The 288,358-nt window shown below is 38.7% G+C and overlaps 10 protein-coding genes and 1 pseudogene across 16 annotated transcripts; 5 read left to right on the top strand and 6 right to left on the bottom strand.

Moving 5' to 3' along the window:
• Positions 1-23,235: 23,235 nt before the first annotated feature.
• LOC117295610 lies at positions 23,236-40,471 on the top strand (annotated as a pseudogene).
• Positions 40,472-49,882: 9,411 nt separating this feature from the next.
• Positions 49,883-51,760, bottom strand: LOC117295609. Its single transcript, XM_033778314.1, has 3 exons — positions 51,713-51,760; positions 51,100-51,300; positions 49,883-49,972 (listed from the first exon to the last, which is right to left on the bottom strand). Exons 1-3 carry the CDS (start codon positions 51,734-51,736, stop codon positions 49,883-49,885), a joined length of 315 nt encoding a protein of 104 aa, XP_033634205.1. The 5' UTR covers positions 51,737-51,760.
• A 26,559-nt stretch (positions 51,761-78,319) lies between these two features.
• On the top strand, positions 78,320-88,287 carry LOC117295608 (putative protein FAM47C). The gene is made up of 5 exons (XM_033778313.1): positions 78,320-78,324; positions 78,420-79,243; positions 82,981-83,128; positions 85,883-85,972; positions 88,085-88,287. Exons 1-5 carry the CDS (start codon positions 78,320-78,322, stop codon positions 88,098-88,100), a joined length of 1,083 nt encoding a protein of 360 aa, XP_033634204.1. The 3' UTR covers positions 88,101-88,287.
• Positions 88,288-102,645: 14,358 nt separating this feature from the next.
• On the bottom strand, positions 102,646-106,671 carry LOC117295346 (2-oxo-4-hydroxy-4-carboxy-5-ureidoimidazoline decarboxylase-like). Its single transcript, XM_033777939.1, has 2 exons — positions 106,238-106,671; positions 102,646-103,459 (listed from the first exon to the last, which is right to left on the bottom strand). The coding sequence occupies exons 1-2, from the start codon at positions 106,404-106,406 to the stop codon at positions 103,101-103,103; spliced, it is 528 nt and encodes a 175-aa protein (XP_033633830.1). The 5' UTR covers positions 106,407-106,671; the 3' UTR covers positions 102,646-103,100.
• Positions 106,672-107,203: 532 nt separating this feature from the next.
• On the top strand, positions 107,204-132,357 carry LOC117295345. The gene is made up of 17 exons (XM_033777938.1): positions 107,204-107,830; positions 109,190-109,252; positions 110,555-110,717; positions 111,991-112,091; positions 112,647-113,237; positions 116,142-116,311; positions 117,878-117,967; positions 120,083-120,271; positions 122,743-122,856; positions 123,905-124,063; positions 125,393-125,593; positions 127,559-127,714; positions 128,501-128,639; positions 129,056-129,216; positions 129,959-130,060; positions 130,935-131,184; positions 131,936-132,357. Exons 1-17 carry the CDS (start codon positions 107,446-107,448, stop codon positions 132,241-132,243), a joined length of 3,342 nt encoding a protein of 1,113 aa, XP_033633829.1. The 5' UTR covers positions 107,204-107,445; the 3' UTR covers positions 132,244-132,357.
• Positions 132,358-133,585: 1,228 nt separating this feature from the next.
• On the bottom strand, positions 133,586-146,728 carry LOC117295344 (histone-lysine N-methyltransferase, H3 lysine-79 specific-like). The gene is made up of 7 exons (XM_033777937.1): positions 146,467-146,728; positions 144,428-145,065; positions 143,368-143,543; positions 142,085-142,195; positions 137,301-137,465; positions 136,494-136,692; positions 133,586-135,855 (listed from the first exon to the last, which is right to left on the bottom strand). The coding sequence occupies exons 2-7, from the start codon at positions 145,017-145,019 to the stop codon at positions 135,482-135,484; spliced, it is 1,617 nt and encodes a 538-aa protein (XP_033633828.1). The 5' UTR covers positions 145,020-145,065; positions 146,467-146,728; the 3' UTR covers positions 133,586-135,481.
• Positions 146,729-147,056: 328 nt separating this feature from the next.
• LOC117295439 (structural maintenance of chromosomes protein 5-like) lies at positions 147,057-191,181 on the top strand. 3 transcript variants are annotated; one of them, XM_033778095.1, is made up of 24 exons: positions 147,057-147,364; positions 151,107-151,248; positions 159,381-159,596; positions 162,089-162,151; positions 165,180-165,392; positions 166,249-166,410; positions 166,956-167,089; positions 167,756-167,831; positions 170,087-170,204; positions 171,452-171,606; positions 174,399-174,512; positions 175,111-175,205; positions 176,549-176,681; positions 177,153-177,329; positions 179,279-179,448; positions 180,298-180,421; positions 181,109-181,231; positions 181,612-181,728; positions 182,805-182,954; positions 183,774-183,944; positions 186,199-186,378; positions 187,632-187,727; positions 189,268-189,358; positions 189,451-191,181. In XM_033778095.1, the coding sequence occupies exons 1-24, from the start codon at positions 147,189-147,191 to the stop codon at positions 189,489-189,491; spliced, it is 3,237 nt and encodes a 1,078-aa protein (XP_033633986.1). In that variant the 5' UTR covers positions 147,057-147,188; the 3' UTR covers positions 189,492-191,181. The 3 variants fall into 3 exon arrangements, with proteins under 3 accessions (XP_033633986.1, XP_033633985.1, XP_033633987.1); XM_033778094.1 differs by having other exon boundaries at positions 147,058-147,364; positions 189,268-191,181; XM_033778096.1 differs by having other exon boundaries at positions 147,201-147,269; positions 189,268-191,181.
• Positions 191,182-195,172: 3,991 nt separating this feature from the next.
• LOC117295431 (trans-1,2-dihydrobenzene-1,2-diol dehydrogenase-like) lies at positions 195,173-208,591 on the bottom strand. Of its 2 annotated transcripts, XM_033778084.1 has the most exons (8): positions 208,416-208,591; positions 206,807-207,015; positions 205,528-205,691; positions 204,724-204,856; positions 203,397-203,510; positions 197,739-197,863; positions 196,405-196,570; positions 195,173-195,958 (listed from the first exon to the last, which is right to left on the bottom strand). In XM_033778084.1, the coding sequence occupies exons 2-8, from the start codon at positions 207,006-207,008 to the stop codon at positions 195,828-195,830; spliced, it is 1,035 nt and encodes a 344-aa protein (XP_033633975.1). In that variant the 5' UTR covers positions 207,009-207,015; positions 208,416-208,591; the 3' UTR covers positions 195,173-195,827. The 2 variants fall into 2 exon arrangements, with proteins under 2 accessions (XP_033633975.1, XP_033633976.1); XM_033778085.1 differs by lacking the exon at positions 203,397-203,510.
• A 3,905-nt stretch (positions 208,592-212,496) lies between these two features.
• On the bottom strand, positions 212,497-220,806 carry LOC117295944 (dual oxidase maturation factor 1-like). Its single transcript, XM_033778749.1, has 10 exons — positions 220,462-220,806; positions 219,924-219,981; positions 218,884-219,021; positions 217,106-217,213; positions 216,434-216,587; positions 215,197-215,366; positions 214,790-214,837; positions 214,084-214,406; positions 213,737-213,894; positions 212,497-213,216 (listed from the first exon to the last, which is right to left on the bottom strand). The coding sequence occupies exons 1-10, from the start codon at positions 220,624-220,626 to the stop codon at positions 212,982-212,984; spliced, it is 1,557 nt and encodes a 518-aa protein (XP_033634640.1). The 5' UTR covers positions 220,627-220,806; the 3' UTR covers positions 212,497-212,981.
• A 4,867-nt stretch (positions 220,807-225,673) lies between these two features.
• Positions 225,674-258,277, bottom strand: LOC117296152 (dual oxidase 1-like). Of its 3 annotated transcripts, XM_033779031.1 has the most exons (33): positions 257,966-258,277; positions 256,927-256,989; positions 255,117-255,266; positions 249,337-249,381; positions 248,585-248,677; positions 247,401-247,562; positions 246,842-247,044; positions 246,090-246,309; positions 244,974-245,152; positions 244,577-244,652; positions 244,058-244,154; positions 243,401-243,506; positions 241,565-241,661; positions 241,073-241,260; positions 240,514-240,692; positions 240,108-240,229; positions 237,334-237,486; positions 236,960-237,082; positions 236,344-236,741; positions 235,570-235,792; positions 234,877-234,970; positions 234,427-234,602; positions 234,109-234,214; positions 233,503-233,711; positions 232,887-233,117; positions 232,211-232,304; positions 231,732-231,781; positions 230,945-231,226; positions 230,263-230,492; positions 229,641-229,799; positions 229,102-229,257; positions 228,807-228,935; positions 225,674-227,946 (listed from the first exon to the last, which is right to left on the bottom strand). In XM_033779031.1, the coding sequence occupies exons 1-33, from the start codon at positions 258,030-258,032 to the stop codon at positions 227,824-227,826; spliced, it is 4,983 nt and encodes a 1,660-aa protein (XP_033634922.1). In that variant the 5' UTR covers positions 258,033-258,277; the 3' UTR covers positions 225,674-227,823. The 3 variants fall into 3 exon arrangements, with proteins under 3 accessions (XP_033634922.1, XP_033634923.1, XP_033634924.1); XM_033779032.1 differs by lacking the exon at positions 256,927-256,989 and having other exon boundaries at positions 257,966-258,276; XM_033779033.1 differs by lacking the exons at positions 255,117-255,266; positions 256,927-256,989 and having other exon boundaries at positions 257,966-258,276.
• A 2,822-nt stretch (positions 258,278-261,099) lies between these two features.
• Positions 261,100-274,641, top strand: LOC117295443 (dual oxidase maturation factor 1-like). Of its 2 annotated transcripts, XM_033778103.1 has the most exons (9): positions 261,100-261,584; positions 263,439-263,496; positions 264,306-264,443; positions 265,678-265,779; positions 266,083-266,236; positions 266,562-266,779; positions 267,036-267,217; positions 268,808-268,920; positions 272,376-274,641. In XM_033778103.1, exons 1-9 carry the CDS (start codon positions 261,420-261,422, stop codon positions 272,464-272,466), a joined length of 1,221 nt encoding a protein of 406 aa, XP_033633994.1. In that variant the 5' UTR covers positions 261,100-261,419; the 3' UTR covers positions 272,467-274,641. The 2 variants fall into 2 exon arrangements, with proteins under 2 accessions (XP_033633994.1, XP_033633995.1); XM_033778104.1 differs by lacking the exon at positions 268,808-268,920 and having other exon boundaries at positions 261,117-261,584.
• Positions 274,642-288,358: the final 13,717 nt, after the last annotated feature.

Below are 288,358 nucleotides of genomic sequence, written 5' to 3'. Positions count from 1 at the left end.
GCAGGCGTTCGATGAACTTAAGCACAGATTGCAAACCACCCCAGTCCTGGCATATCCCCTCCTGGACAGTGACTATATTCTAGACACTGATGCTAGCGGAGATGGGATAGGGGCTGTGTTGTCCCAGATGCACGGTGGGGAAGAGAAAGTTCTAGCCTTTGCTAGCCGTAAACTGAGTCGCGCCGAGAGGAACTATTGCGTGACCCGGCGGGAACTTTTGGCAGTTGTAGTATACCTCAAACAGTTCAGGCAGTACTTGTACGGTCGCAAGGTGACTGTAAGGACTGACCACGCTGCTCTTAGGTGGTTACTTAATTTCAAGAACCCTGAGGGTCAGTTGGCGAGGTGGATTGAGGTTATATCTGAGTATGACATGACCATTCAGCATAGGCCTGGGCGTAAGCATGGGAATGCTGATGCGTTGTCCAGAAAGGTCTGCAAACAGTGTGGAAGAGGTGCAGACACCGAAGAGGTTGTAGTTGGTACTGAGGTTTCTATGCAACCTGAGACAATCGAGGTTCATGAGGAAGTTGTGGAAGACTCTGAACCTCCCGAGGCATTGGTTAGGGGCGTACTTGCTGAGCCACATATGCCTATGGGAGCAGTCAGGGAAGCACAACTAAGTGACCCTGGTATCAATTGGATTGTACGGGCAAAGGAGGAGTCGAGCAGTCGGCCTCTCTGGGAGGCTGTGTCAGACACCTCAAAGGTACACAAGACTCTGTGGTCTTTATGGGACCAGCTGGAAGTGCGAGACAATGTTTTATGTAGAAGCTGGGAGTCGGATGATGGAGGGTCGATCAGGTGGCGCATTGTGCTGCCAGAGAAGCTAAGGGAGATTGTCCTCCTAGAGTTACATGGTGGTCGGGCTAGTGGTCATTTGGGCATTACAAAGACGCTAGCCAAGCTCAAACTGAGATATTACTGGCCGGGTATGGTCGCTGATGTGAGGTCGTTCATTAGACAGTGCATTCTGTGTGGGCGAAGGAAGTCTCCGGCAAAGAGGCGTGTTCACCCCTTGCAGCAATACAGGGTCGGCGAGCCGATGGAACGAGTGGCTCTGGACTTGCTGGGGCCACTGCCGCGAAGTGACAGTGGCAACGCCTGGGTTATGGTAGTCGGTGACTACTGCTCCAAATGGATGGAGGCGTACCCCCTTCCCGATGCAAGGGCGGTAACTGTGGCTGACAAGTTTGTCAAAGAATTTGTTTGTCGGTTCGGGGTTCCCTTGGAACTACATTCCGACCAGGGAACGAACTTCGAGTCAGCAGTTTTTGCTGAAATGTGCAGGGTCCTTGGCATCTCGAAAACTCGGACCACGGCCTATAACCCAAAGTCTGATGGGATGGTCGAACGGTATAACAAAACGTTGGTAAACATGGTGGCCATGATGATTGAGCCAAAACGACAGCAGGGTGACTGGGACGAGTGCCTACCCTACGCATCTTTTGCATATAGGTGCACTCCCCAGGAGTCAACCGGTGAGTCCCCGAACATGATGATGTTGGGGAGGGAAGTGAGGTTGCCAGTAGATTTGATGGTAGAGTGCCCTAGTGTGGAGGACACGACGCGTACTGATTATGCAGAAGCTCTACGACACAACCTGCAAGAGGCTCACACCCGAGCGAGAGAGTGCCTCAGGCAGAGTGCCAGACGGCAGAAACGGAATTATGACCGTAAGGTTCACGGTCAAGGGTTGAAGGAAGGCCAGTTTGTTTGGTTATTCAACAAGTTGAAGAAAAAGGGTCGGTCCCCGAAGTTGCAGCTTCGTTGGGAAGGACCGTATTTGGTGGTCAAAAGACTCTCAGATGTGACGTTTCGAGTTCAGCTGAAACGTGGGAGCAAAGCTTTTGTAGTCCACGGGGATAGGCTTAAGCCATATGAGGGTAAACCCCTTGAGCCTTGGGCGTATAAGCCTAAGAGGGTTGTGGAAGTTCACGTTGGAGATCCACATGAGGTTGCCCTTGAAAGTGGGCAAAATGAAAGTGAGAATGTGAGAGTAGGTGATGAACCTGAGGTTGTCCTGGAAAGTGGGCACAAAGATATGGAGGAGGTGAGTGAGGAACCAGAGAGAGGGCTAGAACCTACTGCAGGTTCAGAGACTAGTCCAACTAATGTAGTAGGCCAAACAGGGTTAGATATAGGCCTACCTGGTGGGGAGGAAACCTCTCGGAGGTATCCGAAGAGGGGACACCGACTACCTGTGAGGTTTAGGTAGCACTATTAGGTAGTAGGGTTAATGATGTTGGTTTGACGGAAGGCTTTGTTTGTTTGTTTCGTTTTTGTTTGCTGCAGGATGGTTGAGGAGTGCTATAAGTGTCGTGACACCTTCACCTGCAAGCAGGGCCTGTGGCGTCACCTTCGTGTAAAGCACGGCCCGCCCAAGTTCCTTCATTGCAAGAGGTGCAGTTTTAAAGAAAAGAGAAGAGACAATTTTGGTAGACACTACCGGATTTGCCACCCTGATCACCGGGTGGAGGGTGCGTTGATCCAAGCCAAGCTCGAGAAGGAACCTCGCAGAGGTTCACCTGTGTTGTTGAATGGGGGAATTACTCTCCCGGTATCGGTGGACCGATCAGTTCTGGTGGGAAGACTAGCTCGTGATAACCCAACCAAGCGGTCCTCAGCCCCAGCTACGGTGAGCAAGCCACCCCCATCGCCCAAGGCTCCAGCCGAAGAAACCCAGCCACCTCTGAGCCCCACCGTCATCAGCCTGTCACCAACACCGATATCGCCTCTTCAGGCTCCACCAAGGTCCCCGTCGATTCGGTTGGGTGGGAAGCCCCGCACCATGTTGGCAATCATGAGAGGGGAGCCTGCAAACACAGACGGCTCTTCCCCAGGGACAGTGTCCGAATCTTCATCCAAGAGCGCTGCCCTCGAGCCAGGCCAAGACATTGGCGATGACTTCGTGGATCCGCCGGAGGTACCAGCCAGACGGACCCGGTTTGCCCGGGTCGAGGAAACGCTCTGCCGAAAGACCTACCTAGGAGACACGTTGGTCGACGTGGAGAACATCACTCGCGTATTTCTCAAGCCAGTGGACCCTTCCCGCTACACCTTGGACCCCTAGAGACGAGCAGGGAACTTACGACTAAATTATCATTATCTTGCCGGAATGACATTTTGTGAAAAATCAGGGCAGTATTTGTTAAATTTATATTTTGATTATTGTCAAATTTTAAGATAAATCACAGTGTTCTTGTTTAAGTGTTGAGGCCGCTAACTTTCATATTTTTGTATTGTTTAAGAAACCTAAGGCATTTAATCTTGTTGTATAAGTATATGTGATTAATGTACATGCTCTGATTAAGGTTGATTCGATAATGGTGTAGATCAAAGACGCTAATTCGTAGTATAATTAATATTTCTATTGTGTAATCCAGACAGTGACCTCATTGGAGGTGGGGGTTACTGTTTGTTCTGTATGACTTGTAATGTAAACTTTTGTATAGGAGTTGGGTAAACCTCACCACTGTGAGGATGACTTTTTATCTTTTTGGTTAAATTGTAGAACAGAAGTTGTGAGGATGAGGTAGGCCTCATATGATTTTCTTGTATTAACGAGAAGGCATGGATCTGTGGTGACCAGTACATGTGTTGAGGATGTATAAATGAGTAGATGTGAGGGTTAGTAAACCTCGCATGTTTCTATTGTATAAGAGGTTTTAATGTTTAAGTTTAGTGTTTAATATTGTTCCTGTTCCTGAGGTTTGTTTGTTTTAAGCTGTTTGGACCGGGACGGCCCAAGCTTAGCTGGGGCCTGTGTGGCGGAACAGGGTGTAAGTTGAGTGTAGTGGGTGGACTGTGGCCAGTCTACTGCGCCTTTCTGCGTCGCGTGGGGTCTGCGCGTTGGCTATAAAACAGGCGGCGCTGGAGGCGTGCTCTCTCTCTCTCTGCGGCGTGCTGTGTTATCTGATCTGGAAGGTTATCTCTCCACGTGTTGCTCTAGTCTAGCATTTAGGGATTGAGGTTACGTGTTGCTGGGTTGTCGAGGGATCGAGGATTGAACCGCCGACCGTATAGATAGAAGAGCGAGGTAACTAATAAGTTTGAGTACCGGGATTTTGGGAACGGGAGCGTGTGTTGTGTTTCCTTACGTTGGAACTGCGAATACTGAGGTCGTGTGAGGGCGAATAACCGCATCTCGGGTAGAGAAAACGGTTGAGTTTAGCCCGGGGAATTCACGACTTGTATGTGGTTCGGTGAGGCACACTGTTTATCGCTGGAAGGTTCCTGGGGAATTTCCCTCCTGCTTAGCCTTTGTGGGCTAGAAGTTACGCCGTGTGAGGCATAGTCTGTATTTGAGAAGATTGTGTAACTTGTATGAGGTGTGAGGTTCACCTGTCACTTGGGCCCAATTGTGTATAACTTGTGTATGAGGTTTAGTGCATTTATTGATTGCATTGTCTAAGGGCCTGATACTATTATTAGGCGAGGTTATTTGGTTGTGTTGTGATTATAAACCTGTGAATTATCTATTGATTATTGTACTTGAAATAAACCAATTAATTGTGCCTTGGAACCTATGAATCCTCGTGAGGTTATTTGAGGTTTCCTAACTGCTCGGTTATAATTTGAGGTTAATCTAAGTCTAGGTGGTGGTACATCTCCACCAAACGAACCGCCCGCCGGCTTTAGCCGCCGCTCGTTATTAGTCCCCCCCTTGTGTTTGGGTAGCCGCTCACCTGAGCACCAGGGCTCATAAATATATTTTGGGGTGTGATAATTAACCCGGGGGCCGGTGTCCCCGTCGAACAAGACCAGACTGGTTGGCCCCACCCCCCGGTCCCGCCACAGTATGTACATCATGTACATGTATGTTCAGTGCGTGCGTTTATATATATGCGATGCGCGACGTACTTTTTATTAAAGGAACACGTTGCCTTCAGATTTCACAAAATTTCACGTTTGAGGGTGTTCCTTATACTTATTAAGAGTTGTTCTTGCAATAAAACACATTTAATGTGTTGTAATTAGTGAATGGTAATTAAAAAAAACAAACACTGACCTCTGACCCCGAAACATGGCCCGCGAAATATATACGTTTTTCAAGCCGTCAAAACGATCGTCCGTTTATGCGCGATGCACAGCAGTTAGGCTGGCGCCGTAGCCAATGGCCTGGTAAACCTACCAGAAGAACACGAGGTAATATACCGTTCTCTACCATACGACGTTGTGTGAAATGTAAACACACCATTTTGCTGTCAAAATGGATCGCCGAAAAACACAGATTCAGCTCATTGCTCTACGCAAAGAGATGATTGAAGACACGTCCAAAAAGAAGGAAAGGACACCTCGCCAATCAGGGTAAGAATAATGTAGTGGGACATGGACTAGCCGACGAGAGAGAGAGAACGGACCGTGATTGTTTATACCCAATGCAATGTTATTGTTAGTTATTATGTGGACATGACACGTAAATTCACAGCCATGAGACAGCCGCAGCACTGAGTTGTGAGAGTACATAATGTACATGTACTATGACTAGTTTACATATAATTTTGTAGAACTATTCACTCGGTGCATAGATGGGGGTGGGGATTTGAATCGAGTGCCCAGCGTACTAATGACTTGGCATAATTTACTCTAATTTACTTTGATGCTACAATTAAAAGAGTCGTTTATCTGGCTGGGAAGGGGAGGGCTTTTGTAAAAATTGTAGAAGTACATTTTAAAAATAGTACAGATTTATGAAATGTTTTTTGTATATTTTTAACAGTTTACCCAAAATATTGTACCCAAGTCAACTCGTACCCAAGTCAACCCGAATTCTTTCAAAGAAGTGTGACCTTTCAAACAATAAAAAATAAAATTTTCGAGAACTAATATAATAAGTTATATCAATGGTTTTCAATTTCTTGTTGAAGGTACTATGTGAGCAGATGCCAGGACTTGGCGTAAACATCTTGGAGACCTCATCAAACCCGGCACCTCCAAGTCCACATCATCCACCTCCGCAAAGCTCTTGCCAAGCTGGTGGGTTTGTACCAACTGTAGGGAGATGCCAACACAACAGGACAGGTCATGCTGCAAACAAAGGCCGGATGAATACTTCTCAAACTTGGCAGTAAGAGACTGATTATTTCATACTGTCAATGGCATGTGCATGTATAACAATATACACATGTACTGTCAAAGCAGTCCAGTTTTGTTACATGATATTTTGATCTGTGTCCCCCCCCCAAAAAAAAAGAAAAAGGAAACCAAGTAAATGTGTAAACAAACATTTAATAAGGAAACACAAATTTAAGCTTTCATTCATTGTAGTTACTTGTAAACAGCCTCCTTAGCCAACGTTGCATTACCAAAATACTTCACACTGAACAGCCACATCCTAATAACATCATGTCTTTGACCAGCAGCCGATTTCACAAAACTTTACGCAACTGCGTAAGTCCACTTGTGCAACGTTTATGGAGCAACTTGCGCCATTAAAATTGCGCAAGTGGACTCACGCAGTTGCGTAAAGTTTCGTGAAATCGGCTGCAGGGAGGTAGTATTTGCTAAAATGTCACTTTAATGAATCAACATCAAGTACATGGGTTTTATATTCCATATACATGTACAAATAACCAATTTTTATTTTGTTAATTGTTTCAAAAATTGTTGTGTTTATATTTGAAAAGATCTTGAGGCACCTTGTTCTGGACCACCATTAGAGTTGGCACGACATCACAGGAATGACATGTACACCAGGGCAGCATGATGTACACAACAAATGACTTTGCCACCCAGCCAGCCTTCACAGACAACATGTGTCATGTCAGAATGGTACTGGAAATAGAGTAACACTACCTGGTTACTGTGTTTGTAAAATCAGGGGTATATTTCCAGATAGTTTCAACTTTCATTTACACATGATTTATGCAAAACAGGTTTAACAAATGGCAATATTTCCCGTTGTCAACAAGTAGATTCTTATTCCTAAATTAACACATGTCAATACTTAAACTTATTATTATTTTTTTTTTTTGCACATTACTTATGTCAACAAATCATTGAATGTGATGTGAGCAGAGTTTGTTTTCATCACAACGACATATGATTAAGTTTAATTTAAAGTACATGGCCAATTGTTTATACAATCATATTTATTGTATTATTTGAGATTTCGATATTTTGTAACAAAAAACACACAAGAACAACAAAATGCAAAAACATAAACAATCTGTATTCAAATAGATTTATCTGAAATATCTTTATTCTGTATTCATAAAGAGACATGGATCATAGATGCAGCAAGTTTGATAAACACAGTGCCATTTCAATTTTTTAACCTTAACCCTTGCAAGTGTATTTTGATTTCAAACCACATGCCTGTTATGAAATGCATGGTCAGAATGATGTTTTAGAACTAGTCATATTGTTGACTAGCAGACCATGTTAGTTCAAATAAGTAAAAGTTTTAAAGGAAAACCACCCAATTTCAAGTCATACTTGTGTTGATCATTCTATTCTACTTTTAAAACATCCTTTCTAACCATACAATGCATTTTACAACCAAATCACTCGATTTAAGGCATTGGTCTCTCTAAAGGGACTTTATACCTTAGATGTTGGTAATTACTAATCTGTGATCATAAAACTCACTTGATAAAGTCTACATGATGAGAGGCATGTCAAAGGACTTGTTTCTATACTGCAATGGTGTTTTTCTTTCACTGTTTCTTGCAGCTTTTATTGCCAAATTTAGCCCAAATTGTCACAGGTTTATTATTTTATGCATAAATATTGAGGAGATACACCAACTATTACTAAGGATCACTATGACCAACTTTACCCTGAAAATGCCATGAAAATCCGTTTTGCCGTGAAATAGATAGGTTCACGGCAATTTCAGGGCAACCCAACTCAATGAAAACACCCTGAAATATTCTTCAGATTTCTGCACCAATGAAAGCGCCGTGAAAATGCCGTGAACTAGTCTTGGCAATAAATCACAAGAAACACACCAGAACACACCGTGAAAATGCCGTGAACCTATCTTTGCAATAAACAAGATGTCTAATTGGCTTGGGGCTAGACAACCCTATAATTGCAATGTGTCAGTTCCCTTTCAATTGACCACCAGTAGCCTAATTGATAGGAATGTTCAAGGCTATTATCCTGTAGTCCCGGGTAAGGTCATCAATGGACATCCGTTTACATGTACACAAGAGCAGAACTCGGCTTGCACATCACACAGTTTGTTTACAGAAACTGGCCACTATGAACTGCTGCCGCTGAGTGCCCTGGACACCGGACATTATGGTTGTCGTGAAAAGATTTAGCAGCTTTTTATATTGAAAATAACCTACAGAATTGTGTAACAATGGTTCAAACGAACGCGGAAAACAGTTTACTACATTATACTTATCAGTGCGTCGGACGTTTTTCCCGACGCCATGTGGTGGTGATTGCTGGCCGAGGGAATTTCCCCTTATCGATTGCACCCACACTGCTGCAACACTGAGTTTATTCTGCCTCAATCTGAAAGCGACCATGCCAACAGCCTTTTCCAAGAATGGTCATTCTTACGGTTAGAAACAAGCCGCGCATTCGAAAATTACAATGCCCACAGATTAACTTACACCATGTGAAGATAATGATCGTCAAAACCTTACCTTGAAATATAACTCCGGTAGTGCTGAGGTGCTGTATTTTTTTTTTAGACTGAAGAAATGAGTGACAACAATGTCACGAAAATACGTTCTTCATGCTGAAACAATTTTCGTCTCCTGCACGAAAATTATTCACCTAATTAGACCCTGTTTGGTGTTTCACGGCAGAAAGCCATTATACACTTTCGGAACAGAATTTTTTTTAAAGTTCACAGTTTTACAAATAACTTACTGGGTTTACAGAAGGTAATTAGTAAAAGACTTCTCTTGAAATATTATTCCATTAAATACTTTCCTTTTTGAGAAAACATTAAAACAATAATCAATTCTCGACAACGAGAATTACCGGATTATAGTAAACACATGTCATGGCACGGCGAAACGCACGGAAACTCCGATGACTGATTAAGCCTAAATTTCCACAGGTTTTTTATTTGTATTTATAAGTTGTGACACACGAAGTGGGGCCTTTGGAGAATACTGTTTACCGAAAGTGTCGAATGGCTTTAAACAAAAATCTGACTTTATCAGCGCGGGGCGGGTCGTCGCCGTTACACTTCTTGTTGAAAAACTAAATTCCTTTTTCAAGTGTGTTCACATAGTAATATTGGTGCGAATAAAGGGTGATACGCTAAATTATCTGAAGATGCATAAGTTTTAGTCATGGCAGTCGAGTTCTGCACCTCCATGGTTGCATTTAATAAAACCTATATTTGCCTAAAATCGGTTCATCATAAGACTATACATTACCAAATCGGGTCCAGCAAGTTTGAGAGTGAAAGTAAAAAACATTCGTGGTTATAAAGAAACCTAAAACAAAACAGTGCAACGAAGCAGCTTTTAAGCATTGCACGGTTTGTCTACCATAAATATCAGTTGATGGCACAGCATGTAAAGCAGACACGCACACAAGCTCTGGTGGGGACATTTTACCCACCAGATCCAAATGACTGTTCCCTATGCCGCATCTGATTCACCATTTTTTTTAATTACTGGATCTGAAGCACCTTTCGGTATCTATAGTGTAAAAGAGGTGATACATGTAGATGGAATAAATTTGTCGGATGTTGAACCGGGTCTGAACCTTATTTTGTGCATTTACATGTTATGGAGATTATACAACCGTTAATCAACATCGCTCTGATGAAGACAGCCGATGGTCTCCATTATAGACCATGTGAACCTTGTTTACAATAAATGTGACCTTGTACATTCTTTGAGTATACTGGTAGGCAAGATACTACACTGGTCCTATGGGAAAGTTGACATTTTGTGTCATAATTTCCACATAAAACCAAGACTTGTGAAGTAAAAGCTGGTCAAGTTTTGAGATGTTCCCACTTTCATCATATTGTAACGAAAATCGTTGGTGAAGGGAGTGATGTTTCTCTGTTGGACAACAGAGGGCGCACGACATGTAGCGGTTACTGCCATGCTGCCGCATCGGACGGTGACTAGCGGAACGCACGCTGATTGGACGCCCGGGTCTGCACGGATACAGGCACGGCGCACGCTGATTGGGCAATGGCCAGGATGAGTCACCTATGATGCGGGCAGCACCATGATGGCAGTGTGAGCAGGCATGCACGAGCGCGGAAGTATCAGTGCTTGATCGGCCACCCCGGAGAAAGGACGTCAGGACGGACCAGGGCCGGCTCCAAAAAGAGGTAATCAGGTTAGTATACCTGGAAACTAGAGGAAAGGTGTAACTGGGGAACCGAGGGTTAGTAGCGCGAGGCTACAAGGTGGACAAGGACAGGCTAACGTCAGGGAATTAGCGTGAGGCTAACGGGAGGCTAACGTACGGGGCAATCTGGGGGAAGCACTGAACGGTGTGGTAACGTTACCACAGGAGGCTAACGGAGGTTACTGAGGCTATTTGCGGTTGGGGCAATAGGACTTAATGCTCCAGGATCAATAGGGGGAGAGGCTAACACTTGTTACGTTATATTAAGCATTCACTATTTATTGTTATAGAGGCTCCGCCATTATTCCCTATTATGTCAGTTAAACCTGAGGTCAATTATTCCAGTTCGTACTCAATAAATCATTAAACCGTCAGACAGTGTCTATTCCTTGTGTTATTTGTGGTTGTTTCCCCATGACAAATTCCATCTGAGGTTAACTAGGGTTCTACAGGTATTACGATCCGTGCATGGGGCGGTATATTTCCACCCGAACGGACTTATTCTCCCGGCCCTGATATAGGAACACCCACCTACCAGTGAGTGATTGCCGGTGGACACTTTGTCCCAATTGGTAATTGGTAAATTCCGCCACAATATCAAAAGTTTATAAGAATTAGACAGTGCAACCTCCATAAAATCTTAGATTTTATGTTTTCTTCCGTTGAGCGCTCTGCTGTATACAAAGCATGCCAGCAGGAAGTCCAGGCTCTGTGTCTCTTGTAAACATGTGACGTCACATGTCACATCGTCTATACAAGAACAGAAACCGTAAACAGAGAAACAGCTGGCGTCGTCCCTTGCAGGCTTTTGTGTCATGCAGGTGGAAAGAATAGGGCCTCTGAACGAACTGCTTACTAAAATTGTTTAGTTTGGAAATCAACATAAACATTAACTTCCTCCACACAGGATATATCAACAAACTTTTGGCCAAGTGAATGAGGTACATCATTTAAATATGTATGTATAAAAGCTGATGCTTTGAATATAATCTATTCTTAATTCCACAATTTGATTGTTTGCCTTTGTTTTATGTTCTTTGCGAAATAGATATTTCCAGTGTTAGACAACGCAATTAGGCCTACACATTTTCAAATAAATAAAGGTATAATTAAAATGAGCCCTGGTGGTCTTACACTTTCGTATTGTCCTACCTGTGTACAAAGGAAGAGTCCTAACATATAGGGCTAAATTAAAATGTGTGTTGTAGGGAATAATTATTAGTTCAGTTGTGTGCATAAGAGTAATATTAGTGTATACGTTCACTCCCGCCGCAGATGGTTGTGTAGTAACAATGAATTCAGCTATTGAGGAAATACATCGTTCCATCAAAATTCCAACCCCACACCGGGTTACTAAATAATAATTAAAGTTAACACAAACCACTCGTTTGCAATTGGGAGTCGCAAGATGCATTTGTTCTAAATTGACACGTTTTGTGTTTGTATAAATGTATACCTGGTTCTGCACGTAGGCCTATTAAAGGCTACATTGAAGAGAGCCAATCCATTGATATTACAATCAAGTTCGCGGAAGTAAAATTACGGATTATATGTCATGGACACATTAACAGTGTTTTAAGGTGATGCGATTTTGATGCATATGACTCGTCTACATATTAACGCTTGACTTGTTTTCAAAATGTAATGTTCTTTTGTCGTCCGTTGTCGTGATCGTGAGGGATCGTGACACACGATCGCTATTATTAAACTAATATATATATATATAATCGCATGTGGTAGTTACAATTAAAACTCCATGTATTTGCAATTTAAACTGCCGTGAGTCTACTCTTAGTATGACTCTGTGGCAGTTTGTAAACGGAATATTAATGGTTCCTCGTACGAGTCGTGGGCCTACGAAGGAATTTGTAAGTTTTGCTGCGTATACGCCGGAAATTATTTATAAGCCGTGTTACAAAATACAATCAGACCATGCATGTTGCTTAAATAATAATAGTTTGCTTTTACGGAATGCTTGTGTAGTTGTTTGGCGCACTAGAAATGTTCATTATTTTTTATTATTAAAATGTAAATAACCGTGTTGAACGTTTTCAGCTGAGGTTTGCAACTCAAATCCTGTACTAGGTTTATTGGCTTATGAACAGAGTATGATTTTATCATGAATTCATTGACAACGTTCATATGTCTACAGGCCCTGTTATTGTGTAACTCACTTGCAATCTTGATTCTGAGCCATCTCCACTGTAGGCTGAGTATTCAATGATGATGCTACCGGCCGGCAGCCAGTCACGCAGGGCACTCGATTTCTTGCAGACACATTTCCATTTTTCGTTTATGCTGACCACCCACTGCAATTTAGCAAACTGTCCGCGTTGGCAATTGAAATTCAAAGGGCTCACCATATTACCGACGAAATAGTTATAATCCTGAAATCACTCTGCTGGCATTTAATGACGATCCATGGTTACTTTGGTCGATTTAATCATGATTTAATTATTATCTTTCAGCAGATTTGGAAAGTTTACAATTGTGTGATGTGTTCTGTGTGTGCCACTTGTTGTGGTTTTTTTTTCCCGCGAAAACTTCCAGCAGTGCGGCTATCCGATTACATAATGCAGCGCAGGGGTGGGCGCTAGCGGCTAATTTGGCCTTGCATTTTTCTCTCTGTCGACCTTATTATAATACTTAATAATAGATCGAGCTGCTGTGCAGCTGTGTGCACGTATACTGATATCGTGGGAGGAATGTACCCATGGATGGACAACCATCCGTACACCTGATGCTGTGGTGCCTGGTGTGATTCAGCTGCTGAGAGAGCAACATTCTCAACTGATAAAGTTCTGTTGTAACGTAACAACTTGTCCGTCGGCGGACAACTCGATCGCGACCGGTCAACCCCCATCACAACGAAAACCATTTACCTGGACAGCTTCATGAACAAATATTCTGAGATTTACTTTCAGTTTTTTTCATTGACACTACTCTAAAAGAAGAGAGTAACATGTTAACAAAACAAACAAGGTTGAATAATAATAGTATAACACATTATGATGTCTGCCAATCAATTGGAATCGCATCGTGATATTTTAGGCCTATATACAAAGTATGTTCCTTTTTTGCCACATCACTACAAAATAAAATAATACAGGGTTTAAAATATAAACAAGAAGAAACACATAATTTTACAAATTCATTTGGCGATCAACGAAATCTCTCCTAGATATTATTGTGTGAACGCCTGTCCCGCTTGCCCAAAAATTGATATTCGTGCACCTCCTGTGAGCCCATGCATGCAGCCCACATAACACTCCCACCATATCCGACCCACACAACGGGTATACACACCCGTCCCGGCGCCACGGTGGTGATTATACGCGGCCACTTCGCAGACTTATCTTGGCCCTGAATGTAGACTTGTCTGACTGTTGAATAAACAATCTGTCGAGTAGTCTCAACAGTCAAGTTGTCTGAAGGGTCGAGTTGTCCGACTGACGAGTTTTCTGAACACAATCATGGTTGCAACACAATCATGGTTGCACCGTGCTTGGTACTTGGTAGTTATTCCTCCTGAAACTTCCCCTGGGGAACTTGAAAATGAGGTTAGGGCAGCGCCGTCTAATTCGTTTTGTTGTTGTTACAAATTGTTACTGTATTTGCTTTTTAAGATTTGGTGGGATTTGGAATCTATGTATTGTTGCAGATGAATCATGATTATTTTAGGTAGAAAATTTTGATCACCTCCCCATGGTATGATCAGAAGTCCTTCCTCTTTGGTAGGCACTGCGATCTCGAACTTTCTTCGAGGTCTACAACAAGCACAAACAAATCCATTTACAGAAAAAAAATGGGAAAGGAAGAATCAATAAAAAAGTGGGGAAATTATAGCCAGTCAAAGTTCTATTTAAAAAAAAACTTGTGGTTATTGACCAAGAAGAGTAAAGTGGTGCGGACAAAGGATGTTCAGTATGAAAGGATGGATTACTGGACCATAAAAGTGTTTAAAAAACATTGTCGACAATAACGCAGGAAACAAGAAAGGGTAACAAAACTTACAAGATCAAAGAAGGTGTGAGGAACCTGTGTGAAAAAAATAGGTTACTATATGAGATAGTTGTTGCAACTAGTATATAAAAAACAACTTATTGACATAAAAAAATGTTTATTTACACATTATTTACAGAATATATACAACGAATAAATTCTCAGGCAGGAGTGAAGTGGAGAGTATTAATATGCATTATTTGTTTCTTAAGAGCGCCCGATAAAAAGCTTCTGTATGGTGGTACCAAATGCCAAGTGGACAAAAACACTCCTCACACACACTTCGCTGTAAAGCCACATGCAGATATGAAACTATATTGGCATTTTGTTTTTTTGTTTTTAATTCAAAAGGCACTCGGTCTAATTCTTCTCAATAGGGAGTTTTTGTTCTTCTTGGAAGACAAAGGAAATTTTGTGTATGGAGATATGTGGAGGTAGTTGACACAACACTTTTTGTCTAACCAAATTTGGGACAATTCTTGTGTTAACATTTTACCAGCAAAAGGATATACATTTGTACTAATAGTTTGCAGAGCATTGGGACAAAATGTAAAACTTTTTTTCTATTATGTGCATGGAAAGATGCTTTTTTGACAGAGTTTAGGTAGTTGACGCGACATCTTAAACCAAATTTGGGGCAATTCTTGTGTTGCGTTAATATTTTACCAGCAAATAGCTATACATTTGTACTCAAGTTTGCAGGCATTGGGCCAAAATGTAAAAATTCACCATTTTTGAAGATAACTTTTTTTAAATTGTGCTTATGGAAATATGCTTTTTTGACAGAGTTAAGGTAGTTGACGCAACATCTCAAACCAAATTTGGGGCAATTCTTGTGTTGCGTTAATATTTTACCAGCAAATAGCTATACATTTGTACTCAAGTTTGCAGGCATTGGGCCAAAATGTAAAAATTCAACATTTTTGGATATAACTTTTTTTCTATTATGTGTATGGAAAGATGCTTTTTTAACAGAGTTGAGGTAGTTGACGCGACATCTCAAAACAAATTTGGGGCAATTCTTGTGTTGCGTTAACATTTTACCAGCAAATAGCTATACATTAGTACTCAAGTTTGCAGGCATTGTGCCAAAATGTAAAAATTCAACATTTTTGGATATAACTTTTTTTCTATTATGTGTATGGAAAGATGCTTTTTTAACAGAGTTGAGGTAAATGATGCGACATTTTAAACCTAATTTGGGACAATTCTTGTGCTAGCCAGCTGCCTCCAAGATGGGAGGAAAGAAATAATTATGCACACAATTGTCAAATCGTAGCAACAAAATGGAATTGAAGTTCACAGAAGTGTGTGACGGTTTCTAATCTGTATCCCCTAATTTCTGCCCCTTAGTTGCCTATACTTGAACTATCAACAACTTTTTTGAATTATTGATTTGCGGATAGGTTTGACTGAACGTGACAGATTGATATGAGACCAAAAAACCGATGAACTTTGCCCCGCACCCTCTATCGGCCGAAGTTGTCCCTGCTTGGTTAGCCTTAATCCAAGTCTGTGTTAACCACAAAATCCTCAGGCATATGCCACGTTGTGCATCAACCCTCCACCCGGCTCGTGAACGTCTGCGCTGAGTTTACAGTCTAACGAAGAGCTTGTGGAAATTAAGTGGGACCTAGCCTGCTCCCCACAAAAACAACATGTGTATTGTGTGTGCATGGACCTGACGTACCGGTGGGAGATCGAACATTGTGGGAACCTGTGGAAAATGTCTTGACAATGGAAAAAATCACGTCAACAAGTTTGGAACTCGAAGGCATACCATGCTGTCGTGTGATGCGACTTTTTTGTTTTACAACAGTAACTTTTTCCACATGCTCTGCAATGTAGTTTTGGACTAGAGCAACAGTCGCAGTTCATAACAAATTTAAGTATTTTGTTGTAATTTATATGTCTGCTTGATTTAATTACAAAGTTTAGGGAACGTTTTTACACCTGTATTGAAAATGGAATGACCCAAGTTTCGGCTTAGGACGAACGCACAGCTTCACACAGATCGGGCTATTCCGGCTACTGTATTTCTGTATAGAATTTTAGCAGTACTGGGGTCTATAATGTACTTTTTGCAGAACAAAAAATACAATGTCCGCAGATTTACATAAACCTACACAGTTTGGAGATAATCATGGTCGAAAGCTTCCCTGAAAATATTACCTGCTGAGGCGCTGTAGTTTTTGAGAAATGAGTGAAACAATGTTTAATATGAAAATAAATTTCGTCTTATAAAAACAATTATAGCAGTGACTTTGTGAGATAAACGTATTTTCATGAAATTGTTTTACTCACTTATCTAAAACTACAACACCTCAGCAAGTTAAAATTTTAAGGTACGCTTTCTTCTATCATTATCTTCAATTGATTGTAGTTTGTATTACAAAAAGTACCCACTATTGGTAGTTATCAAGACCACTCTTCTTGGTGTATCTCAACATATGCATGAAATAACAAACCTGTAAAAATTTGAGCTCATCCGGTGGTCTAAGTTGCGAGATTGTGTGCTTTCAAATGCTTGATTTCGAGGTGATTTCTTCGTATTCCGAAATCAAATTCGTTGAAATTTACTTCTTTCTCGAAAAACTACGTTACCAAAGGGAGCTGTTGATCACAATGTTTTAAACTATCAACAGCTCCACATTACTCTATACCGATTAAGGTTTTATGCTAATTAGTTTGGAGTAATACCAAAAGTGAACACTAATCATTTAATCAAATTAATGGTTAACATAAAAGCACTTTGTAAATCACTTGGTAACAAGCAATGCTGAGCTGTGAGAAACAGCTCCCTCGGAAGTAATGAAATTATCGAAACAGAAGTATCCGAAATCAAGCATCTAAAAGCACCATAACTTCGTTTGAAAAGGGTCGAGGGTCTCGCAACTTCGACGACCAATCGAGTACAAATTTTCACAGGTTTGTTATTTTGTGCATAATATGTTGAGTTACACCCAAGTGAGAAAACTTGTCTTTGACAACTACCAAGTATTGAATACTATAGTGTCCAGTGTCTTTAACCTCGAATTACAACAGCAAAGTGAAGTGGGACAGTGGGGAAATAACTCAGTACTGTGGTAATCTTCTTAACTAGTGTAATCACATTTAGTTTTGTGTGATTTGATTTGAAGCAGAAAATAATTGGAAATCATTTTGTGCTGTGGAACTGCAGCAGTTTTCATCGTTCATGTTCGGTTAGCCTTCACTTGTTGGTGACCACACAGCCGACCTTGGGCTGTTGACTATCACTGCAGAGGCCGTCCCATACCTGACAAAGCACTTGTTTTGCACACAGGACGACACACATATACCCGACAAAATGCTAACGTGAACCAGCTGTGGCATGTTACGATTGAGCAAGATTTGAGAAGGGATCCTAAAAACAGTAGGCACACTCTGCCCATAACCCCTTTTAAAGGAAAGTACCCCAAAGTTCAGTTGCAACGAAACAAAAAATAATAACAATTCGCTTTGCCAAATTCTATTTATATCAGTTACCGATCATGTTTTGGAAGAAATGGGAAGACATAATATGAGATAAACACCAGAAAAAAGGGCAAGCAAAATATTTAGTTTCCACTACAAACAGTAACTTGTCATACCTGGCAGCAAAGAAACGAGAACGTAGTTATAAATCACGGGGTATAACCAAACAAAGGGAATGTAACACTTTGACGCAGAGTATACTAAACCAATAGACACATTGTATACAATGATTATGCTTGGAATATTTTTTATTAACAAATTGAACACTTACTGTAATTTTTGGGTTGCTATGAAAATCAAAGAAGTGGTGGCAGACTTTCAAAAATGGGTTTCGTTTATTCTTTGCACAAGTGAAGGCCATCAACCAAAGTGTACAAATAAGCATGACAAAAGTATAAAAATACCATATTATTTCACCCAATTCAACAGATTTATAAGAAAAAGTTACAAGTCGAGAGCTTCACTGTGTAAAAACAAAATAGTTGACCTACCTCTCAGCTGGATATGGTAAATAAAAATCATTAATCTGTCCAAAAACGCATTTGACAAAAGTATTGTGAATGGAATATTAAATTATTTCAACAAAAGGGTGTTTTTAGGAAAAGTCAATTTTGGAAATACATGGGGTCGCTAAAAATATGAATAATGAATAATGAATAATGCGGGATGATGGTAAACTAAAGGTATCTTAAGGTTTTGGTTGTGCGCCTCGGTCCAACGGCTGGGGTGAACGCCTTCGAGGCCACTGCCTCTCCCTCCTCATAGCCTTTCCAGCCTTTCCTATAAAATAAGTGAACAAGAATCCCATTATTGCAAGATGTAACTTGGTATGGTATATTCATGTATTTATTGTTTCTAACTATCTCTAAGCAAGCTTGATTTTGAGAAATAAACTGATTTTTAAAAACGGCTTCGTTGACGAAAGCTTCCCTTCAAATATTATTACTTGGCATTCAAAAGGCCTACCTTCTTTTAGAAGGCACATTACAGAATTGGTAAGAAAAAATAATCTCGTCTTTAAGATCACAGATTGACATAAAACCTACACGGTCTAATGATGATGAAAGTACAAAACATTCACTTAAATTATTTGTCTTAAAGGGTCTATATGTACTTCCTGGAGAAACCTCAACCGTGATATCATTGACCGAGGACACCATTCGAAATAGGACAAATTCTACAGATTTACACTGAACTTACACAGTTTGAAGATCATGATAACAGAACGCTTCCTTGAAAACATTAGTTGCTGAGGTGCTGTATCTTCAAACTGTGTAAGTTTAATATAAATCTGTGCCTTTGTGTTTTATTTGATGTGAACAAAACAATACAAATTTGCCCGTTTAGAGTTAATTTTTGATGGGCGTTTTATTAATCCGTGTCTAATCTATGTACAAATTAATGTGATCCAAAATTGTACAATCGGTTTTCACTATGGTTCGTGACCCAGATGGCCGATCGATGTCAAATTTCAACAGGTTTGTCAGTTTATGTATATTATGTATAACGGAACGCATAACAAATCTTACCATGCCAGTAAATTTGAAGAATAAAAACACAAACAAAACCGGTAATGTTTCGTTTATGTAAATGAGTAAACAAACCCTGACGTTTGAGAACAGATTAAAATATAAAAAGATGTTGTTCACTTGGTGGCATCGAAGACCAACTGAGCTTAAAATCTTTCAACTGTGTGCAATCGCAACTGTTGTACTCACTCTTTAAAAAGATAACTGTCATTGATTGATTTGTGTGCAAGGTTTTTGGAAACGGTTTATTTCTCTCTTCATGTTGGGAAAGTGAGATAGGATACGGCAACACACTTGTAAAAGATACTAAAGTACAGCGACATGATAAGACCGTGGATATGCAACACACAAAAATGGTTATATAATTTGGTTTTGGAGAGTGAATCAGCGGGAGCTCACCACCCGAACGGAGTTGTCTGCCCTTTCCTGAGTCTCTACACTTACTTGTTTCTGGGCTTCAACCTGGGAGTAGTTTCTTCTTCTTCTTCTTCTTCTTCTTCTTCTTCTTTGTCTTCTTCTTCTTTCTTCTTCTTGCTTCTTGCTCGTTTTCTCTTCTCTTCTTCTTCTCTTTGTCTTCTTATTCTTTTTTCTCTGTCCTTCTTCTTTCTTCTTCTAATTCTTCTTCTTTTTCTTCTGCTTCTTCTTCTTCTTCTTCTTTACCTTGTTCTTCTTCTTCTTCGCTTTGTCCCTCGTCTTCTGTTGTCTTCCTGCTTCTTTCTTCTGCGTCCTTCTTTAACTTGGTTCTTCGTCTGGCGGCGTCCAAGTTTCATTTTCTGCTGAACCTTGCACACTGTAGTTTATAATTGACAATTTGTAATCCGTAGGTTGTGTAGTGTGTGACATTTTGTACCTATTTTACTCTATTGCATTATTACATTAACTTTGTCCTGTAAATGAGTAGGCTAACATTTGCATAAACATTAGATTGAAATTGCAACCAAAGTGAAAGCGTTTTAAAAATGTTGTTACTTATTAATTCCTACCTTGGTATCGATTCCTGCTCCGATAGTACACCTATCCCACTGATGTCGCCAAAATTGTCTTCATCTGTGAGTGGCCTAAAAAATAAACCAAACACGACTTATTTCTAAGAATATTCCTGTTTGAAATACAGCACTATAATCAATAATCATTGTTGTGGATGTGGTCTTTATTATGAGAATGTTGGCAGTGATTATGCCAACAATTAAGAGGAAGGCTACAGGTAGGCCTATTGGGCTATAGGTCAAACATTGATACGCACCTTTCAAGTTGTTGGTTGGCTGCTTTACGTCTGCAGTAAAACAAAACGAACGGGGATAGATGAGTAACATACAAAAAAAGTTAAGACAATTTATAATTTTGCCTGCCTATTTTCCTCTTCAGACAATGTGCTTATTGACAATATTCATGTTAATTTGGTTTGTGTCAACACGTCACAAATAGTTACAATTGAGTCTCCAAAAACAGTTCATAATTTAAATAATAACAATGAACCATTCTATACATTGCGCCCAAAGCATAAAAACGCTTGATCTTGCACATAAAAAGTCAGCAACTACCTTATTCGACAAGGAAAACATGGGAGGGGGTGGTTGGGGCTTTACCTCTTTCTATTCTGGTAGGTGCGCATGTTGCTGACGGACTCTCCAATATCCTGCCTGATCCTCGATCTTGTTTCAAAAGTGTTTGCCAGTGTCATGCTTGCCATGACGCAATCAACAGCTTGCAAAATCTTCGGGTCGCGCTTGCCCTCGACCCCCGTGATAGCTATTGCCTCTCGAATAGCAAGCTAGAAGTGACATGAGAAATAATGAATAAGGTCAATTAATCTTTTTGAGATGTAAACATGGTTAGGCACATAAAGTTGCTGAAGTACATTATAATTTTAGCCCTTTGATGTTGTGGTTCACACAAACTATTACGCTTGAATAAACTCCACGCTATGACAGCTACAAATTATTTAAAGAAAATAGTATTACTACTATTAAGTTTACGAAAAAACACCAATTGAAAGCAATGGATTAGGATTCTGACTCTAGGCTATATATTACTTACAACATTTGTTAAGTTGCTTGCCTTAAAAACTGTGGACACTATTGGTAATTGTCAAGACCAGTCTCCTCACTTGGTGTATCTCAATAATATCCATGAAATAACAAACCTGTGAAAATTTGAGCTCACTTTGTCGTCGAAGTTGCGAGATAATAATGAAAGAAAAAACACCCTTGTCACACGAAGTTATTTGCATTTAGATGCTTGATTTCGAGACCTCAAATTCTAAATCTGAGGTCTCGAAATCAAATTAGTGGAAAATTACTTCTTTCTCTAAAACTTTGTCACAAGTGAGCCGTTTCTCACCAAGTTATTAATTATTTTGAGTAATTACCAAAAGTGTCCACTACCTTTAAAGACACTGGACACTAATGGTAATTGTCAAAGACTACGTCTTCACAGTTGGCGTAAAATAACAAAACCTGTGAAAATTTGGGCTCAGTTTTTCGTCGAAGTTGCGAGATAACAATAAAAAAACACCCTTTTATAGTCACACGAAGTTGTGCGCTTTCGATGCTCGATTTCAAGAGCTCTCAATCTAATTCTGAGGTCTCGAAATCCAATTCGTGGAAAATTACTTCTTTCTCGGAAAATATATTACTTCATCACAATAAGCTGTTTCTCACGATGTTATCGACATATCCCCGTTATCGTTACTAAGAAAGGTTTTATGCTAATAATTATTTTGAGTAATTACTAACAGTGTCCACTGCTAGAGGTCCTCAGTTGGCAAAAAGGTATTCAACAATCATCTTTTTTAGTGTACATCATGATTGGAAGTGTTTTAATGTTACCAATATTGTTAATCACCCACAACTGGGACCTAATGGAAAAGGGTTTATAAATTGTCAAACCGACTCTAAACTCTACGTAATAACAAAACATTATTTACCTGGTAGGACAATCGTCCAGGAGACGATTTTTTCCTCTTTTTCTTTTCGTGAGGAGATGGTATCTAAGAGGAGGGAGGTGCAGCACTGGTTGAGGGTTGATTTTCGGCGAAGTCGCTCAATACTCGCATCGCATTTGCAACTAAGGGTCCGATCTCCATTTTAGCGTGTTGCACGTTTTCAGTTTCATAAGCAAAAGGATCGGTACAGTATAAAACAAGGCTTAAAACAACCATAAAACATCCCAGGCAAGACCACCTTAGTGGTAGGCGCTTGCCCAATAGTTATGTAACAGTGCTCGTCACGTCACCACGTGTTGCTTAAGAAATACCAGCTGTCTCTATCATTACTGGGTTTTACCTATCATTGGGCCTTATCTATATGAAAATTTAACAGCGCTACCTGTATAATGTGTCTAGCCGCATTCTAAATTTAAAATTATGTATTGAAATTTAATTAGCTTATTTACATTTCGAAGTAAACACGAGTTAGAATTAATAACCAAATTAACCGATTTATAGTAAACAAAATGAACAATTCCACAGCAAGGTTTTTTGCATGCACTCGATGTACCACGAGAAGAGTACGTCATTAACGGAAACGTTTAATAATGAATATTATAAATATTTGTGATGGAAAAGTCTGTATTACCGACGACCATCTCACAATGTGTACAAGAACTTATTTGATCTTACTCAATACAACAATGGACCTGTGTGTAAAGTCCATTAAAGTCCATTAAGCAGGGATTTCTCAACCACAGCACATTCCTTAGCAATGACAGAGTTTTTAGCCGGAAAATAAGGGATAGGCCTATGCCCAAATTTGGCTTAAATGGCCCCATTAATTTGCATAGTCCAACCCCTTGTCTTGACCCATCCAAACATTAAGGTGTCATCGCGTATTCTCTTGATGACAGCCTCATTTTCAATTCGATATCCATCCCCAAAACGACACTTTCCAAAATAGTTTTCAGGGAGACTTAGTACGCAGCAATGGATAAAAAGGTTTTGTGCCGTTGCCCAAAGTGTATGATTCAAGGGGGGAAGTTTGTGTCTCCAAAGACTGAGGTACTTCACACGAGAGAAAATTCTAAACTTCAACAGAAGACCAATCGCGACATTGCTGGATTCTGCGACACGGCCAAACCAAATCCGTTAATAAAGGAACCCTTTTTCGACAAGTCATCGACACGACCATTGTACGCAGGGAGCGGCATCAGTGTTCTCCAAGCTGTAACGATGCTTCTATCAATTCAAGGGCTGTTTCCTGGGGTAAGACTTGTATGAGTTAAACATAACATAATGATTAGAATCTTTAATGCTATTAATTAGATTTAAACAGTCAATGCGTTTTCCGTCACTATCGGTTACCTTTCATTTAACTTTGATAATGGCAACTAGTCAGGATTCCATTTTTACAAAATGAGCCTAAATAGCAAAAAATGACGTGGACATAATACACGTCATGCTTTTTTTTAAATTGTATTGCCTCTTTAAGGGTGCATCATCATGAATAGACCTGGGCCCAATTTCATAGAGCTACTTAAGCAAAAAAATTTGCTTAAGCACAAAATTCATTGCTTAGTAAAAGCAGATTACCGGCCAAGACTCCACTCAATTGTTATGCTAAGTAAACAACAGCTAAATACTAGTCATAAGCAATGTATATGGCGTGAAATTTTGGCCAGTAACATGTGTAAAATAAGCGAGCTATTTTCGTGCTTAAGCAAATTTTTGGCTTAAGCAGCTCTATGAAATTGGCCCCTGCTGTACCCCACTGTGTGGATTTCTTCACAGACTCTGAAATGTCCGTTTCTAATTGACACCGAGTGATAGTTTGGTCAGTCAAGCTCAAAGCACTTTAACTTCACCTTTCCTGTGAAGCAGACTTATTGACAAATGTCAATTTTTTTAATACATTTTATCTCTCAACTGACAAATGGCACACTTTCAAATAGATCTCTGTCTGCGCCAATTTCAATTACTGATATGACAAGACAATTCGTTTGTAACTATAGGTAATACATAATCATTAGGCATATAATATATAATCAATAGGCGTATAATAGGCTGCCTCTAGTGAAGGACATGGCACAATTGGCTTTTGATCCAAAACTATAGGCATGGGGATATGGCCGTAGTAATTCCAAATCGGAACTTTGTTAAGGCCATTCGAAATGAATTCAATACCTCAGAGTATTATGTCTAAAATTCAAGGCATCTGAAAAGCATACAGCATGTGCGACAATTGTGTGTTTTCTTCCAATTATTCTCTCGCAATTTCAATGACCAATGAGTCCCAATTTTCACAGTTTTGTTAATTTATGCACACGTTGGGATGCACAAAGTGAGAAGACTGGTCTTTGACAATGACCAAAGGTGTCACGTGCACGAACACAAACAAAGGCAAATCCATGATTTATAGCAAACAAGGAACAAGGAATTATTGAAACGCATTTCGAAAAAGGGGAAGATAATAAAACAAAGCAAAACTATTAATTTACAATCAATTATTGGGATTTGAGGCTGGAACAAACTTAAAACTACAGTGCCTTTAACTCTTGATCAAAACCGAACGGTTGATGTTTAACCAATCATATTTCCTTAGGTAAGCCAAAGGGCCACCAGCGAGATGCTTCGTGTGCTGCATCATTACATCCTACCAGCAGGGAATATCCTTCCTGACACATTCAACGCTGCAAAGAAGATGGTGGAGGAATTACTGATTCCAGTGAGACGGTATGACGTGTGCCCTCGGGACCATGTCGTTTTTGACGGCAAACTCAAGGATAACACCCATTGCCCAGAGTGCAATGAACCAAGGTAAAAACATGTTTTTGTTATTAAACTTTTATTTAGTTGAAAGTTAAAAGCAGTTGGTCAGACCATTTGGTAAACGTGCTGTAGCAATTTAGGTTGGTCTCGCACCGGCACACTCGGGTGGGGTATCCGCAAGAAGTAATCACGCTAATTCGGCTTTTCGGGGTGGCTCGAAAATTAAAAAGTTTATTCCCTGGGCAGGGAAAAGGGAAGAGGGGCCATCTTGTTTTTCTAATAGCCAACTCTGGAAATCGCGTTTTGACGCTGCAAAAGTCACTTCTCATGCCCCTTTAGCCAGTAATGTCACAGTATTTTACACACTTGAAATGAATAACACTAGAGATAAGCGTATGGAGATTATACAAATGAAAGAGTACTGTATATTTTATTTTGACAAAAACAAATTCAATTTTGTACAGGTATAAAGATGGAACAGCACAGAAAGCATTTCACTATCTGCCACTCATTCCTCGCCTTCGAAGGTGGTACCGGATTCCAACGATCTCAAATACCTTGAAGCGGCATGCCTTAACAGCCGCGGAAACTGTTGTTTCTGATATCCATACATCTCCTGCCTGGAAGGAGATGTACAAAAATGGTGAGTTTGTTGCCTTAAACATGCAACCTTTGTTGTACTTTCATTAAGTGAAAATGTGAACATTAAAACGGAATAAAGAGGGTTTTTTCAAAAACATACCTCAACAAGAGTCAACCTTAGCCCGTATTGCAAATCGATACCAGAGTCACGGCCCACTTTTTGTTTATTTTATATTTTGTGTTGTTGTGGCCCAATCAAAGAATCCAGTTATACCTCAGTGTTATCTTGTATAGATCTTGTTCTTTCAATATTGTTCAGTTTAAATCCCTTGCCCGTCTACATGATCATGTTCATCTCCCAAAGCAACAGCCCATTAGCCTCAACATTTAACCATATGGTGTCCATTTCTTCCTAATAGATTGACTAGTTATCTGTGCCAAGTTCCACTTTTATTACTTTTTTGTACCGTCATCATCGACCTAGTCTAAAACTTAAGTTAACTTTTTGTAATTATTGGTTTTAAACCAGACAGTCAGTGCAACAATGTTCATTTTAGTATATTGAACATCTCCAGTTCCAGCCAACAAACAAGACACACAGTAGAAAATTGCTTTAGCAAATGGACACGGGGGTAAATCAAAAATAAATCTTTAATGGTCTGTCCTTTTGACCATAGCAGAGTCTTTCTCGAATGCAATACAAAAAAAGGGGTAAACTACAAACGCTTAATATGAAGTGTACAACGCCGCAAAAATTAGTGTACGAAAACAACTAATGTTACATTTCCCATTCAACAGAGGGTGTGTTCCAAGGTGATGAACGGTGCCTGTCGTTTGCGTTAAGTGCAGATGGATTCGATCCCTTCAACCATCAAAAAGTACAGTACAGCATGTGTCCAGTGCTGCTCAAGTGTTTGAACTTCAACCATTCGAGTCGTGATAAGATAGGCAGAATGCTACTTTCATCAATTGTTCCAGGTAATATTGCTTTCAGTGTTGGGTTTGCTTCTAAAAATATATATAGTGTTTTTTTTCTTTTTCTTGCTAAACCGGTTATAACACTTTGAACGGCACATTCCACCTGATTCTGCATCTGAAAGTCTTGATCCGATAACAGAAAATCAACGAACACACACAAGCCTTCAATTAAAGGATGTGTATGTTTGGTAATGACTATGCAAACTAATGTCACAACTTGGTATGAAGTACTGCAGCTTTAAACAGTGTCAAGCATTACAATTCCGAGAAACTTGCAACTTCTGTGTGAAAATATTAACTCCTGTTTTCGGCAATTTCGTAAAAACAAGACACACTTTAAAATGAAAGTTATACAGTTGGGTCTATAGTTTTGTTGTGTCAGTTGGCTCAAATTGCCAATCGTCAGCAGCTTTACAAGGTATTTGAAATGAAAAAACAATTGTCTTGGCTGCGTTGATTGAACAGGTAATCAAAATAGAAGCGCATTTAATCAGCTATCTTACTGTCACTCATCAAAACACAGGGCCATGTGGACCGTCTGATATAAATCCCTACATGGCGCCACTTGTTGACGAACTTGAACAACTGGAAAACGGGATAGACTGCTTTGACGCATCGATAGGGAGTAACTTCAAGCTAAAGGGGCGTGTTATAATGGGAGTGTTTGACAACCCCGGCTCTTCCAAAGTGCTCAAGTTCGCTGGCCCAGGCTCAATAATTAATGCCTGCAGACACTGCACAATAGAAGGTAACTTTAAAATTCACAACATGTATTATGACCGAGGCAACCTCACTATGCAACTAAAGACTAATTATGCAATGGAACTAGTTTGGTACATCACCTCACTGGTGTAACTAGGGCATCACCAACCAAACCCCTCTTGAAACAAAATGAAACAATTCAGTTACGCAACTGAGTCAGCTGACCATCCTCTTCAAGATCCCAAGAGCAATACACACAGTGTAAACCCAGCCCACAAATAAATAAACAGATAAATAAACAAAGGATCAAACAAACAAACAAACAAGAAATATCAATAATAGCAAACAATGTTTCACAGTCAAGTCATTGTGGCGTAATCGAAATGTTCGTTCATAAATATAACGCGGTGATGTTGACCCCACCCCTCCTATTTCTTGATTGATTTATCTAGCACCTGTATAATTTCACTTGATTTTTGTTTCTACTATTGTAGGGAAGTACAGCCAGGAGTACCGAAAAGTTTTATACCTGGACAACAGGAGGTTTCTGAGGGGGGACGACGTTTTGCGGAGCCGTGACCAGTTCAAAGATGTTGAAGCAAGGGGCCCCCATCCTCCTCACTTGAAAGAAAAGGAGCTAAAGGATGGACGGATGGTGGCCGAGCTTCACAAAAGGGCGTTGACTTCTCCAACTGAAAAGCAACGCAAAAAGGCAAAGACAGATGCGGGAAAGTTGGAGAAGTCAACGGGAAAAAAGGGCATCGAAGAGCTGGCACGGCTTCCGTATTACACTGACATGGACGTCCCTGTTGAACTCATGCACACTATCCAGGTAAGGAATCCCGCCCGAGTAATATGCATGTGATTTGTTTTCACTGAACTCGAGTATAGGCCTACCGAGTAAACGGAGCTGAATACACATCTTTGTATATGGGTAAAAACAAAAATGAATAACCTCTTTTCTATCAACAAGATAACGGCCCAAAGTATCTGTGTTGTAATATTGGCTAACTAAAGGTAAAAAAAATGTGAACGATATGCTGAATATAGCTGTCAGTCCGTTCAAAAAGAGAAGGCTGACTGTTAATTCGTAATATATCAAACTATTTCCAAACGCACGACTTTCTGTTCTATGAATAATGACACTTCGCGGCGGTTTAAATAGCGAGACAAGTGCTAGAACAAAATTGACTACCAGGAGATACAGAGGCTGGGATTATTACCGCAAAGCGACCAAATAACAGAGATACGGCACTATGCAATCCATCATATCCGTTACAACTCGTTATGTCTTTAAGGTCATAATAAATAAGTTTTGATATTTTAAGTTGGTATTTAAATTCCATTTAAACGTGCAGGTTGTGATGAAGAAGTTCTTCGGTCTGTTCACGGGTAGGGACAGCACAGAAAAGATGTTTGCTGCGGAGACCTCCCTGGGCCGACACACCAACGCCTCCAAAGCACAATCCCCATGGACCCTTACCCCCCAAGAAAGGAAGGACGTCGATGAAAGGTTAATGCAGATTCGGGTCCCTTGCGACTTCGATTGGTCTCCAAAGAAGCTGTTTGCTAAACCCACTTTGCCATACATGAAATGCAGCGACTGGAAAAAGGTAGTTAGTAATTGTACTTATTCGTAAGACAAACAAACAAGCAGCAAACAAACAACAAACAAACAAACATTCCTTTGAAAATTTACATCAACATCAGAACAATTATTATTATTATTATTATCATCATCATTATTATTTGAACCAACGGACTACGCTATCCTAAAGCAGATCTGTTTAAATCCTACTTTTTAACAGCAAGTACCGAAGCAAAATAGTAGGACCGGAACGCAATAAAAAAAATATATTGGTTTACTGGAGAATCATTTATTGAAAACCAACACTTCAAAAACGTTTTTGTATACTCAAAATGTGACCCCTAAGGGGTAAAAGGAAAAACAATTTTGAGGCATGTGTGTGGCAATTATTGTATTTTACTATTTTAACATAAATTGAACCATAACATGGATTTTTATAGTAAACGGTTTCAACCGCTTTTCGAAGCAATGTGTTTCTTGTAAAAGTGTAATGTCTTTAATACATTTTAATACAGCTTGCATCTAATGGTATATTAAAGTATGCCATGAAGGGAACGATGGGAAACAGCCAAAGGAAGACCTTTTTCAGGCTTTGCGACGTCATACGAGATTTAACCGACCACAAAATAGATCTTAACTGTCTGTCGGAGTTGGATGACGAGGTACATCGTGTTTTCTCCCTGATCGAACGAGATTTCCCCCTCGGCATTCAGGTAATGTGAAGGCTGTGAGATTGTGTTATTTGAGTCAGAAACAAGAACAAAACTATTTGGATCCTGGAATAATTTTTTTCAGTTTATTAGTGTGTGACGCGTAATATAACAACTACCAACTTACAACACTTTTAAATGGTGCATAAAACCTTCAAACGTAAGGTTCTATTATATACATTCTTATTGATTCAATGTTCTTTATAATATGGACCTATTAGTGCAGCTGCTAAGGTGAACAATTGTGCACTTTGTGGTAAAAGCATGAAATTTGCTATGATGGTTGGTATTGGGCTAATTAACAATTTAAGACCGGGACCCACCTTGGGTCTCGCTTATTTAGGGGCGGAGCCTCATTTGCATAAAAAGGGGGGGGGTCTTTGATATAAATATTGGGCAAAATCATACTTAGAATAATTTTTTTTTGTTCTTTGGACCAGAAATATAAACTTGAAAATCATAATTATAAGTTAGAACATAAATTAGTGAAAAAATTCCTTTTTGTGGGCGGAGTTTCAATATTTCTAAAAGTGGGCGTTTTAAAAACAAAGTTTTATCTTCAGTGAACTATTACTGTTTTTTAATTGTTTTTTAAGCTGATTTATGTTATTTGAATAGAAATACTATAAAAGAATACATTTTTCCCATGAGTTTAAATAGTTTCTTTATTTATCCCCTCTTTTGTGGGCGGGGCCAGAGTAGTAAACGAGGGTGTGTCTAAATTACACATGTGTAATACAGCCAAGAATGCACAAGCAGCCAACAATCTCATCAACAATACAGGAATGAAAGTATGTCCTGGGCCGGCAAAATCTGATACTCTGTCATAGTAATGACATCAGACATACATGTGCTGTAAAATCGTCGGTTATGTATGCTATGGCTATGGCAAACTCAAGCTCTCAAATCACGCCATTATACCCACACAGTGTGATCTGGCACCATGCCATGCAGGCCAGAACAATAAGTAAAATTTATATTAGCAGTTTTTTTGCAATTTTGAGAAAGGTTTGCAGGTTGGCGATGAATCCACTCATACAGTGTAGTTATTCGGTTGGGATGTGTTGGAATGATCACTGAGCTGTAGCATACATGTCGGAATACTGAAATAGGTAACATGTACAGGGAAAAGGAAAAGTGGTGAGTTGGTATTTGATGAGGCCATTAGAGAGGCCATTGAAATCTACCAGTACGACCCAAGTTAATGGGGGTTTAGGAAAGGTATTGTGGATAGAGGGTCGATATCCATGGTCAGGAAGAGAAGAAGCCAAATGTCATTTAGGTGGAGGCTGATGTTTTGAAGAAGAGTGTCGTGAAATTTCAATGGCCTCTCAAGGCATTCGTGGTGGCATTCGTGGCTTCTTGTTCTTCTTATCGTGTCCACACACACTATATATTGTGTTTCAGCAAGGTCCTCAGTTCTGTATTCCTGTTCCATAGTTTGTGGCTCTGTCTTACATATGCAGGTAACGTCTTCTAGATATCCCCACTTCTTGAGAGACACGTTGCACCGGCCAGTTGATGTTCTAAGTTTGTTGAGGCACTTCTATTCAGCCCAACCTGAGTCAGCATCAGGGAGGAGTTCTTCCGAATCACTTATGTCCATGGATGTTCTAGGTGGAAGTTTACCAAGTCTCTCATGTCACATGGCAGTTCGAAGAGCCCTGGCTTCTGCACTTGGTTTGACTTTGTTGAGGAAGCTTTTCTTGGACCGAGTCTATTCTTAGCAGGTGTGTGGCTGAATGGAGGGTTTCGCTCGTGGTCTGGCTATACCAGAAAGTTTGTACAGGCTATCAGTTGGTGTTGGTCTGAGGCATCCAGTGATGAGTCGGCATGTAGCATTGATGGCTTGATCAATCTTCTTAGTGTGGGTAGATCTTTCCCAGACTGGGCACGCATACTCTGCAGATGAAAAACAAAGGGCTAAGGCTGTTGATCGAAGAGTGTCTGGGATGGCACTCCATCTTGTTCCCAGTAAGTTTGCTGACAATGTTGTTTCTTGCACAGACTTTGGCTTTGGTCTTCGCAACATGAGTCTTAAAGGAGAGGCAGCGGTCTAGGGTGACACCTAGATACACTGTATGAACACAGTTTTCAAGAAGAGCCCCAAACCAGGAGACGTTCAGTTGGCATTTGGCTTTTCGATTACAGAGATAAAAGGCTGAATGAGAGTGATGAGCTCTGCAGCACTATAGTCAATTCGATGATCGGTTAAAGAATCCCTCGTTTTATGATGAAGTTTCTTGTGAGCGGAGGGTATATTGGCCTTATGCCTGATTGATTGAACATACACGGAAGAAAGTGAGTAGTGGTATGTGGTTGACCTTGGGTATGGGAAACATATAGTTAAGTTTAGGGCGGCTTGGTGGTGTTAATCTGGTTGAAACTGTCCATACCATTGCGGTGACCCTACAATTGCCTTTAAAACTCCTCTGCAGAAGGTGGCTGTCAAAATTGGGACCAGAAACAATATGATCCACAATCTCACTGGTAAATTCTTGGTAGCAAATGCCGAAACACTTTGCTCATCGGCGCTAGCTATCTGCCACTGTGGGCTGAGTATTGTGATCCAGTTTGGAGAAACTCTCAAGCCTACTCGATATTCAATTGAACAGCACCATGAGGACCATCGCTGGTGCTGTTAGCTGCACAAAGACTGATTGGCTACCAGTCCTGAGTAAGGCAAATTTCCCTATTCAGATGATCCAAAGAGAGTGTGCCATATCAGTGATGGTTCTGCAAAGCTAAAGCAGAAAAGCGGCGCACGCAGTGGCAAGGTCCAGACGGCACAAGTTCCTGATGAAATAGGATCGCACCATCCAGTTCCCGGGGATAGACCTTCCCAATGGTAAAATGTACCTCCTGAACCGATTCCGCACTAACTCGTCACTCCAACTAGCCAATTCTCTTCACTCTGACTCAATTAATCAACTGCAGAGACAGCAAGGGTCAGTCGCACCGATCTCCTGTGTCCACGTCCTATAGAGCTTTGTGGTCGATTTCAATAGGCCAGGCAGTTGTTTACCCCAAGATGATCTTGGACGGCCTCTGGATATTTTCCAGCCAGGAGCTGGTGCTAGGCCTCCCCTGGAGTTGCTGGCGATGCGAAGAGCCTTTTTAGCTGGGGTGTTGTCAGCCAGGCGAGCGACATGACAAAAGAAAGCAGAAAGGCGGCGTTGAATCACTCAGACTGGCAAACCCACAACTCCAACAGACCAACTCACAACTCCGACAAAGGCTATCCTGTCCTATATATTGAACACCAGAGACACAAGTTGTCGGAACCTTGAACAAGAGGGTGTGTTTAGATGCTAGGGTAATGGAAGAAGAACTGGTGTACAACGGTCAATGTTGGTTATTTTTCATTGGAAACTGTGGTGGAGGGTGTTGTCTTGTTTCTTTGTGGTGGGGATCAGGCATCTAGACAGCTATTGCCAGACTGCCCTTGTCCCATTGTGAACATGGTGAACTTGATGCTTGGGTATTGCTGGTTGAGGTATCTGTATAGCATTTTGGGGGCTGATAGGTAGAGTCGGGCCACATCATCAGTTCGAATGAGCTCTTGTGGGAATTTGGAGAGGCAAAAACTGTATAAGAATACTCAATATCAAGGCATCACTGCTGGTTCGATTTGTTTAGCACCCAATCGTTTACTCTCAAGAGGGAGCAAAGAAGTGCTGTGAGTAAATTGTAAACACTGTTACTGCAAACAATTATTCAGTGCATACTGAAAATGTAGACATATTGTAATTAAATGTCTATACATGTATTTACATGGTTTTGCATGCATCAGTACAACAATCAAGGGGCTAGAATGGCATGTTTTATTTTATCCCCACTTTCAAAAAATGTGACTCCCCCCACAAAAGGGGCAGGAATAAAGACTATTTAAATAACTATTTTACTGTTATTATGTATTTTAGTCTAAAAAAAATTAGCAGAGAAAAGCAAATTTAGTCAAAATTAACATTATTATATTTTTTACCCCCCTTCTTTCTTAAAAATTTGACTCCGCCCACAAAATGGGCAGAATTCAAGACAGTTAATAATTTTCAAACAATTATTGAACTGTTATCATGTATTTTAGTCTAAAAAAATGAGCAGAATATTTTTTCAAATAGTCAAAACTGACATATTAAATTTGTTACCCCCCACTTTCTTAAAACGTAGCCCCACCCCTAAAATGGGTGAGATCCAAGATGGGTCCAAGTCTTAAAATGATCTTTAGGGTGTATATAACAACTGCAGGAAGTTTCATGCTTTTACCACAAAGTGCACAATTTGTCCACATATGGGCCTTAGCAGCTGGACTATATTTATACACTATAAACATGAAAATCAGCTCGCCTTTGGAGTGTGCAGACTTGAATGTCATGTTTGGCTAATCAAACAAGTTGGGCGTTTGTAACCGTTGGCGTTTGTTATGAAACGCAAAGATGTTTTAGAAATAGAATATTATAAACCACACAAAATGTGTCTGCGCCAGCAAATTGCCTCTTTTCACATTAATACTTTGCGCAGTAAAACATTAGACCGTTGTCGTTCACGACGTATACGGAAAACTGTGCAATTTCGAGGCATATTTTGGTTGATCATTCTTTTTTACTTAAATAATGCATCTTTCTGATCTTATGCAAACGGTCTACCATGGATGTGGACATTTCTAACTCCACGGTGTACCGAAGCTTTTCAAAGACCAACTTGACCGATCCATGCAACGTGTCCCTTTATAAACTCTCTCTTCTCAGGGTTGTTATTATGATGTCTCCCGGAAACAGTTTGTGTTGGTTTTTAGTGAGTTTTCTTTGGAGGTTGACAAACATCAAAATCGATTGACGTTTTTGCTCTTCCATGCTTCACAGACACTGTGTATGCACATCATGCACCACTCTACTGATACGCTGTATAAGTACGGACCGGCCACATCGCAGTGGATGTACGGGTTTGAAAGGTTCATGGCATTTCTAAGTGGACGAATTCATAACCGTAAACAGCCCGAAGCAACGGCTATTGAGGCATACAGAGTAAGTACTGATTTGTAATGTGACATGGACCTGTCACACAATGTATCAATCATGGATATGAGTGTAGGTCATACCTATTGCGATTCGATGTTTTGGTTTCAAGAACAAAGAGCTCTTAGCAACACAGTTAACAAAGGTATAGTAGACCTGTCCAGCAAGTTATCTTCCTAATAAGTTATTTTGGGCCTATCCATGGAAAATGTACAATAATGTTTATGCTCATAGGAAAAATCCGTCACATATCCATGAATAAATAATTAATTTGAACAACACATAGAATAAACAATACATCATTGTCATTGTTAGCATAAAAATTTACTTGTAAAAAGCGGTTGGGAGCTGTTGAAATTATAAAACATCGTGAAAAACGGCTCCCTCTGAAGTAATGTAGTTTTAGAGAAAGAAGTAATTTCCACTAAAATATTTGAACTTGATTTCAAGACAACAGAGTTAGATTTTGCGGTCCAAAAATCAAGCATCTGAAAGTACACAACTTCGTGTGACAGGGGTTGCTTTTCTCCCATTCTCGCAACTTTTACGACCAATTGAGCTCAAATGTTAACAGGTTTAGACTGGTCTTTGAAAAAGGGTCCAGTGTCTTTAAAACAATGTACATCGAATGCAATGTATGCATTGTTGAAGAATTTGTCAAGGCCCTCTTCGAACTTTTTATCTCGTTGTGATATTTTAAAATAATATGTGTGCATCTACTAGTTTAACATTTTATTTCACGATTTTACATAACTTCTGAGTATATGTAATTATTGGTTTTGTTTTTACCTACAGATGTATGAATTTAGCCAGTTTATGGCAATGGCTGGTTATCTTCCGGAGGGCAGTGTTTGCACCAGCAATACGCTGACCATCCTTGCTGCTACCGATGATGGCAGTAAAGTTCAAGGTAAGTGTGCTTATAAGAGTGTGTACTCACATAAGAAGAGAGCTGCAAAACGTACGGAACAGGAATTGCGTTGACCTTATCTTAAAATTGTAAAATGTACATCTGTACTGTATCATTGAAGGACAGTTAAGCGTGAGATAAGCGTGAATATCTCATTTATAGCTTTAATTATTCAAAATCGCCAACAAACCCTAAAAGCTCTATCAAGGTTAAATAATTAATTTCTGCCTCGTCACAAGTTGTACCGCCTGTGCAAAATTTACGAGATACCCTGGTTCCCAAGGAAGGTGCAACCAAAAGGTTTTTTCAAGACACAAGTTACCTGTATTTAGGGATCTATAATTATAAACATTGAACAATGTAATGCGCTGCTACCCTTACTGCTATTTACAAGAATTGTATTGTACTATTTTTCTTTGTAGACGGGACTGTTCACCTCCTTAAAGGAAAACGGCCTCAGGTTGAGGTGACCATCCCTGCAGAGGACCTCTCGATTCTAAGGGAGAAGGGTGTTACTGCTGATGTCGCCCAAAAAATTTTTCTGGCACAGAGGGAACACCCAAGACGTCAGAAGTACACTTGTCATGAAATTGACTCAAGCAAGTCTGTTATTTCTTCGATAGTTGCTGGTCTTTTCATGACAGGTGGAACTCCATCAAACAGATTGGGTGAGGGGTACCTGTTCTTTGGACAGGTACTTCATTTCCTTTTGTGCCAAACTGGGACTGGACATCAGCAGTTTGCCAAAATTCAGTGGAAAGAGGCGCCCGTTGAGGACTGTAACGTTCCGGGTTTATGGCGAGTGGGAGGACGGGGCACGATACATAAAACAACAGTTGTATCCATTTCGGATCTTTCGCCACCGTTCACCACTGCTGTAGACTCGGACGAAAATTTATGGATATTAGATTTTAATCGTAAGTATGTGAGTAATAATTATTTTGAGTAATAACGTACATACGGTTGAATTTACCTCCTTAAAGACAATGGACACTATTGCTAATTGTCAAAGACCAGTCTTCTCACTTGGTGTATCTCAACATTATGCATAAAATAACAAACCTGTGGAAATATGAGCTCGATTGGTCATCGGAGTTGCGAGATAACTTTGTCACACAAAGTTGTGTGCTTTCAGATGCTTGATTTCGAAAACTTAAATTCTAAACTTAAGGTCTCGAAATCAAATTCGAGGAAAATTATATTCTTTCTCGAAAACTACGTTACTTCAGAGGGAGCCGTTTCTCACAACGTTTTATACTAACAACCTCTCCCCATTACTCGTTACCAAGTAAGGTCTTATGCTAATACTTATTTTGAGTAATTACCAATAGTGTCCACTGCCTTTAGTTCATCGGCTCAATCGATAATAAAACATTTTCGTGGCCACTACGTTATTTCATCTGAAAGAGAACACATATTTATATAATGACATTACGTTTGGGGAACAATGAGCTTCAATGCAAGCGTTGGTTATATCAATGTGCCCCCAAATTTCCCATAAACTACACTATACTTCAGAGGGAGCTGTTGCTCACAATGTTTTATAATATCAATAGCTCTCCATTGCTCCTTGCCAAGTTATGCCAACAATTATTTGGAGTAATAATTACCAATAGTGCCCAGTGCCTTCACTATATGCTTCAAGCAACCAACAGGAACGGCGGAAGCCGCCACCAGAAAGCACTAAAAAAATGTCTGACTTTCCAGTGTCAAATCTGCAATTATACTCAATGTATGAGTTTCGGTAGCGTGCCAAAAAAGAAAATAGATATTCAGCTTCAAAGCAGTTTTACAATTGTATTAAATCATTTTTTTAAAGTCCTGTACTGGGGGTGTGATCAGTTAACGAGGGATACCAGTTAACAAGTAAATTCTCTCCATTTAGTGTGATTTGAGCTTGTAAACTTATACTTTTGGTAAGTACACTTCATGTAGTAATTTTGTTTCATTTTTGGTACCAAAATGATGATGAAATAGTTTTGGTTGTTTAAATTTGTATTAAAAAAGAAAAATAAAACACGTCAGCACAAGTTGTCAACTTAAAACCTGCCGTGTTTTTATTGGGGCATGCCATTTCTTTTAAAAACAGAGGATGCTGCTGTGTAGTATGGTTCGTTGACTTGAGTCACCTTTTCACTTGCTTCTGTGAAAGTGTTTTTTTATATAGATTTAATTGTTCAGTTTCAGGAATGTTTGATACCTGTTTGTGAATGTAACCCACCCAGGTTTAGGCTGACAGACGAACGCACAGCTTCACACAGAACAGGCTACTCCTCTTATTTACTTCAGTATAGGCCTATAGTTTGGTTTTAAGTACACTCAGCATGATACAACTTAAAGGAACACGTTGCCTTGGATCGGTCGAGTTGGTCTTTGAAAAGCGTGTGTAACCGTTTGATATGAAATGCACATGGGTAAAAAGATGTTGTAAAAGTAGAACACAATGATCCACACAAACATGCCTCGAAATTGCGTGGTTTTCCTTTTACCTCGTCGACTAACACGGTCGGCCATTTATGGGAGTCAATTTTTTTACTCCCATATATGCCCGACCGTGTTAGTTCGCACAGTAAAGAGCAAACCTCGCAATTTCAAGGCAACTTGTGTGGATCATAGTATTCTACTTTTAAACAGTTTTCTAACTACATGCATTTTATAAAAAATTGTTACAAACGCTTTTTATAGACCAACTCGACCGATCCAAGGCAACGTGTTCCTTTAATTCGGTTTTAGAATGTTCTGTGCTAAAGGATTCGTGGAAGTATAATGTACAATCGATGCACTTGATAATTCTGCTCCCTTGGGTTAGGCTATATGCGGTAAGATCTATGCGTGTATTTGTTTATGTAAAGCCCACATGTGTTATGTACCTTGTACAATGTAGGCCTATACTGAACTTAAATGGTGGCACTTATCATAAACATTACACTCTGACTTGTTTTAACAAGTTAAAGTACGGTCCAGGCAACCTTTGCAATACAAATAATCATACACAATAAATGACTTTCTCTGTGCAAAACCAACACATGTTTGCTGTAAACAAATTATGGGGTCATAGAGAAAGTTGGTGGTGAACGACGATGATGAAAAAAAAAATGCTAATTTAGTTTGATGGTGGCCAATTATTTACGGTAAAAGACAATCAGGTTTCGCGTCTTAAATCAGAATTAATGAATGGTTCAATTATTTAGATGCCTGAATTTTAGAAATCAATGCATATAAACTTTATGAAACAAAAAATTTAAAAGTTCCTTTAAACAAAATCACGGGCTACTCTTGAGAATCCCTTGGGTTAGTAATTTTAATATAGGACTATCAAGCATAAATCATGTGAAGCATGTGTATTATACATTAATTTTCTCGCAAGTATCCTGAAAGCGGGATTCAATTCAATCTTGTGATAGAGTAATTTTCCACTAACCTAAATTTAACATTGTGTATATTACCATTGAATTATTACCATTGAATGTCATGTCCTCCGAGTGAAACATTTGTGAACAGACAAAACCTGATGACATCATTTTTAGAAAAAAATGGGCCGTACATTTAAAACAAATTGCTTGTAAAAATTATTTATACTGTTTATCTTTATGTAGGGTTTTCCACCTGTGTTTTAATGTGTTCAGTTGTTCCTGTGTGTTGTAGCGGTTAGTTGATCATTTTCTTTTGATTGTTCGTTGCCGCAAAGTGTATTGCTGTTAAATATTGTATTGTATAAATTGACGCAACTTAGCCGTTGGCTACAAGTTAAAAAATAATAATGAAACGGAGACTTTGTTTGTTCAAACCTTAATGGTTTCTCACGCACATAAATACTCTATTGGCGATGATTCTGATAAATGTATTGCCATACTTGCTATATAGCATGGGAAAGGCCGGGATCGTATAGATATATAGGGGATAAACTAAGATGGTTATACCAAAATAAATGCGTGTTCAAGGGTGCCAAACTGCAGCATGTCTGCGGTCGCACTTCGTTCCTTCGCAGTTTCAAGACATGTATTTAGATTGGAATAAAAGCATCTGGCACAAATGACGGTCCATATTAAATGCTGACCACTATTAGGCTTTTAGGCATTAGTTTCGAAAAAAAATAGTTTCGTACAATATATTAAATTAAAAAAACAATAGGTGAGGGCAACCAAAGTTGCAGGTAAACCTGCGCCGCATTTATTGAAGATTCAATTTCGAAAGTTTATTTGCGCTGTAAAATTGCCGTTTCGACTGTGTCAACTAGAGGAGTCTCAAAAGTAGTAAAACATTGATATCAGCCATGGCTCAATAGTTGGCCTAAATAAAAAGAGAGAGAGAGAGAGAGAGAGAAAAAAACGGCAAGTTCTTTGAGGTTCCTACCAGCATGAGTCTGTGGATGGTTTGGTATGGTTCGAATTCATTTATGAAATCGGGGTTAGACGACAAGTTATACGAATGGGACAAATTTTTGGGAACGTATAAGTTAAAACACGGAGGAAGAAGTAAGTTAAAACTGTACGCAAAGGAACTTTTACTTTCACTTCAAAAGCTTCACTTCAAACGATAACCCATTTGGGACATGTATACAATAAGGTTGAATAAATCAGTTGGCAATACAACAGGCCCTGTGGATAGTGTATCCATGCACGTCGACCACCACACTAGCTTTGGCATTGCCTGGATGGGGGTAAACCTCAATATGGCAGTGCCATATTTTTATTTTAGAATTCAGCACACACTTGTGCACGCGGGATGTGTGTGTGTGTGTACACATGCACGTAGGCCGGGTATGACTGTGTGTGAGAGTGTCCCCAAGTAGGGTCATGGCCTGAACAGAGCTCCATGGTCTGAAGGTCACTCTTATCACCTAGGTGTTGGGTCGTTAAATGTGACAGTCGTTAAGTCCACTTAGTTCAGTAATTGAATTATTCACTGTTGATGCTGACAGGAGTGTGGTATCTCTGAGGAAGGTGAATTTGCCGTGAAATTGCCATGAATACTTTTGGCAATAACTGAGCAGCAGAGATGCCCTGAAATTGCCGTGAATTTACCGTGAGCTCTAATTTCACGGCGAAACGGATTTTCATGGCAATTTCAGGGTGAAGTTGTTCATATAGTGTTCTTTGACAAAGGACAAATTTAATTAATGTTTGCAAATACATCGTGTACTGCTGTGAATTGTAAAAACATGTCTCAATAAATTGACCACATTGTTTTATAAAGTTCCTATAAATTTGTGACAAAGATTCTATTTGATTACATACAAACTCTAGAACTTGCCAATAATGCTAATAATGCACTGACCTTATGTCTTATGCACACCTGTACAGACATTTTTGTAGCCAAATTGTGGAAATTAAATTTAAGAAGTGGAAAATCTGGATTTGTGTTTTGCTACAAGTTCTTCTGTTGGTAGTAGTGGTGGTGGTATTAGGGGGGGGGGATGGCGGCTGTGGGTAGAAGCCATCCTTGCACCATTAGCGGTAAGCCTGGGCGACTAGTGTCGGACTCCAACTATTGAATCCTTAGTCGAGTCGCGACTATTGTTTTCAACTATCCGGTTAAACGTGCTACAAAAATAGTAAAACAAAAATTATGTCTACCTGTTTGGTGAACCAATTTAGTCGCTCATTACTATTCATGACAACATAATTTACTTACAGAACACAGTCAGACATCAGTGACACAAATCTTCAATCTTTTCCGCTTGAATTAGACTATAATATTGTGCTTGCGGCACACATTGCCACAGTGCATCGTGATAATTAAAAATTTGTCGCGACTAGTGTCGTAGTCGCAACTATTGGATGGAGGTGCGACTAGTCGATTAGTAATTTTCACTGGTCGCCCAGGCCTAATTAGCAAAGTTTTCCTGTCCTGCGAAGAAGCTGGTTGTCATCTAACCGTGCTTGGAAAACTTCTTTGATGTACGTGTAATCTTTCTTGTCCATACCGGCTTCAATAATCACATCACCACCCAATTTTCACTGTGACCTGGCAATCAAGTATCAATACAAAAATGTTACAAAATAATAAAATTGTTCCCCGTTTCTGATTTTGTTTTGTAATTTTTGAAAAGAGTTCTTCTAGACTATGGCTCTTTTTGAAACCATGGCTTTGGCTTTGGATTCAGCTCGGGCTAGCTTGGCCCCGCAGATGTTTGGACAATACTGAGCGTGCTTTGCGTAGGGATTCAGACAAGAGGACGGAGTCTGAAGCCGAATCCAAAGCCGAAGCCGTGGTTTCGAAAAGGGCCTATGGAAGCTTCATTTTTGTGGACAAGAGTATTACTTTATTTTAGCTTTCCTTGCCAACTACCATTTGCAGTATGTGCTCCCTGTTCAGATGCATCGCACAGTAAATTTTGCTGTCAAATGAGTCTGAGCAATGTAAACAGGAGCTACCTCAAATAGTACCGTCCAAGACCAAGGTCAAGGAATTACATCCCCATAATAGACATAAACATTATTTTATAAAACAATGAATGTATACCCCGAAGAAAGGATCATGTTGGCAAATAAGACTAGAAAGCACGGTAGCTGTATTTGAGCAATAATATTCTGCATGGTTTATGTTGCACTTGGAGAAATGAAAATTGTGTGTGTTTTGGGGGTGATACAGAACAATCTGTAACATGAAGCTTATAACTCCGGCAGGCACAGCGTGTAACAATAGCAATATATTTATATGAAAGTACACACAACCATCAATAGAATAACTACATGAAAATAAGTCAAGAGTTCGGAAAATAGTAACTTTATTACATTTTTTTTTCAAGTTCACACATTTTCTTTATGTCGAGATAGATTCTTTGAATTCGAGGTAGGTCCTTGCCACAGATGGATGAAACAAAATCATGTTAATTCTTGTCTTATTAGGGAAAAGTTTTGTTTAAAATTGAGATACATATTAAAATATACCAGGGTCATTCCGTGTCAAATCAACCAGTTTTCAGAAAAGTTCCCAGGTGACCCCCTCAGATTTTGATGAAACTTCATCAGAATGATTGAATGTGGCTCAAATGAACACATACAAAAAAGCTAAGTCATACTCCATGTCGTTTGCGAGATATGACCCATTGAAATTTGGTCGAGGCGGCCATTTTGTGCTCGCGCGGGACGCGAAAAGTGATTTTTTTGATAATTTCCGACTTTGAAAGCTCATAATTTAATAATTGTACCAGGTAGAGAGCTCAAATTTGGTATTCCATCTTACTTCTTGCCAAATTTCATGAATCTGCACTCAATTTAGATGTGTCTCCTTTAATTTTCTAGTTATGGTCACCTAAAACAGGCACTTTAATCAGCCAAAAATGTTTTTTGTGATTTTGGGGTCACCCTGTGCCCACATGAGGGGTCAAATAAATCCTATATTCCCTAGGTATTATCTATGGGTGCATGTTTATACCCATAAGCAATTATAAGCTCACCAATGCAATAATTTAGAAATAGCATGGGCCCAAAGTTGGTTCCAGCCAGAAAAAGGTCAAAAAGACCCCGCCCGTCTTGACCCCGGTTGACCCCGCGATCAATTGAAATGTTTTTTGAAATTGATACCAGTTAAACATATATATTATATCTACTTATACACCAATTTTCAGCTTTGGCACTCAACTCCTTCATGGTGTGGTGGCAATTTGAATGTTATATGTTTTTGGCACATTTTAATGTAATATCATACAGTGTACATGTACATGTACATTCATGTACACATACAATACAATATGGTAATATATGTTTGAAGCTTGTGTAACTTATTTTTTCTGGCTAGCAAAAAGTAACATCAACGCATTGGCATCTGTGGTGTCTGCGTGATACACAAGTACATATTTTGTTTGAGAAATGAGTGTTTGCATGTGATACACATTAGAGAAGTATTGTTCTAAAAAAGTAGTGTATGGAAAGTAATACCAGCGTTTAATATGCAAATGAGGTGACCATGTGATTGGAAAGTTTAACCAGCATAAACATAGCATGGAGGAAACAAAGGGGACTGGGGTTGGGTTAAAACCAGAGAAGAATATGACAGATAGTTAGTGTTAAGTACTGGCAGATTTAATTTGTATTGTGTGGTGTGATCCATGTTTCAAGTGAAACTACACACGGTACACTGGGGTATGGTTCCATACTGGGGTATGGTTCCAATATTTTGTGTGTTATGGGAGAATTTTGCAGCACTTCGTGGTACCTGCCTTAAATTATTTATTGCAGTTAAAAACATGCATCATCAACCCATTTCTAAAAACAATAACACAAATAAACTTACTTTTTTGCTAGCCAGAAAAAAATAAGTTACACAAGCTTCAAACATATTTTACCATGTATTGTACATGTGTGTACATGAATGTACATGTACATGTATACTGTATGATATTACATTAAAATGTGCCAAAAACATATAATATTCAAATTGCCACCACACCATGAAGGAGTTGAGTGCCAAAGCTGAAAATTGGTGTATAAGTAGATATAATATATATGTTTAACTGGTATCAATTTCAAAAAACATTTCAATTGATCGCGGGGTCAACCGGGGTCAAGACGGGCGGGGTCTTTTTGACCTTTTTCTGGCTGGAACCAACTTTGGGCCCATGCTATTTCTAAATTATTGCATTGGTGAGCTTATAATTGCTTATGGGTATAAACATGCACCCATAGATAATACCTAGGGAATATAGGATTTATTTGACCCCTCATGTGGGCACAGGGTGACCCCAAAAATCACAAAAAACATTTTCGGCTGATTAAAGTGCCTACTTTGGGTGACCATAACTAGAAAATTAAAGGAAATACATTTAAATTGAGTGCAGATTCATGAAATTTGGCAAAAAGTAAGATGGAATACTGAATTTGAGCTCTCTACCTGGTACAAAAACTAAATTATGAGCTTTCAAAGTCGGAAATTATCACAAAAATCACTTTTCGCGTCTCGCGCGAGCACAAAATGGCCGCCTTGGCCAAATTTCAAACGGTCATATCTCGAAAACGACATGGAATATGACTTAGCTTTTTTGTATGTGTTCATTTTTGCAACATCCAATCATTCTGATGAAGTTTCATCAAAATCTGAGAGGGTCACCTGGGGACCACTGGTTGATTTGACACGGAATGACCCACCAGTATACAATTTTTGGGGTTTGTTTAGTGGGTACATAAGGTATTTGTTATGAGGGCGACGTGTTTTAACAGAGCTAGTTTTTGTCTTCAAATATCGGTTGTGTGTTTAAGTATAAACGTATTGTTGTCAGATAAGGCAGTTTAGGTTTTGAACAAATCATCATGGGGGTATGAGGTGAAGTAAACAGTTTGTTTCTTCAACACTTAGTTGTACATAAATCAAAGAAAAACTCAGATACGACTAGACTCATAAGGGAAATGTACTTGTGAACAAACAGGCAGATACATGTCTGGTTCTGAATAAATGGAGAGTATTTTCTTCTAAAATATGTTGCTCATAAACTAAGAAAATAAAATACACATGCTTATTGTTAGCAAGTGAGGAAGCTTTTGTTTTCAAAAAATGAATACATGTAAATAAATAAATAAAATAAAAAGTATGGAAAATAATGGGCAACCTTAAATAAACAGGAGTTTGATGTTTTTCCAAAGTATGTTGTCAGTATAAAACAAAATACAGACAATGTTATCATAATAATGAAGGCAGTTTAGGTTCTGAACAGAGTTCGTTTCTTTAAAAGTCTTTTGCACATAAAACAGCAAACATAAATGGAGAGTTGCTCGTTCTGAATTCTTGTATACATAAATTAAAAAATATATATAAACATGCATTTAGAGTAAGCAAATGCGGTTTCTTTTTCTGAAAAAACAAAACAAAATCAGTATGGATAAGGGTAATCCTTTATTAAACAAGAGTTTGATGTTTTTCTAAACAAAATAAAAATACAGATTAATGTTGTCATAATAATGAAGGCAGCTTTGGTTCTGAACAGAGTTTTTGCTTTAAATTTATGTTGCATATAAAAATATAACACATATAAAACAGATAATTAGAGAGTTGTTTGTTCTAAACTGTGTTGTACATCAATTAAAAAAAATTAAGCCTCAGCAAATGAAGCAGTTCTTTGATCTGCAAAAACATAAGTATGGATAAGGGTAAATCGTTAGTAACAAGAGTTTGTTTTTCCAAACTCTGTTGTATGTCAATAAAAAAACAAACAGATAATGCTATCATAATAATGAAGGCAGTTTAGGTTCTGAACAGAGTTCGTTTCTATAAACTCTGTTGCTCATAAAACAGCAAACACATAGATGGAGAGTTGCTTGTTCTGAACTCTTGCATACATAAATAAAATAAATAAAATAAACATGTATTTAGTGTTAGCAAATGCAGTTCCTTGTTCTGAAAAAAATCAGTAGAAGGGTAATCCTTTATTAAACAAGAGTTTGCTGTTTTTCTAAAAAATAAAAAACCCATATAATGTTGTCTTAATAATGAAGGCAGTTTTGGTTCTGAACAGAGTTTTTAAAAACTCTGTTGTATATAAAATATAACACACATAAAACATACTTAGAGAGTTGTTTGTTCTAACCCGTTGTACATAAATTGAAAGAAATAAAATATAGATGTATTAAGTGTAAGCAAATGAAGCAGTTCTTTGTTCTGCAAAAAAAAAAATTCAGTAAGGATAAGGGTAAATATTTATCAAACAAGAGTTTGTTTTCCAAACTCTGTTGTATGTCAATACAAAAAAAAATACATATGTTTTTGTAATAATGAAAGCAGTTTTGGTTCAGAATAGAGTTTTTGCTTTAAAACTCTGTTGTATATAAACATACATCTCCCAAACAAGAGTTTAGAAACTGTTTTTATTGCATATAATTGTTCATACCATGGCACATATCAATGGAAATGTTATTCCTTCATGTTTACATCAAGAATACATTTGCAAGAGTCACTTGTTTTGGAGGTGAGCAACTTAGTTGCAAATGTGGGAGGGCAAGATAAAGCTGTATACATTTTGGGGTATAGCTCACTTTATTCATGTGGTAATTTGGTGTCTACTGCAAACATAGTAATGCCATGTTTATCTGATGTAATGTGTGCTCCTGCTACAGGACAGATTGAGGCCGGTGTTCTAAGATTGGGTATTAAAATATGAAATGATGTTTGGAGTAGACAAGATTATTACCAGTTTTATTTGTTACATTACGTTTTTTAGACCCTCTGTATTCACACAGGAGTTGGTGTGCCTTCAAACAAGTGATTGTTAGAAATGCAGTCTTGTGGTGAAGAGGAAGGAATGAAGTTTTCAAGTGATACATGTATGTGCCATGATATGAACATGTTACACACAGTTAAAATAGAAATGACTGTGCTTTAAAAAAAACAATTGAGGAGTTTGTTCTTGTTAGTCTTGGTTGTGTAATAATTTACACTGAGTCAATTGGTGATGTAGTTTCTACATAGTTATTGACTTTGTTGTAGGTGATCGTCATACTTGTTTGCAGTAGTTGTTCTTCCAGGTCATCAATGTTATTTACATCCGTGTCTGGTAACCAAGTAAGCTGATGGTTGTTTAGAGATAGGTGAATCAATGGTGAGTCGTCGAGAGGTTTGAATTTTCCTTTTAAGTCAGTGTTCTTTTCATATTGGATACCAGTTGCTTACAGTTCCAGACTTTGCACTTGTAGAAGTGAGTGGATGGTGATGGCTCTCTGCTGTTACAGGCAATACATAAGGACACAGTTGTACTTTCAACTGTAACAAATACTCCTAAATGAAAAAAAAAGTATATAGAATTATCAATTTCACAATAGACAAGTTGTCATGCCTGCACAGTGCGCTACGTAGTTGAATGTAGTTTAAAAAAAGAAGTACGAACAATTGTCAAAATTGTTATCGTTTTTTTAAAAGACTTATCAGGAAATTGGGCAACAAGGTTGAAAAACATACAAAACTTGCGTGAAACTGCATACCTTAGCGAGGTTTGGTTGTACAACATGGTAGTAAATTATCAAACAAAAGCAAGGTCTGGTAATGGAAAAAAAAGCACACAAGCTGTGTGCAGTGTTTTGATGACTAAAGCAAGGATATTAATAGTACTTCGAATAAATGCTTAAAATTTGAATGGAACATACATTAGAGATATCCCATGCTATAGTTAACAAATATTTATGGAAAATTTAGTTGTATAATTAAGTTTGTTTCATACTTGATTTTCAAGTTGTACAAGCGCATAAAGATAACTTCATAGGAATGTAGAGGAAGAGCATGAAACAGTCTTGACTTTTGTAAGACTACATTGAAAGACTACATTAAATTTAATCATTTAGTTTTCTAAATAGACACTATAATTTTTTTCTTTTGTATCAATTTGTATAGTCATGTATGGGAGAAAACATTAAAAAAAATATTTTCTTCATGTGGTTGTTTTTTGCTGTTTTCATTTTGAATCTTTAGTGGAATTGAAGTAAGCCATGTTTTCTTTTAGGTCTTTCTATATGATGTTGTTAATAGTGACTAATCGATTTTGCATTTTGGGAGGATTGGCAGTTGTTAGCAATTCATACAATACAGATGTAAGCAGAGATGCCAACATTGAATTGTAAAAAAGAGTAGCATCTCCCAAAAGTTAAAGGCGAGCGCAGCTTGGGCTCCCTAAACCGATCTTTCTATTACTCTCTACAATGCTAATTAGCTCATTTTCAGGCATTGTTGTGAAATAACAATTACCTCTGTATACACTAACAGAACAGCTACAAATCTTTATAATGGCCAGTGAAAAAAAAAAAAAAAAAAAAAAAAAAAAAAAAAAAAAAAAAAATCCCTTATCTTCTGACTTTGTTTCAAAAATAAATGTAACATAACAAAGGGTAGCCTTACTTAAATGTTTTTGTTTTAATGATCAGAAATGCAACAACAAACTATTGGTAGAGAGAAGGAAAAAAAAAAGGAAAAAAAAGAAAAGAAAAAAACGTGTCCGGATTTTGGGCAAAAAATACGTGTCCGTATTTTGGGCATTGTCTGGACATCGGCGCTACAATTACTAGTAAGAAAACATGGAAACTGTCTAGCTTAGATCTCACAGGCCACTCAGTGAAGGTATTTTGGTTCAGAAGGTCTCCTTTTTTGTCGCCATTATTTCATACTTTTTGTGCCAAGCTTCGCTATTTATTCCTCCATGGATGAAGTCCATGTACAGACAGCGTGGGCACAATAATAATGGATACGTGAGGAATGAGGTTACTGTGACACGTTAGCTCACACACAACCTCATTCCCCACAACCGTGTGCACTATTCCCCCATCGTGAAATAGAGATCAATGGGTACGAACTTGCAGCATGCACTAGCGTAAAGATACTCATCCGGCCAGCCAGCGGGGGATCAGAGGGCACGCAACGACCATGTTCGAGTGAATCGCCGCTATTATTCAACACTGCTTTCTAAAATTACAAGTGTTTTTTTCTTTTCTGTTACAATATTTGGATATTTTTCTTAATTTTTATTTCCACTTAATAGTTGATTCGTTGTTTGCATGTATTGTACGATTTAATAAAATTATATTGGGCGGCTTGTTTAGCGGTTTTAGTGAGTATTATCGTAGCATCGTAGTCACGGCTCGAAATCGTATTTGCTACGCCCAAATCGTGTATGTTGGTATCTCTGTGTAAGTGTTCATATTAATATATAGATAAAGGTTTCATATTAGTTACTTTAAGTAGACTAGTTTGACTCAAGTGTTAAAGTGTGAATCCTTGTTTTGAGGTTATCTTGTATACAGTAACAAAAAACATACCTTGCAAGGTTTGGTACATGGACGTTGCTTCGATTTTCGGCTTGTTAACTTTCAGTTTCTGGTTTACTGGAAGTATACACTGAAGACTTTGTGGAGGAAGTTTGTCCTCCATTCCAGTTTTTGAATGATAGATTTTCCAGTTTAAAAACTTTGTCCTTTTCAAACAGGCAGCTGTAAATATAAGAAATGCCAATCAAGGGAGGCTGATAATTTTAAAGGTTTTTTTTACTGTTTTTTTTTAGAATTTTCCTCAGGTTACAATTTATTTAAATGCACCAAAGGTAGAAGTTAAATACACTTTGTTGTGTTTGTTTAAAGCTAATTCCAACTCGAGCAGGCACTTGTTTTTGATCCCAATGAACAATTTTCAAATATCAAAAATGCAAATTTGGGGAAACTATTGTTATTTGGTATTTTTATGGCTTTATGTGACATGAGAAGTTTACAGTACAATTTTGAAGGTTGTTCAGATAATGATATTGTTGATATGTTTTTGAAATGTTATTAAGCAACAGGTCGTTGGTTGGAATCTGGTCTGATGTGTCTCTGGTCGAAATATGGTTTAAAATTATTTGAGGATATTGTAGTATTTGTTTACCTGTTCCTCATGTATGTCGGTCCAGACACTAAGTGTTATGTGACCTGTAGGGTCACCAATTATCACTGGTGTTACTTTCTTTTTCTCTATTGGTGTATGGGATAGTCTTCAAAACGGCTGGATGGATGTGTAGAACTTTGGCCTATAAAAACAAAAATTCATGAAATAAATTACGCATACTTAATTATTTTGAGGTCAGAGTGGTTATATCAGATGATATGAGACAAAGGTTTCAAGATGTTGTTCTGAGTGACAAGTGACAGCTGGAGAGATTGTGGTCCACAGTAATAAAAATGAGCAGTAATGTCTTATAACTGAGACTAACTTCAGTTAAGTGATCTAATTATGGTCAACAAGCATTTAGATGAGTTGTTTCTTTACAATGCATTGTTAATCCTTTGTTCCATGTAGGTGGCTGTGTGACGAAGTCATAGTTTTTCAACAAGGGGACATCAGGCATAAATCACTGAAAATAATTAATGTGTTATTTATTTTTAGTGTCTTTTGTATTGGATTACTGAACCTTAACCCCATTTATTCTGAAAAATGAGAGGGAAAAATGCTTCAGTTCATTGCCACAGTGTTTGTAGAGACATTGCACATTGTTTAATCATCTGTCTACTTAGTTCGTAAAAATGTGGACAAGATATGTCACCTTTTTTTTTTGAAAAACAATAATTTTAACTGATACTCAAAACCACTAGTAGAAAATATCAACAAAAGCAACTGTAAAACGGTATTTTTATTGAGCCTTGCTAATAAAGGTAAAAGGTATGTGTGCTTTCAGTTAATATTTATTGCATTGAATGGTGAACTGTTCAGAAATGTCATCTTGCTTTATAACTTGAAAAAGTAAATACTTGAAATGCAAATACATTGGTATGCGAAAAAAAAGTCCGTAGCAAAAAGTATGGCCCAATAGCCCCTGTAGTCCTAGTCTACAAAAAGAGTGATCTTGGACATTACATGGCTTTTATCAGCCTACAGAATACCACATGGGTTATATGGGAAATTGGTATCATAATTTCAAAATAAATTCAAGGGTTATTAAAATGAGAAGTGAACTAGTACAGAGATGTGGCCCCTTCATTCACATCCAAAGTTTCTGTGGCTCTTTAGTAACCATGTGATATCACAGGTAACATGGCGTACAGTTTACAGGGACAATATGACTTTGTAGTTGGTATTAAAACATATTTGTGGGGTTTTTGTGGAGGGTAGGCTATCAAAATGAAGTGAATATTTGAAATGTAACATAATAACACTTACCAGTTTGATGTCTACCAGTGTTTTGTCCAGAGGAGAATCCTTCAGTAAATCAGCAATAGTGTATGTTTTTGTAGTTTTTGCATCGTAATGGAAGTTCAAGACTGGCAGTTTTACGATTTGTGTTTGTCTTTTGACAATTAACGTTTGATCTTCAACTGCTACATTCTTTAGTTTTACGGGTGACTTTGTTTTGGCGAATTCCTGGGGAGGAAAAAGGGATTGCAAGTATAATATGTAAGTTTTAGTTGATCAGTGATTGTAGTTTGACTACCATGAGTGTCGAAAAGTTGCATTAGGTTGAAATTTAACACATGTTGTTTACAGATGGTGTAGGGCAAGAATTTTAGACTGCCTAAGATGAAGCTATTGTTTAATGGGAATTGTTGGTGTACATGGGTGATGCAGGCAAAAGGGGCAACAGACCATGTCAATCGACCTTGTCTGGGGATAGAAGAAAATAGAGTTCCTTGGCAAAAGAATAATTGAGTATTAAGTGCAAATGGTGGCTTGCTGCACCTTGCAGGGTTACTATGTGTAACTGTTTTGCATCATCATGTTTAAAGACTATCTTTTAGGATTCTGAATTTTAATCATAATATTGAGATTTTCATACCTCAAGATTTGACTGTTTGGACATATCATAAACTACAACGTCTTGGTAGTCCTCACTGATGTCTGAAGGGTTCCCTTCATGTATGGGTTGTTTCTAGCACTCAGTTTCTTTGGTGATAATTGAACAAGGTATCCACTGGCATCTGCTACTTCCTCTTTGAACCGTTTGGCTGCTGGTGGGCTGGTAGCCATGGTAAATCTGTAAAAGGAACGATATTAATAACAAAACAAGAAAGAAGAAAAAAATGCATATTCGTGAAAGTTAGTATATGTCAATTTATGGTAGTTTATGACAGGGCACACAGAGAATGAGTGCATTAGTTCATACTTTTCAGAGTGAAATAAATTATTCTTCAGAAACAAAATAAGAAGCAACTATGGAGATTTCTTTCCCAAGTTTTTTTACTGCAATAACATGTATTTTGTATTTCCTTTAGCATTAAGGGCTTAAAATTGTACCAGAATCATTCCTACACAAATACATAAATGTATATTCTGGCGAACATGTAGAGTTAAAAGGCAAGTAGACAACAAGTAAATTGCTGAAAAGCCCTATTTGTATATGCAGGTTTTAAATCTGTTGGATAATTAAGTTACATAGATATGCACATCAGCCAACTTACCAGTGTGTTGAATTTCCAGGTGATGTGACTAGAAATACAACTTTGAAGACTGTCTGAAGATCTAATAGACAATTGAAGAAGATTGGTAACATTAATAAGGCAGTATTGGAAGAGGTGGTTTGTAGTGGAAGAGTTTTTGTTAATTTGTTTTTGTATAATTACCTTGGGGGAGGGGGCTAGAGTGTTTGTTTATCGGCAAGTTGAAGTCATTGTTTGGCAGCTTCCTCATCAACTTTGATGGCAAGGGCAACTGGATCATGGAAACTAAAATGTGTTGCTAACACTGATGCTTGATATTGTTCTGGCAGTGGTTTGATATATGTGGTCTAGAAGTGTTCCTGCTGTTGTGGTTGATGATGTAATCAATTGGTGATATTGATTAAGTGCTTGGATGGGAGGTTTCTTTCGAAGATCATGATTGAAATCACCAATGATGACTTTATAATCGACATCTAATGCCTCAACTTGAGTACACAAGTTATCTAGAACATTTGAAAATGTTCTGATGTTAGTTTGGATTGGCTTGTAAGCTGTCATAACTAGCAAAGATGGTGAGCCACTGATCCTTATTGTCATGATGTCGCAGTCATCTACTTCTTGGGATAAAGTAGTGTATGTCACACCATTGCGCACATACATTGCAGTCCCTCTACCTCGAGCACTCTGAGGAGGTTTAGACATAGCAATTAGCTGATATCCTGGAAGTTCATAGTTCCTTTTGTCATGATTGGTAGTGAGCCATGTTTCAGTCAGGCATATGACATGAGCTTTGCAGATTTGAAAGTCGGTCTTGATGTCATCAAAGTGTTTTGTAAGACTTTGGATATTGTGGTGTACAATTATGAAGTTTTCTCTGTGATTCAATTGCAAAATTGGATTTGCTACAGACAGGTCACAGGGTACCATTTTGGCCAAGTGCTCTGCAACTTCGTTATTACAGAAGATTCTCTTGGGATCGTAGTTGGAAAGAAAGAGACCATTCAGATGAGTAACACGACTAACAGCTACATATCCCATGCATGACTTGATTCCTTTCAAAGACACAACTGCTTCATCTGTTGTCTGACCTTGGATTTTGTGCATTGTAACAGCCCACGCCAACTTTAAAGCATATTGTTTGCGTGTTCTGTTAATGCATCCAGATTTAAGCACTAGTTGAATGTGTTCAAGGTGTGGTTTGATGGCAACACAATTAGCATACTGGTCAGGTAGTGGACTCCTTTGTCTTGCAAATGCACCACATTTCACGTTATCAAATTGCACAAAGATAGCACTAGGTTGATTATTTGGGTCATTTGGTTGTATGGCTTGTATAGTGCCTGTAATTCCATTACAAAGACCATCGGGTACATCTAAATTTGTTGTCAGCATGACTCTGGCTCCAACTGCTATATGTAATTCAGACTGCAACACTGTTTTTCCAGTTTGATGTGATTTGTAAGCCACTTTTTTGGCTTGGGTTTGAGTAGGAGTATTCTTTGTGTCTAGCGCATAGATGGTAACTATCGGACTTGATAAGGTTTCTAGCATTCGAAGATTATGGCTATCCACATCCTTATTGAAGGCAAAAATTCGAAGTGCTTTCTCTGATGGCTTCAAATCAGTTCCAGATTCAAGTGTACGCGACTTGAGCATCTGATCATCTGCTGGGTCGATTGGATCTTCTCGTTTGTGCACACGCAATCGATTAAGTAATCGTGCAAAAGTTAGATCATCTTGTTGACGCATAACTTGTGTGAGTTGACAGACTTGGAAATTCTCAGTCCAGAGGTCTGTCAAAGGATTGCCATCTGGCACACAAAGTGGAGTACTTGGATTAATTGGAGGAATCTGATAGAAGTCTCCGACTGCAAGTACAGAAATGTTTCCAAACAATGTGTGATTTGAGGCACGTTTGATCTGTTGAATTCTTCCATGGATGTATTGCAACTGTTTCTTGCTCACCATTGATATTTCATCAATTATGAGCAGTTGCAGATGTTGTAGTTTACTACGCATGGTATTGAGAGTTTCTTCTCCAAGAGGCTTATAATTCTGGGGTGCTTTAATGCCGATATTTAATGCAGAGCAAATAGTTTCTCCTTCAATATTGAAAGCAGCAGTACCTGTGTGTGCGACAACCAACACAGTTTTGTCATCTGGAAGTCACAGAGAGGTGCAAACAGTTTCTCAGCATGATATTTGATACATTTTGTTAACAGAGATTTACCTGTACCGGCTCCTCCAGTTAGAAATACTCTGAATGGAGGTGGATTTTCACTGTTAACTTTCTTGATACACCATTGATGGACATATCTGAAGAGCTGCTGCTGTTTGTCATTAAGGCTATTGATCATTGAAGCAATTTGACTTTCTGATAGCACCACTTTTATGGTTTCAACAGGTGATCTATGTGTGGTTTCTTTTGATGCGGTTGATGTCTGTGGTTGCAACTCTGGAATTTCTTCGAAATCGTCATCAGAGTCAATGGGAGCTGTAGGTTTTTCTAATAGATCATCCAACCGTTGTTGTTCAGCTTGTGGTGCAAGTGCAGCCCAAGCATCTTCCAATGTGTCGTTTGCAGATGCAAAGCTTCCCATGCAGCATCTATTTGGTTATTGACTGGTTCGTACAGTTTCATGTTCTCCCTGACAACTTGGCTCACAGGTTTGTTTCCTTCATCTGTTTTAACAGTGCCATTGTGATAGTACATTGAAAAACTTGGCATGTTTGCTGGTATAAGTTTAATGTCTCGGTGTGGCAGATACATGCGAAGGATATTCATGTAGTACTTTCCGGATCTTTCTTCAAGTACAGTTTTGGGTAGCGGACTATGCAGGATTTGCATCTGCGTTCTATGGCAATTCCAAGATTGTTATCAAGCTGATAGTGAGTACTATTGCCTGACTGTTCATTGCTATCTCCATCAGATTCTGTTGATGTCATGGTATTATTCGATGATGTGAAGCGAAACTTAGACATAAATGTTGCCAGGCACATCATCTTGAATTTGGTCACATTTGGTCTTGCATAGTACTTATCCAGAGCATTAGACATCCAGATTCTATCTGGTTGTTCATTTCGTAGCACGTTGAGAGGTAACGATATTCTCTGACCATCTGGATCTGTTTGCACAAACACAACTTGTCTTGTGCAGTCTCTCAAATGCATGCTACACACCCTGTATATACATTCCATAACACTCAATTCTCTGTGATGTAAGTATATGTTTCCAACTTTTCGCAGCTCTGTAATTGCATCACTGTTACCTTGTTGTGCTTCTTTCTGAGCTTGTCTGAGTAGATCACCCATTTGACGTTCAGTTTTGCTTATGTATGAAAGGATGTACTTCACACAGCTGTATGCATCAAGCACTAGTTGAATATCCATGTTGCCATTCCAAGCACGTAGTAAATCCTGATTATAATGTTGATCCAAATGTCGACTGGCTTTCTTTTTTGATACACAGTTGAATGTGAGGAGAGTAGTTGAAGAGACTTTTGCATATCTTCTTGAGTGACATTTGCAGAATTTAGATGTCAGATGTAGATGTGAGGTTTTGTAATTGTGTGTTCTGGATTCTGTATAACTTCCCAGATTTGAGTGATAACTCTTTTGGCTTCTTCCTTTGCTTTCTCTTTTCCATCATTTGAGTCGTCTTGAGATTCATCTTGATCTTCAGCATCATCAGAGCTATCTATAGATCTACATATGAATGTCTGCTCTGAAGGAAGGTTTTGGAAATCCAAAACGACACGTTTTTGCCGGTTTTCGGCAAGATTTTGTGTGCCTTTTGCTGTGCGTTTGACAAGATTGTACAATTTCGTGAAGTTCAGGATCATCGTCCTCGGAAGGGAGTTCACAGGATATGTACTTGTCGATAAAGGCTTCAATAGTGTCATCTGAGTCTGTGCATGGGTCAGGAGCGTTATCTACCCACACCAACATATGGATGTGGGGCCAACCTCTTTGTTGAAATTCAGTACGGTAGAAATAATCAACAACGTGTCCAATTGGATGGGCATCTGATTGAATGACTTGTTGATGAACTTTTTCACTCTATGCTCGAACATTCTTGCTGCCGTAACTGGGTTTGAATATATGATGTTACAATGAGTTTGCCCAGTCCATATCTGCATGTTCTTCAGGAGAGAGGGGCTCCTTACCTTGTTGTTCAAGAATTGCATTGTCAATTTCAAGCCATCTTCGATCTGCTGCACTGAAGGTTACAAACCATGTGGGAATCCCTATTTGGCGTATCATCGCGAACAGGTCCTTCAATGTTTTTTCCCAGTATGCTGGCGTGCCTCTTATGCTTCTCAAATAACGATAACCTTCATCTCTCTGGATCATTTGATTAACAAGTGCTTTGTCAGTCAAAATTTCAGATGTGATTGGCCTGCCATCGGTCGTCTTTGTATGACCTTGTCTCATCGCAATTGATATTTGGGATGATATCATTTGAAGTTCTGTACAATACTGAGCAAAGAATATGTATTGAGGATCACTTGCAAACCGTGCATCTTGTGAAAAAAGGCGTGCATTAAAGTATCTACTTGGAGACACTTTAGGTTCTCTTTCTTCTGCAAATGTATTCTTTCCATCAGGAAATAAAACAGGAAATGCCTGCGCTTCCATATCAAGAACTGCAGTAGGTCTACTACCTTCTGCCGGTGCAAGAGAAAGTACTGTATTGTCACAGTTGTCTGCAATGTATTGACCAAAGTCGACTGGTTGCAGGAATGACATAAGAGGTGCAGATGTGTAGTTATATCATTATCTTCAGTGGGATCTGAGACTTGTTCTTGATCTGTCTGTTCATGTGCTCCTCATTGTCTACCATTTGTGAGTCATTGACATCATGTTGGTCATACTGGTTTTGCAAGATTTTTTCTTGAATTATGTGTAGGTTGTGTTCCTCCTCATCTAGCATTTGTGACTCCGTGAAACTGTGCTGCTGGTCTTGTGAGTCTGCCATGATTGGGTCAGAGTTATTGACATCTAGTTGATCACAATTTATAGCAATGTCCTCAAATAGTGGGTTTGATTCTTTGAGCAAATTGAGAGCAAGTCTTATCTTACTTGGTGAAACCTGTTTGAAGAGGACATGATTTTTGTACTTGAGCTTTCGCTTTAATTTGACCCGTACTATGCTGTCATCATTTGCAAGACGTGCAAGGATTTGGCAGTTTTATCAACATCTGCTTTTACACAAACTACTTGGCCATGGATACCCTTCTGACAACCCTTATACAGGGGAACCAACTTCATAAATGGTATTACAGGTGCTATCAAATGTCTTTCTAGTATGTTAAGCTCAGATAGCTCCTGAGGCACTGGACAGAGTAGAAATTTATTAGCTCTAGACAATCGTGGTGTGATGTCCTTTCTGATGTTATTATGGCAAGTGAAGCAGATCCATGTATTACTATGTGGCAAAGCTGTAAAATCAACAGTTGATGGCATGGTTGTCAACAGGCTGTTTCTACTGTACTTTCTTTATGAAACTGCAATACCTGTGTTCTAAAAAGTGACTTGTCGCATATGATGCAAGTGAATATTGGCTTCTCTTGTAAAATTTCACTTTTGAATTTCAAGACAACTGTTGGTATGTTTCTTCTATTTGATTTACGAGAACATGACATTTGGTGGAGTTGGTTAGCTCTTATTTCAGGAATCAGATAGTTTGCCTGGTGGTGCTGTAGTATGGTCTCTCTATTTTCTGCATAGTGCTGTCTTCTTGCATCCAATACTGTCGCTGTATTGTCTGCATAGTGCTCTCTTCTTGCATCCAATACTGTCGCTGTATTGTCTGCATAGTGCTCTCTTCTTGCATCCAATACTGTCGCTGTATTTTCTGCATAGTGCTCTCTTCTTGCATCCAATACTGTCGCTGTATTTTCTGCATAGTGCTCTTTTCTTGCATCCAATACTGTCGCTGTATTTTCTGCATAGTGCTCTCTTCTTGCATCCAATACTGTCGCTGTATTTTCTGCATAGTGCTCTCTTCTTGCATCCAATACAGAGTCTCTGTTTTGTACATAGTGTTCTCTTTTTGCATCCAATACTATCCCTGTATTTTCTGCATAGTGCTCTCTTCTTGCATCCAATACAGTCTTTCTGTTTTTTGCATAGTGCTCTCTTCTTGCAATCAATACAGCCTCTCTGTTTTGTGCATAGTGTTTTTTTCTTGCATCTAGTACAGTCTGTTTCCTTTCTGTATATTTGACTTTCCTCTTGGTCAATATCGAGGTTTTGTTTCCTGCATATGTACTTCTTCTTTTTTCCAGAATGTTGTGTTTATTGAGCATGTAGTACATCTGATTTTTATGTCTGCGTTTTGCTTTGATATCATCATCTTGTGACTGAGAGGAACATGCTTGTTGAAATTCGCTTTCATTAGCAGTAGGTTGTCTCTTTCTACTCTGTTGTGACGTAGCAGACATTAACAGACTGTCTGAGGTGGTTTGATTGTCATTTTGAATTGAACATGCTGTATCTTCAAACCGAAACGAACAGCCAGGCAATTCCTCACAATCGATGTCTTCACAACAGTCATCTGAAGTGCTTGCCACACATTTTCTGCTAGTGTAGATGGTTGTACTCGTGCTTGAAGAAATTGCAGCACTAGTTTCGATGCTACTCCCCAATAACGTTGATTTTTTTTCTCTCTCTTCTACCTGTACTTCCGACTCCTTAACCTGTACTTCCATGAGCAGTTACAATTTCAATTGTACCAATTTTTTGATAGGTATTGTGATGTAAAGTTTTACAATTATTGTCACTATCAATATGGATGACATGTCTTTCGATGCTTGATGTGATTTGTGTGTCCCTTTTTTGTAGGCTACAAAATAAAAGGTTTTATTTACTTAAAGTCTTTTTTCTTATTTTCTTTGGGTGCTAGTTTGTGAGTACAGTAAGCAGTTTGAATGGCATGATAATTAAATGAACAGATAACAAATTTTGTTGGTAGGTTTAGGTAGTATTTTGGATGTCATTCAAAGAATGGCAATGTTTTTGATCAGGGGATAGTCAAATACCAGTTGAATTAAATAATTATTGTTCAATTGAGAGTTCAATGAAATTCAATTGAGAGTCCAATGAGTTATTCAATTGAGAGTTCAATGAGTTATTCAATTGAGAGTTCAATGAGTTATTCAATAGAGAGTTCAACGAGTTATTCAATTGAGAGTTCAACGAGTTATTCAATTGAGAGTTCAATGAGTTATTCAATTGAGAGTTCAACGAGTTATTCAATTGAGATTTCAATGAGTTATTCAATTGAGAGTTCAACGAGTTATTCAATTGAGAGTCCAATGAGTTGTTCAATTGAGAGTTCAATGAGTTATTCAATTGAGATTTCAATGGCGGTTCAGAGCAATTTCAATGATAATGTACAAGTTGTACATTACAGAAGGAAAATAAAGTGAAAAATACGAAAGTAGACAAGTCAAAGATTAGAAATGAGTTGCGAAATAGAAACAAAGAAGTAAATAGCAGAAAGTTAAGGTAAGGGAGAGAGAGAAATAAGATTTTGTTTAATAATATCAATATTAATATAGAATCATATTGATGGTTAGGTACCAAGAAAAGAAGTTGTGGGAGACCACTTTACTTAACAGGAAAAATTGTGAACAAATATCCGTGTACACTCATTTTTACCAGCACAAAAACTATGAAATTAATGTTTTAACCTAAATCAAGACCCAGAAATGCACAGAACTAAAGACCTTCATTGCTATTGCTGTTAGACTACATGTTGGTATTCCCTTTGCCCTTGACCTATCCACATCCACATTTGTGCAGTGCAGTAATCAAAATGTTGTGTCAATGTTCGACCATCGAGAGGATGGAGGGTAACATTATCGCAACACGGGACAGAAAGTAGGCCTAGCAGATTAAAAGTCATGTATCGCTCCCCTTATCATGCTTTTGTACATCATTGTTCTTGTCAGTACAGTCGTTTGACCAGTTCCGGATTATTGACCAGTTCCGGATCACTACAACGTTGCAATCTCCAGTGTCATTAAATTACTTTTCACAGGACCAATGTAGATTAATATATCATAAGAGTAATATCACATTAGGCAACAAGCCAAAATTCAAGTGCATAGCATCATTGATGGATAAATTATGGCCAGTTTTTTAAAGTTTGTCAGAGATAAAATCGTGATTTCCGAAAAGAAAATGGTTGTTCAAAAACGCTGTTGAAACTTCTCACCTGTCAAATTTGAACGTCTGAGTGGATGACGGTAATTTGAAAAGCCTACAATGTGTAAAAATTGTTCTTGTAAATACTCAGCTTTTTTTTAATCTTGGGGATGGTAAAAATGTCGAAATCATGTTTTTGGTGACGTGGCACCTTTGACCTGTTCGGGATCACTCAATGCTAAGCAATGCAAATTAGGTAAATCATAGTTTTTTAATACACACAACACATACATTTTCATATGTTGAGGAATGTAAAACTATTTTACCAAACAGCTGTTGGTGATGTTATTTGTATTTTCAAGATGGAGGACTGCAAATAGCTTTTATGTTCGACAGTTTTATGAATGGTAGTGTAGGTTTGCAATAGAGGGCGCTCTACTGATCCAGAATACAAGCAAGTGATCCAGAACTGGTCAAACACGGGTGACAACATTTTTCTCATAGCTACTTCCAAAATAAAATAAAACAATTGTCAATTAAACTCAATGGATACATGGTGGCTTTTATAATTTATGACATGTTTAGGTAAACTAACTAACGTTTTTTTTTTTAATTGTCCAATAAGTGGCGATGGACTTAGCGATAATTCATTTAAGTGATTTAACTGGTCAAATGACTGTACCTTACTGTCATGACTGTGGCCCAGGGCCTACTCCTAGAACTATGACTATGAGGTTGTTACACTAACCTCATAGTCATAGATGATTGTGTACAAATTCCTATACGATTTTTGCTTCCCCACATGTGTACACCTACCGTTCTTATTTGCCGTCGGATCTCGCTGAAATTGGGCTCTGTGTGTTCCTTGGACTCCCAGTGAGTGTGTGGAAGTTCCCAAAATTTAAATCCATGAACTAATAGTTTCAAAAAAAGATAAATTTTGTGCAACACTGCAGAAATGAAAATATCAACGGTGCTTTAAAAATGCACGAATTTTCTTTTTCTTTTGAAATTAGTTCGTAGATTGAAATTTTAGTTTCAAAAAAAGATAAATTTTGTGCAACACTGCAGAAATGAAAATATCAACGGTGCTTTAAAAATGCACGAATTTTCTTTTTCTTTTGAAATTAGTTCGTAGATTGAAATTTTGGGAACTGCCACACACTCACTGGGAGTCCAAGGAACACAAAGAGCCCAATTCCAGCGAGACCTGACGGCAAATAAGAACGGTAGGTGTACACATCATGCGGCTACAGCAAAAATCGTACAGGAATTTGTACACAATCATCTGAGGTTTTAGTTGTATAGTTCTAGGAGTAGGAGTAGATGAGTGTGAGCTTTTTTCTACCTATGGAGTATATAATATGGACATATAATATTTATAACAAATCCAGACAACAATGGTCAGAACAACTTGCTTATTCCCCGATTTATTTTTTTACTCACCTGCTACACTACAACAACGATCCGCTTCTCGATCGGCAGCAAAAATGGCGTACGTGGTGTGCGAGGTCGATGTCACGACGCGTCGGGCTCCTCGATCATTGGCATGGCGGCAGCAGCCGTAAAAAAGCCGACAACAGGCGACAACTGGCAACAACCGAAGACAAGTCATCTACGTCTGAGCATGGAGGTAGCTATTTCTACCTCCATGATCTGAGGTACTGAAAACCCAATTGCCTTAATAAGGATTGTGCTTTTAAAAAAAGAGTCTTACTTGTCCTAAATTTCTCTAATCTGGGTTAAATTGTGCCTTTTAATTCATAAAAAATATAAAAAGCATTTCTCTACAACAATTATTTCAACAAATTTAAGCTTTTTGATACGTTTGGCCGCCCATGCCAACCGCCTGGTATTGGCCAAAAATAGAGGGGGGAAAAGATGTTTTCAGTGACGCGACTTGCAACAGTAAACAACTTGTCGTCAGGTTGTCAGTTGTTGTCAGTTATTATCGTCAACTGTCGGTTTTTTTTTCAGTGCGACCGCATGACTAAAACAACTTCGTTCCCATCCATCACACGGCAGATCGTGTGTTTTGGGTTTTTTTTTTAATGTTGCAATTTTTCATCGGCTTCCAAGCTTTAGGTACGAGGGTGGCATTTGTTCCAACAGCACTCCGCACTAATGACGTAAGAATACCCGGATGTCAGACAAACTTTCCACCACACGGGTCGTCAGTACACACTCACACGCCGGTAATCGTGCAGTGCACAAAAAACTAACATGTACGCGCGCGTATTATCAGTGAAATTTTTGACACTTTGTCTGAGATCCGGGAACTTGCTTCAATTTTTAGCATTAGTTTGGAGTGCTAAATTAAAATGTGTACGAAACCCAGGTTTGAGCTTGGGCCGCCCCTGGCTTGGGCTGCTCTGTCTCCGCTATGATAAACCTACACTCCCGGCAGGACAGCGTGTAAACAATTAAAACCTAGAAATGCACAGAATTGCTATTGGTGTTTTCATATTGGTAGCCCCTTTGCTTTTGGTCCATACGCATTTGGTGCAGTTATCAAAATGTGTTGCGTTGTTCACTATTGTATGTTGATGCTCCATATTCTTGTTACACATTAAGAAGTTTCCATTAATATTAATCTTAACGACCTGACACATTTAAAATACTGCACCTGATTCTGTGTATTTAAATTATTAGAATATTGCACGATAAGTTCTCTTTGACACCAACCATGGAGGAAGGAAAAAAAAGTCCTTCCTCCATGCACCACAAACGCCCACTATTTTAATTTATTGGTGCTCCAACTTCACCTTTGTATGGGGGCCCTGAAGGGACATATCGCTAACAGGTGCGCATACAATTGCGATGTCACAAATTTATTTGCAAATGTTTGCGCATACGTATGCGGTGTCGTGAAATTATTCGCAAATAAGTACGATGTCGCGATCAGACTGGATGCTAAAAATCCACAGATATATATTAGAAATTTTATTTAAACGTATGCGACAAAGTATGCAATAAAATTTTCGACAACTCAAACATATTCGCATACGTTACTCGCGAATACGAAATCCGACCATACGCAAGCGCATACGTAAGCATGCGCACATATTCCCAAATATTTTCACGACATACATGTACGTATGCCGACAAGTTTACAGTTATGCGATGTGCTTTTGGGCCACCGTACCTTTTTGATTGCATACGTTTGCGATGTCACAAATTTATTCGCAAATGTTTGCGCATACATATGCGATGTCAAGAAATTATTCGCGAATAAGTATGATGTCGCGATCAGACTGGATGCTAAAAATCCACAGATATATATTAGAAATTTTAATTAAACATATGCGACAAAGTATAATAAAATTTTCGACAACTCAAACATATTCGCATACGTTACTCGCGAATATCTTAACGAAATCCCACCATACGCAAGCGCATACGTAAGCATGCGCACATATTCCCAAATATTTTCACGGCATACGTATGCCGACAAGTTTACAGTTATGCGATGTCCTTTTGGGTCACCGTACCTTTTTGATTAGGTAAAAGTCAGCTGCCTATTATTACATGGACAAGTGATAACACTATTAATATCAAGTGTCCAACTTTTACTAAGAAACACTTAAGTTTGGTACTGTTACCAACAGTATCATGCAGTTGTTTTACAACATATTTCATTGCAAAGACATTTGGCAAGGTAATGAATCTCACATAAATTCCAAAAACATTCAAAACCTTTTCTTAAGATGCACTGTGAAAAGAATAATTTGTAAAAGCTAATAAGCTAATTTAAAACAATTTTTCTATAAAAATGCTCCGTTATTGAATGACTATTGACTTATGGATTAACGGTGACGATTGCGAAGTTTCCTCACTCACAAACTAAAGCTCATGTAACTAACAACCATACACGGTTAGCACGGTTAACATCCGTTGGCTCTCCGGGTTTTCACCGAACCCGTATGCCGTGAATAAGCTCCAGACCACGGCAGAGTGTTTTTAACGTTCACGGTGCAGGTCACACTGCGACCGGAAAATCCCCCATTGCAATAACGTGGGGAAAAGCTTCGGTGGTGATCGTCTCGCAGCGCAGCGTAGAGGATTCACTCATCACGTAAATAAAACAACCTCGTTATATTTTTACGTTGCAATTCTGATCGGCTTACAAGCTTTAGGTACGAGGTTGGAATTTTTGGTTCCGTTTTTTACGAAACCGCGGCTTTAGCTTGGGATGTCACTTGGGCTTCGGCTTGGGCTTCGTCTGCCTGTTTGAAGCCCCGTTAGAAAAGCACATGTTTTCTAAATAACTGACGGAGCCTAAGCCCAAGCCCAATATGTGGCCACGGTTTTGCAAATGCAAGCTGAAGAAGAAGAAGGAGAAGAAGAAGAAGAACTAGAAAGCACGGTAGCTGTATTTGAGCAAATACGGGTATCTCTGCCCGGCGGGGGGTGGAGCATAATATTCTGCATGGTTTATGTTGCACTTGGAGAAATGAAAATTGTGTGTGTTTTGGGGGTGATACAGAACAATATTCGCATACGTTACTCGCGAATACGAAATCCGACCATACGCAAGCGCATACGTAAGCATGCGCACATATTCCCAAATATTTTCACGACATACATGTACGTATGCCGACAAGTTTACAGTTATGCGATGTGCTTTTGGGCCACCGTACCTTTTTGATTGCATACGTTTGCGATGTCACAAATTTATTCGCAAATGTTTGCGCATACGTATGCGGTGTCAAGAAATTATTCGCGAATAAGTATGATGTCACGATCAGACTGGATGCTAAAAATCCACAGATATATATTAGAAATTTTAATTAAACATATGCGACAAAGTATAATAAAATTTTCGACAACTCAAACATATTCGCATACGTTACTCGCGAATATCTTAACGAAATCCCACCATACGCAAGCGCATACGTAAGCATGCGCACATATTCCCAAATATTTTCACGGCATACGTATGCCGACAAGTTTACAGTTATGCGATGTCCTTTTGGGCCACCGTACCTTTTTGATTAGGTAAAAGTCAGCTGCCTATTATTACATGGACAAGTGATAACACTATTAATATCAAGTGTCCAACTTTTACTAAGAAACACTCAAGTTTGGTACTGTTACCAACAGTATCATGCAGTTGTTTTACAACATATTTCATTGCAAAGACATTTGGCAAGGTAATGAATCTCACATAAATTCCAAAAACATTCAAAACCTTTTCTTAAGATGCACTGTGAAAAGAATAATTTGTAAAAGCTAATAAGCTAATTTAAAACAATTTTTCTATAAAAATGCTCCGTTATTGAATGACTATTGACTTATGGATTAACGGTGACGATTGCGAAGTTTCCTCACTCAAACTAAAGCTCATGTAACTAACAACCATACACGGTTAGCACGGTTAACATCCGTTGGCTCTCCGGGTTTTCACCGAACCCGTATGCCGTGAATAAGCTCCAGACCACGGCAGAGTGTTTTTAACGTTCACGGTGCAGGTCACACTGCGACCGGAAAATCCCCCATTGCAATAACGTGGGGAAAAGCTTCGGTGGTGATCGTCTCGCAGCGCAGCGTAGAGGAGTCACTCATCACGTAAATAAAACAACCTCGTTATATTTTTACGTTGCAATTCTGATCGGCTTACAAGCTTTAGGTACGAGGTTGGAATTTTTGGTTCCGTTTTTTACGAAACCGCGGCTTTAGCTTGGGATGTCACTTGGGCTTCGGCTTGGGCTTCGTCTGCCTGTTTGAAGCCCCGTTAGAAAAGCACATGTTTTCTAAATAACTGACGGAGCCTAAGCCCAAGCCCAATATGTGGCCACGGTTTTGCAAATGCAAGCTGAAGAAGAAGGAGAAGGAGAAGAAGAAGAAGAAGAAGAAGAAGAAGAATATCCACCACAAGGACAATATCTCTGCCGTTGCACGGGCAGAGATAACTAGAAAGCACGGTAGCTGTATTTGAGCAAATACGGGTATCTCTGCCCGGCGGGGGGTGGAGCATAATATTCTGCATGGTTTATGTTGCACTTGGAGAAATGAAAATTGTGTGTGTTTTGGGGGTGATACAGAACAATATTCGCATACGTTACTCGCGAATACGAAATCCGACCATACGCAAGCGCATACGTAAGCATGCGCACATATTCCCAAATATTTTCACGACATACATGTACGTATGCCGACAAGTTTACATTTATGCGATGTGCTTTTGGGCCACCGTACCTTTTTGATTGCATACGTTTGCGATGTCACAAATTTATTCGCAAATGTTTGCGCATACGTATGCGGTGTCAAGAAATTATTCGCGAATAAGTATGATGTCGCGATCAGACTGGATGCTAAAAATCCACAGATATATATTAGAAATTTTAATTAAACATATGCGACAAAGTATAATAAAATTTTCGACAACTCAAACATATTCGCATACGTTACTCGCGAATATCTTAACGAAATCCCACCATACGCAAGCGCATACGTAAGCATGCGCACATATTCCCAAATATTTTCACGGCATACGTATGCCGACAAGTTTACAGTTACCGTACCTTTTTGATTAGGTAAAAGTGATAACACTATTAATATCAAGTGTCCAACTTTTACTAAGAAACACTTAAGTTTGGTACTGTTACCAACAGTATCATGCAGTTGTTTTACAACATATTTCATTGCAAAGACATTTGGCAAGGTAATGAATCTCACATAAATTCCAAAAACATTCAAAACCTTTTCTTAAGATGCACTGTGAAAAGAATAATTTGTAAAAGCTAATAAGCTAATTTAAAACAATTTTTCTATAAAAATGCTCCGTTATTGAATGACTATTGACTTACGGATTAACGGTGACGATTGCGAAGTTTCCTCACTCAAACTAAAGCTCATGTAACTAACAACCATACACGGTTAGCACGGTTAACATCCGTTGGCTCTCCGGGTTTTCACCGAACCCGTATGCCGTGAATAAGCTCCAGACCACGGCAGAGTGTTTTTAACGTTCACGGTGCAGGTCACACTGCGACCGGAAAATCCCCCATTGCAATAACGTGGGGAAAAGCTTCGGTGGTGATCGTCTCGCAGCGCAGCGTAGAGGATTCACTCATCACGTAAATAAAACAACCTCGTTATATTTTTACGTTGCAATTCTGATCGGCTTACAAGCTTTAGGTACGAGGTTGGAATTTTTGGTTCCGTTTTTTACGAAACCGCGGCTTTAGCTTGGGATGTCACTTGGGCTTCGGCTTGGGCTTCGTCTGCCTGTTTGAAGCCCCGTTAGAAAAGCACATGTTTTTTAAATAACTGACGGAGCCTAAGCCCAAGCCCAATATGTGGCCACGGTTTTGCAAATGCAAGCTGAAGAAGAAGGAGAAGAAGAAGAAGAATATCCACCACAAGGACAATATCTCTGCCGTTGCACGGGCAGAGATAATATCCACCACAAGGACAATATCTCTGCCGTTGCACGGGCAGAGATAATATCTCTGCCGTTGCACGGGCAGAGATAAGAAGAAGAAGAATATCCACCACAAGGACAATATCTCTGCCGTTGCACGGGCAGAGATAATATCCACCACAAGGACAATATCTCTGCCGTTGCACGGGCAGAGATAACAAGTGACATCTATCCTATGGCGATGGACTAGTATTAGATAGACACCACTGTCCTGTTGCCCTGTGACTCTACATGTACATGCAAACAGCATAGAGAAAGGACAGAGAAGTAAAGTCCCTGTAATTTTGTATCTAAAAACGAACTGTGGGGTATATGTGACTCGCAATTGCATACTATACTTACGCGGTAAACACGGTAAACGCCTCTCCGACATGTCTGAGCAGATGTTTTATGAGAGGATGAATTCTCTAGCTGTAGTTTTGTTTCAACTCCACTCGCTAGTTAGTATTAAATAATCTCGTTTTTTTGCTACAAAGGCCCGAGGTAAAAAGAGACACACGACTACAGAATCACATGCACTATTAGTATTAGTAAAACGGGTACTAGACATTCTTTCGTGTACAAAGTGTTCGCATTACTAGACTGGCCCCGCTAAAATCCTACATCGTACGAGCAAGAACGGGGAGTTCAGTGCGTCTGGGGAGGTCTGGCCGCGGGGGATGATGGCCCGCTGGACGGCAGCCGCTCGGCCCCGGGACGTGGGCTGAACTTGCTGCTTAGATAGATTTATAAAAAGTTAATTCAACGTAGGCCCTTTTATTTTTGTTCATGAACTGTTTTTTGTTGTTGGTAACCATGGAGGAAGAGATAGATACAAATGGGGTTCGTAAAATGGTTAATAATTGCTCAGTCGTATAGTTCAACGGCTGCGACTGGAAATAAGACTAGTGAATTTGGCGGCCATTTATGGGAATCAAAATCTTGACCCCCATAAATGGCGGAGCGTTTTGTTTCGAGAAAGTTAGCAAAAGCGAAGCATTTCTAAGGCATGTTTGTGTAGATCATTATATTCTACTTTTTTAACATCTTTCCAACCGTAATCATTTTACATCAAACGCTTGTCATAGCCCAAAAACGCCCAATAAAGCGCAACCCGAAGCCAACGTGTCCCTTTAAGCTATAGTTTAAAATCGGTGGAGGAAGAGATGTTGTGATCATCGGCGCAAAATTCACCAGCTTATTGCTGGTTGCCCCGGGCTATCCTGCTGGTTTTGTGTTGGTGATCGTGCCCTACGCCACGTGCCGGTGGTGGACTAACATCAGCAACGGAGTTGTATCTCATCTTGCATATTAACATGCGATGCATGCAGATATATCTCTCGAGACTGACATTGACGGCGACAGCGCTATGGCGCAGCCTGACCCAGCATGACCAGTGTGGCTGGTGGGAGGTAGGTACACTACCCTAGTACGTACAGGCCGCCTGTAATACTAATAGTGTTTAGTGTGGGACCATTTTTATATCATGGTGTTACTGTTAAACCGACTGTGCTTTAAATATTAGTAATGCTGCTAACCGGGTCGACAGTCAATCCTGACAGTGACACTTTATACTTAATTTGGAGTACAGTATTATGCAGCAGCACCAAAGAAAATACACTCTGAAAGAGCTTCTAAAAATGCACTTTTTAAAAAGTCATTCACCCCTTGTTAGTTAGTGCTGGTTACCCATGTTTAGTCCAGAGGTGCTTGGTTTGAGTCCTAGTTTGCTTAAAGTTTAATTGCTAAAAGTTTACAGAAATTTCGTATTATGCCAGTCAGATTCCTCTTTGATTCTTGCTTTTTTTACGTATATCATTTTAGGTGTGTTTTTCTGTGTATGTCTTTGCTTGTTTGCCTTTTTAAATTGTTAAATGATTTGTATTATCTTCTGTGCTTTTTTATATGCCCCCTCTTGCCTTAATGTATTTTTAGGGTTTTAGGAGACGTACGCCTTTTGGCGACAGTTATTTTTTTAACTTTTATGCTCTCCTGGGCACCCCACTGTTGTTTTTCTTTGTTTTCTTAAATATTTTTAATGTATGTATATATGTGCTTGTAAATGTGATTGCCCGAATAAATATTATTATTATTATTATTTGTCAACTTTCAGCACCAAGGGGAGCCAATAAAGACTGGTCACCCCCAAACCGTGTTATATATATTTTTTACTATACCTCATACATATATAAATTTTGTGTGTGGAGAAGACATCTTTACTGCCAACGATATTCTCTAGTTCCACAATCGTAAAGCACATGACAAGTAGACTGTCACATGCGTACTAACCATGTGCATGAATACTCGCATGCGCACTTGAGTAACAATCAATTCATGGCATGCTGTCTGATTCAATCTGTACTGAGTTTAAGTCCCTATTCAATCAAACAAAAGCTGTGGAATTTTTACTTCATTTCAAGTACAAAATTGGTTTTCTTTTATTCATCCAGTGACTTATGGGGAGTTTTGAAGCCACAGCCACCTCAGTGGTTTTAAAAGTTGTCCAAGGTGGATATGGGTGACCTTACCAGGAGCCACAGCTAAAGCACAATGTCACCAACTCAGTTAAAGACTACTCCAAGGGACTGCGCTACTTAAAGGTTTGAAACTTGCTGTCTTATACCCATGTCAAAGTTCGCACAAACTAAGAAGAAACAAGTACAATTTCCTGTTTTGTTCAAACTGATAAACTATCATACAATAATTGTATTTTAGCAGTTAAGATGATGTGTGTGGTGTGTAGGTTGCTGTCCTTAGACTATAGACATGGGTTTGCCCTGTTATACAACAGCAGCACAGGGCAGAGCTGAGTGTTGAATGCTTGGACCATCCATGCTAAGCAGATATGAAACAGCATCACAATGGAGCGGGGGGGGGAGGGTCTCTGATTGGCTTACAAATATCCACTATTCCATCGTGTACAACCGTCTCTGATCGATTTGCTTTCTCACTATTACCTCAAGTACAGTATTGATGCAAAGTACATACAATGGCAAAACTTTTTAATTCTTATAGAGTTTTGATATAAAGTATGTACTTGAGTAAGTTTCTTTTAACTATACTGTCTGATAGTTAATTCTTATTCGTTGTATAAAACCAAGGTTTCACAAGAGGTTAGTTCTTGGCCACTTCAGCAGCTGAAAGGATTGGCATGTTCCAACGAAACAGCAGTGGAGCCTGTCCAAGGAGACAACCAAATGCAAAATGATCAAGGATAAAGTTGCTTTTGCTGTGAATTGTCTACCTGTGAGTATTGTATAATTTTTTTTATAGAGAAGTTTGGTGAAAGAATTGTAAAACTGTTATACCTAATCTACAATGGCAGAAAAAGGCCAGCAACAGTCAAACTGAATATCATCGTTCATAATCTGAAACTATGAAGTCAGTTACAAAGTACAGAAAAATACTAACCTAAAAACCACTGCTATTACCCAAAAGCTTCCCTCAATTATTTACTTGAAAAGCATCAAAATCTTTAACTCAACATTATTTCCTAATGCGTTTCTAAATTTAGGTATGTATTGGTGACCATGGGAAGCAAGAGGTCTCAGTAGCAACCAGCAGGCTTAAGATTGCAGTATTGACCTTGTTGCAGTTCATCTGGAAGAAAGCAAGGGCAGAGCGGACATTGCCACTATAATGGAGAAGAATGAATCAACTGTTCAGGTGCATTGGAGGAAAGATCATCGCTTTACGAGTGGAGAACAAGGAACACCGGTACTGGCAGGAATGCCAAATCATATACAGATAAATATATTGATTGGTTTTTATTGATATCTGAAACAAAAAGTCGCATCCCATTAAGGTGATCCCCTGGCTGTGTGATCCCTAGCTACACGGCAGTTAACAGTTGTATGGCTTTTGACTGGCACCCCCGTACAAACATACTTAAAAAATAGGGAGAACGCCAAATAGCTCAGTTGATAGAGCACTGGCACGTAAATCTGAAGGTTGTTGGTTCGAATCCCACTGTAGTCAATTCACTGTTCAACCCCAAAAATATAGATAAATTATAGAATGGATTTATGTTTTAAGAGTAGAAAGGGCACTTTAAGAGCTGAAACGCAGATAAATTTGATATAAATTACCACTTTTAGAAAAGTAATTTTTCCAGTTCCTTTTCAGAAAGAGATACAATTTGTGAACCCTACTACTATGTTGACCTTTGCTTTAAACTAAAGTTTAACATACAGGTTGGTTGAGTAAGGGATGCCAGTTTGCCTGTATGATGAACTTGGAAAATTGCAGCATAGACCAAGCCTCTTAGGGGACGCCAATTTATGTCCCCTACCTTTGCTTTCTGACTATACCAACCTGTATGATAGACTTTGTACATTTAAGCATAGACCAAGCCTCTTAGGGGACGCCAATTTATGTCCCTTACCTTTGCTTTCTGATGTATAGTGTAACATGGGGTTGGTTGGGTAAGGGACGCCAATTTATGTCCCCTACTATACCAACCTGTATGATAAACTTTGTACATTGAAGCATAGACCAAGCTTCTTAGGGGACGCCAATTTATGTCCCCTACCTTTGCTTTCTGATGTATAGTGTAACATGGGGTTGGTTGGGTAAGGGACGCCAATTTATGTCCCCTACTATACCAACCTGTATGATAGACTTTGTACATTGAAGCATAGACCAAGCCTCTTAGGGGACGCCAATTTATGTCCCCTACCTTTGCTTTCTGATGTATAGTGTAATATGGGGTTGGTTGGGTAAGGGACGCCAATTTATGTCCCCTACTATACCAACCTGTATGCTAGACTTTGTACATTGAAGCATAGACCAAGCCTCTTAGGGGACGCCAATTATGTCCCTTACCTTTGCTTTCTGATGTATAGTGTAACATGGGGTTGGTTGGGTAAGGGACGCCAATTTATGTCCCCTACTATACCAACCTGTATGATAGACTTTGTACATTGAAGCATAGACCAAGCCTCTTAGGGGACGCCAATTTATGTCCCCTACCTTTGCTTTCTGATGTATAGTGTAATATGGGGTTGGTTGGGTAAGGGACGCCAATTTATGTCCCCTACTATACCAACCTGTATGATAGACTTTGTACATTGAAGCATAGACCAAGCCTCTTAGGGGACGCCAATTTATGTCCCTTACCTTTGCTTTCTGATGTATAGTGTAACATGGTGTTGGTTGGGTAAGGGATGCCAATTTATGTCCCCTACCTTTGCTCTCTGATGTATATTGTAACATGGGGTTGGTTGGGTAAGGGACGCCAATTTATGTCCCCTACTATACCAACCTGTATGATAGACTTTGTACATTGAAGCATAGACCAAGCCTCTTAGGGGACGCCAATTTATGTCCCCTACCTTTGCTTTCTGATGTATAGTGTAACATGGGGTTGGTTGGGTACGGGATGCCAATTTATGTCCCCTACTATACCAACCTGTATGATAGACTTTGTACATTGAAGCATAGACCAAGCCTCTTTAGGGTACGCCAATTTATGTCCCCTACCTTTGCTTTCTGATGTATAGTGTAATATGGGGTTGGTTGGGTAAGGGACGCCAATTTATGTCCCCTACTATACCAACCTGTATGATAGACTTTGTACATTGAAGCATAGACCAAGCCTCTTAGGGGACGCCAATTTATGTCCCCTACCTTTGCTTTCTGATGTATAGTGTAACATGGGGTTGGTTGGGTAAGGGACGCCAATTTATGTCCCCTACTATACCAACCTGTATGATAGACTTTGTACATTGAAGCATAGACCAAGCCTCTTAGGGGACGCCAATTTATGTCCCCTACCTTTGCTTTCTGATGTATAGTGTAACATGGGGTTGGTTAGGTAAGGGACGCCAATTTATGTCCCCTACCATACCAACCTGTATGATAGACTTTGTACATTGCAGTATAGACAAGCCTCTTAGGGGACGCCAATTTATGTCCCCTACCTTTGCTCTCTGATGTATAGTGTAATTTGGGGTTGGTTGGGTAAGGGACGCCAATTTATGTCCCTTACCTCTGCTTTCTGATGTATAGTGTAACATGGGGTTGGTTGGGTAAGGGACGCCAATTTATGTCCCCTACCATACCAACCTGTATAATAGACTTTGTGCATTTCAGCATAGACCAAGCCTCTTAGGGGACGCCAATTTATGTCCCCTACAGCACCAGAGCCGAGTATGTTTTTTTTACGGGAAAAACGCTCCCTTCATACTCCAGGACTGAAGTGATGGATAAATATCACACATTTCAATGTTAAGAGGCCAAGGTGTTTAAAATGGGAACTTTTACCCACAAAAAACTGATCTTGTGAAAATTGTTTATATGAATCACAGTAACAAGATTTTATACGGGTTTGTTGTCATTTTTCTGTTGATTTGCAGTATTGTTGTATTTTATTTGTAGAAAAGGCTTCTATGAAGCATTGTATGTGTCAACTGGATATTTTTACAGCATATAGTTGTAAGTTAAGAATAAGTGTAATTTGTACATGACAAACGTTTTTATTTATGAAAATAATAAACAATTTGTGTTAACATTTGAAGCCAAATAGTTGTGTGATCAGTATTTTGGACTTGCTGTTTCTTGTATTTGTATGGTCAATTTTGTTATACACAGTTATTTATTTAAAAACAATGCACACTTTTAAAGGAAGTTAACAATTTCTGTTAAACTTTTTGACTGTGAGATATTTGAGTAAAATGCATGGTTTTTAACATGTATAAAGCCGAAAATATGAGCATAGTTAAACCGTTTTGAAGAAATTCAGAAGTAAAAACTGGAAACACCCATTTCCAATTTTGTTGAAATGTTTCCAATACTGTTTACTTTGAACCTTTTTTTTTTACTTCTCAATATGTTCAACGCTTTATAGTTTGGTCACCAACTTACCAAGTGCTGAACTGCAGACCACCCTATTGAATTGACGAACTGCCGAGCTGCAGCCGAGTTGGACTTAACCAATCTGTGAAAGGGTTGTTACAAGGCAGTGCGTGTGTGCTGTCCGTTTACAATGCCCGCCGTTCACTCATAAAGCACGCACGCACTGCCGCGCTGCCTCATAACTCAGTTCGTCAATCCAATAGGCTGGTACCTGAGGTTTCCTAGAATTTGTACCATGAAAAGTGGTAAAACTTTAGCAAATCGGTTGACTAGTTGTACGTGTTGGACCAAAGTCCAGTATGTCGCTCGAAAGAATCTCGTAACCCTATGGCTTGGCCGTCGAGAGGAGGGTTACATTATCGCAACTAATTATGATGATGATAAAAATACTAGGAATAGTTTAAATCTCTCATGAGCTGTGTGACACTGGACACTAATGGTAATTTTCAAAGATCAGTTTTCTTCCTCGATGTATCTCAACATATGCAAACAATAACAAACCTGTGAAAATTTTGATTCAATTGGCCGTCAAAGTTGCAAGAGAATAATAAAAGAAAAAAACACCCTTGTTGTTCCACAAGTTGTGTGCTTTCAGATGCCTTAATAGGGAGAGGTTGATTGTATACGCATTGTGAATAACGGCTCACCCTGAAGTAATGTAGTTTTCGAGAAAGGAGTAGTTTTCCATGAATTTGTATGCATATGTTGAGATACACCAAGTGAGAAGACTGGTGTTTGACAATTACCAATAGTGTCCAATGTCTTTAAGTAACTTATTACTTAGAGAGTGTTTTGTAATTAAATAAACCATAGGCCTACGTGCATATGTACAAAGCTTTACACTACATATGTTGTTAATTACTGTGCATTAACTGTCCATTCTGCTTTTTGCCAATTGCATTTAGAACACACTGTGCATATAAGATGTTGCCCTCGAAAGGAATTCAATGATATAAGTTTCTGTCAGGTTTGATTGGTGTTCCAACGGAGATTACTGAACCAGAAGCAATAGAAGCTTACAAGAAAGCACTGAAGGAGGGAAGCAAGTCAGTAAAACGCACGAGGCTTATGTTGGTTGGTCAGGAACGAGTAGGAAAAACAAGCCTGATGAGGAATCTTACTTATCAAAGGTATGTTGTGTTCAAAATAAAGTAAAGTCTGTACCAAGCCAATGCGGCTCATCGGGAGGGTTTGTATCTGTAATATATCAACACTAAAGGGCGCTATTTCCACAACCCTTGTAAGCTAGTCATGAGTTACTCTGATGAATAAACGTGTATCTGGAAGTTATACTCTGTGAAGACATCCACTCATTTCAGTATCCAGCAGTTAATTAGTTTTCTTTCATCTAAAATTAATTTGATTACCACAACCCTCTTGAACCATCCCAGATCCTCTTCATGAGTTTGCTGATTGTGGAGGATTGTCTGTAGACCTGAATAACAATTTCATATGGCCAGTTGTACCAATCAGTGTGAAAGTACGGTGTGAAGTGGCATAAGAGTGGTCTGTGGAGGAGGATTGGGGCCTTGTCTATTTATTAATGTCACATTCATCATCATCATCATCATCATTCTCAATTGATCCATCAAGGGGACGTAGAGCCGCCCAACCAATGTGCTCTGCTGCGTATTGCCACAGATGCCCAGCCCGGGACTCAAAGTCTGCTTCCAGCTGGCCTACCCAGGTGCTGCGAGGTCAGCCTCTTAACCTCTTCCAGGCTGGGCAGGAGTGGGATCCTCCCCGTGCTTCCACGCTCAGCTTGAGGGCCACATGGGTAGGTGTATCCGATGGGAGCTGTCTGACATGGCCAAAGAGGGAATGATGTCTCCAGGAGATAGTCACGCGAATGTCCTCGATGCCAGTGGTCTCCGAGGTTGTTGCGTTAGTGTTGAAATCAGACCACCGGTAGCCGAGAATGCCTTGGTGCGTCATCAGCTCAGAGTGTCCAATGTTCCTGAGCCATAAAGTAGGACAGGGAGGACACGGGTCGTGACTACCCTCAGCTTGGCATCAACACTTGTTGATGAGTAATGAATAGGTGTTCTCTCTGGACACAGTCTCTAACATAGGAAAGGTTTAGTGTGTGCTCGTGTGCGGCCTCAATCCTATCATACCCTCTCCTTCTCTGTCACTCCATGCCTGGCCTGTAAGGATGTGAACCCCACTAAATAACTATTACATTGTAGGCCCTCAAAATACTCTAATCTAGACAGATTTTAGAGTCTTATTAGCAAAGGGAAATCATCATCATCATCGGATAGCATCATGCATTTCTGCACCGGCTGCCTGACTTGTGAGATGCTTCCAAATAGACCAGTCTTGAGCTGCCACTTCTGCCTCCTCCACAGACCACCCAGTGCCCAGTCTGGAGGGGTCCCTCTGGATTACATTTTTCCATGATGTCCTAGGGCACCCTCGTCTGCGATTCCCATGGGTTGGTGACCAGTTGTAGAGTTGTTTAGTGATGCGATTTGTTCCCATTCGTTGATCCCCATTGGGGAAATAGTGTAAACAATTTACAAATTGTGATCTAGGGGTTGTTGAGGAAAAAAGTTCCAAGAGTCAATCAATAATTTCCCATTTCAAGATCAAATGTTGCACGATGAAGTTAATGTTATTGGCAGTTAAAAGTGCACTTTTCATTTCATCTATTTGCAGTTTCAACAGTGAGGAGCCTTCAACTGAAGGGATAAATACAGAGTCACTATGCACCATAGATGTCATTCAGGCTAAGGGCTGGATTCTTCATGGTGAAAGAGGTGAAAACATTGTGTACATAATACCATAGACACCATCTTTACAGGCAACTTGGGTTTCGATCCTAAACCATTTTTATTTTGTTGAGCAGCCAAGTCGGTCCCTGACCAAACATACAAGGAATTTGATTAAAAATCCCATTTGCCACACACAATAATGTATCATCTCTAGTCAAAATGGCCGATTTCATATTGTGGGGCTTAAAGTGGAAACTTTCATTAGGGTTGTGCAACTATGTTAATGTTTTAATGAAACTTGCAACTTCCATTTAACTGTTAACCCATTTTTACTGATTTCAATCCAAAATGATAATTGGAACTATGTCATAATGTGCAGTAAACCCACAATATTGTCAGTGCTGGCTTTCTATCGCAAAGCTTCCCGACTTTCTACATGTATGTATGCAGTGTCAAACATGAACTTGCTCTAATTGTTGTCTCCTCCAAATTTTGAGCGCAAAATTGCTAAGGTGTTTTGTTTATTTACCCTCTACTTTGAAATTTTACAATTTATTTCTGTTTGAATGAATTAGTTTACTTCTGACTTTCTGCAGATGACCCTGCTAGTTTTAAAAGTGAATTTGTGGAAAGTGTGGCTGAAGAATGGGATCAAAACATGCAGAGAAATGCTGCTGAGAAGTCAAGCAGAGAAATTATGGCGAGTCTTAACATTGCTGTGAGTCCTCAAACTGCTGTGAGTCTTCAAACTGCTGTGAGTCCTCAAACTGCTGTGACTCCTCAAATTGCTGTGAGTCCTCAAACTGCTGTGAGTCCTCAAACTGCTGTGACTCCTCAAATTGCTGTGCGTCCTCAAACTGATGTGAGTCCTCAAAATGCTGTGACTCCTCAAACTGCTGTGAGTCCTCAAACTGCTGTGAGTCCTCAAACTGCTGTGACTCCTCAAATTGCTGTGAGTCCTCAAACTGATGTGAGTCCTCAAAATGCTGTGACTCCTCAAACTGCTGTGAGTCCTCAAACTGCTGTGAGTCCTCAAACTGCTGTGAGTCTTCAAACTGCTGTGAGGCCTCAAACTGCTGCGATTCCTCAAACTGCTGTGAGTCCTCAAACTGCTGTGAGTCCTCAAACTGCTGTGAGTCTTCAAACTGCTGTGAGGCCTCAAACTGCTGTGATTCCTCAAACTGCTGTGAGTCCTCCAACTGCTGTGAGTCCTCCAACTGCAGTGAGTCCTCCAACTGCAGTGAGTCCTCAAACTGCTGTGACTCCTCAAACTGCTGTGAGTTCTCAAACTGCTGTGAGTCCTCAAACTGCTGTGAGTTCTCAAACTGCTGTGAGGCCTCAAACTGCTGTGAGTCCTCAAACTGCTGTGAGTCCTCAAACTGCTGTGACTCCTCAAATTGCTGTGAGTCCTCAAACTGCTGTGAGTTCTCAAACTGCTGTGAGTCCTCAAACTGCTGTGACTCCTCAAACTGCTGTGAGTCCTCAAACTGATGTGACTCCTCAAATTGCTGTGAGTCCTCAAACTGCTGTGAGTCCTCAAACTGCTGTGACTCCTCAAATTGCTGTGAGTCCTCAAACTGATGTGAGTCCTCAAAATGCTGTGACTCCTCAAACTGCTGTGAGTCCTCATACTGCTGTGAGTCCTCAAACTGCAGAGAGTTCTCAAACTGCTGTGAGTCCTCAAACTGCTGTGAGTTCGCAAAATGCAGCGAGTTCTCAAAAAGCAGCGAGTTCTCAAAGAGTGAGTTCTGAAAATGCAGTGACTCCCGAAGATGAGCTAGAACCAGCCATTGCAGAAGGTAATGAACAATGGGAGACTTTCTGGGACGATAGAGGGCAGCAGACTTACCGGGTTAATCCATTGTTCTCAGAATTATGCGCATGTTCAGAACTACGTAAACAATGGAAATTTACCCGGTATGTCTGCTGCCGCCTAGCGTTGGAAAGTCTCCTATTAGTTTGGGTGATAGAGATGTACGATAAGAGAAAGGCTGGCCTGACATTACATGCAGGATACAGAGACCATGGCCTCCGAAGCCCCTGGTCCATGGCCTTGGTGCCCTTCAAAGGTTTCCCATTGACTTTACGTCTTTCTAATGGAAGGGCCTTTGCAAAATAGCCTTGCCCTTACTGCTGTTTCTATGTTTTGTGTTGCTAGTTACAATATTGTCTAGCGCTTTGAGGGCTGGCATAAGGCATAAACACTCTTGTTATTATTGTTATTACTTTCCAACATGTTCATAGACACAGCTGCCAACTATTACGATTATTTCGTAATTATTACGAATTTATCAATGAATTACGAAAATACGAATTGCTTGTTAAAAGTTACGAATTTCAACTTTCCCGTGATAGAAAAAAAACAAACTCTGATTTAGCTTTGAAAAGTCGACTAAACTGCTTGTATTTGATTTTGAGTACACAGTAATCGATTCTTTGTTTAAATGCCGTTTAAAAACACTGTAACAGCATGGAACCTCTCTTGACGAATACTGAAGACATTCGGTTTTTATAGTAACGATATAAGTGCGTTGCAGGATACTAGTATACACATATTGACTGGCAACGAGGTAACGTCTGTTCCCACGAGGGACTTTGAGTGACCAGAAGAGCGACCTATTTCCCGAGGCCTAGGCCCCTTCGTCTGGTCACTCACAGGCCCGAGGGGGAATAGCGGACACTAGTTACCGAATTGTGCCAGTCAATATGTGTTTTATAACACAGCTCGGTCTTAAAATGTCAAATAAGAACAGAAAAAGGAATTTTGTAGTTTGTTCACGGTTCAAGTCAAGAGAAGGCGCTGTTACCACGGGCACTATTTGCAAAGACTAGTGCCCGCTCTGGTACTATTCCCGCAAAACACGCGCGCGATCACTAGCCTATATTAGTTCATTCCACGTGACCGTGTTTCAGCCAACCAGAATACAGAAAAAGCAAGAAGTGTGTTATAACAATACGTATTATACAAGAAACCGTGTGGAAACGAGCGACAGAATGCACAGTATCGATATAAGTGCGTTGCAGGATACCAGCACTACGTATTATACATAAATACAAGAAAACGTGTGGAAACCAGCGACAGAATGCACACGTGTGTTAGTTGTCGGCATAACATGTTTTCGGTGACCTGTCAAAATCTATGCAAAACTCCGTGATTCTCTATGTCTTCTACCTTAGTACATTGCGATTGTCAGAACTGTTGGAATAAAGGTAAACAGACTAGGTATTTGTCACAATTAATGATGGGTACGGTGGTAAAATCCCAAAGAGAGACTGTTTTTAAGTCCGTAAAATGGTGCAACAAGTCTTTGTGCGCGATCGATATTCAATAAAAAACCGCATGCACATGTCCGGCATTCGAGGCGAGTGGGGAAACACAACTCAAATGTCCGGGGTTGAAAACGTGCTGCCTGTGGGTTCATTCTCAACCTCGTTTCGTTTATATCCTTTTTGCTAAATAATAACCTAGACTCATAAACACATGGCTCTTGCTGCAAACTTTTATTTGCAAAAGGAGTTTTGTATGCAATCTAATCTCAATCATGAAATAGTATAAATGTAAATGTTTATAAGGAAAAAAGCATTTACAAAGGACATAAATAACGGGATATGATTGTCCAAAATCAAGAAAAAAAAACAATATTTTTTTTTATTTTCGATTTTTTTCTTTCTTTACTACATGTAGCCTTTAAAAAACTTTACAGGTGAACCAAAATTTGTTTTACCCTAAAAATAGTTCATAGTTTACATGTATTCACCCCACGTGACAACACAAAAACTAGTATTTATCATTTTTTCAAACGCCTTGAAATTCCACGGTGTTTTATTACTGGTTGAAATACTCAAATGGTGGCAGCTATATAAAGCACGGATGGAATTCCAGGCTTGGAAAGGTATTCGATCTGTGATATGGTGTGTACATGGAAGCCTTGCTGCCTGGTATATCTGGGGTTGTATGGAAACAAGTGTGCCTGCTTGACAACCACTTTTCCAACCTTACCAGAAAGTACAATGATTTCTTTGATGTTTGACCCTTTGGTGCACAAGGCCGTCGCTAGAGACCACCAAAAACATGACCAAATTGGACTTTTATAAACAGTCATAAAACAAAAAACCCCAAATATACCGCCCTCATTTGATGGTTTAGAACAATTGTTGAGCTTTCATTTGGTGTGATGTTCAACAGGGGGTGCTAATATAAAATATTGAGACAAACGGTTGAAACATGTTTTGTTTTTTTTGCTTTCTTAAAAATTAATCTGTGCACCAAAGTGTTAACAATGTTTTACAATTGAAACAATATTATGTCTGATACTTTTATTTTTGTATTTATTTTTATTTTTAAGTATTTATTTTTAACTCACACACACATGGCCTGAAGGCTATTTCAACTTGTTGGCTACAATCAACTATTTTTCCAGGGGCCGCTACATGTACTCCTGGGGCTGAAACATGGTTACCCCCTTTACAGTACATTATATATGCTTGCATATCATCCATCAGAAGCCTGGCTGGTAGAGCCGAAAGCACACCTCCCCAACTTTACGAAGCAATCATGGTTAATTGTGTTGTTAAATGCTTAAAGCCCTGCATTTCGTGGGAAAGCCATGGTTTTCATGGCACAATTAGCAGTTTTTGTTAATTACTCCTCTTTTGACGAGCGGGGCCTTTTGACCTTTTTCTGGCTGGAACCAACTTTGGGCCCATGCTATTTCAAAATTAATGCATCGGTGAGCTTATAATTGCTTATGGGTATGGAATTGCACCCATAGAGAATACCTAGGGAATATAGGATTCATTTGACCTCTCATGTGGGCACAGGGTGACCCCAATTACCACAAAAAACAAGTTCGGCTGATTAAAGTGCCTACTTTAGGTGACCATATAACTGGAAAATTAAAGGAGATACATTCAAATTGAGTGCAGATTCATGAAGTTTGGCAGGAAGTAAGATGGAATACCAAATTTGAGCTCTCTACATGTACCTGGTACAATAACTAAATTATGAGCTTTCAAAGTCAGAAAATATCACAAAAATCACTTTTCGCGTCTCGCGCGAGCACAAAATGGCCGCCATGACCAAATTTCAATGGGTCATATCTCGAAAACGACATGGAGTATGACTTAGCTTTTTTGTATGTGTTCATTTGAGCCACATCCAATCATTCTGATGAAGTTTCATCAAAATCTGAGAGGGTCACCTCTGAACTTTTCTGAAAACTGGTTGATTTGACACGGAATGACCCTGCTGTGTACTTATATAAAACTTCTGTACATGTACTATAATGCTCAACACTAGCTGTATATAGAGTAGAGGATTAAGTAGAGTCTAGGGAGAGAGTAACAGTGAATGTGTATGAAATATCCAGTGAGGTCGCAAGATAACTTTGGTTATTCTGGGTCAGAGTCCATGTTGTTTGGGTCACTGTTTATCTAGGTTAGGTTAGCATATCTTTACAACAATGCCGCATATGATTGAACATCGTAAAGTAAGACTTTAAAAAAAGCCTTCATTTCTTGTATTCATTACCTATAGGCCCAGGGTCTGCCAAAGAAGTCACATCAAATCCAATTGATCCTGAAATCGCTCGTGCACTAAGAACACGAAGAGAGAGAAACGTTGCAGGAATTATCCAAAATGATGAGGGAGTACTTCTCAGGATTTGTATTATACAACTCATCAGGTATGTAACGATAGTTAGTGTAGAACTGTTATCCGAGACCTTTAAGTTGTCCAACTTATTTATAGTGATACATACATACACACCAAGCAAAACACTGTCGCACACCAGAGTAGTACACTTTACTTCTGTTCTGTTTTATTTTGTTCTCTCGTGGGGTATGGTTGCCTGGCTTGTGACAACAAGTCAGGCTGTATGTAAGCTGTATCAAATATTTAATGGCAGTCCCTCCCTTTGAGCAACCCTCCCTGGCTGCAGTTGGACTCTAGGCTGCATAGGAACAATATAAAAAGGGAACATGAACATTAACAAGTAGTGAAACATTAAACTTTAACGAACGGGCTATCGATATTAACCAAGGGTCGATGAGTTTACCTGAACACAATATCCCCAGAAAATAACACCCATATTTTATGCCATGTATAAAATACACTTTGCATGCACAACATAAGATAAAACATGTTTGCTTTACTCACCCAATAATGATTGATTCTGAACCCTGAAAACCTGCAATTCTGTGCAGCGTTGAGATTATCGATTATACATTATAACGTTTGTTGTGTGCTTGTAAACAACGGCTCCAAAAGCGCAATATTGGGCTTTTGTCGTGCACTCGAAGGACGCCCTCTGTCGCCTGAGTCGCAAAGTTGCAACAGTTAGTATAGCGCCCCCTATCGATCAGTCTGAGATTAATAAATACAAGCAACCACCATGACCACAATAATTATTTCCAGAGAATAATCGTCTAAATCCATCATCATCCTTTTAAAGGCAGTGGACACTATTGGTAATTACTCAAAATAATTATTAGCATAAAAACCTTGCTTGGTAACGAGTAATGGAGAGCTGTTGGTAGTATAAAACATTGTGAGAAACCGCTCCATCTGAAGCGACGTAGTTTCCGCGAACGAAGTAATAATTTCCACAAAATTGATTTTGAGACCTCAGAATTAGATTTTGCATCTGAAAGCACACAACTTCGTGTGACATAAGGGTGTTTTTTATATCATTATTAACTCACAGCTTCGATGACCAACAGAACCTCATAGAAGCAGTGGAAAAAGTTCAGCGCAGAGCAGCGCGCTGAAAAATGTGACAGCCAGACCGGTGGTGAACTACTTTTAACTGTCTTTAATACCAGTAAGCTTTACCCGTGGTTCTACAAATAAGAGAACAATAAAGATACAATAAGTCTACGATATGATTTACAGACAGAGATTATTATAAGAACAGAAATGACATCAATTTCCATAATCAACTCTATAATAGGCTCAGGGTCAACTCTTTACACCCAAATAATCCACTAATCATAAAAGGCTAAATCACTGGAGCAGCAACTTTACTGGCATGTAAACTAAGAGAGCAACTGGATTATTTATAGGCTCGATATAGAACAAATACAGCACTGGCAACCTTTATAATAGCCAACAACTTCTGTAAAGTACCTGGGAAACGTCTGTAACTACGGTAAAAACACTTCCATATCGCGGTCCTACTACTTGCCGTCAACTCGCCGACTTGCCGTCAACTCGCCGTCAAATCATTTTCGTGCCGTCAACTCATTAAATTTACTTGAAAAAATTATAAACGGGGCACGGAAGTGTTAAGTCTGGGCTAAACTACATATTTCTCATGGTTTTCGGTACAAATTCATTCACAAAAACGACTTTGTGTTGGTAAAAAAAGTACCAATCATTGACATCTTGGGCCAAGATTAATCCATATGAAAAAGCAAGATGGCGGCCGACGGTTTTGCTGCTTCGAGATCATTTTTTCACCAGAAAAAAAACTCAATTTTTATTCCGAAATACGACCTAACACTTACGCAAGTTCTCTTTTAGCTGATACGTCACCGTTCTATGCTTCTTTTGTGGATTTTAAATGTATATTGGAGGAGTTGACGGCGAGTTGACGGCACAAGTGAGTTGACGGCGAGTTGACGGCAAGTAGTAGGACCCCCCATATCGTAACTGGTAAATAACATATAATTAACTTTCCCCGAGCAGGCCATGAGACCTATAAACAAGCCCAAAACTTCTCCCAATATCCCACCTTTAGAGATAACAAAATAAGAAAGGTTCTACTCACTTTATACTGCACGCACGGGGCTGGAATAAACTGGTTGATGGATGAATATTAATCTGATTTTAGGTGATTTTCGTGGAATTATTGGAGAACTTTGGTGAATAACATGGCGATTTATGAAGTGATTGGAATCATGTGGAATTAGCCAGTCAACAGAGGGCGCTATTTACATTTCCGCTAGAGACTTTTTTACACGCGCTTTGTCGCAAACGATTACAGGCGTGAAAGCAGTGTCACCCAGCTTCTACAACAACTTGAGTGGGAACGACTATAGACACTAGTCGTTTAAAATCTCGTCTAACTGTTATCTTTAAAGAACTAAACCATCTTGCTCCATCCAACATACATCACCTCAAGGTGACGTGGGAGGATACCACACGACAGACCATCTAGAAACTATAAAAGAAAATGCAAGCACATGTGCTGACCAGAAAAGGATTACTGGCCCAGAAGTGTCACCTGTTTTTGTCCTTTGCTGTGGTTATTTTTGCATATTTTTTGTAAATTAAAAGCAATGCCTTGTATGCTGGCAGCTGTGTGAAATTGGGGTCTTCATGTTGTCAGGAATGTTGCCATTGGTCCCAGTCACAGCACGTCTTCCCTTGAAGCAAGACACTCAATCACAATGAGTCTGTTTCTGGTCTTTATTGCACCATTATTTCTCTTCTGCAGACATTCCTGTCTTCTAGAGCTGTCTATGTTGTTGTGTTCAATCTCAGCCATGATCTGGAGAAACCCATTCCAGTTTCTGGAGCTGGAGCTGTGAGTAAAACACATTTTCTCATGTCTTAAGTGTTACCATAGAGAAAGGACCCACAGAAGGAGTGACAACTACATGTAGTAGAACTTAAAAGGTTCTATCTGTGTTATTGCGATTGTTATACATCTGGATTTACAACCCCAGGTATTTGCTCAATAAAGACGACTCTGGGTGTTTATCTCTGGAGTGACGTAATACTTACCCAGCGTGCAGTGCGCGGCATCGGCGTCCCTGTCGACCGAAATGGCTTCATACAGAAAAAAAACGAGAATTTTCACAGCGATTTTTTAGATTGTGTAGTTCTGTGTATGAAGTGCATACATGTACAATGTGTTGAGAAAGCACTTTAGAACACATCAACATGTTTGAAGCCGTAGAAAAAAAAAGGTCTACCTAAAATAGTTATATCAGATTTTTGAGTTGCTTATGCTTCCTATCCTGGTCCTACTACTAGTGCTGTAAACTCGTCGTCAACTCACTTGTGCCATCAGCTCAACTGCTACTGGTACAGATTAGTCTTGACCCAAGTTGGTAGCGATAAGTTTACACGAAGCGCAGTACATAATACACTATGGGGTACTGATAATTGATGTCTTGGGTTATGACTATTCCGTTTTTCGGAAAGCGCCCTCTGTTGTCTACGTGTACAAGCTCTGTGAATAAGCAAGGTGGCGGCCGACAGCTTTGCTGCTTCATGATCAATTTTTTTCATGAGAACAAAACTCAATCAAATAACCAAAATGTAACCTAAAACTTATGAACATTATTGTTTTTGCTAATACTTTACAGTTCTATGCATCTTTTGTTGATTTTAAATGTATGTGTATTGGTTGAGTTGACGGCGAGTTGATTGCGCCAAGTGAGATGACGACGAGTTGACGGCAAGTATAGTCATTGCCTGATGTATTACGCATTGGTTGAACATGCAGACAACGACGGGGACAGGCGAAGACCAATGAAACGCGGTAACGCACATAGGATACAAAGGCCTTGCTGTTTACTCAAGCGGCAAGAGGTCCCATAGAGTTTCTACAGAGCCAGGCAAACACTAATTGGATTAATGAGTAGCCTCAGCGGAGTTGTGACTCATTCTGTGGGTCCTTTCTCTATGGTGTAACTACATCATTCAAATAGTGACCTGTGTCCCAGGATACAACCTTTTTTTGTTTCTTCTTTTACTCTAAAATAGTTGTAGTCAAAGTACTAGTTTATAACAGCCAAAGGAAGTTAATAAGCACGACAGTTTTTTTTTTAAATTAAGTAGAATGAATAACAAGACAAAGTTCTCAAAGAACAAATCTACACTTCTAACTATGACATTGTTTTATCCGCAAAACCGAATGTAATTTCTTGATAACCTCACTCACAATACCTCAAACCCATATTTCCATCATTTGTTTTTGCTTATTTTAGTTTTGAATGAATTATATGAATAATGGTCATATGAGGTAATGTATTAAACAATTTGTAGACAAATTTGTAGACATTGTATTTCAAGATAACAATGCAGGTATCACTTATTTGGTCTTTTGAAATTTTACAATAATCCATCTCCACCTTAACACCAAGTATTGTTGGATTTTGGTAAAACTCATTTTTAAAGCTCAAAAGCCTTAATATACAGTTTTACATGCCGGCGCTCTACCAACTATCTAGCTGTCTAGCCCTAAGTTGGCAGTCTCCTTATTTTGTCAATGTCTGTGTTCGGGGGCGCTAGTCAGAAGCCATACAGTCGTTATAACTGCCATGTAGCCATGGGACACACCAAACTTTACGATACAACCTGGGAAGCACCAGCCAGGGGATCACCTTTCAGAGATGCAACTTTTCATTTCAGATTTCAAATAAGAAACCACAAGGGAAACTGACTTATCAGACTCTGGGTGATGGGTTTGCTTCTGACTGGCACCCCAAACAAAGATGTTGAAATATTATAGGGAGACCACCATCTTAGGGAGAACACCAACATAGGGCTAGAAACTCCGTTGGTAGAGCGTCGGCACAAAAATCTAGAGCTTGCAGGTTGAAATCCTGCATTAGACATTTCTTCTTTGTTAAATAACCACATCAATATTTATTTAAAAATCCTTTTATTTTGTCTCATGAATGAGAAGACGTCATGTCAAATGACTCCAATACAGTACTTGGACTTCTGGATGAGATCTGTCTACACCTATACCAAAGAAAACACCTCCAAAAGCAAAAACAGATTGGAGCAGAAATCTCCACCAATTTTCATTGTTGGAACTCACAGAGACAGTGTTGGAGGGGCAGACTTGCCTGATAGGGAGCGGAAGAAATTGGTAAGTAACTATGCTGAAAGATGCTGCAACTTTTCTAGAATGGAGCAAGGACTCAAGCTTTGCTGTTGTCAGAGTATGGATTCTGGTCCCAAGTGTGACACTTTATAAATCCGGCTTTCAGTATTACTGATGTAGTGGCAGGGGTCTTTTGCCCCGTTACTCACATAAACTCACCAACAAAAAAAGCAATAGGAAAAAATAGGAAAAGAGAAACCTAAATCTGATGCAACCCCCATGACACAACCCGGCGTAGACATACAACCAACGAGTACCGACGCATACCACATGCATACCAGTACTTCTTGTGTACCTGATGTGTACCTGACCCAATGCAGTCACAAACTTTCCCTTTTGGGCCATCATGCACAAAACAATGTTCTGGTTAAAATGGCTAATTACTAGTGGTTGATAAACAATGCAGCCCATTGCCCGTATTTATTTTTTTATTTTATTTTTCTCTATGCAAGTCGCAAGACACACAAGGCCTGAAGGCCAGTTCAAGGTGTGGGCTAAAATTACTATTTCCAGATGCGTTGCCACCTACTCCTAGGGCTGAAACAGGGTTACCCCTTTGACAGTCCATACGGATGTACATGTAGGCTTGGGTATCATCAGTCCGAAGCCTGGCCGGTAGTGCGGAAAGCACTACCTCCCAAAATTTACATAGCAAGTGTCACGACCGGGATTCGAACCCACACTCTGTTGACCAAACACCAGAGCTTGAATCCAGTGCTATAAATCCCTCGGCCATGACACACCACGCCGTATGTTTATGTTTCACAGGATTTGGGAATGTACTGAGTATAAATCACTTGGCACACATCAATGTATATAATTTTCTTTCATCAAAAGATGATCCTCCCTTGTTGGCATGCAGGGCAGAAATTTGTTCCCTTCAATGTTGCCTGTATAAATTGGAGATGTGACTATAATTATATAAAGAAGTAAAAAGTCGCCCGGTTCTGATTCATTCATTATCAATGGTACGACCTTTGACGACCCAAGACACATTGCTGAGCATTTTAACGATTTCTTTCAAATATTGGTCCTAACTTGGCATCCAAGATTCCGGTTTCCCAAAGTTTGGGTGTTCTACGTTAACTTAAAGGCCGTGGACACTATTGGTAATTGTAAAAGACTAGCCTTCACAGTTGGTGTATCTCAACATATGCATAAAATAACAAACCTGTGAAAGTTTGAGCTCAATCGGTCATCGAATTTGCAAATTAATAATGAAAGAAAAAACCACCCTAGTCACACGAAGTTGTGTGCAGTTAGATGGTTGATTTCGAGACCTCAAGTTCTAAATCTGAGGTCTTGAAATCAAATTCGTGGAAAATTACTTCTTTCTCGAAAACTATGGCACTTCAGAGGGAGCCGTTTCTCACAATGTTTTATACCATCAACCTCTCCCCATTACTCGCCACCAAGAAAGGTTTTATGCAAAACATTATTTTGAGTAATTACCAATAGTGTCCACTGCCTTTAAACATATTCTGCCTAGAAATGTGCTATTCTCTATTTATAATACGCTGGCATTGCCCCACTTTCAATACAGAATTCTAGCTTGGGGAAATACTCATGCTTCTTACCTGAACAAGCTATTAATCGTAATAACCAATTCTAGCTTTAGAGAGCACACTGCACCCCTTTTCAAGCAATTTAAAACACTAGATATTTTTTAACTTTATAAATATCATCTTGGGGTCCTTATGTTTGAGTTGGAATCGAACTTGTTACCAGGTAACATAATACTCCTCTTTTCACAAAATATGGACATCCATTCACATAATACTGGATCAGGTACTAAAATTCATATTGGAAAGGCTCGGACAACTTCCCAATACCTTTATTTAGAACTGTGCACATAATAAAAAACGATACCACCAGTAACTACTTGCGTACCATGATTATCCATTCCAAATTATTTAGTTTTGTACTTTCCTAAATATGTTCTGTTAATTTTCCTTTTTGTTATCAACTCTCAATATGTATTTAAGGCTGCATAGCAAACAAATTGTTAAAAACAGTTTAACTACAAACAAACATTGTTTTGTGCTATTTTTGCTGTATGCATTAAATTCACTGTACTTTCATTTCATCAATCAACATTGTTATTGTTATAAAGTAAAACCAGTTAATTTATATTTTAAAGGGTCCTGGGGTGGATTTCACAAAGAGTAAGGGCTAGTCTTATCTCGAGTTAGGACCAGTTACTTGTTCTTAGGACTATCCATGCAATTTGTACATCTCCTAGGACTAGTCCTAACTCTTTGTGAAATCGAACCCAGGCTCCATATAAGCCTTTTTCCTGATGCCCTCCTTGTATCACCCTTTGTTCTTTTTTTCTTGTATGTTTTATGATTATTTATTGTGATATTTGGAAATAAAACACAAACAAACAAACAAACTAATAACATTTGATTGACATTGAATTACAGATAAATGAAATATTTACAAGAATCAGGAAAGAAACCTACAACAAGCCATACAACAGATACATAGTTACAAAGTTCTATGCAATAGACAACTGTCTTGGCCCCTCCAACGAGAAGGTATGAATTGTTAAAGTCACCTGGAAATAGAATTTGTTTTTTCGTCAAACATTATTAGAGTATAAGTTTATGAACAATAAAAAAAAATTGAGTAATTGTTTGTAACGATTTATATGTTTAAAAAATACATGTAGATAAAGTTGTTAAGGGGGTGACTCCGCCTACCCCTTTTGTGATGTCAATCGAGGCAGACTTTGCCTCGATCGCACATCGAACACACGTACGTGCAAATACATGCAAGTCCTAGTCGTGAGTTTGTATGTTTTGAAAAAAGTTTTTTGTCGACCAGGTTCATTGCTGCTGGGTGCAGCAAAACAACTAAAGATGGGGTCAGTTTGCAAAGTGGTTCGGTGCGTCGTCTTTTCCAGCACTGTGCAGCAAACACTTCGAGCCGTCGTGCTTTGAGAATCCGGAATGCACCACAGATTTTGACATGAAGAGAAAAGTTCTTTTCTAAAACATGGCGCCATCCCAACAATTTTTCCAGCTAGTGGGAAGTCGAAGAAGGTACCTAAAAGACGTGACGAACCTAAAGGAGTATTTGCCTAACGTAAAAAAATTTGGGTAGGCCTATTGTTTCAACTTTGAGGGCATGTTTTTAGCTTGCGCCAAAGCGTCACTATCTTGTTTTGGCACGTAGTGTACGGGTCCAGACTGAAAAATGTCTCTTCAAATTGACGTCAAGAACAGCGCACTCTCGGATCGGACCTACTTTTAAAATAAAATGGAAACTAATATTTTAGAACCTTAGTTAATTGTTTATTCATATTCTACTCATCAAAACACATATTTTAGTGATAAAAGCTTTATTTTGACAAAATACCACTTCCAGGTGACTTAAACAGTTGTCAAAACAAATATTGAAACTTTGTGGCAAGAGTGTACGATATAATGAAGCAGACACTTTTCAGCTTAAATAAAGGTGTTTTTTGTCAAAATATTGAACCTGTAATTTAAAAAAAAACACTATGTAGCAAACGGCTGAAAAGTATCAATATGGTATTACTGTTTTGTTTTGTTGTACACTGTTGTATGAAATAGATTGGACAGTTAAGAGAGCACATCAATGAAATAGTATTGAAAGAGCCATACATGGGAGAGAAGATTCCACTACACTGGCTGCAGTTTGATAAAAACACACTCAAAGAAGTTTCTAAGTGCACTGACCATGATGGAACCCCTGTGTTGAATCTGAAAGAGGTAATAGATATTTGCTGTTGTCAGGTTTATTTCATAGAGCTAATAGCACTAACTTGCTCTGCGTTTAGAAGCCTCCCTGAGTCATGTTTGATCATGATGTGGTGCATGAGTGAGGAACCATTTGAATTTTAAGGGAACACACATGGCCGCCAAAATGTTACCTCCAGAGTGCGCGCTTACGAACGCGACAGCCCATTCATGTTTGTCCTCACTAAGGGTCACTTATGTAATAGCGCTGCATTAATGTTTGTGCTAATAAAAAATGGCTCTTGTAAACAGATGAGATTTTATGATGTCTTAAAAAATGTGTAGTAGGTGATTGTCTGATGTTTTTTACTTATAGTCTACAGAACTAAAGCTTTGGGAGGATTCAATGCTTCAAGATATCAAGGGAAAAAGAGCAAAATCTGCTTCAACGATACACAATATGCTGGCAAGAGTGACAAACCAAATGCGTCCTTTAAACATGACGCACATGACGCTCGCAGTTTGTACGCTCATCATCAGATTGTGCGTTCGCATTTTGCTGCATACTTTGTTTTGATGACGTATATAAAAGAACTAACGCACTATCATGCAAATAGTCGTACAATATCCGTTAAAAATTTCAAGCTTTTGGATCGGCTTGTTTATAAACATGGATACGTCCACACGGCATCAAATTCTAAGTGCGTGTATAACGGGGAGTTAGCGCTCTAGTCAATATATATAGCTCTATGGGTTTATGTAAACTTTAATAACCCTGTCAAAAACTACATGCACACATAACCAATTAAAATCCAACCTAACCAGTCCTAACCCATCCAAATTTAACTGCATTTTGTATTTGATTTTGTTGGACTAAGGACCACACCATACAGCCCATTAAAATTCAACTTCACTCGTCCTAAACCATTTAAATCCAATTTATTAATCAATCCATCTAACCTATCAAAATCCAACCACATGTTGTCTTTGATTTGCTTTGAAAGAGGACTGAACAATAGCAACCCCTTACCGATCAAATTGACTGCATGGGGGTGTGGTTTAATTCTGTTGGACTGAGGAATGGATCAGACATACCGCCGTTATCAGAGTCCAACAGTTTGGGTGTTGAATTACTGTATGGTGTTGGACTGAGGACTGCACTGGTAAACTGATTACGCTTTACATGGGATCAGGCAACCACCATAATCAGAGTCCAACAGTTTGGGTGTTGAGTTACTGAATGGTGTTGGACTGAGGACTGCACTGGTAAACTGATTACGCTTTACATGGGATCAGGCAACCACCATAATCAGAGTCCAACAGTTTGGGTGTTGAGTTACTGAATGGTGTTGGACTGAGGACTGCACTAGTAAACTGATCATGCTTTACATGGGATCAGGCAACCACCATAATCAGAGTCAAACAGTTTGGGTGTTGAGTTACTGAATGGTGTTGGACTGAGGACTGCACTGGTAAACTGATTATGCTTTACACGGGATCAGGCAACCACCATAATCAGAGTCCAACAGTTTGGGTGTTGAGTTACTGTATGGTGTTTGACTGAGGACTGCACTAGTAAACTGGTTATGCTGTACATGGGATCAGGCATACCACCATAATCAGAGTCCAACAGTTTGGGTGTTGAGTTACTGAATGGTGTTGGACTGAGCACTGCACAAGTAAACTGATCATGCTTTACATGGGATCAGGCAACCACCATAATCAGAGTCCAACAGTTTGGGTGTTGAGTTACTGTATGGTGTTGGACTGAGGACTGCACAAGTAAACTGATCATGCTTTACATGGGATCAGGCAACCACCATAATCAGAATCCAACAGTTTGGGTGTTGAGTTACTGAATGGTGTTGGACTGAGGACTGCACTAGTAAACTGATCATGCTTTACATGGGATCAGGCAACCACCATAATCAGAGTCCAACAGTTGGGGTGTTGAGTTACTGAATGGTGTTGGACTGAGGACTGCACTGGTAAACTGATTATGCTTTACATGGGATCAGGCAACCACCATAATCAGAGTCCAACAGTTTGGGTGTTGAGTTACTGTATGGTGTTGGACTGAGGACTGCACAAGTAAACTGATCATGCTTTACATGGGATCAGGCAACCACCATAATCAGAATCCAACAGTTTAGGTGTTGAGTGACTGTATGGTGTTGGACTGAGGACTGCACAAGTAAACTGATCATGCTTTACATGGGATCAGGCATACCACCATAATCAGAATCCAACAGTTTAGGTGTTGAGTGACTATGGTGTTGGACTGAGGACTGCACAAGTAAACTGATCATGCTTTACATGGGATCAGGCAACCACCATAATCAGAATCCAACAGTTTAGGTGTTGAGTGACTGTATGGTGTTGGGATGGACTGAGGACTGCACAAGTAAACTGATCATGCTGTACATGGGATCAGGCATACCACCATAATCAGAGTCCAACAGTTTGGGTGTTGAGTTACTGTATGGTGTAGGACTGGTGTATGGTGTGAAGATCCTTAATGAGGATAAGGAGAGGAGACGATCGGGAACCCCTATGCCTTGGAGAGCTTTCCAGAGTGCGGTTCTATCGACGGAGTCGAAAGCAGCCTTCAGGTCGACGTAGGCCACGGACACTAACAATTATTGCGAAAGGCATCTTTTTCTCATCGATTGACTTTACAAGTTTACACATCACATCAAAGAAATCGTCTTAGTTGGAGGGTTTGAGTATGTCATATGATATATTGCTCGACTCTCCTCGTCTGGTTTTGACATGTTGGCGTAAAACCCCTGAAAACCCTGGCACAGTCTGTTCTTCTGGTTTTAGTCTCACTTGGTCATCTTTTGCCCTGGCCAATGCGTGGATTAAACCACGACTTCTTTGAGCATATGTATCGAGATTGCTCGAATAAGTTATAATCAGTTTTAATGCCAGAAATAGTGGAAAATTACACACCTCTGTTTGTGCCCAAGGTATTACATACATGTACAACACAAAGATGGTGATGGCGGCCATCTTGGATTCGGGATTTAGGATGATCCCACCCTCTACAATAACCATTCCAGTATAACTCTTACGCCAATCTTATTGAAAAATAATATATCTTTTGTCAGTCAAGGTCATCTGGTCGGACACATTTATTACAATTTATGTTTTTCAAGATGGCGTCGGCGGCCATATTGGATTTAGAGGTCAAGATGGTCCCCAAACCTTACAATTGCCACTCCAGTGTATTTGTCATGCCAGATGTAGTGGAAAAGGACATCTCTTTTGTCCGTCTAGGACATCTAGTGTCAGAGCTATTACAATTTATGTTTTTCAAGATGGCGTCGGCGGCCATATTGGATTTAGAGGTCAAGATGGTCCCCAAACCTTACAATTGCCACTCCAGTGTATTTGTCATGCCAGATATAGTGGAAAGGGACATCTCTTTTGTCCGTCTAGGACATCTGGTGCCAGAGCTATTACAATTTATGTTTTTCAAGATGGCGTCGGCGGCCATATTGGATTTAGAGGTCAAGATGGTCCCAAAACCTTACAATTACCACTCCAGTGTATTTGTCATGCCAGATATAGTGGAAAAGGACATCTCTTTTGTCCGTCTAGGTCATCTGGTGCCAGAGCTATTACAATTTATGTTTTTCAAGATGGCGTCGGCGGCCATTTTGAATAATGCGCTATAAAAAAAGTTCCTATCACATTTCAGAGGTTCATAGGAGCTAATTTTCATTTTAATTGGTTCCTGAAGTCAAATCCATCGAGAAAAAAAGTTAGCAAAAAAATGGTCACGGAATCCAAAGATATGACCCTACTACGTTGTCAATGGTTGCGTTCGTTTAGCTTCCCTGGTGGCGTATTTTTTTGTTTTTTTCCCAGGACGATTGTTGGCACTGATAATTACCCCACGTTCGTACTGGAAAAATCGCCTATTTTTTTTAAGGACGAACGTGTGCAGTAATTTACCCACGTTCCACCTGGAAAAAAAATACGCATCATCACGTGGCCCTTCTCGTGGTGACGTCAGAGCAGCTCGGGCCAGCCCCAAGTGACCCGCTTTTGGATAGGGTCAATTGGGGCTGGCCCGAGGTACTCTGACGTCACCACGAGAAGGGTCACGTCATGACGTCATTTAGCGCGTTAAAGGCCTATCTCCCGTGTTCAGTTTTGCGCGTCGCCTTTCGAACGTGAAATTTTTACCGCGTCCATGGCGAACAATTTTATTTTCTACACAGGTAGTGGCGCGTATGTACGCGCGGCCGATCTAGTTATTTAATTCTATATCTATGGTATGAACCGGCCTTTACGCCCAACACAGAACGGATCAACCACAGGACTACACTTCCAGGGGATATGATCGAGCAAGGCATGCTGGGGAAAAAATGGCGCGGCGAGATCGATCACCCCTGGGAACGAGGTTGCGCTGGGATAGGCTAATCGCTTGCACAGATTCTTGTTCAGGAAGTACGTCATGCGTACAGTGCATAGAGATATGGTGCAGTGTGAGTGGGTGCGTTCGTTTAGAGTGCGTTCGTTTAGCTTCCCTGGGTCGACCCCGATGTGGCGTATTTTATTTTTTTCCAGGACGAACGTGGGCACACAATTACCCCACGTTCGTCCTCGAACCAGGACAAAACCCAGACACGTCACCACGTGAGCCTTCCCATGGTGACGTCAGTGCACCTCGGGCCAGCCCAAAGAGCCCAACTTGTGGATAGGGTCACTTGGGGCTGACCCGAGGTGCACTGACGTCACGACGAGTCACGTGATGATGCGTCTGTTTTTTTTCCAGGTGGAGCGTGGGTAAACATTTGCACACGTTCGTACTGGAAACAAACAAAAAACGCAACACCGGGGTCGACCAGGGAAGCTGAACGACCGCACCCAGTGTGATGCATGACGGGACTGCGCATTATTAAACCAATGACAGTGCATGGTACGTTTGCCCATCCAAGCGCCTTTGTTTAAGCAAGGCGCTGGGGACGAGCGAAGCCTAGATTGTGCACAAAAAGACACCGCTGTTGGTAATTTTCAGTAGAGGGCGCTACCAAATTTGTTTCGTCGGATTGGTCTATAGTCGTCGAGCGATGGGTCGCAGTTAGTGCAGTGTACACATACCCAATTAATTATGTTTAAAAGAAAACCATTTTGCCCCAATGGTTATCAGCATTAGGGCCTATGAACAACCAAAAACGAAGAATTTTAGTTCATCTGATATGAATTGTTGTTTAGACTGGACTTACTCGGGGATAAACAAAAACGCATCGTTTCCACTTTGTGTTAACATTCAACCAATATTTAATAAATAAAAAATAAAAAACGGAAAAACCCGTTGCAGACACGTTCTTTATAAAACTCATATATGTTTGCAAAAAATTCTCAATAATTTCACTGAACCAGATACAAAATAAAAGTTTGCGAGTTTACCCAAGAGTTGTTTTGTAACTTTTTGTAATATTTTGGAAACAGCATAGTATTATTTAAAAAACATGTTCGGGTTTCTTTTCTCTAAAAAGGAAACTACAATAGGTGAGCGTTGTATTTTAAAATCTACAATTCTGTTTGTTTTCCTGAACCATTTTTGTTTTGAAGTTAGAGCTGTACCAAACATAAAAGGAATTAAATCATTCGGTTTAAATATTATTCCCCCACTTTAAATCAGCGGTGCAGCCAAGGGGAGGAGGTGGGGAGTGGCTACCCCCAAACAAATAAAATATACATCCCCCCTTTAAAAAAGGGAAAATGCACACTCACAAAATGCCATAAGCCCCCCCCCCCCCCCGCAGCATACTCCTTCCAAAATAAAAGCATGAGCCCCTGCCCCTCCCCCCCCCCCTCGACTAACAAAGCAACCCCAAACCCCAAGTTAAAACATGCCAACCCCAAGCCCTCCCCATGAAAAGTCCTAGCAACACCTCTTCTTCCGAATCACTTTGTATCAATATTGGTGTAAAAAAGATACCAGAATTTAACTAGTTTGAACTTTATAAACATGGGAGCCAAGTCATATTTATTTTAAAATTTTATAAAAACATCCCACTGCTTCTTGTTCCACTGTTGGGGACCTTTAACTTTATAAAAACACTAGTTGTTCCTAACCTAACTGATACAAAAATAAAAATAATGTGCAATTTGACTCCAAAAAGGCTCTAGTCTTGGTATGGGCAACAAATAAGAAAACATTTCAAGAGTCAGACGAAAGTTACTCTCGGAAAAGTTGAGGTCAGAAATTAAATTAGTAAAATTAATTACTTCATACAATCAAAATAGGTACTAACGGGTTAGCAGACCAAAACAAGACGGGAGGTTACAAAGGCGTGAACGCGTTGCTCTGTAGCATTTGCTTCATTTACTTTATTTACTTCCTTTATTTATTTTTTATTCTTTTTAGTTTAGGGGTTACCAACTACATTTTGTACTGTCATTGCATGTTTGCGTCGTGTGAAAGCTTGCGAAATCTCTGAATGTCATCGATCCCATTAATTTGTGATGAACCACTTTAGTAGTTCTGAGGGCTTTTCCCAACACAGTTGATTCTCCGCGAATATTTTGCCCAGGGTTCGGCCTTTCTCTTCAGCGTTAGAACATCTGAAAATTTGTTGTTAAGCACCTACCAATTCAAAGTCAACTATCTTCACTATCTCAGCAGGCGAGAAACTTCGCCTTAAAATGATTCCCCCTTTGCCTCCTCGCGTTGCGGGACAACGTTCTTCCTCCTTGCTTCTCTAGTCTGGCTCTCCATGTTTGCATGTCTTCTAAATGACGGTAGCCAGTCCATGCCAGTCATTGTATAAATACTCGTTCTGGACAATGCGATCACGCTCCAGTGAATTACATAACAAATCCATGACTGTTCAGCTCAAGACGAGAGGTTTAGTAAGTAGTAACGCGGTAGTAAAGCGGTAAGAATGCTTATTTTTTTTTACTATAAAGTCTTACTAAAGTCTTACTTAGAGCCACGTAAGTGACCAATTTACGAGGGCTTCGTGAATACGGCCCCAGGTCGGTATTTGTTGGGATGGCCGACCGGAACTACTTTTAGTTAATTGTGTGTACCCTACGTCCGCAACTGTTCGTGTGTCACGAAAAGATCGTGAACAAATATTGAAAATAACTATTCTCAAGGTAAAGCTGCAACGTTAAACTATTTTTCAGGCCCACATTGATACAATAGTAGGCCTACACGTCTTCGGATATGTGTTTTACTGCTCACAAAGTGGCTGTTTTACGGGTGAAAATGTGTGTAAAACCTTGCGAAATGTTCCCACTGAAGTTCCGTCGTCGGTGTGGACGCTCATGCCTGGAGCACACCTTCTCCGTTGGGGGACAAAATCCCCGCCGAGCACGGCGGACAGTATAACCTAACAAGTGACAGTTTATCCTGGGTGCGTTCGATTAGCTTCCCTTGGTCGAGACCCCGCGGTGCTCACTCGGCGGGTGAGCCCCCGACAAGAGCTAAACGAACGGTCACTCACCGCTCTCGTAGTGACGTCATGCACCTGGGGCCAGCCCCCAAGTGACCCAGTCCACAAGCAGGGCACTGAGGGCTGACCCGGGTGAGCCCCTGGAATGACGTCAAAGCTAATCGAACGCACCGGGGTCGACCCAAGGAAGCTAAACGAACGCACCCTTTATAGAATACACTGTCCCGGGGATCCAAATATACGGCTCTGCCCTGGCCGTCCACACTGGGTTAACCGGAAGTTGGACCATGTCGCAAGAAGTGCACATTCGATACCAACTTCATGCCTATAGCGCAACGGCAACGACCCTGCAGGGTTTTAAACGGACGTTTAAGAACGAGTCACTACTCTTTTATTTCCGTCCATTCATAAATGCCCTTTTGGTAAAAAACGTTAAAAACAAAACATTACAGACATTTTGACAGTTGAAAATAAGGGAATCAATGTGTGGTGAAGAGGTTTTCAATCCCAACGAGGTCTGGTTCCTGATAATTTACCGAGACTAAGTCGAGGTAAGTTATAAAGAACCAGGCCTCGGCGGGTTTAAACCACTAGTTGAAAACCGATTCAATACACTTTGATTCCCATTCATAAATACCTTTTTGGTTAAAGGCAGTGGACACTATTCGTAATTACTCAAAATAATTATTATCATAAAACCTTTCTTGATTACGAGTAATGGGGAGAGGTTGATAGTATAAAACATTGTAAAAAACAGCTCCCTCTGAAGTGACGTATTTTTCAAAAAAGAAGTAAATTTCCACGAATTTGATTTCGAGACCTCAGATTTAGAATTTGAGGTATCGAAATCAAGCATCTGAAAGCACACAACTTCGTGTGACAAGGGTGCTTTTTTCTTTCCTTAGTATCTCGCAACTTAGACAACCGATTGAGCTCAAATTTTCACAAGTTTGTTATTTTACGCATTTGTTGAGATACAATAAGTGAGAATACTGGTCTTTGACAATATTACCAATAGTGTCCAGTGTCTTTAAAAGGCGTAATACGGTGGGAAACTCTGTAAAATTTATCCGTTTCCGAGTGCTTGAGCTCTTATCTGTATGTTTCCAACTCCATGGTATGTTCAGTATACGTGTTGAATTTACATGTACGATGTCCGGACGCGTGTGTTTTCCGATCCCGTTTGTGCGCAGGCGCGTATAGTCTTGGTGCATATTCGCTGGTTTTCCTTTCACACACAGCGCGGCCAAATCACCGACAGCGCCTGTATCGCCCGTAACAAGAAACGTTTTTCATCAAGACTAGCGCGGACAACTGGTTATAAACACTGGTCATTATCAACGGTTTACACACCCCCACGTGATGCGCTCTCCACCAATATATAGGAATAGCGAAACTGTCCGAGGTATTTATGAATTCGAGGTTTGAAATATTTTTTTCAAAAACTTTGTGAAGAGTCTGTTGCGCGTGGGTTGTGTAAACGCACGCGTGCTTAGAAATGGATTACGCGCGCGCGCTTAGAAGTAGATTACGCGCTGTTACTAATAGCTATGAATTACGTTCCGCGTGATAGTCTTGCGCGTCTGACACGCAGAAGCCAGCCGGTCATAAACACTGGTCATTATCAACCGTTTAAACACCCCCACGTGACGCGCTCTCCACCAACAGGAGTAAAGAAACTGTCTGGGGTATTTATGAATGTTTCATTATAAATTAGGACATCTTAGTTGCATTTATATAGGTCTTATTATTCAATCAGGTTACTTTTTTCAAAGGATACACATCGAAATGAAAACAAACAGCAGAAAGCATTTTTTTGTGGCACTTGGTTGCAGCAAAATTACAACACTACTCACTTCTCATTACAGAGCAGCATGCTCAATAAATGTATACAGTCATGACAATGGAATAATGGAAGCATCATTTAATGAAACTGCCTTGGTAACCGCATGCCGATGGACTGCCGTATACATGTACTATATAATAGTATTACGTACTCTCTTAAAGAGCCACTAAAGGATGATCTCAATATTTCAACTATTACCTTTTTATGGTCAAATAGACATCGTAGATACCGGTTATTAACCATTTTACTCTCAAAATTTGCATTTAGTAACGAATAACTTGGGCGAGTCAAAAATGCACCCGGCCGCGCGGCTTTTTCAGCCTAGAGTCAATAACGGCTTATCTATTATAATGACCTCTTGACGCCAGTGACGATATTACCCTAATTTGGTGTGAACACAGTTCTACAGCTTTGGCAAACTGAGGGCGCTATTTTCCAAACCAAATAGCCGCCACTGACGTCACGATTCCTTTGTCGCGCAGGTTTGTTTGACCCAGCGTTTTTCAAAAATTTGGCTAGAAGCGTTCTGTAGAAAAACCATTTTTACCATGTTTTAACGTGAGGAAGAGACTCGTTTTGTTTTATGTTTCCTGTGGACACCAGCTATTAGAAAACTGTAATATCTATATATTTAAAATCATCCTTTATTGGCTATTTAATGTAAAACAGTCAACATTTCACTCTTTTGTCCGAGTGGTTTTCGTTCTTTTGGGAGTGAAAGTCAATCTGAATCACTCTTGTTTTTTGCGAATTTTAACCGAACTTCACTCTAAATCGAGTTTAAAGTATCCGTATTTCACTCTAAAATGAGTTTTCAGCCCGCCATCTGGCTCTTTGCAAGAGTGGAATGGTTGACAAAATGAGTGGTTTTCACTGTTTTACAATAAGAGAGTAGGGCCTATGTTTCTAAAAAATATTTGCAAAGAAGCCGAAAAATACAGTATACATGTACAGCAATGTTCATATACATGGTGTTGCACTACTCATGGCCAAATATATCCATACATTAAAAATTTGTTTAGTTAAACTAAGCGCAGTAAAGTACAGTGGGTCTCATGCAGGGAGGAGATGAAGTTTTGTGTCAACCGCATGGAAGGGGGTGTGGTGTTCTGGGGGTACTGCTGGTGTGGTTTGGGTTGGGGTACAAGGGTGTTAGTAGAGTTCCTGAATCATCTTATAAGATTAAGTTACTGCAGTATAAAAGCACTGGACACCTTTGGTAATTGTCACAGACCTGAATTCTCACTTAGTGTATCCCAACAAAAGCAAACAACAAACCTGTGAAGGATTTCACTCAACTGGTCATCAAAATTGCAAGAAAATCATGAACGAAAAACACCGTTGTTGCACAAATTAATGTGTGTGCTTACAGAGGAATAAAAAAGGCTTCAGCTGAAGGGAAGGCTTTTATTATTTGAGTGAGAAATTACCTATTTCTCAAAAACTATGTTACTTTAAAGGTTAAAGGGAACCATTTCTCCCATTTCTGTTATACTATCACATCTCTCCATTACTCTTTTATGCTTGAGTGATTTTGAGTGATTACCAATGTTGTCCAGTGCATTTAGGTAATTCTTGCACAATGTCTACAGTTTGAAGACAATGATAGCAGAAAGCTTCCCATTGTTCTTTTGGATAGTGATTTAGTAGCTTTTTGGCTCCTATTTGTTCTTTTTATTTTGGTAAGTCTCTTCTGTTAAATAAACATTTCAAGTATTTTGTTGCTGCTATGTGTTTTTGATGTTTTTAAAGCCTGAATGAATGAATACACAAATCAAGCAATATCCCATACAACACAACTTCTTATAAAATATGTAGCTCTAAGTCAAGATTTACAGTTACATTTTTGAAATGGCTGATTTTGATTCCATTGCAGTGGCATCTACAATCCTATACCAGGCAATCTTTTTTACTTCATTGATACCTTTTTCAAGCTCTGCATCCTTGGAGTTGTGAATTCTGGATTTCAGTTCAGCAATAATAACAACTTTTTGGTTTTCCCTCGCACAAATGACAAAAGGGAAGTTGAACTTTTCTTTATACCGTGTGTTCATGTCTGCAATGAGATTGGATTCTTCTTGGCTGAGGTTTAGTAAGCCTGCACTGCTCTGTTCTTTATCAGACTCAGATGTGAGTTGATTAGCTTGGGCTAGACGTCCAGCGAGGTCAGGGTGACATCTCAGAATCGATTCTTTGCCTGATGAAAAACAATAATGCAAGGTTTGACATAAGTGAACCTCGACAATTTAAAAAAACATTTAAAAAAACACAATAATAACAGGTCTTACTCATCAAATACAGATGGACTTAAATGCTTTTGGGTCCCTCACACTTTTTGACAGCAGATTTTTTCGACTTGCTACTAATAATCAAACACTCGTTTTCACAAACAAGTCAAAGAAATGGGGCACACTGTCATGGCCCTGATTACCACTAAAATATGTGCTTAGAGCACCCTACATGTATGACATAATCATGTCAACAGTTCTTCTGCAGTTCAACTGGAATTAGTCCTTGGGCGCGGCACTTTGCACTTCCCTTAGCGGAAAAATTCATGTGAATTGCAGAGCAACACCGAGGACATTATTTATGTGGCATACTGTGGCATGTCATGGCCGAGCGGTTAAGAGCACTTATTCAAGCTCTGGTGTTTGATCAGCAGAGTGTGGGTTCAAACCCCGGTCGTGACACTTGCTTCGTAAAATTGGGGAGGTAGTGCTTTCTGCTCTACCGGCCAGGCTTCGGACTAATGATACCAAAGCCTACATCCGTATATGGACTGTAAAAGGGGTAACCCTGTTTCAGCCCACACCTTGAAGTGACCTTCAGACCTTGTGTGTCTGGCGACTTGCATTAAAAAAAATACTTCACAATAAAAGAAAACAGTGTAAGACTATGATCAAAATGATCCACGTGCATGGACAAGAAAAAGTAGCTATCTAATTTGATAACTGTGGACATGTTATCATTATTGTGGGCACTAAACTGATCAATGGTAATTTTGTGGGGACTTTGGGGTGGAATGTGTGGTCTGGTGACCAGAGGAACTTAGCAGGGCTCCAAGAGTTTGAATGGTTTTATAGTTAAGTGTACACAGTGAAGGGAAGGATGACCCATATAGAACTCTCAAAACCCATTATGACATTGTTACTGTAGTGCTTTAAAGGTAAAAAGGCAGGCCTTTACCAATTTTATAATATAAACCTCTTGAATATGTGGGAAATGCAAGCTGGGGAACCCACCACTGCTGTGGGGTTGACTGAGATTCTGCAACTGGTTAATGTGGATTCTTCCTTCATGTTTTTAAAAATGTTCCCAATGTAACATCACTCGGGTAGTCGATTGGCGACATTCAGTTTGTTAAAGCCATTGGACACTTTCGGTAAACAGTAATAAGTGTCCAAGGCCCACACTTCGTGTATCACAACTTATATATAAAATAACAACCTGTGAAAATTTAGGCTCAATTGGTCATCGGAGTAGGGAGAAGATAACGTGAAAACCCATCCTTGTTTCCGCACATTTCGCCGTGTCATGACATGTGTTTAAAATAAATCCATAATTCTCGATGTTGAGAATTGATATTGTTTTAATGTTTTATCAAAAAGTAAAGCATTTCATGGAACAATATTTCAAGTGAAGTCTTTCACCATTACCTTCTGTAAACCCTGTAAGTTATTTGTAAATCTGTAAACTTTTAATTTTTTTCTGTTCCGAAAGTGTCCAATGGCTTTAACAACTACACAGATTACTGTCCACAACTTTACCACACAAACATCTGGATCAATCGACTTGCCCAGTCCCCCCCCCCCCCCCAACCCCCTCTCCAGTCAGCCTCCACACAGTTGATGTGGCGCCCTCTACTGGTGAGTTACAACTAACAGTTTCTCCAATCTATTTCTTATAGTTTCTAGAAGTAGGTTTCTCCTGTACTCTGCAGTCTGGCTAAGAAAAAGTTGTTGGCAATTTACAAATTATGCAAATCGATTCATATTAAAATATTTCAACATAGAAATTTGACAATGAAACAACACTTGGTGAAATTGAAACAATGTCTTCCTTCCCAGTTGGTAATGTGAGCACTTTAAACCTAATTTCACTCTGCAGGGAAGACAGCTTCCGCAGTGGTGTCTAGCCTCGCCATCCACCTCTGGGACCCCGGTTCAAATCCTGCTGGAGCACTATTTGGATTAGGTTTTTCAGTCCCTACCCGACTTCATGGGTTTTCCCCAGCACAATTCTCTGGGGTTTTCCTCCCACCACTTCTAAAACTGAAATTTCTTAATTGTCTTCTCACCTTGTCTAGCTGCTGAAAAGGCTTTGACAATAATACTCCTACATGTTTGTTAGATATACATGTAGATTGCAATTCCAAATAAATCATTCTTCCAACGTTATTTGAATGTTGAAATATTAATAAAGAGTTGACATTGAACAAATGAAGTGCCTTTTTGTGGTTTACATGTATTGTATTGTTAGTTTTTTGTATTTACATCTATTCCTACCTCCATGGATAATCCATGGTTATTCAACAAGTCGTCATCTGGTATTATTTCTATACAGTATTCTATTCTCTGCTTTTCCTGGAGGAATTTCTTCCTCCATCCATGGTGATGGTTTATTAATTGGTTTTGCCTGATGAGTGAGCTCTGATTGTCACAACAAGTAACAACAAGGCACAGCAATTTATAATTACTTGCTTTGTACGCTTTGTAGTATTGCAGCCTTTCAAGGTGACTGTAGTGTAAGTGTAACGGCACTAGCAATAGCACATTAGCAGTACTCGTAATCCTAGCGGGTGGGTCAGTGCATGTGCCACTGCACTGCCTGTAGTGTAACTGAGGAGTCCAACCTGGGCTACGGTCCAATCCACCCAAGGATACGGAGTGGATTAGACCGATTTATGGGGCTAGGATGGAGGTAGGAATTCCTACATCGATCCATTGATAGTATAATCATTTAATCATTGCCTTACCATTTGGGGGTAGAGAGTCCATGAACTCACAAACGGCTTCATGTAGTGCTTTAGTATCAGCAAATGGTCGCAGCCCCCATATAGCACCTGCTACAATCCGTCCATGCTCAACAACGTTACCAAACTGCTGGATAAATGGTTCCCAAGAGAGGGCGTTGATTTCGTCCATCACTCAAGCTGTACAAGACAGTCTGTACGTTGGAAACAACACTAATTGTAATGGGTGTGGTCGTCTACTGCAGCTCGCTGATCTTGAACAAACAACAGTCTCGCCAACTACCCCCCAAAAAAGCCGTCAAATAATGTAGTATTAGGTCGTCGTACGACGAAGTATGTATCATTACATTTGGACGTGTAGTTGGTACAGACATGAGCAATGTGCACGTAGTCTTGACACAAGACGTGATCGATAGGGGTGCTGCACAAGGCCAATGCATGGCCCTCTAAATCTTGTAATAAGAACGTTTTTGTGGTCATGCAATTAATAGACTATGTAAAACAATATAACAATTTTATCCAAACCTGAGGGTTATGTGCTTCAACACTTGAGGTTGATAAATTTAGGCTTACGTCTTCAAGCTCGCTAGTAAATCATACCGTAAGAGGGCGCGCTTTAGCAATTTACAACTGAGCAACGCGCGAAACCTAATATTTTTGGGAAATCCCTTTAAGGCTGGTTTATTATTAAAGGCCGTGTCCGAAACGGCGACTTCGGCTACAGCTACGGCTAGATCGCGCGCGTCTGCCTATTCTTCAACACTGGTAGACGCGCTGATCTAGGCGTAGCTGTAGCCGAAGTCGTCGTTTCGGACATGGCCTCGGTCGCGCGATGGTCGCGCGACGGAAATCTTGCGCGCAATCCTAAGACTGAAGCCTAAAAGCCGTGTCTTTTTATGATCGCGCGTCAATATTTCCGACGCTCGACCATCGCGCGACCGACTATATAACTCGGCCTTAAGGTGACAGCGCGCGACATGCAAATGCAGAGCAGCTTGAAGGTACTTGATGCGTGGCCAACAATCATCGTTAAAAATGCAAAAATTCTCCGCCAAGAAGGCCAACTGGCGCTGCTACTCGACTCTGTGAAAATTTCTGTTCACCCTCAATCACATCACGTTGTTGTGTAGCAGTTTCTGCTTCTTCTTCGCGACACAGTCACAGTACCGTTACGTCTATTTTTACGAATTTCTCTGTGCTCAAATTGTAAAATGGCGGGCGCCAACACAGTTCAACAAGGACCTGTCAATGCATCATCAGATGAGCTCACGCAGATAAAAGAGATTATACGAGGTGTGATCGACAAATTGTACGAATCAGTCAGGATTAAATTAAATGCTTCTGATGTTAAAAAAATGACAAAGATCATAAAATCCCGAAAAGCGTGGAATCACTTTGGGTTAACTGAATCCGAACTGAAAAATATAAAAACTGTTAAAAAGTTCACTCGTTTATTGAGGGACCAAGTTTGTCTGGAAAATGGACGCATCAACGTGTCTTCATGTCTTCACAACTTGTGGGTGCTTATGAGCGAAGTCGATCGTCCTGAAATCCAACCATTGATTGACAATGCTGAACAAGAATTGATGCAGTTTGGTGAGTTGTGTCATGACATTCTTTTGAGTTGAGGTCTGACTGATGAATGCACAAGTAAATAAATCGCATATTGCAATAAATTGATAATAATAAATAAGGTATACAAATTACGTCAAAAGACATTGTTTTACTTTGTACTTGTATTGTAGCTTTCACATCACAGCAACCATATGCACACAGGAAAATTGTCTGTGAAAGTGACATTATAATTGTTACACTGTGCAGAGCTCTTTTTGCCTTTGTCCGTAACCTTTTAAACCAGTCTAATTAAAGTAAGACGGGGACTAGCCCTGGCGGCCTCACACTTTCGTATTGTACTACTACTACAGTGACGTCCTGGATATCAGGGTCCATTTCTGGGGCGGAAATTGTTTAAAGCTTCATAGAATCTACTTCATAGATCTACTAACTCCATACACTCCTACTAGAAACCTCCGTTCTGCTAACAAAGACATCCTCGTTATTCCTAAAGTAACCACCAAAGCATATGGTCAACGTAGTTATCAGTTTGCTGCTCCTCACTTATGGAACAATCTCCCTCTACACATCAAACAAGCCACCACGATCTCAAGTTTCAAGACTCTTCTCAAAACATATTTATTTAAATCTTCATATGTTTAACTATTCTTTTGTTTTCCTCTGAGCGCTTAGAGACTTTCTTTTGGAGGTGTTAGGTGCTATAGAAATAGGGTTATTATTATTATTATTATTAGAATCATAACTCAAGTCTTACTTGCAAGACACGTGCAAGACACAAGATGCAAGACACATAATAATAATAATAATAATAATAAAGAATATTTATAGGGCGCCAAAATCCACCAAAATGAGGTGCTCAAGGCGCACAGGAGGGGGAACCACACACACAGCAAGGAAAATAAGACAAATAGACCATGAATTGTTTGTCACCGTATTTTGACTGCACAGTGCTAACACGCAAACACAACACAAGATTTGCGCGTTCTGCATCGTGCGTCTTGCCTACCCACGTCAGACTGTAAGAATACAAACAAAAATGGGAATTTCTTAATGTTGGGGGCTGCATTTTTTTATGAAATATCGGATTTGTGAAGAATGTATGATGACCAAAACCCTCTGCAGAAAAATAATGCTGCCATGGAATGTGCATCTGTTGAAATTAGTGAATTGTTGCAGGTAAGATTTGAGTTATGAAGCTTTAAAAATTTTCCGCCCCAGAAACGGGCCTTGATAGTTAGGACTCTGTATCTGTGTACAGAGAAAGAGCGCTATATAGGGCTAGATGGGGACCAGCTCACAGCAGTCTCTTTTAAGAGCTTGGGTACAATATCAAAAGGCTGGATATTCATGTTGTTTTTGCTGTCATTTTCATTTCCTAAGGATATTTACCGTTAGGAACTACTACTACTACTACTAGAGTCTCAATCGACATGAATTTTCCAGGTAAGTCTTTCTGTTTGTGAATATGAAGTAGTTGCAATAACGTAACCCTCTTCCCGATGGCGAAGCAGTAGGGTTACAAGACACTTTCGAATTTGTTCCAACGCGTACAATTTATGCTAGTCAACAGACTTGCTCAATTTTTACCATTTTTGAAAATCATGACACAAATTCTAGGAACACAAACTTAATCCTCTATGTCTAATGAATCCTTTCATAACACTCAAAACACAAAAACATACCAGATCCCAGACCGAAACGTCACAGTTTTCCCAGGTTGATACTTTGAACCTTTTTTTTTTACTTCTCAATATGTTCAACGCTTTATAGTTTGGTCACCAACTTACCAAGTGCTGAACTGCAGACCACCCTATTGAATTGACGAACTGCCGAGCTGCAGCCGAGTTGGACTTAACCAATCTGTGAAAGGGTTGTTACAAGGCAGTGCGTGTGTGCTGTCCGTTTACAATGCCCGCCGTTCACTCATAAAGCACGCACGCACTGCCGCGCTGCCTCATAACTCAGTTCGTCAATCCAATAGGCTGGTACCTGAGGTTTCCTAGAATTTGTACCATGAAAAGTGGTAAAACTTTAGCAAATCGGTTGACTAGTTGTACGTGTTGGACCAAAGTCCAGTATGTCGCTCGAAAGAATCTCGTAACCCTATGGCTTGGCCGTCGAGAGGAGGGTTACATTATCGCAACTAATTATGATGATGATAAAAATACTAGGAATAGTTTAAATCTCTCATGAGCTGTGTGACACTGGACACTAATGGTAATTTTCAAAGATCAGTTTTCTTCCTCGATGTATCTCAACATATGCAAACAATAACAAACCTGTGAAAATTTTGATTCAATTGGCCGTCAAAGTTGCAAGAGAATAATGAAAGAAAAAAACACCCTTGTTGTTGCACAAGTTGTGTGCTTTCAGATGCCTTAATAGGGAGAGGCTGATTGTATACGCATTGTGAATAACGGCTCACCCTGAAGTAATGTAGTTTTCGAGAAAGGAGTAGTTTTCCATGAATTTGTATGCATATGTTGAGATACACCAAGTGAGAAGACTGGTGTTTGACAATTACCAATAGTGTCCAATGTCATTAAGTAACTTATTACTTAGAGAGTGTTTTGTAGTTAAATAAACCATAGGCCTACATGCATATGTACAAAGCTTTACACTATATATGTTGTTAAACACTGTGCATTAACTGTCCATTCTGCTTTTTGCCAATTGCATTTAGAACACACTGTGCATATAAGATGTTGCCCTCGAAAGGAATTCAATGATATAAGTTTCTGTCAGGTTTGATTGGTGTTCCAACGGAGATTACTGAACCAGAAGCAATAGAAGCTTACAAGAAAGCACTGAAGGAGGGAAGCAAGTCAGTAAAACGCACGAGGCTTATGTTGGTTGGTCAGGAACGAGTAGGAAAAACAAGCCTGATGAGGAATCTTACATATCAAAGGTATGTTGTGTTCAAAATAAAGTAAAGTCTGTACCAAGCCAATGCGGCTCATCGGGAGGGTTTGTATCTGTAATATATCAACACTAAAGGGCGCTATTTCCACAACCCTTGTAAGCTAGTCATGAGTTACTCTGATGAATAAACGTGTATCTGGAAGTTATACTCTGTGAAGACATCCACTCATTTCAGTATCCAGCAGTTAATTAGTTTTCTTTCATCTAAAATTAATTTGATTACCACAACCCTCTTGAACCATCCCAGATGCCCACCCCGAGTCTGCTTCCAGTTGGCCTACCCAGGTGCTGCGAGGTCAGCCTCTTAACCTCTTCCAGGCTGGGCAGGAGTGGGATCCTCCCCGTGCTTCCACGCTCAGCTTGAGGGCCACATGGGCAGGTGTATCCGATGGGAGCTGTCTGACATGGCCAAAGAGGGAATGATGTCTCCAGGAGATAGTCACGCGAATGTCCTCGATGCCAGTGGTCTCCGAGGTTGTTGCGTTAGTGTTGAAATCAGACCACCGGTAGCCGAGAATGCCTTGGTGCGTCATCAGCTCAGAGTGTCCAATGTTCCTGAGTCATAAAGTAGGACAGGGAGGACACGAGTCGTAACTACCCTCAGCTTGGCCTCAACACTTGTTGATGAGTAATGGATAGGTGTTCTCTCTGGACACAGTCTCTAACATAGGAAAGGTTTAGTGTGTGCTCGTGTGCGGCCTCAATCCTATCATACCCTCTCCTTCTCTGTCACTCCATGCCTGGCCTGTAAGGATGTGAACCCCACTAAATAACTATTACATTGTAGGCCCTCAAAATACTCTAATCTAGACAGATTTTAGAGTCTTATTAGCAAAGGGAAATCATCATCATCATCGGATAGCATCATGCATTTCTGCACCGGCTGCCTGACTTGTGAGATGCTTCCAAATAGACCAGTCTTGAGCTGCCACTTCTGCCTCCTCCACAGACTACCCAGTGCCCAGTCTGGAGGGGTCCCTCTGGATTACATTTTTCCATGATGTCCTAGGGCGCCCTCGTCTGTGATTCCCATGGGTTGGTGACCAGTTGTAGAGTTGTTTAGTGATGCGCTTTGTTCCCATTCGTTGATCCCCATTGGGGAAATAGTGTAAAAAATTTACAAATTGTGATCTAGGGGTTGTTGAGGAAAAAAGTTCCAAGAGTCAATCAATAATTTCCCATTTCAAGATCAAATGTTGCACGATGAAGTTAATGTTATTGGCAGTTAAAAGTGCACTTTTCATTTCATCTATTTGCAGTTTCAACAGTGAGGAGCCTTCAACTGAAGGGATAAATACAGAGTCACTATGCACCATAGATGTCATTCATGCTAAGGGCTGGATTCTTCATGGTGAAAGAGGTGAAAACATTGTGTACATAATACCATAGACACCATCTTTACAGGCAACTTGGGTTTCGATCCTAAACCATTTTTATTTTGTTGAGCAGCCAAGTCGGTCCCTGACCAAACATACAAGGAATTTGATTAAAAATCCTATTTGCCACACACAATAATGTATCATCTCTAGTCAAAATGGCCGATTTCATATTGTGGGGCTTAAAGTGGAAACTTTCATTAGGGTTGTGCAACTATGTTAATGTTTTAATGAAACTTGCAACTTCCATTTAACTGTTAACCCATTTTTACTGATTTCAATCCAAAATGATAATTGGAACTATGTCATAATGTGCAGTAAACCCACAATTGTCAGTGCTGGCTTTCTATCGCAAAACTTCCCGACTTTCTACATGTATGTATGCAGTGTCAAACATGAACTTGCTCTAAGTCTAATTGTTGTCTCCTCCAAATTTTGAGCGCAAAATTGCTAAGGTGTTTTGTTTATTTACCCTCTACTTTGAAATTTTACAATTTATTTTTGTTTGAATGAATTAGTTTAATTCTGACTTTCTGCAGATGACCCTGCTAGTTTTAAAAGTGAATTTGTGGAAAGTGTGGCTGAAGAATGGGATCAAAACATGCAGAGAAATGCTGCTGAGAAGTCAAGCAGAGAAATTATGGCGAGTCTTAACATTGCTGTGAGTCCTCAAACTGCTGTGAGTCCTCAAACTGCTGTGAGTCCTCAAACTGCTGTGAGTCCTCAAACTGCTGTGAGTTCTCAAACTGCTGTGAGTCCTCAAACTGCTGTGAGTCCTCAAACTGCTGTGAGTCCTCAAACTGCTGTGAGTCCTCAAACTGCTGTGAGTCTTCAAACTGCTGTGAGGCCTCAAACTGCTGTGATTCCTCAAACTGCTGTGAGTCCTCAAACTGCTGTGAGTCCTCAAACTGCTGTGAGTCCTCCAACTGCAGTGAGTCCTCAAACTGCAGTGAGTCCTCAAACTGCAGTGAGTCCTCAAACTGCTGTGAGTTCTCAAACTGCTGTGAGTCCTCAAACTGCTGTGAGTTCGCAAAATGCAGCGAGTTCTCAAAAAGCAGCGAGTTCTCAAAGAGTGAGTTCTGAAAATGCAGTGACTCCCGAAGATGAGCTAGAACCAGCCATTGCAGAAGGTAATGAACAATTAGTTTGGGTGATAGAGATGTACGATAAGAGAAAGGCAGGCCTGAAATTACATGCAGGATACAGAGACCATGGCCTCCGAAGCCCCTGGTCCATGGCCTTGGTGCCCTTCAAAGGTTTCACATTGACTTTACGTCTTTCTAATGGAAGGGCCTTTGCAAAATAGCCTTGCCCTTACTGCTGTTTCTATGTTTTGTGTTGCTAGTTACAATATTGTCTAGCGCTTTGAGGGCTGGCATAAGGCATAAACACTCTTGTTATTATTGTTATTACTTTCCAACATGTTCATAGACACAGCTGCCAACTATTACGATTATTTCGTAATTATTACGAATTTATCAATGAATTACGAAAATACGAATTGCTTGTTAAAAGTTACGAATTTCAACTTTCCCGTGATAGAAAAAAAAAAAACTCTGATTTAGCTTTGAAAAGTCGACTAAACTGCTTGTATTTGATTTTGAGTACACAGTAATCGATTCTTTGTTGTTTAAATGCCGTTTAAAAACACTGTAACAGCATGGAACCTCTCTTGACGAATACTGAAGACATTCGGTTTTTATAGTAACGATATAAGTGCGTTGCAGGATACTAGTATACACATATTGACTGGCAACGAGGTAACGTCTGTTCCCACGAGGGACTTTGAGTGACCAGAAGAGCGACCTATTTCCCGAGGCCTAGGCCCCTTCGTCTGGTCACTCACAGGCCCGAGGGGGAATAGTGGACACTAGTTACCGAATTGTGCCAGTCAATATGTGTTTTATAACACAGCTCGGTCTTAAAATGTCAAATAAGAACAGAAAAAGGAATTTTGTAGTTTGTTCACGGTTCAAGTCAAGAGAAGGCGCTGTTACCACGGGCACTATTTGCAAAGACTAGTGCCCGCTCTGGTACTATTCCCGCAAAACACGCGCGCGATCACTAGCCTATATTAGTTCATTCCACGTGACCGTGTTTCAGCCAACCAGAATACAGAAAAAGCAAGAAGTGTGTTATAACAATACGTATTATACAAGAAACCGTGTGGAAACCAGCGACAGAATGCACAGTATCGATATAAGTGCGTTGCAGGATACCAGCAATACGTATTATACATAAATACAAGAAAACGTGTGGAAACCAGCGACAGAATGCACACGTGTGTTAGTTGTCGGCATAACATGTTTTCGGTGACCTGTCAAAATCTATGCAAAACTCCGTGATTCTCTATGTCTTCTACCTTAGTACATTGCGATTGTCAGAACTGTTGGAATAAAGGTAAACAGACTAGGTATTTGTCACAATTAATGATGGGTACGGTGGTAAAATCCCAAAGAGAGACTGTTTTTAAGTCCGTAAAATGGTGTGACAAGTCTTTGTGCGCGATCGTTATTCAATAAAAAACCGCATGCACATGTCCGGCATTCGAGGCGAGTGGGGAAACACAACTGAATTGGACTTTTATAAACAGTCATAAAACAAAAAACCCCAAATATACCGCCCTCATTTGATTGTTTAGAACAATTGTTGAGCTTACATTTGGTGTGATGTTCAACAGGGGGTGCTATTATAAAATATTGAGACAAACGGTTGAAACATGTTTTTTTTGTTTGCTTTCTTAAAAATTAATCTGCGCACCAAAGTGTTAACAATGTTTTACAATTGTAACAATATTATGTCTGATACTTTTATTTTTGTATTTATTTTTATTTTTAAGTATTTATTTTTAACTCACACACACATGGCCTGAAGGCTACATGTGTATTTCAACTTGTTGGCTACAATCAACTATTTTTCCAGGGGCCGCTACATGTACTCCTGGGGCTGAAACATGGTTACCCCCTTTACAGTACATTATATATGCTTGCGTATCATCCATCAGAAGCCTGGCTGGTAGAGCCGAAAGCACACCTCCCCAACTTTACGAAGCAATCATGGTTAATTGTGTTGTTAAATGCTTAAAGCCCTGCATTTCGTGGGAAAGCCATGGTTTTCATGGCACAATTAGCAGTTTTTGTTAATTACTCCTCTTTTGACGAGCGGGGCCTTTTGACCTTTTTCTGGCTGGAACCAACTTTGGGCCCACGCTATTTCAAAATTAATGCATCGGTGAGCTTATAATTGCTTATGGGTATGGAATTGCACCCATAGAGAATACCTAGGGAATATAGGATTCATTTGACTCCATGTGGGCACAGGGTGACCCAATTACCACAAAAAACAAGTTCGGCTGATTAAAGTGCCTACTTTAGGTGACCATATAACTAGAAAATTAAAGGAGATACATTCAAATTGAGTGCAGATTCATGAAGTTTGGCAGGAAGTAAGATGGAATACCAAATTTGAGCTCTCTACATGTACCTGGTACAATAACTAAATTATGAGCTTTCAAAGTCAGAAAATATCACAAAAATCACTTTTCGCATCTCGCGCGAGCACAAAATGGCCGCCATGACCAAATTTCAATGGGTCATATCTCGAAAACGACATGGAGTATGACTTAGCTTTTTTGTATGTGTTCATTTGAGCCACATCCAATCATTCTGATGAAGTTTCATCAAAATCTGAGAGGGTCACCTGGGAACTTTTCTGAAAACTGGTTGATTTGACACGGAATGACCCTGCTGTGTACTTATATAAAACTTCTGTACATGTACTATAATGCTCAACACTAGCTGTATATAGAGTAGAGGATAAAGTAGAGTCTAGGGAGAGAGTAACAGTGAATGTGTATGAAATGTCCAGTGAGGTCGCAAGATAACTTTGGTTATTCTGGGTCAGAGTCCATGTTGTTTGGGTCACTGTTTATCTAGGTTAGGTTAGCATATCTTTACAACAATGCCGCATATGATTGTACATCGTAAAGTAAGACTTTAAAAAAAGCCTTCATTTCTTGTATTCATTACCTATAGGCCCAGGGTCTGCCAAAGAAGTCACATCAAATCCAATTGATCCTGAAATCGCTCGTGCACTAAGAACACGAAGAGAGAGAAACGTTGCAGGAATTATCCAAAATGATGAGGGAGTACTTCTCAGCATTTGGGACTTTGCTGGACAGGATTTGTATTATACAACTCATCAGGTATGTAACGATAGTTAGTGTAGAACTGTTATCCGAGACCTTTAAGTTGTCCAACTTATTTATAGTGATACATACATACACACCAAGCAAAACACTGTCGCACACCAGAGTAGTACACTTTACTTCTGTTCTGTTTTATTCTGTTCTCTCGTGGGGTATGGTTGCCTGGTTTGTGACAACAAGTCATCAGGCTGTATGTAAGCTGTATCAAATATTTAATAGCAGTCCCTCCCTTTGAGCAACCCTCCCTGGCTGCAGTTGGACTCTAGGCTGCATAGGAACAATATAAAAAGGGAACATGAACATTAACAAGTAGTGAAACATTAAACTTTAACGAACGGGCTATCGATAGTAACCAAGGGTCGATGAGTTTACCTGAACACAAGATCCCCAGAAAATAACACCCATATTTTATGCCATGTATAAAATACACTTTGCATGCACAACATAAGATAAAACATGTTTGCTTTACTCACCCAATAATGATTTATTCTGAACCCTGAAAACCTGCAATTCTGTGCAGCGTTGAGATTATCGATTACATTATAACGTTTGTTGTGTGCTTGTAAACAACGGCTCCAAAAGCGCAGTATTGGGCTTTTGTCGTGCACTCGAAGGACGCCCTCTGTCGCCTGAGTCGCAAAGTCGCAACAGTTAGTATAGCGCCCCCCTATCGATCAGTCTGAGATTAATAAATACAAGCAACCACCATGACCACAATAATTATTTCCAGAGAATAATCGTCTATATCCATCATCATCCTTTTAAAGGCAGTGGACACTATTGGTAATTACTCAAAATAATTATTAGCATAAAAACCTTGCTTGGTAACGAGTAATGGAGAGCTGTTGGTAGTATAAAACATTGTGAGAAACCGCTCCATCTGAAGCGACGTAGTTTCCGCGAACGAAGTAAATTTCCACAAAATTGATTTTGAGACCTCAGAATTAGATTTTGCATCTGAAAGCACACAACTTCGTGTGACATAAGGGTGTTTTTTATATCATTATTAACTCACAGCTTCGATGACCAACAGAACCTCATAGAAGCAGTGGAAAAAGTTCAGCGCAGAGCAGCGCGCTTTGTCGCAAACGATTACAGGCGTGAAAGCAGTGTCACCCAGCTTCTACAACAACTTGAGTGGGACGAACGACTATAGACACTAGACGTTTAAAATCTCGTCTAACTGTTATCTTTAAAGAACTAAACCATCTTGCTCCATCCAACATACATCATCACCTCAAGGTGACGTGGGAGGATACCACACGACAGACCATCTAGAAACTATAAAAGAAAATGCAAGCACATGTGCTGACCAGAAAAGGATTACTGGCCCAGAAGTGTCACCTGTTTTTGTCCTTTGCTGTGGTTATTTTTGCATATTTTTTGTAAATTAAAAGCAATGCCTTGTATGCTGGCAGCTGTGTGAAATTGGGGTCTTCATGTTGTCAGGAATGTTGCCATTGGTCCCAGTCACAGCACGTCTTCCCTTGAAGCAAGACACTCAATCACAATGAGTCTGTTTCTGGTCTTTATTGCACTAACATGATTATTTCTCTTCTGCAGACATTCCTGTCTTCTAGAGCTGTCTATGTTGTTGTGTTCAATCTCAGCCATGATCTGGAGAAACCCATTCCAGTTTCTGGAGCTGGAGCTGTGAGTAAAACACATTTTCAGACTCGTGTCTTAAGTGTTACCATAGAGAAAGGACCCACAGAAGGAGTGACAACTACATGTAGTAGAACTTAAAAGGTTCTATCTGTGTTATTGCGATTGTTATACATCTGGATTTACAACCCCAGGTATTTGCTCAATAAAGACGACTCTGGGTGTTTATCTCTGGAGTGACGTAATACTTACCCAGCGTGCAGTGCGCGGCATCGGCGTCCCTGTCGACCGAAATGGCTTCATACAGAAAAAAAACGAGAATTTTCACAGCGATTTTTTAGATTGTGTAGTTCTGTGTATGAAGTGCATACATGTACAATGTGTTGAGAAAGCACTTTAGAACACATCAACATGTTTGAAGCCGTAGAAAAAAAAGGTCTACCTAAAATAGTTATATCATATTTTTGAGTTGCTTATGCTTCCTATCCTGGTCCTACTACTAGTGCTGTCAACTCGTCGTCAACTCACTTGTGCCATCAGCTCAACTGCTACTGGTACAGATTAGTCTTGACCCAAGTTGTTAGCGATAAGTTTACACGAAGCGCAGTACATAATACACTATGGGGTACTGATAATTGATGTCTTGGGTTATGACTATTCCGTTTTTCGGAAAGCGCCCTCTGTTGTCTACGTGTACAAGCTCTGTGAATAAGCAAGGTGGCGGCCGACAGCTTTGCTGCTTCATGATCAATTTTTTTCATGAGAACAAAACTCAATCAAATAACCAAAATGTAACCTAAAACTTATGAACATTATTTTTTTTGCTAATACTTTACAGTTCTATGCATCTTTTGTTGATTTTAAATGTATGTGTATTGGTTGAGTTGACGGCGAGTTGATTGCGCCAAGTGAGATGACGACGAGTTGACGGCAAGTATAGTCATTGCCTGATATATTACGCATTGGTTGAACATGCAGACAACGACGGGGACAGGCGACGACCAATGAAACGCGGTAACGCACATAGGATACAAAGGCCTTGCTGTTTACTCAAGCGGCAAGAGGTCCCATAGAGTTTCTACAGAGCCAGGCAAACACTAATTGGATTAATGAGTAGCCTCAGCGGAGTTGTGACTCATTCTGTGGGTCCTTTCTCTATGGTGTAACTACATCATTCAAATAGTGACCTGTGTCCCAGGATACAACCTTTTTTTGTTTCTTCTTTTACTCTAAAATAGTTGTAGTCAAAGTACTAGTTTATAACAGCCAAAGGAAGTTAATAAGCACGACAGTTTTTTTTTTTTTTAATTAAGTAGAATGAATAACAAGACAAAGTTCTCAAAGAACAAATCTACACAGCTAATTATGACATTGTTTGATCCGCAAAACCGAATAAAATTTCTTGATAACCTCACTCACAATACCTCAAACCCATATTTCCATCATTTGTTTTTGCTTATTTTAGTTTTGAATGAATTATATGAATAATGGTCATATGAGGTAATGTATTAAACAATTTGTAGACAAATTTGTAGACATTGTATTTCAAGATAACAATGCAGGTATCACTTATTTGGTCTTTTGAAATTTTACAATAATCCATCTCCACCTTAACACCAAGTATTGTTGGATTTTGGTAAAACTCATTTTTAAAGCTCAAAAGCCTTAATATACAGTTTTACATGCCGGCGCTCTACCAACTATCTAGCTGTCTAGCCCTAAGTTGGCAGTCTCCTTATGTTGTCAATGTCTGTGTTCGGGGGCGCTAGTCAGAAGCCATACAATCGTTATAACTGCCATGTAGCCATGGGACACACCAAACTTTACGATACAACCTGGGAAGCACCAGCCAGGGGATCACCTTTCAGAGATGCAACTTTTCATTTCAGATTTCAAATAATAAACCACAAGGGAAACTGACTTATCAGACTCTGGGTGATGGGTTTGCTTCTGACTGGCACCCCAAACAAAGATGTTGAAATATAGGGAGACCAACATCTTAGGGAGAACACCAACATAGGGCTAGAAACTCCGTTGGTAGAGCGTCGGCACAAAAATCTAGAGCTTGCAGGTTGAAATCCTGCATTAGACATTTCTTCTTTGTTAAATAACCACATCAATATTTATTTAAAAATCCTTTTATTTTGTCTCATGAATGACAAGACGTCATGTCAAATGACTCCAATACAGTACTTGGACTTCTGGATGAGATCTGTCTACACCTATACCAAAGAAAACACCTCCAAAAGCAAAAACAGATTGGAGCAGAAATCTCCACCAATTTTCATTGTTGGAACTCACAGAGACAGTGTTGGAGGGGCAGACTTGCCTGATAGGGAACGGAAGAAATTGGTAAGTAACTATGCTGAAAGATGCTGCAACTTTTCTAGAATGGAGCAAGGACTCAAGCTTTGGTGTTGTCAGAGTATGGATTCTGGTCCCAAGTGTGACACTTTATAAATCCGGCTTTCAGTATTACTGATGTAGTGGCAGGGGTCTTTTGCCCCGTTACTCACATAAACTCACCAACAAAAAAAGCAATAGGAAAAAATAGGAAAAGAGAAACCTAAATCTGATGCAACCCCCATGACACAACCCGGCGTAGACATACAACCAACGAGTACCGACGCATACCACATGCATACCAGTACTTCTTGTGTACCTGATGTGTACCTGACCCAATGCAGTCACAAACTTTCCCTTTTGGGCCATCATGCACAAAACAATGTTCTGGTTAAAATGGCTAATTACTAGTGGTTGATAAACAATGCAGCCCATTGCCCGTATTTATTTATTTAATTTTTTTTTCTCTATGCAAGTCGCAAGACACAGAAGGCCTGAAGGCCAGTTCAAGGTGTGGGCTAAAATTACTTTTTCCAGATGCGTTGCCACCTACTCCTAGGGCTGAAACAGGGTTACCCCTTTGACAGTCCATACGGATGTACATGTAGGCTTGGGTATCATCAGTCCGAAGCCTGGCCGGTAGTGCAGAAAGCACTACCTCCCAAAATTTACATAGCAAGTGTCACGACCGGGATTCGAACCCACACTCTGTTGACCAAACACCAGAGCTTGAATCCAGTGCTATAAATCCCTCGGCCATGACACACCACGCCGTATGTTTATGTTTCACAGGATTTGGGAATGTACTGAGTATAAATCACTTGGCACACATCAATGTATATATTTTCTCTCATCAAAAGATGATCCTCCCTTGTTGGCATGCAGGGCAGAAATTTGTTCCCTTCAATGTTGCCGGTATAAATTGGAGATGTGACTATATATATAAAGAAGTAAAAAGTCGCCCGGTTCTGATTCATTCATTATCAATGGTACGACCTTTGACGACCCAAGACACATTGCTGAGCATTTTAACGATTTCTTTACAAATATTGGTCCTAACTTGGCATCCAAATTCCGGTTTCCCAAAGTTTGGGTGTTCTACGTTAACTTAAAGGCCGTGGACGCTATTGGTAATTGTCAAAGACTAGCCTTCACAGTTGGTGTATCTCAACATATGCATAAAATAACAAACCTGTGAAAGTTTGAGCTCAATCGGTCATTGAATTTGCAAATTAATAATGAAAGAAAAAACCACCCTAGTCACACGAAGTTGTGTGCGTTTAGATGGTTGATTTCGAGACCTCAAGTTCTAAATCTGAGGTCTTGAAATCAAATTCGTGGAAAATTACTTCTTTCTCGAAAACTATGGCACTTCAGAGGGAGCCGTTTCTCACAATGTTTTATACCATCAACCTCTCCCCATTACTCGCCACCAAGAAAGGTTTTATGCAAAACATTATTTTGAGTAATTACCAATAGTGTCCACTGCCTTTAAACATATTCTGCCTAGAAATGTGCTATTCTCTATTTATAATACGCTGGCATTGCCCCACTTTCAATACAGAATTCTAGCTTGGGGAAATACTTAAGCTTCTCACCTGAACAAGCTATTAATCGTACAGAAGAAATCCTTGAGAGTAATAACCAATTCTAGCTTTAGAGAGCACACTGCACCCCTTTTCAAGCAATTGCAAACACTAGATATTTTTTAACTTTATAAATATCATCTTGGGGTCCTTATGTTTAAGTTTGAATCTAACTTGTTACCAGGTAACATAAGACTCCTCTTTTCACAAAATATGGACATCCATTCACATAATACTGGATCAGGTACTAAAATTCATATTGGAAAGGCTCGGACAACTTCCCAATACCTTTATTTAGAACTGTGCACATAATAAAAAACGATACCACCAGTAACTACTTGCGTACCATGATTATCCATTCCAAATTATTTAGTTTTGTACTTTCCTAAATATGTTCTGTTAATTTTCCTTTTTGTTATCAACTCTCAATATGTATTTAAGGCTGCATAGCAAACAAATTGTTAAAAACAGTTTAACTACAAACAAACATTGTTTTGTGCTATTTTTGCTGTATGCATTAAATTCACTGTACTTTCATTTCATCAATCAACATTGTTATTGTTATAAAGTAAAACCAGTTAATTTATATTTTAAAGGGTCCTGGGGTGGATTTCACAAAGAGTAAGGGCTAGTCTTATCTTGAGTTAGGACCAGTTACTTGTTCTTAGGACTATCCATGCAATTTGTACATCTCCTAGGACTAGTCCTAACTCTTTGTGAAATCGAACCCAGGCTCCATATAAGCCTTTTTCCTGATGCCCTCCTCGTATCACCCTTTGTTCTTTTTTTCTTGTATGTTTTATGATTATTTATTGTGATATTTGGAAATAACAAACAAACAAACAAACAAACAAACAAACAAACTAATAACATTTGATTGACTTTGAATTACAGATAAATGAAATATTTACAAGAATCAGGAAAGAAACCTACAACAAGCCTTACAACAGATACATAGTTACAAAGTTCTATGCAATAGACAACTGTCTTGGCCCCTCCAACGAGAAGGTATGAATTGTTAAAGTCACCTGGAAATAGAATTTGTTTTTTCGTCAAACATTATTAGAGTATAAGTTTATGAACAATAACAAAAAGTTTGAGTAATTGTTTGTAACGATTTATATGTTTAAAAAATACATGTAGATAAAGTTGTTAAGGGGGTGACTCCGCCTACCCCTTTTGTGATGTCAATCGAGGCAGACTTTGCCTCGATTGCACATCGAACACACATACGTGCAAGTACATGCAAGTCCTAGTCGTGAGTTTGTATGTTTCGAAAAAAGTTTTTTGTTGACCAGGTTCATTGCTGCTGGGTGCAAAACAACTAAAGATGGGGTCAGTTTGCAAAGTGGTTCGTTCCGTCGTCTTTTCCAGCACTGTGCAGCAAACACTTCGAGCCGTCGTGCTTCGAGAATCCGGAATGCACCACAAATTTTGACATGAAGAGAAAAGTTCTTTTCTAAAACATGGCGCCATCCCAACAATTTTTCCAGCTAGTGGGAATCGAAGAAGGTACCTGAGAGACGTGACGAACCTAAAGGAGTATTTGCCTAACGTAAAAAAATGTGGGTAGGCCTATTGTTTCAACTTTGAGGGCATGTTTTTAGCTTGCGCCAAAGCGTCACTATCTTTTTTGGCACGTAGTGTACGGGTCCAGACTGAAAAATTTCTCTTCAAATTGACGTCACAAACAGCGCACTCTCGGATCGGACCTACTTTTAAATTTGTAAATAAGATGGAAACTAATATTTTAGAACCTTAGTTAATTGTTTATTCATATTCTACTCATCAAAACATATGTTTTAGTGATGAAAGCTTTATTTGACAAAATACCACTTCCAGGTGACTCAAACATTGTCAAAACAAATATTGAAACTTTGTGGCAAGAGTATACAATATAATGAAGCAGATTGATACACTTTTCAGCTTAAATAAAGGTGTTTTTTGTCAAAATATTGAACCTGTAATTAAAAAAAACACACTATGTAGCAAACGGCTGAAAAGTATCAATATGGTATTACTGTTTTGTTTTGTTGTACACTGTTGTATGAAATAGATTGGACAGTTAAGAGAGCACATCAATGAAATAGTATTGAAAGAGCCATACATGGGAGAGAAGATTCCACTACACTGGCTGCAGTTTGATAAAAACACACTCAAAGAAGTTTCTAAGTGCACTGACCATGATGGAACCCCTGTGTTGAATCTGAAAGAGGTAATAGATATTTGCTGTTGTCAGGTTTATTTCATAGAGCTAATAGCACTAACTTGCTCTGCGTTTAGAAGCCTCCCTGAGTCATGTTTGATCATGATGTGGTGCATGAGTGAGGAACCATTTGAATTTTAAGGGAACACACATGGCCGCCAAAATGTTACCTCCAGAGTGCGCGCTTACGAACGCGACAGCCCATTCATGTTTGTCCTCACTAAGGGTCACTTATGTAGTAGCGCTGCATTAATGTTTGTGCTAATAAAAAATGGCTCTTGTAAACAGATGAGATTTTATGATGTCTTAAAAAATGTGTAGTAGGTGATTGTCTGATGTTTTTTACTTATAGTCTACAGAACTAAAGCTTTGGGAGGATTCAATGCTTCAAGATGTCAAGGGAAAAAGAGCAAAATCTGCTTCAACGATACACAATATGCTGGCAAGAGTGACAATCCAAATGCGTCCTTTAAACATGACGCTCGCAGTTTGTACGCTCATCATCAGATTGTGCGTTCGCATTTTGCTGCATATTTTGTTTTGATGACGTATATAAAAGAACTAACGCACTATCATGGAAATAGTTGTACAATATCCGTGCAAAATTTCAAGCTTTTGGATCGGCTTGTTTATAAACATGGATACGTCCACACGGCATCAAATTCTAAGTGCGTGTATAACGGGAGTTAGGGCTCTAGTCAATATATATAGCTCTATGGGTTTATGTAAACTTTAATAACCCTGTCAAAAACTACATGCACACATAACCAATTAAAATCCAACCCAACCAGTCCTAACCCATCCAAATTTAACTGCATTTTGTATTTGATTTTGTTGGACTAAGGACCACACCATATAGCCCATTAAAATTAAACTTTACTCGTCCTAAACCATTTAAATCCAATGTATTAATCATTCCATCTAACCTATCAAAATCCAACCACATGATTTTCTTTGAAAGAGGACTGAACAATAACAATAACTGTGTAGGACTGAGGACTGCACTATGGGATCAGGCATAAATTTTGAATTCAGAAACATTATACATTATTTATGACAGACATCATGGTGATTTCCATCGCAACTATAATGATGTCATGTAAAACTAATTACAAAATGAGGTTAATTTTAACGGAGGTTAAGGTACACATGCACATGTGTGTTAGAAGTATTGGATTAATGAACCTCCTCGCAGCCACCCCCTCCCCACTCCAAACAAGCTGTGTTTGGAGTAAACAATCATTTTTAATATACAAAAAGTGAAGTGAAAGTTTTTGATAATTTATGATGCAGCCATATATGAACCAACTGATATATTTTTTGTTTTCATAACACTAGGTTAGGGAAAACTCTGGAGTAAAATCAGATGTTGAACTCCAAACGATGCTGACATTTTACCACGATCTCGGCCATATTGTATACTTTGGAGGAGACGGAGACTGTACAAAACAAGAGTTGAAAGATGTTGTCATTCTGGATCCTCAATGGTTGATAGATGCTTTCAAGAAAGTCATCACAGTAGTGCCTCCTCGAGAACAGGTGTGCCATTGTCTCTGATTGATTAATAAAATAACTCAAGAAGACTGTTCTCTTAATTGGTTAACCCTTTACCATGAAAATTCAATCGATTTCAATCATTTACGTGGAAAGTTTTCTCAACTTTACTGTTGTCCGACAGGAATTGTTTTCATTACATTACGAAAAGTGGTTGAAAATAATCACAACACACCTTTAGAAATGAAAATTAATGCCTCTATTATCAACAGATACCTTCTGTACCTAAAGTCTTTTGTAAAATCCTTTCAAATCGCGGTATTCCGTGTGTAAAAACACCAGAAAGTTTGAAGTGAAACAAGCGAGAGACTTTGTACTATACGGTCCTGCTACACAGTGAAAACGTACGGCTCCACACAGAAAAAGCACCCATTCATACGTGCATTGTTTGATTGTGAAATGACTTTCGATCTTTGAATCTTATGTGGACCATGTGCTCTTTTTAAACGGTTGTCATCTTGAGATCACGCTCTAATAGCATGTTTGTATAACTCAAATCACACCATGTCAAACTGCGCGGGCGTGTGAGGGCAATATGCATGGTAATACACAGGGCAACTCCGAGTGGTATGCAGGCTAAAGGGTTAAAGACAAGGAGCACAATTCTTTGGAAAAAGAAACAACAATCTATGACTTGTTTTCCACAGCCATGCTAGGAAGAAGATGTTTACAAATAGTGTGTGAAACCATTGAAATTCTTCTAATGAACATATAAATAGTTCTCACCAAGTACTAAGTCAACTAAGGGCTCATCCCTACATGTACTACATGTAGATGACTAAAAGCACAACTGAAATGTTTCTTGTTTGTTTGTAGCATTACATCATAGATATCTGAATAGAGAGTGAGAACATTGTCCCTGAAAGCAAACAACAGACAAATGAACAAAAACACACACACGCCAGAACAAATTCAGTATCGGAATTGTCAATGTAGACCTGGCCAATAAATATGTGAGAAACAAACACAATTTGTGTCCAAAGGCATAACGAGGCATCATAATATTATGTGGGAGAGAGGAACCTTTATACTTTACCAAGACTAGAAAGGCAAGGTATAGATACACATGTATAAGTTTACGCACATTTTCATTTTTCTAAATCTTTTACGCAGGGGTCAATTTGAAGCGTGGACCGACCCTCCTCACGTCATCACCTTTCTTCACCTAAGCCAATTATGTATAGCGTCATGATATCACCACCACTTCACTCTATCAGCATATGTGTTAGTCAAAGCTTCACCCTTTAAATTATTTCCTCACTTTTTCAGTTTTTCAGAAGTACATAATGTACATTCGCAATCGCTCAAACTTGGCAATGTTTCGCAAGTGGAACGCACCAAAGGTGATGCGGCGCGATGTTAGAGTGTGTGTATTTGTATGAGCAAACTTCAGTTAAAAAATTGCGCAAACGCAAATTCTAAGTTGGCTTGCGCGAATTTCAGATCAGGCCATCTTCAAAAATTGCATCACAATTACAGTTGTTTGAAACGCCCTGGCTTTGACATACTTTTAGCGCGACCAATGTCGAGGATTCGATGTCACATCAAACACAAATAAGGCTCATCAACGCTTCACCTTTTTCATCAACCTTATAGGTAACGCTTCACAAAATTATTTTAAAAGAACGTTACGACTTAATTCACTTTAACAACAAATTATTGACCTCAGGCTTGGGCAGTAAAACGGCGTCTATTTTTTGCGACCTCTGAGGAGGATGGGTCCGCGCTTCAAATTGATGCCTGCATTAAGTTTATTAAAATATATTAGAGTTTACTCACAACAAACATTTCTGTAGAAAAATTTTCCCAAAAACATGAATCTATAGGCCCCCCTTCTCCCACCCCAACCCAACCATGCCACTCTAGCTGAAGGAGATTCAGGTAACTTTACCAACAACATTAATTTACTATTGTTTGTTTATTTCCCCGAATGTTTTGTCATGGTACCAGATGTCAGGTCTTACAAAATCCTGGCTAAGACTGCAAGAGGAGGGAATTCTGAACGATGAATTAATCGATCATATGTGGAAAAAGTTCCCCCAAAAGAAGAAGTCACTGCTTTGTCTGATGGATAAGTTTGATTTACTGTGTGAATGCATCAATCAGGTAATCAACATCTCTAATATATTTTATTGTTAAACAAAGTTTGTTATGAATGTTGCCTATATTGATGCATATCTTAACCAAGAGGTGTGAGTCAGTGCGGAATAAAAATTTAATTCTTAGGGTGGCACTACACAAGATCTTAGCTGGTGGTAATAACATCCAATGTCTGTGTGTAAAGTAGAAAATAAAACATTTTTTCATGGGGGGAGGGGTGGGGAAATATAAATTACATTACAGTCATCCAAGTGTATGTTTAAATCCCGTTCATGACACTTGTATTTTTTTTAGGAAAGACACTTAAAACTTAAATCCCGGCCATCAACACTTGTGTTCTTTAGAAAGGCAATTAAAGTGTTTTAAAATTGCTTCTCATTTCTCTGGAGTAAATCGGTGCCAGGGATCATTAATCAATCAGCACCCTGTGCTGGTGCTGCATATACACCAAAGGGATAGAGGGTTTCAGGAATGCTTATAAGGCACAGCCGGGGTTGCAATAATGCATGTAACTTTGATACAGATGAATGCCCTTTATTATTTTAACACTAAATACATGGTCATTGCATGGAGGAATGGTGAAATGGTCAGTGGGGGGCGGTCCAAGGTCATAATAAGACATCAATTCTAAAAGTCACACAGCCAGTCTAAACACTGTTCATCTGGGCATGCTGGGTGGGCAATGGAACGATAAATGATGGGGAACTAATTGGCTTAGGAAGAGTTCATTTTATTGAAAGTGTTTTCGCTAAGATTTGCGAGTGATTGTGTTTCTTTTTGTCAACTCAATAGGACAAAAATAGCGTGTCCTACTATGTACCTTCGATGCTGCAAAAACGAACACCGTCAACGAACAGTAAATCACAACCACAAAAGGGTCCAAAGACCGCGGCAAATCATTTTGTTGTGGACTTTGAAAGCTTTCTCCCAGGTAACTTTTTTTGCCTATTAAATTCACAGTTATTGAGTATGTGTTGCAATGACCCCGAAATGACAAATTACGAGTACACAGTGTTCATCACACGTGACTCAAGAAGCTTAGTGCTCATCACACCAAAGAAGCACAGAATACACAGTGCTCATCACACCAAAGAAGCACAGAACACACAGTGCTCATCACACCAAAGAAGTACAGAACACACAGTGCTCATCACACCAAAGAAGCACAGAATACACAGTGCTCATCACACCAAAGAAGCACAGAATACACAGTGCTCATCACACCAAAGAAGCACAGAATACACAGTGCTCATCACACCAAAGAAGCACAGAATACACAGTGCTCATCACAAGTCAATGTAGGATGAAACCAAAATAACCAAGTTTTTAAAATGTTCATTCCACCAGATGGATTGTTTCACCGACTAGTAGTTCGAGCATTGAGATGGTCACAGACATTGGGAGGAACACATCCTGCTCTGGAGTACTATAGGGGAAGTTTCTTTGTTGATGTGCAACATGAATTTGTTCTCCAAATGGAACGGAAGAATGATCTGGCGTACATTCAAGTACATGAACTCTTTATTTGTCTCACTTTAAGTAATTTATCAAACTGCCTGGCCATGAAATGCCAAATGTCTTCATAGAACCACCATGCATGCATGCCTCCTTCCCTCCTGAAATCATCATTGTTTGGTATGGATAAAAGCGTGAACTTGTAGGAATGTGCACAAGTGTGACTTTTTGATGTAACTCTCAAATTAAACATGTTTTGAATGGAAAGATGTTTTAAGCATGTGAGAACTTAAAAACTTGGCATACATGCATGTGATTTCATCGTTATTAGAGCACCACAAGACACTTATCCACCATTGCTGAGTGTCCATTTGATGGGACGCAAAGGTGTAGGTCCTGTGTGTTGATTGCATGTAAAATACCCAATACACTTATCATTCAGAGAGTTGATGGGCATTGCAAAAGATTGTGTCACATCACCGTGTAAAAACCAAGGTACAATATAAATGGGTCTGGTAATTTGAACAATTTAATTATCTGTCCCAATAAACATTGTAACTGCTTTCAGGCATCCTAAGATAAATGCAATAGAAAAATGTTTTATTATTTATTTATTTATTATGAATGTGCTGGTTTTCAACTCGCCCATTATTCCCAGTGATATTTGGAAAACCCGAATCCTCCACTTATATATACAAAACAAAACAGTTGGACGTCACACTTGTTCCTGTAGTTGTAGTTTTATCAAACTGTTTTGCACACAAATCTTTTTTAAAGGTTTACTCCTTTTTGTAGGTGAGTGTTATATTAGCACCAGAGCACGGCTCCACAAAAAGACGCAAAAAGGAAGAAAAGATTAAAAGAAGAAAGACGCCATCCCCTGAGGTTACACAAAAGGTTTGTGGAATCTTCTTTGTTATGTCAGGTGGCACTAACAGTGTACAGCTCTATCTATCCAAAACCAAACTGGTAGAGTGTAGCTCTAGAAACTGCTGTTCATTACTGGTGTTTCCTTCTCTACTCACATTTGACAAAAAAAATTAGTATTTGCTTTTCTGTTTCAATGTCAACTTTTCAAACAAGGTATTTAATTGGCTTTTTTGGAATGCAAATACATCAGTCCATTTTAATCAGGCATCTTAAAAGCTCATATGCTATGCAACATTTAAAGGCGGTGTACACTGTTGGTAATTGTCAAAGACTAGCCTTCACAGTTGGTGTATCTCAACATATGCATAAAATAACAAACCTGTGAAAATTTGAGCTCAATCGGTCATCGAATTTGCGAGATAATAATGAAAGAAAAAAACACCCTTGTCACATGAATTTGTGTGCATTTACGTAGATGGTTGATTTCGAGACCTCAAGTTCTAAACCTGAGGTCTCGAAATCAAATTCGTGGAAAATTACTTCTTTCTCGAAAACTATGGCACTTCAGAGGGAGCCGTTTCTTTCAATGTGTTATACCATCAACCTCTCCCCATTACTCGTCACGAAGAAAGGTTTTATGCTAAAAATTATTTTGAGTATTTACCACTAGTGTCCACTGCCTGTAAGGGTGTTTTTTCTTTTGATATTTTCTTGCAACTTCAAAGCCCAATTTTTCTTGGGCTTGTTATTTTAGGCATATTTGGGATACACCAAGTGAGGATAGTGGTCTTTGACAATAGTGTACCTGCCTTTGAAGGTGGCATATTCATCCTAGTATCAGACCTCTCTGTTGATCCTCTCGCCTGTTTTTGTTGTCAAATTTGTTTTTACATACAAACAGGTGCTTGACTTTGTGAAAAATGAGCTTCAAAACCTAAAGGATCTTTGGATCAAGCGTATAGACTACAGCCTTGCTGTTGCATGTCCCTGCGGCCGTGGGTCTATACACTTCCTTCCACTTGATGACTGCTTGGTAAAGACAAGTGTTAGTTGCAGAAAAGAGAAGATGGGGCAAGTTGAGATATCGACCCGTTCGATTAAAGCAATGTTTGAACAAGATATCAGTGCTGCACAAGACTTGGACGACACAGGTAAGATGATGTGGACATATTGGTTTGTTGTGGCTGAGCAGTCATACACACTGCCTGGAATCAATCTGGTGTTTCTGATTAGCAGTGTGCTATAGGTTTGAGTCTCATTCTTGACATTGTGTCCTTAAGCAAGACACTGAACAAATTATTGCTTCGTCCTTCCGGTTGGTGAGAGAGGGAAGTATGTTGTTGATGGCAAAGATACATAACTTATTATGGTTCATGAGTTGAAGCATATTTTGTGTGACATCCATTCATCGTTAAAGGGTCTGTATCTGTTTGATAATGACTTTGAAAATTAATAGCAATAAAAACTTACATACAGTAGTAAGAAGTACAGCAGCTTTGGATAGTATAATGCATTTTGAGGGACATTTCTCTTCGAAGTTATATGGTTTTGTTAAAACATAACACTCCTTTTCAGACTGTGTATTCCTATTAGGGAGAATTATTCCTGGATGGAAATTTCCGCTCTGGATTTTCAGCAATATCTCAAAAATGCGACCCCTCCTTGAAATGAAATTTCCATGGGTTAGACTGATTGTATTTATCTACATTTATGTAGGATTCAAACAATTGAACGGTTCCAAAAAACAAAACGTATACACTTTGCCTTTGAAGCACAATGTCCAAGTTTGGGCTTTACACCTTTGCAGTCCGTAACAATGTTGTTTGTTATATCATTATCCACTATTTGCCAAAAACCAAACACTTACTTTGTACTTTTCTATTTGACTTATTTATTCTTCAGTGGACAGAGGGCCGATGAGTGATATACATCTGGATCTTATTGCCGACGAAGTTGGGGTAGAGTGGGAAAGACTGGCACGCTGCCTGGGGTTCAAAACAAGTAAAATTCACAATTTCAAAAGGAATTCAGCAGATGATTCGCATGGCCAAATATTCAGCATGCTAAAAGCATGGCAGCAGAAGCAACAAAAAGGTGTGGAAAGAATGACAGAGGCTCTTGTAAAAGCATTGAAAGAAGTTGGCCGTGGTGACTTGGCACTAATGGTTGAAAACTATACTGGAGGTATGGGGGATACTCACAGTGATTGAATAATAAAAAATGTAAGGAAACAGCTGCTCTGTTAAACAGTACTGCCGTCGATTTCACCAAACTCTTCCTAACCTAGGATTAATCTTAGGACTTAGGACGGGTTCAGTTCCGTATCCAAATACGTAGGACGCATTGAACTCATCATAAGTTTAGGACGGGTTACTTGTCCTAACTCGAGATAGGATTGATCCTAGCATTTCGTGCAGTTAATCCTTCTATATTACAAGACTATCTCAGTTTGACATTTATGCACACTTATGTCTATCTATTGTGGCTCATCAGCCGGGTCTAAACATGGATCATCTTGTCCACCTGCAGCCAATTTCACAAATCTCGAGTAGCTCGTCCTAACTTAGGATCAATCTTAAGGTCTGCATGCTACAGTGCTGGGTTGGGACTCGTCCCAAATCCTAAGATTAATCTTAAGTAAGTTAGGAAGAGTTTGGTGAAATTGACGTGGCCAGCTCACTTGTAATGACCACTGCAGCATCCTTTATGAAACATGCGAGTAGGTTGTTATACAATATTTTTTTTGTCTTTGTCAGTCCTTTTTGAAGTTGAGATTTCATATTTCCAAAGAAGAATTCAATGAATGATCAAGTGAATCAACTTTAATCAAATCAGGATGAATTTTAATTAAGTGAGGTTACATTTCACATTGTTTTCTTTTACTTTTTTTCAAGTGATTCAACTTTGCAATTAAAATGGCCTTTACACAATTTGATAAGACAACTCATTTGTGATGTTTAATTATAATGCTTGATCTGAAGCTATGTGCTGTACTATGCTTCTAAAAACATGAATGTGGAAAGATGTGATGGTCTTTTATTTAAGGGTGTATACTAGTTGATACAGTAGTATTGAAAATATGATTGTTCACAGATTTGCTCAAAACTGTTATGTATGAAGATCATGGTGAAAAACTTCCATTTTTATAATTTTGCTTCATTACAGATTTTTAAGATATTCTTTCATCAGACCCTCCATCTTAGAACAGTTTTGTCCTTTGAATTAAAGGCAGTAGACACTATTGGTAATTACTCAAAATAGTTGTTAGCATAAAAAATTACTTGGTAACAAGCAATGGAGAGGTTGATGGTATAAAACATTGTGAGAAACGGCTCCCTCTGAAATAACTTAGTCTTCCAGAAAGAAGTAATTTTCCACAAATTCGATTTCTAGACCTCAAGTTTAGAATTTGAGGTCTCAAAATCAAGCATCTGAAAGCACACAACTTCGTGTGACAAGGGTGTTTTTTCCTTTCATTATTATCTCGCAACTTCGATGAACGATTGAGCTCAAATTTTCACAGGTTTGTTTTTTTATGAATACATGTATGTTGAGATACACCAAGTGAGAAGACCGGTCTTTGACAATTACCAAACACGTCCATTGTCTTTAAGGATCAATATTTTCTAATTGTATGTATTTTGACCCTAATAATTTTTAGAAACAGGATTGATCATTTTAATAAACTTCAAAAGCAATACAGATAAAGTAAGTTGTTAATAAAATAATTTATGAATTCAAAACTTGAAATGGACTCAATTGCAGAGATTTTTTACCAGTCACCAGTGGGATCTCCTAGGTCGGGCAGCTGCATTCTCTCGCTTATTTTGACCAAGCGTAGCCGGGTCGTAGCCAACAATGAGCGGGGAAAAGTCGTAGCGGATACGCCATTATCGCACAAGCAGTGTGATTTATGGATTTTATGAAGACACAAATATATCATTATTATATAAAATAGATGTTAACACTTGATAAAACCCTACCCGCAGTAGTTTCTTGATAAAACCCTACCCGCAGTAGTTTCTTGAAACTGGTTTACATTATAAGTTGTGAAACTACCAGAAATGAATAACAAAATAGTATGGACATTCAATCAAATTAAGAGCAAGTTGTACTACCGCTGAATCTTTACAAAACCTATAGTAAGCAGTGAACTGTAGAACAGTGAATTGCAACACTGGGAAGAACTTGGTGAAATTGCCCACAAGCTAGGTTTCGAGACTTGCTCACAAAAAAAAAACCTATATGGAATTGCAGAATGGAATAATCAAAGTGCATGTGGGTAGGATATCATGTCCCCCCATTACGGCTAACTGTGTACAAACTTCTTCTGACAGCGCCCTCTTTTGAATCATTCTCTTTCAGCCTCTGTTAAGTTTCCAATAATGCGAGACAGAATCTTGTGCGGACAGATTTCCCTGGGACACAGGAAATGCATGTGAATGTAACACGTAAACGCAAAATTTCAACAACTGAAACTAATATTTCAAACCGAAATTGCCCAAATTAGGTGATGTAAATGCAAAACAGATAAAAAGGAAAACAATTGCTGACCAAAATGGTGAAATTGCAGAATTGTATGATGAAATTGGCCAAAAATATGAATGATAAACGCAAGAATTAGGATTGATAATTATGACAGGCGGGAATAAGTAATAGTAAACATGGTAAGGCCACTCCCGCTATCATATCATATCATACTTCAGACAGCCATACCAGGGCCCCAATTTCATAGAGCTGCTAAGCACAAAAATTTGCTAAGCCTGGAATTTTTGCCTTCATAATGTCATAAAAACAGGTTTTCCAACCAAATTTCCATGTGATTTTCAGGATAAGCCAACAACAGGCAATATCCATCAAATAGAAATTTTGTTGGTAATCCTGTTTTTATCAAGGAAGAAAGTTCATGCTAAGCAGATTTTAGTGCTTAGCAGCTCTATGAAATTGGGCCCAGCTTGGTTGATGACAATATTAAGCAGAGATTATTCTCAGGACAAACTATAACAATGATCTTGCATTTTACAGACATATAAAAACTGAAGAGTCTCTTTTCAAACTCAAAAATTGCTTTGAACAGTATTCAGGCACTTGGAAGATCAAAACAAATATTTATGTTGTGGGCACTCACTTTTTAACAGAATGGGTGAATGCAGAGCCTAATTAGTTTTAAAATACTTCTCATTTTGCCAATTAAAAGCACAGGAGGATCCAGGGTTTGTACAAAATTAGGAATGACTGTTGCGACCAAACAGTCACAAAATGTATGTTTGTAATGAAATATCTTTGGCACAAGTTTTAACTTTAAAAAACTGACAAAATTTCTTTCCTGGAAAGATGTGTGCGAGGCACTTGCTGACTGGACTAATTGCCCCTTCCCTGGCACATGACTCTCGTCCTCTTTGGCAATCCACTCTCGTATTCTGTTCTGGCAAGAAAAATTCAACTTTCCTAAGTATTCTGCTTCACCTCACACAATTTCTGCGAAGCTGCAAATGTTTTTATCCGTAATCGATTGAGTATTCGATGCCATGCGATTTTCTTGATTTCCTTCATAGCATTCAGTGCTTCAGTCTCACGGGAGTTCTGCGTCCTTTTTTGTAACTCGGTGAAAAACATTTCTTTATTCAATTCTTGCATACAAACAATGAATGGGAAGTGAAAGTTGTGTCTATATTTGGAGTTTAGCTGCGTCAGTAGTGAGGATTCTTCAGCGGATAGTAAATGGAGTCCAAGTTTATGAAACTCACAAGATGTATCAGATGATAAGACTCTCGGTGAGGTGGATTCTAGGTTAGGGTAACATCGGATTAAGGCCTCTTTCCCTACAAACATGACGAAAGAAAACAACTGTTGTTTAAATAATCTCAATAAGCTTACACTTATTTCAACCATGGTTCCTGTAACAGCTTTAACAAATAAATATTCCGTTTATTTATTTCTAATATTACATTGGTTCAATCATCAAACCAACTGCAATGGGAGACTTTGGAGCGCTAGGTGGCAGCAGACTTACCAGGTAAATTTCCATTGTTTACGTAGTTCTGAGCACGCAACATTACCAAGAACAATGGATTTTACCTGGTAAGTCTGCTGCCACCAAGCGTCCCTAAAGTCTCCCATTACTATGATGACAACATCATTGTGAGAAGTTAAGTCAAGCAAGCCGTACTAAGATAATGAAAGAAATCTTTCAAAAGAGTAAGTTTCTTATTTTTGAGTTTCCATGTGAAAAAGAATATAATGAAGCTGTCATTTAAATTTGAATAGTGCCTCACATTACAGAATGCTGTAGATACCAGTGAATACAATTGTGGCATCCACCCTGTCATGCACTTCCTAGGGTCATTCCACATAAATGATTAACTAATACTATACCATTTCCAAAAAAAGGCTTCAAATATTTACAACATATAAAGTCTTTTCTCTGAGAGTGATATTAGGAAACAATATAGACATTAACCTGCATGTGTCATTGAGTCCAAGTATTCACAGAAAGCTCTATGCAATGCCTTCATGTTAACAAAGGGTCTCTTAGCCCAGGCAGCAGATGCAACAACTTGTCCATGTTCAACAACATTGCCAAACTGTTGAATGAAGAGATCCCAGCTTAGTGCATTCACCTCTTTCAATGCTTGTTTCCCAGACAATGATGTTTTCACCTGAGAAAGTCAACCATAAACAGGATTTAAAGCCAGTTCTTTCTGTTTAGGATAAAAATGGAAGTTTTCATCCTTTAGTCAATCAAAACTTGGTTAATTTCTTGTAAGTATTTTGGGGCGTACACAGAATTGACTAGAGTGGAATTCGAACCAACGACCTCCGGATTAACGTGCCGGCGCTCTACAAACTAAGCTATGTAGCCCTATGTTGGCGGTTAATCCGGAGGTCGTTGGTACGAATCCCACTCTAGTTCATTTTTTGTTCACCCCCAAAATCATTTTAAAATTAACCCAGTCAGTTTCCCTTATCGTTTTTCTTGTAATTATGGCTGGCTTTATCATCAAGAAAGGCAGGGTTATCTCTCTTATACTAAAACAATTACAGACTACAGAGAGTACTTTTAATAGGGGCAAGAAAGAAAGAGTTATTTAGCATCAGCATTTGTAAAGTCAAGAGTCATGAGGTATTCTTCAGCTTCAATTTAGAAAACATGAAAAATGCAATAAAGCACTTTGACCAATAATTTACCTTTTTCAAGTTCAAACATTTTCCAACCCCATTTTTTTAAACAATTCTATAACCAGTAACATTTTTCTGATTGACAAACCTCTTTGACTGCATCCTCTCCCAGCGGATGATTCTTGTGATCTGATATTCTCGGCAACTGAATATAGATTCTTTTTTCACCCTTAACTGATCCACTTTTGAGAGCTTCCCTTAGAGCTATGGACAAATTGACTTTCTTCTTCCTAGAGGATGTGTCAATGGAGATCTGTTAAAAACAAGGCATTACAGCATAACTATTTGGTTTAAAGGCACTGGACACCAATGGTAATAGTACTTACTCAAAATAATTATTAGCATAAAACCTTACTTGGTACTGACTAATGGAGAGCTGCTGATAGTATAAAACATTGTGAGAAACGACTCCCTCTAAAATAGTGTAGTTTTCGAGAAAGAATCAATTTCTGACTAAAATATTTGAATTCAATTTTGAGACCTCAGAAATATATTTTGAGGCCTTGAAATCAAGCATCCAAAAGCCCCCTCTGTGCAACAAGGGCGTTTTTTCTTCCATTATTCTCTTGCAATTTAAACAACCAATTGAGCTCAAATTTTCACAGGTTTGTTATTTTATGCCTATGTTGAGATATGTACACCAAGTGAGAAGACTGGTACTTGACAATTACCAATAGTGTACGGTGTCTTGAATGAAAAGTTTATTTGAATATAAGCTTGGGCGATATTGCTTTTATTATCCCACGATGTATCGTCCAAAAAATATCACGATATTTGGTTATATGGTGATTCATATTTGAACTCGACACCTTAGTGCCAAATTTTAATACTCTATAAATCGATCAGTACACATGTACATCTGTTGGGTGTACTGTCTACCCATGGTGTGAAAACCTGGGCCTTTCAATTACACACACATACTGACATAAAGTGTCTTTTTAAGTGTCTACTACGCATGACTGTTCTTACATGTGTGCATATTGTGCTATAAAGCATCCATAATGCACATGTGGTGACTTCTAATGGGTTGTGGTTTGTGTTATGATCCCAAAGTGGTTTTCATTTCGCGGCACACGGCCGGCTCCACACACAGAGGGAAAATTATACAATTGTATTGCTTCTGTAGTGTGTGTTAGACCGCCTGGGCGCTAAAGACTTTGATTTTTTTTTTCAAAGAAACCCTGTAATTTCGGTTGGTTCTGGGACTTTATATTTTTTGAAACAGCCCTTTGTGGTTGCAAGAATTCTCAATTAGGGAATACATCGTGATACTTCATCAAAACCACGTTTTGCCGATAATTCGATTAACAAAAAAATCTAGACCATATGGTAATCGTTTAAGAAATGGTATCGCAATTTTCGATAATATTGAGATATCGCCCAAGCTGTTGACTTTTCCTAATATAAGGGGAATCTATGCTAATTCACCTAGCCACTGCTCCTTCATCCCCCCCCCCAAAAAAAACCCCACAAAACCACAAAATCAACAACCACGACCCAATTTCAAGGTTCTGCTTACTGTAAAGTTGTGCGCTTGCAGGGAACTGTAAAAACACAGATTTCTTAGTGCAGAATTTCGCATTGAGCAAAAGCGCAAAATAAGGCCCAGATTGCCTTGAGAAACTCCTTACAATAGACCCTTTCCATGAAATATGCAAATTATATTCTCGCATGCGTCCAGCCAAACGCTGTAGAGATGTGTGGACTATTAAAAGCAGGGCACATACTTCTACTTCTACAAGTTTCTACTTCGCTACTCGGCAAAGTCCCATGATGGGATATCACGCCAAGATTACGCACGCGTTTGACCGATGAAGCAACTAGGGTAGATTAAGAGTGGATTTGAACTGGGAGAGCGGGGCAGTGACAACAGGCACTGGAAGATTGTTCCATGCAGGGGTAATTCTTGGGAAAAAAAGAGTTTTTGTAGATGTTGGTGCGGGGAGAAAAGAGATTATATTTCAGTGGATGGTAACTGGTCGTTGATTTACCGGGGGGGAACAAGAGTCAGAAAGTTGAGTGGATTTATGGATGGTAGTTGGTTGTGAGAGATCCGATACATCATTGTAAGACTGGCATTTCTCTTACGGGTTTCCAGTGACTGCCAATTAAGCTCCTTGATCATAGATGAAACACTTTCCATAGGATGGTATTTATTGAGAACATATCTGGCTGCTCGTCTCTGAATGGCTTCTATTTTGTTGATATTTGATATTGTGTGTGGGTCCCATACACAACTGCAATATTCCAAGCGAGGGCGTACCAATGCTGTGTATGCACGTTCCTTGAGGTCCCTAGAGCAGTGTTTTAAGTTGCGTCGAACAAGGCCTAAGATTTTATTTGCACTAGTGGTGATTTTGTTGATGTGGTTGTTCCAGGATAGTTTATGAGACAGGAGGAGACCCAGGTAAGGATGTTCAGTAACTGTTGATAAAGACTTATCTCCTAGAAGGTAAGACGACTGTATATTGTTATGGAGCAGGGATATAGTCATGCTATGACATTTCTCGACATTAAATTGCATATTCCACTTATCAGCCCAGGATTTTAAACTGTTAAGATCTCTTTGGAGAATGGTCTGGTCTTCTGCTTTGGAGATTGATCTGTAAATCAAGCAGTCATCTGCGAAGAGATGGATGTTAGATTGAATTGAGTCTGGGAGGTCGTTTATAAAAGTAAGGAAGAGGAGGGGACCGATAACTATACCCTGAGGAATTCCTGAGCTTACATGGCACCAGTCGGAGGCTTCCCCATCCACGACAACTCGCTGGGAGCTGTTTGTTGAGAAGGTTTGCAGCCAATGTAGGAGGTTCTTACGAATGCCGTAGTGGTTAAGTTTGGAAATTAGTTTTTTGTGAGAGACCTTGTCGAAGGCCTTAGAAAAGTCCAATATGATGGCATCAACTTGCTTACAATGATCTATGGCCAGAGCTAGGTCATTAACTGTCACGAGGAGTTGAGTTTGGCATGAATGCCCAGGACGGAAGCCGTGTTGAGCGGGATTCAAGATGGTATTGTCGTCATAGTGGTCCATGATGTGGCTGAAGATGATGTGTTCAAGAATTTTAGAGCACATAGATGTAATTGAGACGGGCCGGTAATTAGATGGTTTAGAACGATCCCCTTCTTTGAAGATTGGGGATACATTACTGATTAGCCAGTCCTGTGGTATTTCGCCTGTGTTCAGCGATTGCTCAAAAATTTTAGCAAGGATGGGTGCTATAACTCTGGCGTGATGTTTGAGGATTCTAGCAGGAAGGTTATCTGGACTGGTAGCTTTACTAACATCAAGTACGCAAAAGTTTGAGAACACCTTCTGTAGAAATGACCAAGTTTCCGATATCTGGATAAACCCCTCTTGGAGTAACTGATGGAGTAGTGTCGTCTACAGTAAAAACTGATTGAAATTGAGTGACATTCAAGTCTGCATCACGCAGTCATTAAACACAGTGATGTTCCCTCATTTTAACAACCAAAATGTTAGTGCGCACGCGCTGCGTGTAGTGCAATTTACACTTTTTCATGGGAAGGGTTTATTAAAGGGAAGGTACACGTTTGGTAATTACTCAAAACAAATATGAACTTAAAAACTGACTTGGTAACGAGCATTGGAGAGCTCTAGGTAGTATAAAACATTGTGGGAAACGACTCCCATTATAAACACATCAACAAAAGTAAGTCCCCCATCAACAATTCGTCGAAACATCTATAGGTAAAACATTTTACCAATACAACTATTTAAGAAATAATTCTATGACATGTTTCCTAAGTGTTGTTGAAAAATGAAAGATGTCCATGGACTCATGGCTCAATGAGCTCAATTGGAAGACAAAAACTGCCTTTCTCAAAAGTCACAGAGGTTGCGTTGTGTTGTTCACCGATGAAACGAGAAGTTGCCTGATGGCCGGAGACGGATGTGGCGTCGAGTTGGAGAGCAACATGCAGAGTGATGTGTTCAACCAGTTACAGCCTATGGTGTTCGGAGTATCATGGTGTGGCCGGGGAGGTATAAGCCTTACCAGGAAAACACCACTTGTGCAGATTGCTGGCAACCTGACAGCACAACGACATGTTGACCAAGTGCTGCGTCCACATGTTGCACCACTTGCTGCAGCCCATGGTGGAGCATTTGTGTACATGGATGACATTAATGCCCGACCACACAGAGGGAGACATCTACTGCATTCCTGGCTGGTGAAGGCATTGAGCGAATGGTGTGGCCAGCAAGCTCGCCTGACCTCAATCCCATCCCTGTGGGACTAGCTGAAGCGATCTGCATATCCCCACATCCACGCCAACAGCAAGCTGGCTCACCTGTCCCATCTTCTGCAAGTTCAGTGGAATGCCATCCCACAGCAGCGTGTCACCAGACTGATTAACACCATGACCATGGAGGTAGACCTCCATGCCATGACGATGCCAGGCAGTCATTGACAGGAGTAGTGGATACACGCATTACTGGCCACCAGATTTGATAAACCTTTGTGACTTTTGAAAAGGGCATTTTTTGTCTTCCATTTGAGCTCATTCAGCCATGAATTCATGGACATCTTTCATTTTTCAACAACACTTAGGAAACATGTCATATAATTATTTCTTAATTAGTTGTATTGGTAAAATATTTTACCTTACGATGTTATGACGAATTGTTGAGGGGGGACTTACTTTTGTTGATGTGTTTAGTAACATAGTTTTTGAGAAAGAAGTAATTTCTCACTAAAATTAAAGACTTCTAGCTAGAAGCCTTTTATTCCTATCTGAAAGCACACAAATTTGTCCAACAAGGGTGTTTTTTCTTTCATCATTTTCTCGAACTTCGATGACTAATTGACCCAAATTTTCACAGGCTTGTTATTTAATGCTTATGATTACCTTAAATTCTGGATATTTGAAGATTTCTTTCATGCGGATCTGGGCTTTACATTTTATTTTCTTGGTGCGCTCTTGAGCTAACGGTCTTCTTATAATTGTTACATCTGACAGCTGTCATACAAAAAGAAATAAAAACACATTCATCAATACATTGTACATTACCTTGTATCATTGTGACAACATGGCCTAAATTTTTAATTACAAAGACAAACATATAAAGCACAACTTGTATTGCTGATGTTTGTAAAGAATTGAGTTGAACAATACATGCTGAACATCAACACTACTTTTACAATGAAGGGGCTTGAGCTTCACAAGAAGTCAAGCGTTTAAGTTTTCAGTTTTCAGAAGGTACCCAGAAAAACTACTGCTTTGGAGTATGACACATATTTAAGAATGATTTGACAAGAACAATGGCCTATTATTTTGGTTAACACTTAGTCAATCAAACTATCCTGTCAGTCACAATGTCTGCCTGATTGGTATCCTTTCCACTTGATGAGGTAAGGACATCAAAGTCAGATCTGGCAAATATGTTGGCCTGACTCAAGCCTTTCTCCAAATGAGATAATGAAAGCTTCCCAATTGGGTATCCTGTTAGCCTGATTGAAAACCTTTTCTCCAAATGAGGATATTCATGGTCCCCAATCGGGAAATCTGTCAGACTGAATGAAATGTTTTCTCCATAGTAAGAGGTTATAAATGATACCCAATCAGGAACAGTCCCTGTTTGCTTAATTGAAATCCTTTCTCAAGAGGGTATAAAATTAATGGTACACAATTATGATACAGTCAGGAACCCTATTGAACTTCCAGAGGTTACAAATGGTACCCAATCAGGAAATATTGCCAGATTGAAATCCCTTTTCCAATTGACAATTTGAATATTCACCAATCAGATTTACCTGTAACCCTAATTTGAATCCATTCCTCCAAAGAGGTAATAAGCCAGCTACCCAATCAGGAAATGTTTGCCCGATTGAACATGTTGAAATCCTTTCTCCAAATGACAATTTGAATATTTACCAATCAAACAACCTGTCCGCCTGATCGGAATCCATTTCTCAAAAGAGGTTATAAGCCAATCAGAAAATGTTTGCCTGATTAAAATCTTTTCTCCACATGAGATTTGAATATTACAAATTTAGAAAAACAGTCAGCCTGATTGGAATGTATAGTTCTCAATATTGAGAAATCTGTCGTCCTAATTGTTATCCTTTTACTAAAAGAGAAAATCAATAGTTCTCAATCTGAAAACCTTTATAACTTGATGACATACTTACATGACGTTCCATGTATTTCCGTTTAGCTGCTACACATCGGTCAATGCCATACTCACAGTCCATCACCTTCTTACCGATGTTTACAAAAGGAATTCCATCGTAAGGAATCCCAAAGCCACAAAGGTCCACTGACCTCTCTTCAAAGTAAATCTTGTGAGGTTTTTCCACCTTGTATTCTATCAGAGAGAGAAAAAGGAGAGAGCATAAGAATGTTGGGTTAATAAACAACAGTCGACAAATGATGCTGTAAGTAACCACAATATTGGGCCTTGAGATTTTCCCAATTTTTGAAATTCAAAATTGTAGGAAAATCATAACAATATCTTTAGCCTTTGTTTTCCAGTGAGCAATTTTTTTACCTTGCACAATTTCCAGCCATTGTAATCAAGAAGTTTTCCTCTTTTGTACTTCAAAAGCCAGTGAAAAGCATCACTTAAAGGCACTTGACACCTTTTGCACACGTAATTGTCAAAACCAGTCTGCTCACTATCTGAATATACGCATAAAATAACAAACCTGTGGAAATTTGAACTCAATTGGTCGTTGAAGTTGGTGACAGAATTAATGGACGATAAAAACACCCTTGTCACACAAGTTTTGTGCTTTCAAACACTTCAGCCGAGGTCTCGAAATAAATTCAAATATTTTAGTAAAAAATTACTTCTTTCTCAAAACCTATATAAATTCCGAGGAAGCTGTTTCTCACAATGTTTTATAATTATGCTATCAACAGCTCGTCCATTCCTCGTTACCAAGTAAATTTTTATGTTAACAATTCTGTTGAGTAATTACCAACAGTGTCCAGTGCCTTTAAAATAGCATTATTGTATCAGTAATAGTGTCAGTATCTCTCATGGCCTGATAATTCATTCTTGTAAGGGCAATGTTTTTTTCCTTGTATTATGGGCTCCTTTACAAGGGAGACCTGAAATTCTACTGGACATTTTGAGGGACCCAAAGGCAATGACCACAGGCATGGTGGTTGTTGCCTCCATTTATCTATCTGAAGTATCAGGCCCGTCTTCCTTTCCAAAACATTTCTCAAACTTAGATTATTTACCAGTATTTCCAAATCCTGCAGTGTTTTTATAACAGGTGTACTTGGTTCCTGTTTCTTTCTCAAATTTATGAACAGCCTCATTGGCTTCCTCCAGCGTCGTGACATAAAACAAGGTAGGGAGAGGATCTTCAACAAATACATCATCATTTTGACCGTTTGCTTCCTGTTGGTTCTTATTGGTTTCTATCAAATCTGGGTTCATGATGTCACCATTATGTGCGTTGTTGAAATTGGAGTTTCTGTTGTCATGAAAAGTGACATTGCTGTTGTTCCCATGAAAACCCAAAGTTTGATGGACTGTGGTTGAAGGTGACCTTGAGATCTGTTGTTGCGATGGCTGATCTGGAATCAATTGTTTAGGTTCATGCTGCAACCTTGCCATGTTGTTGAGTAACTGCGTTGCAAGGCTATCATGGATACTGTCTTGTGTAGACAAGATTGTTGATTTCTGCAGCTGATCAGTCTGAGCTTGAAGCTGAAGTATCTCTACTTGAGCTTCGGATTCTTTGAGGTAAGCTGCAGTACTCGCTAGTCTGGCTTGACTATTCATCTCAAGAAGTTCTTGTGCAACATGTTCGGCTACTTGCTCCATCCTACGTAGCTATTGTCTTTTATAGGGGGTAGTGCTCATCCTGATCCTGCAAAATACAGAACATAGTTTTGGTTTAGCATAGATTATTCTTCTGTATTGTGGGAGCAGCTGGTACAGATAGAAAATGGGCTTACAAATGCCCCTTGTTCCTTCCCAAAATGCCTTTCGTCATTCAACAACTAACAAAATCAGCCACGCAGGAATATCACGATTAAGGTATACCATACCGTATGGTCCATGGTCCTTGCTCTTACTAGGTAGTACCGGTACTCACTGCTTGCGCTATAATATGTTGCGGGACTTACACAGTTGCGTAAAGTTTCTTGAAATCGGCTGCTGCAGTTATAAGTTATTTACCATCACGAGTAATGGGGAGAGATGATAGTAAAAAACACTGAGAGTAACAGCTCCCTCTGAAGTACCGTAGTTTTCGAGAAAGAAGTAATTTGATTTTGTCTTTGAGGTCTGGAACGAAATTATGCATATGTTGAGATGCGTTAGTTATATTACATTAGAGGAAAAAGACAGGTCTTTGACAATTACCAATGCCAATATATAGTGTCCAGTGTCTTTAATTTTAATATGATTATTTAGGCCCTAAACCTAGCCCACCTTGTTGATCTGTTAATGGCTCCGCTTTTAACATCGGTCTCATCACTGTCACCATTCGCCCACCTTCGATACATGTCTTAAACGCTAAGTTTTAAAAGGTCGCAAAGTGCGTGGTATGGTAGTTTGATTGCAAATTTCTCCCATTTAAAAAAGTCCTATACTACTCCAACATACCTCATTTTATTCCTTACATTTGTGGAATTACTATGACACATAACAGGGCTTACTATTAACGATGACTTTGTCCAGATGTGATGATTTGAAAATTGGTCCAAAAATCTGTGTACAAAAATTACATTTAACGTGACATGTTCTTGGGCGCCGCCATGGCAATATGTCAGCGCACATAGACCATTTCTAGTATGGCAAAATTGTATGGCAAAATATTTTGCCATACACGCGTTATGAAAATGGCATGTGCGCGTCCATAAAAATGGTCGCACAACGAAACCGCACGCACAATGAGACACTCAGCGTTCTCCGGGTTCTATTTCTATAGACGAGACCGATGTTAAAAGCGGAGCCATATTAACAGCTCAACAAGGTGGGCTAGCCCTAAACCATGCCCTTGCCATGGAGCTAACTTTTAACCATGATATTGAGAGAGCAAGGAACTCTACCTCCATCTCAAGCTCCATCCATGCAAAAATGGTAAAACATAATATTCAGTAATTAATACAGGCATATACAGGCGTCTGAACTAATAATAAACTTTAAATTAAAGTTGATTGTTATTGGTAAACGTTTGCTTGCTCGCCTGAGTACATGTATGTATGCACGAGACGTCAGTGAGTGAACCAGGCATACGTTTACGATACGTAAAGTAAAGGCTCACCTCATCGAATAAACGTTGACGCCGTCTCACTGTTGTTCCACAGAGACTTACTCTATACAATACATGGGAGGTGCTCTGATGTTGTTCAGTTGTTGACTCTTGACTTTGTTGACTCTCCTTTATCTTCAGCTTCCTTCATGAAATTTAAGTTCTGCCCACCTCCATCACAGACAGCACTGCAACCCAGCATGTGTGGTTTGATACTTAAAAATAAAAACATTACAATCTGTAATCATTTTTCCTAGGACGGCTCAGACTGTTATCCAGACGACCATAACCTTCATACGTAAAAAATAGTTGGTTGCAAGCAAGCCTCTGAATTGGATGGACCGGGCCATTTTTTACTGCAGAGAGTTTTGTTTCTTTCTGGTGTTTTTTTTTTAACAAAATCATTTCTGGTTTTATTAATATTATTAATATTATTTCTTTATTTTAAATGGTATATTATTTGTTATCATACGATTACATCTCAGTTAGCAAGGGTTACAATAACAACTTATTTTAATAATCTAAAAAGTTTTACCCTCATGAACAAAATTGAACATTCCAAAACAATGACATCAAACGTGCTCGGAAAAACCACGATGTGTTTTTGTGCCGCGAAATTAATCGTCAGATTACTGTACTGCAACGTACGAGTACGACGTCTGCACGCCACACTGTCAGTGTCAAGTTTGACAACTGTCTGACTAAAAAGTAATACAACCTAATGAAAGAACAAAATGTCTTCAAAAAGTAGGAGGAACATACGAAGTTCACATGAGTCTGCTGGGAGGAATCGCAGTCGAAATGATTCAACGATGGTAAATGGAGTCACCAGCAGTGGGCAGCCGACTGCTGAAAACGCAAAGGGTTATGTGGAAGGATCGATTGTGCGAATTCTGATGGAAAATTTTGTGTAAATAACTAGAGTGTCTGTACATATGTCTGTATAGTATACACATAATGAATGTTTATGAGTGCAATGGTGCGAATATGTTCATGAGTTGAAAGATGGAATGTTCTATTCAACGAGGCGGAGCCGATGAATGGAACATTCCAGCTTTCAACGAATGAACATATTCGCACCATTGCACGAATGAAAAACATTCATTATTTGTTTTATATAACATCCAAGTAGATCTTTGTCATTTTGATTGAAAGATACAACTTTCAAAACAAACAATTTCAACTGTAGAAGCCGAATTCGAATGCTAGTAATTTTACTATGCCTTCTTGCAGTAACACCTGCTGCGTTACCAAAGACACTAGTTGCGATAATCGTAACCCTCCATCCTCCCGACGGTCGGAGACCGGAGGGTTACGACACAAGACTGATATTATCGGTGTAACTAGCAGTTTTGACCAGTTTTTGCCAGACTCGTGATCAGATTCGTCCTTTTTTTCCACTTTCCAAAATCATGACAGACATTCTAAACACATGGAGTTGATCTTTATTGTATGACAACGTCATCTGGAACCCTTAAAACAACATCATGAAAATATTTGGCAGAAAAAACGACAACAACTTACCAAAAGACTGACCGAATATATCCATAATCCATAGCGGGGCCAACTAGTGATTTTGAACGTCGCACTTGCTTGGCAACAACCAATCAGCGTGACCCAACCAAACACGCATCTGGACGAGCCATGGCTGTCGTATGCGTATCGGCCATTCCAGCTTGCAAACTCACCGCCTGTGTGTGTAAGCACCGATCCCCCGCACCGAGTGCGCAGCATGCAGGCATGTACATGTACATGTAGGCATGTACATGTACATGTACATGTACTGTTTGGTTGGGTCATGCTGATTGGTTGTTGCCAAGCAAGTGCGACGTTCAAAATCACTAGTTGGCCCCGCTATGGATTATGGATATATTCAGTCAGTCTTTTGGTAAGTTTTTGTCGTTTTTTCTGCCAAATATTTTCATGATGTTGTTGTAAGGGTTCCAGATGACGTTGTCATACAATAAAGATCAACTCCATGTGTTTAGAATGTCTGTCATGATTTTGGAAAGTGGGAAAAAAGGACGAATCTGATCACGAGTCTGGCAAAAACTGGTCAAAACTGCTAGTTACACCGATAATATCAGTCTTGTGTCGTAACCCTCCGGTCTCCGACCGTCGGGAGGATGGAGGGTTACGATTATCGCAACTACAAAGACACGCGCACGCAGTGATGTTTTTACTCAGCTTTTTCGTTCCATCTGAAAAGTACCATTGCACGCTGCCATAATAAGGGGATAATTAATAATAAGGGGAGCCTTATCTTATCCTGGTGTCATGTGTTTTCAGTAGGATAACAGGAAAATTGTTCACAATCAAAAACTTAATGTTTTTTTTTCAAATCATCTATCCAATTTTTTAACAATTACACTCACACTTCACGGTGTGTTGAAATTTTTAAAGTTTTGGTTTTACGTTGCGAGAGACAGACCACCACTAACGGTGCTTATAAATGCATGCACGAAATTGGAGCATTGTCATATGTTTTCACACCTTTCATTGGGGGGTATTTTATTGAATATTCAGAAGCTAGTATGGCGTGCAAAATAAACAAAAATATTATTAAATTACTACTTAACAAATTTAATAGACCTTATGCATTGACGTCATCCAGCCGCCATCTTTGAGGTCAAACGGTGACGAAACAATTGAAACGAACATAGATTGGCCAATGAACAACCTTCTTTTGACCTCAATGCGGGGGCGCCGTACTGAAATGACGTCATGTCCTTATGGCATTATGGCTACTATATATTTATATTAGAATCCAGAGATATCATAAGGCATGATAGTAAAACACCCCACCCCCCTTGAAGCACACACACTTCATAACTATCCGTTTTCCTCCATTTCAGACCAGTAATGTTTGGTTTCAGGAGATAAGAAACCAATCTATGATATTTTCTCTTTAATGTAGACTTAATATTTATTACGCTCATAGGAATTAAATACAGTATGCAGTTGTTCAAAAAACATTTTTTTTGTAATTTTCACTTAAAATTTTTTAATTTTTTCCCCATATTGGCACACCATAGAATCCCAAATAGTAACCAACTCAAGTGATCCATTTAGTGACTAAAGCAGAATGAAAGTCAATCTATACGCTTGCCATCAGCACAGAATTCCCCTGCTTCTGTAAGCGCTGATTTCGTGCTTACGGTAAGCAGAGCCTTGAAATTGGGCCCCGATATATAACCTGACAGTGAGAGAGGAACCATTAATTGTCACAGCCTGCTCACGATCACTCAGGAACCCACTAATCCAGATGACCATGTCCCCTCTGATACCAATCACTCAGGAACCCACTAATCCAGATGACCATGTCCCCTCTGATACCAATCACTCAGGAACCCACTAATCCAGATGACCATGTCCCCTCTGATACCAATCACTCAGGAACCCACTAATCCAGATGACCATGTCCCCTCTGATACCAATCACTCAGGAACCCACTAATCCAGATGACCATGTCCTCTCTGATACCAATCACTCAGGAACCCACTAATCCAGATGACCATGTCCCCTCTGATACCAATCACTCAGGAACCCACTTATCCAGATGACCATGTCCCCTCTGATACCAATCACTCAGGAACCCACTTATCCAGATGACCATGTCCCCTCTGATACCAATCACTCAGGAACCCACTAATCCAGATGACCATGTCCCCTCTGATACCAATCACTCAGGAACCCACTAATCCAGATGACCATGTCCCCTCTGATACCAATCACTCAGAAACCCACTAATCCAGATGACCATGTCCCCTCTGATACCAATCACTCAGGAACCCACTAATCCAGATGACCATGTCCCCTCTGATACCAATCACTCAGGAACCCACTAATCCAGATGACCATGTCCCCTCTGATACCAATCACTCAGGAACCCACTAATCCAGATGACCATGTCCCCTCTGATACCAATCACTCAGGAACCCACTAATCCAGATGACCATGTCCCCTCTGATACCAATCACTCAGGAACCCACTAATCCAGATGACCATGTCCCCTCGGATACCAATCACTCAGGAACCCACTAATCCAGATGACCATGTCCCCTCTGATACCAATCACTCAGGAACCCACTAATCCAGATGACCATGTCCCCTCTGATACCAATCACTCAGGAACCCACTAATCCAGATGACCATGTCCCCTCGGATACTAATCACTCAGGAACCCACTAATCCAGATGACCATGTCCCCTCGGATACCAATCACTCAGGAACCCACTAATCCAGATGACCATGTCCCCTCTGATACCAATCACTCAGGAACCCACTAATCCAGATGACCATGTCCCCTCTGATACCAATCACTCAGGAACCCACTAATCCAGATGACCATGTCCCCTCTGATACCATAGAATTTGAGCTTGGCTGACAGGCGATAGTGAGACACTTTATCAAAAGCCTTGCTAAAGTCTCGGAGTACCACATCAGTTCAAAAAGCATTTTTGCTGGCAGTTATATTTTCTCCCATTATTGGAGCCCTTGAGCACATTTTGGAAACAATTCCATTAGGACTAAAAAGAGAATTATGTTTCAGGGATTTGTTCAAACACTGTTAATTTGTGGGTGTTTTTTAAATACGTTTTTTGCTGATTAATGCATTTTCATATTATTTTCCTTTGTCTTATTCTAAATAGCACCTATGATCAATGTGAGTTTCGACCAGGACCTCATCTGAATGTTATCATGGGGCCTAATGGAACCGGTAAATCCACAGTAGTGTGTGCCATGTGTCTAGGACTGGCAGGAAATACAAGCTTACTCGGAAGAGCAAAGGAGGTGAGTAAGCACATTCAATTCATTCTTTATAAAAATCTCCAAACATGTAATCATTGCAATAGTGACTACAAAGCTGCATCACTGTTTTTTTTAGCAGTTAGGCCTATATGAATCACAATTTCCATTCATCTGTTAACAGGCTTAGTAAGCTTCTTAACCATTTTGTTGAGATGTTTTATGGGATCTGAATGCCTTTAGTTTATCCATTATTCAGTTACAGCCATTTTGTGTGGTTCTTCTTGCGGTTTGAAGGAGTAGTTGAGTTTGAGCTCCTATACCTGTATAAGAACGTGAACAAATGGTGTTGAATGGCAGTTTCGATATTCCTATTGGTGGACAACACGTTCAGTCAGTCAGTCAGTTTATTTCCACAGTTTCAAAATCACAATCGGTATCAAATCACAGGCAATGTATTAGTTGGAAATAAACAAATAAATAGTTGTTTGATAAGATTAATTAAATGAATAATAAGCATTGACATTCGTGAAACTGTGGGGGACCCATACAGAAGCAAGGCTTGTAAGGGTATGGTTCCCTGAGCAAGCTTGTGCATTGAGCCGATAATTATTTAAATTGATGTATTGTAGACGAAGATACCCCTCCAGGTCAGAAACATGTCCCGGAAAGGACAGGTGTACTCAAAAAGGCTCAATGCACAAGCTGCTAACAATGAAAGTAGTTACCTGTAACAACGAACAATGGACAAAACAAACAAAGACAAACAAAGACGGGTCAGCAATGTAAGAAAGGCAACATCTACTGACAATATGAATTCATTAAAGTACACTTAGATTTACAATGTAGGAAAGACATTATCTATCAACAATATGAATTCAACAAAGTACACTTAAATTTACGCTTAAATACAGAAAGACTTTTTGACGCTTTAAGTTGAGAGTTGAGCGAGTTCCAGAGCTTGGGTCCCTCAAGTTTAACTGTTTTATAAGCAAGAGAAGTACGGGTATATGGTATATGAAGGTTGGAGGCTTGACGAGTAAAGTGTGAGTGAATCTCATGATTGTGTGTAAATATACTATTAATTGAGGATGGTAAAGTATTACGGGTAGACTGATACACGAGGGACCCAAGTTGGTGATAATAAATGTCTTTGACTTTAAGAGTCTTATGTTTAGTAAAGTAGGGACTTGTATGTGAACGAAAATCAGCAAAATTAATGGTACGTAAAGACCGTTTCTGTAGGAGGAGAATTCTGTTCAGTTTGTTGATTGAACTACCTCCCCATGCCAGTATACCATAATTAAGATACGATCCGATTAATGTGTTATAAAGAGAATCTAGTACTTTAGCTGGTACAAGAAATTTGATCTTATTAATCACCCCAATATTTCTAGAAATTATTTTACATAACTGGTCAATATGAGAATCCCACTTTAATCCCGCGTCAATATATAACCCCAAAAATTTATAACACTCAGTTTTTGTAATAACAGTGTTAACAATTTTAACATCGCAAGGAATTTCATTGGCAGTATTGCTAAACAACATGAAATTGTTTTTTTCAATATTGAGAGACAGTCCATTGACCCTGAACCAGTTTGCGACATGTATCAGTTCAGTGTTGACCTTATTAATGAGGTAATTAAGATTACTATGGGAATAAAATAAATTTGAATCATCAGCAAATAATATAAAAGAAAGTTCATCTGAGGATTGTGTGAAATCATTAATATATATTAAAAAAAGTAATGGTCCTAATATTGATCCTTGAGGTATGCCATGTGTTAGGATTCTGGTACTTGAATTAGTACCATCTATGGACACATATTGAGATCTGTTAAAAAGATAACTTCTAAACCAATCAAGTGTGATTCCTCGAATGCCATAATAGGAAAGTTTATGCAGTAAGATATCATGGTTGATTGTATCAAAGGCTTTCGAAAGATCAAGGAATATCCCCAGTGTGTGCTTAGAGTCATCGATTGCTTTGGAAACCTTATCAATAAAATCTAAAAGGGCATGGGAGGTTGAATGTTTACTACGAAATCTAAATTGGGAGTTTGACAAAATACTGAATTTATCTAGAAATTTAATAGTACGTGCATAAACACACTTTTCAAAAATTTTAGAGAAACAAGTCAGGATAGATATTGGTCTGTAATTGCTAACACAACTAGAGTCACCTTTTTTAAAAACGGGGGTAACCTTTGCAACCTTTAACTGAGATGGTACAACACCTGTCATAAAAGAAGTATTAATAATATGTGCAAGTGGTTCACATATGGCAGTTATTGAGTGTTTGATAATAAACATGTTTAGAAAATCATGTCCACAACTCTTTTTGTTTTCTAGATTGTTAACTATATCAGTAACCTCATATTTATTAACTGGGGTAAAAAATAAAGAATTTTTGCTGGGGTTAGTCAAGGTGTCAGTAAAACTGAGAGAAGTATTTGTTTGTTGGATTTTACTTGCAAGGTCCGGACCAATATTCGTAAAATATGAGTTGAAGCAGTCAGCAATTTCATCAGGACTGGAAGTTAAATGCCCATCAGAGATAATTGTTTTAATAGTTTTTGAAGATTTGTTCTTGTTTAAAATTGAATTAATTTGCTTCCAAGTGTTTTGAACACTTTTTTGAGCCTTTTCAAATTGATTGGCGTAATAGTTTTCCTTAGAAGTTCTTAAAAGGCTAGTTAGTGTATTTTTGTATTTAGTGTACTTATTTTTGTGTGGAATTGTAGGATTAGACATATATTGCCGGTAAAGTTTATTTTTCTTATTAATTGATCTTAGAAGTGAGCATGTTATCCATGGTAAGTTAGGTGAATGTTTACGACTGGGTTTATGGTTGTGCGATTTAGGTGGAATATCTTTATCATACAAATAGTTAAACTTATTAATAAAAACATTGAATGACTCTTCCGGGTCATTGCAACAAAACACATCAGCCCAATTTGAGGCAAATAGGTCCTCGTTAAATTTCTGTAGATTTGATTGGGAGAAATTACGATTGGAATGATTATTATTATGACTGCTAGTGCTACTATTGGGGACATTGGAGTTTGGGGACAGTATGTACATAAAGATCGGCAAATGGTCTGAAATATCAGACAATAAGATACCTGATTTGGGACAAGGTAATATGTTACAAAAAAGGTTATCAATAAGAGTAGCAGAGGTATCTGTAATACGGGTAGGCTTGTCAATTAATGGGAGGAAGGTGTTGGTAGCCAGTAAATCCATAAATGACTGGGAACAATAATTCGAATAATTAAGTAAATTGATGTTGAAATCGCCTGAGATAACACAAGGTGTGTTGCAGCTTATGCTAGAACAAATATTTTGAAAAGTGGTCATAAACTCATCGTGGGCAATAGATGGCGCTTTGTATACAACTCCTACAATAATATTTTTTGCTTTTGGTTTTGAGATTTCAACAAATAAGGATTCAAGCGAATCATCTGAAAAGTTAAGGTCCTCTCTGGTTATAACATTCAATTCATCAGATATGTAAAGTGCAACACCACCACCAGTTTTAGGACCATGTCTATTGTTCACAATGAGTTCATAACCTGGTAAGGAATAGTAACAATGGGGAATAGTTTTAAGCCAAGTTTCAGAGAGTGCAATAACTGAGAACTTGTGTTTTATCGATTTAAGAAGTAGTTTGAGATTTTCAAAGTTTTTTTGGAGACTTCTAATATTAACGTGTAACAATGAAAAGCAGTTTTCATCCATTGTCATTGAAACCTTTTCGGTAGAATAGTAAATGGAGTTATTAGACAAACTGAACAGTTCATTGTTATTATACTCTTCATCAATTACAGGATTAAGGCCACAAATAACTTAGTATTGGTTTTAGACGATCGCTGACCTGCGATACACACAGCATACACAACAATGACACATAAGACAGTACACTGACAAAACAACTAGTGTAAATCAATATATTCATAAGGAACGCAAGTTATGATCAGTACATGGATTGTTGCATCTCAAAACTGCTGCCGTATTAAATACAATAATTAAGTACAAGTACCAAACTGTAATTATATTCCAAGGTACACAGATTGATACCAGACTTAGTTTAATTTAGACCACCAGCTGATAGTTAATAATTGAAGTAGGCTTGATGAAGTTATGACAGTTCTCAGTGTGGACGCGTCTCAGATGGTGGAGGGGTGTACTTCTGTCCGTTGATGTAGAGGTTGCCATTCCGGAAGATGGGTTTCTTGCCTGCTTTGTACGCGACTTTCATAACCTCTCTCAGGCTTCTTTTTTTAGCTACATCTGCTGCTGGAAGATCCTGCAGAACGAAGATCCCGTTATTAGATAGTGCTTCCTTGGCTCGTTTCAAAACTGCTAGTCGTTCAGGACGATATAGGAACTTGACCAAAATGTGCCGAGGTCTGTCTGTGGTTGTTTTTGGGATGCGTCCTGATCGGTGAGCTCTTTCCATCTCTGGATGGAGATTAAATTTATCGGCCAGGACATCCTTTATTATGTCGTAAGGGTGTTCATTTTCAACCTCCGGGATGCCTCCAAATCTCAAGTTAAAACCTCTCGAGTATCGCTCCAGTTGAATGGTGGATTCCTCTAGTTGAACGACTTTACATTTCATAGATTCCAGTTCTGAGGTTGTACCCTTGAGGTTAGTTGTGAGTGCTATATTTTCTTTGCGCATGTCATCTACAGCTTGGGATGTGAAAATGACAGATTTTTCAAGCTCCTTGTGCTTGTCCTCAATTGAAGTCATTCTCGAAAGAAGAGATTGTTGGTTGGTGAGAACTGTATCAAGTTTATTTTGTATACCGTAGGTTTTTTTTCACTTGCCCGCAAATTGGGTAAAAAAATAACAGAAACAAAAAAACACGGAAGTGAAGTTCGAAAATGCCGTTTTTGAATGATTTTGTCTCTTAATTTCTGCCCTAAATAATACCTTTTCCATCAACAATCATTGCAATGCGTTTGTGATTTGAGGATCGGTTGTTTTAAACATGTTTTGACCTCCGTTTGCAACAAAATCTTCGTGAATTGACGATCGGTCGACAATGCACGTTGAGAAATAATTCAATAAACTTTGCCCCGCACACCCTCTGCCGGCAATAATTGCCCATGTTAAAAATTAGAATTCCTCCAAGGCTGTGTATTGTTCGCAATATGCAGGCGTAAAGCACAATGTGCGGCAATTCTTTACTCCGTTCGTGAATGTGTGACTGCATTGAATTCTAGCCAACATCTTATGAACATGGAATTATCAACAGCCAATCACAGCGTGCGGTACGTTGGTTAGCTTTGGACTTTGGACGTCGTGTGTATACATGTACACCATACATTATGGTATGTCCATACATGATGTGTGTGTGGGGGCCTGATGCACCAGCACCATGTGGTTGTTTATGTGCATCGTTTTTTAGTGATGATCGTACGTGTATTTTTTGAAACGAACGATGGCTTTCTTACTTCTTAACTTAATTCTGTTGTGTTTTTAATGCAGAGTCAAAACATGTAAAGGTGGCGGCAACAATTTAAAGCTTGGCGACGATTATAAAGCGCGGCGCTCGCCGCAGAAAGTAGGGCCACTGATTTTCCGCGATCGCGGAAAACGGACGGAATTCGCGGAATCCGCCCTTTGAAACGGAAAACGGGATTTCAGAAAATTTGATTTTTTTTTTTTTTTTCTTTCTTGACGCCAAAACTATTGAAATTGCATTCTTTATTAAGATTCTTTTTGTTAAACTAAAAAGGCATCAGAAATCAGACCATTAAAAAGTACGAGATCGTAACCGTGGATCATTCTGTTCTACTTCACACCATCCTCAATGTTTACACACATGATGTACACACGTTGTTAACATGGTTAAGCGAAGGGCATTATTCGCGGCACGTTTTAAACATTTTTTGTTCACCCAAATTGCATTTTCTCCCTCTCTTTTACCAACAATAATACACAAACTAGCTTACCTATGATCTATAAGAACACATACAATGTTTTTTCATCTCGGAAAGGTCTAAAATAAAACCGTAAACTGTCAACATTCTGTCGCCAAAGCGAAAACAAAATGGCTGACATTTTGTTTGTGGATGGAGAATGGTCACGTCCATAGACTTGTTCCCAAGTCTTTGATCATGCTGAAACAGCGCCCTCTTGTGGGTACACTCCTGTCATTAGCCTACAATGTGGCTGATGCAGAGAATCAACTGCAGTTTTAGACTTGGAATCAAGTCTATCACATCATGTGCATTGATACTGCAGTCACAGTGCAACCTTTTTAGAACAGCAGTATACAAAATAATCCACAATTATAAAAAAAAGTATTTTTTTGAAATTTGTCAGTTCAAATGAACATTTTACGAAGTCAACAGTGCAACTTATCTCAAATTGATTTTTATAAGTGTGTCCCTGGGTATTAAACAACCTTTTATCTAATTAAAAAAACATGAAACGGAATTTTTTGTGCCTGAAACGGAATTCATGTTTTTGCCAAACGGAATTTGCACTTTTCTGAAACGGAAAATCAGTGGCCCTAAGAAAGCGTGGCGGGGCGCCTCGTCTTTTCTTTAGGTTGGAGAACACTGTAAAAATATGGTAGTGCTGGGCGAATAGCGAAATTTGGTATTCGGTTAACCGCTGGCCAACTATCCAAAATTAACCGGATGTTCGAATATTTTTTTTCGCCGCTAGAGTGTGCTAAAAAAAAAAAAATCCGCTAGAGGGCGCTGTTCGTTTGTGAATGAGATCTTATGGGCGGATTGATATTAGTTTTAGACAGTATCACTCGGTTCATTCATAAAAATAACCGGATCTAATTTAAAGATGGCGATTTGCTTTTTGTTTTGATCGTGATTGACTCTACGTGAACGAAAACTAGACCATACAGAAAATTAGACCATACATTGTATGGTTAGAATTCTGAGATGTATTGTAAGGCATGACAGTAAACCACACCCCACTCCCTTGAAGCACAAACCCTTCATCTGTTTTCCACATTTCACACCAGCCATGCTTGGTTTTATGAGATAAGAAACCCAGCTGTTTGTTTTGTCTTTAATGTAGACATGTTATTTATATAACGTTTCTCCCGGTAAATGGACATCGAAGTTGGGGATCGAAAATAATAATGTGATTGTGAGGGTCGAAACATACTCGTAGAGTCGTTGGTAGAAGATGGCAGGCCTGTATGCTTCGTTTTTTAAAGGGCAAGGGCACCAAGGCATTTTCTCTGTGGCAAAGGGCACCCTATGAGGAAATTGTAAATTTCTACTGGAGCATTTCAAGGGCACCAAGGCAATGGCAAGGGGCAACGGAGGCAATCGCCTCCGTTGCCTCCGTGAAGTTTCAGGCCTGAGATGGCGTGTGGCTGCTGAACAACAACTAAATACTGTATACATGATCAATTTCATCAAACTTACTATTGCCATACTACAAACAGCAACTACTTAAACAGTACACTTAGTACATCGGCTTCAGGGACAAATCTACCTCTTGTACTTCTGATGCTAGTCCTGGTGTTATAATGAAACGCTCGGATGTTCAACCATTATGGGTTCAACCAACATCGTACCGAGCGAGGCTTGTCCGGCACCGGTAGCCGTACCGTCCGGCAGCGCAACAAAGCTGGCCCTTATACATATCTACATACATCATGTACATGTACACCACCACACACTGCTCAGCGTATACACGTAGGCCTATAACACATGGACGTGGCATGATTGCTTCGTCATTCTCAATCGCGCCTGTGAATGGCCAATGTTTAGAATGAAACGCTCACATCCGGATGTCCTGCCTAAGCACTTTTATCGGAATTCCGATAAAATTGTACAAATCCATCAAGGCTGTTGTTTGAGCCACGTGTACGAGGTTGAAAGTAGAAAGACACGACCGTACTCACGACTTCGCTATACTGTTCTTGCTGTACATTGTACTGTACATACAATGTATACGTTGTTCGTGTTTGACAGCATGCAGACTGCCGGATCGTGGCACACCGGGCCCGGGCAAACTACGCCAACAGTCTTGAGTCAAGGCTAAGTCGCCATTAACCGGATATTCAAGTTATTCGCCCAGACTTAGTAAACATGTGTTTGAATTGTTAGTTAAAGGTTTGATTGTTTACCATTTAATGTGGCCACAAATCATCCATGTTTATTATTGTTTTAATTTACAGGTGGGGGAGTTTGTAAAGCATGGCAGTAACAAAGCAGTCATTGAGCTGGAGATTTACAAATCGCCTAAGAATGTCACCATACGACGTGAAATAATCAAACAAGGGAATAAGACGTCTTGGTCTCTGAACGGGAATCGCTGTACTATGAGTGATGTCAAAGAGAAAGTGAAGAGTCTTAATATTCAGATTGGTAATCTGTGTCAGTTTCTGCCACAGGTGAGTGTCTAAAGATAATTGTTGTTACAATTGAATTACATTGTTTTTTGAGCTCACTGTCTTAGCAACTACTATTGGACCTGCCCCACACAGAAAATGGTCTGTCACACACAGAGAAAGAAAAGCACCTACTAGTACTATGTGGTAGTAGATCATGAAAGGACTTCTGACCTTTGAACCTTTGAAGGTGGACAGCATAATGTTTTCTTTTGGGGACCATGTGCTATTTTTAGACTGTTTTCACTTGAAAATTGCACTCCATCTTTGGCTGTTTTAATCGCATGTTTATAACTCAAAATATGCCATTTGAAACTTGGAGGGCGGCTGCGCCTGGTATGCGGTGTGAAGCAGGGCTCCTCCGGGCGGTATGCGTACTGAAGGTTTAAGTGTGTCATGGCCGAGCAGATAAGAGCACCGAACTGAAGCTCTGGTGATTCTCTTCAGCAGAGTGTGGGTTCAAGTCCCTGTTGTGACACTTGTGTCCTGAGTAAGACACTTTTAAGTGTCAAGAGCCAACTTCGAAGCCCTGTCAACATTTTATCAAATGAACAAGGGCTCTATCATTAATTTGAGACAATCACATGTGCCCAGATTGTAAGTGGCTTTCCAAAACATAAAGGATAGAGCCTTTGTTCTTTAAATAAAATCTTGAAAAGGCTCTGAAGTTGGTTCGTGACAGAAAATATCAAAAACACCCAAATTCTTTGTGACATTTGACCTTGGCAACAGTTCCCCACCGGCATTAAACTAACACCATTTGTAAAAACAAGTCCAATCTATATCTTGAGCAAACTTTGTTTTGGAGACCCATCTCCTTCATGGTTCGCCAACTTTTTGAAATTGGTGGATATTTCTCACTTTGGGTTGCCACAGCAGTGCATTGGCACGTATTGTGACTTTTGATCTGTAATATTTGTTAGCGCCACTCAAATCTCATTGGGTTTTTTCTTTATATGTGTTGCTGCGAATCTATATAATCATAAAATGCACACAGTTTTAATGGGATCATATGGGCGCGTGGATTCCTAGAAGATGCAAAATCGCCCAAAATTGTGTAGTTTCATATGACCTTTGACCTTTTTTATACTGGTGGGCCAACATGATTCCGATTATTTTTCAATTGAAATCTGTTTAGGAACACTCAACTTAACCAAATACAAGAAAACATTGGTGGGATCTTGTTGGCACAGATACTTACAGTGATGAGGAAAATGAATGTTGTGCCAATTCTAGATCCCAAGATTCTTTTTTCATTTGTCTTTAGATAAAAACCGTTCTACGCACTTTGCACTTTAATTTGTTTTAGGGATGCAAGCTCTCTCATCTGAACTTGTTTAATTCATGGGATCTTATGGGCGCATTGAGTTATTACATGTACGCATGTAGGCGTTGAAAATGACATGAGGACATTGTTCTTCAAAGGTTCAGGTCCGCGTAACATGGAAATCATTGAAATCCCAATTTTTTTTTACTTTTGTTATAAGCCCAACTGGAGGTTTCAAAAAAGGTTTTACTTTTGTTGGGACCAGCTTGGCGCACACTTTTGTATTTACAGGGAATGTACTATTAATTGTTTCACGAGGGCCAAAACTTTGATAACTGATAACTCCCAAACCGAAAGCGTCAGCAAACTAATATTCTGGGTTTATTCATTTGGTATGATGATGTATCACTCTAATTTTTTGGAAGAAGATCTGAGAACCCATGAATCACATCCCCCCCCCCTAATTTGGTACATTCTTACAGGCAGAGGCTCTTAAACTCTAAAGCCATGTTTCCCGAGCCAATGGGTAACTTACCTATTTCAAGTCCAGTGCGAACAGCTCGGGTAACTTTCCTGACAGGTAGGCCCTGACTTACTCACGCCGCGTGGTTAGTTTATCCATGCCAAAGATCAAGCCAAAAACATTGATAATTTAATGCTCATCAACAAATATTAAAGTGCGGTCAAAGGTTATGCAGGGGCCCAGCTCGGTTAGTTTACCCTTGGTCCTGGGAAGTTTAATTGAGCCAAATAAATTCAAGTGCGGACGGTGGGAAAGTTGTCAGAATGTTACCCAGCCTCATGGTTAAGTTGCCCAAAATATGAATCCTTTGCGAACACGGCTTAAGTATTTCTCCACCTAGAGGGTAAAATGGGTACCTGTGAGGGCAGTCCGGGTTCTTGTGATTGATTTAGCTTATAGTAGTGCATTAGTAGCGCAGGCTGTATACTCCCCAGGGAGCTGAGATGGTTAAGGGAATTTATTTAATGGCCCAGTAAAAGGGGTAATGATGTTGGAGCGCTTTGAGAAGTCCTTCTGGTGTGCAAAGTTTGAAATTGTTTCTCTCCACCCAGCGGTAAAATGGGTACCTGAGTGTCAGGGCAGTGATGGTTCTTGTGATTGATTTAGCCGAAGAGTGCATATTTGTAGCACAGGGAGCTGAGATGGTTTAAGGAATGTATAATAAATAGCCCAGTCAACTCAATTTGAGTTTTTATTCTTCTGCAGGACAAAGTTGTGGAGTTTGCCAATATGACGAACATTGAGTTGCTGGAAAACACTGAAAAAGCCGTAAGTATTTTATATCATTATTGTGTTGACTATATTTGTGGAGTTAATGTAGCACAGATGTTTGGCCTGTGTCCTTTTATAAGCAAAACACTTTACCATTAAGTTAAGAGGTAGTAGGCAATATGACCTTTGTTTCGAACCAGCAGAGAGTTGCGAAAGTTGGATTTTTTGTTTAACTAAAATATGAAGTAAGCTTGAGTGAAGTTGGTTTTGTTCATCCGTTAGAAACGTGTCCATTATTCAGTAATCAATATAAACCACTAGGGAATGTAAAAAAAGTTCAGTGTTATCGTAATTAATTTGAGACATCGATACAAGTCGGTACTTTAAAAGTGCTAATGATTAAACGATTATGCTGTCGTTGGTTCAAATCCCACTCTAGTAAATTTGTCTTTGTTCAACCGAAGATCACAAGTGAATTCTGTGCATTTTATGAGAATATTTGTTGTCTTTAGTGGTTTAATTTTGCTCAAACAAGAATGTTGGTGATGTTGGAAATGGCAATTGGAACTGGTTACAAGCAAAGGTAGACCTTTGGTTTTTGGAACCATTGAATTGTATTAATTGTATTTCAATACTAAACTGTGAAAACTTCATTTCAAAAGTTGGTAACGTTATTGAGATGTTGCTGAAAATTATTGAGATGTTGCTGAATAGCAATAATCACAATTTCAAACATTTGATTTTGGTGAACCTTTGGTGCGGTCGCTAGTCAACCTTGCTAATGAGAACACCAAAGAAAGGGTAAAGTATGTGCATTGCAAAATGAACAAAACAGCATACATCAAAATAATAGCACACTGATAATCAATTGGCCAGCGACAAATTATCGGGTAAGGTAGAGAAAAGCCGATTACAAGCCTCAAATTTGCTGTTTCGTTTATCAAAGAATGTTCAAGCCATGTTTTTTTAGACACTTTTGGCAATAGCCGAGCTCTGAGCAACAAAAGCCTTTCAATGTGAGGCAAGACAACCTATTACATAACCGACATAGCCAGTGGCGCTCGCATCTGAATACACAGCTCAGGATGGGGTATGCTGGTGTTTGATTGAAAAGCCGCTGTAAGCGTCAAGATTGGTAAGCCAGAATGTAACTCTGCGGCTAAGAGGTATAAAATATTTAACTCCTTTGGAAGCCCTGGAATCACCCTGGATGTGTTCCCACTCTCTAGATGTTCCTTGTATTAGTTGGTCTCGGCACTGGAGAGCTTTTAGGGAGGGGCAAGTTGATCTGACGTGGCTGTGAAGGCTGCATTAGAAGCAGGTGCTGTTGTCGAGGGTACTTTGGTATTGACGAAAAGCGGCAGGAGCCCTGGTAGGAAAAGCAGACATAAGTGGAGCATATCTGCCATTGGTAGATTTTTTTTAGGGGCTGGTCTCTTAATAGCTGCGACTGCCTTTTTGGCCTTTCTTATGTGTCTTTTGTCACTGGAATCTGATGCCAAATCGTTCGCCAAGTACTCCTTCATCATACCCCAGCCTAGTTCTGATCTATCAGCGATGCGGATCAGCTTCTGCTGATCTTTAATGAGTTTTTCATTGTGACTTGGGCTGACTTTGGTGCATTCAATATCTATTGAATGAATACTCTGTGTAGCCTGCTCGACACGGGAGAGGATCTTTTCGCAATGGTTGTATAGGGCCACTGATTTTCCGTTTCAGAAAAGTGCAAATTCCGTTTGGCAAAAACATGAATTCCGTTTCAGGCACAAAAAATTCCGTTTCATGTTTTTTTAATTAGATAAAAGGTTGTTTAATACCCAGGGACACACTTATAAAAATCAATTTGAGATAAGTTGCACTGTTGACTTCGTAAAATGTTCATTTGAACTGACAAATTTCAAAAAAATACTTTTTTTTATAATTGTGGATTATTTTGTATACTGCTGTTCTAAAAAGGTTGCACTGTGACTGCAGTATCAATGCACATGATGTGATAGACTTGATTCCAAGTCTAAAACTGCAGTTGATTCTCTGCATCAGCCACATTGTAGGCTAATGACAGGAGTGTACCCACAAGAGGGCGCTGTTTCAGCATGATCAAAGACTTGGGAACAAGTCTATGGACGTGACCATTCTCCATCCACAAACAAAATGTCAGCCATTTTGTTTTCGCTTTGGCGACAGAATGTTGACAGTTTACGGTTTTATTTTAGACCTTTCCGAGATGAAAAAACATTGTATGTGTTCTTATAGATCATAGGTAAGCTAGTTTGTGTATTATTGTTGGTAAAAGAGAGGGAGAAAATGCAATTTGGGTGAACAAAAAATGTTTAAAACGTGCCGCGAATAATGCCCTTCGCTTAACCATGTTAACAACGTGTGTACATCATGTGTGTAAACATTGAGGATGGTGTGAAGTAGAACAGAATGATCCACGGTTACGATCTCGTACTTTTTAATGGTCTGATTTCTGATGCCTTTTTAGTTTAACAAAAAGAATCTTAATAAAGAATGCAATTTCAATAGTTTTGGCGTCAAGAAAGAAAAAAAAAAAAAAAAATCAAATTTTCTGAAATCCCGTTTTCCGTTTCAAAGGGCGGATTCCGCGAATTCCGTCCGTTTTCCGCGATCGCGGAAAATCAGTGGCCCTAGTTGTACTGTTGCTTGATGCCCTCTACTCTCTCTTAAAGGTGGGAACATCTGCCAAGAGCCGCTGTTTCTTGCAAGCACTTTCGACTCAAACATTCAGTGAGTTGGTGAGCGCTTGGATGGCCTACATAATTTCTTGATTGCCTTGGTTGGGCTGTTGGTTTCCGTCTACGGACATCATAGCGTTACCTCAATATGAGGTGTGGCTATATATACTACTTGGCTATAGTTGGCTGTTACAAAATACAAAATACCAATGCATTAGCACCTGTCGTGCGAAAACTAATAGAAGTTTTACACTCTTTTGAGGGAATTGTTTCTCAAAATTCTACACGTTCAATGGCTGCAGTTTTTATGGTAAATATTTTTTGAAGTAATTACCAAAAATATACTCTCCCTGAGGCTTTGAATTGACTTATTCATTTCTCATTAACAGGTTGGCTCTCCTGATTTGTTTGAAAACCACTGTCGACTCAAGAACTTCCACAAGGAACAAAAGGAGCTTCTTCTGAAACAGAAAGAGGAGTCTGACCATCTTGACAAACTGAAGCAGAAGAATAACCGTCTTGAAGCAGATGTCAAACGTTACCAAGAGAGACAACATCACTTGGAGGTCATAGAAACACTCGAGAAGAAGAAAGCCTGGGTGGTTAGTATCCCTGGTTGAAATCATATGATCACTGGGTCACTACACTATATTGGTACAATTTACATCACCATTATATTGGTAACAAAAATCTGAAAAATGTTCATGTTGACTCTTTGCACTTTTGAAAAAAATCTACAGTTACAGTGAATTGCAAACCTAGTAGCTCATGTACATGTATGACTTGGTCAGTTGCATTTTCAAGCGCAATTTGTTTATAGTGCTTTAAATAAGGGAATAAAAGGGTAGCGACGAGTTCTTAAAGGCAGTAACGAGAAACGTCTTGCACCAAGACTAGCGCGCAATATCCGACAACAAACGGTTATAAACAGAGCTCCAGCTGGTCATTCTCAACTGTTTAAACACCCCCCCGTGATGCGCTTACCACCAATAGGAATAGCGAAACTGTCTGAGGTATTTATGAATGTACATTATTAATAAATACCTGGGACAGTGTCTCCATTTTGATTGGTTGAAAGGACATCACATGGGGGTGTTTAAACGGATGATATAACCACAGCCAAAAGTGTTTCAACACAGCTAGCCTTTGTGTGGCCACTGAATCAGCATAAGGAGTATACAACTTGGATTTCTCACGTCCTATTCTCGTTCATCACTTTGTATTTTAACCAAGCAAGCTGAATTTATCCTTGAAAGTTGGAGGATTATGAAGCTTGGTAAAATTCAGGGTATAGTGTTACATGTATGGCTATATTTGAGACAATTTTTAAACAAATTTTTATTAAAATTCGTTCTCGACCAAAACAATAAAATTGTTCACAGAGAAAGAGCCCATAAAGTTGAGTGAATGCACTGAAGTAGGAATCTTGTTGATGTGTATATTCTTCCCCTAATGTAGGAGTATGACATCAAACGTATGCTCTACCTAGAATACAAAGAGAGACAAGAATCACTGAAGAAGGAGCTGAAAGAAGCCCATGCTTTAAACTCACCTATTCAAAGTCAACTGGATAATTTTGCAGAAAGACTTCATGAAGTGGACATAGTCATTAAGGAAAAGGTAACAAGTGATCAAATACAAAGACAATGGACCATATTTTTTAAGGGAAGGTACACGTTTGGAAATTACTCAAAACAAATATTAACTTAAAAACTGACTTGGTAACAAGCATTGGAGAGCTGTTGATAGTTTAAAACATTGTGGGAAACGACTCCCTCTGAAGTAACGTAGTTTTTGAGAAAGAGGTTATTTCTCACTAAAATAATAAAAGACTTCTAGCTAGAAGTCGGTTATTCTTATCTGAAAGCACACAAATTCGTCCAACAAGGGTGTTTTTCTTTCATCATTTTCTTGCAACTTCGATGACCAATTGAGCCCAAATGTTCACAGGTTTATTATTTTATGCTAACGATGGGATACACTAAGTGAGAACACTGGTCTTTGACAATTACCAAACATGTACCTTCCCTTTAAAATGCTATGACATCATCAACATGCTGATTTTTCATTGGCTTGATGTATGGAGTCATTTACACATATGTTTGTTACACACAAGCTTTGTCATTATTTATTGACCATATTTTTTTCTTCAATTTGTTTTGTAGACAAACGCAGGACGACTTTTGGCCAACTCAGCCAATAGGAAACATGAAAAGATTGGTGACTTCTCCAATGATTTGACAGAGATTCAAGATGAGTTAAAATCCAAGCAGCAAGAAGAAGAAAAGAGGGCCAAAAAGTAAGGACTGAATCCTTGACCCCTCCCATGAATTATGCTAATTACATCATGCATGCGTACAGACCCTGTTGGTTGGCAAACGCCATAGAGTTGTGCACTAAGCAGGCGCACAATCGCGTCTGCGTCATGCACCCATTACCAGTGTGCAAAACGGCGTGATGTTCCCTCATTTTGCCAACCAAAACAGTAGTGCGCACGCGCTATGTGCAATTTACATACTTCATGGGAAGGGTCTATTGGATTACATTTTGGCTGTCTATCTCTATGTCGATACTTGTTTTGGTTTTCTTTGTTTTTACATTCGGTGATGCTGCAATTTGTAATTTTTTTTACAAGTTTAATTAAATCCTGGGCTATTTCAAACTGAAATAGCTAAGCTCAATGTTGTATAGTGTCGGTTGCAAAAACTGTATTTAATCAAGGTTTTATTTTCAGAGTCAAATTCAAGAATATTTAAGGTACATGTAGATGACACTTTACAATACTTAAAAGTATTGCACTCTTACTTATTCCATACATACACTGTATGCTGACATCAATTGTAATCATTTTGTGGGTCAAAATACATTAATTTGTTCCTGTATACTGTTTTTCCCTTATAGGCTTAGGTCTTATTGTAGGTATAATATACAAACAGATACATGTACATTGTATTTAACTCTGCAGGATTCGTGATTATGAGAAACTAGTGGATGGATGGAACAGAGAATTGGAAGGAATGCCACCAGCAGATGACATCAAGGTAAATATTTGCTTGCCTTTTATAATATCAAAGTCTAATAAAGCGCACGTATCTACCAAACAAGGTACTCAAGGCGCTGAGTATAAACAAACTTTCAGAGAGATAGGTTTTTGCAGTTATAATGCTGAGACCCAATTATGTAGCACCTTACAATGGTTTACAAGGTGCTACGGCGCATACAATCAAGCAGCTACAGCTAGGAACATCGGTGCGAACCCCTTTTCTTTTTTATAAGTGCACTGGAATCTTTTTACATGCGTTACACAACACATGGGACCAACGGCTTTCACCCCTCCCGAAGGATAAAGCAATGGTCCAGTGTCTTGCTTTAGGAAACAAGTGTCACGGCTGGGGATTCGAACCCACACTCTGCTAATCAGAAACACCAGAGTTTGAATTCGGTGCTCTTAATAACCGCTCGGCCATGACACCTCCATGTTTTATATACTGTTCAAGTATTCAAAAATTCAATATAGGAGTCCGAACCTTCCACTTAAAATTGTGCGTGTTATATGGCTTTGTATGCTGAAACAGCTCCAATACATGTATGTACCTAAATCATTGGAGAAGTCACCTTATTGTTGAAAAATAATTGCAAATTGTTGAAGAGTTTGTATTTTAATTGTTAAAATAATTGATCGATGATATAAAATATATCAAATTACAAGGATCTGTGTGTCAGGTATTTAAAATAGATATACATTGTAGGATGTGTTTTGTAAATACTACAATGTATGTAGCAGAATATGTACATGTATATTGTTGAAATCTTGACTGCAACACTCGGCTTCATTTCTTGAACTAGAACAGCCCAGATTTAACATTGTGGTTATATTGTGCTCTTACAACTATTGCATCAAATATTTGTACTGTATTAATGAAACAGGAATTTCTACTCACTAAAATAGTGGACATTCAAAGCTTCTAGGAAGCATGTCAACAATCGCACAAATGTTCAATACATGCTCATTATTTATCTACAAATCTAAGTTGATTCTGCAGAAAATATCATTTTGCTCATTTATTGTAAAATAGCTAAGTTAAACATTCATCAACTACAATGACAGCACGGACAGTCCTTATTGACAGACTATTTGAAACTGCACCTTTTACCCAATTAGGCAGATAAAAGGGTTCAAATTTGATACAGTAATGGTTTTATTTGTTCACTTTGTTTTGTGCCTGGAAGGAGATTGTTTTTAAGAAAGGCTCTACGCCCTTCTTCCAGGAACACAAAAATACCTTCTTAATGTAGCGGAAGATCCTAAGCAATAGAATGACAACATGTTTTCCCACTCCCATATAGAGTTTAATATCTTCCTTTAATGAATGACTTTGATGCTCAGTTTTAATAAAACACAACTTTGCTCATGAATTTGCTTAGGCCCTTGTAATACTGTATGCCCTTCCTCCAAGCACACAACACTTTGTTCTCTAACAGTACTTTGATTGCTTTGATTCTAATAATTTGAAGGGCCCTGACATACACTATGTAGCTGACAAGGTCAAATAAATGAGGCTCTACCTAATCAATAGACATGACAAGCTATTTCTATTGTTCAATGTCAGACATGTTAATTTTCTAACATGACTAACAGCCTTATCCCCATTTTGTACTTGGTAAAAAGGTGGTAAACTACTGAAGTATCACCCACCATTCAAACCATACAACGGTTGAATCAATTGAAATGTTTTCATGCCTGGAATTACACGCCCTGGTCTTGGCCTTGGTGCCCCTTCAAAAGTTTCTCATTGACTATTGGTAATTGTCAAAGACCAGTCTTCTCACTTGGTGTATCTCAACATATGCATAAAATAACAAATCTGTGAAAATTTGAGCTCAACCGGTCATCGAAGTTGCAAGATAATAATGAAAGAAAAAACACCCTTGTCACATGAAGTTGTGTGCTTTCTGATGCTTGATTTCGAGACCTCAGGTTCTAAATCTGAGGTCTCTAAATCAAATTCGTAGAAAATTACTTCTTTCTCGAAAACTACGTTTCTTCAGTGGGAGTCGTTTCTCACAATGTTTTATACTATCAACCTCTCCCCATTACTCGTTGCCCAGTAAGTTTTTATGCTAATAATTATTTTGAGTAATAGTGTACACTGCCTTTAACAATGGGAGTGCCCTTTGCAAAACGAAAATGGCCTTGCCCTTTCAAAGTTAAAAAATCAATGCCTGTGTTTTTGCTGATGCATCCTGATGGTACACAATGTATACCAATCTTCAAATTGTCTTTTTCCACCAATAGCCTCAGCTTGATGAGAATTCGAAGGCATTGCGAGGTGTTGTACGAGAAGTCAATGCCATTGATACTGAGTATAACGCTATCAAAAGTGAGCGTGAAAGTCTACAAAGAGACAAGAGAGGTATGTATTTAAAAAAGCATCTGAAAAAGACCATAGAAAGTTTCCAATATACTGACCTTAAACCCATAAGCCTTTTTGAGGTATGGCGGACACAATGCTACAACACTGTAAAGTTGTGGTAAATTTGTGCATATTGACCATAGAAATAGAACGTATGTTTATTCAGTGAATTGCGCATTTTAGGCGACGCGGCGTTTACACGTAAACCTAATGACCACCAACATGGTGAGCGTGGCATCAGTCACGGCGTGTGACGCGCGCGTATCACATCCAACATACCTCAACAAGGCTTATTGGACACCTTCGATAAACAGTATTGTCCAAGGCCCACACTTTGTGTATCACAACTTATATATAAAATAACAAACCTGTGAGAATTTAGGCTCAATCGGTCATCGGAGTCTGGAGAAAATAACGGGGAAAACCCACCCTTGTTTTCGCACGTTTCGCCGTGTTATGACATGTGTTTAAAATAAATCCGTAATTCGCGATATCGAGAATTGATATTGTTTTAATGTTTTCTCAAAAAGTAAAGCATTTCATGGAATAATATTTCAAGAGAAGTCTTTCACCAATTACCTTCTGTAAACCCTGGAAATTATTTGTAAATTTGTGAACTTTTATTTTTTTTCTTTGCCAAAAGTGTATAATGGCTTTAAGTCACTTCATGTATTCAGGAACTTATTGGTGTGGTTTACCAAAACTTGATACATCATTAGTGATGAGATTTATAGTGGCATTCAGTTAAGTTTAACCTGGGCTGCATGGCCACCATAATGTAGTATTTTGATTGAAGACAAGTTTATGCAAGTTAAATTTCAATCAATTTCATAGTCATACTCAACCGAGTATTCAATTCTAAAAACACTTTATTGAAAAATTCTGTTAAAAGTGGGATTTAAAACATTTGCTTGATGGGAAATGAATCTTGAGGTGACACTATGTGATGAAATTAGGTGGTTTGGAAACAGTTCTTTGATTTCTGAGGGCAATTGTGTATAGATCATTGTATTCTACTTTTACAACATCTTTCTACCCATATGCATTTTAACAAACGGTTACAGAACGCTTTTCAAAGACCAACTGGACTAATCCAAGGCAACGTGTTCCTTTAAGATTCTCCCAGCCTGACTACAACTCATACGTTGTCATGGCTGACCAATGTTCTCAACCTGTAACTCCTTTGAAATCCTCTCAGGTATTAATAAATAAAATGAGTTTCCCTCTGTTTCTGTTAACCTTGAAAGATTGTGAGACACGGTTGAGAAAACTAAATGATCAGAAAGACATGAGACTCAAAGAGCTTCAGAAACGCTACCGAGATACATACAATGCTGTGGAGTGGCTGCGATCCAACCAAGACAAGTTCAAACATACTATACACGAACCTGTGGCTTTGGTTGTAAGTATTATTGGGGGAAAAGTTTGGAAATGTATTTAGGTGGTGGAATTTTAGCCAGGGCTTGTGAAAAAAAGGCCACAAAAATTTGTCTTTAATTTTTAAAAATAATGTCCAAGTTGCTCACTTAAGCTACTTTTAAATGTAAATGAAAAGTTAATTACACAGTGTCCAGACATCTAAACTTTGTGTGCAAAAGACACATCCCATATGTGTATCTCAACATGTGGTCTACAATACACCATATTCACAATGCGCAGCGCACATACAGGTACACGCCATCTCCTGTCCCCATTTTGTGTGTCAAAATGTGCACAAAAGGATGGTACACTTGTTTACGCACCTCTGAACTATGCACTTCTACCATTTTCTGCCGTTTTGGGAGTCCATTCTTTTTGTACATGTTTTGACACACAAAATGGCAGACAGGAGATGTGCATGAATGTGCACTGCATGTTGTGAATAGGGTCTATAGATAGCCGTGGTGGTCTTACACTTTCGTATTGCACTACAGTGACGTCCTGGATATCAGGGTACATTTCTGGGGCGGAAAATTTTAAAAGCTTCATAACTCAAATCTTACCTGCAAGAAACCACTAATTTGAACAGATTCACATTCCATGGCAGCAAATATTTTTCTGGGGTGGGTTTTGATCGTCATATATTCTTAAAAAATCCGTCATTTTCATGAAACAATGCAGCTACCAACGTTGAGGAATTCCCGTTAAGTGTCCGTACTCTCACAATCTGCCATGTGTGCGTTTGCGTGTTAACGCTGTGCAGTCAAGATACGGTGACAAATAATTTATGCGTCTTTCATCTTGCGTCTTGCACCCGAATGTACACGCGTACGTGCGGCAGCAGACAACACTGTGAGAAAACGATCCAAAGAGGAATATTTTAACCTTTGGAGCTGCATTATTTCACGAAAATGACGGATTTGTGAAGAAAATATGAGGACCAAAACCCACCGCAGAAAAATGTATGCTGGCATGGAAGGTAAATCTGTTGAAATTAGTGGCTTGTTGCAGGTAAGATTTGAGTTATGAAGCTTTGAAAATTCTCCGCCCCAGAAACGGGCCTTACATAATAGTTAGGACTCTGTATCTGTGTACAGAGGAAGAGTCCTATATAGGGCTGGGTCTATCGGACCTTCGTTTATAGAAATAGAAGGAGCTCTTTTAATCGCTCTCCTGAGAATACTCAGAAGCTCAATTTGAGCTCCTCTTCTTAGATTGTCCAGGAGCTCAATTTGTTTGACTAGCACACTCGGTTTATGATTACTATGGTCAGGTCGGATCGGACTCGGACGTACACAAATCAAATTTACAGACAAAATAAAATAAAACAACCCCGATCCAACTCCCGTGTGACAAAATACCGCACCATTTTAAGGTTTTATGTTTAATGTTTCCTTTTTTCTAAAATGTTTTCACATTTGATATAAAGCATTAGAAAATACACATTTTCTTACGAGAAAATGCGTCGTTGATCCATGGTTGATCTAGTAGTAGTTCTAGTATGCACGGACGACGTATACAGTAGCGTGTGTGTATGTACGTGTAGTAATAATGTACCCGGCTGCAAGTTCGTAAAGCTAGCAATCTGTTAATTGCGCTGCTCAATCTCGAGATTGCACAACAGATGTTGATTGAGCTACGTACGCCGACGGTATGCGCTTCGCCCTCGCATTTGCGCCGCCTGGAAATGCGCTAAAACTCCCTCGTGACACGTCGAGTCTTGTCTCAATGCGTTTATTGCTGGTTCGTGCAGATTTTACCAATAGAGGGCGTTTAATATCACGCTGGGTGCATTCGATTAGCTTCCCTGGGTTGACCCCGGTGTGTGGCGGCTTTTTTTCCCAGGACTAACGTGGGTTATTATCTGCACACGTTTGTCCTGGGAAAAAAAAATGCCACACACCGGGGTCAACCCGGGGAAGCTAAACGAACGCACCCGCTAGTGCATCGTTCCAAAGCGACTTCTAGCGTTCAATGTTTCTTTTATTTATTGTCGCACGCAAAGTAACAACGACTGGCGTGAAATCTGCTTTTGTGTATAAATAAAATACACCGTAATGATCGAGGAGGAACGCTGTCGATCGCGCACCCGAAAACATCCCCACGAGCGCGGTAGGAGCGAGAGCGCGAGCGCGATCGCGCTCCTCAAAAATAAAGGTCTGGTCTATAGACTGCAGTAGATCATTGAATTGTAAAAACTACTTGTAGCTGGTATAGCTACTGCTACCTACAATGTAGCATCTTAGTCTGTTGTGATGATCTATTGACCTTAAACATGTTGCCAACCTTGCTATGGGCCAAGTAGCCATTGGATTGGGGCAGTCAAAATAAAGAGGGATCTTGTAGATTAAAGACACTGGAACCTATTGGTAATTGTCAAAGACCAGTCTTCTCACTTGGTGTATTTCAACGTATGCACAAAATAACAAACCTGTGAAAATTTGAACTTAATTGGTCATCGAAGTTGTGAGATAATAGAGGAAGAAAAAAACACCCTTGTTACAGGAAGTTGTGATGCTTGTTTTCAAATCAAATTCAAATATTTTAGTGGAAAACTACTTCTTACTTGAAAACTACATTACTTCAGAGGGAGCCGTTTCTCACAATGTTTAATACTTTGAGCAGCTCTCCATTGCTTGTTACCAAGTAAGTTTTTATGCTACCAATTAATTTGAGCAGTTACCAATAGTGTCCAGTGCCTTTAAAACTAAAAATGTTGTATTTGTGTTTATTCAATAATGACTAATCCTTGACTTTGTCTTGAACATTCTTCAGATCAATGTGAAGAATAAGGAGCATGCTAAGTACATAGAGAAGGCTATACCTCTTAATGACATGTTGGCATTCGTATGCGAGGATGCTGATGATATGGAGATATTTGTCAATCTGGTAAGTAGATATTAGATTCCCATTAAGTGACCCCTAATGACCTTTCTTTTCTCACCTATCCTCTTAATTACATTTATAACACACCTCTTTCTTGTTCTGTATTCTGGTTGGCTGAAACACGGTTATGTGGGATGAACTTATATAGTCAAAGTGATCGCGCACACATGTTTTGCGGGAACTAGGTCTTTGAAAATAGCGCCCGGTTACAGTGCCCTCTCTTGACTTGAACCGTGAACAGCAACTACAAAACTTCTTGTCTTTTCCAGATTTGACATTTGAGACCGAGCTGTGTTATAAAACACATATTGACTGGCATAGTTCGGTAACTTTAGTACGTCTATTCCCCCTCGGGCCTGTGAGTGACCAGAAGAGGGGCTTACATTATTTCCCTCGGGAAATAGGCCCCTCTTCTGGTCACAAGTCTAAGTCCCTCGGGGGAATAGACGTACACTAGTTACCAAACTATGCCAGTCAATATGTGTAAACTAGTACACGAGAGCTCCTGACTGTCAAGTAAAGTGTCAATTATTTGTGTGGTTTTTTTTTTTGGGGGGGGGGTCAGGATACTAATTTAATGTACTTTATTTTTACTTTTAAGGTACGAGACAGACAAAACCTAAAAATCAATGTTGTGAAGAGTCCAGCCGAGCCACTAGCTAATTTCAGACCGCAACGACCAATTGATGACATCAAGTAAGTGTTAGCTGTGCATGTATATTGAATGAGACACTGAGTTGTCTGCACTGTGATGTTATTACCACATCTAGCAGCGTCCTAGTATACAAATATTCGCTTCGAGAAAATAGAACGCTTCCGGGATTACCTCGGGAGTCATAGTTTTACCCACTGCACTAGTAAAAGCAGTAAATTTTTGTTCTATACCACCCCCAAACATTTCTAAATACTGTACTATTAAGTTACAGACCTGAGTGCTACAATCCACGGACGACGCGAATACAGATTGTGAAAACTTTTACTGTGCTGCATGTAGTGTCATGTAATCCGAAATGGTTATCATCCTCGTACACGCAACGGTCGTCTGGATACTGCACGCCATGTGATAGTCTTCGGACTAGCGCACGGCAAACCGATGCACTTTCACACGCAAACAGATGCACTATCACACGGCCATCGTCTAGTCCAACTAAGACATATCATGTGACGCGCTCTAAACCAATGAAAAGGCAGAATATTGGTAAGGGGTGTTATAATACCAATAACATAATGGATCAGTTTGTGTTTTATTGTGGGAAGAAAAAAACATCAAGGATTCTCTATTGGTTCACTTAAAGTCAATCCTTGGTGACTTGTAATCCTACCCACTGAGCCGACTAAGTATTTACTTCTTGTTTAGAGATGAGGATTGTCAAGATTTCCAGATTTGAACTTTAGAGTCCTTTAGAGTTTTGTAGGCTGTTCCTTTTTTTTTTTTTTTTTTTTTTTTTTTTTTTTTTTTTTCCAAATGATATTATATGGAGAACAAAATCAAGCGAGGCACTGAGTTAAGTCGAATGCATGATACCATGCAATCCTGTGATGTTACCATGAGCCAAACTGATTTATACTGATTTATACTGTTTAGTTGACAGTATACTGCACAAACCATGTGTGCTTTGCTTGTAGCGTTCCATGAGTCTTACACGGCAAGTTTGTATGGATGCATGCATATTATTGATAGACTCTCGGACCAGTTTTGAGAAGGCACATTCTCTGGAAAAGATCATTTTCTAGATACGGTTATTGTATTTTTTTGGTGGAGAAAATTGTAGGTTAAAACCCAGAACCTTTGAGAAATTTCAAGATGATATGTTTCTTACGCAGTCAAGTATAGCTAAATGATTGCTAAAGCCAATGTTATGCCAAAGAGAATTTGTTTGTTAAAAAAGGTTTACTGCCAGTAAGGTTCAGACCAGGCGCTGACACCTAAACAGATTGTCCAAATTGTAAAAAGTATTATCAGTTCAATATTTTTCAGACATCCACTCTTATCCCTGCTTGTTGTTTATCTCTGTCTCATGTGTCATCCTTCATTGTAGACGTTGGGGATTTAATTACTACCTAAGAGAGCTCCTTGAGGCCCCAGAAGCTGTCATGGTGTATCTGTGTAAGATGCACAAACTTCACAACCTCCCTCTTGGTAGTAGAGTCACTCAAGAAAACATCGATAAGGTCAGGGCATTAACCTAACCACTCTCAATCCAAATCAACGTTTTGTTAAATGCTGGTGGGCTGAGCACTGTAAACAATTAAAACATGGTATGCTTTCTAGCATAACACCACAATCAGGGTCCAGCAATTTTGTTTTTTGAATGGCCATTGTGTGTTTAACTTAGATTGCGAAATGATCCTAACAGAACACTCAAGGGAGAAAGTGTTAAATTGTTTATTTAAAAAAAAAAAAAAAAAAAACGAGAAAGCACCTTTTTTCATAAGTAATTTTTTTTGCTTGATACGTTCAAATAATTGCATAGAGAACAAGTTGATTTAGTTTCAAGAACTTTAATTAATTTATTTATAATTGTTCTGGTGTGTTATTATATTGGAATACTGTTCATCAGATTGTTCATACCCAAGTATAACATGCACAAGTTGTGAGGGGTGAGAGGGTAACTTTAATAAACATTTTGTAATATTTCTCAGGTTGTGAATGAGTCCAACGTGACTCGGTTCTACACACCAGACTACCATTATAGTGTCAAACGCTCACGGTATGGTAACCATACTCGCTCTACTGATAGTAACTATATACAAGACGCCAGACTACTCAACATCACCGTCGACATGAGTGCAAAGAGAGAACTTGAACAGGGCATACAGGTTAGAGGTTAAAGGTTATTTACATCATAATAATAATAATAATAATAATAATAACCGTATTTATAATGCGCCTTTTGCCAAAGGATACAAAGCACCAGGTATTATTACTGCAAGGAGTGGGGCGAACTTTTGAGATAAAAGACCTAATCCTCAAGCACCATGTAATGGTTTACAAGGTGCTGTGGCGCAATATGCTGCCAATTCAGCCAAGAACGACGGGGCGAACCCCTTCTCTTTTTGATAAGTGCAATGGGTTCTTTTACATGCGTTTACACAACACATGGGACCAACAACTTTACGGCCCAACCGAAGGACGAAGCAATGGTTATGTGTCTTGCTTAAGGACACAAGTGTCACGGCTGAGGATTCGAACCCACACTCTGCTGATCAGAAACACCAGAGTTTGAGTTCGGTGCTCTTAACCGCTCGGCCACGACACTTGGTCATGACCATGGTCTTGATCAGTTAACACCATGACCAACCGGATTTGCTCATAGGTCTCAACAATTTCACAACTTAAAAAAAAAAATTGTGGAGTGAAGTTGGATAATATCATCGTCACAATTAAACCATGACAAAACCAATTGGAGAAAACAAGCTCTCATTAAATGTTCTGAGAATTATTTCTCTTTTGAGAAATCAAGGGTTTTGTTCACCACGAATCAACCAAACCTTGGCCAAAAAGCCATGGATGTTAACCAACCATGGCATAATTATTGTTTAAAGCTTTGCATGAAGTTGAGAAATAAGAAGAAACTATAAATTGATAGTAAATTTGCGGGTACAACCATGTGTGAATCTCTGTTGAGTGAGTGTTGGCTCTGAATAGAGCCGGTTTGGTCTCAACGTTCCGACTAGTATACTCAGCTCGTGTAGACTCGTTCTCCTGAAGATGAGCAGAGTATAATGTTTAAAATGTTGAGACTAAACCGGCTCTGATCTTTCAGAGCCAACACTCACTCAAAAGAGATTTACACATGGACAAGTTTTCTATTTATTTATAGTTTATTCTTACAACCATGGCATGTTTGAATCTCAGACTTGCCTCCTGTGTTAAATACAATGCCAATAGCCTGATGTTTCATCGTAACCCTGGTTTGTCTAACGTAAATAGTTCTAGAATAAAGGAGAATTTTGAGCATCCCTGGATTTATACAAGTTCTACAGCAAGTTCTTGTAAACCTTACATGGTGCTAAGGATTAAGGCCGAGTCACACTGCAGCGATAACGAAAATGATAACAATCACGACGCAAAGAGAACGCATTCTATTGGTTGAATTGCTCCACGCAGAATACGCACACGCTCATTCAACCAATAGAATGCGTTCTCTTTGCGTCGTTATCGTTATCATTCTCGTTATCGCTGCAGTGGGACCGGGCCTTAAGGTCTCATAATTCAAACTTGGTCCCATTCACCTTGCCGTAAATACTTGAAACTGTGTATTCTTGGGTTATTATTATTATTGTGTGTCATAGAAACAATCCACCAACATTTGTTGTCAAATCCCACTTTTTGAAACTTGTCTTAAAGGCACTGGACACTATTGGTAATTACTCAAAATACTTATTAGTAAAAACCTTACTTGGTATTGAGTAATGGGGAGAGGTTGATGGTATAAAACATTGTGAGAAACAGCTCCCTCTGAAGAAACACTTGAGGAAGAAGTAATTTCATACTAAAATATTTGAATTTGATTTTAAGGTCTCAGAATTAGATTTTGAGGTCTCAAAATCAAGCATCCGAAAGCCTCCTCTTTGTGCAGCAATGGAGTTTTTTCTTCCATTATTCTCTCTCAACTTCAACGACCAATTGAGCTCAATTGTTCACATGTTTGTTATTTTGTGCACATAATGTTGATATATTTAATAAACATGTTGAGATACACCAAGTGAGAAGACTTGTCTGAGTGCCTTTAATGATGTTATTATTGCACACATTCCTACTGCAGGAGATTGAGATTCAACTAGGCACTGGTAAGCAGAGATACACTGAGCTACAACGACAGAGACAAACCCTAATGACTGCAGATAATGAACTCAAAGAACAAAAGAAAGATTTATTACGTAGAAGAGATAGACATAAGACCATTCATCAGTGTATTGCAGCCAAGAAAGAAGCGTAAGAAATTTAAAGGTTTTGTTTATTTATTTATTTTGATGAGACACCCCTAACATCGCAAGGCCAGACAGCCAGTTCAAAGTGAGGGCTACACTTAACTGATTTGGGGTGTCGACTGCCACCAGGGGCACACTGCCACATACTCATGGGGCTGAAACAGGGTTACCCCCTACACAGTCCGTAAGGATGTAGGCATAGGTATCATCCACTTGGATGCCTGGCTGGTAGAGCAGAATGCACTGCCTTCCAAACTTAAGTCTTGAGATAAGAATGAAGTATAAGCCCTTTAATATTGGCCCATTGTGGTAATACGACACTCACCCATGAATATGATCAATATTATGAAACACATAACTAACAATTGGCTTTAATAATATAATGATAATAATAACACCATTGTTATAGCGTCTTTCCTAAGGTTGCAAAGCGCTCAGAAAATAACAAGAACAAACAACAACAATGGGAATGAAATTTAAAAAACAACAGGAAAACCATGACCAGGCAAAGCCTACAGCATTGAGGCAAAGAAAGTCCCCCCAAAGCCAGACTCTCTATGACAAGAACGTCCTGGCCAAGACGGGCGAGAGCTACTGATTAAAAAAGTATGTTTTGAGTGACCTTTTGAACATAGTACTGGAGCTAGAACTTTTGATGGAGTGTGGAATGGAATTCCACTTCTTAGGGCCTGCAACTGAAAATGTTCTGTGGCCTGATTTTCTGGTGGTTCGAGGAATATACAAGTTGCCCCGTGAACATAATTTGCTCTTGGTAGCCCTGGTTTCTAATGAGTTGGAAATGTATATGGGGAAAGTAATGGACATACTGTACACATTTCTTTTATTTGTTTAGGATACAAAAGTGTCAAACCTCTGCATTGGATCTAGAGGTGGAAGCAACTAAGGCAAAGGAGAAGATTAGACAAATCAATGAAAAGAAAATCAAATTGGTTAAGGAGTTCGGACAGAATGTTAAGGTATGTAGATCAACTAATAAAGGCAAATGTTAGTATCAAGGAATATAATTCCACCTAACCTTAGGTTGGATGTGAACCAATTACTTTCTGATGAGTTCTCATTTGAATAACTAATACTTAAAAGATACATGTAGACTAAGTGGACTCTGCACTTGTGTATTTAAGGAGCTTGGAGTTAATGCTGTGTACTGCCCATGAAAACATTGGTGTGCAAAGCATCCTTTGTAGCTGAGAGTGCTGTCAAAGTGGCCACTATTTATGCTTGTGACTGGATCCATGCTACTGGTAGCTGTTGACGTGGACTGCTGCACAAATATATATTACACATGCTTTAACCATCAAATGAGGTGTAAGCTGGTCTAGGTAATCATTATTAAGACCATTTTACAACTAACACATCCATAGAGTTTAGTTGTGAAGTAGTCTATTTCATTGAAGGTGTAATCCCCCTTTTACATGACAGTGACCCCCCTACACGGGCATGCAACTTTTTCTTAGATCAGCTGTTTTCCTCTTTTTTTAAATCTGAGTTTTACTTTTCAGAATTGAAATAATACTATACAAAACCATTGACATTTTGTAATTTCCTGTTTTGTGGTGAAGTAACAGTTGCATGCCTGCAACAGTATTACTCAATCTGATGCAACTGGAATCAATTGCTGTATTTGTTGTTTCTCCTACCTTAAGGATTGTATTGAGAAGACTAAAGAGAAGGTTGAGTTAAGTATGGCATACGCTCTGGTAGTCAATCAGAAAACACACATAGAAGCAACTCAGAGAGAAGCAACTGCTAATCTACAGAGACTAGAGGTAAACAATCACCCCCCCCCCCTTTCCTACCACCACCAGGAAATGCAACATACAACATTTGTCATTTTCATTAATTTGAACATGTTCATTCATTGATATGCTGATTGGAATTGCTGTATGGAAGAGCAATGGTGACTTACGTAGCTGGGAAGGGGTTAAATGTTATTGTCAGTACTGTAGATGAAACTATTTCAATGGAGGTTTGGTGCTGATATGAACTCTGTAATCGGTCAGTTCTCAACTTTAATCTACAGTACATTTTGCAATTGAGGTTTAAGATTGTGCTTGTGTTTTCAGCAGATATGTTTATTATCAAGCTAGGAGGCCTCTTGAACTTTAACGAACTTAGACAACGTTTGTTATTATTCACAATGTTATAGAATGAGAAGCTGCAAAACATGAATAATGTAAAGGAAACTAAAGATAAAGCAAGACAACTCATCAAAAAAGCTCAAGATCTCACTGGATCTGAACAACCATCCGAAGAACTCCGAGATGTGAGTATAATGTTTTTTCCCAAGACCGCCCCCCCCCCCCTGCCTTACACATTCAAAAGAATGTCAAGGCAAACCAACAGTACCAGTGATTAAAAAGTGATTTGTATAATGGTGTGCTTACGATTCGTAATGTGACAGAGACTTTTTCAACAATAAAGCTGCCACAGGATTGTGAAAGCCCTATCCTGTGGCAGCTTTATTGTTGTAAAAGTGATTTTGGCAAGAATAATTTGTGAGTATTGAAACGGGTAAGACCATTTTTGCAAGGAGTACGACTGGGGGGTGTTTTAAAATCTCAATGATTAAAGACACTGGACACCTTTGGTAGTTGTCAAAGACCAGTCTTCTCACTTGGTGTATCCCAACATATGCACAAAATAACAAACCTATGAAAATTTGAATGAGATTGGTCGTCGAAGTTGTGAGATATAGTGGAAGAAAATACACCCTTGTCACTTGAAGTTGTATGCTTTCAGATGCTTGTTTTTGGGAGCTCAAAATCTAATTCTGAGGTCTCAAAATCAAATTTATATATTTTAGTGGAAAATTACTTCTTGCTCTAAAACTATGTTACTTCAGAGTAATCCTTTGATCGTGACCAAGTAGTTTTTTATTTTAACAATTATTTTGAGTATATACCAGTAGTGTCCAGAGCCTTTAATATATTAACACCATAATCTGACCAACATGAATATTTATCCACCTGATCCCTCTTTTACTTACAACGTACTGTGCCACTCTAAGCCCAATCATCTGGATTGGGTGAATTTGCTTTTATTCAATATTTCTTTCTGGACCATAACTTGTCTGGAGAAAGCAATCACAAGAACATTCTCTTAGACCCTTTTTGAAACTTCGACTTTGGATTCGGCTTCAGGCTCCGTACTCTCGTCTGAAGCCCTGTGTGCGTACGCGTGAATTGTCTAAACAACCGCAAGGCCAAGCTAGCCTGAGCGGAATCCCAAGGCAAAGCCGTGGTTTCGAAAAGGGCCTTAGTTTCTTAATGTTTATAAAGTGACTAGATTATGAATTGTTCCTACTCCATTCTGATTGTTGTAATGTTGTGATTGTCACAGGCTTTTGGGACCTGTCCAGATAACATTGATGAGATTGATCAGAGAATTCATCATGTCCGAGCTCAAGCTGACTGCCTCTATGAAACTGATCAGAGGGTGGTGCAGGAATATGAACAGCGTGGAACAGAAATACATCGCCTTGATAAAAAGGTTTGTATCAGCAAAACATGAACTGGCCTGACTTTAATCATTTAAGTATAGGTTTGGAAACCTCAATCCTCTAGCTATAAACCAGTACATTTTAAGATTAAGTAACTTATGGAGGTGGCCTCTGTTGCCCTTGTCTTGGCCTTTGTGCCCCTTCAAAAATTTCCCATAGATTTTAAGATTGGCCAATAAAAGTGCCCTTTTACAGTATTGATTCTGAAATTGCCTTGCACTCTTAAATATGAAATTCCAGGCATGCAAGACTTCATAAGATGGCTACCATAGCAATGAAATTTGAGTCAAGATTTTAAATCAAATGACAGTCACGTGACCATACAGTTGTGTTGTTGAATATTAATCATTTTTGTTTATTTCGTACATAGTTGCTTAATGGTTGGTTTTTGTAGAGCAGCCATGCCGACGCTGTAAAAAGTTTCCATTATTATTATTAATTTGTTAGGCCCTTTTAGTATTTGTTTTCACAACCCCTAAGTATAAGTGAGTGTTTAACTTTGTTGCATTGATGTAAGGAATGATGTGGGCATGGCAACTTTGCGTAGAAGGAAACAATCTACATGTAGATTAAGGTTTGATATAATGAGTTACATGTATGGTTGCTCTGAAAGGAAGTAATGCCACTAGGATGAACATTCATTAGTCAGATCTGAGTTCAATTGGACTCTGATGCTGCATGTTACTTAAGTGCTGTGTGCTGCTGTTGTGAGCTGCTTCAGTGATGTGTGCTGCTTCAGTGTTGTATGGGAATTCTCAATAAAGCTTTAAGTTGAGATTTAGATTTTTTATTTTTTTTCTTGTCAACAGATGGAGAAAAGTAAAGAGTGGATTGAGAGACAACAAGCTGAGATCGATAATGTTGCGCAGATGTGGAAAGAAGAACTAAACAGACTCATCTCGGAGGTCAGCCAGAAATTTTCAAACTTCTTTGAAGCAATGGGCTGTGCTGGAGAAGTCAAACTTCAATTTGAAAATGAGGTGAGTTCAAAATTAAACGGTGGAGTTCAAATATGTTTTAAGGTTGTATCCATAATGACCAGAATGCATTCTTAAGCTTTGTGAGCTTTGTGAAGCTTGGAATTAGGTACAGCTTTTGTACAGCTACTTGCATTTAACTTGAAGGTGCGTTTGTCCTTCTCTATGCATCATGTAATCAAATATGCCATGTATGTTAATACATGATCAAAGTGCGTACAAGATTGCAGGCATAACACATCCATGTACAACAGGGTCATAACACATCCATGTACAACAGGGTCATAACACATCCATGTACAACAGGGTCATAACACATCCATGTACAACAGGGTCATAACACATCCATGTACAACAGGGTCATAACACATCCATGTACAACAGGGTCATAACACATCCATGTACAACAGGGTCATAACACATCCATGTACAACAGGGTCATAACACATCCATGTACAACAGGGTCATAACACATCCATGTACAACAGGGTCATAACACATCCATGTACAACAGGGTCATAACACATCCATGTACAACAGGGTCATAACACATCCATGTACAACAGGGTCATAACACATCCATGTACAACAGGGTCATAACACATCCATGTACAACAGGGTCATAACACATCCATGTACAACAGGGTCATAACACATCCATGTACAACAGGGTCATAACACATCCATGTACAACAGGGTCATAACACATCCATGTACAACAGGGTCATAACACATCCATGTACAACAGGGTCATAACACATCCATGTACAACAGGGTCATAACACATCCATGTACAACAGGGTCATAACACATCCATGTACAACAGGGTCATAACACATCCATGTACAACAGGGTCATAACACATCCATGTACAACAGGGTCATAACACATCCATGTACAACAGGGTACTTACGCCTGTAAACCTGTTTGTTCTTCTGGGTCATGATGTGGCAAATTGTTTTTGAAAGGTCCTGTTGCTTCATCTTTTAAGGCACACTTTGCTCCCCTAGAGACATCTAGAGAAGCATCTCTGATCACTTAAGCCTTGTCAAGAAAAAAAGCTCAACTATCATCATTATTTGTTAAGTAATACACAATGAATATGATGACAGTAATGACACTGATGTCATGTATAGGCACGCATACCTAATTCCATATTTCTCACTTTCAAAACTTTCTCTTTAAAGACTCTGGACACTATTGGTAATTGTCAAAGACCAGTCTTCTCATTTGGTGTATCTCAACATTATGAATAACATAACAAACCTGTGAAAATTTGAGCTCAATTGGTCGCAAAGTTGCGAGATAACATAGAAAGAAAAAACACCCTTGTCACACAAAGTTGTGTGCTTTCAGATGCTTGATTTCGAGACCTCAAAATCTACTTCTGATCAGGTCTTGAAATCAATTTCGTGGAAAATTACTTCTTTCTTGAAAACTACATTACTTCAGAGGGAGCCGTTTCTCTCAATGTTTTATACTATCAACAGCTCCCCTTTTACTCGTTACCAAGTACAATGAAGTACATGTAAGGTTTTATGATAATATAACTATTTTGAGTAATTACCAATAGTGTCCACTGCCTTTAAATTAAAACAAAAAGAATCGTCTGTGCCGAGGAGGCTTCTCAAAGCCCTCTAGTCATTTAAAAGAACATTACAGAATTGGTTTTGCTAGCAAAAACGTTGCTGGCAGTGTAAGCAATTTATGTAATCCACCATATACATATACTGACAAACCTGTAGAAGTTTGAGAACGATCGGCCATCTGGGTCACAAGAGAATAGTGAAAAACCGAATACAAGTTTTGCATATTATCGATGCCAAAACAAAAATGATTAAAACGCACCCGGAGCGATAAACTCCAAATGCAAAATTAGATTATTTATTTCTCATCAAATATGACATTTCAGATAGAAATATTTCAAAGGATATTTTCTACTATCATCATCATTAGACCGTGTTCCTTTGAGCCCAATCCATACTTCCTGCGAATGCAAATGCGATAAGAATTTTGACATCACAAGCTCGCAACAAATAACTCAGAAAAGTAAGAGTGCTCAACTGATGCAAAACATTCAGAGCAAAAACAGCCCTGTGACGTCAAAATGCTTCACATTAGCAGGGAGTACAGTATGAACTGGGCTTTAGTAGTTATCCTAGTGCAATAACATCAAGAAACAATTTAGTGTTCCATGACTTTGTCTTATCAAATACCCCTCTTCAACCATTTTGTTTTGATTGACTTTAATCATCAGGAGGACTATGACAAATATGGGATAAGCATCCAAGTGAAATTCCGCAAGGCAGAACAAATGAGAGAATTGACTTCTCACTACCAGAGTGGTGGTGAACGTAGTGTATCTACAATCCTGTACCTGATGGCATTACAGGAACTCAACAAATGTCCATTTAGAGTAGTGGATGAGATCAATCAGGTAAAAACAATTGTCATTTCCACAGCTGTATAACCACTAGAAACCCACTTTAAACAAACTATCAACTATATGATTACCGTATTTTCCTGCGGATAAGACGCTCGGCGGACAAGGCGCAGGACGCTAAAATGACCAAAAAAATTCAAACGTCAGCAGACAAGGCGCACGGCCGCACAAGGCGCACGTTTAACCGCACACAAAAGAACACCTGGCGCCACCCGGTGTCGGTACATTGACACAAAGATGTAATTTGTTGCCTTTGAGAACCTACGTATACCGACCTTTATCCAATCAGCCAATGCTGTATATTGTAAATAACATAAAGTTCGGCCCAATCAGCGGGCAGAAACCATAGTCCACGCACTGTCTGAAGTTAATTTTATTTGCAACATGAACACAATGCCTCCCTGGACATCCGACGTCCCACAACGAGGATCCTTGCTGATACAGATACATTGCAACGACAGACGGACGTATAGCGTGTGTGTGTAGTAATGTATCCTCCGGCTGGGATGTCGCTGCATGCACATTAATATGCACATGTACACTGTGGATTGCGCTGCTCAATCTCGAGATTGCACAACAGATGTTGGAGACATGTGGGCACCTTATTGAGCGATGTTCGCCGACGGGTTGCGCTACGCTCTCGCATTTGCGCTGCCTGGAAATGCCCCAAAATTCCCACGTGACTGTGCCGATCCCAAGCATGCCCAGACATAGCCTTAACGTATAGATACGCAGTCAAATTCCATTGCGGACTTGAGAGCAGTGACTATTTGGGCATCTATGTCACTGCACGTTCATTGTATCCAATGGGAATCACTGGATCTAGCGACAGGGACCTGTCTTTATCCCTGCGGATAAAGACAGGGGCCCAGTCTAGCCCAGACACATCGAGTCTTGTCTCAATGCGTTTATTGCTGGTTCGCGTAATGTTTCTTGTATTTATTGTCACACGTGCAGTAACAACGACTATAGGCGTGATATCTGCTTTTGTGTTGCGTGATTAATTTAATTTACAGACCTCGGAACGGTTGCGTTTTGGGGCTAATTTTGTGTGTCATTTTGAGAGATTGCCAGTCAATATGCATATACTAATGCATGGGCTGAAAACAAGCAGCATATCTCCTATTTACAGGGTTTACAGGGTACATAGTATCCTAGTATCCAAAACATATCAACTACTAATAGCATATCCACTATCTACTACTACTTCAATTTGAAGTTTGACTAACCACTTTTTTTCCTTTCAGGGTATGGATCCAAATAATGAACGTCGTGTTTTTGAGCTTGTGGTCAAAACTGCCTGCAGAGAAAACACCTCGCAGTACTTTCTGATCACTCCAAAGGTAAGCCTGAATATAAGGCCTTTGCTAACCCCTCAGCTACTGACCAGGAACCATCTACTAAAGGAGCAAACCATATCAGCAAAGGGCTTTTCGTTTTATAGTAAACTACAAAGTATGTGAGAAAAGTACATTGTGTCTGTGCCAAAAAATAACTTGACTCAATTGTTTTGCATCATACAGGCTCCTAGCTTCAGCTAAATTTTTGTATCAAAATTTGTTAACATGTTTGTTTTCATGAGGGATAGTTTTGCGTTTCAAACGGGTGTTTTATTAACATATCGAAGGGCACACATTATTTGTGGCAAGAACATTTACTGAATGAATTTGCAGCACCTTAGCACAGTGCTCAAAGAGATCGGGTATAGACCGAACAAAGGAGAGCTCCTTTCCAAACACAACTCTCAGTCTGCACAATCCAAAGATATGCCCATTGCGGTCCTTCCGTACATTGGTCATACCTCACACAAAATTCAACAGATCCGCCATGAAGTGGATGTCAAGGTCTACTACCGAACTCGCAATAAGTTGGAAATGAAGCTACACACCCATTAAGACAAGCATTACATTTGCAGTCGGGCAGGGGTCTATTGAATTCCTTGTTCATGTGGGAAAGTGTACATTGGCAAGACAGGTAGAGACCTTACTAACGGGCTGAAAGAACATAAAATGGTCGTAGAGGGGAATATGAAATATCTGCCATTGTCAAACACTCTACCGATTTAGACCATGTCATAGATTGGGATCAGGCTTGAATCATAGCACCTGAGAGACATTGGTATACAAGGCGTATAAGGGAAGCTATATCGAAATACACATACATGACATTGTGCCACAAGATATCGGTTATTTCATCGGCAGTATTTGGCATACTATCCTACCACCCTCCTCCTCTGACAACCCACAGTCTACTGACACGCCCCACTACACAGGGCTTCCTCACACAATGGGCAACCCTCACATTAGCCCTGAGCCCACCAACCACAGTTCTCCTTCCGGAGAACCAGCCAGAGCGTTGACTGACTCTAAACTGAAACCTCCGAACCCCTTTAAATAGGCCCACTTCTCTCTTAACTCTTCAATCTCTTGACGAAGACTAGAGCAAGCTAGTCTAAAAGTTGAGACCAGTTTAAGAACAGACTCCGCGGTAGTACAGTCAATACTGATCCTTTAAGCTGAAGTAGTAGTCCCAGCCAATTTTATACCCTCCACCCAGGTAGTAGTCAAAAAGCAGGACAGTTCTTTTCAGCTGAGAAATCACCCGAACATTTCGATAAATCTACTCTGCGGTAGTAGAATATATAGCAAGACAGATCTCTAAAAAACAAACTCTACCTGGTAAGTAGATACACACATGGTGTTACTGTAAACCAAATATTGATACCTCACCATGCAATGCCTCAAATCACATAAAGAATATGATTTCAAAGAACTTAATCAATTCTTGACAATGTTACAGTTGAAACAAGTTCTTAAGCTGGTCTCCACTGCATTACACCTATAATGTTATCAACCATTTTATTGTCTTGATTTGTTTTGACAGCTACTTTTGAACCTAACTTATGGACCGAAAATGACCGTCATTTGTGTCTATAATGGCCACTGGATAATGCCATACAGTCATTGGAATGTAGATGCATTCTGTAGAAGACGTCGTCGCTTGATTGTACAGTAAAACAGTCAACTGGGTGCCATTGGATAATGCCATACAGTCATTGGAATGTAGATGCATTCTGTAGAAGACGTCGTCGCTTGATTGTACAGTAAAACAGTCAACTGTGTGCCATTGGATAATGCCATACAGTCATTGGAATGTAGATGTATTCTGTAGAAGACGTCGTCGCTTGATTGTACAGTAAAACAGTCAACTGGGTGCCATTGGATATTGCCATACAGCCTGTTGAATCAAGAAGCGTTTTGTAGGAGACGTCATGGTTGTGGCTTAATTGATTCTTTTTGGGGCATCTTGGCCATTTCATACAGTTCTCATAAATGGCAGTTGTTTGTACAGTGTAAAGCCCCCTAAAGTTTGGTCTATTGGAAGGAGTTGCTGAAAGTACAGACAATCATAAAGTGCCACACATTGATATTGTCCAGTGGATTTTCTCTTATAGTGATCAGGTTAATGTCAAATCAGAAATTTTAAATCAGCTTAAAGAAACTGGACACATTTGGTAATATTGTCAGAGATAGGCCCTATTCCCACTTGGTGCATCCCAACATAAGGCAAAAGAAATAATGTTGGACTGCCCTTTCACCTGATTTTTTCGCTTGGGTCGGTCGGTCGGGATTTATTTTTATTTTTTTAAATGTCAAAGGATGCCAGAAAACTGCATAAACATTTCATGAAAGATCTAGTTAATGATCATCTTATACATCTTGTTCAAGCGCTCTTTTTGTGTCTTTATTTTGGCAAATTCCGTCAAAAATAACTTGCAAGAGTCATTTCACTCACCATGTTTTATAATATTATATGAGTAATACAAAACATGTCTAGTGCCTTTAAAAAAACAGTACAAGTGATTATTCCTGCCGGCTGCATCAAAATTGTGATTTGGGTTTTGATTCGTGATCAGCACTGCCTGTCACTTAAAATTTGAACTTTAAACCGTTTTATAAAATTATAAAGTATTGTGGTACTGAAAGAAAAGCAACTTGTTTATATCGTGTAAAACGTGATTATTTTGTGGTAAGCTTTATACATGTACATTTTTCACTTCACATTTCTTTACATTTTTTGGATGTTATCTTGTTATTTGTTGATAATCATGTTTTCTTAGTTCGATCTTTACAATGATTAATTTGGGGTGTGAATAAATAAATAGACAAACTGTTGTAAGGGTATTTCAAATCATAGAGGTAGAAATACACTGAGACACATGTTAAGACCACAACTCATTCGTACCAATGCTGTACAAATGGAACCATCAGGGCCCAATTTCATGGCTCTGCTTATCGTAAGCATAGCATCGGCGCTTACGGCAGCAGGGAATTCTGTGCTTACGGCAAGCGTATTTCACGGGTTAGCAGCGACTTTTGGCTTGTGTGCGTGCGTACTCCATGTTACTAGGCATTCTACGCTTACAAGGATAAGCAGAGCCTTGAAATTGGGCCCTGCTGGTACTACCAGAGTCTCAATCAGAGATGGCTTTCCACACTGAAACCATTCATTACTGGAGTGAGTTCTATTAAACTTGCATTAATCATGTAATATTATATTTGTCAGGATTTTCAAAAGGCACCTCACGTCTCCTGTGTATGAAGACCGAGCCAAGCTGTAGAAGTGTCTTTTGTTTTCATAGGTGTGATTAATACTGAATTGGCCCACCATGGACCAGAACAATTGTATGCAAAGAACTGTTTATACTTCATATCTTTGTCTGAACAGGGCCCAATTTCATAGAGCTGCTAAGCACACAAATTTGCTTAGCATTAAATGTCTTCCTTGATAAAAACAGAATTACCAACCAAATGTCCCCGTGATTTTCGGGATAAGCAAACAATAGCTGAATAACAAACAATATGCAAAAAAAGGAAATTTGGTTGGTAATCCTGTTTTTATTGAGGAAGAAATTTCATGCTAAGCAAAGTTTTGTGCTTAACAGATCTGTGAAATTGGGCCCTGATGCAAGCAATTTCATGAAGAGCATTACAGCTTGTTCTGCTTGGTGGCTTATTTCATGTTATATATGTTCTGATCCTGGCTGTATTTTAAATTGCCAGTCAAAGAAACACATGGAGATGGAACTTCAATTTACTGGGTCTCCTGTGTCAAATGGTCAAATTTCCCCCTATTTTACCAGTTCAGGGCAAATTTAATCTCCAATAATTGGCAATCTCCACAGAATTGAAGATGCCTTGGTTATCACTAAACTAAACACAAATCAATAAGTTGATAAATAAATTACAATAAATGCAAAGGTCTCTTTATTGTTTTTGTTTTTATGCCCTGCGGAGGGGATGCCACCGAAGGGGCATACTGTTTCCAGCATGTCCTTCTGTGTGTGCGGAGTCTCATACTCGGTTCCTTCTGTGTGTGCGGAGTCTCATACTCGGTTCCTTCTGTGTGTGTGGAGTCTCATACTCGGTTCCTTCTGTGTGTGCGGAGTCTCATACTCGGTTCCTTCTGTGTGTGCGGAGTCTCATACTCGGTTCTTTCTGTGTGTGCGTGGTCTCATACTCGGTTCCTTCTGTGTGTGCGGAGTCTCATACTCGGTTCCTTCTGTGTGTGCGTGGTCTCATACTCGGTTCCTTCTGTGTGTGCGGAGTCTCATACTCGGTTCTTTCTGTGTGTGCGTGGTCTCATACTCGGTTCCTTCTGTGTGTGCGGAGTCTCATACTCGGTTCTTTCTGTGTGTGCGTGGTCTCATACTCGGTTCTTTCTGTGTGTGCGGAGTCTCATACTCGGTTCTTTCTGTGTGTGCGAAGACAAAAGAAAAGTTGTCTCGAGAAGTACTTGTCATTTCAACTCCAAACATGGTTTGTGGACTGGTCTTGGGATCTTGCTTTTGCACCTTAGGCCAAATGTCGAGGTTATTCGGTTAAAACAAAAGAAATGTTGCCTTCCCACCGTACTAACCCCTCTGCCTTCCATAACCCCTCCTCACCTATCCTTCCCCACTGATCTCTCCCAGCCTTCCATAACCCCTCCTCACCTATCCTTCCCCACTGATCTCTCCCAGCCTTCCATAACCCCTCCTCACCTATCCTTCCCCACTGATCTCTCCCAGCCTTCTACCCAACCCTCTTTGACAATGATGGCAAGGCTCCCCACTATATTTCTGAACTTCTTTAAGTTTACACTCCATCAAGAAATCTTTGATCAAGTTCCATGCTTCTTCTCATTGAACCCAAGTCTCGACACTCATGGGGAGACAGGTATTTTCCTTCAGCTGCGCCACGCATCTGGAACTCTCTACCACTTAATCTTAGATCTTGTCTTTGTACCACAAAATTCAAATCTCTTCTCAAAACTTACCTTATGTCACAGGTTTTCAAGGACTTATTTTGTTGTGTCAGTTTTTTCTTCGTTTTGTTTTGTTTTTCTTTGTTTTGTTTTGTTTGTTTTGTTTTGTTTTGTTTTGTTTTGTTTTGTTTTGTTTTGTTTTGTTTTGTTTTGTTTTGTTTGTTGGTTTTTTTTGCGCCTTGAACACCCAGCAGGGTGGATACGTGCGCATTACAAGTCTTATTATTATTAATGATTAAACCTCGTTTCAAAAATGTAAAGCAGAAAGAGTATAAAATTGGGGGGGGGGGGGGTTGTAGTGTGTATGAGTGTTTTCACCCATTGTTTTTCCCCACCTATATGGCAGAGTATCCGCAGCAGTGCTGCAGCACAAAGTTGCACAAAACTGGCTAAAATTATAAATAAAAAAATAAAAAAACTGTGTCAAATGCCAAGAAACGGACTGGCTTGCTGGACATTTGTGTTTTCAAATACGACTTTTCTTGTTTAATATAGATTTGGATACCTTTGCATAGATAATTGCGTTTTTCCACTATTCATGTCGATCTGAATCTTAAGATAGGTCAGCAAAAAGTCCGCTCAAAAACTATTTAAAATAATGACAATAAAATAAAACTACTAATTTTTTAACAATAGCACAGAAACAAAAATTTATTTCGATGGAAAAAAGGCAAGATTTTAAAAAAAAATTCCGAGGAACTTGTACAGCAAAGTTAAATTTAAAGATAGGATCATAGATTGGTTTTTGCCAACATCATGCCGATTTATAGGCACAATTAAAAAGAAATATACAACAAAAAAACTTAAAGTTTCTGCTGAAAACAGTATTTACTTAGGCTACAAGAGAAACCAGCAAACAAATCTGGCCAGGTATTTTCACACGAGTATCAGGTATTTTCACACGAGTATCAAATTCATGGGCGTTGGGTACCAACCAACCACAACACCAACTACCGACACCAACCCACAGAAATCTCAGGAACAATGCCTGTGTGAATCGTTTCTCAAATCCAATGTTTTGGATGAAAAAAAAGAATAAAAATACTTTGAACAAAATCCCTTCTCAAAGTAGTTTATACTACCGACAGCTGCAGTGTTTCTCAACAATTGTTTATAACTATGTATTCCATTTTACAAAAGATGTTTCCAAATTCACTAGTAGCTAATGGTTATTATTCACAATACATGTCATTGTCATACATTATGAATTATAAAATTGAGAATGATTTAGAACAATGACTACAAATTGAATTTTTTGAAAATGACAAACCTTTACATACAAGAATGAACTCATGAAACAAAAGCTCAGCCATTGCCAGCAGTATCATAATAACAATAATAATAATAATAATAATAATGAAAGCATTTATATAGCGCCCCACAAAGAACGGAGCGCTTTACAATACACAAAGAAACAAACAATGCAAAGACAAAGATACAAAAAACAGTACAAGCAAAATAAAAAATGGCCAGATTAAACAAATAGATGAGTTTTGAGCATATTTTTGAACCGTTCCAGTGTGTTGGCTTCCCGGATGTTACGGGAAAGGGAATTGCAGAGCCGGGGAGCAGCGGCTTGAAAGGCACGATCTCCTGCGCGTGATTTAGTTTTACTGATGTGCAGAAGTGTTTTGTCGTATGATGAGCGGGTGGCATAGGCGGATGATTTGAAAGAAATGAGTTCTTGAAGATATGAAGGTGCTGTAGAGTGAATACAATCAAAGCCCTGTGCTGCCTAACACCCTCATCAAACCTAGTCGCCACAGTCGCCATCACTTACAATAAGATTATAACGTGGCAGTTTTTCCAATTCAAGGTAATTCATATTATTAACAGTTTTACACATGTCATTAATAACGTTTCCATTAAACAATTGTCATAAACATATACGTCCCGTAAAATAAAATGTGAATACACCTGTTTATTTCATATATTTCAGTTGTTACTGTATTGAAAATAATGTTCAATATATGAGGCATTGCTTATTGGTTCAAATACTGTTTCCTATTAAAATCTTGAGATTTTGCCTCAAAAGTCATTGGTTTAAATCCTATTTTAGTCAATTGTTCTTTGTTACATCCGAAATCATTTATGTAGAGTTTATATAACATTAAATCTAATGGACATGGGGACGGGCAAAATGTGTTATCTGCCACAATAATTGTGATTTGTCAGAATTATTAACTGTATTTTATCATAAACATCACGACAAACCCACAAAATCAACTGAAATTATTTGAACTGAAGTAATTATCAAAATACATGTATTTACAATAAGATGCATTTTGGTTCATCAGGATCCGTTCCCATTATCACCCTTTGCAGCCTGATGTTATTGCAGTAAGAAATGTAGGCTACAGATCTATAAGACTTGATCTTGCCAGGGCCCAATTTCATAGAGCTGCTTAAGCGAAAAAATCACTGCTTAGTAAAATCAGATTACCGGCCAAGACTCCACTCAACTGTTATACTAAGTAAACAACAGCTAACTATCAGTCACAAGCAATGTATATGTCATGAAATTTTGTCCAGTAAAATGTGTAAAATAAGCAAGCTACTTTCGTGCTTAATGAAATTAGCTAAGAGGCTTTTATCTCCACACATACAGTTTTCAGGATTTGTCATCTGTGCAAAAAACACCCACGATTTCAAACTTTAAAAACACCCATTATATACCTTTGAACTAAAACAATTATCACACAAACCCCCAACAGTTGCATTTCCATTAATATCAGAGTATAATAATTAGTCCATTAAAGGTGTTGATAAACAATCTCAATCTCATTGATGGTAGATAATAGTATAATGCACACACTGTCTTTATTTATAAATGTTTCAATTAAAAAGTTGGTCATAAACATAATTAAAATGTCACCTCTTGTTAAAAAATGAAAAGACTCAAATTTGATATTTATTTTAGTGGAGATACAACCGTTACTTAACAAACTGAATCCCCACAACACCACATTAAACCTAGTTTCCTAAGTACTGATTGGTTGGCCTACTGATCATCAATCAACAAAATATTTTAGTGGGTTTTCAAAAGCAAAACAAATTGTTTTTTACAATGTCATTGAAGATAAATGTTCTTGATTTTGGGTAAAAATGATTTGATGTATTACTCATTATGGAGGTGACTATTGACAAGTCATAGGTCCTTTTTGCATATCTGCCTCTAGTAGATATCCAACGTCATGGCGTGCATTCTGGAGAAGCTCTGCTACTAACAGACTTTCATCATGACTGACAACATGGCATTCTTTAAGACCTTCAAAATCAACATCAAATAAATTGGATTTCATATTATGGCATGCGTTACAGCAATACACCTGGCTCATCGTGAAAACAGAAAAACAAGTTTTGGCCGTTTGGAACGCATGCGTAAAACACCGTGGGTAAAAGTTTTTGGCACTTTGCGAAAAATGCAAAAAGCTGGAACACTCATTACTTGGCACTGTGCTAGCTGTGACAAAAAAGTTTTTAGCTCTTTGAGAAAATTGCAATTCCAAGTTCTTGTGGTTTGTTTCTTTCACCATCTTATCATATTCAAGAAACTAGACAGCTTTTAGGTCAATAATTTAGTAAATTAAAACCAGCATTTTTGTGTCCATTCATGAAATTGCAGAGGATGTGTTCAACCATGAAACAAGAGGATAGGCCCCCTATATTAAGTTCTTTGTTCTTAAAGACAGGGCAAAATAAATGATTGTTTACCTTTAATAAGGCACTGCCTTACAGCTTCAGCTTCATATTGAAATCCAACAATGTTTTCAAAAAGAAAGGTAGCCTTCGTTTTAGGAAGTGGAAAGTCCAGCACATTTGTGGTTCCTTTTTTTGTAGTCACCTCCAATTGAGTCGGGCACCAAAACGGATTTTTAATCTAACGGAAAAACATGATTGACTAAGCGAGGCAAATTGGGGTCAGGAAATAAACAGTAGCACTGTATGAAGATATATGCCAGTACCAGTGGCATCACTAGACTTTTGTTGATTTTTTTCTGAAATTTGGCTATAGCAAGAAGGGAGGGCTTATGCCTGGACAATGAGATCCCTGTGACTTGGTGACTGTCCTGTAGGCAATTATGGGTTCTTCCTGTACAGTAACTTGAAGTTGATCTGATATGTAAAGAACTGTTTTTTCGAATAGGAGGGCAGAAGTGAAAGGTAGAAAGTAACAACAAAAGAAACTTTTTCCTTGAAACTCGCTTGTACTTCCAGTGAATGGTGGATAAATCAGAATCATTAGATTAGATTGACTGAGTCTGAGGGCCTGGCAGGCTGGTTGAGGGGAGATGGTGATGTTTATCTGTGTGTTTAAAGGAACACATTGCCTTGGATCGGTCGAATTGGTCTTTGGAAAGCGTTTGTAACCATTTGTTATAAATTGCATGTGATTGGAAAGATATTTAAAAAGTAGAATATAATGATATCCACACAAGTATCACTCGAAATTGCCTGGTTTTCCTTTTACTTTGCGAACTAACACGGTCTGCCATTTATGGGAGTCAAATAAATGGCTGACCGGTTTGTCAAGGAGGTGATTGTAACCATGATGATTGTAATGCTACATTTTGATAATTCAGTGGAATAGATATTTGATTTATCTTTGTAGGTCAATAGAACATCTTGCCTAGTTATGCCAAGGGGGTTGGCGAGCAGGGTGCACAAATTAATACAAACTAAAACATTTTAAAATAAACAGCCAGATGGTTGATGAATAAAATTGGGATGCCAACCCATGTTTTTTTAATTGATACACGAGGGGAGGAAATGTGCTGGCTTATATTTAAATTCTGAGATTTTAGATAATTACTTTGATTTATCGGTTGTGCATTTTTATGGTCGGAATCATGTCAATACAACTGTTAAGCTGGTGCCATTCTGCATCACAACTAGAGAGTTTTCTATACTGCTTATTTTCAGAACAGCAGGCTTTAGAGAGAGCCCCACCACCTTTCATCGCTAATTTGGTTCGGTTTTTGACTTACTTGCAAAACAGAAACTTTGCAGACAACGCCCCCCTTCAATTCATAGTGTTTAAAACTGACCTTTATGCATCCTTGAGTTCCTCTTATTTCCATATCATTGTCCAGAAACTGAGAGATACTGCAAGTCAGGGATGCCATAGCTTTATTTGGAAACAGCATAGTTGTCACAGTAGTCTCATCCACACCTACAAAAAGACAATGGATGTCTATAGTGTTTTGACATGTTGGTGAACCTTGGGTTTTTAAAAACAATGCTTTTAATGTTTGAAAGAATAAATCAGGAAAGAATATTACAAGTAGGCCTGCTAGTCCAGTGCAAGTGGAATTATTTTCACTATAATACTATTCACAACATTTTTAAACAAGGGAGTGTCTATAATAATTGTTGATAAGTGCATGATTCAATTTATCAACGTTGTCTCTGAAGTCAGAAAATGTGGATTAAGCAGTGAACAATCTGTGATGTTTCTTCTTATAACACTAATAGCAAAAAGGTTGTGCAATTGACTGACCAGTTGAACCACAGCGCACATTAGGCATGGAGTGAGTCGCAAGTTGTCCAGCTAGCAATCAACTTTGTTTTCTTCAAGTACGCGCGAGTGGAAATATGAAAAATGTAGCCATCTGCGTCCCATATCCAACTCAGAACACTGAAGCGCTATATTTTTCTGTATTTCACTCGCGCTTGTGTGATATTTTATATTATCTTCAAGTACACGCTAATCCTCAAATCAGATTTGCAGAATGGAGTGGTGATAAAAACCTATATTGCATGGCTAATATCACTACCTGCGGTTTGTGTGTTCTAAGTCATGCGCCAAGTTTGCTTGAAGATAAATACATTTTCACACGCGCGCTCGTGGAAATACAAATATAGTGCGTCTGCGTCCCATATCCAACGAGGCCGAACGGCCTTCGGCCTCGTTGGATATGGGACGCAGAACCGCTATATTTTTTTGTATTCCACTCGCGCTTGTGTGATAAGTTGTAATGTCCATAGCTAGCGATCAACTTTGATGTTATTCTCATAAGCCTTTTTGAGATATGGCGGACACAATGCTACAACACTATAAAAAGGTTTAGGTAAATTTGTCTGTATACACACAATCCAAACAGTGCAAAATATAGTTAAAATAAAACACTGTAAGTGTGATTTTAGGAATTGTCCCACATCCCCTGAAATGAGGAAGGAAATAAACAAACAAAGCAGTAAACATGATAGGAAGGTATCAATGATATTGGTATACTGTTAGGCATTGGGAATTATATTTGTAGTAAGATAGCGCTTACTGCAAATAGTTTAGAGTTTACAAAAGAAAAAAGATAATAACAAACCGAAAAATATGTACATGTAGTTTAGTGCAGGAACGTGTTTGGACCCACCCCCTTTATATGAGCCATCCCTTACAGTGAGATAGTTTGTTGGGATCAAGAGCTGAGTAAACATACAGACATTGAACAGACATAATTTTCTTTAGATAAGAGTTTCATGTATGAATTGCTTGCTAGTATCCAGAATGTACAATTTTGTACTTCTTTTGTATTCCTTTTTATGGTGTGAATACTGGTTACTCTTCACTATGTTGCAATGCCATGGTCAGCGGTTACTCCTAGGGGTTAAACATTCTAATATTTACTGGTTACTCTTCACTATGTTGCAATGCCATGGTCAGCGGTTACTCCTAGGGGTTAAACATTCTAATATTTACTGGTTACTCTTCACTATGTTGCAATGCCATGGTCAGCGGTTACTCCTAGGGGTTAAACATTCTAATATTTACTGGTTACTCTTCACTATGTTGCAATGCCATGGTCAGCGGTTACTCCTAGGGGTTAAACATTCTAATATTTACTGGTTACTCTTCACTATGTTGCAATGCCATGGTCAGCGGTTACTCCTAGGGGTTAAACATTCTAATATTTACTGGTTACTCTTCACTATGTTGCAATGCCATGGTCAGCGGTTACTCCTAGGGGTTAAACATTCTAATATTTACTGGTTACTCCTCACTATGTTGCAATGCCATGGTCAGCGGTTACTCCTAGGGGTTAAACATTCTAATATTTACTGGTTACTCTTCACTATGTTGCAATGCCATGGTCAGCGGTTACTCCTGGGGGTTAAACATTCTAATATTTACTGGTTACTCTTCACTATGTTGCAATGCCATGGTCAGCGGTTACTCCTGGGGGTTAAACATTCTAATATTTACTGGTTACTCTTCACTATGTTGCAATGCCATGGTCAGCGGTTACTCCTAGGGGTTAAACATTCTAATATTTACTGGTTACTCTTCACTATGTTGCAATGCCATGGTCAGCGGTTACTCCTAGGGGTTAAACATTCTAATATTTACTGGTTACTCTTCACTATGTTGCAATGCCATGGTCAGCGGTTACTCCTGGGGGTTAAACATTCTAATATTTACTGGTTACTCTTCACTTTGTTGCAATGCCATGGTCAGCGGTTACTCCTGGGGGTTAAACATTCTAATATTTACTGGTTACTCTTCACTATGTTGCAATGCCATGGTCAGCGGTTACTCCTAGGGGGTTAAACATTCTAATATTTACTGGTTACTCTTCACTATGTTGCAATGCCATGGTCAGCGGTTACTCCTAGGGGGTTAAACATTCTAATATTTACTGGTTACTCTTCACTATGTTGCAATGCCATGGTCAGCGGTTACTCCTGGGGGTTAAACATTCTAATATTTACTGGTTACTCTTCACTATGTTGCAATGCCATGGTCAGCGGTTACTCCTAGGGGTTAAACATTCTAATATTTACTGGTTACTCTTCACTATGTTGCAATGCCATGGTCAGCGGTTACTCCTAGGGGTTAAACATTCTAATATTTACTGGTTACTCCTCACTATGTTGCAATGCCATGGTCAGCGGTTACTCCTGGGGGTTAAACATTCTAATATTTACTGGTTACTCTTCACTATGTTGCAATGCCATGGTCAGCGGTTACTCCTGGGGGTTAAACATTCTAATATTTACTGGTTACTCTTCACTATGTTGCAATGCCATGGTCAGCGGTTACTCCTGGGGGTTAAACATTCTAATATTTACTGGTTACTCTTCACTATGTTGCAATGCCATGGTCAGCGGTTACTCCTAGGGGTTAAACATTCTAATATTTACTGGTTACTCTTCACTATGTTGCAATGCCATGGTCAGCGGTTACTCCTGGGGGTTAAACATTCTAATATTTACTGGTTACTCTTCACTATGTTGCAATGCCATGGTCAGCGGTTACTCCTAGGGGTTAAACATTCTAATATTTACTGGTTACTCTTCACTATGTTGCAATGCCATGGTCAGCGGTTACTCCTAGGGGTTAAACATTCTAATATTTACTGGTTACTCTTCACTATGTTGCAATGCCATGGTCAGCGGTTACTCCTAGGGGTTAAACATTCTAATATTTACTGGTTACTCTTCACTATGTTGCAATGCCATGGTCAGCGGTTACTCCTAGGGGTTAAACATTCTAATATTTACTGGTTACTCTTCACTATGTTGCAATGCCATGGTCAGCGGTTACTCCTAGGGGTTAAACATTCTAATATTTACTGGTTACTCTTCACTATGTTGCAATGCCATGGTCAGCGGTTACTCCTGGGGGTTAAACATTCTAATATTTACTGGTTACTCTTCACTATGTTGCAATGCCATGGTCAGGGGTTACTCCTAGGGGTTAAACATTCTAATATTTACTGGTTACTCTTCACTATGTTGCAATGCCATGGTCAGCGGTTACTCCTAGGGGTTAAACATTCTAATATTTACTGGTTACTCTTCACTATGTTGCAATGCCATGGTCAGCGGTTACTCCTAGGGGTTAAACATTCTAATATTTACTGGTTACTCTTCACTATGTTGCAATGCCATGGTCAGCGGTTACTCCTGGGGGTTAAACATTCTAATATTTACTGGTTACTCTTCACTATGTTGCAATGCCATGGTCAGCGGTTACTCCTAGGGGTTAAACATTCTAATATTTACTGGTTACTCTTCACTATGTTGCAATGCCATGGTCAGCGGTTACTCCTGGGGGTTAAACATTCTAATATTTACTGGTTACTCTTCACTATGTTGCAATGCCATGGTCAGCGGTTACTCCTAGGGGTTAAACATTCTAATATTTACTGGTTACTCTTTACTATGTTGCAATGCCATGGTCAGCGGTTACTCCTAGGGGTTAAACATTCTAATATTTACGTTACCTGCTTTGGGTTTTTGCCAAACTTGCAAACAATAAACATGTACAAAGAGTATGTACATAATCAGTACACATAAAGATAGGGTATACTTTTGGCAATAATTGTCAAAACCAGTATCATCACTTGGTAAATTCCAATAAATGCATAAAATAATCAACTTGTGCAACTGAAGGCTCAATTGGTCATCAAAGTTGCACCAAAACGAAGAAAAAAACACCCTTGCAGAGAATTATTTCCTTTATGATGCTTGAAGACTGCAACCTTTCTAAGGTTAAAATGTTTGGGTGAAAAATTACTTCTCTCTCCTAAACTACTCTTCAAATCATTTAAGGGTGTAGTTTGTCACAATGTTTTATAGTATGCCGTTCTCTAGTGCTCTTTACCAAGTGAATTCTTATTAATTTTTAGAGTAGTATTAAACCAGAGGTATACCATCCCTTTAACTGTGTAAAACCACTTGTTACTACAATTTAGACTTTGTTCAACAACATCAAGATATTTTGGTGATACGCAAACTAAATCAACTAGGCTAACTAGAGCTCAATCCAAAAAAGCAGCAGGTATGACACATTTATGTTTGGTCTACAGTCAAACAGTCAACAACCAACAACAATGAACGACATACTTCAAGATTTTAAACACGAGTAGATGACATTCGTTATTTTAAATATGTCACCATGAAGTATTCTTTTAAAAAGCTTGTAGAATAGATTGCACAATTTTTGACAACACATTTACTGTAGGCCTACATGTATCACAACAAAGCACAATAAATGTATGTAAGTCTCCACTTTGGGCCAAAAGTTGTGTGACTTATGACATTATCATTCACAAAAGTACACATAACCTAAAGTTGTCATGTAGGAACAAAGCTCAATGTAAGAAATAATTAAATGGGTACAATTTATGATGATGGTTGAATATGATAATTAGCAACTTATGGAGCTTCAGAAGTTACACAACAGAGTATCTTGCCTGTCAGGTTTAGAGAAATTAAGCAACAGTCTACAGTTTTACATGGATGGGAAAGGGTTTGCTAGCTGTTTGATAGTATACACATATTGATTGCTTCGAGTGCTATGGTTAAAACTACGACTCCCGAGGTGATCCCTTGAGCGTTCCGCAGCCAAGGGAAAATGGAACGGTCCCGGATCACCGAGGGAGTCGTAGTTTTAACCATAGCACGAGTTATAGCAGTCAATATTTGTTTTATAACACCCCAACAGACTATTTATCATCCTCGTACACATAACGTTCGTACACGCGTTTCAGATACACAGATGCAAAACTGATTGGGTTCGAGGTGGGTAAAAAGACGTCTGGGTACTGCACGTCATGTGATAGTCGTCGGACTATCACATGGCCAACGATGCACTATCCAACGGCCGCCGTTGTAATCTAGTAAAACTAAGACTTACCATGTGACGCACTCTAAACCAATGAAAAGGCAGAATATTTGTTAGGGGTACTATAATTCTGACTAACCTGAATCAGTTAAGAAACCTTTGGTGCTGCTAGACAGTGGAGGAGTGCCGAATACCAACAAAGTCATCTGATAAAGATACACTCCAATGTCCAACAGGCCTCCCCCTCCATACTCTACATAGAACAACAATTTGGGGGGGGGAATTCAAATTGTTAAAATAAAAATGCAGAAGTAACCAGGTTTGAGAGTGCTTTAATTGTTGATAGCTTCCAGTGTATTCAACTCTTGGGAACCAGTTGCAGTCCTGCACAAGGTTTTGACTGAAATACCTTGATAACTGTCAGAGAAATAAAACTCCCACTCAATCCCTCATCCACAAAGACCAACAAAGAGTAATGATTCTCAACCATAACAAGAATGTACTGTGTGAGAAACCGCTTGGGTTCAACAAGAGAGAAGTTCAAGAAATAATTGATCTTGCCAAAGAAAAAGATGTCTTCTAAGTTCATATAGGTTGAAAACTGCATCACAATTTTCTTATAGTTCCCATGAATTTAAAGACCTGCTTGAACGAATATGTCAAGTCGTAAACTTTGCTGAAATTCACTCAAAATGTTTTCAAAGAAGAGGGAAATCGAGTCATACGACTATAAAAAGATTTCAATTGTGTAAAAAAACTATCATTTTGAATGCCCTTATCCAGGGCTTTTTGGAGAGATTTGCGAAAAGCCCTGTTACGTAATCACTCTCAAAACGTCATCTCTGGGAGCTCCAATTTGTAAAGCCGCTTTGTTGCAGCGTGGAGGCATAACAAAGCAAGCTCCCGGAGATGACGTCAGCAGCATTGTCCTTTGACGTGCGCTCTCAACGGCAGAAGTGTTTTTAGTTTTTCAAAACCTTTCGGTTGGGGCCTGATTTTTTAATCGATAATTACCAAAAATTCAGAAGTGTACACATATCAAAATTACATTAAAATGGTGAACAAGTGCATTATAAACAAGTTAAAATACCATTTCCGTTGAAAACATTCCGCTCAGGTAGCTGTTTAATAGATGTTAACTTTGCATCAGCACTAAAAAACACTGTTTTTGTTTTACCCAGATGTTTTTAGCACTCAGTACTTGTGTTCAACATTTGGTGATAAAGTGCATCGGGGTGGGGGTGCATCTGGGGGGGGGGGGGGGGGGGAGTGTATCCAAGATGTAACAAATTTGTCCTTAACAGCAATACATTTTTTCCAGTCAAAATGACACATGTACTATACATTAATGGCATTAAACAAAACTTTCTCTAGAAGTAAGACTTGAACTCTGAAATGCATAAACTTGAAACTGTTATAAGCGGTAATTTCACCACATTAAGTTATGATAAGATGACATTTGATACCTTTAAGATGGACTCTCTCTTGAACCATGGGTAGTCCAAAGGTTCCACTAACCATCTTAATTTGTCCGATATGATTGGCAGCAAGAAGCTCTTGAAGCTTGACAATAGCCGGGAAGAAACGAGTCCACAACCCCTGTTTGTACAGAGATCCAAAGGTTAAGGCATCATTACTCACAAGAAAATATCATTAAAAACAATTAAAGGATTTATATCAAGAACTTCTCTGATATCACCTAAAGAGTCATTAACAAATAAATATGATATTATTAGGATAGCTTTGGGTTGCTAGTTTACTGGTAAGCCCTGCATAGTTTAAAGATCTGCATTCTTCAAAACATGTTTGGAAAAAAGAAAGAGAAAAAAAAGAAAAAAACCCAGCTCAGTCCAATTGAGACAGGAATTGTTATGTGCCAAAATTGTTCCACGAGCATGACCCTGAAATCAATTGCACACATTTTCAGGGAAAATTCCTGTCAAGCTTTTTGGACTTGAATTAGACAGTGCAAATCTCATATGTAATACCACCCCTGGAAAATACCCAGGAAATAGCAACTTTCTAAGAAACATGTTAACAACCCTGAGTAGGGTTAAATGAGACAATCCCTGAGAAATAAGTGATATGAGCCCAGGAAGTAATTAAGATGGCAGCCTAGCTGAAATTGTATATAAAGCATTAGCTTTGTCATGCACAAAGATGCTATGAAACATATGAATTATTATGACATTGAGACCCAGGGAAAACTTAAAAATAAAAAACTTAAGTACAGGTACTTTTCTTATCATTACTAAAATCGATTGACATACCTCCATGAAGAAGACATCTTTTTCTTTGGCAAGATCAATTATTTCTTGAACCTCTCTCTTGTTGAGCCCAAGCGGTTTCTCACACAGTACATTCTTGCCATGGTTGAGAAACAGTTGGCATAAGGGTAGATGGGTTTGATTTATTGAACCAATGTACACAATATCTATAAAGGAAGAAAAGACACAAAACAAAGTACATTTACCAACAACAGTATCTATTATACTGATGCATAATACATTTGGTCATCACTCAATTCAATCAATGGCAATAACAACCTTTTGGATAGTAACTTCATAACCCTCATACGCTACAACAATCTAATGTTTCTCTCATCCAATAACCTACCTACATTAGTATCTCTTGCTAAGGCTTCATAACCCTCTTGCTACAACAATCTAATGTTTCTCTCATCCAATAACCTACCTACATTAGTATCTCTTGCTAAGGCTTCATAACCCTCTTGCTACAACAATCTAATGTTTCTCTCATCCAATAACCTACCTACATTAGTAACTCTTGCAAAGGCTTCATAACCCTCTTGCTACAACAATCTAATGTTTCTCTCATCCAATAACCTACCTACATTAGTATCTCTTGCTACCCTCATATGCTACGGCAATCTGATGTTTCTCTCATCCAATAACCTACCTACATTAGTATCTCTTGCTAAGGCTTCATAACCCTCTTGCTACAACAATCTGATGTTTCTCTCATCCAATAACCTACCTACATTAGTATCTCTTGCTAAGGCTTCATAACCCTCTTGCTACAACAATCTGATGTTTCTCTCATCCAATAACCTACCTACATTAGTATCTCTTGCTAAGGCTTCATAACCCTCTTGCTACAACAATCTGATGTTTCTCTCATCCAATAACCTACCTACATTAGTATCTCTTGCTATTAGGCTTCATAACCCTCTTGCTACAACAATCTAATGTTTCTCTCATCCAATAACCTACCTACATTAGTATCTCTTGCTAAGGCTTCATAACCCTCAAAAGCTACAATAACCTGATGTTTCTCTCATCCAATAACCTACCTACATTAGTATCTCTTGCTAAGGCTTCATAACCCTCAAAAGCTACAATAATCTAATGTTTCTCTCATCCAATAACCTACCTACATTAGTATCTCTTGCTAAGGCTTCATAACCCTCTTGCTACAACAATCTGATGTTTCTCTCATCCAATAACTTACCTACATTAGTATCTCTTGCTAAGGCTTCATAACCCTCTTGCTACAACAATCTAATGTTTCTCTCATCCAATAACCTACCTACATTAGTATCTCTTGCTAAGGCTTCATAACCCTCATATGCTACGGCAATCTGATGTTTCTCTGCAAACTTGTTGGCCTTCTCCTTTGACCTTGCAGCAATGGCCACCACTTCATGGTCTTCTGAAGGCAGGGAACTCAGAGCTGACACAAAGTTATTACTGATATTCCCTGCTGAACAGATTCCCCAACGTAGTTTCATTCTAAAACTAAAAGAAGAAACAAATACCAAACATCCTGAGTCTGTATGTTTGGTGGGATTGAAAGTATGCACTGATTTACATTTTTACACAGCCTTCAAAAGTTGTCCAAAACATAAAAAGTAACTTACCAATTGTAAAATACTTGTTTAGATGTAAATAAATTAAAATACATCTTTTGAAATGTTTAAAAACAACTTTGTCAAAGATTAGTGATAATTGTTAAATCTTCCTTTGTAAAATAGTGGGCAACCACATTCAACTGCACATAGTAATTATGTGACTTGACTAATTTTATAGCCCTTTTTTAGCTTGAGCAAATGCTCAAACTGCTTGTTTGAAGCCCTGCAGAAAAAAAATGTATATTTAAAACAACCAACACAGTTTTTCCTGGAGCTGTGGCTTTCGAAAAGGCCATTCTCATTTTGTTCTCTCCTAAATTAATTTGAACATTTCTGACTATTTTTCCAGTACATTCAGTTTGATTCACCCTTTATGGGGTTTGACCTTTGACCTTAAGAAAACTTGGCTGGGCCCAATAACTTTTTTAAATTCCTTCTTCATTAAAAATTGATTCAATATAGATAAGACTGAAAATGTTAGCCTTCAAACAATTAAGACATTTTTTAACCATCCCTGTTGCTTTATTTGTGAAAATGAAACTCTGTATGATTGGAACTTGGAGTTGCACCAGAGGGTAAATTTAATGTTGGATGTGACGAATTTCATGGCATTGATTATTCCTAGTGCCATTTTATTGAGCTACATGTTGTGTGTATGTTACACTAAGGAGCGGCCTAAATGTGTGATAACTAGTCTATATTGATGGACACCTGGACACAATTAATAATAATAATAATAACAGTATTTATAAAGCGCCAAATTGCCAAAGGATACAAGGCGCTGAACATTGCTAACAAAAGAACCGGAGGAATTCACTTCACATTTGACCTTGTAGTGTTGATCTTGACCTGTATTGCATTAACATTGGGGTTTTCCTAGTTCTCTGTCAAACCTAAGTTGGTACAGTCGATGGTTATTGCTGTTTTAAAATGCAGTTTCTTTTTTGCTTTAATTTAAATGAAGTTGCCAATCCAGTCGAAACTGGTGTAGTGTGAAGAACTTCAACACCAGTACACGCTCCTACGACTAGACCCAGTCGGTAGTTTATTGGGGCGCTGGTGCACTGTTCTTGTTTATCTGTGTCGTCAACGTCAACTACTATAAAACTATGGTTAGAGCAAGGAAATTGTTCTTTAAAAAGAAAGAGAGTCATCCCAATGAGGTGTACTAAACATTAATTAATTAATTGGTTATTGTTGGTACGTAGCCTACCCCCCCCCCCCCCCCCGTGTAGTAAGTAATAATTATAAAACCGTTATAAAAAGTATACTGATTGAAAACTATACCTTGAGTCCGAATTGCGCTGTGATTAAGCAAGCAACAGGTAGGCAGGTGCTGTAGCTACACTAGAGAACCAACATTTATAATGTGATCACACATCGCCAGTGCATAATGCTGCCAGTGCTACACCAGTGACATAGACCCGTATTCAACTAACGCCCACATGATCGTCAGTGCGGAACGCCCTCTCTATATCACGCGCTGTCTGTTTACTTTGCTGGATGATACTTTTTGCTGGGTGTGTGCACCGGAGTCACACGTCCATCACACATCAGACATCGACCATACGGCGACAAGGTAACGAAAATCTGGGTCGGGCACCTCTAGCTGTCTATGCCATCAGCTATGGGATGTGATTTTTAGTTCTGCCACATTACCTTTTTCCACAGCAGTTCATCCCTAGTAGAATGACATCCCCCTCAGTAGAAGGACATTATAGATTGACGCCCTAGTAGAATGACATCAGTAGAATGACATAATAGATTGACGCCCTAGTAGAATGACATAATAGATTGACGCCCTAGTAGAATGACATCCCCCTCAGTAGAATGGCATAATAGATTGACGCCCTAGTAGAATAACATCCCCCTCAGTAGAATGACATAATAGACTGACGCCCTAGTGACATCTCCACTAGAGTGACACGCCCAGAATGACATCTGCATGACACAGTAGAATGACATAATAGATTGACGCCCTAGTAGAATGACATCCCCCTCATTAGAATGACATAATAGATTGACGCCCTAGTAGAATGACATCAGTAGAATGACATAATAGATTGACGCCCTAGTAGAATGACATCCCCCTCATTAGAATGACATAATAGATTGACGCCCTAGTAGAATGACATCCACCTCAGTAGAATGACATAATAGATTGACGCCCTAGTAGAATGACATCCCCCTCATTAGAATGACATAATAGATTGACGCCCTAGTAGAATGACATCCCCCTCAGTAGAATGGCATAATAGATTGACGCCCTAGTAGAATAACATCCCCCTCAGTAGAATGATATAATAGATTGACGCCCTAGTGACATCTCCACTAGAGTGACACGCCCAGAATGACATCTGCATTAGACAGACACCCCAATAGAATGACATCTGCATTGAAGAGTAGCCCCATATAGAGTCAAATATATAGGATTACCATTAGAGTGACACCAATGTAGAATGACGTCACATTTAGAGTGGCATCCCAATATGAAATCGATGTATAAATTTGGTTCATTATATCCTATTAATATAGGTTATCCCAGCCAATATCAACAACAAAACATTCATTTTAACACCGGTGTGGCGGTTTCAACTTTCCGCCGTGTTCAGTTTTCCGAATGACCAAATACGGTAACATTACGTCATGCGATGCCTGCGCACAGCAAGCAAAAGTAGTCAATTTTTAGTGCTGTATTGAGTCATCCGTGTTACTCTCCGGTAGCTGTCATGGCGGCGTCCACGAGTACAACGAGCGGCGAACGCGTGGATCGTATGAGAGAATTTGGTGTGGCACAAGCAGTGTGACCTGCTTACAGCTGTACGCATGAATACGTGTAAAGATGGGGCAAGAGAATGTGACTAAACAGAAAAGAATCGTAATAATAAACAATTTGGGGTCACTGAGAGAACTACAGTACTCGCCAGGGTACTCGCGGCTGTATTTTTGTCTGGCTACGTCACCCGGAAAACTGAACACGCCGGAAAGCTTAAACCGTTCCAACAACGTGGTGAAATGTCCGGCTACGTCACCCGGAAAACTGAACACGCCGGAAGACTGAAACCGCCACACCGGCTCATTCATTTTCGTGTGGAAAATAAAAGCTCCGTTGCATCAGGAATCAACCATCAAAATAGGTCACAATGGGTGAATAAATTTCACCAGTTATAAGATCAATCAAGCTGGCCATCGCCAAAAGTGTTAGGAAGTTCAACTTCAACATTTTTCAAAGTCTAGCCTTGAATGCCTATGAAAATAGAATGGTTGAAACAAATCTGAAAGAGAAAAATACAATAATGTGTGCACGAACAGTAGCTACAAAGAAACCCTACTTTCAATTCAGTGGATTGGGGGGAAAATTCGTGAATTTGAATGCGTAAAGTTGGCCGGGGAAAAAAACATTTAAATGCCGGAATAATGCAAACTATCCGGTCTCTAAGAAGTTTATCAAAGACTGAAATTTCAGATACATTAATTGTAAATAATAAGTTGTAGGTATACAGAAACCAAAACTCAGACATTTGAATATTCCTTAGTCTTTATTGCGGTGTCTCTATAGTACAGTTTGTTAACAAATCTATTCTATTGTGAATAATTTGACATGGTGTAACATTGGTCATCCTGAGAAGGATATTAACAGTTGATGCAGGTTAAAGGCAGTGGACACTATTGGTAATTACTCAAAATAATTATTAGCATAAAACCTTACTTGGTAACGAGTAATGGGAGAGGTTGATGGTACAAAACATTGTGAGAAACGGCTCCCTCTGAAGTGCCATTAGTTTTCGAGAAAGAAGTAATTTTCAATAAATTTGATTTCGAGACCTCAGATTTACAATTTGAGGTCTCGAAATCAACAATCTAAACGCATACAACTTCATGTGACATGGGTGGTTTTTTTTCTTTCATTATTATTTCGCAAGTTCGATGACCGATTGAGCTCAAATTTTCACAGGTTTATTATTTTATATGTTGAGACACACAAACTGTGAAGGCTAGTCTTTGACAATTACCAATAGTATCCACTGCCTTTAAGTCTTTACTTTGGCCTTCAATCATGTATAGGGAGACCAGCTTTTGCTGGACTTTCTTTGCCTCAATGTTGCAGGCCTGGTCGTGGTTTCCCTCTTGGTTCTTTCCCATTGTTGTTGTTGTTGTTGTTGTTGTTGTTGTTGTTGTTGTTGTTGTTGTTGTTGTTGTTGTTGGTGTTGTTGTTGTTGTTGTTGTTGTTGTTGTTGTTGTTGTTGTTGTTGTTGTTGTTGTTGTTGTTGTGTTTAAATGGTTTTATTATAATTGTATGACTACCATTAACTGGATATGGGCATATATTGTTTTGTTTACACTCTGCTGCGCCTTGAACATCTGTTTAGATTGATTTGGCGCATTACAAATAATTATATTTAAATAGCACTTTTATTCCAGGCCTCTAGGCGCTTTCCACTAAAATACGATATTTTTAAAACAACACAGTCTAAAAAAACCAAAGTATAGAAATAGTAGCTTTGAATTTTCTGAATTATCTGTGCTCACTTTTGTTATGCTGTTATGCATGTATGGCGTGATGTTTATGCACCAATAATGATAAATTATTCTACTTGGAATATTTTTAAAATGCTAAAATAATTGTTTTATTAGGTCATCACGATACATTACTCGAAGTATTTTGTCTGACTATTATAACTGTTGTTTTTGCATTATTTAGAGTAAGGTGAGTGAGGTCTTATGTTTCCCGTTTCCCGTTAAAAATATAGCACTTCTATTACAACAAGAAAACTTGGATTTTTGTTTTTGCAAGTCTGTGCATTTTAGATTCAAAGAACACTTTCCTTAATATGCCTTTACATCGCGTAAGCAGACAAAAACACATCTGCAGTTGGCGGGCCATGAACAACTAACACACCATTACTCTATGTACACACTATACACCCAACACAGGTGGGATTTATTGCTGCATTATTGGGGCATGGATTGGGGCGGGGTGGTGGAAGGAGGATGGCAAGTCAAAACATGATGTTACTCATGGCATCCCCATTGCTTTACTAAATACATGCTTGACTGAAAAATAGGTTAAACATAATGAGACCTTAGTGTTCTCTTCAGACGCTCACTTCAAAAAGTCAAAGAAAACCATCACCCCTGACCACAACAGTAAATAGCTCTTTGGAAGCTTAGGTGAGGCCTTCCAGCTCGCACCATCAAACCTGTAAGGTAGTATCTGTTGACAGACAAGCTTCACTGGCATTTTTATTTGCCCAGCAGTACGTTATAGTGTAATGTACATTGCTGTGCTGTCATCTTAGCCTTCAAGAAAGACTCTGCTATAAATATAGTGTCGAAACGTCAGGCCATTAACTAGTTTTGCTGTTTCTTTTAAGAAGTTAAATAGACACTTACTTCATGATATAACGATGAAAACTAAAATCAAATAGAACAATTGCTAAACCAGTAATTTTGCCACGTTGCTGGCACTGAGTAATCCAATAAGCAAGCTAATAAATAAAGAAGAGCACCGGCGGCATGGCCACGGGGTGGGGAACCGTGCCCCGCAATTTCGAGAGGCAATGAATGAAAGTAGTAATATGTTTTCATTTCATGTTAGAGCGGGATTTGCTCTTATGTTAGCGGTCTCCGCAGCGGTCATTTCGGTGCGTCCCCTCATTGGTTCTATCTAATTGACGCGATTTCGTTTGCCGTTGGTTTTATGAGGTCCCTGGCTAGATTGACGTGTATTTAGATATAAAGTTGGGATACATTACATTCATGGCTATATTTTTATGAGCAATTGCCTAACGAACAAATCTGCGTACAAAAAATTGAAATGAACTTTGGACATTTGTGTCTGTGTGTGAGGATTTATTCGTCCTCAATATTGATCTGGTTACTGAATGCATATTGTGCGTCTAAGATGGCTTCAGTAGCAGAGTTCTCGGATGCTTCCTCGGTAACGTTGTTTGCATCACTCCCTTCATCGTCGGGTTCCTCGTGTAATTGGCTCATCTTGACCGGCAAGCTTGACGTGTTGGTCACAGTATCCATGGCAACTGAGTCGTCCGTTCTTGCCTTGCCACCGAGTCCCTTGACGCTAAACCTGGTCAAAGCATTAAACGAAAGACATTACGGTTGGATGGAAGAGCACTGAACATCTTTCGTTATTGTCAAAGACCAGTATTCTCACTTGGTTTTATCCAAACACATTCCTAAAATAACAAATCTGTAAACATTGGACTCTTGTCAATGAAGTTGTGTATTGAGTTGTGTATGGCAGCAATACAGTGCCGTGTAGCTACAATATTGCATAGATCCTAAAGTTATTTAAGGAAGCGTCCACATTGCCGTTAGATTGAGAAAATAAGGAACAAATTACAAACGGTTTAGATCAGTCCTTACAGACGCTTTTGTAGGCAACAAACACAAGATTACATCCACTCGCTGTCACAACTGGGTCATTATTCTCGAAACACACACCATACTAATAGCCGTGAATTCGTGATACCAGTTGTTGTAAAGTTAACCGATAATATAATCAAATAAACCAAAATAGAAGAAGAACGTGTTACAAATGAAAAGCAATGAGGTCATAAATTTGTGTGTGATGAATAAAGCCATACCTGACTTGTGATGGTTTATGGAGTAGTTGCTTTGAAGATGTATTACCAGCCCAATCTTCAGCATTGTCAACATCGTCCATCTCATTGGACGCTGGGCGTCTTTTTAGCTTGTTCTTTTTGAACAGGGACTTTCTGCCAGAAACGAAGCTCTGATGCATCTGTTGGGAAAAATACAAGATTTCAAAGAATGACTCATTCTTTCGAAGAGGAATTTTGGCTGCAGCACCATCATAAAAACAACTTTATTTGGTCGTGAAAGCAAATCAGATTACGTAAAACTTGGGTCAATAACATAGTGATTTATAGTCAAATTGTGTTCGACTTGATATCTAACTAAGATTTCTTACCTCTCCAACATTGATGTACATATCTCCATGGTACATCTCCGAGGAACGCTTGTCCAGCGCCACAGAAGCAAGTTTCTCGACCCGAGGATCGTCGTTCAGCACGGACATGGGACGCTGCTTCTCCTTGCGTGGGCTCCCGTTCTTTGGTGTCTCGTCATCGTCGTCAAGACGCCAGCTATCTGGAAAGTTGCTAAGATGTTTTGGGTTTTCGAAGGTGTCCTGGTAGTCCTGAAGGGGATCAACGTTGAAGAAAGTTGCCATCTTAAAAGGAAACATGTCATCTAGGAAGATGATGGCGAGGCCGGCAAGCGATGAAACGATTCCTGAATAAGTTTGTTAAACAATTGAACTTTTTAAAAGCTGATTTTTTTGAAAAACTACATTAAAAGCTGACATTTTGAAAAACTACAGCTTTATCATGTTGTTGGAAAAGTGGCTGAACATAAAAGTATGAGGCCTTGAATATGTAGGATAATGACAATGGCATCGCACCCCCATTCATTAAAATATGGAGGTATGTGGTATATTAACGACAGTCGACACAGTCTTCCAAAGTGAAAATAAAAATGGCTGCCAATCGTTCTGTCTTGACATTTGTTTTCCTTCTGCTCTATTATTTAATATCCTTAAAGGACTCGGTTTGTACCAGAGTGTTGAGACGTAGCAAGCAAAGACGACTACCCTCGCGCCTGCACTCGTGTCTTACCTCCAACCATGCACAAGTAGAAAGAACCGCCTTTCGAAAACACCAACACTAAACAAAATAGAAACATTACAACAGTAGTTAAGCTGCGTGTTCAATTAATGATAACGAGTTCAAGTGTTAACTAATTGTTATTACCATAATTAGACAGTACTTTCCCGAGTCCTGTGAAAAAAAAATCACAGGCATGTTACTCGCAGCGCTGGTTACTCGGGTGGGATTCGAACACACGACCCTTGCAATTCTAGAGCAGTGTCTTACCAACTAGACTACCGAGGTTGCCCGGTAGCTAGAGGCAGTTCGAATCCTATGTTTTGACAGCGGGTACCGCAACACATCAGTGTATGGGTAAAAACCAAAATTAATGTTATTTATCCCTTATGCAAATTTGACATCTATTATGTTATTACCATGGTCAGCTCCGAAGGGAATGATCAGTTCCGTCGAACCGTATCGTATGAGTGAGTAGATGATGTTACCAGTCAATAGGCAGCCACCAGTAAGGAGCAGGAACAACCCGCTGTATCGTACCACCATGAAGGAAGTAACTATTGCTATCACCCATAGTGGGAACGCAGTCCTGGATCAAAACAACAATACACACTGCAAGTTACGCTCGTGTATCTCAACCATACGCCATCAAGCTAAATACATCAACAAAAGTAAGTCCCCCCCTAAACAATTCGCCGTAAGATGAAACATTTTACCAATACAACTAATTAAGAAATAATTCTATGACATGTTCCCTAAGTGTTGTTTGAAAATGAACGATGTCCATGAGTTCATGGCTGAATGAGCTCAAATGGAAGACAAAAACGGCTCTTCTCAAAAATCACAAAGGTTGGGTTGTGTTGTTCACCGATGAGACGAGAAGTTGCCTGAGTCACGATGGCCGGAGACGGGTGTGGCGTCGAGTTTGAGAGCTTTTGGACGGTAGCCCACTGATGCCTCACGCATATAATTCTGTGCTTAGCAGATATTTCTGCTCGAAAACAGTTTTGAGAAAATAGACTTAGCTTCTGCAAACTACTCAGCAACCAAAAGAACCTGTGTGTTATTTAAATGCAAACAAGCATTGGCTTAAAAAACAATTGTGTTCCGTAAATTTGCATCAAACACACTGGCCACCTTTAATAATATTGTCAAGTATAGTCAAAGGCCAGTCTTCTCACTTGGTGTATCTCAACATTTGCACAAAATAACAAACCTGTGAAAATTTGAACTCAACTGGTCGGCGAAGTTGCGAAGATAATAATGGAAGAAAAAAAAACCTTGTCACACTATGGGTCTCGAAATCAAATTCAAATATTTTAGTGGAAATTACCTCTTTCTCGAACACTATACGTTATTTCAGAGGGAGCCGTTTCTCAACAGCTCTATACTTGTTACCAAGTAATTCTTTATGCTAACAAATGATTTGAGTAATTACCAATAATGTCCAGTGACTTTAAACAGTTCGTCTTATAACTTTGAAACTAATCATCTCCCACGTGAGTATATCTGTTGTTTTAGCGTGTCTGCTGTTTCTATACAAAAGCATCGAGTCCCAGAGCTGAAGACACGGCATTGTTTGAATTTTCTCTTTAATCTAAACAATACTATTGATTCTCTATAAGTATAAACTCTACATCATTAACAAAAACGAACCATAGCGTGAGATATGTGTAGAAACCAGCCAGCCTGTATGTTCGGCCCCAACGGATGTCCTCTGCATCAAACACGAAATACTCCACAATCCACAGAACGGGATAGGGCTTGCCGGACCACTGTGCAGCGCGGAACTCCTGGTTGATGCGACCGGCTAAAAACAATTAACATTATCTCATATTGAGCTGGAAGATCATCAATGAATGTACATACATTATTAGAGAATTCCACACCGCTAAGAATTTGCCCTGGACAAGCTATATAGGGCCTATGTTAAAAAGGAGTCGACATGCAGTATTTCAATGCACATTTCAGTTTCGATGAGTCCAATTTGTTGCCAACAAAGTGCACATCGATGTCTGCTCGACCGGCACACTAGCTCCTTTTGGGAAAGCTGTGTTGAACTCGAAAACCAACTTCTTTTTGTTTAATTAAACGCATGTAATTGGCCTCAACATCACACGTGAATCCTTGAAGTTGAACACTCTCGATAGAAAGTCTGTTTCTGTCCATGGGAATGTTTTCGAGAAAAGAAATAGCCATGATAAAATATTACATTAGTTTGTTACGGCATCTTTGTAGATCTGGGATGTTCGGGTTTGCTTTATTTGCTTGTTTTTTTTCGTTTGTGTCCCTGTTTCTTATAACTTTGAAATACAGTTAAAACCTTACCGAATTGACTGTATCCCTGCCTGCCCTGTCTACAGCAGAAAGTGAAGCGTTCATTGTAGTTGATTCTTTCTCCTTTAACCTCACCATGCTGTGGGTATTCCGGCACACCTAAACAACATCAAATAATTATGATAAGTGGTCGTCAAGAAGTATAATAAAGTTTTTATTTTGTTGCATACATTCGTAAGGGTTTTGTTGCATTTTCTCTTAATTTGTGGTTATTCATTGCTATTATTGTTGTTGTTGATGCCGTCAATTACCTATACCAAATGCTACAGGGAAGTATCGCCTTCAGTCAGGGTGTAAACGCCATGTAGGAGCTAGCTATGTCTCCCAAGATGTGTCATTATAGGTAGCCCCGGAATGCGTCTCCAGGGTGAAGATAGCGGCAATGGGTTGGCGCAGATATTCAGAGATAAATCGTACTGGTTTTACTCGCTAGTGAGAAGTTTGAGACATTACAATTTTCAGTTTGGAATGTTGATCAAGGTAGATATCGACTGCAATGTTTTTAAAGAATGTTGTAAAATAGTATTGTCTTGAGTGACCGAGTTCCGTTGAGTATGAGATTGAACCAGATTGAAGTGATTCTTGCGTCGGGGAGCCCAGAATAGAAATAAACGGAAGTCAGGAAACAATAATAAAACATGAACGTACATAACTACGATTTATCGAATGGTCCGTGTATTATTATATTTCTCCTTTTTTTTAATGACAGGCGATTAAACGTGGGGATGAAATCATCGTCTGCAGGTGTCAGTTGCAATCGATTATGAGTGAATTTCAGTCTAAAACTTGATGAGAGATTCAATTGTAGTTTTGCAATAATTTGGACGGTTAACAACATGATGTCAGTAGAAGGTTAATAAAAGTATTCAATATGTTGCCATCGTTATTTATTTATTCGTTTCCTCCATTCTTTGGATGAAACTAAAACAAGGAAAAACGCACTTGATGCAAGTGTCTGACCACTTCAGAAACCAAAAGAGATGACGTTTGCAATTTATAGCGTGGGAAGATAGTCTTTCAAAACTGAAGCTAGTCAAACATGATAAATTCTCAAGAGAAAGTTTGATGATCTAGTTTCATTTTCCTTGGTATAAGGAAGTATTATTTGGTTCAACAGCACTCATATAAACGGAATATGACATTGTCACGCAACAGCCCACAATTCTCATCATGCAACAAAATGCTGACTCAATACAACGAGTCGGTTTTCATGAATCATTTATTATTTTTCTTCGACTCATCTTGGACGAATGTATTCGAAACCTTTGAGCTTATGTCAATTTATACAAATACATAAAAACCAGGCCTTGTTGCCACTATAGTTTTATTATTAATATCAGTACTGTTATTATTATTTTTTATGGGAGGGGGGTTCTTAACGTGGGCTTGTCCTTATAAACAACATAGATTTATCTACAAAATGCGAGCTTGATCTTTGTTCTCTATTTTGTTTATAGGTCTATGCTCCAATATAATAGTCCGGTAAATACATACTTTGACATTTCACACGAATTATCAAAACTTTTCTGGAAAACTTAAGACGTATTTCAGTTTAATTCCGGTCGTGAAAAGAGTTATTTCTTTGGTTAGGAATGTTTCTTCAACACGTATAATAGTATGTCAATTGTTTGAATAGGGCCTGGGCCAAATTATTGTATTACTTAATTCTACGTTTTCAAAAATCCTTGTTAATTTTGCATTTTGTATTTTGTACACAAGCGATGGCAACAAAATAATTTTAACTTCGACTTTGTTTTGGTCGAACCAACCTTTGAGTGTGATGTTAACATTAGTAAGTCCAATATGTACCCCTATATCAGCCTCGATCTCATCCTTGATAAAGGCTCTGTACTGTGTAGTGACGTTATGCTGCACAGCAGACTCCCAGTCTTGACCATATAAGGATACTGAACATAAACAAATTGATTAAGTAATTATGATAACGAAATGTTAAGAGCCGCTTGGCACAAATGTATAAAATACGGGAATAAGACTGGAAATACAGAAACAAAGCGATTAAAGGTATATTAACATTGGGATTAATAACAGCGGGATACATTGGATTGACGATTTACATTCAAACAGTTTGATTAACTAGTTCGATAACTAAAACAGATGGAACATGTTTGATCACAATAGCAGGTGGATAGATGAGTTTGATCATTACAATTTAACGAGTTAAATCAACAACACGAGGATTAATGGGTTCAAGTTGGGGGCCACGAGGCAAACCAGTTAAAAACACTGGACACTATTGGTAATTGTCAATGACTATGTCTTCACAGTTGGTGTATCTCAAAATATGCATAACATAACAAAGCTGTGAAAATTTCCTTGTCACACAAAGTTGTGTGCTTTCAGATGCTTGATTTCGAGACCTCAAATTCTAAATCTGAGGTATCGAAATTAAATTCGTGGAAAATTACTTCTTTTGCAAAAACTATATGTCACTTCAGAGGGAGCTGTTTATCACAATGTTTTATACTATAAACCTCTCCCCATTACTCGTTACCAAGTAAGGTTTTATGCGAATAATTATTTTATTAATTATCAATAGTGTCTACTGCCTTTAACAGCAACGCACGAATGAAGTCAATTAAAAGTTCACTATTGACCCAATTTGTGTGGACAATAGACACTTTTAGATAAAGTCTTTATAGCACTACTGAAGTTCTCCTTAATAGTTGCCTATAAAACCGCCTGAGAAACCCATGACAGTCATGGCATTTTACAACAGAACCCAATAGTTTATCACAGAGACGACCTGCCATATTGAAGGTACAAAAACATAAGCTTTAAATCAACTTACAGAGTATGGTTGCACCAATAAATGCGGCGATGAAGAACCGAATAGCAGCAAATATTCCCTACATATTGGACAACGAAAACAAATACAAAAGTCTGAAATCCCATCCAACTCTAGTATTGTGACAAGATAAATGGTAACGTTACTTTAAATATCTACTTTAGTTCCATGTTCTTTTAAAGAATTGTTCAAGAATTGTAAGAGTTCATTGGTTTTCAATAAACTCATCATCTAACCACAATTAATAGGCAACGACCTTTCTGATTTGTTTTTTAGAAATACTTTGTTGTCATTGTGCTTGCTCATTCATGTGTTCATTGGTGCAGTCGAAATACGGTATTAAAATGTTGTGTTTCTTTATTTTAAAAAAGACCCGTGTTTTAACGCTGACATTTTCTAGGAGGACCTGTCACATGATTCTGAACTGCATATCGTAGGGGTTCAAGATTGTAACTCAATGGTTAAATTAAGATACCCCCTGTAAAGAAGCTATAAATCCCAACTAAAACACTAGGTGCATTGTTTGTAAAATCGAACTTACGTTTTTCCCACGTATTCCGGGCAAGATGACGACGAGCGAAATGCTCACGATGAAAAACGCGAAGACAAATCCAGCAAAAGTTACATCAGCGGAAACGGCTGTCTTGTTTTCTTGATATGCAGTGGCCCGTCCATCCTCTCTGAAGGCACTATACGGCGTACCCATGCTGGACAAAACGAGCACTTTAAAGTCCCGTTCAAAATGTTAAGATGAGTTCGAAAAGGCTAAAGCTCTTCCAACTGGAAATCTTTTACTTTGATCGTCTTCTAAGGTTTATGGCAACTTGGTAAACTATTCACTCTGAGCTGTAGGTGGTTTTATGAAGTACAGAGTGACATCTGTAGCATGGGGGAATTTCAAATGTAATGAGTTGCAGTTTTGTTTGATAACCATAGAGACATCTGTCAATCAATGACGAGTTGACCAATTGATGACGAGTTGACCGCCTTGACTAGTCACTGCGCTTGTGTTGCACGTGTTTGTAGGTGATGAGCTTGGTAGAGGGCGTGTTCAAGTCAAGTGGTTATGCGGATTGATACTGCCAAACCACACAGGTAAAAGGTCTGTCGGTCAGCGAATCAAAATTAACTATTAAGCGTGTTGATTGTTTACAGATGTTCCCGTAAGAATTAGTAGTTATATCGTTTGGGGTTTCCCAAGACAAGGCCTAGAAAACACGACCTGTGGGCTCTATATACCAACAGGATCCCACATACAGCACGCTCCTACCTTACCCAAGATACACAAGCCCAACAACCCGGGCGCAACCTAGGTAGACCCACTGCCGTCGATTTCACAAAACTGTTAATAACTTAGGATTAATCTTATGACTTAAGACGAGTCCCAACCATGCACTGTAGCATACAAACCTTAAGATTAATCCTAAGTTAGGACGAGCTCGTCCTAACTCGAGATAAGACGAGTCCTAACTCTTTGTGAAATCGACGGAGTATATCTGGTAAGGGTAGCCCTACAGCGCATTTCCGAGATCGTTGATAGCTTCCAAAGACTTCCTCCACAAACTAGATGAAGCCAAACATCTAATCCCTGACTCTGCTTATCCAGTCACTTTTAGACTTAAGATGTGTTATGACATGATATGTTGTTTACTAGTTCCCAAGTTGTGTGAAGTTTTGCGGTTGTGCGCCTTGAGTTCAGGTTGTGCGCCTTGAGTTCAAGATTAGCCACTTCTACACACGAGATCGTAAAGTTTTCAGCGTTAAAGTTTTACTCTCCAGATTCCCTTATTTTGATCAAGTTTTTCCCGTTTTAAGGAATCACACACAGTTGTTGAATTACATAAACATAATTGATATACAAGTTAAAGGAGCTGAAGAGAATTAAATCAGTTGAACAATTTAAAGCAGCTTTCTTCGTCAATTTTATTGCAACAACGTGGTTAAACTTGATGATCTCGTCACAAGATGTTTAATCATTGTATACTTACATTGGGAAGGCATGGTTCATGTGTTTCTGCCATCAAGGCCAATAAACAATCCCGCCCCTACTCATCAGCCAAATTCTCACTAATAATAACTTTTTATTTAACACAGACAAGCATTTCCTTACTTATACAGGGTACTGCCCAAATGGCACCCTCATATGCAAACCCATTTTATTTTATTTATTGCCACACCTTTATACGCTCCTCTCACACCTGCAAATATGAATACTTGAAATTCGCGATGAATTCGCCCCCAAATTGCGATTGGATAGTGAATATTTTCTCGGTCATCCCTCAACCTCTCCTTACCACGTCTTACGAATAATACGCACGCTTTACCAACGTTACCAATGGCTTACCAATGCATACAAAAACCAACAGCGAATGCCCGTCTTCGCAAAATTCGCTGAAATTTAGAAAGCGCTTTCTAAATTGACCGATCATCGTAAGGAGGGGGGAGGAACAGCTTGTGAACGTTCCGATTTTGTCACAAAACGCTTACGAACACACGGCGGATGTTGCGAAGTTCGAGCAATTGTCAAATATTTTCATTGGTAAGCACATTCACAAGCGTATTTTCCACAGTGTGAGAGTAGCATTACAAAAGAGGCCCGTTCGCCCGGAGTTTGCGTGTTTTCCCTGACCTGCGAGCCCACCCCATCGGACACCCCACCCACTCACGGGGACGTCCGAGCGCTGCTAGTCGGTACAGTCGATGCATCGCGATGGTCCCCGGCCCCGTGCCGAGGCCCCCGTCTTTCAATCAGCTGCTGCACGCCGGTGTCATGGTCTCAAATGTCAGGCGTGCTAAAAGTTCCGGGTAACGTCACCGTGCATGTATTTCCGGGTGGCGTAGCATGCTGTCGTCCTGTGCTCTGCTGCCGCCGCTAATAAATCTCCGAAACCCTTTTTTTTTTTTTTTTATCGTACGAGTGCTTTTTTGCCTGGCAACCGAAACAAAACCCTTCGGACTTTCAATTGCTTTGTAATTCCCGCTCCTCAAATACTTGATTATCTGATGATTTTGTTTTCACAATACTGCGTAGACGCTCCACTCGTTCACCACACAATATTTACTCGTAGGCGCCGCCATGACAGCTACGAGCTCGAGTAAAACAGTCGATTCAGCCCGGCGCTAAAGTCGACAACTATCGCTTGCTGTGCGCAGGTATGAAATGACGTAATACCGCCGTATATTTTATCTAAAACACATTAAAGGCAGTGGACACTATTGGTAATTACTCAAAACAATGATTAGCATAAAACCTTTCTTGATTACGAGTAATGGGGAGAGGTTGATAGAATAAAACATTGTGAGAAACGGCTCCCTCTGAAGTGACGTAGTTTTCGAGAAAGAAGTAATTTTCATCGAATTTGATTTCGAGACCTCAGGTTTAAATTCGAGGTCTCGAAATCAAGCATCAGAAAGCACACAACTATACGTGTGACAAGGGTGTTTTTTGTTTCATTATTATCTCGCACCGATTGACCGATTGAGCTCAACATTTCACAGTTTTGTTATTTTATGCGTATGTTGAGGTACACCAACTGTGAAGACTAGTCATGACAATTACCAATTGTGTCCACTTTCTTCAATGTTTAGTTTCGATACTTCTTGCGGATACCCCACCCCACCCCACCAAATTTGAACTCCTTCACTATTATGTTTTGTATTTTGGCTGCAATAATCTTTGGGCATAAGAACTCCTGTCTGTCTTCACACGGGAAAGTTGCTCGGGGGACCGTACTTGACCAATCTGCTCCGTCAAAACCAGAGTTACTATATAAAATCCAATATGACTGCTTTTCCCTACCCTGTGTATACAATTTTTATTTTTTCGAGTAATTTGTGCGTCCAGTTTTTGCGGTTACCCCAACCGAGTGTGCTGGTGCAAACGTGAACCCCGTCACTATCACATTTTTGCTGCAATCGACGTTTGTTTGACCAAATTATGACGACATCGTTGGGTCAAGTTTGTACCACAGAAACAGTTTGATCGCGATGGACTGTAGAAAAGCTTCCATTTTGCCCAATGGTCTTTCCAATCAGGCTGGGGCATCCTGCCCACTGGGACTATGTAGTTAAAGGCACTGGACACTATTGGTAATTACTCAAACGAATTATTATCATAAAACCTTTCTTGATTACAAGTAATGGGGAGAGGTTTATAGTATAAAACATTGTGGGAAACGGCTCCCTCTGAATTGACGTAGTTTTCAAGAAAGAAGTAATTTTCCACGAATTTGATTTCGAGACCTCAAGTTTAGAATTTGAGATCTCGAAATCAAGCATCTGAAAGCACACAACTTCGTGTGACCATGGTGCGACAAGGATGTTTTTTTCTTTCATTATTATCTTGCAACTTTGATGACCGATTGACGTGAATTTTTCACAGGTTTGTTATTTTATACAAGATACACAAACTGTGAAGACTAGTCTTTGACGATTACCAATAGTGTCCACTGTCTTTAAGATATACCCACGCAGAAACACACAATTGACATAAATCCTGTGTCACTTGCTTTAAAGACACTGGACACTATTGGTAATTGTCAAAGACCAGTCTTCCCACTTGGTGTATGATAACGTAAAATTTGTTTGCAACAAATATCAAACCTGCGAAAATTTGAGCTCAGTTGGTCGTCGAAGTTGCGAGAGAATAATGAAGGGAAAAAAAACATTGTCACACGAAGTTGTGTGCTTTCAGATGCTTAAAGAGCCAATAAAGGATGATCTCAATATTTCCACTATTACCTTTTTATGGCCAAATAGTCATCGTAGATATGATACCGGTTAAAAACCATTTTACTCAAAAAACTTGCATTTAGTAATAAATAACTCGAGTCAAAAATATATTGTTTATGTTCCCTACGGACCCCAGCTATATTAGAAAACTGTAATATCTATGTACTTGAGATCATCCTTTATTGGCTGTTTAATTTAGAACCTCAAAATGAGGTCTCGAAATCAAATTCTGGAATTACTTCTCTCTCGAGAACTACCATACTACAGAGTGAGCCGTTTCTCACACTGTTTTTTATACTATAATTACTCGTTACCAAGTAAGGTTTTATGCTTATAATTATTTTGAGTAATAACCACTGCCTAGGGTCTATGTACTTTTTGTAGGACACATAACACCATGTCCACAGATTTACACTAAACTTACACAATTTGAAGATAATGATTTCCCTGAAAATATTACTTACTGAGGTGCTGAAGTTTTTGAGAAATGAGTAACAATGTCATGAAAACAATGTTCGTCACACCGATCATGAGACGAAAATTATTTAAGCATGTAAAAACGTATTTTCATGACATGGTTTTACTCATTTCTCAAAAACTACAGCACCACAGCAACTATTATTTTAAGATATTTTTCTACTATCATTATCTTCAAACGGTGTAAGTTTAATGTAAATCTGTGGACATTGTGTTTTGTGTTACAAAAAGTACCCAAATCCTTTAATGTGGTCAAACCGAGGCTGATGGTTCACAAAAAAGCCACGATTACATTGGCCGTCACATTTTGAAAAAGATCCGTAAGTATTCAATAGACCTTATGCGCGTGACGTCATTTCAGTAGGGCGCCCTCACCTAGAGGTCAAAAGGAGGTTGTTCATTGGTCACCGTTTTCCCTCTAAGATGGCGGGTGGATGACGTCGATGCATAAGGTCTATTGCGCTAGTGTTTCATTCTGATCCCCGAACATAGTTTGTCCCACTGTTGTCAAGTAAACACGTGAAGAAAAGCAAACGTCACAACAATTAGTATAACCATGAGACATTTATTACTGCACAATAAAGTACAGCACCCGCAACCTAAGTTAAGAGAAATTACACACATCAATATTACATCAAACATTATGTTTTACTAGAAATCAAAACAATATTTATTACATAAACATCAAAGAAAAGTCATAGGGAAATAAGAAACATTTCCTAACGCATACATATAATTGTCACATAATGTTGAATCTTGCTACATTGTTGACAATGCTCCTGTCGGTTTGGAGAGGCGGTTTGAACAGAGCACTTAGTTATGGTGTTACAAAAGCAATCATACCCAAATATTGCAGGATTGATTTAAGACATCCAAATTATTTGCCTACGTCTTGAAAGATTATAAAAAGTTTAACAGTTTTTTGCTTCCTCAAACTAACACACGCCTGGTATGAAAAGAATTTACTTATTCGGAAAATAATCACTATGGGAATTAATTGTCAATCTGCTTTATAATTATTCTAAACTACTCATTAATTCGGAAGCCCTTCGGTTCTGTCATCTTAAAAATATTTTACAATTTTGTTTACAATCACATTAAATATGTTGCTAAATGATAAAAATCCGTTTTGTGGAATTTGTTAAATTCTTGGAACTGTTCAACTACAAATATTTCTTCTGTATTGGCTGAAAATAGGAGAACCATATTTGGAGTTATAGACTCCGTTGCAAACTCTTGTGAAAGAAAAAACATTTCTTGTTTACCGATTAATTCAACTGGATTCTGAATGGAAATAAATGGTAAGAAGAATGAACAATTGCGCTTAAATATTGACACAATATGAGTTGTCTGCTTTGTGCACCAAACCCGTCGTCAACTTCACGTACATTTATGAGAACGTCACGAATAAAACAAACTCTATCATGTGGATAACAACCAGATTTCAAGTGGTTCTGCAAATACAAGATCATATTATTTTAAAACCATTACCATAGGCTTTTTTATAAACTTTGCGATTACCATTAGACATTTGGCTGCTGATGAGAATGAAATGAGCACTCATAAACTAACAAGATAACTCATTCTGGTATTTAAAACATTTAAATGTTGTCTCCAAATGGTAAAACATTATGTCACCGCATTTCATTAGATGGCAAATGGTATAACATCTCTTGCACCTTGCTACTCATCATTTCCGTTTCATACGAACCATACACAGTCACGATGTCCAATTCTGATCCGAACCCCTCATGCAATGTAACAATGCTTGATTCGTTTCATGTTGGGTTTATCAGGCAAATCTTCACACATACTCCAATGACATGTTTCTATACACACTTTGTATTTACCAGAGAAGAGAGCAACATTTACAGTATGTGCCACCAATACATTCTGGACAGGAAAGATGCATTGGAATCATCATATCTATTCTGCTGCTTTTTACAATTATCTAACTACAAGCTTATTCTAAATTTATATTTAAAAAAAATAGTACTCGATTCTGAAGTCGTTTTCTTGGTTTAGGTTTTCTTTGTATAACAATCATAATGATTGTTTATTTTAGGAAATTGACTTGCATACACTTAGGTCCGACATTTTTGTACTCTTTGTTCAGGCAAATGCTTATCTCAATTAATGATAATCCAGACACTGAAATATGCTGTTTTACCTGATAAAGTTTATAAAGTCACCAAATGTTGATAGTCCAACATATTGTTCCGACTGCATTCATGAAGCAATAAACCTCCTCTTACATTTGATATGTGCATTGTTAGTATAGCTTGATTAAAATGTGTATCATATCTAAAAACATTCATAACTCCATCTTTACAAAAATATATAAAACTGTGTATATAGCAAAATGGCTCATATTATTGTTATATTTGTTGAAAGCAAATACTATGTCATCAATTCCAGTACAAACTATTTTCTAGAAAAATAACATCTTTTTAACCTGGCTCGCAACAAATAACAAGCAGGGACATTTATTTTGTGTTACAACATTACTGATTCCAAAACCTTATCAAATCCAATCAAACTATGTTCTAAAAAATATGCTGTTTCAGCTATAACTTGCACGGTGTATCAAAATATAAACCCTTCTCTTTCATGTACAATGAAGCAATAATAGCCACTTAATGTGTTAGGTCATACTACCCCATCATTAGGGAGGCAGAAGGTATAAAGGTCTGATTTAGAAGTTCTCGTAGTGATGGAGGAATGCAGCTCCATCATACTTGTTTAGTTCAGTGCAAGCTTTCTCCACATTGTTAGTCATTCCTGGAGGACCACAGCTGAAGACACCGATCTTGTTCACCTGTTTAAATCAATAAATTGAAAGTGATTTGTCAATTAATAAATAAGTCAACTCAAAGTCTCATATTCAACAAAGTCCATCACATAAATTTACCTGACAGACCTCCTTCAGAAAGCATTATTAAAAACTTTAGTATCTGTGTTATCCACACCAAGGCCCAATTCATGAAGCTACTGATAAACCAAGAATGGTGTGTTGACAAACACAAATGCCCCGCTGAAATTAATCTCATTCTTTAGTTATTGCTTGGACAACATTTCTTTTGTTTTAGCCATAATGACCTTGACCTAGGGGGGTCCAAAACAATAGGCTTCTGGGGACCCCTAGACCCAACTACAAACCAAGTTTAGAGTTGAAATGCCAAGTCCTTTTGGAGTTATTGCTCGAAAAACATTTCTTTTATTTTAGCCATAATGACCTTAATATTTAACTGAGGGGTCTAAAATCAATAGGCTTCTGGGGATCCCTAAACCAATCCACATTAAGTTTGGAGTTGATATGCCAAGTCCTTTTAGAGTTATTGTTTGGACAAAATGATCTTACTATTTATTTGAGGGGGTCCAAAAACAATAAGCTTATGAAGGATCACTAGACCAATCCACAAACCTAGTTTGGAGTTAAAACACCAAGTCCTTACTGAGTTATTGCTTGAACATTATTTCTTCATCTAGCCCATGGTATCAAACTTGGAACCATTTAGTTCTGCTAGTTGAGATATACAGTATGTGCTTAGCAAGTCTGTGTGCTCAAGCAGTTATATGAAAATTGCCCCCCCCCCCAACCTCCCAAATTATGCTTAAGGCCTTAATAATACTTTGGCCTAAAAACCATTGTTATCTATTATAGGGGACAATACTAACCGTGGGATGCTCATCTTGTAGTGACTGCAAGAAAGGCTCAAACTGAGGGCGACCAAAGTGAGTAATGGAACGCAGTCCGGTGAAAAGGGAACGCTCAGAGATCTTCTGGAAATGACGTTCACAGATGTACTGGAGAAAATAAAACCAAAAGAGGTTGTGTTTTAAAGAGGTAATAATATACTTGTACGATGGAGGATTTTCTTCAGATTTACCCAGATAGTCTTTTTTGGTTGACATACAATGTAATTTCAGGAAAGATTTTGTTGGTTTGTTTGCTGTCCCTTTCCCCACTTACCAGCATGGTGGTACGCAGATCAAACTTTTGGAAGAACTGGGTGATGAAAATGTGAACGTTGACAAGACTGTTGACATCCTTGTCTTCAATATCACGGATAATATCGGTAAGCCATTCAAACTGCTTCTGGGTACGGGTCACCCAGATGAAGTATACCTTTAGTTTGAAAATAAATTAAAGATAATTACAGACAAAGTAATTTAAAAAATCTTCCAGAAAATATTTGAGGCTGAAATAATAACACACGGCACAAAAATTGAAGACATTGTGGAAGTTAATGTATTAGTCATGTTCAAGGGCACCGTTCTCCAACAATTAGCTGGTTACCAAACAACATAAACCTCACATCAAACTGTTTCAAATACCGCTAAGCAAAACTGTACAGTTCAAGCTTGCCTGGTAACATTTATTGCTTCAAAACCTTGCAAAAACCAAGTACATTTTCAAATAGATAAAAGAATGCTAGATATCAAATCAAAAAGGCTATCAAGCTGTTAAATCATAAAAACGAAATAAATATGTTTGAAACTAAATACTACCTTCTTGCAGGTGAATTTCTGTCCTTGGGCTGAGCGAGCAACCAAATCTTTTAGGATGGAAGCAAATGGAGTGACTCCAATACCACCACCGACTAAGACGGACACCTCAAACTGGTACCAATCCTGGTGCCCTTCACCATAGGGACCATCCAAGAATAGCTAAAGAAAAATGGATTCAAAGATTAAACTAATATTCAGTAAATCAAACATAGTTTGTAGCAGACGTTTGATTGCTTGCTTGCTTTTAAAAATACAGATTGAAGTCATACCAATTATCTTTGTAAAATAAACAAGTTGTTGCTGGAACACCATTTTTGTCTACTGTCATTTGTTATTCATCTCCTCACCTCAATGTCATGAGTACACAGTTAAAAGAAAGCAACAAGATTGTGAAATTATAAATAAAGTACAACTTGTTCTCAAAATGCTTAATGACAACAATAGTTGGGTCACACTTCTTACGAATGCAAATCTTAGTGAATTTTGGCGTCACAGCTGGTCTGTTTTTGCAGCAGTTGAGCACATCTCAACTGTTGCCAATTGATTTATAATAGCAATAAAATTTTATAAGTAAAAATGATTGTCAACTATATCTCTTGCCTTGCCTTCTTACTCTACTCACCTTGGGGTAGGGGTGCTCTCTGACCACATTAGGGTCGAAGGTACGACGCAGGTTTGTTGTCCATGGTCCCACAGCGCGGATGTGAAGGGACAGATTCTCTTCATGGGGGGCAGAGGATAAGGTGAAAGGATGGTATTCACTGGAGTTGAGAGTCTTGCAAGCAATACGCACCCACTGGCCGGACTTGTACTCAAAGGTGGTTGGGCGCTTGAATTCCAACATTGTCACGTCTAGAAAAACAGGAGCATCAAACATCATAATGAGAAACTTAACAAAGTTGACCATCTGACACAAAACTTAAATCATATAGGCCTATGAATGAAAATTGTTTTTAGATAAAGAAAAAATGTGCCTCAAGACAGAAGACAAAAATAAGCTAACTTTTGATTTTATTTAGAAACTGAGACTTTTCAGCAGATAATCAATTTTATAACAAACATACCAAAAATCATCAGGCAATCAATATATACACAACACACAAGGTAAACTTTTACCAACTTTTAAATTCAGAGAATCATTTATTCAAAAAAGATTCACATTTGATGAAAAACCTTGTTCACATCATAAGAATTGAGATTCTCACTTCTGAGAAACAACATGTTTTCATAATATTATAATTAAATGAACAAGCATGGAGACCCTATTATATAAAGGATTTATGCATAAACAACAGATTACTTACTTGAGGGCAACAACTCTGCCTTCACCACCGTAATCTCTGCTTTCTTGCGGCTGACACTGACCAGCTTATCCAAAGTGAAGAGGATGACGGGACCAAGGAAGAAGTAGTAGAAGAATGGGGGTTGGACGAGGTTACCACTACCATGGAAGACCATCAAGATAAAGAGCAGGATGTACAGATTATGGGTTAACCAGAACAGGTTGAAGACCTTACGGCGGGCAAACTGCAGGGCAAAGGTGTACATGATGGCACACACCATAACCAGTAGAATACCTGTGAAACCTACAATTCAATTCAATTCAATTCAAAATTGGTTTATTTTCATATAAAAATACAACACCAAATAAAAAGTCACCGACTAATGGCATTTGGTTAACAATAAAATTACATCAAAAATATATGTACAAGTATATATGTTAAATACAATATTAAAAATATTACTTGAGTTAAACAGACAAACAGAAATTTGGAAACAGCTCTAGAAAGGGGGGAAAATTTGTGAAGACAAAATTAAAACCAAAGATTCAGATACAAAGATTCAGATCACAAAAATATCTCCAAGCAATCGTTTTACCAGACACTTCTGCAGGACTGGCAATATTGGTTACTTTTAAGAAAACCAAAGACATCATAATTAGATCTACTAGAACTAATTCTTGTTTGTTATTGTTTATGTAATTCTTCAAAAAAGTATTTCTTGAATGTGATGTTATTTATTCTGTTTTAAAAGGCTAAAGAGAAAAGTGTTAATCTCCCTTACATTTACAACAAATTAACGTAGACTTACCAGTGATGGTACGGTAGGCCCAGAAGTGAAACTTGGGAAGTTCATGAGACCTAAGAATCACAAGAATTTAAGTTTGCTATTTGAATACAGAATCAAAATTTCATGAAACACTAAATTCTGAACAGTCTATTTGAAATGACCAATGGTACCCTTATCAAGTGCCAAAACACAATGGAACATTGCTGCCCCACAAGGGATCTATCTTCTTGTGCTACCTCACAGAAGATATATATACAGAAATAGGAATAACACAACACCAATGATAGGACTCCAAAGTGGCCATTGTATGAATGGGTGTCTTGATTTCATATTTTGAAGAAGTGAAGGAAAGTTTCACTGTTCAATATTTTTCCGCTTAGTTTCAAAGTGTTCATTATGAAATGGCATATGGAATTTCACTGTTAAATAAAATCTAAGTATCTGAAAGAAAGTTCAGAAATAGGTTCTCAAAATGGATCATTAATTCAAATTATACCTACCTGTGGAAGAAATCCCGAAAGAGACACGTCAAATCATTGGCAGTCTGGGTCGAGATGTGGTAGAAGTTGATGGCATGACCAACAGTGTGCAACACTGCAAGACAAAATTATGGAAGACCTTAATTTTTATAAAACTTGAAGATTAATTCTAACAAAACTCAAACCAAGTTAACCTCATCTTGTCTCTATTTTCACAAGCGAGGTATATATATGTAAAAAATCATAATGTCACATTGACGATATGGTGTTTCTATGACCTGTTTCAGTTGAGTGTTTTCAGGGATTGACAATTCTCATTATGTATGTTTTTACTAAGTGCTCTGCAAGCACATGTTGTAGCGTTATTTTATTTTTAACCTATATAGTGTTCATTACTTATTAGAAAACTTATTTGTAAGTTGTCAGTGCAGGAAATGTTCATACAAATACAGAGCACAGGTTAGTGTTAGGAAAACACCTTTCTTTGACACTTCAGTGAGAGAGAGAGAACGTTGGGTTGGTGCTAGTATCAACTTAAAAGTCATTTGCTTTTCAAACAATTATTATCAATCATGTTTTTTATTTTTGTTATGCCATCAGGAGAATAAATATAAAACAGAGTCAATAAACTTAGCCGGACTTCTTAAAGTTGTGATTATTTGATGAATGAATAAGTTCCCTTCTTATTATAACTTACACGAGAATGCTAGGGCAGTCCAAGCGACAATCTTGTGGAAGGCCAGGGCACCGTCAAAGGGTACGTAGCGATGGAGGAAGGTACTACGAAGGAACGTGATGGTATTGCGGCACATGGTTACCAGGATAGTGGAGTAGGTGAACATCATAGCACTAGCTGCACCTCGAGTCACTGTTACACCATAGCCAGCAATGCGTCGTAGGCCTGCATGTTCACGCTCAACAGAGTAATCTGAAATACAAAGTTTGGAATCATGACTAATTAGTGATCTCCATACAACCCAACAGGCCCTGTTTGGATCCACTATATTTAACATTAGTTTATAAAGTTAGTTGGGATTCTCAATGTTCTGTGTATTTGTGCATAAACTTCACAGAAAGTTTTACAGGTTTACAGCCATATAGCCTTTGAGAAAGACTCTAGAGTCGAAACGTCAGGCCATCAACTATTTTTGCATTTATGCTGATTATATTTTGTCAGGTTAACAAGTGGTAAAAGAAATAAACAGATATGCCAACAAAATGCTTATTTGAAATATTTTGCCAGCTTAATCTCCCTGCATATTTTGAGTCGGTCATTAAAAGACATTTAAGGAAAGAGCGAAAGGGAATCTTACAGTAGGCACGCTCAATGAAGACGCCAGCCAAGACCAGCATGTAGAGGACCAAGTAGAAGATGCTAAGTCGGTTGTTCTCAATGTAACGTATGAAGGTGTTGACTTTACGCTGTGTCCGACTCTCAGTGTAGGTCTTCTTTTCTGTCTCAATTTTCACTACCTTAGACTGGTATCGTTTAGCAGTCATAGGACGCTGTTGGTCTTTGTCACTGCAGGGGAGAGGGGGAGCTATGAAGGTTATGAGCCACAGGACACTCTTGAGTTTAAGCCTTAAATTGGTTTTTAAAAGGTTCACCTAGAAATTTCAGTCAAGTCAGATATATAATAACTATCGCATTAGTATAAAAACCTATCAATAACTCCAAGTATTCTGTCTGAGATTCTATAGTTACAAGTAAGACTTGTACAAATAATGTTTGAAAAATGACACAAAGTACAGTAGTACTAAACGTGGCAGCCTCTATCAAAAACTTTAATGATTTCAAAAAATTGCATGACTGTAATTAATAATTCAAAATACATTTAATCTTACAAGCGAAAATTTACACACCAAAAAACTCACAAAAACGAAACTATGTAGACTATTATATATTCAATAAGACTTACGCATATGCTTTGACAATTGTCTTACGAGCACGAGATGGAGCATTCTCACGCTTAATGATAGTAGCTCCACGATCAAGAGGTTGGGCAGCCTCGGGTACATCAGCTCCTAAAAATCACATCCAAACATTGTTGACTATTAGTAATGAAGACATACAACGGGTGGGCTTAATGAATTAAGACCCAAACTCTCTACAAGACCCAAGGCAAACTAATTAAAAAACGAAAAACAGAGAGAAAAGAGGAGAGCTCCAAACTGCAACATTTGACCTAAATGTTTATCAATGAAATAAACAAGACAAATGTTGATAGTACATTTACCTTGTACAGTGAGAGCTGCTTGGCTGAGTTCTTCCTTGTGATCTCCCATCAGCCTGATGAAATCATCAAGGGAAAGATCTTCCTTATTCTCAAACCCAGCTGCCTTGAACATGGATGAGATGACATCCTCAAGTTGTTGCTGTTCAAGAGATGCACTCACGGTCTCCATCATGGACCTGCAATTAATCAATCAGATCCACTCCTTATGAGAACAACTTTTCAAATTTTCCACTCTATTGAGCTAATGGTTTTATTCTGTAATGTGTAATAAAATGTATCACTTTTCTGAATAAAGCCAAATTTAATTAACAAAAAAGCAAATCGGACAACAATTTACAAGTAAATGCATTGTAATCAGACAAATATTTGGTAATTAGAAGTTCCAGTGTTTCATAGTACTTTTCTTGTCGAAGCTAAGTTTCAAAAAGCAGGAAAATACTAAAAACTCACTTTAGCATCATCTTGAACTCATCACGAGAAAGATGCCCAGAGCGATCAATATCGTACATGTTGAACATCAGAGCCAACTTATCTTCAGGCTTGCCTTTAATAAAAGAATAAAAACAATCAATCAATCAATTACAGAATGTTGTTAAAGATGCCATGTCAGATTTTTGGCCGATTTGGCCCAAAAATTTTGATTTAAAATTCAATAGGTATTTTGATGGGGGTCGAGACACCTACAATCTTTCATTTGCGACATTGCTCGAAAAAGTCCGCCAATTATTAGTAGCAGTGAAATAAAGTGCTCAAAATTAGTTTTTTAGTCGGGATCCCGACAATATATCACGTGACCAATTCTTATGTGTTTTATAAGAAAAGTTTTAAATTTTTGTCATGGTTCCTGACCATTAAAAGTAAAAGTTCAACTTTTTTGCGTTAGAGCGGGTGATACTCTTTGAAATACCATTCACTCAAAAAAATCTATTTTTTAATGTTTGGGGCCAAAAATCTGACATAGCATCATTAACCCTTTGAGAAATTGTTGTTATGGTAAATACTAATAAATAACTGTGAAGACAGGGTGAGCTTGAAACATGCTTGCAAACTTAGGCAAGGCTATATCAAGTGACATAGATTTTCATCTTTTGAAAATGTTATCACAGATAAGAGTGGGGTGACATGTAATTTGTTATGCTTCACCTTTAGCAAATATGACAATAACATCCAAGAATTCACGAAAGGACAGAGATCCGCTATGGTCCTTGTCAACCAACTCAAACATCTGCTCAACAAAGAGGGAGTCAGGAGCCATGGAGAGCATCTCAGCAAACTCTGTCTTGCTCAGTTCGTTGTTGAGAACTTCCTTGGCATCATCATTGCCTTGGTCAGTCAGATCAGCCGAGTCAACAGATTGGTTGAAGGCCTACAGTGACAACAAAAAACATTTTGTCAAAGAAATACAATTTTTAAAATACGATTGTTGCATTTGGCTCAAAGATTCTGCAACTCTGGAGAGCAATGTCTACTTATACATTTCAACATTGAATCATGAAGCTATATACTCCACGACTAAACACAGTGCTTTTCATGAGAATCTTTGTTAGTTTTCCCTTTTCAAGTCATTGTGGCAACAATATTTGTTGTGAGTACAGAAATTATTTCTGAAAGTCATCTCAAAGGCTGGTACTTTTTTCATGCGTTAAGCCTTGTGTTGCACTTTGGATCTACCCGTCTTGGTTCCACAAACATATCAATCCCTGCTTAAAATAACTGTGAAAATAGACCTGTACTTTCACATTCGTTTTGTTAAATAGTTGGCTTTTTGTGTAGGCACCTTGATCGTTTTTCTGGAGTGAGCATTATAAATCTTTATTATTTGTTATTATCAAACTGAAAATTCAATAGTTTTTATCAGTAGCAATAAAAATGTCTCACCACTTTCCAATATTAAATGCCCAATAAATTTGTTTTTACCTGAGCAAAGGCCACTCGAAAGAAACGTTCAATAGTCTTCTGTCTATGCTCTTTAGTTATGGCCATCTTCAAAAGCTCATTCTCACGAATCTCACGCCGCTCCATTCCAAGGCCAACCTCTCCACTTCCAAGGAAACTCTCCAATTCACTAATAAACTCTGTGCGGCTGTCTTCTTCATCAAACTTCACAACTAAGTCATACTCTCGTTCCAGTTGCAGGAGCAAGTATCGCCGTTTGCGGTCTGGGGCAACGCAGAACAAGATCTTCTGTTGGTGGTTTAGGTCGATGGTGCGGTAGAGCTTGTTCCCACGCTCGTTGGATACCTTTATAAGTTTACCTGGTCCAAGAGCAACCTGGATTGGTCTGGTACCTGACTTGAAGCCACACCATTCAAGAGCTATATCAAGGGGAAATAAGTTGAACATTTTCTTTAGCATGACTGATCAAGGCAGCTTGTTCTTGCTGATAAAATAGCTACTGTGCAACAACTATATAGTAGTAAACATAAGGTCTTTTAAACATACCATATTTTATTAATAACAATGGTGAACAGCATTTAGGGATAAAAACATGCAGATGGCGAAAGGGTTTATGCTTGGATGGTTTAAAACTTACTTGTGAACTTCTTAAGATTTTCAGGACCTTGACCCTTTCGTGTCTTTTGACGTTCTGCCTTGCGTGTCTGCTCAACAACTTTCTTGCGACGATTTGCACACACAAATAACATGACAACCACCACTGGGAAAGAAAGAATCAAGACCATAAAATACATCATTTAACACTTTAATCACATGGCTAAAATTGAGTCTCTGAGTGGGTGACACCTTCAAATAATTCATTCTTTCAGCAATTCTCCAAGAGTTGCCTTTTTGCGCCTCTGCACTAATCCTATGCTTGTTTACTTATTCCTATAAATTTACCTCAATTAAAATTCAAGCATGTCTGAGGCAGGAGGTAAGGGAGATTAAGGAGTGTGTTTCACAACTTACTGACAATGAAGAGGCCCAGTGCAAGGAATGATAGAGCGTAGGATACCTCACTCCCTTCAAAGTAGTCAAAGGTGTTTAGATCAGTACAGTTCTCCATATCATTTTCATCAATGGCACGATTTACATTGGGGTGATTATCCCAGCATTTGTCACCTGTAATAAGATAGATTTACAATAAACAAATTGTGGTGTCATTGCATACTGTCTCATTTTAACTTTCAGGTTTAAAGCCATTGGACCCTTTCGGTACAGAAAAAAAAAAAAAATCACAGATTTACAAATACCTTACAGGGTTTACAGAAGGTAATGGAGTAAGACTTCTCTTGAAATATTATTCCATGAAATGCTTTACTTTTTGAGAAAACAGTAAAACAATATCAATTCTCGATAACGAGAATTATGGATTTATTTTAAACACATGTCATGACACGGCGAAACGTGCGGATACAAGGGTGGGTTTTCCCGTTATTTTCTCCCGACTCCGATGACCGATTGAGCCTAAATTTTCACAGGTTTGTTATTTGATATAGAAGTTGTGATACACGAAGTGTGGGCCTTAGACAATACTGTTTACCGAAAAGGTCCAATGGCTTAAAGGTGACTGTTATTTTTTGGGGGGAAATAAAATATATAATACATGGCACAATCTAGTAACATGGGCCTGGTCAAGGGACAATAATTGCATAACTCCGATCATGAGTGTACCATGGAGCCCAATTAAGGACTAATTGAAAAGTAAGAATGAAATCAATCATTTATCACAATTGTTTGCATATCAATTATCTCACTCTTTTAGAACTTTCAGACTTATCAACTTAGTTATTCAATGTGATTCAAGATATTCAGTTTTATAGTTACACAAGCAAATATGAAAATAATGTCAGTTTGTTTTAGGGCTCTTGATAATTTTATTTTAGCATTGACTTCTAGCGTCCTATGAGGGGCCGTTTATGACTAAATGAGCAAACCCATAGATATAAGAGCAAAACTATATATATAGGAGCAAACTCATATTTATAAGAGCAAACCCATATATATAGGAGCAAACCCATATATAAAGGAGCAAACCCGTATATATAGGAACAAAACCATATATAAGAGCAAACCAATATATTGAAGAGCAAAATAATAAATATATAATGATCAAAACAAATATATAGAAGACCACCGAAAATATATAAAGGATGAACGGCAAATATATATAAAGGACCAAAAACCTCAAATATAAATGACAAACACAAATATATTTAACAGCGCCCTCTATATTGGACGTAGTTTGCTAATTTAGTCATAAACGGCCCCTCATAGCGTCCTGAGTTTGTGACACTTGGACTTAAGGCCAAACTCTAATAGAATCTTTGTTTTAATCATTTGCCCATTTTAACCTTTTCCCTTCCTGAATTGTTGTCATGTCTTTATTTCTTAATCATATGAAGAACTAGTGTGCATCTGCTCAACGCCTTTCACGGCGACCCGTTCAACACGGGAAATTCCCTTCAAATTCACACACTCGGGAGACATTTTCATCAGTTTAAGAAAAGTGATTTTGTTAAACTTACAAAGTCGCTCGGCATCGTATAGTATATATATTCCTCTTTTGAAACAGTACCCTTTTTATATAAATAAGAGCCAGTAAAGAGGGGCACTTTTTGATTGAAAAAGATGCATTTTGACTAAAATAATCAGTTTCCTATGGAGGTCACACCACATTTTGTCATTTTTTGCGGGGGTTGTCCCACTAAATTCAACGGCAAACTCGCTAGCAATCTCGCACCACCAGAAGTTGCATGGTTTATGAAACTAGATGAAGTAAGCTTTCCATCCATGTAACATGTTTTGTGATTGGTGGACTGCAAAAAGGGGCACTTTTTGTGTCAAATCATGAAGTCCATTAGAGAGATTGCACCCCCCATAGTCTGGACTACGAGCCGTATGGATAGTGCGTTATGTGGCGAAAAGCTAGACCTCTTCATACCGCGCGAAGCACAAACATCGTTTAATCGGAAGCAGAATACGTCGTTTGGCAAAGCTATTTGCTGTTTTAATCCATCGTTCTTTATGCCTCAACAATAAATTTATATCTAAGAAGCATTTTGGTTCATCAATGTAGCGTTTTTAATGTCCAAAGGTATATTTGAATCGTGGAATTTTGTGCTTTTCTTCGACTCGAAAATCACTCGACGTGGCTGGAATACTACATTTAGTTAATAGGGGTGTTTTTTGCAGAATATGTGGTGGGCATGCCAAAATTGCTAATACTTCGTTAACAAAATTGCAAAAAATATGGGACTACATAAAATTATCATTCAACACATTAGTAGAAGGGTCCCATGTAATTTTTTTGTTAAATGATGTACAGAAATATCTTGACGAATCAATTTAGTTTGTTGTGTAACATTAAACAATTTTTGTCATTGTTTATGTGAACTATGTTCAATATTTCTGTATAATCTACTCTACATTATGCGACTTTCAATTAAATTGATTTATTACTCCTACTAACTGCAATGTTTTTGTTTTAAATAAACCTTGTGCTTCCTGCCACTTCTTACGAAGTCTAGAAGTTTGATCCCCTAAAATGTAAATGAATTGTTCCATTCCTGGCTGTGCACTCAAGCCGTTACAGTCGGCTCACACACAGCGTGAGGGATTATCTGCTCAAAACGGGGCCAAAGTTCTTCATATGTTACTTAATTTATTTTATTGATTTTCAAATTGCATACATTTTTGGGATGATATGCAGATTAATAAATTAATAATAATAAAAGGCTTACCTTCGGTGAAATGGAAGACATCTCGTTGTATGTCATTTTCAGTTATTTTGGTGCAAAGTGTGATCACGTCAAACACAGTGATGTTATTTTTAATGTAATCAATCTGTTCCTTGGAGAATAATCTAAAACAAAAAATAAAAATAGTTATGTAATATTACAAGTTGACCAAACTACTACCAGCCTTAGAACTGTATGGCAACACGTAAAATAATAAACCATCTTTTAAGAGCAATCAGACACAATTAAATTTGATATTTATTTAGTGCCAACTTAACCATCCAACCATCAGAGGATGTTCCCAACTTTATCTTATCTGGAAATCTCCAAGAAAACATTTACTCGGTCATTTTGAGAAAAATCACAGTCTTACAAAACATCCATTAATTTCCTAAAATATTATATTTACCCATTTTGTTCGTTTTCAAACCAGAAGCGGTCTCCATCACGGGTTCTTACAAACTGATCCAAGATAATTTTCCTAAAGAGTGGACCTGGACCATTAGCTGTAGTTTCTAGAAGACCACCCGGCCAGATGTCAACCTTGTCAATGTCTCCACCATAAACTGTACCTAGGGCATTCAGGATCTGTAACCAAAGTAATCAATCAATACATACTCAAACATGAATAATAAAGGAATTTAACTTGTTTGACATGCTCAGGGGCAGTATCTGGCATATTGCTAATTGTCCATTACTTTGCTTCTGAAAAATATATGTATTTAAGTCTGCCATCAGCACAGCGATAGCATTCTCAAATGCCTCCCATTATTTTTTACATTGTTCTCTTTAACCTCTGTAACTTTTAAGCAATGAATTGTCAATGCTTATGTTAAATGCCATACACATCATGCCTGCGTGATCAGGCCACCGTAGAAATGCTGATAAATCTACTAAGGTTTTGCACATAACTTGCACTCTTGCCTATAGTTTCCTTCTACCAAGTTTGCTTCTCTTTGTCAACTCACCGATTCATCAATGTCTGTTTGATCTCCATCAAACCTAAGTGCATTGATATCAGTGAAGTTTTCTATTCTGTCTAACCCTAGAGAGACGCGCGCTGTGTTGTAGTCCGGCAAACCGTGGTCTCGTCCTCGCTGAATATTTTGGGCCATCAGATCACGACGTGTGAAATCCAGCGGTCCAAATACACGCCCTGTTACAAATGGAAAAACAAGTCTAATAGTTTGTGTCTTTAAAAATGTTTTACTCTAAACAATCCAATTGCTATTTTGTTTAATCCATAGTGTTGCACAGAATCTGATGGAAACATTTCCCCTTTAAAGCTTGTGAACTTTTAATAAGAGAATGTAGTACTTTGGTTGTACCACACTTTATTGGTGCAGGAGCATAGGATTGCCTCTCTCTTATTCAATTTACAAGCTTATCATAAAGTGATTCAAGTTCCAAATTCAGCAAGATTTGATCGTTGGTAATCCAACCTCTGTTTTTGCACTTACTTTGCAGATCTATGGTGACGATATTATCTTCCCTCTCTGTTATCTGTGATGCCATTCCCATCAAGAAATCTTCAATGTCATGTTCCCTGATTGGAAGCTAAAATATCAATCAGAAAAACCGAACAATTTATGAAACAAGTGCTCTAATATACAACAAAAATAGTATGTGTAGCTTTTCTGAGTGGATTTCTACAGCAAATAAATACCGTAATTTTCGGATTATAAACCGCGGTTTATATGTTGATTTTGACATTTTTTTGAACTCCTGCGGTTTATTCTCCGGGCGGCTTGTAAGCCGACGTATAAATATTTAAGAGAAAAACGGCATTTTTAAAAAGAAAGATCGTTTGTAAAATATTCTAAATAATGTTTTTTTTTTTCTTAAACGAGAACAAAAACCTGCCTGTGTGATGACAAAAACCTGTTGAAAATCCCACCACAATTGTATTCCATGTTTCCTTTGTAAAACGTTTAACAGCCGCCCTCAGCTAGCTAGCTCCCCCCGCTCAGCGCAACTCGGGTTAGACTAGACTGGTGCCCGTCTATTTATCCTAGCGATCTCTACATGCTGGCGTCAGACATTCAAGCTATACTCGTGTCTCGGCGAAATAGACTCGTCCCCTGTCTATTTTTCCCACGATCTTTATATACTGACGTCAGACATCCGCTACACTCGTGTCAGCCAGCGGTTTCTTCAGCTCAACCACGCACACCGCAACAGCAGAATGGTGAATGGACGTACGCAACGAGCTATGCCGCTCCGGGGGATCAAACAAAACGTTTCCAACCTGCCCTGATTGTTGAGTCCAGTAACATTGGGAATTTTATTTCCAGGCGGCGCAAATGCGAGGGCGTAGCGCAACCCGTCAGCGAACATCGCTCAGTACGGTGCAGCCAACATCTGTTGTGCAATCTCGAGATTGAGCAGCGCAATTAACAGATTGCTAGCTTTAAGAACTCGCATGTGTGTACATGTGCTTAATGTGCACGCTGCATGATACATTACTGCATACACACACGCTACGTCCGTCCGCCCGTCCGTCGTTGCAATAATCTGTTGTGTGGATCCTCGTTGTGGGACTACAATAAAAGGGAGGGAGAAACACCGGCCAACCAAAAAGAATGCTATCCTATAATAGATCATTTCAATTACGATCAATAGTGTAAACTTTAATACATTTCCACTTTAATTACAACGCAACTCCACATTGCGGCCAACTATACAAGACTGAGTGATGTGCCGCCCGCCTGTCACTGCACATCGCCACACGGGGACCGCAAACAAGCACGGCCCCTATGTGTTCACGCATGCGGTGATTGGCCGTTTGATGATTGGCCGTTGTTGATTGGCCGGTGATAGTTCCATTCATAAAATCTTGGCTAGACTTCCACGCTTTGAGGCTCGGGGCCCAGTCTAATCAAACGTGAACAACTTTTGTCAACAGAGGGCGATGCGATGCAGGGCAAAGTTCAACTATTTCTCGGTGTGCGTTGTAGACCGATCTTTGATTCACGGAGATTGTTGCCAAAGCAGTTCACAAAACATATGGTCAACACAACCGATCATCAAATCGCAAATTCTTGAAAAGGGTTGTTGATGGAAACAAAATATAACTCAGGACTGATAGTGTGAGATAAAAAATCACCCGTAACGCGGCAGGTTTGCGTACTTCACTTCCGTGTTTTGAGGTTAGTTTTTTCATGTCTTTTTTTTATTTTGATCGCGGTTTATACGCCGCGCGGCATATACGCCGACATCTAAATATTTTTTGTATATTTTGAGGAAGTGCGGTTTATACGCCGCGCGGTTTATAATCCGAAAATTACGGTACTGACCTGTGGGTTCCAGAATGAATTGCATGTTCTTATACCATGGTGGCCCTCTCTATCAGGTGCTAGGCTTGACATCAAAGTTGTATTATGGAAAACACAGTCAGCATTCCTGTCACCAATAATAGAAGAAACATATTGGTTATTGTTTTTTGTGCCAACGGTAATTAATTTTTGAAATGTATATTATTCGCCAGCATCAATAACTGTTTCTTTCTCATTTACGTTAATGCAATGTTATGATCGAGGTCACCGCTCCTACAAAAACAGTTATTAAGTTTCAAAAATAACACACCGATGAACACACAGTCGTGTTTGACCATTACGTTATTAGAGGACACCTGTTGTACTTTCTGTTGTTTCCGTATTGAAGCAATCCCTATTGGTTGTGTACACAAATGATAGGACCCATGAAAACAAAGAACCAACTAGTGAGGATCTAATGTCCCTATATTGAAAAACGTCTTTGGAGGGTAGGCCATACAAACCCACACTGGTCCAGGGTGTGGGATAAAATAACATCCCTTCGATGAGTCCAAAGAAATACTTCACATAACTAACCTGTTCCACATTAATTATTCAAAGAGATTGTTAGCAAGCCTTCCAGTGGCAGAGTAGCTTTTCCAATATCACAACAATCGAAACTCTATGACTTATACTTACCTTCGGTAAACACCAGGAGGCACCAGAGTGTGGCCGAATCGCATAGCAGCAGACTGAAACTCATGAGTTATACCAGGATGTACATAACTCTTATATCCTATCACAATCAAAACAAAATCAATTGGGGAATTAGTTCTCACTACAGTCCACTTTCATATTTACTTTTAAAGACACTGTGAAAGTTTGAGCTCAATTGGTCATCAGAGTTGCGAGATAATAATGAAAGAAAAAACACTCTTGTCACATGAAGCTTTTTTCACTTTCAAATGCTTGATTATGACTTCTTTTAAAAAAACTACATTACTTCAGAGGGAGCCGTATATCTCAATGTTTTATACTCGCAACAGCTCTCAATTACTCGATACCAAGTAAGTTTTTATGCTAATAACTATTTGGAGTAAGTGCCAATAGTGTCCACTGCCTTTGAAGGCATATATAACCAAACACCTGATGGTAACTTATACTGTGATTATCCAGGTTATTGCTGAGCAGATTGTTATTCTAAATAATGATTAATACCTTCGTATTTAACTGCTTCTTGTTCTGCATCATTCAGGTTCAAGTAACCAGGTAGCCAGTCATAGTACACCATTTTCTGAAGACAAGGGAAAACCAGCATTGAATTTTTATGTTTCTTTAACGATTGCAAAATTGGCTGCTTTGTATTCAAACAGGTGCAATAAATGTATTTTTTATAACAAAAACTAATAATAATGTGGGGTTTTTTAAAGATGAAATGGAGAATAACCAGTTTTGAACTAACAAGTTCTGATTAAACTTCTGTTTTCACAAATAGTTAATTGGACATTAACAAATCGATGTCATCTTCTCTATAGAGGTTTATTCAAACCTAATAAGGGCTGACAAGTCTCTTTCATGAAGGGTTCATTACCAGAAAGAAAATAAATATCAGTACCTGATACGTGGCAATAACCCATTTACGGGCCTCATTGAAGATCTTCTCGTCATTCCATTCCTCTCTTTCATGCATTGTCTCATTGAAAATCTTGTCAGCCCAGTAGTTATGCCAGCGGAACCACAGAATGCCAAAGGTCAGAAGGAAAGGGTTTTCATTGCCTCGGGGATTTCCCAGCTCTGCAGGGGAAAAAGAACAAGTAGTAATTGTTTTCCTCACTAGAATGAAGTTTTTTTTAAATGTGCTTAATCTCATTAATATAAGTAGGATTTGAAACTTTGCATGGTGGAAATACGATATAGAAAGGCTTGTGGTAACACCATGTAATGACTATCTCTAATGAGTTGGGGTGGTTCTGAAAAGAACCGTTGGTTTCAACTCGACGTTTCGATCAGTATGCTCTGATTGTCTTCTGGAGAAAAGTACTGTAGGTTTAAATTTAATGCTGGGAAAAGTTATATATTTCTCCTCAAAGTGGTTCATACTTAAGAGGTTTAAAGCTGGCTAACAGTACTACTTAAACTTCACCACCGCCAGCAGTCCAGCATTCTCCTGAAGACGAGCAGAGTATACTGTTCGAAACGTCGAGACCAAACTGGCTCTTTTCAGAGCCAACACTTACCCTAAGGGATTTACACATGGTTGTACCCGCAAGTTTACTATTTATTTATAGTTTCTTCTTAAGTACTAAACTCATTAAACTTCCAGAGAAAAAACAAATGAAGGAGAACTGGCCCATGAGAATCAAGGTGTCAAAAGCATTTTCCTAAATACTAATCAAATTACATCGGTGATTAAATAGTAGTGCCTTTTCTGGACCGAAGGAAGGACCCATTCCAGTTTAAAAAACATCAAGAAAACTCAACTCTTCTCAGGGCAGTTGTCTCAATTAATTAATGTATATTTAAGGAACAGCGGTGGATTGGACCTACATTGCCCAAACATTGCTAAATTGAAATGCAATTGTTTCATGTGTAGGAACCCTTCAGTTTTTAATTCAAGTGAAAAAAGGGTAATGGGTGTGCAGTTAAAACAATTCAACTTTGGGGCTGAGATTTAAAACTTAAATGTGCAGGGGAATTTAGTATATGAAACTTGTTTTTGCCTGACACTTACTAAAGAATCTCTTGGCATCTTTGAGCACGGCATCTGCAGGCGCTGGAGGGTTAGCCATTGGCAAACCTAGGGTGTTCTCCTCGGGGAAGCCTTCCTCTCCTTCAACATTCATGCTATTATCAGCAAGACGACCACCTTCAAATGAACGTAATGCATCTGCCCATGCCTTAGTTGTTCCATACACCAGTCCACCATCAATCCATGGTGTGATTTCATTCAACTATAGATTACACATGAACACAAATTAATACACACATAAATTAATAAATTTCCTTCCGAGAGGCTTTACTTCCGAGAGGCTGAGGGATAAGAGAGGGGCTGTAATTTCTTTATCATTCTTTTCAAATCTTAAAGTGGAGATGTGAAACTATAGAAAAATTGTTTTAGTCTATCATTCTTTGTTTTACTTTACTTTTGTTGGTTGAGGCTGAATTTAGTTAACTACAAATCTATCATAACAGCAATGTAATCCTCTAAACAAATGTTTGGTAATAGTGCACATCTGAAATGTGATGATTTACACCCGAACTCTTATTACCAAATGTGAACCCAGAGAGTCATGTGCCGAGGAGGGGTTGGGTCAGCGTTAAGTTGAGAGCTTTGAATTGTCAGAAAAGGTAATGGTGTGTTCTGGCTGTTCACTGTTTGATTGAGCAGGTAGTTGTTTCTGAAGGTATGCCCCACCTATGTACACCACATGGATCTTATCCCTGTCTGTATAATACATTGTAATCGGAATCCTAATTAATCACCTGTTCTCTGGGGACATTGGGTGAGAACCCAGTGTTGAAACTGTAGCGAGTTCGAAGGAATGGAATATATTTCACTTCACCATGAGGTACATTATCCTTGGTCATCTCTCTGTATTCATGGTCTTCGGGTATGTCAATGTTTTCATATTCTGGAGGGCAGCCAGCACGTTGAGCATCTAAGATCTCTTCTACAACTTGTTGTCCTATTAACAAAATTGAAGAAACAAATGTGTTTTAAATAAATACAAGATACAATCAACCTTTGAAGCTTCTGCAACTTAGGTGGTCACTTTAAAATAAGAAAACAGTGAAGAAGTGTTATGTTCTGAATTGCAGCAATAAAAAAAAATGTAATTGTGAGTTATGGGGTCTTTAAATGCTTATTCGTTGCCACTGGAACTAGTATTTATATGGCATGGTCGAAACTTTACGATCAGTGTACTGACACAAGTTGAATTGTTTCTTTTCTCAAAAGCATACGTCAAACTTACCAAAGAAAGTCATGAATGTGGTGTGTCAACTTACCGAAGAAAGTCATTAATGCAGTGCATCAACTTACCAAAGAAAGTCATGAATGCAGTGCGGTTGAGAAAGGATGGTTTTCCTGTTGCTCCTCGCATGACAGCCTCGCTGATCTTTATGGGGTTGGGTCTATCTTTTCCAGCCATGGCATAAACCCCGTCACTATAGGCAACTGGGAGACGTCTTGTCAAAGGAAGCTCTGTTATAACCAACAAAAAGGAAACTTATTAGTAGCCTTAAGTACAGTAGCCATATGTATTTTTTATGTAGAAAAAAAGGGGCCGGACTAGTTGTTACTTTTGCAGAAAAATTAACATGTTATTGTATGCAACTTCTCTAGGAAATGTTTTATATAACCCCTTGTTACGCTGATTTTTCATTTTCAGACAGATTTCCATCGAACATTTGTGAAAAACATTAAGTGTACACTATTGGTAATTGTCAAAGACTAGTCTTCACAGCATGTATCTCAACATATGCATAAAATAACAAACCAGTGAAAATTTGAGCTCAATCGGTCGTCGAATTTGCGAGATAATAATGAAAGAAAAAAAACCCTTGTTACACGAAGTTGTGTGCTTTCAGATGCTTGATTTCGAGACCTCAAATTCTAAACTTGAGGTCTCGAAATCAAATTCATGGAAAATTACTTCTTTCTCAAAAACTATGTCTCTTCAGAGGGAGCTGTTTCTCACAATTTTTATCATCAACCTCTCCCCATTACTCGTAATCAAGAAAAGGTTTTATGGTGATAATTATTTTGAGTAATTACCAATAGTGTCCACTGCCTTTAAAGCCAGTGGACACTATTGGTAAATGTCAAAGACCAGTCTTCTCACTTGCTGTATCTCAACATATGCATAAAATAACAAACCTGTGAAAATTTGAGCTTGATTGGTCGTCGGAGTTGCGAAATAACTATGAAAGAAAAAACACTCTTGTCACACGAAGTTGTGTGCTTTCAGATGCTTGATTTCGAGACCTCAAATTCTAAACTTGAGGTCTCGAAATCAAATTTGTGGAAAATTACTTCTTTCTCGAAAACTACTCCACTTCAGAGAGAGCCGTTTCTCACGATGTTTTATACTACCAACCTCTCCCATTACTCGTTACCAAGTAAGGTTTTATGCTAATAATTATTTTGAGTAATTACCAAGTGTCCACTGCCTTTAAACAACAACAACAAACAATAATGTAGCATGCAGAGTGTTGAATAATTACCTGCGCCTCCCCAGTCAGGATGTGCCATGTTATTGTACCAACCATCATATCCTTCATATTCTCTCTCTTCATAATGAAAGATGTCGAGTTCCCCTGGAAAACAAATTCATAAAAACAAATTTATGCAAATATAAATTAAAGTAACATGACCCTGCCCCAAAACAAAGTAAAAGCCCAATCAAATAACCAACAAAAGAGTTTTTAAAAAAAATCACTTAACAATTGTTTCCCATCCCAAGAATTAACGGAATTATTGAAACGTCTTTAACTCTTCAAAAACCTAGATTGGGCAGTTGAATGTACTTCGTTGTCAGGATAATCACAAGTTTTTTGTACATATGACATCCAGTCCCATCATGTATTTTTAGAAAACATAATTGTACAAACAATCTGTATAGAATTCATTACATTTAGGTGGTCAAGTTTTAGTACTGAGCCTGAGTTTGTGTTGGTCTGGAGTTTCGACATATCAACTTATTTTAAACAAAGTATACCCATCTACATGTACCCTACTCATTATCTAAGTATATGTGTCATTACAGTGTTACAGAAGAAAAAAAAACTGAAATTTGGTATCGGTGCAGTCTGATCTTTAGTCTTCAAAATTAAGCTGACATTTTTTGTATAACTAATGAAGTTTAAACAAACATTCCTAAAATAGTCTTGCCTCAAAACATACATTAAACATGATATTTCAGTCTTTCTGCTTTTTCTATACTGCATGCACTCAAATCTCAAAACAATAATCTTACTTTCAAGCAGTAGGCGTTGTGCTTCACTTAGAGACGAGTCATCAGCTGTAAAGAAAAAGATGTAAAAACATTTAAAAACAATCGAAGTCAAAACCTTCAGTTGTTATATCACAATCTTTCCATGTGACTGTTGGATGAAAATAGTGAAAACATCTCAGCAATATTAGTAAGTGGAAAAATGCATTTTATTATTTAGTACTATTTTCAAATATTTTAAAGTAAAAACAAACAGTTTCAATATTCAAAACTGTTTCAAAATGTCGATTACAATTCGTATGGTCTCATGTTTGCCTACCTTGAAATTTACTACAACATGTAGAAAGAAACATTAGTTTAGCATAAATAGCTCAGTTAAAATGCTATAACAAGAATTAAACTAGAGGTACATGTACAGTTTTTGTTTACTACAAAAACAAGGTGTTCGTGGTGAGTGAGTGAATGAATTGGTGACAACATTTTACCTCATCAAACCAATGACTGGTTAAGGAGTTATGACTTTTTTACAAATTAAACACCAACTTCCGGTTTGCATCGGATAAAAGGTCAAATAGCGGTTACTTTTTATGTAGCGCGTGATAAGTTTATTAAGACCTTTTAAATGATGGATGGGTTGTAAAAATCCAATATTTGGTTTAGAAGTTATGATTTTTTCAAATATAAAGTTTCAACTTCCGTTTTGAACCGGAAGGTACTGTCAAATGAGGTCACACTTGGTAGCGTTGGTGATGTCTTTTGAGTTCTTTCTTTTGACGTATAGATGATAAAAATCAAATCATGTGGTTTAGGATTTTTTTATTTTTTAAACATTATATATCAGTTTCCAACTTTAACTGGAAGTCAAGGTCAAACAGGGTCGCATATTGTATAGCACGTGATAAGTCTATTAAGACCTTTCAGATGATGCATAGATTGAAAAAATCCAATGTATGGTTCAGATGTTATGATTTTTTTCAAATATGGCCGTGTCCGAAACGGCGACTTCGGCTACAGCTACGGCTAGATCGCGCGCGTCTGCCTATTCTTAAACACTGGTAGACGCGCTGATCTAGACGTAGCTGTAGCCGAAGTCGTCGTTTCGGACACGGCCTATTAAACATCCGGTTTGAACCGGAAGACAATTTTGTCAGGTCACAAATTATAGCGTTAGTAATGTTTTTCAAAGCCTTATCTGACGACGTTCAGATAATAAACAACTAATTTCTGGTTCTGGGGTAATATTTTTTCAAATAATTAACTGCATCTTCCTGTTTAACTGGAGGTCAAGGTTTAATAGTCAATGTTGTGTATCGTTTCTTAAGTTGTTACATACCTACCCAATGACGTATAAATATATAAAAAAATCAAATGTGTGGTTGTGAAATTATTTTTCTTTGACCAATTATTTTCAACCTCTGGTTTGAACAAGAAGCCAAGTTTAAACTGATTTCATTTGTGTAGATCCTGACTAGTTCATTAAAACCTTTCAGCTGATGTATGACTTGTAAACATTTTATAATTATGTGATGGACTATCTGAAGGTGTATAATGTATCTTATAACATCAATGCATATGTATTCCTACTTGTAGTTTTGGTGCGAGACGTTGTTCATTATTACTCAACTACTGCACTTCACCGCGCGCGATTCACTCAGCGCTCGATGTTACTAAAAACGTTACAGCGCCCTCTTTCGCTGGACTAAAGAGAGCACTTTTGGGAATTCCCGCGCTTGCACTGCATAGCGTACATAGCGTGCGTTGTTGATCAAAATGGGGTAAACGCGTGGGTCAACAGGTGCTTTGACGTCCCTTTTCGACTGATGTAAAGGTCCACATTTTGTTATTTCTGTGCAAAAGATTGAGCGGGATTGCTGTTTTACAATCTGAAACAAAAATTACGTTGAAATGATCAGTAGTTTTAAAAACATGAATACGATAAGATTTTATGAAATTTTCAAATTTTGTTTTGCACTAGAAGTATTAAAAATATTTTACGTGTTTTGTGAAGCATTTGTCCAACTTTTAATGATCTATCCGATGATGTGTAGATTGTCAAAATCCGATTCATAGTTTTTGAGTTATGATTTTTACAAATATTAAACTTTGATCTAACGTAATTCAATTCCCGATGACGTCATAATGACGTAATTAAGTATGTGTTGTCTTGATACTGAGGTTCAACTATCTCTTGAGTTTCAACATTCCATTCAATCTCAATCTTGAGTTATTCCGTAGAAAAGCTCGAAAGTTGTTTTTTGACGAAAAAAACCCGAAGGTGAACTTCGACCCAGGGTAACGACCCGGATGCTAAGGTCGTACGATTTTGGCGTTAACTTTTCAAATGTTGCCCCAGTCTTGGTCTATCAGATGCAAAAACTTTGAACATCATAGCTTTCATATTCGTTGAGATACAGCAAAACGAAAATGGTCCCTTTTCAACTTTAAAAACCCTGTAATTTGACACCTAATGACGTCATCATGACGTAATGAAAACTGTGCCGTCTTCGTATTGAGGTTCAATTGTCTGGTGAGTTTCAAGGTTCAGTTTGGCTTGAATCTTGAGTTATGCTGTAGATAAGAGTTGACGGGAAGAAGAAGGAAGATGGAGAAGAAAAAAAACCCAGAGCAATAACAATAGGTGTTCGTGCATCAGCACGAACACCTAAATAGGTGTACTGTGGTTAGCTCAACCAAATATTTCCAACATTAACACAAAAAAACGATGCAGGAAGCATGAACGAAAAATCTTATTTGAGGGGTTAAGCTCGAATTGCTGACACTAGCGTGGCTGCCTTTAACATGGCAATACAGACTGCACTCATTTTGACATCGATCATCTTGTCTCGATTATACATGTACATGTATGCATATACAGCCATCCATACGTGCAACACCGCACACTAAACTGGATATGTTATGTAAACTATTATAAGACATTACATGTATGTGTTTCCTACCGATTTACACAATTTGCCAGACAGGACAGCGTAACGATATATAGAACACATAAACTGAATCATGAATCAATATCTGACGCTGAAATTGAACGGGAAGGTTTTTTTCCGACAGAATTTCAGCAGGCCTATTCATTTTCTGTTTAGTTTAAAATATTTAATGAGTCTACTCTTAATATTTCATTTATGCTGTGCTGTCAGGGAAAGTGTATGAATCATTGAGGAAGACACTTAATTTCCAAGCAAAGTAAAACAGACATCGGGTTTCCCAGGTTTTGTAAACAAATTTGAGTAGGATTTGAAACTTTGCATGGTGGAGATTAGAAGAGTTTGCTGTAACACCATGTAATAATCTCTAAATGAGTTGAGGTGGTTCTGAAAAGAACGTTTCGATCAGTATGCTCTGATCGTCTTCTGGATCAGTATGCTTTGATCGTCTCCTGGAGAATGCTGGACTCTGATGCTGCATATTTGCGCGGCCTAACTTGCAGGCCTAACGCGGCCTAACTTGCATGCCAAGGTCGGTGTACTGCACAATTATGTTGTTTCATACAGCAATAATCAAAACTCTTGATAGCGTGTATGCCCTCTACAAGGAAATAACTTGACATAATAATGAATTATAGTTTAGATAGGCCAAAACTACCCACGTTTTGCATATCACCGTTAAAATCAATTTTCAGTTTAGTTGTTAAACATTCTAGACACAAACTTCAAAATATATGTAAAGTAAAGTTTCAAGAGCTTTGCATGCGTTGGATTATTAGTCAGCTGAGATCAATTTATGTTTCGATCTTTTCGTCACTGGACCGTATCACCTTTGACAAACGGACCGCGACTTTAAAATGGTTCATGAACGTCCCATAGCGAGTAAATCCAACTCTTCCTTAAAGGCAGTGGACACTATTGGTAATTGTCAAAGACTAGCCTTCACAGTTGGTGTATCTCAACATATGCATAAAATAACAAACCTGTGAAAATTTGAGCTCAATCGGTCATCGAAGTTGCGAGATAATAATGAAAGAAAAAACACCCTTGTCACACGAAGTTGTGTACGTTTAGATGGTTGATTTCGAGACCTCAAGTTCTAAATCTGAGGTCTCGAAATCAAATTCGTGGAAAATTACTTCTTTCTCAAAAACGATGGCACTTCAGAGGGAGCCGTTTCTCACAATGTTTTATACCATCAACCTCTCCCCACTACTCGTCACCAAGAAAGGTTTTGTGCTAATAATTATTTTGAGTAATTACCAATAGTATCCACTGCCTTTAAGTCGAGACATCATCTGAGTTTGACATGCTAAATAAAAAATAATGTGCATGCATATTAAATAAAAGGCAGTGGACACTATTGGTAAAATATAAGCATAACAACTTACTTATTACCAATCAATGGAGGAGAAACGGCTCCGTCTGAAATAACGTAGTTTTCGATAAAGAAGTAATTTTCCACTAAAACATTCAAATTTGAATTCGAGACCTCAGGTTTAGATTTCAAGGTGCCAAAATTAAGCATCTGAAAGGTTTTTTTCCCATTATTTTCTCGCAACTTCGACGACCCATTAAGTTCAAATTTTCACAGGTTTTTTATTTTTATTGTTGTGCATATGTTGAGATAAACCAAGTTAGAAGACTAGCCTTTGACAATATTTTCATTAGTGTCCAGTGTCTTTAAAGAAAAACTAAGAATATCTGATAGTCGATTTCCAAACATCCAGGTCCAGCATCGGCGAAACAAACCGTGCTGCTTTTCGTTTTGCTGGCTCAAAGCCAATTGAACGGGAAACGATCGCGTTTGGATGATCATAATTAAGGGTGAGACACAACGATGACGTCAAAGGTTTAATCGGGAGACGGTCACGTGTTATTTCCTATTTGCCCCAAAGTGCCAAAGTGCCCACACTCCGTCTGATTCTTAGTCTTACCGTGGAGGAAGGAAGCCTTCCTCCATGGTCAGGAAACCTTCCTCCGTGGTCTTTACTCTATTTGGACCGGGATAATTTGCCAGAATTGTGTTCAGAATGGACAGAAAGGCCACTGGTAGGCCTAGAACAAACCAATTCGTTAGGATTTGGGGCACGGAAATCGGTTTTTGTTTCATGGTCTCATTACATCAGTGCATGGAGGTTTATGCAGAAATAAAAACGCATTAGCCCCTATCCAATAATAGTGTAGCGTGGTAACGGGACTTAACATAAATGGAGTGTGATTCTTCAGACCTATTTCACCGAAACAACTTATTTTACTTCATATAAACTTTCTTACTTCCAAACATTTTCCAAAAGGTAGTAGACCTACTGTAACAGATTTAAACTAATTTAAACTAAAAGTGACATTATTGTACTGACTGGGACTTTCAGGATTTAGACAGTTGTCCAGGTTGCTGAGGAAAGGGGTAGGTGACAAATATGATTCCTGGTACCTTGAAAGTGATGAAGGTATGGTTAAAGTTTAACGTGCAGCACAAATGATTAAGCTAATTTCACCTTTGTATAAATGACAATGATAAACATGGAACATAAAACAATTTGTAAGCTGAATTTTGTTTAATGGAGCAAGGTAAACAAAGGTAAATAAAAGCATTAGTTTGAACCAGATAACTAAGTAGACTTTCAAATACGGAAAAAAATACGCGGAATTTATTGGAGAAATGTACAGCATTGCTTATGCTATGTTTAACTGAAAATTTAATTGGTGTATTACTATTTCAAATGTTATGAAATCATCTACTCAATTATTCTGGTTCCTAACCAAGCAATGCAACTGAAAAGAATAAATTAACGGAGCAGCAATGATTACGAAGAACCTGTGTGATGGATAAATGATGCCGATGTAATTATTAACTATGACCTGTTGGTGGCTGCTGGCTGCCACTTGCTTGTGAGGAGGTTGGCGTCGGTGGTATTGGTGTAGTTCGAGGTGCAGTTGGTGCTGTTTCTGCCGTTGAAGGGATCTCCCCTGTCACCGTTGTTAGGGTGGTTGCATCCGTCGTGGTTTGTGCTTACGAAGACAATAATAATGATAAATCGTTACGGCTTAATGTATTGACAATCAAACTATGTTGAGCGCTGCAGGAAACGTGCTTGGCAGAAACATGCTTGGCAGAAACACGTTGATACCTCATTTTAAAACAAATAGTCGCCGTTTTTTATACCCTAAAAATAAATGCACACGGTGCCAAGTAACTTATAATAAAACTAATAATCTTTGAAGTATTAGAAAACAATTTGGTCACTTTTCAAATAACAAATAATAACAGGGGTAGCCCAATATGCTGTTCTTCCCAAGCAGCCTATTAGATTCCCCTTTGCTAGAGTACTTTTTAGCATTTAAAAAGGGTTTTAAAGGGAAGGTATACGTTTGGTAATCGTAACTGGCGATTGTTTCTCAGATTGTGAATTCCAAATACGGATTGTTTTGACTGCGTGAACTACATCCGCTCCGGGTTTTCGGCAATATATATCTTCAAAACGCTACCACTTTTGATATGAATTTTTCACCCGTAGTTTTAATGTATGTCTACATTTATATATGTTTAAAACAATCGTACAGTCCACAAAACCAAAGGTATACGTTCACTTAAATACATGTTTTAATACAACTTAACAAAGGCTGACGTAATAATCAAAATAAAGCCATTACAAGTAGCAGCACCATTTTCGACGCATTATTTGTGGGAAAACAAATCACATGTATTATTCTTGGTTCTGTACAACCCCAGCAGGTTTGGCTCAAATCATCTGACCCCAGCATGGACCAATCACATACACCGTCCATCTACCCAAACGTAAATAAAAACCGTGCTTTGTTCGAGTGAAATGCTGAAAAGAAATAGTGAGTAAATAATGAACAAAATGTGGCATCAAATTAAAAACTGCAGATATCAAAGTAATTTATTTCTAAAGGGGATCCTTTAATTTCTTTGATAAGAGACACTAAAAACAACTCTCGTATTAATTGAAAACATGCTGAAATTCCCTCTGCAATCGTTTAATTGAAACTATAATTAAAAAAGCACAAAGTAAACTTTGGAACTGAAAATAAAACATAATTTTAAAGATGTTATTTCCAGAATCAGCGAATTAAACACTCGGGACATGACGTCGCTTTTGATGAGTAACAGTTGATGGTTGCTGTACAAAATGAATAAGAACGAAAACCCAATGTACAACCATTCAAATGAAGAGGTGGGGGGAAAAGAAAAAAAAACATAAACAAAACACTTAACTTTTCACAAGATTTTGAGGCAGCGAGTCAAATAAAAGATGCTGGTTCCGAATTTCTGCCGATTTTAATACCCAAATTAGATTATGAATATATTATATAAATTTCCATTGATTCAAGATTTCATAGTCCCCTTTATAGTGCACGGAAAGGAATTCGTAAATGGTAAGTGGTAGTTTATGAATAACTATAAACATGAACCATTGTCGGCTCACGATATTACCTCACACAAAACGTGCATGTAACATTTCGTGTGCATTGTCCGTGCAATGCGAAAGTTTGTGTACGTTTCGTTTTCCATCATCTGTCAAAGTTCATCCAAAGTTCGAACAGAGAAAATAAAGCATTTAAAAATTGAAATGCCCCTGCGGCGAGAATCGGCCCAAGCAACATTAGGCAAAGTTAAGGCTTAGTATTAAATGATTTGCCTCGGTACCATTCGTAGCAGCGTTTGAGGTGAAGTCCTCCTCTGTAGTTGCCGATTCGGTCGTATTTTGGGCTGTTGGTTTAATCATCGAATCACTTTTTCAAATCAAAATAATGACAACCACCAGTAATACCTAGCTATTACCAAGCTTTTGACAGGTTATAGTGCATTGTGTTCTCTACACCCTTTTCGATTATGTCGAAACACACTGCCCAAACAACGATACAAACTTTTGTTGTCAATGTTTCTAAAAAAAGATAAAACAGGATCGAAATGCCTCTGGTCACCAACCATAAGGTCGTGTTGGTAGGTAAGCTGTTTTGGTGTGTGCAACACCTAATTCTTAGTTTGACCAATTGATTAATTTTGAAATCATTTGGAAACAAACATGAAGACCACCTTAAAACAATTTAAAGTGTGCGCAACAGGAACTGAATTTCCTATCACTGTATGTACAATACATATAGGCCTAGTTATACAGTGTGTACAACGGTGTTGAATTTGCGGAAATGATGCCATGATACGTGCCTACAAGGAAATGGCACAAGTCCTCTATATTAGATGACACACCTTAACCTTACTAAGGAAACTGTTTCGGGGTATTTTTGTTACACAAAACTTCTAAATAAGTAACAAGAAGTTATAATCACAAGATGTGTTTTTCTCACTGCATTTTTGCCGAATAATTTTGAATCCCCCGTCTCACCGGCACCCTTCACAACCTTGCATATTACAAAAAAAACAACTTTGGTAATTTAATAAACTAGGTAGTTCTACTTTTATTACTCATAATAGGGAACATGAATTATTTCTGAAAACAGAAAAACGACCAAGTCATTCAGTTCCTGCAAACAAAAAGTATTTTAGGTATTTCCGGGTTCATTATTTCGACCCAGCGGTGACGTTAGGCCTAGGCCTATAGATAGTTGTATTTTTTAACGGGGATGTTCAGAAATAGACTATATTTTAGTATTTACAAGTGTTTTTATAATACATTTGGTAAGAGGCAGTGCCGATTCTGTTTGTACAACAACAAAAGTACACTTACCAACACATAACCGACTTCCTAAGTACATCACCAAGCATAACTGAAGCAGTACTGCCCAGCGGGCCATGGTGGTTCCCTGCAAGCCAACGTCACTCTTGAGAAACGATGCAGAGTTCTTCCCAATCTAAAAACAGATCTAACAGATCGAAAATCTTGGAAGTTACCGGCAAGATTCCAGTCCTACTGCCAAGCTTCAAAAGTGGACTGTTTTGCTGGCAGACGTGTTGCGTTTCTAGCTCTGCGTTTTGCGATGGGTTTTCTCTGCCTCTAAAGTTGATCCTTTTGCTGTACAACAAGTAACTGCGACCGTGCGCACTGCTAGGTGTGTGTGTGTGGCCCAAACAATCACCAGCAAAGAAGTTACACCTACTCATGAATATTCATTATAATCTTTAGAGCTGATCCATACAAGCAAGTAATATCCGGTATGTAGAGGCCTACGCGGTTTGCTAGTTTAAAAAAGTAGTTCTTAGATGGCACTGATGAATAACTATACATGTGTAGCCAATCACTGAGTGTATTCCTAGTTACGCCATAGTAATTGGTACTACAAACAACCATTCGACTCTACTTCAACCTTTGGTACAGCATGCAAGTAGCTCGTTCGTTCAAACTTTCGCAATAATTTTGCCTTCATCATGCTGTCTTGCATAAAAAAGATCTTCACAGAAAATGCAACATGTTGATAACAAAAATGCATAAACAACTTTTCACAAAATACTCTTAATGAATTTTGACAGATGCTGTTTCACAACACAAACTTCCAAAAGTTGTTGCATATGCGACAGAGAATGCATACAATTTATGCAACATGCACATTATTGTGTACACATGGCTGATGAACGTCAGAAAAACAATTAAAGGCAGTGGACACTATTGGGAATTGTGAAAGACCAGTCTCCTCACTTGGTGTATCTCAAAATAATGTATAAAATAACAAACCTGTGAAAATTTGAGATCAATTGGTCGTCCAAGTTTGGGAGATAACAATGGAAGAAAACACCATTGCCACACGAAGTTGTGTGCTTTCAGATGCTTGATTTCGGAACCTCATATTCTAAATCTGAGGTCTCGAAATCAAATAAGAGAACAATTACTTCTTTCTGGAAATACGTCACTTCAGACGGAGCCGTTTCTCACAATGTTACTCGTATTACTCGTTACCAAGTGAGGTTTTATGCTAATAATTATTTTGAGTAATTTCCAATAGTGTCCACTGCCTTTAAACAAAATATTATAATTGGATTTTTTTTTTTGGGGGGGTGCAACAATCGAAAGCTTGTAAAAGTAGCTATTTAAAAATAATATAAAAAACGGCCAAAAAAATAAATCAATTAAAACAAACAAAATATTTCACATTTCGCATTTCTCTTATAATCTTTGTATCATTTTGTGCGTATATTTTATCTAATCCAAAGAAGTACCGTACACGAAGGATTTCTTTGCACATTTCAGCTTATATGGACATATTTTTCACTCCAATTGAGTCGCCAAAGTGATTTGGCCTATGTATCTGGCAAATCATCTTTTCTATGTTATTAATTAACTACGAAACTTATATTCCATGATTCTTGGGATACTATCAATGCTAGGTGAAACGGGTTCACCATCATTGACTGCAATGGTGTACCGTGCCCTAACAACCTCAAAATCATCACATCTGTTGTTGTTAAGAGAATAATCCGCATTGTATCGTGTGATTGGGGTAGCTTCACAAAACATGCTATACACTTTATACCCTGTACGACGTAAGGGTCACATAGGGTTTGTCTCGGCCGGGCTATCGGCATATGTGGGACTATACGTAATGCAATCGTTGGGGAAGTTGTATTTATTTTATTTTTACCACACCACTTCTTCCAACACCAAAAAGATAGTTTTGAAATGAGAAACTTATGGAAATATTGCTCGACTTCCAACAATAGGTTCCAAATATCTGACTGCGAATTTACACTGAAAGTGTTAAATTCTACCTTCATGCACAAACTGCATTAACTGCACTAATAAAAAGTTCGGGAAAGTGTTCCGTCCCATTCGGCAAAGCAATAAAATATACTTTCTGTGACGTTGCATCTATTGAGTCCATGACACAATGATGTGCTATAATTCCGCTCACACAGGCATAGTTGTGCCAAGTCAACCATTTTGAGATTCAAGGGGTTAATGACGTGAAAACGCCGCGTCACCTTAAAGTTGCCTTGTATACTGCTTGTACTCCACACCTCCCTTGTCAACTTCTCTATATGAAGGGCCTTTACACTAAGGTGTAGCACAAAATTACGCAACCCAGATTATCGTAATGATGACGTTAGGTGAATTTGGTAAAGAGCCCCAAAGTACTACATCGAGACGTCATACAACACGCAGACACACGACGGTCAGAACGTACGCATGACGTCACTCTCATGATGACCAGACACAGTTAACGTACACATGACGTACAACATGTTTTAAGGGCTCATTTTTGTTTAATATACCATTAAACGAGAAGCTGGCAAACCTCTTAAAACTGAATGCTGTAATTTGTGAGTCAAGTGCGCACTTGACTCACAAATTCCCCACAAAGATGTCAGATTTCAATTTATATACATTTTTAAAACATTTATAAGTACCTTGTAACTCTAAGTTTGCATTATGTAGTAAAGTATAGAACCCATGCAAGCGTGGATGTCTGCCTTTTCACCGTTGTCGGGTGTGTATGGGTGTGTGTGTGTGTCAGTTTCATTTTCAGTTGATGCACTAAAAACAATGGAAAATAGAGGAACTGGAGCAGCAATTGCTGATAATTATGGGGTACAAACCAGGTTGTATTTGCCTTTTTTCACCAAGGACCAGCTGTATTAATGCACACTGTCAATCATTAAGCCCCGCCCACGGGACCAAGTTGCGCACCCCTGAATTTACCATAGAGCAAGTATGACAAAACAACCAATGACGTCAGATTTATTTCTTCTTTTAGAGTGGTCCTGTCAATGTAGCAAGGCCCTACTTACATATGCAAGAAATTTACACAAACATGCGCTCCATTGTTAACTGAAGGTTGCTTTCCATTGTTCAGAATAAAGGTATTAGAATGACCCCCAAAAACTGTGCGTGCTGGACCATGTACATGTACATCCGCTTTACACGAACTGTATATGTAAATGAAATAAGCGGAAAAGGTTGCCTGCCTTGCGTAGTTATGAAGTTTTCAGTGTGCGACGCCCAGTGAGCTTGTAAGTTTGATATTAGGTGTTGACTTTTTTTAGCAACCGGACCCATCAAAACAAGGTAACAGAACTATACGGACAGCTCAACAAGATTTGCAAGTGTCGAGTGGAACACTTGCCATTGGTTTTAAACGAGTTTGGGCTGTCGTTATTGCAAATAGACGGGGGTTTCGATTTGAACTCAAGCTGCCAAGGGAAAGTATTTCGACTGGTGTGAAGAGGTCATAAATCCCCGTCGACACAAGATGGGAATCCCGTACAGTGCCTTACGAGAAGGGGGAGCGCAAACGCAGTATGGCCCAAATAAAACAGCTGTGACGGCAGACGTGACTGAGGCAGGGTTTATATTTGCGTTCATCATCATTGCACTGTCGTTCTTCATTATTCTGCCTGGTATACGAGGCTCGCAGGTATGTGGACATCGTTCGTCCTTTATTTTATCACATATTTTGCACACTTCACATAGTGTAGGCCCTACTGTTTCTCCAATACGAGTCGGTTCTTATATTGCGGATATAGGATTTTTCCTGAAAGGTATGTGTGTGGAGCTATGTTGAAGCCATACCTATTTCCTTGTTTCGAGTAAGGGCCTTGAAGTAGTGTATTGGCCAATAGAAATTTAAAGTTAATTATGTGTTTCTTCAGAATATATTTGTGAAGACATTGTTGATGATTTATTACGACTATACTCTATATACTGTAAGAGGAATGTACTACACCGTATAGATAGATAGATTCAATGTATTTTGCCTCTGTCAAAATACATGGGGAGTGGCGGTATACCTCTTTACAAATAATCCAGATCCAATAATTCAACCCATGCAATATGTACAGTACATCCTGGACTTGTGATCAATAATTTCTAAGGAAACTAAACGCTTTCGTTTGGAAATATAAGGCTCGATATAAAAAGGTCGAAAAGTCAGCCGGTGCTTTGATAACATTCTATTTTATGGGACTATACTAAGCAACCACATGTCCATGTGTGCTTGCCCGCAGTGTGTGGGGTGTGTGGGTGCACATTATTGGGTAACATACATACTATTGGTAATTACTCAAAATAATTATTAGCAGGGCTCGATTTAGACACTAGCCCGGAGCCCAATCACTAGTCAAGAGTGCCGCGGGCTAGTCAAACGTACTTCTAGGTAGCCCGGACGGGCTAGTCCAAAATTAGAAACTTACCTGTATTAAACAACATGTGAATAAAATAAAAGTGACTGAAAATGTGTGTGCTTGTGTCATTACTGTGTGTTCTAACATTTAATAAGATCAAACGAGTACCTGAAGCCAAAATCGACTTCAAAACTACAGCGTCAGAAATGCGATCGTAAACAAACGTTTCTCAAAATACATCTTACTGTTAAGAGCTGCTGCTTCGTGTGTTCATTACCCCAAAATCCCCAACAAAGATTTCGAAAGAAATTAATTGTTGAAAAATAGGGTTTGAATGAAAATAATTAATTTAATAAAACAGACCCTTGCTGTATATGAAATGAATATTCATAAATACCTCGGACAGTTTCGCTATAATCCTATTGGTGGAGAGCGCGTCACGTGGGTCGCCTACTCTTTTATTCCCTTAATGACCAGTGTTTATGACCGGTTGTGAGCAGAGAGATCATTCTCTGTATATGGCCCGAAAATGTGGAATACGCTTCCTACACAGATCAGAAATGCCAGCTCACTCACCTCATTCAACACACTCCTTAAAGCTCACCTGTTCCAGCAGGCTTACTAACCATTCAACTGTGCCTCAGCGCCTTAGAACAAACTCTTGATTTTCGTGCTCTACTAATGAACTTTGATTGATTGATTGATTGATTGATTGATTGAGGACAGTTTCTTCATTCCTATTGGTCGAAAGCAACGGCTGGAACAGTTGTGCCACATCACGCGATACGCGCGACGCGCCCAGCAATCTCCTTGTAAGGAGGTGTTTTAACCGAGGGCCTTGTCATTTCATAGCAGGAGGGGTGTTGTGTTGAAATAAATCATTGAACAATTATAATTTTTGCATTTATTTTACTTTTTGACATAAAGTTTTAATGTTTTTTTACCGAAAGGGTATTTATGATTGGGAATCAAAGTGTGTTTTATCGGTTTTCAACTAGTGGTTTAAACCCACCGAGGCCTGGTTCTTGATAATTTACCTCGACGTTGATTCCCTTATTATAATATAGGCCCATTGCTTATCTATTTTATTTAAATTATAATGATCTTGACGCAATTAATTTAGTTTTGTTTGTGTTTGATGGTTACAGAGGCTTTATTCGTTGATACGTTTTGTGGTGGCAATGTTCATTGGAGCTGGAATATTGTGTAAGTTTAGTGTTATTTTAAGATATTTTTTTTAATATGTTCATATCCACCAAATGATCTATTTCTCCCTTCCACCCCCTGCCTACCCACTCCTGCACCCCCCCCCCCCCCGCCCCCTCGACATCGTGGCCTTCCACTGCTAAAGGGCTGTCAATCAAACATTTTTTCACAACCTTTGTTGCGAAATAAAACTTTCCCGGGGAAACCCCTTTTAATTCCCGATAGCTAAAAATAAAAAAATTCGATAGTCTGGACCCTTCCAGGTTAATGTATGACCTTTCGTCGATACTGATGTTTTGATCAGGAGTTTTATCTGCACAATGATCATTGACACATAGCCAGTTCAAACAAGGATTGCTCAATATATGAAATGTTGTAGATGTGGAATGATGTAGGCCTACGTGTACTTTGATACACTGTTGTAGTGTAAATATTACCCACGGCCTTTGGGGATAACGCATCAACCAAATCAACAACTTATTTCAAGAAAATAAAATGAATGATGTCATATTATTTCGGCAGAAAAGTATACATTTCAACCAGTGGCCAAGCATGCTCAGTAAAGAAGATATATTACACCACGTGTACTGTTTGTTTAGTCTAGGGAAACAAATAAATATTAGTTTGCAAAAGGCACCTAGACTGATATTTAGCAGCAGTATTATAATGGGCCCAAGCCAAGTCATATTGTAAGTTTAAAATTTATAGTTAGAGAAGAAACCAGGCCTCTGAAATTGACTATAAAAACTGCGTATTATATCGTTTGTGTTTTAAATTGTTGACATAAATTGATTTGATTGTTCATTTAGTATCAGCATGGGGTCAGGAATGGGAAGTTGCTGAGATTCATGACACTGAGACTGCATACAAGGCCTTCTTTAAACATGAGATAACAGCTGACATTGGGGTCAAAATTGGTCTCAATAGTGTCAACATTACCCTCAAAGGTAACTAGTTATGTAGTTGTTGTCAATTGTACATCATTTATTTTTTTTTAACAACAATAAAGAGACAATTTACCATGTCTTTTTTTCAAAATCATAAAATGTGCATAAATTACTGTAAACAATTTGCACTCAATGAATGGATATCTAGAAAAGAGCCACGAATCAGGAGATCGTGAGAGGGACAGATTATTAAAACCTCAGTAAAAAACATGTGAAAGTAAGCTTTGTCTGTGAACATTGCTAATAGCCTGGGCCGTTTCAGGCAGAACTTTGAGAGGAATGCAAATGATGACGATATTGATACAGTGTCAGGATATATCCCGTACATTCCCAAACACACACATCACGCTTTTGTCATTCTTTCCCCTAGAACTTAGACTGACAACAAAACAAAGGGGTTGCTATGGACGTAGTTAAGTGCTTAATGCGTGCCCACTGGCCGTACCCTTAAAAGATTTCAACAAGAACTTTCATAAATACTGTGTGGAGTGAGGATGTGAGCAAAACCCAATGGGGTTTTAACTATGATTGATCCCCGTGGGAGAGACACTCACATGTTAGCATTCATACCTTAGCCACTACGAACCCCGCCCCATGTTTAATTGATCAGAGCTCATTCCCGGATGATCAACTGGTGTTAGTTTGCACTTTGCTTTGGAAATACTCTACAACTAGAACTCGGAAAATGTACTGAGTATACAGTGCTGCTAAAACACATTTGTGTATGGGTAAAACTAAAATGAATTCTCTATAACTACAGTTTTAAAAATTGTTTTAAATGTTGAACTGTTATCAGTTTGGGATTTGAGGAAGTATTTCTGATAAAAATACACGTAAGCTGCAAAAAAGGAAGTTCCGGTTAACAATGTTATATTACTGCACTGTCATCATAAAATATTATACAGCAATTGCTGATTAAGGCACGTTTCATTGAAATCAAAGTAAAGACAGAGTAACATTTATTGCTATTTCTGAGGCCACATAAAGTGCCCATATAAGGTTTAAAAAAATGCAGTCTTTTAAACCTTTAATTTGAAATGAATCACATTTGACCAAGTTCAATTGATTCGAATGTGTGTTAATCTACCCCAACTAATATAATGTTAAACTGATTTTACTTTTGAAGTAACTGTTGCCTAGATTTTACGATATTATGCAAACTGTTGCCAACGTGTGATCTTTGACATTGAAATCCCCCTTACGAGAAATTATATCAATTGTTTTCCCGTCTTAGCTTCTAACGGGTCTGTTGAAGAGCATCCCGAAGAGATTATCAACTACAACGAAAGGTTCCACTTCTATGGATCACAGGGACGCATTGGGTTCGGGCGATTCTGTAAGTTTCCTTCGCTCATAATTCAAATCCAAATAATTATTAGTGTCAATAAAGTATCCTTGATTAATGACGAGAGTTATTGGAGCACTTAGTAAACAGACAACCTTGGAATCAAGTGCCAAGAAAGATTACTGGAGTGTATAATTTGGCAATGTTTTAACATTTAAATCTGCATAATGGACCGTCCTCATCAGGCAGACTCGAACGATATTGTTATTTAACACATAACTTTTGGTTCCATAACCAATGTGATAGATGTTGAAATAATGATTATTACCCAAACCTGCCCACAATAATAAACAGCTGGACGTATCAATCGTGAGTTCCGTGAAGCCCAGTGGAAGGGCGCTCCCTATCCGATTCTGTGGATCGCTGAATACTTTACTCTTGATGGAGAAGACATCCGCTGGGGCCGCTCCTACCGTACCGCTGGCTACTACGCTTGGATATTGGTATGGTATGTATTTCAAACAATTAAGGCTATGCATTTTTAATATTCATGTCCTTACCGTGCATAGTTTGTAAAAGTTTGTTGTCGGACCATTTTGTTTGTTTGTATAGTCTTATAATCAAGACTGTAGCTATCAGTTTTAAGAAATACTTTTATATAACCAAATGTTACGCTGACTGTTCTGGATCAGCTCCTGATAATGTTACAGCGGGTACTGGTGCAGCTCAAACTTTGAAAACCTGATCCCCAGGCGTAATCTTGGCGTAATCTTTCTAGCATTATTACAAACTGAATCTAATTGTAATCCGTTAATCTTCCCAATGTTTTACAGGACTGCCTTCCCACTGTGGATTTTGGCCATGGCGCTGAGCTTCATGGTGCTACGTTACTGCGGCTATTTCCTGATGATGACCGGGGGATGTTTGTGGTTGGGTAACGTCTTGTGGGCCTCTGTTCGCTTTGGATCCACCGCTCTTGTCATACCGTTCAATGAAGACAAGAAGCTGACATTCACCTATGGTACTACCTTCTATCTTTGCCTTGTGGCAGGTAAGTCCGAAGACATCCACAACTACTGTATAGCTTATCGAATAAAAATGTTAAACTACTCTCTGAACATAAAATTGTAAAAAACAACATTACTTGGTCATATTATATGAGACCTGATTTTAATAAAACTTAAATTAATTACAGTACCACTTATGCGTTGCGGAACAATAATGCTATAGACCGTTTTCGAAGCACTTTTGTGAAATTGTTTGTTTCCTGATGACAAATATTACACTACTTGTCTTGTTTGTTTCAGGTCTGGTGTCTGTTGTCAGTGGTTTCATTGTGTTCGTCATGGACATTCGCTTTCCGAATGTGTTATCCACTTTCTTCAATATTGACCCTCTGGCCGATTACGAAGAGACCTTTGTGTACGACAAAAACACTGGTGGTGCTAGCAACGGGGCCTCCAATGGCCACGGCTCCAACAATGAATCGGTTAGCTTAAAACAATCTTTTCTCTCTTTGCCGCCAGACGGTCCAAGAACTCAAATCATGGTCAAGGGGGGTCTGGAGCGAGACGATTTTGACAATTTCACCCCAGAAACAAAAAAGAGACTTGAAAATGTCTACCACAGTGAGATGGTTCCTTCGGAAACCGGTTCAATTATATCAATCAATTAAAAAGGCTACACTAAAAGGGCCATTTAAGTTAAAATAAAAAACACCAACATTTGTCAGTATGTGTGTGTCAGTATGTTGTTTGAGTGTGTCAGTATGTTGTTTGAGTTTAAACACATGCTTGGACACATGATGTTCATGCATCGTATTCAATTTCAACTGAAACGCAACTTTAGTGAGCTGAGAAGGTTGTAACATGTAATGTATGGGACAACCAACTCGACCTTCCTTGACACACAACAAATGACACTGGTGCATTGTATTTTGAACGATATTTATCTCGGAGTGGAGTAAAAAAAAAACTACTCGCCTAACATTATGACCATCAGAATTCGATTTTACTAAATAAAGTGGCAATATTTTAAAATTATTTTCCATATAAAAAATATATATAAATTTGTTTATCTTTTTCAATTTAAAAACCCTTTACAACGTTGCCAATGCGGCTCAAATGATCCAACTTACTGTGGGTCATAATTCCATGCTCTGGGATATTCAACTTGAAACAGTCAACCAGTACATGCGATAGTTCACAGAGGCCAGGGGGCCATTACTTATTTAACGTCATCAAAGCCCCCAATAATCTGAGTGTACTTTTTACTAACATTGTGTAATTTCGATTAATAATTGAACTGTTTCTTTCGTCACGTCACATTTTTTAGCTTCCAAGTTGTGAAATCATAAGACAGTGACCCTGTCAATGTGAATTCATACACCTTCTTGTCTGTTTTGTTTTTCACATTTTAACTGAAACGTACCACAATGTGTGCTTTTAACATCTAATGTTTTTGAATGTATTTCTCCTCAGCATTTTTATTATTTAGGAGTGCAATTTTATATTTAATTTATTCCCATTTCCATTATTCACCAAAGTTAAACAATTTACACTACGCAAGTGTGCTTTTAAAATCCAGAAACAAATCAATCTTCTTCCAAAAGCTATGTTAAAAATGTTGTTGAAGAACAAATCGTATGAGGTTGTTTTACAATTCTGTACATTATATGCGTGTCATCACACATATTTTTAAGTATGTGTGATGGCCGTGTGGATGGCAACCTGCACAGTTTACTCCTTCAGAAAATCGCGTATTCAAATACTTGGTTAGGATCTATTTAACTTCACTTTTCTTTGTAAGAAATATGTTTGGTGCCATAGAATTTCCACTGGTGGAGGGTCTCCATGCTTTGCGTCCTTTTGTTTGTTAGTACATGTCCTTTTTGTATGGTTAATGTTAGCCTGGTTAACATTCGCTACCCACCCCACCCCTCCCCATCCCCATCCCCATCCCGTCTCTAACGGTTATCTTTGGTCAACGATGGTAAGACCAGGTGGTGCTTCTATAACACTCCTTTTAACATCACCCTCTGTACTCCTCTTTTCCTTTCCCAACTGTCTTTGTTGATAAGATGTTGACAAGTAAAGCCGTGTACCGCCAACGAGCGCAGTCCCGCTTTGCTGTAACCAGGCGCAGACCTCGCACCTCCCTGCTGGAAGAGTCCGCTACCACCGATGACAATGTGTATGTGTCTCAAGTTTAAGCATGTTGCTTTTGTAATGCATGTTTTTTTCTCGAGTACATTAACTTAATAATCCACTGACTTTATTCATTTAAGAAACGTTCTCCTTAATTTATACTTTTGTTGTCAACTGACAAAACTAACATGTATGACCGAGTCTATATTAACTTTAATTACTTGAATGTCTAACCTTTAAAGGCAGTGGACACTATTGGTAATTACTCAAAATTATTATTAGCATAAAACCTAACTTGGTAATGAGTAATGGGGAAAGGTTGATAGTATAAAACGTTTTGAGAAACGGCTCCCTCTGAAGTAACGTAATTTTCAAGAGAGAAGTAATTTTCCACGAATTAGATTTCGAGACCTCGGATTTAGAATTTGAGGTCTCGAAATCAAGCATCTAAAAGCACAGAACTTCGTGTGACAAGGGTGTTTTTTTTATTTTCATCATTATCTCGCAACTTCGACGGCCGATAGAGCTCAAATTTTCACAGGTTTGTTATTTTATGGATATGTTGAGATACACCAAGTGATAAGACTGGTCTTTGACAATTACATGTAGTGTCCAGTGTCTTAAACTTAAATTTGACTGAAAGAATATACAATTAAAAAGGTCAGCATGGTATAGCCAGTACCATGATGACTTTTATATTCTGTGTTATTTAACGGGTACGGGAAGGCCTATCGGTAATGTAATCGAGTAGGCCTATATGGAAGTGAATAGACCTAGCTGCTACCCTATTTCCAATTTTGAACAAGCAAATTAAGACAAAGCGACTGAAAAACCATATACTGTTAATTTATTCATTCACTGTCTTCTGTCATATGCTTAACACTGTTCAGTTGGAATAGAATGCTTGGCTTAATTGCCTTGAAGCAAAGATTATAGAGCGCCGCAAGGCGCTCTATTATCTTTGCTTAAAGCAAACAAAATAAGTAAAACGTATCATTAAAGGCAGTGGACACTATTGGTAATTACTCAAAATATTTATCATCATAAAACCTTTCTTGATTACGAGTAATGGGGAGAGATGAATGGTATAAAACATTGTGAGAAACAGCTCCCTCTGAAGTGACGTAGTTTTTGAGAAAGAAGTAATTTTCCACGAATTTGATTTCGAGACCTCAAGTTTAGAACTTGAGGTCTCGAAATCAAGCATCAGAAAGCACACAACTTCGTGTGACAAGGGTGTTTTTTTCTTTCATTATTATCTCCCAAATTCGACGACCGATTGAGCTCAAATTTTCACAGGTTTGTTATTTTATGCATATGTCGAGATACACCAACTATGAAGACTAGTCTTTGACAATTACCAATAGTGTCCACAGCCTTTAAGTTTTAAATGCATTAGCATTTTACTCTGCACACATTCAACGTGTTGTCCTTTCTCTATGGGATACCCAAATCACAATCTACAGTATCTATCCCATGTTCGCTTATGTCAAATCATCATCATTGTCAAACTAAGATATACGAGGTCACCCGTGCAATTCTTTTGTTATCATAAATGCTTGTAATATTAGTTGCATCACCATGAATCAAGTCATTGATCACACCACACACTCATTGCTGTGTTTTTCAAATAATAATAATATAAACAAACAAGAATATGTGTAACTATTCGATGAGTACAACACTGCAATGTGTCATGCTCAAAACAGATAAGGGTCTTTCACTTTCGTTTTTAAGCTTTAAATCAATTTAGAAGAACAACAATTTATGACTATTATTGTCAGTGCTAGAATATTTAAAGGTGCTTGTAAATTTATAGTTTCTAAGCAACTTCAGTAGTATACTTGGGATTTTAAAAGGTTCACGTTTGAAAAGAAAATCAGCTTTAGACTGTTTCAAAACAAGCTATTTAAAGACAGTCTTTCAGTTAATTGGTTAACACAATAATGCTTAATCGACTCTGAATGTGTGTTAGCTCGAGGCATCAGGTAGAAGTATCCTATTTGAAAAGTTCTGGAAGTAGAGTGTCACATGTCATTTACACTTGGATCGTGCGGGAGCTTATATTTTTATTGACCTAAGTCGACAAATTATGTAAAGTTGAGAAACATGCCGCATGTTACAACATCCTTTAATGAACGTTTCATGCTTCATATATACTAAATATCATATAGACATCTCATAACACAATACCGCCGATATTAAACACCCATTATTGAGTAGTTAACCAGGGCTCAATTTCATAAAGCTGTTCACCCATAAACAAAAAACCGTGCTTACTGTAGCAGGAAAATGTGCGTAAGCAGAACATTTCTAGTCGCGCATGCATGTTCACCATGGATTTGCATCGTTACGTCACTCGTGTGCTAACCGCGGGTTATGCCAGCGTCTCTTATGGTATACTGCTTTATGAAATAGAAATTATGCTTTATGGTCGCTCCGTAAGCACAAAACGGCTACTTACATGTTTTATGAAATTGGGCCCAGTAAGCATGCTTATATACCTTGTCACATGCGGCAGTTTTAGTGCTAACTTTGAGACAACCAACTGCACTGCAACACTTCTAATTATGTCTTCAGAAAATTATGTGAAACTAAAATGTAGACATCGGTGTCTAGGTTTGGACACGCATTCTCGTTTCCAGCCACTCTGACTGGTTGGCAGTCGACGGTGCACTGCCACATAACGTACATGAAGTAAACTAACAACAACTTGAATTGTAAACAATTAAATGTGTCAGTCTAATTCTTTTTGGCACACGGTACAATTTTAAACGAATATGACCCGAACTAACAAGTTTCAAGTAACATTAACTAAAATAATAAATAAATAAATAAATAAATAAATAAAAAAGAAATAATGTTTAAGGCTAATTAAATAAAAAATAACTTCTTCTGTGTTTACATGTCCCATGCATATTTTCCGCCTCACACCTTTGTTTGGCTGCTCAACTAACCGTGCTATTATTTAGATTCAAAACAAATAATCCATTCATAATTGCCAATAGCATCCGTTTGGTATTCATCACTTGGCTAACTAATGTATTATTCAACAACAAAAAATCATCAAATGCCATGAACAATCCTTGAATTTATTTCATCTTTGAGAAAATGCGAGGTTTGGTACATGATTTTCTAAATAAACACTAACCCCACTAATTGAGTTTTCTGACTCAGTAAATGCATTTAAAAAACGAGACAAGCAATACCTACTTTTATAAATGAGACGTCGTCAAGACCGACGCATGTATTTTGATTTGTAATGGTTTTGTTTGTGCTTCACGACTTTTTTTTTTTTTTTTTTTTAATACCGTACATGATTGTATGCGATGAGAGTACACTTTGTTAAAATCTGTGGTTTAAACAAAAGTGTATTGGTGCCAAACCTGTGTTCAAAGTACAAGTGTTTATTCGATGAAATGGACAGAAAACAAACAAAGCCGTGAATGGATATATGAAAATCATTTTTATGCAAATTAATGTACCTTATTTGGTTGACAGACTGCATGGAGAAAGGTCTCAGCCCTCCGCAAAATCACCTCCAAGCGAAGGTATACGCCTCACGGAGATCAAACCCGAAACAACCAACTAGGAGTGAATGGAGGCGACGTGCAGATGACTGGTATGGACAACCCTGTGGAAATTATTGCATAAGAAGCCTAGACTTTCAACTTTACATTTTAGGTTTTTAACAAATCAGTGCTGTAAAAGTTATATAGGAGACCATATTGAGAAAGCACTTCATCGGTGTCCAACTGTCGCATCTAAAACTGCCGCCCTTGTAGTCCCCCTTTGTAAAGGCAAACTAGCTAAGAATTTGTTTAGTAGGCGTGTTTCTGTAAGTAAAATCTTTTCTTTTTTATGTTTTTGTTTTAAAGCTTGTACACAATAGTTCTATCTTTTTAACATTTTTAAGTACATTTTTCAATTTCTGATTTGCGAGTCTGTATATCATTTGTGGAATCTATTGTAGCACATCATACTAAGCTGTTGGGTAGATAATTTTTGCTAAATACGATTACATGTATTTGCTAATCAGACAGTCAATGTTGAACCCGCCTGTAGCGATACAACACATGACTGTACGGCTGGTCTGTTTTGCTAAGCATGGAGTGTCTTTGTTTAACAATGTTATGTGCTTAAGCAGTTCTATTATTATGACATTGCCCAGTAACTTTTACAGCTTGTTACTGTGTTCATGTGTCTAGGTATAAATCATAGCTACTTCAATTATATATACTGAAGTGTTTGTCATCAAAAAAAACGATTAAAAAGTGACTCAAGTTTAAATTAGATACTGAAAGTACTTAATATTGGTATTAGGCCTTGATTCTAGGTAGCATGTAGAAATATTGATAGAACTGGTATTTGTGAAACATGTGTATGGGGCAGGGCGGTGGATAATGTTGGTCTCCTACAAGTCGCATTGTTTGTGACGAAGCAAAGAACAGAACTTTTGGCACTGCTCATTTTATGATCCAAATACTAAAAAAGGGGCGCAGAAAAGTAGTGCACGTGGTTGACTAGATAACTAAAATCAAAGTGTTATGCAAAATTTTAAATGGAATTGTGAAATTTGGTTATGTTCACTCTGCTTTAAATTCTTCGTGTCCTTCGCACTGTTTGTGGTGTACAGCAGCAGTTGCATTGGTTTCCTAGGTCAATAGTAGGCTTCTATTTGTTTTAAAATATCAATTTTTATCTCGTTAACTAGCTAACATTACTGATATTAATTTACTTTTATACATCGAAGAATTAAAATATATTTTCGGTAGTTCCTTTATAAACTTGTTTATTTGAAGTTACAAGTTAAAGACTGCTCCTAGTGTTTAACCAATCTTCTGCATGCTATATATGTATTTTGTAGTATTCTTTACGAGTGGTTACAGTTATGAAACTTGTGATTTTATATCCAAACGCTGAAAATGTCAAAATGCTTGGATTAATATATTCGATGTAAATTGCGGCAATTTTTGTCACAAGGTTGAAAGATTCAATCATCTATTGAGTCAAAATTATGTAAATTGACCCCATAAGTTTTGCTATTCTGATTTATTATTTGTAAAATAAAGATTATGATAGTTTGTTCTTTGTAAATTGACAGACAGAGGTTGAGTTACTTGCTACTCAACCCATCAAGGCAACCTGGTTCCACACACCCCCCCCCCCCCTTAACGCACCATTGGAATTCAATGCATACTCACTCTCAATTGCTGCCATATTCTGCCTGCCTATTAGTATGCTTATGTCTGAACATACATGGGACGTAGGCCTACGTAAAGTCAAATTTGAATAACAAGAGCACCCATGGTTCCCTGCACAATAACTCTAAGAAATGCAAACTCTATGAATGCACACTCGACATTTCGAACGCACTGACGACTATGGTGGTCTTGCCGGTGTATGAGTAACTACAGGTGACTAAACACTCTCCTATTTTGGGGGTCAATTTTCTTGGTGTACTACAAGCTAAAAACTTCGAACCATAGAACAATTTAAACAATAAACTTTAGACGTGATGCAAAAAAAAGACCAAATACAGGTACATGTATATATTTTCTCGTTTTTTTTCTGACATGTGATTTTTTAAATGTTTTGTAAAGATTGCTGATGGTTGAAGAAAGTATACGTGTGTATACTTCACGCAGTCCCGTATGGATGTACATTACTGTAGTAACTTTTAGGTGCCGTTATCTTCTATTTGCACAATCTTTTATTGGATTAATCGGATTATGAAATAAATATGCAGATGGATTTATATTTTACAAATGTTTTGTTGAATATCTATTTAACAATTTGTTGATTTTTAAGGAGTTTGTTTAACTATATGGGAGATAACAAAACAGAAAATTCAAAAATCCATACTGTTTTCCCAACAAAGTTTCAAATCACGCATAAATGGCCTATTTAAAGATAGTGGACACTATTGGTAATTACTAAAAATAATTATTGGCATAAAACCTTTCTTGGTGACGAGTAATGGGGAGAGGTTGATAGTATAAAACATTGTGAGAAACAACGCCCTCTGAAGTGCCATAGTTTTGGAGAAAAAAGTAATTTTCCACGAATTTGATTTCGAGACCTCAAGTTTAGAACATGAGGTCTCGAAATCAACCATCTAAACGCACACAACTTCGTGTGACAAGTGTGTTTTCTTCTTTAATTATTATCTCGCAACTTTGATGACCGATTGAGCTCAAATTTTCACAGGTTTGCTATTTTATGCATATGTTGAGATACACCAACTGTGAAGGCTAGTCATTGACAATTACCAGGGGGAGGGCTGGCTATGTTTTGTATTGTTCCCTTATTTGTTCTGATCGTTTAAATATAACCTAAGCCATTCATTTTTTTGAAAAATTACCATATTTTAAAGGTTTCTATTTCGTTTTGGGGAATTCGATTTATTGTTGGTGCACAAAAACTTTCATAGTCTACATTGACCATTCGAACAATCATGGGCGATCTGTTTGTGATGCAAAATACTGGGTTTTAAGTTCGAGATGGTCCGAGTTTGAAGTAACTCGTCGGAGTGCCGGTCTGATTCCCTAAATTTACCCCGCATCCACAAGGAGTCCCACGGGGTCCCGGAAGAAAATGCCTATAGAAATCCGTGGCAAACTACTCGCAAACCCATCGCAAGCTAATTGTAACTGGGGTCCGACTATATGAATGGCCATTGGTCGTACCATTTTGTACCACTCAAGGTGATCTTTAAGCCAAGAATAACCAGGCTTTTTACGTAAGTGTTTCTGGGTGCTTGTCACGAGCATATACAAAATGCAATCTGTACCTACCAACGTTCCAAATTTACATGTGAAGTAGGTGCCAAAACTGGAAGTCAGATACATTAAATTTAAACACATTTCGTTCAAACCTTTGGGAAACTTGTGGGAAGTAACTGGTAAAAGTCCATAGTAAAATATCATCTTACTTTCCGAAAGGCACTTCATGAAAAAGTTCATGAAAATTTCAAAGTTGTTAGCAAACCAAAACTAAAAGCATTGACCGACGTGGAAACAAAGTTTGATTTAAATTCAACAAATGGACAGACTATGGTCAGAGGGTTCCAGGAGCTCTCAAAAAAGAAATGATGTGTTTTGTAATTAGTTTTACTTCAAAGCATTTGTTTAGTTTTATGACATTTCCTATCATGACTGGCTGAACTTATTTTATCATTTTTGTTGAAATGTTGCCCTTGTGAAACTGAACCTATTTAGTCTTTGCGTATGAGTTTCTGCCAAAGTAGAGATTCCGTCATTGCATCAGTACCGAGATCTTTTACATTATAACAATTAAACATAACAAGTGTGTATCAATACATTTCTATAGTTACATTTCGGGGAAACTAACAGCAATTAATTCAAATTGCGTCGATCGGGGGGGGGGGGGGGGGGGAGTGGACACAATACCAAATGGCCCCCATGCATGTCTTTGTCCGTCTTTATCATGAAACTCAAGTATTGCACTGTCTAAGACCAAAACCTGTGTCCCGTAATGGGCGTCAATCTAAAGTAGGGGCGGGGGACACGTCCCCACTTTTTGAGGGGACACAATGTCAATTTGTCCCTCCATGTTTTTGACCATCTTTATCATGAGACCCAAGTTTTGCACTGTGAAGACCAATCCCTGTTTCCCGTCATTGGCATAAATCCCGGGGTGGGGATATTCCCCCAATTTGTTTAACTCGTGTGTCTTAGGGCACGTGAGTGTCATCGCCATACTTTTTAGTTTTCTTAGTTACTGTATGTTTACTTTACTGTATGACGCGCTGCCTCTACCTGCCATTGTCCAAATCCTTCTGCTCATATTTCGAAGGGTTATTAGTATTAGTGTTCTGTCTCGCTCGCCAATTTGGCCTCTAAGAAGATTGCACCACAGAGCATATAGAATGCAATTTTTTCCCGCCGTAAAGCATTTACATGTGACCCCACGTCCATTACGGAGTAAATCTGAAAAAGCAGAACAATTGGATAGCACTAAAATGTTCAATCCACTTTTCGGGAAGCAGAAAAGAGGAAAAAATGCATCAGGAAACAACGTTCAACCTGCTTTTCTGCTTTTCGACCACCATAAATTAATTAGGAATGGTGGGGGAAAACATGTATAAAACATTTTTCCAATTAATGCACGTCTTATATTATAAAACTGATCCTATAATATGTTTTTAAAATGCATTGCTAGTGCTCAAGTTTTACAACGTGATAACCATCGAACAAAGAATGTCTTTCATTGAGAGCATTGATTGATCAACAGAGGGCGGTATAGATAATCTCAACGGCTTGATGAACAGGGAAAAGTAAAGTCTATGCTACAGGTAAACCTGTCGTGGATAATGTCCTTCGGGAGACGGTTAAGATCACCGATTTTAAACTCTGGTGTTTCTGATCAGCAGAGTGTGGGTTCGACTTCCCAGCCGTGACACTTGTGTCCTTAAGCAAGACACTTGACCATTGCTTCGTCCTTCGGATGGGACGTAAAGCCGTTGGTCCCATGTGTTGTGTAACGCATGTAAAATAACCCAGTGCACTTATCGAAAAGAGAAGGGGTTCGCCCCGGTGTTCCTGGCTGTGGCTGCTTAATGCGCCGTAGCACCTTGTAAACCCTTATAACGTGCTAACTAATTGGGTCTCAAAATTCATCACTGCAATAACCTATCTTTCTGAAAGTTTGTATATACTCAGCGCCATGAGCACCTTGTTTGATAGATACGTGCGCTATATAAGACTTCGATATAATTAACCTGTCGTGGGTATTACTTAGAGTCAATTATATTATCATCTTAATTTCTATTCTAAGGTAGGCCCTACCTCTGTAGAAAGTTCACGAGAATTTCGAAGTTGTTAGCAAACCAAAACAAAAACATTGACCGAAGTCGGGATACAAAGTTTGTTTAAATTCAACACCTAGAAAGACTGCATGTCGGGGGGGGGGGGGGGGCAACATTTCTTTCAGATTGGTTGGCCACCAACCGGTTTGTTTGCGGTTGATCTTGTTCAATACGTTTACTTTGTAAACACTATAATTTTACCTAAGTTGACATAATTGTTTTTCACGGTATATTTCAAGATTAAAGTAATGTTAAATACTTTATGCGAATGTGACCGGGAAGCCAAGTTTCTTGACGACGCAAACACCATCAGTTTGCCTATATACGGCACTGCTTCCTCAGTGTGACGCAAGCATAATTTCACTTCGTGTTCACGATTCCCGTGAAGCATGAACGGCTTTATTTTTTGAAATATTTTATCTAGCCTACATTTTTTAAGTTAGTATTACTTAACTTCCACCAAGTCAAACAGAGGAGCCAGTTTCAGAGTGAGTTGATAGTTCCCATTGGACTGGTTCAGGTATTCTAGATTAAATGAATAATATACCAGAACAGCACAAAACCTTAAAGTCACCTGGAAGTGGTATTTTTTCAAAATAAAGCTTTTGTCACTAATATATGTGTTTTGATGAGTGGAATGTGAATAAACAGTTAACTAAGGTTTTAAAATATCAGTTCTTATGTTATTTACAAATTTAAGAGTAGACCCCGACCCGAGAGGGCGCTGTTCGTGACGTCAATCGAGGCAGACTTGCCTGTAATGCGTAGAGTAAACACAATTGCAAAGTACATGTACGGACCAAGTCGTGAGTTTGTACGTTTTTTTCCGGCAATGCCGACCAGGTGTATTGCTGCTGAATGCAGATAAACACTTTTTGAAATGTACCAACTCACGACTTGGACGTACATGTACTTTGCACGTGTGTTTACTATACGCATTGCAGGCAAAGTCTGCCTCGATTGACGTCACAAAAGGGGTAGGCGGAGTCAGCCCCCCAAACAACTTTATATATTTTTTAAACATATAAATCGTGACAAACAATTACTAAAAAAATTGTTTTATTGTTCGTAAGCATATACTTTTATGTTTGAAAGAAAAAAAAATCTATTTCCAGGTGACTTTAAATTAAATAATTCTTCTGGCCATCTTTAGCAAAAGCTGTATTAATGGTATTTGCCTCAACACCAATGATGCATGATGCGTGGAACGCACATCAGGCTAATGGCCTACTTTGAACCCATCGAACCTTTCTTTCTGGAGCAAATTTTCTCTTATAGATCACCGTGCTTGTTTGTTTGTGTGTGTGTTTGTTTGTTTGTTTGTTTGTTTGTTTGTTTGTTTGTTTGTTTGTTTGTTTGTTTGTTTGTTTGTTTGTTTGTTTGTTTGTTTGTTTGTTTGTTTGTTTGTTTGTTTGTTTGTTTGTTTGTTTGTTTGTTTGTTTGTTTGTTTGTTTGCTTGCTTGCTTGCTTGCTTGCTTGCTTGCTTGCTTGCTTGCTTGCTTGCTTGCTTGCTTGCTTGCTTGCTTGCTTGCTTGCTTGCTTGCTTGCTTGCTTGCTTGCTTGCTTGCTTGCTTGCTTGCTTGCTTGCTTGCTTGCTTGCTTGCTTGCTTGCTTGCTTGCTTGCTTGTTTGTTTGTTTGTTTTTTGTTTGTTTGTTTGTTTGTTTGTTTGTTTGTTTGTTTGTTTGTTTGTTTGTTTGTTTGTTTGTTTGTTTGTTTGTTTGTTTGTTTGTTTGTTTGTTTGTTTGTTTGTTGGTTTGTTTGTTTGTTTGTTTGTTTGTTTGTTTGTTTGTTTGTTTGTTTGTTTGTTTGTTTGTTTGTTTGAAGTGTATACAAGTTGCACCAACTACGAAAAGCTGGATACATTTTCCAAACTCTTAATACTGATTATTAAAACTTATAAATCCCACAATAGTCTCCAAATATGGACATATTACAGTCCCAGAATTACTTCCCTGATGTGACAATGCAAGTAAATAACCCCCCCCCCCTAACTCAAGCACAATGCACTATGAAAAGAACTGTTTCGCACGCACTGTAAACCAACGTTGCGTATTCCGGTTATTTCTGTATACTATTAGTTCACATATTTGGTACTCCCAATATTTGTTAGGGCCTATAAATTATAGTCTATCATGGCTATACACCCTTTTCCTGAAGTGCAAACTTGTTATACATATGACCGACAGCAAACAAGTTTAGTCCACTGACAAACAACGCCTTGAACTCCATAAGTGTTTATCAAAACAACGAATACTATTGGATTTTGCCGGAAATTAAATCCGCTGGACGAGTTCAAATTAACTTCAATAATACAAAATATTATAATTTAAAAAAAAAACACGTAAGCCTACATTGCAGAACAATTATCACAGGTAATCAAACGATTGCGACCAGTTTCTTTAAGCGCACGATTTTGTTCATTAATTCAAACTAAAAGGCAATGTGGGTAATTATAACCCAAATCCACCAGTTGAGACTTATTAGACGGCCTTTTGTACGAATTGTTTTTTTGGGTAAAAAAAACAAGATGTGTCCAAACAACGTTGGAATTTGCACCTGTTTTTCGTACATAAAATAATGGCTAACTAACTGCAAAGTCACACAAACCACGCATGGCAGAATGTTCTACGTTGGTTTCCTTCCTGAGTAATTTCACAAGGACGTTTCCTTCAATACACCATCAAACAAACATAATATTGGAAAGAACAAACATTCATAAGGAAGACAAATAAATCAAGCTAGGAGAAATGTTGAGCTTCATTCTACTAAAAAACAGACAAAGAAAACTTTACAAATAAAGACAACTTTTGTTGAGTGATTAAACAATCTAAAACATGTAAATGCAGAAACGGATTTATAAAACGACTTTAAAAGACAACGGTAACAAGTATTAACTCCCTAATTAATGTCCCCAGGTATAAACTTCTTGAAGTGAAAAGCCTAAAAATAAAGTAAAGATGGTCTTTGTGAGATTTGCAGACTACGACAATTTTAACACCACAATTTCATATAAGACAGGAAACGAACTATGACACAGGAAACAAACTGCCACAAGAAAAGCGGAACACGTCACAATAAACTGGACAACGTTGATAAACTGGCCGTATTTACCAGGACTTTGTGCATTTCATTTGCACGATAAAACCTTCAGTAAAACCTTAATACAAACTAATCGTGACATCCTGGACACAAAGTGCACGGTTGAGTTCAAAGTTATTTTTTAGGTTTGTACTTCCTCGTGTAGGGGGAGGCCTCAAATGTTTAATTAAGAACTTGGTTTGTTAATGACTTACAAAAAAAAAAAAACTTTTGGTCGAGGGTTATAGGCGTGTTTTACACAGTCGTGTTATGCGACACTTTCAAGTTGTGACACTGCCTGTTTTCTTAAGATGTTTGTTGGAAATGTAGGCCTACACATTATTGTGAGGGAAGTTAGACAAAAATATTGTGTTGTGTTTTAATTTCTATACAGCGAATAGAAACATTTACGCCACCTATGGCAATTTAGGGATCAACATTGAGTGGTATGTTTGGTTTAGATTTTTCAGAAGTCCAGTTGAAGTGATTTTACAGCAATTTGTTGTCTGTTCTGTCCCCGGTGGTTCTGTCGATTTTAACATTAAATGACCTACGGTGTCCCAGTTTGATCCAGGAATAACTGTGGAATCGTAAACGTTTTTAAGACCAAGCTGTAAAAATGGACAGTGTTAGGTTTGCAAACATTGAACTGCATTTGAGGGTCAAGAAGGGGAAACATTACAAGAAACAAAATTATTCCATATAAGGTAATGTCATGACGAGACTGCGTGACTGCTTTTCATTGACTGGTTCCATTCAAAATCCTTTATTTCACACAACATTCAAAAGATTTGCTATTGGGAATGAGACTGATGGAGGAAAGCCAAGCAGTTGCATTGTCGCTGATTCATCCCCCGCGGCCTTTTCAGTTTAGATTATGGATTCGCTTGATAGTTCTCTGCATGACTACACGTCTAATGGTGAGGTGTACATTTTACTAGCAACTCATTTGAACTTTGGAAATGGAAACGGTTTGGAAATAAATGCTTTCAATTCCCCCCCCCATTTTTTTCCTTCATTTATTTGTTTATTTTTGTTATGTAGGATGTTCATATAGGTTACTGTAAATGTAACTTTGAGTTTGAACGACATCTAGACTCTAGATAGAACATGATATAAACTGGATAGAATTGGTCATGATTTTTTGATTGATTTGGGTCGCTATGAACACTGCCATCATGCCACAGCAGACTGAAGCCCGGTTCATACTTCCTGCGAATGGGAAAGCGAAGTGAATTTGACGTGAATTTGACGGCTCAACTATATCCTTTCGCAGCGATGATTCGCAAGTGCGTTGAAGGGAGTTCAACTGCTTCAAATATCGATGCGAATTTTGTGACGTCAACATTTGCTTCGCATTCGCATTCGCAGGAAGTATGAACCGGGCTTTTATTATATAGGTTCATTCCAATATCATATCCAATGACTGTCATCAAACTGTCCGCGATGATGCGGGGTGTTTAAATGTTCTTATGTTGTTGAATGAGTAGGGTATGGCCTTAGCTTTAGATCCACACCGGACCTTCTTCAAAGTCATAAACAAGAACAAATAACTACATATCCATTTATTAAAAAAAGATGTACAAAGGATTAAAGCCAGTGTACACTATTGGTAAATGTCAAGTCTTCTCTCTTGCTGTATCTCAACATATGCATAAAATAACAAACCTGTGAAAATTGAGCTCGATTGGTCGTCGGAGTTGCGAGATAACTATGAAAGAAAAAAAATACCCTTGTCACACGAAGTTGAGTGCTTTCAGATGCTTGATTTCGAGACCTCAATTTCTAAACTTGAGGTCTCGAAATCAAATGCGTGGAAACTTACTTCTTTCTCGAAAACTACTCCACTTCAGAGGGAGCTGTTTCTCACAATGTTTTATATCATCAACCTCTCCCCATTACTCCTTACCAAGTGAAGTTTTATGCCAATAATTATTTTGAGTAATTACGAATAGTGGCCACTGCCTTTAAGGGAAGGTCTCCAGGAAAGCGGGAAACAATATAGCAAATCAAAGTTACCAAATTATAATAAATTGGTGGCTAGGAACCATTAAGAGTAAAGTGGTGAGGACAAAGGAGGGTATAAAAGGGTGGATTACTGGATAATACAAGTGCTATATATAGGAAAACATGGAACGGTATGACCAGAGAGCAAGCTGCATCAGGGTGCATCGTATAGGCAATTAAAGAATAACAGAGTATGACTAGAGAGCAAGCTGCATCAGGGTGCATCGTATAGGCAATTAAAGAATAACAGAGTATGACTAGAGAGCAAGCTGCATCAGGGTGCATCGTATAGGCAATTAAAGAATAACAGAGTATGACTAGAGAGCAAGCTGCATCAGGGTGCATCGTATAGGCAATTAAAGAATAACAGAGTATGACTAGAGAGCAAGCTGCATCAGGGTGCATCGTATAGGCAATTAAAGAATAACAGAGTATGACTAGAGAGCAAGCTGCATCAGGGTGCATCGTATAGGCAATTAAAGAATAACAGAGTATGACTAGAGAGCAAGCTGCATCAGGGTGCATCGTATAGGCAATTAAAGAATAACAGAGTATGACTAGAGAGCAAGCTGCATCAGGGTGCATCGTATAGGCAATTAAAGAATAACAGAGTATGACTAGAGAGCAAGCTGCATCAGGGTGCATCGTATAGGCAATTAAAGAATAACAGAGTATGACTAGAGAGCAAGTTGCATCAGGGTGCATCGTATAGGCAATTAAAGAATAACAGAGTATGACTAGAGAGCAAGCTGCATCAGGGTGCATCGTATAGGCAATTAAAGAATAACAGAGTATGACTAGAGAGCAAGCTGCATCAGGGTGCATCGTATAGGCAATTAAAGAATAACAGAGTATGACTAGAGAGCAAGCTGCATCAGGGTGCATCGTATAGGCAATTAAAGAATAACAGAGTATGACTAGAGAGCAAGCTGCATCAGGGTGCATCGTATAGGCAATTAAAGAATAACAGAGTATGACTAGAGAGCAAGCTGCATCAGGGTGCATCGTATAGGCAATTAAAGAATAACAGAGTATGACTAGAGAGCAAGCTGCATCAGGGTGCATCGTATAGGCGATTAAAGAATAACAGAGAGCAAGCTGCATCAGGGTGCATCGTATAGGCAATTAAAGAATAACAGAGTATGACTAGAGAGCAAGCTGCATCAGGGTGCATCGTATAGGCAATTAAAGAATAACAGAGTATGACTAGAGAGCAAGCTGCATCAGGGTGCATCGTATAGGCAATTAAAGAATAACAGAGTATGACTAGAGAGCAAGCTGCATCAGGGTGCATCGTATAGGCAATTAAAGAATAACAGAGTATGACTAGAGAGCAAGCTGCATCAGGGTGCATCGTATAGGCAATTAAAGAATAACAGAGTATGACTAGAGAGCAAGCTGCATCAGGGTGCATCGTATAGGCGATTAAAGAATAACAGAGAGCAAGCTGCATCAGGGTGCATCGTATAGGCAATTAAAGAATAACAGAGTATGACTAGAGAGCAAGCTGCATCAGGGTGCATCGTATAGGCAATTAAAGAATAACAGAGTATGACTAGAGAGCAAGCTGCATCAGGGTGCATCGTATAGGCAATTAAAGAATAACAGAGTATGACTAGAGAGCAAGCTGCATCAGGGTGCATCGTATAGGCAATTAAAGAATAACAGAGTATGACTAGAGAGCAAGCTGCATCAGGGTGCATCGTATAGGCAATTAAAGAATAACAGAGTATGACTAGAGAGCAAGCTGCATCAGGGTGCATCGTATAGGCGATTAAAGAATAACAGAGAGCAAGCTGCATCAGGGTGCATCGTATAGGCGATTAAAGAATAACAGAGAGCAAGCTGCATCAGGGTGCATCGTATAGGCAATTAAAGAATAACAGAGTATGACTAGAGAGCAAGCTGCATCAGGGTGCATCGTATAGGCAATTAAAGAATAACAGAGTATGACTAGAGAGCAAGCTGCATCAGGGTGCATCGTATAGGCGATTAAAGAATAACAGAATAAAAAATTCGATGATATTAAAAATAGGCAATGGTTAGAAACAAGTATTTAAAAAAACCTTATTGACAGAAATGACGGTTAAAACAATTTGTTGCGATAAATTGGTTATTTGGTGAATCCACCAGAGGGATTCTCTATGCTTGCGGTGTGTCACAAGCCTCAATCACCAGAAGATCAACGGCGTTGAAGTGGATAGAGACTGGGCACAGTTTCTTGATCTCATAATGGAAGAGACATGGTTCACACAATCATCACTAATGAATGAGTAGGTTTTTAAAACTTTACTAAATGGTGCAAATAATAAATTTTCTGGAAGTAAGAAGTATCCGTGGGCCAAAGTAATGCCGGTTGTTATTTTCCTTGTAATCAATACACAAGGCTAACGTTAACCACAAGGAAGTCCTTCCTTGTTCCGTTCCAAGAACTTTTAATACCACTTCTAAATAAGTCAAAGGTCAATAGCACATTATTTACCTTTTTTCCTTCAGACTTTAGCTTACTAATTATTTGACATGGACGTTTCGTTTTTCACTCACGCATTTGAAACAAGCAACTTACACATTCAAACAAGGAACATAGTCTCCAAAACAAAAGGGTGGTTCACAGTTTTATTGAATGATTTACTTTCGTCTTAAAGAGACAAGTTGCCATGGATCGGTCGAGTTGGTCTATGAAAAGCATTTGAAACCGTTTGTTATGAAAACGATATGGTTAGAAAGATGTTTCAAAAGTACAATACAATTATCCATCCCCAAACAAGCTTCAAAATTGCATGGTTTTCCCCTTTACTTTGCGAACTAACACGGTCGGCCATTTTATGAAGTCAAAACATGATGCATCCGTGCAATTTCGAGGCATATTTGTGTGGATCATTTTATTTGACTTTTAAAACATCTTTCTTACCATATGCATTTCATAGCAAACGGTTTCAAACGCTTTTCATATAGACCAACTAGCCCGGTCCAAGACAACGTGTCCCTTTAAATACAAATCACATTATCAATGTTTTGAGTCTCAACATCACTCGTTCTCTACATTAATGTTGCCCTATAACCATGTACTGTCACGAAGCCTAATCACTTGAGTTGGTTCCACACAGAAAACAGATTATTCGTTGTGAAAGTTTACTGCAGCGATGACTTTAAAAAAAAATTAACACAGAAAACTTCATAATTTTGAACTTGAATATTTTAACTGACGTACGTGAGCTACAATGGTATAAACATCGCCGTAGACAACTGATGCGGGAAAGGAAAGTAATTGAAACCAAAGTGGCTAGAGCAACCCAGTGATCGTAAGCAACGTGGTTAGTATCTTACTGGCGTGCAGGTTTCACGGCGAAAACCATTTTGTTGATTTACATGACCACGGCAAAAATGTTATTACACAAATAAATAAATAACATTATTAATAAATAATAACCAAATAAAAAATAGAATACCCCAAAACCAAACAGAGAGAAAATGTCAAGATGGTCGGATCTACCATGGATCTACCAACTCAAGTACTAACGGTACTAAATGCATTCAATGAAGGCCTGCACTTCAGTCTTCAGTTCGCTTTCAATAATGTGACCTCCCTTTAAACTAACAAGGAAATAAGCTTCGAAACTTGTTGGGGTTCCAATTCCGGACTGATTTCCCTTTGTCCTTATCAGCTTCCCTCTGACTGGTTTCCTACCGAGCCCAAGATACCAGAGCAGGTAAACCACCTTTCCGCAGTACATACAGCCACATCTACAACCATGGTAACATGGTGAACTAATGAAATGAATATTGTAATAATTGAGATGGGTGTGGAACAATAAAGGATTGAAATGATCAGGGGCCAATTTCATAGAGTTGCTTAAGCAAAAAAATTGCTTAAGCACAAAAATAGCTTGCTTATTTTTCACATGTTACTGGCACAAATGTCATGCCATATACAATGCTTGTGACTGGTATTTAGCTGTTGTTTACTTAGCATAACAATTTAATGGAGTCTTGGCCGGTAATCTGATTTTACTAAGCAAGGATTTTTTTGCTTAAACAAAATATTGTGCTTAAGCAGCTCTATGAAATTGGGCCCAGGATGAAGGTTCGGATACTACCTCACTGGTCCCAATGCAAGTTCTTGAAAAAGTCCGCTTACCAAATGGTCTAGGCAATCTGTGGTTTGACCTAGACAAAATTGAAACAGAATTTTGTTTTTGTTGCCACAGTCTTCTCAAACCCACCAAAAAGAAAACAACATGTCAAAAAAAGTAGAACAAAAGTAAGCAGGGGAAATATACATAATTTGCATAAATTAAAAATGGCCCCTTTTGCCTCTATTTTCACTTATGTTTGTATGCATAGGCTACGCCCCGATAGTACTAAAATTACAATAATTTTCAAATCAAATTTGGATGCAAAAGTCTCTTGAAACCCTTCAAAACAAAGTATCAAAAAGCAGAAAAAGAAGTACGGGAGTTATGGTTATAGTTTGCATTAAAGATGCTATGTCAGATTTTTGGCCCCAAACATTAAAAAATAGATTTTTTTGAGTGAATGGTATTTCAAAGAGTATCACCCGCTCTAAGAAAAAAGAGTTAAACTTTTACTTTTAATGGTCAGGAACCATGACAAAAATTTAAAACGCTTCTTATAAAACACATAAGAATTAGTCACGTGATATATTGTCGGGATCCCGACAAAAACCATGTTGAGGACTTTATTTCAGTGCTACTAATAATTGGCGGACTTTTTCGAGCAATGGCTCAAATGAAAGCTTGTAACTTTCTCGACCCCCATCAAAATACCTGTTGAATTTTAAATAAAAATGTTGGGGTAAAATCGGCCTAAAAACTGACATAGCATCTTTAATCAAACATTTTCGCCTCTAAGTTGCAGAGTTTGATCATTGTTACACCAAATGGTCATGCAAATAATAGTTAATAATTTGGGGGGCTAATCATCCTTATTCGCAGCTATAAGAGCTGAATTGCGACGCGGCTACAACGTGTTCGAGAAGCAGGCATGCAAGGGCACCTTTGGCTGCCAGCCACATCAATCCATTATGACCACGGAGCACAGCCAAAATATCAAAAGTGTTTGATTTACCCCGATGGAGGAAAACCGGATGGTTTGGATGTACCTCGTGGCACAGCAGAGAACCCGGCCATCAGGAATCGAACCGGGTTCACCTTGTTGAGAGGCGAGCGCTTTACGCACAAGCCAACCATGCCACCCAAAATGTTTCTTGAAGCAGTTAACGCTCCCAAATAAAAATATTCAAAGTGTCAAAGGTGCCAGTGAATTATTATTACACGTTTTAATTAAAGTTACGTGCGTATTATATGCACTAACAGGAAATGCAATAATGACTGCTCCTTTAAATGATGTTTGACGGCTTGGAACGGGCACCATTGGTCGGAAGATTTATTTTAGTTAATTAGGATAACGTGCGCATTACAACGCACTATGAATTAATTACATTATTGACGGCCCCTTTAAAAAATAGTACCCTGTGTTTTTTAAGGACAATCAAATTGAATTCAACTATTAACTTTCGTTTAAGTTGTACAAACTCAATCTGCATTA

Source organism: Asterias rubens, chromosome 10 (assembly GCF_902459465.1).
Source record: "Asterias rubens chromosome 10, eAstRub1.3, whole genome shotgun sequence".
Classification (NCBI taxonomy): domain Eukaryota; kingdom Metazoa; phylum Echinodermata; class Asteroidea; order Forcipulatida; family Asteriidae; genus Asterias; species Asterias rubens.
This window is presented reverse-complemented; position numbering and strand designations above follow the sequence as displayed.

Excerpts from the sequence above, each read along its gene's own strand:
- LOC117295345 (XM_033777938.1), top strand. The coding sequence starts at position 107,446 with ATGGCGGGCGCCAACACAGTTCAACAAGGACCTGTCAATGCATCATCA. Across the intron at positions 113,238-116,141 it reads AGAACCAGCCATTGCAGAAG|GCCCAGGGTCTGCCAAAGAA; the intron begins GTAATGAACAAT and ends CATTACCTATAG. Across the intron at positions 120,272-122,742 it reads ATAGGGAACGGAAGAAATTG|ATAAATGAAATATTTACAAG; the intron begins GTAAGTAACTAT and ends TTTGAATTACAG.
- LOC117295439 (XM_033778095.1), top strand. The coding sequence starts at position 147,189 with ATGTCTTCAAAAAGTAGGAGGAACATACGAAGTTCACATGAGTCTGCT. Across the intron at positions 179,449-180,297 it reads ATTGCAGCCAAGAAAGAAGC|GATACAAAAGTGTCAAACCT; the intron begins GTAAGAAATTTA and ends TTATTTGTTTAG. Across the intron at positions 181,232-181,611 it reads CTAATCTACAGAGACTAGAG|AATGAGAAGCTGCAAAACAT; the intron begins GTAAACAATCAC and ends ACAATGTTATAG.
- LOC117295431 (XM_033778084.1), bottom strand. The coding sequence starts at position 207,008 with ATGAAACTACGTTGGGGAATCTGTTCAGCAGGGAATATCAGTAATAAC. Across the intron at positions 203,511-204,723 it reads AGAGAGAGTCCATCTTAAAG|AGTATGGAGGGGGAGGCCTG; the intron begins GTATCAAATGTC and ends TGTTCTATGTAG. Across the intron at positions 197,864-203,396 it reads AGGTTTCTTAACTGATTCAG|GTGTGGATGAGACTACTGTG; the intron begins GTTAGTCAGAAT and ends GTCTTTTTGTAG.
- LOC117296152 (XM_033779031.1), bottom strand. The coding sequence starts at position 258,032 with ATGGCCCGCTGGGCAGTACTGCTTCAGTTATGCTTGGTGATGTACTTA. Across the intron at positions 236,742-236,959 it reads AAATCTTAAGAAGTTCACAA|CTCTTGAATGGTGTGGCTTC; the intron begins GTAAGTTTTAAA and ends CCCTTGATATAG. Across the intron at positions 235,793-236,343 it reads TTCGAGTGGCCTTTGCTCAG|GCCTTCAACCAATCTGTTGA; the intron begins GTAAAAACAAAT and ends TTGTCACTGTAG.
- LOC117295443 (XM_033778103.1), top strand. The coding sequence starts at position 261,420 with ATGGGAATCCCGTACAGTGCCTTACGAGAAGGGGGAGCGCAAACGCAG. Across the intron at positions 264,444-265,677 it reads TGTCAACATTACCCTCAAAG|CTTCTAACGGGTCTGTTGAA; the intron begins GTAACTAGTTAT and ends TTCCCGTCTTAG. Across the intron at positions 265,780-266,082 it reads CATTGGGTTCGGGCGATTCT|CTGGACGTATCAATCGTGAG; the intron begins GTAAGTTTCCTT and ends AATAATAAACAG.
- LOC117295609 (XM_033778314.1), bottom strand. The coding sequence starts at position 51,736 with ATGTCCAAACAGTCAAATCTTGAG. Across the intron at positions 51,301-51,712 it reads CCAAACAGTCAAATCTTGAG|GAATTCGCCAAAACAAAGTC; the intron begins GTATGAAAATCT and ends TTTCCTCCCCAG. Across the intron at positions 49,973-51,099 it reads CACTGGTAGACATCAAACTG|GCCAAAGTTCTACACATCCA; the intron begins GTAAGTGTTATT and ends TTGTTTTTATAG.
- LOC117295608 (XM_033778313.1), top strand. Across the intron at positions 79,244-82,980 it reads AGAACCAGCCATTGCAGAAG|GCCCAGGGTCTGCCAAAGAA; the intron begins GTAATGAACAAT and ends CATTACCTATAG. Across the intron at positions 83,129-85,882 it reads TGTATTATACAACTCATCAG|ACATTCCTGTCTTCTAGAGC; the intron begins GTATGTAACGAT and ends TCTCTTCTGCAG.
- LOC117295344 (XM_033777937.1), bottom strand. The coding sequence starts at position 145,019 with ATGGAGCAAGTAGCCGAACATGTTGCACAAGAACTTCTTGAGATGAAT. Across the intron at positions 143,544-144,427 it reads TGCAGGATTTGGAAATACTG|AATACAAGGTGGAAAAACCT; the intron begins GTAAATAATCTA and ends TCTCTCTGATAG. Across the intron at positions 136,693-137,300 it reads GAGAGGATGCAGTCAAAGAG|GTGAAAACATCATTGTCTGG; the intron begins GTTTGTCAATCA and ends TGACTTTCTCAG.
- LOC117295346 (XM_033777939.1), bottom strand. The coding sequence starts at position 106,406 with ATGGACGAAATCAACGCCCTCTCTTGGGAACCATTTATCCAGCAGTTT. Across the intron at positions 103,460-106,237 it reads GGACTCTCTACCCCCAAATG|GCAAAGAATCGATTCTGAGA; the intron begins GTAAGGCAATGA and ends GTTTTTCATCAG.
- LOC117295944 (XM_033778749.1), bottom strand. The coding sequence starts at position 220,626 with ATGGGTACGCCGTATAGTGCCTTCAGAGAGGATGGACGGGCCACTGCA. Across the intron at positions 215,367-216,433 it reads TACACATATCTCACGCTATG|GACTGCGTTCCCACTATGGG; the intron begins GTTCGTTTTTGT and ends GTTTTGATCCAG. Across the intron at positions 213,895-214,083 it reads TGTACATCAATGTTGGAGAG|ATGCATCAGAGCTTCGTTTC; the intron begins GTAAGAAATCTT and ends TTTTCCCAACAG.